Source organism: Thamnophis sirtalis, unplaced genomic scaffold (assembly GCF_051295495.1).
Source record: "Thamnophis sirtalis isolate CommonGarterSnake01/CBP01778 unplaced genomic scaffold, rThaSir2_p1.2 scaffold_11, whole genome shotgun sequence".
Taxonomy (NCBI): Eukaryota; Metazoa; Chordata; class Lepidosauria; order Squamata; family Natricidae; genus Thamnophis; species Thamnophis sirtalis.
The window spans coordinates 53484551-53772908 of record NW_028261391.1 but is presented as its reverse complement, the minus strand read 5'-3'; the positions used below and the strand labels follow the sequence as shown (position 1 = coordinate 53772908).

The 288358-nt window shown below is 38.8% G+C and overlaps 3 protein-coding genes and 1 pseudogene across 8 annotated transcripts; 2 read left to right on the top strand and 2 right to left on the bottom strand.

Moving 5' to 3' along the window:
* Positions 1–8112: 8112 nt before the first annotated feature.
* On the top strand, positions 8113–22063 carry SMNDC1 (survival motor neuron domain containing 1). Its single transcript, XM_014062161.2, has 6 exons — positions 8113–8242; positions 11918–12037; positions 14786–14928; positions 17395–17556; positions 19301–19454; positions 20205–22063. Exons 2-6 carry the CDS (start codon positions 11918–11920, stop codon positions 20340–20342), a joined length of 717 nt encoding a protein of 238 aa, XP_013917636.1. The 5' UTR covers positions 8113–8242; the 3' UTR covers positions 20343–22063.
* A 666-nt stretch (positions 22064–22729) lies between these two features.
* Positions 22730–93881, bottom strand: MXI1 (MAX interactor 1, dimerization protein). Of its 3 annotated transcripts, none has more exons than XM_014062157.2 (6): positions 93647–93881; positions 82267–82399; positions 61850–61879; positions 35279–35393; positions 33006–33177; positions 22730–30091 (listed from the first exon to the last, which is right to left on the bottom strand). In XM_014062157.2, exons 1-6 carry the CDS (start codon positions 93879–93881, stop codon positions 29928–29930), a joined length of 849 nt encoding a protein of 282 aa, XP_013917632.1. In that variant the 3' UTR covers positions 22730–29927. The 3 variants fall into 3 exon arrangements, with proteins under 3 accessions (XP_013917632.1, XP_013917634.1, XP_013917635.1); XM_014062159.2 differs by having other exon boundaries at positions 22730–30088; XM_014062160.2 differs by lacking the exon at positions 93647–93881 and adding an exon at positions 83032–83658.
* A 66386-nt stretch (positions 93882–160267) lies between these two features.
* On the bottom strand, positions 160268–271316 carry ADD3 (adducin 3). Of its 4 annotated transcripts, none has more exons than XM_087725818.1 (15): positions 271182–271316; positions 183101–183309; positions 179357–179495; positions 177118–177269; positions 176907–176987; positions 176481–176630; positions 175099–175242; positions 174914–175012; positions 174361–174534; positions 172324–172581; positions 171024–171143; positions 169064–169150; positions 165658–165781; positions 163570–163665; positions 160268–162856 (listed from the first exon to the last, which is right to left on the bottom strand). In XM_087725818.1, the coding sequence occupies exons 2-15, from the start codon at positions 183293–183295 to the stop codon at positions 162561–162563; spliced, it is 2115 nt and encodes a 704-aa protein (XP_087581944.1). In that variant the 5' UTR covers positions 183296–183309; positions 271182–271316; the 3' UTR covers positions 160268–162560. The 4 variants fall into 4 exon arrangements, with proteins under 4 accessions (XP_087581944.1, XP_013929493.2, XP_013929495.2 ...); XM_014074018.2 differs by lacking the exon at positions 271182–271316 and adding an exon at positions 268897–269042; XM_014074020.2 differs by lacking the exons at positions 163570–163665; positions 271182–271316 and adding an exon at positions 268897–269042.
* Positions 238995–239555, top strand: LOC148043649 (homeobox protein Hox-B5 pseudogene; annotated as a pseudogene).
* Positions 271317–288358: the final 17042 nt, after the last annotated feature.

The window sequence follows — 288358 nt, the reverse complement described above, 5'->3', positions numbered from 1 at the left end:
TATAACTAAATAAAGAAAGGAGAATGATAATAAATTATATACATGGAGGATGAAATTCTTGGTATTAAATATTATGTATGTTTAGCTAAAACAGGATATGAGGATTTGATGTTAATGGAGGATTTTATAAATAAGTAAATGAAATGCCAGCATGGTTATGGATTATATCTTTGGTAGAGTTAAGGATGAAGGATGTTTAAATAACTGTAGTCAATTAAAAGTGGAGGTATGATGATGTTAATATAGTAAACATTTGAGTTAAGATATTTGAATTAATATGAATTAATGGAAGAGATGCACAAAAACTTGTTGTAACCAGCTGATATACTTTTTTATAACATATACTTGTTGTGGTTTTTTTTTCCTTTTTTGCTGTGAGTGTGTGTTTTTCTTTTTTAATTGTTGTGTATATACAAAGCATGTCTGTGGGGGAAAATATAGTTAGAATAAACTAGTAAAGGTAAGGGAATACCTATTAAATGAAATAATAAATGTATAAGAATGATAAATGCTAAAACGCTTGTAACCAAATGACATGCTACATGTGATGATGTTTTTCTTTTCTTTTCTCTGTTTTGCTTCTTGTTTTTTTTTTCTTTCCCCACTTTTGTGGGTATGTGTTGTATATGTAACAAAAAAAATAAAAAAATTTTTTTTTAAAAAAAGAACTCCCTGCCTTCTTGACCCCTGGGGACCTCCTCTATGGTCGCTATCTCCAGGAGGTGGCCTATCTCCGCCCTCATCAGTTGGAGCTTGTGGGTGGACCTGGGGATGGGGCAACGGAGGAAGGTTCTTGGGGGAAAGGACAGGAACTCCAGGGTCAGCCCGTGGCAAACCGTGTTCCTGACCCAACTGTCCGTCGTGGTTTCCTCCCACTGGGCGGCATAGAGCTGGAGGCAGCCGCCTATGGGGGGAGCCCTGTGACGGTCACTTGGATTTCCTGAAGGGCTTGTTGGAATAGCCCCCTCGGAAAGGCTTGCGGAACCCCTGCTGCTTCCCTCTGTCCCTAAACGAGGACGTGTCCTGGGAGGGATCCTGGGGGGCGCTGTAGGCGCGACTGGGGCCGCCTGAGGAAGTGGAGGGCTCGTTATTCCGAAAGAAAGTCTTGCGGAAGGACTGGCCCTTCCGCTCCTGTTTCTTAGTGACCGGGGGGAGCACCTTGCGTTTGTCCTTGGTCTCAGTTAGGAACAGATCCAAGTCCTCCCAAAAAAGCTTACCCCCCTTGAAGGGAGCGGAAGCCACCTTCCATTTTGCCTTCACATCGGCCTGCCAGTGGCGGAGCCACAGCAGGTGTCTCAAGGTGACATTCGAGGCCAAGGCTCTGGAGGAAAATTTTGTGGCCGCAAGAGACGCGTCGGCTGAATACTCCATGGCAGCAATAATTTTAGTGATGTCCTGCCTAGTTCTGGAGTTCCCTGCCCACAGTTTGCGAAGCCAGAAGAGGGCTGCCCTGCCAAAATAAGAGGAGCTGGCGGAAGCGCGCATGGCCCAGGCGGTAGCCTGGTGAGTCTTAAGAGCTGCAGACTCTGCCCTCTTGTCCTCCGCCTTAAGCCCTTCCAGCAATTCCATGGGAAGGGAAGAGGGGAGGTAAGGGACATGATGGGATCCTCCACTTGGGGGAGCTTTAAGAGCTCCTCCAGAGGGGCCTCCATAGTGAACAGTTTCCTTTCCGTCCCACTTGGATTGGCCACTGTCCCCGGCTGAGCCCATTGCCGTTGGATAATGTCTATAAATAATTGAGGGGCTGAAACAAGGTCCAAGGGTGGAGGCACCTCCTTAAAAAGGCCTGCACCGGGATCCTGGGGACCTATGGTAACGCCCGTGACTGGGTCAGATGTAGGTTTGGCCTCGGGGGCCGGAAGACCCATTTGGGGCCCCGCTGCCTGGGCCTTGGTAAGAAGGGCCCTAAACATGGCGGGATTAAATAGCCCTGAGCCGGTGGCCTGCTCAGGGGCGGGGTTCTCATCGTAAGATAGAACCGGAACCTCTATTTCAGCCTCCTCCAGATCTGACACCTCACTAAGCCCCGTTGGGGTGGGGGATGGTGCCCTAGCTTCTGAAGCCTTGGCCTGGCAGCTGGTTGGAGTGCCACAGAGGGCAACTTGGCCACTAACTGAATCATGCCATCGGAAATGCCTTTCGATATGGCACGAGCCACAACCTCCTCCATGGCCCTGGACAAAATAGAATCCTGACCCTGAGGGGGAGGGGGTTCCAATTCTGAGGGAGCTAAGGGTTCCTCCTCAGCCCCCGAATCCAAATCTGCCAGGGAATCTAGAGCCATGGAATGGGTAGGTGATCCCAAGGATGCCCTATGAGGGTTGGGGGAAAACCCAAAGTCTTCACTGCCTGGGCCTAAGGGGGATTCCCCTCGCTGGGATTCACCTCTGAGAGATCCACCCTCGATCTCAGCTGGGGAAGGCTCCACAGGATCCTTGCGCTGTGCGGCCTGGGCCTTCTGGAACTGCTTTTCCAGGGCCTTCTGGCGTCTCACAGCCATTTTCTCCTCAGCCTTGGAAGGCACCCCCGGTTTGGGCTGTCTGCCTTTAGAGGGGGCACCCACCCTAACACTCTTGGCTGCAGGGGTGGGCCTACTGCGCTTTTTGGGAGTAGGCCCTGTCATGGTCTCCTCCTGTCTCTCCCCAGTGCCACCCTGATGGCCTGCCTGCTGTTCCATTGAGGCTGGTTAGAATACAGGCCTGAAAAGGTGATGTAGGCCGGGCTCAGGGCCTCTGATGGCTTCGGGCCTACTGCTCTGGAGAGGAGAGATCGGTTAGGGTGGGCTAGAGAGTCTAGCCGAGAGCCTGCAGATCTGCGCTGGCAGGTAGGTCAGGATGGGGTGCCAAGGTTCCCTGCAGCCGCAGCGAGGAGGGATGGTCCCTGCCTGGCCACCCAGAACGAGGCCCCACGCTTAGAGCTGCCCTCCGTGGCAATCTGCTGGATGGACAAGGCTGCGTGGTTAAATTAGAGGCTTCTGAGGAGATTCGCGCCAAAATAAACCGTCCAAAATGGCAGCCGGCCACACGCGCACGCCAGGAGCAAGTTCGGGGACTTTGGAGCCTAGCGCTCCTTGCGAGGGGAATATCAGCTGTTAAAACTCACCCTCGCAGCACGGGCGATGTCCTCACGCTCCCCGATCCACAGCATGACTCACGGAGGAGGATAGGCTGGGAGGACTCCAGGCAGCCTGTCCGCTCTGCTAGCAATTACCCCCCCCCCCCAAAAAGCAAAGGAATATAAGGGCGAAAGGCTAACCTAAACTACACTATCTAAGCTAAGAAACCTAGGGAATAACCCAAGGAATAAACAAAAATAAAAATAAAGGGAGCTACAATCTCTCACAAGAAGGGTCTGAGTCCAGGTTGATGCCCAAGAACTGGAGCTCAGCAAAAGACGTCCTATAGGGCGACTGAGTTTTTTGAAACTGAGCCTCTGAGGCAACCAAGAGGCGGAGCTACAATCAAAATTAAACTCAGTTCCTTGGGCAGCAAGCTGAAGTTAACCCGTGCTTGGACACTCCAAGCAGCGCCTAGGAGAACAGAATGGTCTAAAAATAGAAGCTTCCAGTATATTTGCTTACACTCCTTCAATGTTCATGCAGTTCCACTGATGTACCTTTGTTCAATCAGCTTTGTATTTATCTGATGATAGCAAAGCACAGCCTAGATTTTTTTCATTTTCTTCACTTGGATCTCAGGGAAGACTTTGTTGAAAGTTTTGCTGAAGTCAATGTACATCATGCCTATCATATTACCATGGTCAACTACACTGGCCATCTTCATCCATTTACCCAAGTTTAATAAACATATTCTAATGGTACAGAAATTAATCTATTTACTCTACTTTTTCACCATTTATGTATAACTACCATGTTTTCCCCAAAATAAGACCCCGTCTTATATCTGTTGGGGCTCCAAAATAAGCATTGGGGCTTATTTCAGGGAAACACAATATCAGGGTGATCAGCCTGGTTGGGCACTTCACCCCCTTCGCCCCCCAGTGCACAAACAAGAAGCAATGAATGCCAGGGCCAACAGTGTTAGTCTGCTGCCGGTGCCACCACGCAAAGACTAACCTCCTGTGGCTGCTCACCCACTCCGGCACACTGACTCTCGGATTTCCCACAGCCCATGTGGCATGTCCAGATTGCATGCATCCCCCCTCTCAATGCCTCTGTGTCTGTCTGCTGCCAGTGCCGCTGTACAAAGACGATCCTCCCATAGCCACCTGCCTGCTCCAGCCCACCGACTCTCTGCCTCCATCTGCTGCTTGGGCAGGTAATCAACTCACCTGCCCTGCATGAGCTGTGGCTGGACACCGTCAGCCTCTGCGCTCTCGACGCCTCCAGTGCTAGCCACACAACTGATAACCTTAACTGGGGCCTATTTTGGGGTAGGACTTATATTAGGAGCATGCAAAAATCAGCCTAAGGCTTATTTTCTGGGTAGGTCTTATTTTTGTAGAAATATGGCATTACATCATTCGATTTATCATAACATGTAATTACTTTGGTCTTTGATACATTAATTTTCAGATCCTTCTCGCTATATCATTCAGTGTACTTAACATTTGTTGCAAATTGTTCAGTTCTCAGTCACCAATATAGCATAATCTGGAAACAACAGTATATATTCAGCCAATACATCTCATCACACTAATTCCTTGTATATTTATCATAAATATGCTAAAAAACCAATAGGACATTACACATCCCTAGCTCCCATCAATGATGAATCATTCCCTAAGTATTCTATTTATTCTCATGCATGTTTACTTCCATAAGGTACTACTCATAATGCATTCAATAACCAACTTTCAAGTCTATTTTTCCACAAAAAAATTAATAACCAAAACTATTCAGTACAAGAAGTTAAACAAATCTACTCACTTTGCAATATGCTTCCTCTGAATCAAAGCATGCAATAAACTTTCACATCTATACTATTTTCAATGACATGTTGAAGAGCAAAGATCTAGTTTTTATATCCCATTCATTATAAAACAATATTACATCCCCAGATTTGCTCAGTATTAACTCCTCCATTCTTTCATCAGAATTCTGCCAGACACTTGTCCAGGTGCACATCGGTTATTGCATTTATTCATGCTATTTTCTTTTTTTATAACATAATACATTCTTCAATATTCAGCATTAGAAACAGTCTTCACACAAGTTAAAAAGTCACACAGGTACTCTGCAGAGGTGGGTTTCTGCCAGTTCGCCCTGGATCGGGTGAACCGGTAGCAGCGGTGGGAGTTTCCACCCACCCACTCGGTACTAAAATAAACTGAAACCTACCACTGGTACTCTGTAAGTAAACTTCATCCATATTTTAACATTTTTCCTATAGCTTTACAATTTTTCAACATTTTTACAGTTTAGGACTTCTTCATATATTTCAAATTCAAATTCTATCCAATATAGCTTTTAGACCATACCTTTGAATGCAAGTTTTCAATTGTTAAATTGTCTAAAAGTGTCATTGTTGTCTTACTAAAATTTTGATGGCCAAGAGTAGTATTTATTAACAAGCTTAGCTTTATCTCCCTATGTGTGTAATAACTTCAGTTCAAGAGTACCCTTTATTCATGTTCTTGTAATTAAATACATATCTTCATTTCTCTGCATACATTTTATTAATGAAATTGGACCTGTAAGATCAGGCTTTCTCCCTTCAATTCTTTTATGCCATGTTAGCTTCAGAGACACTTAGTTGTGGGCATGTAATTTTCTTGCCATCTGGCAGAATTTAAGACATTCCCAATATACATCCTCTCAGGCAGATTTCAAAACTGACATCATCCTGAGGGAGAGATACTGTGTTAATTAGGAAACTGAATTTTTAAAGTCAATGTTGGCATATGTTCTTGTTAATTCCTTGTGATGATGATAGTGATAACAATAATGAAAAATACTTATCTCTTCAGACGGAAATAGAGAAAGTCTATCTATATTAGACAAAAAACCCTATGATCTACTTTGAGTACTACTTTGTCCTGTTGCAGTTTTCTTCTTTAATCAAACTGCTATTCACCTTAATTTAAGCTGCTCTAGAATTTCTCATCAGCACTATTTTCACTTTAATACTTCAAGTGAAACATTTATTTTTACACTTTTAACTTCCTTTATTTAAAATTAAGTTTGGTTGTGTTTATCTGTTGGGAGATTAGTTATCTCCCAAGAAGAGGAGGGAAGAAAGTTGATTTCCTTAAGTCACCTTAATAGGCCCCTGTTGCCATATGACTAGGAAGGATACTAAAATAGATATTTCCCTTTCAGCTTTTTGACTTTTTATTACAATAAAAGCAGTACAGATTGTGAGAGTCTACTTCTGTCACACAGTTGGGTTAGGAGAGGATGCCAGAGGATAACCTGTTACAGGATACCCTGTAAAAGATGGATGGTGGCTTTAGAAAAAGCTGGTGTCCCGCAGCAATCCACCCTCGAAGCTCATCCAATCCTCTACAAAATATTTTTCTTATTTCATTTATTAATTCATCTTCCTGCATTTCAAATCAGTGGAATGAATTAAGAGAAATAACAATAAAATAACTTTTCCCCCCAACCGTAGACTGATCTTTGACAATATTAAAATTTTGAAGCAGCAGTTTAATCCAACCCACAAAGCTTTCAGCATCACATCAAGATGGAGATAATAATTTATTAAATTTATATCCCACTTGATTCCCACGACTGGATGGACATGTGATATACATGTGATAGCACAGCAGTCCCTCCCCCAGTACTATGTACTCTTACCATTTCTCTTCTTTCCATACACCAATGACTGCATCTTAAAAGATCCCTCTGTTAAAGTACTGAAGTTTGCAGATGATACAACAGTAATTGGTCTCATTCGAGACAATGATGAATCTGCATACAGATGGGAGATTGAACAACTAGCTTTGTGGTGCAATCAGAAGAATCTTGAACTAACACACTCAAAACCGTAGAAATGGTGGTAGATTTCAGGAGAAACCCTCCTATACTACCATTTCGTACAATACTAGACAACACAGGATCAACAGTAGAGACCTTCAAGTTTCTAGGTTCTATCTTATCTCAAGACTTAAAATGGACACTTAACATAAAAAAGCACAACAAAAATGTTCTTTCTGCGCCAACTCAGAAAGCTCAAACTGGCAAAAGAGCTGCTGATTCAGTTCTACAGAGGAATTATTTAATCTATCATCTGCACCTAACTGCCTAGTTTGGCTCTGCAACCCAACTAGACCCAGACTTCAACGGATAATTAGAACTGCAAAAAAAAAAAAAAACAATTGCTACCAACCTGCCTTCCACTGTGGACCTATATAGTGCACGAGTCAAAAAGAAGACTGAGAAAATATCTAGAACCCCTCACAACCTGGACATAAATTGTTTCAATCTCTACCTTCAAAACGACCCTATAGGGCACTGCATACCAGAACAATTAGACACAAGGACAGTTTTTCCTCAATTGCCATCACTCTGCTAAACAACTAATTCCCACAACACTGTCAAACTATTTACTAAGACTGTATATACTGTTATTCTTTCTCATCCTTCCTATTACCTAATTCTTCCCACTTATGACTATAACCATGTTGCTTGTATCTTTCCTATTTATATTGTTTTGTTTCCTAGTAAGACTTGATTGTGTATTAGTAATCTATGACTCTTACTAAGTGTTATGATTCTAGATGAATTTTTTTTCCCTTTTATGTACACTGAGAGCATAGGCAACCAAAGACAAATTTCTTGTGCGTCCACACTTGGCAATAAAGAATTCTATTCTGCTAGCAGACATAAACAATGTATTGATCCTGTCTCCCTCCCACCCTCCCACTACTTTTCTATTTCTGGTTGTCAACGGAAGAATAGATCTTTAAAAACCGCAAAGGTTAAAAGGCATCGGTGTGCTTTTATTGCGCATATCGCGCTAGTTGTTTCTTTGGGCATTGCGCCCCCTGCCCCCCGCCCCCGCAACAGGAAGGGCTGGACAAATGGCTACCTGAATACCCGAAATACATTGGGACGGAGCGGAGAAGGAGCCCCCGCCTTTGCACTTCCGCCGAGTCACGTGAGCCGAGCTCCGTTTGAACGCCGGTTTCTCGGCCTTGCTTGCTCTCGCGAGCGTTGGTTTCCGTTCTCTGGTTTGTGGTTCGTGGTCGCTAGGATCCGCAGGAAGGCAAGCGCGCGCAGTTTCCGTGAGGCCTTCCGGGAGTAAGGAGAGAAGCCCTTCTGCGTGCGAAAGCCAAGGTGAGAGGCTGCCCTTTTCTCCGTCCGCTTCCCCGATTTCGGCGCAAAGGGAACGGAGGGACGAGCTCTGAACGCCTGTCTCTGTGAGAGCGGGGAGCCGTCTTTGTTCTCCCCCAGTTTTCAGGCCTCTCCTTCTCTTTTCCTGCCTGTATTCTTCGGTGCTTGGCGCATTCTCTCTTCTGCCTAGGCCCACTCCTTGGACTCCCGGGACGGTTAGCCTTCAAGTTTAGCCCAGGAGTAATAATATCCAGGGACAGACGCTTCGGACCCTGTTCCTGGTTTTTAGGTTTATGGGAAAATAGACGTCGTCTTTCCTCCTGCCTTAATCCCTTCCCCCGTATTAAGCAGCTCCTCCGAAAGATGTCTTTGGTTCTGTCTCCCTTGTTTACTTCTTTCTCCCACTGTGTTCTCGGTGGAATCTTTGTTGTCACAGCTCCTGATTTTGTAAGCATTTTTTCCTGCTTTGTTACATACATTTGTAACTTGCTGTACTTAGAAATAATGAAGGGCCTTTAATGCACTTAACTAGGGGGTCACGTTTGTTTTCTATGGAATAAGATTCAGGCATACAGCGTTTAAAATGGGTGCTTTGTTTTTTGCCCTCTCCCCACAAAAAAGTAATTCTGGCTTAAATAAACTTGCAGGTTTATGTGTTTCAGCAAATAGCAGCTAGGTTTGCTATAAAGCCAAATTCGTGAATTATACAGTTATTTTTTCACAGGCAAATCCCCTTTTAAATGATTAATATTAGCTGTATTATTAATTATTCATATTAACTATATGTAATAACACTTTAGATGCTGACAATTAACTGCAGCCTCTTTTATCAGTACATAATACTTCAGCTTGGTTTTTACTGATTTTCTATTTCTAATATTTTTATATTTTATCTTTGTCATTACTATAAGGACTATTACTACTACATTCCTGTCTGACATCCGGGTTGAAAGGAAGGACTGCTACATTTTTGTGTTAACTTATAAAAGATTGATGAATTTGATTTGCTACTGGGTTTTGTTTTCAAAGTGAGCAGTGCTTTTTGAAACAGATGCCTCAGTCCCATCTATTACCTACAGGCTAGTAGAAGATTTGGTGAAAATGAAACATTCCTAGAGACAGAATGCCAGCTTTTTTATCTTTTACTTGTCAGCAACATCAGGAAGGCAATGGTTCCCCACATCTATGATTGGGAAGTAAGGTTTCTATGGATTACACAAAATGCAAGAGTTTTCCTTGCTAGAAACTTAGCATTGGAAGAATGGTGAAATAAAAAGCTTCAGTATTATACATTTAGGATTTCTTACTGTATCTTTGACAAATGACTACACACTATTTTAAATAATGAAAAGCAGGCAATCCAGTGTCTGTCTAAACTTGGGATAGATAGCTTCATTTCTCCAAAGGTTTTGTATTAGAGCTCCTATCATTATGACCCTAGGGGAAAAAATGGATATATAAAGATGCTTTCAACTAATGTGGGAAATATGGAAAACGTGAAGTGTCATTTGACTATGTACAGTGGAGTTGTGAAACAGTCAAAACATTGGATACAAATACATATAATGATGGAAGGAATATTAAAGATTAACATTGAAATAATACCAGAACTTTATGGATAGCCAATTAGGAAAGACTTGTGAGAGATTGGATTTTTACCTGGTAACTGAAGTAAGATTATGAGCAAAGTTTGAAATATGTTGAGTGGAAGAAATGGATTGTCAAGATAACGGAGTTAGCAGAAATGGCAAAATTGATCTGTTTGATCAGGGGTGAGGCAATAATACTTTTGGACTTTTTGTTCAAAATGGTGATTTCCTGATTTCAAAAGGTTAAATATGGGAAGAAAGGAAATACCATGCATCCTTATAGAGCAAGGATTCTCAACCTGTGGGTCGCGACCCCTTTGGGGGTCGAACGACCCTTTCACAGGGGTCGCCTAAGACACGGGCACACGCTGCCTTCTTCTCTCTGACAGCCGTCTAGTTAAAAAGCCATCCCCCGTGGTGTTTTTCCCTGGGGGGCTCCGCAAAACATCCCAAGACCGATGCCACCACACCTGCCCTCTTCGGGACAGGTCCTCTTCAGAAGGACAAGGCCCCGCTGGTCCCCTTCACGTTTCTCGCCTTCCAGCTGCAGCCCCACGCCATGGAAAACATAGGCGCACACACGCCCCACACAATTACAGCCCGGAGCAGAACCAAAGTCTCTCCCAACTGGCCCTTCCTCCCTCGGAGGGCTTCATGGGGAAGCTTCTGCAGAAGCCTGGATGAGTGAGAACAAGTTCTCTGAGGCTGTAATTGTATTGGGGGGGGGTGCGCGCCTATGTTTTCCACGGTGTGGAGCCGTGCCGAGGCTCTGCGCAGCTGGTGATGACTCGAGCCCATCCCAGATAGTCTCCGGAGTCATCGCCGGCCACACAGAGCCTCGGCAAGGCTCCACGCCATAGAAAACAGGCGCGTGCGCACTGCCCCACACACAATTATAGCCTCGGAATCTTCATTAACGGCGGGAACTTGTCACTTGCCTGGGCTTCTGCAGAAGTTTTCCTCCGAAGCCCTCCGAGGGAGGAAGGGCCAGTTGGGAGAGGGGATTTGGTTGTGCTCTGGACTGTAATTGCACGTGGCATGCACGCGCCTATGTTTTCTATGGTGTGGAGCCGCAGCCAGAAGATGAACATGAGGGGAACCAGCGGGGCCATGTCCTTCTGAAGAGGACCTGTCCCTGAAGAGGGGAGATGTGGTGGCATCGGTCTTAGGATGTTCTGCGGAGCCCCCCAGGGAAAAATGCCACTGCCAGGTACTTTTAACCATGTATTTTGGTCCTATGACTGCAGAATGCTGCAAAAAATCATAAATGCAGGCCAGTTGTTGAATGTTTCAAATGTGATTGGAACACTCAACAAGGTGACCACAGTATGTGTATCTATATGTGTGTGTGTGTGAGTGAGGGAGACAGAAAGTGAGTGAGTGTGAGAGAGAGAGAGAAAGGAGAAGGGTGGGAGCCTATCAAGCAGCACTGTTTTCATTCTAGGCAGAAAATGTTTGTGTATGCAAAAGACTTTTTATAGACCTACAAATTGGTAGTAGAAAAGTAATTATAGGTTTTGTTTTTGTGGTTATTACCAGAATTAAAAGAATTAGTCTCTTGTAGCCTAATAAATCTATGTCTCTCAAATCTACGTCATATGGAACTTGAGTCTAATTAATGTAAAAATGGATTTTTCTAATATCTTCTGAAACAATGTCTGCTTTACCCATATTTTTCTCTTAAATGTTATTTAATTTTTTTAACAAAGAAGATAAGTTTGTATGTTAAACTTTTGAGCATCTGTATAGTGCTAATAAAACTATTTTATTTCTATTGGGATTTTTAATATTATATCATTTTTAATCATGTCCAGTTGTAGTTCGAATATCAACATACTGAGGTTGATGTATAAATAACCATACAATAATATATAAATTTATATTATTCTTTCATAATTACTAACTATGCTAATTACAAAGATTTATAGTATTCAGCCTGATAATCTCAATTCATTTTATCTTATGGTCTCAAATACAGAAAAACAAGGGGCTTGAAATAAAATTCTTAATAAATAAATGAATAATATGGCCATTAAATTATACATACAATTAATTTGATTTATATTATAGCTTCTTTTTATTTTTGTAGATGTCAGAAGACCTGGCAAAACAATTAGCTAGTTATAAAGCTCAGTTACAGCAAGTTGAAGCTGCTTTGACAGGAAATGGAGATAATGAAGATTTATTAAAACTCAAGAAAGATTTGCAGGTGAGAACTGAGAAGAAATAAATTTGCTAATTGAATGTTTCCTATATAGAGAAGAGCTCTGTAGAATTGCATTTGACTGCTTCTGAAGACCATCTGCTAGGAGGCTAGTGGGTATCTTTGTGAAGTTGGTTAGCCACTAAGAGAGACTGCTGGAGTAGATGGTCCAGAGGTCCGAACTAACAAGGAACTACTTATGTTTTTATGTTTGTTATAGTAGTATCTTAATCAGAATGTGTTCCAAAATAAGATTAAGGCTTAATTAAGTATAAAGTAGTAAATTATTATGTAGATATTAATAACATTTTCTTATGGATTAAATTAGCTTCAGAAGAACTAGGGCTATCATCTGCTTAAAGGGATTGTAGTCTACAATCGCATAAGTATGATTATAAAAATATTTTGAAGTCTAGTTTAGTATTATACATTATACAAAGTATCATTTTAATTTTCTTCTAAGAGCATATTGAAAACACATTTTAAGCTAGTATTTGCCATCTTTCGGACCTATTTTTAATGAGTCATTTTTCACAGTATCTTTCTTGAGTGTTAAAATATCCCCAGTTATACTATCCTACAGCAGTCAGTTAAGCAGGGATTGTTTAATGTGTGATGTGCTTACTAAAGAAAATATATTCAAATGGTAAGATTCTGAAACCACATAGGCTTTGTGAGTTCTTTACATTTTTTTAAATGCTGTGTAGCTTGTAATTCAAAGGTGACTAACATTTGAATTAATTGTAGTTCAACTTCAAGGTGCATAAAAACACAGCAGGGTGAGAGTCATAATAGAGTACATTTTTAAAAAAACGAGTAATAGTGAAGACAAAATTATTTAAATATTTTTGTATGAAAATATTCTGTTTATATCCATTTTTGCATCTATTTCTTTTTTTCCCTTTCATTGGGTCAGATTTGATCAATATTTCAAAAACAGTTATTTGACATTTTTTTCATGCACTATAGCCTTTTCCAAACTGTTATCTTTTAGGATCCCTGCTGAAATAAAATTAATTATTTCATCGGAGTTAAAGCTTTGCAAAATATGCCACTTTTAATCATTACAATTTTACCCATACATCAAATAAAACAACTTCAATAGAAACCATTGCATTGGAAATAAGCAAAAGGACCCAATAAAATTTAAAGCCTTGTTTTTGATGAGAAGGGTGACTTGTTTGTTTCATAATTGGTAAAAGCTGGGTTTCATTTTGAAAGCAGTCAGTCTAACTCAAAAATTGGGGAAAAGAAGAAAGAAGTAGGTTTGTATTGCCTTAAATCAATTCTGTTACTGTGTTGTTAATGTTTCAATTTTCATAAAGCTGGCAAGTTACAAGTTTCTTTTATATTCTCTCCCAATCCAGTGACATAAATCCAATATTGACATTTCCCTTTTAGATTTATTCTTGTAAATCTCTCTCCTACTCCTGTAATAGGTCAGAGTTTTGCATAGAAGCCTTGGATCTTCACACCTGGTGAATCCTTCTTTTAAAAAAAATTGCAGTGGGTCATTCACAGCCTCTGGGTTGCACCCCACACTTTAAAAAACACTGGTGTAGATAGGTAGCTCCAACATAACTGGACCCAACTAGTTGTGGAAAGATTATGTTGTGTACCTTCAGTAGGTAATGATAAGCTGTTAAAAATGCAGGTACAATAGTTTTTTTTACAGATGTTCTATTTAAAACTGTTTTAAAACTTTTTTTACGTTACACACACACACACACACCATATTTTTTCCTCTATAAGATGCACTCCTGCCCCCAAAAGTGGACTGTGCTGGTCCTTTGGTGAATAGCAGCCGGGCCACAGTGGTGGACTCCTTTTACAGTGCTGAACCCTGCTTCTTCTGTCTTTGTCATTGCCGTCTCTTCTGTCTCCTTTCCACAGTGCAAGAGTCAAGAGCTGGCTCATGAGAGGACACCTATCTGTGGTCCTTTCAGGCTCTGCCTGATAATTTTTTTCTTGTTTTCCTCCTCTAAACCTAGGTGCATCTTATAGTCTTATAGTGTGAAAAATATGGTGTGTGTAACGTACATTTAAAAGTTTGGTTATTCCTGCTTTAGCACAGAATCTGGAAATCCCAGTTCTACTACCTATTTTATTGAAGTATGTTTTGTATATATAAAAATTTCTATTTTGCTGCTTCCTAGAATACATAGATATTTTGTGCCTATTTATTTTTAATAAAAAATGTAAAAAAAATCAACCCAGAATACTTTAATTATTTCTTATTCTTTCTGCTTCTGTTATATTAGCTGAAATATAATGATATGAATACAGAATGAGATATTTATACAAAATTGTTTATATATGTTATGAACATAGTGTGATATTCAAATAAAGAAATATTCAAAAAAGGCTAGGCTATGTAATATTTCAGATTCAATTCTAAAGTTACTTAAAAGTCTACGGAGACATGAATGCCTTTCATTAAAACAAGCAAGTCTTTTCCTAGAAATAGGAAAAGGCCGTTGTTACATGAGTCATGCAGTAGTTGGCAGGTTGACCATATTTTCCTAGTAAAGAGATGCTGCTACTTTAAGGGCTGCAGATGAGGGCTGTATTTGCTATCTCATTGACTTTGGGGCACCTTTTAGGGATTGACTTTGAAATATTGTACTGTAAATAAAGTTTTGTGTGCTTTCAGACTGTTATTATATACACTGCAGTTGGTAAATACTTTTCAAAAGTTGTGGGGATAAGGGAGAGATACTTAATGTTTAAATTGTTGCTTTTTTCTGCCATCAGGAAGTTATAGAACTAACTAAAGACCTCCTTTCAACACAACCTTCAGAAACTCTTGCAAATTCTGATAGTTCTGCGTCTGCCCTCCCCAGTCACACTTGGAAAGTTGGAGACAGATGTATGGCAATATGGAGTGAAGATGGACAGTAAGTGTAGAAAACAAGTTCTGTACAGTTACATGAAATGATACAATTTCATGGTAAGATACTTCCCTTTGGTTTATATTCTCCCCGTCTCCATCATGGTAAACACCAGCTTGGCAAAAATAGTAATGTACAGTAGTCAGTCCTGGTGTCTTTTAAATTATAATTTGTCATCAGCCAGTATAATGACCAAAGTATGGAGAGTACCAAGGTGAGGATGGCTAGTTAAAGGGAGTGCAGGTATAAATATGTATCTTAAACAAATAGATTATTTGGGAATATATAGTGTTAGTAAACTCCAATTTTTCTTAGTCTATAGTGTATATAAGTACAATTTCTAATAAAATTTGGAATACAGTAATGGAGTGATAACACTTTTCATTACTAATTGAGAGGAAAATGCTAAAAATATGATTTGGAGGAAAAAAATGGAGCCATGGGAAAAGTGTAGTGCATATCAGAAGGGAAGAAGCCAAAGAAGAATCTGCTGTCCATGCCAATTTTTCTTTATTTATAACAAACACATTTTTTTTAAAAATGAGAGGATTGGGCTCAGAAATGGCAGATTACTTTGTTTAATGTTATGTTCATACAGAAGAATGGTACTTAGAAAAATGTCTTCTCTCTGTGTTGCTTTGGCGCCATTATAAGGCTCAGTCCTCCTGCGATTCCCAGGTAGTCCTAAACTTACAACCATTCATTTATGACCATTCAGAATTACAACGGCATAGAAAATAGTGACTTACAACCAGTTCTCATGCTTACAACTGATGTAGACATGTGATCAAAATTTGGGTGCTTGGCAACTGGCATGCTACAGTTGCAGTAACCCAAAATCATGCAACAGTTGCAGAATCCTGGAACCATGTGATCCCCACCTGCACCCTTCCCATTGACAAAGTCAATGACAGTAGTCTGATTCACTTAACAACCACATGATTCAGTTAACAACTACAGTGATTTGCTTAACATGTCAAAAAGTTGTAAAATTGGGTATGACTCACTTAACAATTGTCATGCTTAACAAGGGAAATTCTGGTCTCAATTGTGGTCATAGGTTGAGGACTACCTACATTGTAGGGAGCAGACATAGTTGAAGGCATCAAACCAAATCTCTGACAGGAGTATTTCTTTCTCCAAAATAATTAGGGAAGGGAATATTGCAGCTGGAGAGTATTCTTTTTACCCTAAAAGACTCACTTTATGATGGAGTGAGCAAAAGACAAGCTTTGATTCCTGAGCTTAATGCTAATATTAATGAGCTGCCTTTTTAGTGGCATATTGAATTCTTCCATCTGAAGGAAATTACTGTTTTATTCATTTTATTGATTAAATATAATATGCCGCTCATCTTGCATCCTTTTCTCTCAACAATAACAATTCTGTTATGTGTTGGTTTCTATTTTTGTTACTTAGATGACATAGTTTCAATGTCCAGTTTCCTTATGGCCACTGAAGTATAGATCGCATTTGCAGTTTCCAAAAGCTGCAGAGAGTAGAGTGTCAAGGGTCACTCTAGTATGTTGAACTAAACTGTTTAGACTTTTGAGATGGCTTAGTCGAATAGGAAAGAAAAATTGGTGCATTGCAGAGTTCAAAATGAGAATGACTTGATTTTAGGAGCAGCCAAGATTTTTCTGGGGCTGAAATGGGTACCTGAATTTTTTTGAAGCTAAAGAGTCCATTTTGACCAGTAGAATTTCTTCAACCTTAACTAAGATCAGATAGACTGTACAATTCCTCGGGTATTCCTGAGAGCAAAAAAAATGGTATTACAGCCAGTTAATCTAGTAGCTAAGGCATCAGACTAGAAACCAGGAGACTGAATTATAGTCCTGCCTTAGGCATGAGAACTGTCTGATTTTGGACCAGTCTCAGTCCAATTCACCTCACAGAGTTTTCATGAGGAAAAAGATAGGAAGGAGGAATATTAGTATGTTTGCCATCTTGAGTTGTTTATAAAATAATAAAATAGAATATAAATAAATTAGGGAAGCAGTATGCAGTTTGGAGTGTGAATTGTACACTTACAAAATACATATATACATATTTTAACGTATGATTATATTAGATTATTTTGAGGTGATGTGACAGAAAAAAATTGGATAACCACCTCATGATTTTCTTAAGTATGTTCTTTGAATATCAGTAATTCTGTCTTTATTTCTAGGAAGAGATATATCATTGTGATAATTGTTAATTTAGAGTTTAATAGTGGAATCCTATACATAATTGCTCAGAAATAAATCCTATTTTATTCTATAAGGGTTAGTATCAACATGAGTTAACTCATGCTGAGAAAGTAAATGTAAATGAATGCCATAAAAGAATAACTCTCAGAATTACATTGTCTATTTCAATCCACTGTCAATCAGAAATATATTGAAATGTAATCATTGCATGTTTAAATTTTGCAGGGTTGAGTCTTAAACCTTTACTCACATGCTTACAGCCATGATATCTTTACAGGTGTTATGAAGCTGAAATTGAAGAGATAGATGAAGAGAATGGTACAGCTGCAATCACGTTCTCAGGATATGGTAATGCTGAAGTCACACCTCTACTCAATTTGAAGCCTGTGGAAGAGGGAAGAAAAACAAAGGAAGATAGTGGCAACAAGCCTATGTCCAAGTAAGTGATGGAAATTGTTTCTATCGTTTATTGCATGGTATCAATCTAAAAAAAGTGCTGCAATTGAAATGTTGATGGGTATTCTCATTCAGAGATTACATATAGATAAGGTTGAAGATAAATATTTTTTTAAAAGAAAAAAGAAATCCAAACCCATGTAGGTGTTCAGGCTATATATGTAGCAGACTGTACTAAGCAGGATAATTTGGGCTGAATTTGGCTGCATGAGACAAAGTAAAATCCCCCTGAATCACCTTCAAATGGGCAGGGGAAGTTTGTGAATTGTTTGCAGAACTGTAAAAGGGCTGCATTGCTTTGTAATATACAAAGACAACTTGGGGGGGGGGGGGTGAAGTGGAAATGATAGATGTATCATCTAATCATAGGATTTTGTTCCTCTGCTGCAGCTCATTTCCACACAGAAACTATGACACTATGGAGGCCTGCAGTGTGTTGTAACTTACATCATTATGTAACATCGGTGCTGTTCTTTTTGCCATAGTGCCAGGTAGACATTGAGACCTGTTGAAGGGCATTCCGTTTGGAAGTTGGTTGCAGCCACCCAAGCAAACTTGTGAAAACTATGCAGTTGTTGCCCACTGCAGTGCATTAATCTTCTCAAAGAGCCATGAGGTTTCCCCTTAGAAAACTCCACTCATAGATCACCGGTTCCTGATATAGGAATCCATTGGCTTTGTCAAGATATGAATGTGAATTGGGAAGAGAAAATCCTTATTGTCACCATCATCACTTCCACCACCTTCCTTTTGTAAAAATTTCTTTTTTATTAAATACCTTACAATAAATAGAAGTTGGCAAAATGTAACCAATAGTAAGCTGTTATAATTATAATCACTTTTCTAAAATAAATCAGCATTTAAGGAATCTACCTGTAACTTTTCTACATGTTTCTTTAAAATTAGTTTTCATTATTTCAGTAAACATGTAACAGTGAACAAATATCATGCCATTCTGTAGAGGTGTGAAGACGTTTCAGCCATTTGTGATTTTTTTTCCTGTTAATCAGTGGACGGCATACGTTTTATATTATTTTTTTGCAAAATCAAAACAGGCATCTACTACTTTGGAACTGTGAATGTGCAGCACCTAAATACAGGATTAGGTTGACTGTTCAAATCAGCCTTCTGTATTTTGATCCTGCCTGTGGATAATGGAATTTATTCCAGGTTCAGAAAGATTGGACTATAACAAATGCTATTAACTGTAAGGCTTGTGTTTGCTCTATGGCTGAAGTTTTTTAATAAGAATTTGATGAATAAAAGAAATTCTGTAACACTCAATCAGGATTAAATATTTTCTATACAAAAGTGCTTTAGGCTTGTGAAAAAATGTACTTACCTTGGAACAAATTTTGAATTAGTTCTAGAGTTGTTCCATTTGCAAGAAGTAACTGACTAGTTTCAGCTGACTTCTAAAAGAGCTTTGTTAGTGGTGTATGAAAATAGGATTGCTGTGCTTTATTGAAACTTGCAATGCACAGATTGCTTTACAGAAGGAATGACAGCACTCTCTGCAGCTGGAGAATGAAATAGGCGTGGACAGCTGAAGCCCATTGTACTGAGTTTGTCTTTACATTCACCTAGTCCAAGGTGAGACTCTCTTAATGAGTGTATCCTTGCTTTTGTCTACGTGTCTGAGAATAAAAGCGAATTTATAACAAATTAGGTTAGGTAACTAGGTTATGAACTACCTAAGTAACCTTCAGTGATATTTTACTTTTTAGAAAAGAAATGATTGCTCAGCAACGAGAATATAAAAAGAAGAAAGCTTTGAAAAAGGCCCAGCGTATCAAAGAACTAGAACAAGAACGAGAAGATCAGAAAGTCAAATGGCAGCAGTTCAACAATAGAGCATATTCAAAAAACAAAAAAGGCCAGGTGTGTATCTTAGTGCATTGGAGGTATAGAGTTATGACAACCAGGTTGCTGTGATAGTCACTAGGCTGGAAACCGGATCGTGACTCTTAGTTTTGTCTTAGGCACAAAGAGCCAACTAGGTGACTTTGAACCAGCCATTTTCTTTCAGCCTTATAAGAAAGAAATGACAAATCATTTCCTGAAAATCTTTCCAAAAGAAATATAGAGATTTCGTAATAGCATTTTTTTCATACTTTTACCAGTTTGGGGTAATTTACAATTTTGCAAGATAAATTAATAGAAAAGTTAAAGATGCAGGGTTATAAAGCTTTAGGGTAAAGAGGTAAGCAAAATATTTTGAATTCCAGTAGTTCTGAGACTAAAATAGATGTAGTGATCACCCCAGAGTTATTTGGTATTTAGAATAGCTCTGTAGTTTGAATTTGAACCTGTTATTTTGAGTTCAGAATATTTCCAAAATAATCAAAGGAACCTGTTCACAGAACATTTTTAATTTGAAATGTTTTGCATGACAAGGCTTTTATTCTTTTATAATCTATAATGATGTTTTGTGTATCTCAGATTGTTAAGTTTTCTGTGGCCCAGTGAAATATAATTTAATCAATCTCTTAGCATAAAAATAAGCCAAATAGATAAATGTATATGATTCAGGAATGCTTAATCACTGATCAACTGCATTATTAATATAGTAATTTATTATTTGTTGCATTTTGAAAGTAATTAAAGATGTATTTTTAATTTGTTCCATAGGTAAAGCGGAGCATCTTTGCTTCTCCTGAGAGCGTTACAGGAAAGGTTGGCGTTGGGACTTGTGGAATTGCAGACAAACCTATGACACAGTATCAAGATACATCAAAGTATAATGTCAGACATTTGATGCCCCAGTAATTAAGGGGGAAATTGTCATATTTGCAGGGCTTTACATTTATCTTTTTATTGTTATATTTTTCTAACAGTAAACAATTGGTGCATAATGAAAATGGTGTTGCCATCACTTGGCTTTTGCTGGTACAAGCCTTAATTATTACAAATATTCAGATGACCCCGTTATTTTGTATAGATATGCACAAGTTAGCGTATTGAAGGAATGCCCTTTGCAATATTTTGAAGCCTTCAATCTGATACAGTGTCTTTGCTCAGGCACATACTAAGAATACTGCCAAGCAAACAAGGATATAATAAAGTAATTATCCCATAGTTTTGTTCTGTTTGATGTCTAACAGTCCTGTTACCTTCCTACAAGAGCACTATTGTTTTTTTATTTGTTCAGAAATAATTCAGTTGAAATATTTATTGGGATTTTACTCTGATTAAATATAGACTGGAATGTGCTGATAGGAAGGGTTTTTCATCTGAAAAAGCAGAACCCTATACCTACAATCTTGGAAAAGATAGCTAAACAGAATTTATGCTTAACGATGACTGTTTCCTCAAGACGAGGGTTTGGTCCCAAATCACACATCCTTTCATTAGTGCTGTGTGATTATCCAATGGTTTAACTAGTATCAAAATGTATCATAACTTCCTAAGTCAGTCCAAACCTGTTACAAGAACTTGGAGATTCCCCCACCCTAACTACATATGAGACCTTAATATTGAGTATGGAGTAGCTTAGAAACCTGCCAAACATTTTGTTTTAGTTAAAAAAACTCATGAGTGACAGTGAGTTTTCTTTTCTCTCTGTGGAGTGAAAAAATATTAGGAACTGTATTGCGTTTCTAAAGACCAAATTTTGTAAGTCTGGAAAAAAGCAGGATATCTCTTTAGAAAGAAACATGCTTAGCACTGGCAAACTGGAAAGTGTATTTATAGAAGTTAAAGTTAATAAGGATTTAGTTATGAGCTGCATACGTTTTCCTCAATAATTTTCAAGGATGGACTAGCACTTTAAAACTGGGAGATATGAATTATACATTTGTAAGTTATTTCCATTGAAAATTTAATGGCTTATTGTGATGCAGTAATTTAACATACTGCGAAGAGTCATTTACTGCTTACTCAGTTTTACAGTTGATCCAGCTATACTTAAGTATAGTTGGTGTTGTCTCCCAATAATGCCACAATCCAACTGTATTTAGCTGAACATTCTTGATTTTATCTGGAAAACCATGTGTAAATGTTCAAGCATTCTTGTCTCTTCTGGATGAAATTGCTTCCCTTCGCTGTGTGTAATGCTTAGGGTAGTAATGACATCTTTTAATCTTGCAAATGTGTTTGAGAGAAAAAGTTAATGTATAGCCCTGTATACAGTGTAGATAAATATTTTTGTAAAATATGGTGTTAATGAACAAGAGTGAATTTAGTTATTACTCTTATTAAATAATTCAGAAGTAATTCTTGCTCATTAATCTGGGCGTCATTGCTTATGTCTGTTACATTGTAGTTCCCTTTTGTAATTTGTTTTCTGAATTAAAATCAGGTAACATCAATACTTGTTGATACATTCATTAGTGAAAGTCTGCCAGTTTATCTGCATTTAAATCCCTAACTAATAGATTATAATCCACCTATAGATTCTTCCCCTCAACAAAAAGGTAAAATAATTTTTATTACTGTGTTGATCTGAGTTTTGTATGTAACTTTTATTAAAATAAAGTGTTTAAAATCTGTTTGCTATGTCCATAAAACCTTGTTAAAATGATTTAATAGAAGTTGATTTAGCATCACTAAAGTGGAGGAGAAATGGGTAATCCTGGTAGATTTTACCATTTATGAGGAAAATGCTCTTATAAAGGTATCATATGTCCTGGACCTGACTATATTTTGAGCCTTTGGGTACTAACTGAACAACATAGTTGCAAACTTTGTGTTGTAAAATATTTTATGGATAAATAAGTACCTTCTTTATTTGGGAAAAGTAGTTTTTGAAATACATAGCGCTAGAATTGTTGGAAAAGAACAAACACAGCTGAATTCACGAAAGGAGCTTAGGTTCTGAGTCTAACTAATTCTTGTATCCAGAATAGGTCTTGAGCTATTGCTTCTTTACAAAATTTTGTTATATCTTAGAAACCACTTCAAAAGCAACTTGTGATTCATCATGAAATTTGCTCCTCTGAGAATGCTGGGGGAAAACTAACTCGCAATTAATCTGTTTTATAGATGTTGAGCATGCAACCCAACATAGGCAGGAGCGTCCAGCACAGATGCTGCTGCACCCATGTGAAATGCTACGTTGTAATTCTCAAAGCATTGAGCACTGGATTTAAGCACTGTTGTGTTTTGGGAACTTCTATTAATATAGGTGATACCAGAAAGTAGAAAAGTAACAAACGTGTTTGAAATAAAAGGTCATAAAATTTATTTATATATTTAAACAAGTTAATATAGATGGCCACAAACAAAAGAATTGTGTTTACAATGATGAAAATGCAACAGTGTTGTCAGCACCGTCCCTGCACCATTACAGATAGAGAGATGCAATCAGCATTTCGGTATTGTTTTATAGACTAGCACTGGTCAATCTGCTTATTAAAGATTTATTGGGATGTTTTGTAGCTGTCAAATCCTCAAAAAATACCAGTTGGCTATAGAGTCAATATATAACTGCCATAGTTCAGGCAAGTTCAAGGGAATTGAAACAATGATAGAAGACACGTTAAAAATGAGCTTGCACTGAAGTTCATACGTGGTCAAAATGTGCAGTATTTGTTCAGGATACATTTGTTTAAGATTGGAATTGCATTCTTAGACTAGTGCAATATCATAGTACTATGTAGAATCACAGCACCATGTGATTTACCCCTTTAAAGATTGCAAAAGAATTCCATAATGTATTAAAAACTGGGGAAAAAATCCTGAATTTTTTTTTTCCTTCTTCTGATAAATATCTGAATAACATAGTGGCACAACCCTAATTTTTGCATTAGATACTTGTTAACATAATATAAGATAAAATGAATGCATTAGATTTAAGGTCCTGCATTGTATTTACTTTCCGTCATAATAACTGCAAATTATTGCTAGTAAGATTATATTGCAATTTCATTAGCTTGTTTAAGTAGCAAAACAGTAAAAGTTTTTTTTTGCTAGGAATCAAGAAAACATCTTGGAGTTTTCCAACTAAGATGTCATACTAAAATTATATCCTTTGCTATGAGTAGGTTTCAACATAACAAGCAGGGTTTATGTACTTCAGTTTAGCAAGAATAATCTTTACAAATCCAGGATCTACATGGTGTGGTAGTTGAGGAAAAAAATACATGGAAAGTAATTTCTAGCAACTCTGATTTTAAAAAGCAAGTTAATGGAAGTAACATGATACTCAGTAAATGCAGAATTGTGCACCAGCTAATTTCAATAAAAGCACTGTCAGCACTGCCAGAGTAATTTTGTCTGTAAAAATATCTTGCTATTTATTGGAATTACATATTTATTGTAATAGATAAACATTTTATACCTACATGATGCTACCTTGCATCCACTTGAAATGTACTCCAAATGGAGCTTAATAAGCAATTTAAAACAGCCAGCAAGCTACCATGGAGAAAAAAACCCTGCATATATTGACCTCATTATGACCAATTGCAGCTTTGTATACTCTCCCTTAATAAATTAGCTGAAATTGGTAGTGTTAGATACAGTAAATTGGCTTTCAACTTCCTGACTTGTATGTTACGTGTATTTAAGTACTATTAGCAAGTAGCCTAATGAAGCTCCTTCATGGGGGTTTAATAATTTTATTATTCTATATTTTTAGGGATCATTGTATTTGGTTTCTTAAGTTTCTTTTGCTGCTAGAAATAAAATATAAATACAGTGGTTAGAATTAAGGATATTCAAGTTATTTGTAGTCATAGGGTCTTACCCTGTTGGTCTTTATTTGCCTTATTATTTCAACTTTTATAGATACCCTAAATAAAAGTACAGATTGAGTGAACTGATCAATGCATGCCATAGACTCAGAGTAATAACCACTAGAAAATCCTGCCATTTCTTCAGACCATTTCTGCCACACTATTGTTAATAAATTCAACCTTTGGCATAACACAGGATAGTAATTATTTTTGAAAGCTTCTAAAGGCAGAACCATTGACTCATATCTCAAAAAAGTGATCAGTGTATTTTAGTTACTTTGTCCAGTGCTAATATGAACTGGCCCTGAGATAGAACATTTCAAAACAAAACCCTGTATTGTACGTGTTATTGCAGGATGGGGAAGAATACCAAAGATATAGCAATATCTGAAGCACAGGGAAGCATTTACATAATAAAGTGAGGTACTTCCAACTGATATTATCTAGAACTACTTTAGTATACTGTATTTGTGTCTTAGCTATTTTTGAAAAGATGTGCACGACGTTTAAGGGATTCATTAAATTCATTAAAAAAAACTTTTTCGCACGTTAACCATTCTTTATATGTTTTCTGATTTAACCAGCTAAATAATAAAATCACGAGTCTTCTTAGTAAAATAGCTGCAAATAATAATAATAATAATAATGCTGGTAATGCTGACATTTTTTAAGCATTCCTTTTTTTGTAAGGAAATGTCAGCCAGTGTACACAAAGAAATAAACTCTTCCAAATTATGTTTTGGATACCGGTAGATATTATATTTACCAATTGATGTAGGACAGGTACTCTTCAATTTACGACCACAATTGGGAACAGTACTTTCATCACTAAGCAATAAATGAGTTGCATCTGATTTTAAACCTTTTCGCTGTGGTAATTAAGCAAATATATCTTCCCTCTTGACTTTGCTTGCTGGAACCCCCTGGGAACGTTGCAGAGGGTAACCATATGACCCCAGAATGTTATAGTTGTCCTATATAAGTGCTGGTTGTCAAGTGTCCAAATTTTGCTTGCATGGCTGTATGACCACTGCAATGGTAAGTGTGAGAACCAGGTGTAAGTCACTTTTCAACGCCAGCGTGACTTTGCTTACTCTTAAATTAATAGTCATAAGGTTAAAAACTACCTGTTCAGAGTGAGATAAACAGAATGGATATGTCTGAATGAAAAGTGATTTAACTATTGCTTCCAGTTAAGCCTGTTTAATAAATTCCTAAAAAGTATTGACCTGATTAACATATACTAAACGTTTCTGCTTTCTGAAGCCTACTTATTTGTCTTTGCTTCTTTTATTTCATATAAGTATGCAACCCTATATCCACTTTTTGGTATATGCCCAACTGAATTGGTATATGGATATAAGTGAATTCCCCTACTCTTCTGTACAAGGAGACTAAAGAGAAAGAAAATAAAAGTAGCCAAGACAGGTTTCAGGCTTCTAAAAATCAGAACTTTTAAATAATTAAACTTGTTGGTAAAACAAGTTACAATATCCTAGAATTTAGCAAAGTTAAAAAGTTAAATTTAGCCCGCTAGTTTGATCCAAGAAACCATGAAGGAAAAAGTACTCAAATAGCCTGCATTACATAGTAAATAAACCCTTCCTTTGACTCATTTTTGAAGTAAGAGACAAATTTTTCATTTGGACTCTTATAATTTATCTAATAAACTGAAGTTTTTACTGCAAATTATACCATTCACAAAAATTGACACAAATGATGTAAATTTAGATACAGCGGACACCTCTCCAAATAATCAATAAAAAACATCCAATATACATATTTAAATAAAATATATATAAATTCTGTTTCAGTCTCGTAAATTTTCACTTAGTAGACCTAGAAATACAAAACATCTCTGCCTGAATCAGTGTAAGCCATTTTACTTGCCATAAGTGAAAATTTAATAACTCTATAGGAATCCTGGTTTTCTTTTTGAATGTAACAAGTATAAATGCCCTCTTTTGCATCTTTATTTTTCATTAAAATACAGAATCATTCTTCTCATATACACAGTATTGCCAAGTAGAAGATAAGGGCACAGATTTGGAATGATGTATCAGTGAATGTGACTTGCAGATCATACTAGAATGGCTGTCTGAACTGCTTATTATAAAAGCATAGCATGTAAGAGAATAGCATTTCTTATTTAGCCTTTTGAGGTGGCTAACATCAAGATACATAGATGATTTTGAAATAGTGGCATTTTTTTTATTTCCAAAGCTAATGCCACCTTCCGAAGAGATTTTCCAAAGCAGAAAAATAGGGTTTGCCTCAAACTGCCCTGCTTGGATGCTGATACAACCACTCCCATTATATAAAAAAAATACCCTGCATTTTAAATGCAAAAGTGTATACAACCTCATGTCTGAATCTAAGGCTTAATTTGATGCAGATACAAATGGGAGTAAGTCCCATGGAACATAGCGGGATTTATGTCTTAAGTAAACTTGCATAGGATTATATTCCAAACGAGAATCCAATTTTTGTATGGTGGAAAAAATAATATACAAGGTTGTGAATTGAAGATGAGGAACAAGTATAACACCCCAAAACAAAAGGATAATGAAGGATATGGTTTTACATTTATGAAAAATATATAGTATGTCCTTGCAATAAATTATGACAGGCTGCAGTACATCCTACTTAATAAATGGTATAACACTTTTTCCCACTTTGTAAAATGGAAAGAGTATTATTTCCAGAGATGTCTATCTGGATTATAGTTTCTTATTTACCAAGTCAAATACATCAAAAAAAGTTATGAACAGAACAGAGTTGGAAGGGACCTTGGAAGTCTTCTACTCCAATCCCCTACTGAGGCAGGAACCCCTATACCATTTCAGACAAATGGATGTCCAATGACATAAGGTGACTGATTAAACGGTTTTGCATTAGGACTAAACATAATTTATTGGGAATGAATTGGTGCAGAATCATTTTTACATGATCTTAATTTAAGATCGTATTAATCAAAGCTGTGCATTCTTTGACGCACGCTTTTCAGACTTTACGTCAAGGCTGTTCCTTCAGCCTTTTCCTGAAATGATTTTCTCAATGCAAGGCTTCTCATCCGGTTCCTGCTTTTCCCCTGTATTGATAGTGTGTTAGAACTGATTATCCAGCCTTTCTAGTTCTAACACACTAAGACCCAGTGGGATAGTGAAGACACCATTAAAATTTGAAGTCAGGCCTTTCTGCTTCGAGAAAACACACACTTTTAAGTAAGTTTCTGCAGCTGAATTCACAGAAACAAGTTTATTTTGCTGGGATAAGAAATCGTAGATTGGGAGTGACAGCTCATTTGAGTTTTCAGCTATCATTCTTGCCATCCCACCAAATTGTACTAAGACACTAGCCATATTTAATAGGCTTCAGAATTATAAAAAGTTCTTACTCTTACTCTCTTACTCTTTACTCTCATTAACTAAAACTAACAATTCCTATATCAGCCACTAGAGGGAGAGGTTACCATATAAACTGGTGTTACTTAGTAGTTTTAGTTCCATAGGAGAGATGTGTAACTGCAACCAGATTTTAATGAACATAAGAATTAAAACCCCAGCTATGAACACACTATAAAACCTGGCAGCATGATGTCTCTAATACATGACACAGGTCCTAAAGTGGTACGTTATACAATATAATAATAGCTCTGGGGTAAATGCCTAACACATTGGAGTTAAATCACACAACATAACAGTACTAAGACAAGAGCTACAGGAGAAGTAATTTGGGGTATCTAATCACATGGCCAATGGAGGGTTTTTTTCAGGCACAAACAACATGAGTATTCTAAAGTCTCATGAGTGACCAACATGGCAGAACAAACGTATTTCAGATACAGAAATGTTTAATGGTATTAAAGTGCTACTATTAAGCAGAAACATATGCTAACATTTAAACACAATTCCACTGTACTGCTAAATGAGGTTATTTTGTTTTATTTTTTTGTCACCCAGTCCTATCTAAACAATAAAATTAAAGATCTACAGGACTGAAATTAACAACCAGTAATTATAATCAGCAATAAGTTATGAGTTTATAAAGCATTTTTTTTTACTTTTCAGTTTTTTCCCTTAGTAATTGGGGAACAGGCAAATTACTACCCCTCCCAAACAAAATTCTCAAATAAGTGTCATAGATGAAGTCTCAAAATAAAGAATAAAGTTTAAACTGGGTAAAGGAACAGTAATAAGTATCTCTGTGGTTAAAAAGCTTAAAGAAAAGCAAAGACCTCAAAGTGCAGGTTAGAAAGTTCAAAATAAAAACAATGATAAAAACATTGGATACAATCTTATTCTTTAACTGCAAAACAACAACAGTTTCTGCTCAGGAGAAATTGGAATCAACCTAGCAGATTGTTAAATTGAGATGCTTCTTAGCTATGAACCCAAGATTATATTAGGAATCCAGGTACCAAAGTCTGCAAAGGGAATCCAAAAGGTAGAGCCATAAAACCCAAGAAGGAGTCCCTGTTCCTCTTGTGCATGGCAGCAGGAAAACAAGTCCCTTTCAATTGGTGTTAATTATAAAAGGTTTGCAAGATCATGTCTAGATCTAAAAATACATTGTCACGTGTAGGTTATCTCACCCAAACAACTTTTACAAAGCTTTATCAAAATAATTTGCAAAAGAAAAAAAAGGTAACTGTGGCTCAGAATGGAGACTTGTGTCTTTTTTGCACATCATCACTTGTTTTACAGGCTGGTCTGTCTCTCGCCCTCTAACAGGAGAATCATTCTAATTCAGCCACTGAATCCAGACCATGGTTGCACCTGTGGTGGCTGCTACAACTCAATAATCTAGTGGTAAAATCGTATAGCCCAAGTTTTTTGCCTTGAAACCAAGTCCAGCTGAAACATTGAGCTATAAGCAGAACATCTTGCTATTATTACATTTCTCAGATGATAATGATTAAAGATGGCTGGAGATACCCAGTTAATAAAAGATGCTGACTGGACTAACTTTTGCTGGTGAAGCTACAGGAAAACTATTTAGCTGCTTAGTTATATTGAAGAAAAAAAATAAAAAAATCATTGATGGAATTTAAAGAAATTTAAAATGGAGCTTTAAAAAAAACCCTTCAAAGTATTGTGCAAATGCATTGGAAGTGGTTCATCCAATGAACTATATCACCTTGGCTACTTTTTCCCATTATTTGGGAAAAACATACAGCTATCCCAGATATGCTAGATTATCATAGATATTGGACATACTTTATATTATTTATTATTAGCACCACAAGGGTCTTATAACAAGTTTGTTAAGTTTGAACATAAGGAGGGGGAACCCCCCCCCCAATGGTGACAAATTAAAAAGCAAGCACCTGAACAGCCAAGTTTCCCATCCAATCCATCTTTCAATATAGGTATCCACTGCTGATGGAAAAATCTCAGTCCAGCTATATGTAACTGGAACGGTGTCCTGAATTTGAAATTAACTGAAGTTTAGCACTAAGTCAAAAAATTTGGGTTATGGTCAGATAAAGACTAATTGGTTCCCCTGCTAGGTCCCCACTCTTCCATGGACCCATGGAGCTATTCTAAAGTTGTGTCTGTCCAAGCTTAGCTGTTGAAGGGTGGGTTGGGTAAGAAAAATACTGTATCTTGAGAGCTCTGCCAAATGAAACTCAGTTGCTCCAAAGAAACCAGTTGCTCTGCTCTAGCACCAGGCTCTAGGAAGTGAAGGAGAGCTTGACACTAGCGCTGGAGTAACCCTCATCGCTCCCAATGCTCTGCAAGCTGCTGTGATCATCAATGTCACTCGTACTGGTTGTGCTGATATCATCCACGTCTCCATGGGAGAACTCTGTGCTTTCCACATCCACTTCAATTTCTTCTGGGGGAAAAAAAAAAAGCCTCAAGTTAGTATCAGAGCAAGTTTATTTAAGACCATCCCTGCCTGAAGAATCTAGATCGGGGTGTCAAACCCGCTTGCATTGCGGGCCTTATTGTGACCTATAGTGATGTTTTTTGCCTTTGTGGAGCTTGGGTGGGCGTGGCCTGGACAGGCCATCTCTGGTCACCACTTTGACAGGCCTGATCTAGGTTTATTCCAGCAATGTCCTGAGGAGTTATTGTACAGTTGTGTGGTGAAATCTTTGAAAAAAAATGAAGAACAAAAGAGAGAAAAGTGCATTGTGATATTGATAAGAATTTTGAAAGAATTACAAGAGATTGGATTGCACTCATTTTTACAAATTAGTATTAATAGCCAGTTATCATTTGATTACTAATTCAATATTTATAACTAGTCACTGTGCCTTGGATTAAAATGATAAATACTAATTCAATATTCTATACATGAATAGGCCTCTCACGCATCCACTCAAACAGATTTCTCATTCTACATTAAGGAACATTACTGCAAACCAAGATAGATTTGCTGGTCATATAATAAAACTTCTTTGAGTATTTGAAGTTTTAAAGTTCCACATTAAGGATTTGAAGAAGTAATGTAAAGTAACAGATGATTATAGAATGAAATCATGGATCATTGGGATTGTTTGTGAAACAGGAAGGATAGTGTTGCCTAAATTCTCTTAATTAACTGAGTTTTCTATCCCAGTAAAACTTTCACCTCTGTTGTTGCAGTGTCGTCTAGCTCTCTCAAAGGTATTCTGGATCTATGTAGTCCCAGAGGTATTGTAGGCCAAGAGAGAAGAATGGCTAAAGTCTCAAGTATCAGTTTATCAGCTGCTCAAAGTAATTAAAAATACTTTCTGAGCAGATTTTTTTTTAAAAAAAATGTTTTTAAGGCAGATGGCCTTGAAAAAATCTGCAAAAATGCAGTGGCATCTGGACCCGGGTAAGCCCAAATGTATGCTGTGTAAAAAAAAAAAACCCAACCACCTCACATTCTTTTGGTTTATCAAGCATGGTGCCTCAACACTCTCAGAGGATAACAAAAACTTCAAGGGGAAACACTTCCCCTTGAAAGAGCCGAGGTGGCGCAGTGGTTAGAGTGCAGTACTGCAGGCCACTTCAGCTGACTGCTATCTGCAGCTCGGCGGTTCATATCTCACCGGCTCAGGGTTGTCTCAGCCTTCCATCCTTCCGAGGTGGGTGAAATGAGGACCCAGACTGTGGGGGCAATATGCTGACTGTGTAAACCGCTTAGAGAGGGCTGGAAGCCCTATGAAGCGGTATATAAGTCGAACTGCTATTGCTACTTACTAATATGCATTTAATTCCTGAATCGGATATTCATCTAAAAAGCAGCAGCAATATGTCTTTCTGAGAAACTCGTGTAAATGAATCAATGTTAAAATCAAATATTACAAGAGGGGGATATCATCTCACTTTATTGTTAACTTCTCCTTTCCCTATTATATCAGTTTCAGTGTACTGCCTGAAAGCAAGATATTATCCTAATTTCATAAAGCAAGAATCCCAATATATAATTGTTAAGCTAAAACTTCACAAAGAGAAAGGGAGAAAAACCCTTCATATATAAAAAAAGTTCTCTCCTCACCCCCAAAGTTAATCATCTCGGTGTATTCATAGTAGGGGAAAGTCTTTGCCTATAGAATGATGAGCACTTTGTTTCATGTAGGCAAGAGTCCTGTACTACCATATTTTTTCCCAGTGCAGAATTCAGTATCCATACATAAAGACTTTTCCTACAGACATTTGCCTATTTGCATGAACATCTTGAGCCATTGATTTGAATAACTTTTGATGGGTGCAATGTTTACCATAAGCACTCTTTCATTTGGATGCCTAAGTTGAGCTAAAGACAATAGTACTTATATCAGTCTCATAATTCTAGTGAAAGCTGTTTCTCGATGAAGTGCAAATAATCTTGTGATGTCTTAGCTTTTATGCCTTTCCTGTCAAAAAAAACCCACATGATGGTATCACAAGAAAATAAACTGTATCCAAATAGGTTTCTACTACATATTAATTTGAAAGCTCTGCTAAAATTCATTAGTGTTGTTTTTAACTATCAAGAAAATTGGATTTATATCTTGGCAAATTTGGAGAATTAAATAGAGGAGATGAGTACAAATGACAATTAACAAAGTAGTATTGTTCCAGGGTGTAACTACTTTGTAAGACAGTTTGTCCATTGCAGGTCTACCACATATGTTTTTAATCAGGTACAGATACAGAGTCTTCGTTCTCATGAAATACTGTACATGAGATAAAATAAGAGCCGAGGTGGCGCAGTGGTTAGGGTGCAGTACTGCAGGCCACTTTAGCTGACTGTGATCTGCAGTTCAGCAGTTCAAATCTCACCGGCTCAAGGTCGACTCAGCCTTCCATCCTTCCGAGGTGGGTGAAATGAGGACTCGGACTGTGGGGGCAAGTTGCTGACTCAATTTGCTAAAAAAATTGTAAACCGCTTAGAGAGGGCTGAAAGCCCTATGAAGCGGTATATAAGTCAAATAAATAAATAAATAAATAAATTATTTTAAGTATAGGTATATTGTAGACCTAGAAGTTGCTGATACTTGTATGAATTCAATCCAAACAGGCAAAACATATCAAATATATTTTAGACAGAGAGCAAAATTAAACGACTTTAAGGTCTGCTAAATTTAATACTGATATTAAAGACTCCTAAGCACCTATGAAAAATTTAGATGACATATGTTTCCTAACAAGTGTCCCTCAAGTCGTGCCTTCTTCATCTTGTCATCTGAATGAAAGTACGGTTATTCATAGATTGAAGCAAAGAAATTGTATGGAGCAAAGAGAAATGAACATTTTGTGTCTTTAACCACCATATGGAGGGATCAAATACTGACCTCGCTCTGAATCAGAGCGATCTGAGGACATGGTTGATCCAGTGCTGTCCATTCGTATTCGCTCGATGTCCTGAGGGCTTTGCAACTGCTCCAATCGTCGCTTTAGGAATCTTTGCTCTCTTTCCAGGTTCTCAAGCTGATGCTGGCTTCTTCTGTCGGCTTCTTCAAGTTTCTGCCATGATAAAAGATTGTTTGTCATTGTCTGGATTTCCCCAGCACTTTCCCCATTTTATTCACTAATATTCTCTTCAGATCTTATTCTGAAAGCTTTGTCAGAAGATAACTGATGATCTTTATGACTACAGAGAAAACTGGAAATATATTTTGGCAAAGTTGAAGGATCAGAGATGAAGAATATGAATGATATATCACTTCAATGGCATCCTTGCAAGTAAGGAAAAGTAGTGTCCGTATTCCCTACAAAAACAATCAATTTGTTTCTCAGTCCAATCTTAGAGCAATGAAGAAGAGAGGTTCAAGCAGAGCATGGCTAGTTCTTTTCCATCACTGCTCACTCTCCATTCAGATAATTTAATAGGAAAAGGCATAACAAGAAGCGTAAAGAAGTGTATGTACCACTTAATTTATCAGCTATTTCTTTGAAGCAGTTCCCCATTTGACCAGTTATTTATGTAATCTACTGCAGACTCCTTTCATTACAGCTGGGAAATCTTATCAGGCCAATGCACAGGGTTTCTTGATGGCCAGCAAGTTGCATAACTCCAAGTCATCTCAGGCTAATACCATCCATTTAAGTAAGCAGGGTTTCCCTCCCTGCTAAGCTTGAGCTGTTCCAAATTGTTTAAGCACATCCTGATCCCGATCCCTGTGAGCCTGGCACTACTCTGTTTTGTTTTTTTAAAGAAAAATCAGGAAAGGGTCAGAAACACTGCAGCCAGGGCACCTGCTGTGCTTTTTTAAAACTAATTTCTTTTTTTTCTTTGTTATTAGGTACAGTATTTATTTTCCAAATGCAGTACCCATATATTGTAAATGGAATGCAAAGATAATATGTAGATTTGAATAATTAACACATGCTACTAATGACTATTGGTTATTAATAGTTTCTCCCCGATGTGTTTGGCCTGCTCATGGCACATGGAACTGTGCTGATCTGAATAACTGACTGTCTGGATGAGGCTCCATGTGGTTTAGATTATATTACTTGACGTTTCACTAGTAGTAAATATAACTTAAAATCTGGAACACTCTTTAACATGGCCTTTCCTAACTTCATGCCCTCTAATTAAACTGAGGACAGCAACATTAGTAGGTTGAAGAAAGAGGGTACAGTATGGTTGCTAGTCAATTAATAATATTTTCAGCAAATCTATCAACCATTAAGGCACGATGGAACCCTTGCATAATATTATTATATTATTTCGGACACATACTTAGCATTTTGCTTTTATTATTTTAACAATGGTACTGTACACTACATCTGGACTTAACAGTTTCTGAATGATGTTATTGCTATCATATCTTTTGTATTTAAAAAATGTAAAAAATTAATCTACAATCATAAAATCATGAATAACATCAATGAAAAATGTAACACTTCAGATCCTGGTATGTATTTATCAGATGCCTGAATACAGCATCTAGGAAAGAAACAGAGAAATAAAACTCCATTTAACTTAGGAATTATCTTGATAGTTGTGCCATAAAATTTGGGCATTCAAATATAGATACGTCTATCTATTCAAAAGTTATTTCAATAAACAATATTGAACTTCAAGAAAACACTTTGTTAGATGAAGCCCAATGGCAATTTATACTATCAATGATACAATATAAGTTCCTGTTAATTTTTTAATTGTATTTTGTGGAACTGTACTATTCTGGAATTTTAAATAATGTGTTGACATTTAAAAGATGGTACTTAAGCAACTATATCCTGAACGTTAAGTCAATACTAGACTTCAGATTTCTATACCAGACTTTCTTATAGAATGAACAAATTCTGTAAATTTACCAAGAAAAATAATGCCACAAAAATGCTGGGACATGCTTTTAAAGACACTATAGCAGTGTTTCTCAACCTGTGGATCGGGACCCCTTTGGGGGTCGAATGACCCTTTCACCGGGGTCGCCTAAGACCATCGGAAAACACATATTTTCGATGGTATTAGGAACCGAGACACCAATTTTATTGTTGGGGGTCACCACAACATGAGAAACTGCACTATAGCAACATCATGTATGAACCCTCTGAGGAAGATAATAACCTTATCTGAAACATTATTATAAATGGAAACGGATACCCGTCTTACCTTAATGTGCGCTTTGGCTTTGTTAAGCAGCCCAAGGGTTGTGTGTCTGGTGCAGTCAGGTCCTAATGGTATCAGAACTTTTAAGCGCTCTAGACACAGGCGGAGGTGGGCTCGTCTGGGAAGAAAAGATGCAGAGATACATTTTGAACTGAAACTTGCCTTCTTCAAATAGCTTCCTAAATAATATCATATTGACTTCTACTGTAAAAGGTGGAAACAGTTTGAGGCTGGTGTTCTAACAAGCATAGCTGGTGAGCCAGTTAATAACTCTGACAGGTATTTGAAAATAAATTGTAGCATATTGAATTATTTCACCATTGATATTCCACATCATTCATCTTAACTGGTAATTTCTGATAGTTCCATGTTACTCCAGTAGACGCTACAATGCTCAAAGAAAAATAATTCTGCCTATCATGCATTCTTTTCTTTTTTATTTTGCACTGCAAATTAAAATGGTTGACAATCTTGGTTCTCACTCACATACTGTGTTTGAACTCCTCATGATTACTTTAACAAAAAAAGGGAAGGCTGCAACAACTTGTCACTCCACATTTTTAATACAAGCTATTTTTCCTAAAGTGACACTCCCAGAATAATTTGGACTAGAGTTCTCACTTCCACCAGCCATCTTGGCCAACGGATCTGGGGATTAACAAATTTGAGCAAAGCTGCTGCATCTTTTTATGCTTTCTTCATTACTAACCATACAGAGAGAACTGTGATGTAATTAAAACATTTCAGCAAGATAAGTATAAGTATAATCTTTATTGTCATTATACTTAAATACAACGAAATTGGTTGATGAGTGCAAAACAATTGTTAAATTATTTGGCTTCTGTCTTATTTATTTAGGCTATTCCATACATAGAACTATGCAACTACCCAATCTACCACTCTCAACGAAAACATTAATAAGATTGCTAGCAATCCCCCCCCCCCGCGCATATTTCCAAAATCCCAGCTGCCCAACTGATTCATGCTCAGCTGCATCCTTGTGTCCCCATATTTGGAACTGATAATTAGGATATGATGTGTCTTTGAATTGACAGCTACAGTTTTTACATGTTAACTATAGTTAGAGGACAGAATGATCTGTCATTTAATTGGTTCATGTAATTTGGTGTGAGAGGCAAAAGTACAAAAACTAGAATCTTGTCTTTCAGCACATAAACATAGAAGATAGGGAATTCTTTTGCATGTTACAGAGAACCATGCATAAAATACAGTGTTCTACATTGACTAAGAAAATAATATACTTAATTAGAAACATCCATACACATAAAACAATAGATTTACCCCATATATACCTGCCAGCTTCCTACAATTATGGTATAATTATGGTACAATTTCTATCCTGAATTGAAGGAACATCCTCTTTCATTGTAAATGTGATTATTTGTGCTAGTTAAGCAGGAGATGGCTATTATATAAAACTGTTGGAGAATTTCTATTATTTCCAACTTTAATTTTTGATTATAGTGATAAAGAAATCTAAACATGCAAGAATTTTAAAAAAGTGAGTAAAGGCCAGCTCTATTTTCCCTACATCCTCTCACTAACTTGTAACATCCAGTTATTGTTTTAGAGAACCAGTACAAGATGTTTCCTATTAGAAATAACAAGGAGTCTGGATATTGTATATTAATATTATCATGCAGTGAGTAAAAGACATACATTAGCTGCAGACTGGCTTTTCAATATGCATATAAATTATGTTAATTATGTATGCAATATGCCCATCTCTCAGCATTAATTTCCACTAGTGCTTTCTTTGCTTTGATCATCAGCTGACACATTGAATCAGGTCCTGATGATAACTGAGCAGAAATGAACACTTCCCCATATCCATATCAGAAAATCCAAAACATATTTTCAGATTAGAAGTCTAATGCATTCTTCATATGGAAAATAAAGTGAGTTTGAACTCTTAATATAGGAAGGAAAATACGACTTTACACATATAATTTAGCGTGTCTCAGCCTAACCTACCTCACAGGGTTACTATCATAAAAAAATGAGGATGAAGCAATGGGTTGCTTTAAGCTGCTTTGAGCCCCTAAAGAAAGGCAGCATATACATTTAATAAAAGAGTAAATAAACTGACATTTGGTAGAATGTCTCTCCCATGACTAGAATATAGCAGATGAAAAATACTATTTGCTTTAAAGGAGAATAAGCAACAAAAATGGAAGAGTTTTATAAAGTATTTAAAAATATACACAGCTGTTTAGAAATCTAAGAATGAATTTTGTAATATTGTTTGAATCATTTTTATTAAGCAATATTGTAATAGGTCCTATTACTGATCACCCAACTAATAGAAATTGCAAGAGATATTTCTCAAATGCAAACTGCAGATTTTTCAAACCAGCATGAAAACATAAAGATGGAATACATCAATAATTCGAACTGTGGGCTCTATTTTCAGTTCAGGACATTCCTGACATATCCTGCTCACAAATTTCTTATTTAGGGAAAGGCAATATTCACATTCAAAAGGTGAAGAAAGGTACAAAAGAATTAGCTATTCTGGACTGGGCTTAAATAAAAGTGAAGACTTAATCAGCAAAGAGGATGGATCACAAACCTTAGGGAAAGTGACTACATAATTCAGGAGTTCTTTACACATACACACACAAACACACACACACACACACACACACACATACACATCAGCAAAGTGCAGGCAAATACATATTTTGAACTTCATAAAAATGGGTTTTAATATGTAAAATCAGATGTTTAATATTAAATAATTTCCTATAGCAGAAAAAACAAATAAGAAAATGAACCAAAGATGGGAAGTGAGCTGTTTCCCAAAATAAGAGGCACAAAAAAAAAATAATGTTATTCCAGCAAGAGAGAAAACAACTGGCAAAAATCTAGTGATATTGCACAAACCTTTGTGATGTTCTGCCAACAACATAAAATGGCTCTCTTACCATTTAACAAGACACCAGTGAGGAACACAAACTCTTAGCTTGGAATTGCAAATATGGTAACAGAAAGACTAAATCTTAAAATCATCTAAGTTGGAGAAAGGATGTTAAGAATAACAAAGGTTTTTTTTCAGGTATTCTTTTTTTAATGAATAGAAAAAGTGTACCACTTGCACAATAAAGACAGCAAAATACTAAGACACAAATAAAGAGCATTCAATTCCTATTTTCATTCCTAGTGAGATTTGTGTTCTACCATAAAGTTGAATATAGCAAAGTGAAGAGATTGCTTTGAATTTCGGTGAAATGATCAGGGGAATACCTGTTTGAATCCCTTAGAGTTCAAATCCCTAAAATCATATTGTTCAAAAACAAATGTTATCAAACTAAGATCTTCTAGTTTTCTGATTCAGTAATTTTTTTCTATAAACTACAGGAACAGGAATGTTATGGTTATACTATATTTTCATTTCAACCAAATGTTTGGCAAAATACTTGATGACATTCCAGAATGGCCTGGATGGCTCATACATCATAACTAAAATGCTCAGATAATCTGTCAAAATGAAGAAAGCAAAAGTGACACTCCCAAGATCCAATCTTGAGCTATCAACATTTCAATATGTGAATGGCTTGGATGACAAGATAGATGGAATGTGCGTTCAAATTTAAAGATGAAACAAACAATAGAAGGTAGAAAAATCATTCAAAATGATCTGGATAATTAAGAAATAGGCTGAAAATAAAATAATGAAATTTAGTTGGAACAAATGAGAAGTCCTTAGGAAAAAGTAACTAAATGTACAGGTGGACCATATAAAAATGAGGGTAGCAACCAGGCATTCTGATGTGGTCTTAGGAGCCTATTGGCAACAAATGCATTGACTTTGAAATCTATTTTATCCAACAAAATTGGGTTTGGTTTCCAAGCAGTCTAGCTGCTTGCATTCTGCACCAATTCATCTTCTGAGGCAGCTTCATATGAAGTGTGTTAGAGATAATAAAGGTCATAACTCTTTCCAGAAACATATCTTTATAACTATCATACAACCAAGTTAGTAACCAATGATATCTCAACTATGTTCACATGCAAGTTAGAACTGAAAACATGCCAAAATGAGAGGAAAACAAATTCACTCCCCTTCCAATTTATGTTAATTGATGCACGCTTGTCCTGGATCTCTGCAGAGGAAGAAATTTTAGTTATTATGCCCCTTTTATAAAACAAGCATTCCTTTAATGTTCACATTGCAAATAGGGAAGCCTAGGTTCAGTCAGTCTAAAAGGTTATCTGATTAAGAAGCCTGCAAAACAATGTGACTTTAGCCTTCTATGCAAATCAAATTACTGCATCAAGACACACAAACAAGAACGGGTCACACAGTCTCCTCATAAAATGTTCTCTTAAACCAGTTACACAATCACTCTCCATCTGACATTTGTCATAGCTCACAAAAGCAAATAATGTAAAACCTTAGGTTAAAATAATGCCCTTCCCCAGTACTGCAATACTGAGATTCCATAATGAACTGGAGAACATATAAACTGAAATTCATTTTGATTTCAATGAGGTGATTTGCTTTTTAACTGACAATTAATGGAAGTATTTAATACACTTTTAACCAGCTGCATGGTACTTCAGAGCAAGGGTAAAAGCTTAATTTTTCTCTTGAAAAATTTACTATACAAATTTTTATTTCAACCCTGAGGAGGAAAAAACAGGGGAAAGTAGCTCTTTCTCCCCTCCACCCCTTCCCAAGTGTGGACTGTTATCCTTGGGATTCTTCTGGTATCAGCTAATCCAGATGTTCCATGCTGATCTAGGTAAAGTTCAAAACTATTCCTTCCTTCAGCTTTCCTCCTTCTGTCTTCTGAAGAAATCTCCCCAGAATTCATTCACAAACTACTGCTGAAACTGAATCCTCCAAATCAATAACACAAAATGATGTCAGCCTCTGTTTATGTTCCTAAAAGCCTTCATTGGTCTTGTCCACAGACAAAGGAGAGGAATATGAGAGCTCCATCTACCCAAATGAAGGCTGAAAAATTAATCTGGCTCTTTCACTTACATGTGGCATTTAACAACTGCTATTGTTAATAAACTGAAGAGTTGGGAGGGGGGGGATAAGAATTGCAATTATACCACTGACAAGCAAGGATGATTAAGAGTTTTAGGGTCAGAGGCTTGGAAGTGGACTGTCAGAAAAAAAGCAACACTACAAGGGAGACCAGCTTATCAGTATTTCCATTCTAAATGTCCTATTATAAAAGGGCTGTTAGTCATTAAAAAAAAACAGCCCCCAAAACCTTTGGCAAACAACACTTTATGGCATAATAAAGACCACCAAATTGATTTATTGTATATACCTTTTTGTGGATGTTAGGACATTTCATTAGATGCTAAGGAATATCTTTGTATAATTTTTAAATGTAACTTTTTTAAAAAGGAAAAACTGTAACTTGATTATTTTTCTGAACCGAAGGGATTCAGGCCATTTAATCCATATTGCTGTGAAGAAAGCCTCTTCTCATGTAACACGTTCAAATTGATCTGAAAACTAGCAACCTCAATAAATCATAATCACATTATAGCATCCTGACAGATGGATGTCCAGCTTCTGCTTCAATGTCCAATAAAGGAGAAGTTACTAGCTCTCCTGATGGCAGGTCTCACCATCCAACTTCTTTCCTTTAGGTAGATTTCCCTAACATTTAACTGGAATCTGCTTTCCTAAAATAATCATTTCATGTTTTGCATTCCAGGACGACCAAATCAGACTGGATCTTTTGTATGAACACCCTTTTAGGTACCTTGCAGTCTTCTCTTCTTAAAGCTAAAATATATCAAGTTCCCTCAGTTTCTTCTCTTAATAATTAGTTTTTATCTGATCATCCATGTTGCTCTTCTCGGAATCTGTTCCACTTTCTTTTTCTTTTGGAATCAATGTGAAGAAATGCATACTGGTCCTTCAAGTGGGATTTGACCAAAACAGAAAGAAAGCAACATGTTTACATGATTTGGAAATTATACTTCAATTGATGCTGCTGTAATATTCACATGTTTTGCACACTATTTCAAGACTTTTTCACACTTAAAGTTGCCAAATAAGTATCCCATATATTCTAAGCTTCCAGTTTTTTTTCCCCTCAGTGAAGAAATATGCATTGGTCTCTACTGAATGTCTTCCTTTTTTTAGCCCAGTTCTCTAACTAAAAAGATAATTTTGAAGTTTATTTCTAGCTTTTAGTTTTAATTGGACGCTTCAATTTATATTGCCTGCAAATGCAAATATTCCCTCCAGGGGGATAATAATTAATCACATAATTAATTTAAAAAGGAAAGACCACAGAAATATGGACCAAATTTTGTGGTACCGTACATTATATCTCATTTCATTTTGAAATTACACAATCTTAATTTACAAATAATTTACAAAGGATTCTGTATAACTAGATATTGACACCTACAGTTTCAACAAAAAATCCTTTCCTTTAAACATTATCATGTTTCATCAGTTTCTTCTAAGTTGTTAATAACAGACAAGTTGGAAGAACTGTTCCTTGCTCACCAATCTTTGTTTTATATTCCAACTCAATATCATGTGCCATTTCAAAAACTTTTGAAAAGATATTTTTAAAAAACAAAAGGAAAAAACACTTAACAGTATTCATTTCTATAACCCACAAATTATATCTCTTAATTAATTAACCTATAATTGTTTAAAATAAAGCTTTGCCAAACTCAAGGAGCCCTGGGGCGCAGTGGTTAGAACACAATATCACACACAAACTCTACCCATAACCTAGAGTTCAATCCTGAAGGCTTCAAGGTTGACTCCATCCTACTGAGGTCAGTAAAATGAGGGCCTTGATTACTGGGGGCTGACATTGTATGGGACAGTATATAAATCTAAATGTTAATGCTATTGCTATAAAATCAGAGGTGCATTACATGAGCCCTCTGGTAAAAGCATTAATACATATTTACATCAAGAGGTAGAAATTAGTATTATTAGTATAAGTATCAATGTACAGCAGTTAACAATGTTCTCTAAAAATATTTTAAAGGAGGAAACCCCAACATTAATGGTCTTTATATGGAACATTATATATGTTCTTCATAAGTATAAAATATCTAGTGAACGACAACCTAATCTGTATACTAAATGGAATTCATGAATTCAAAGCTGTAAATATAGACTCCACATGTAAAAAGTCTTCACATCCTCTGACAACCTGGACAGGCATAGTTAGTGAGCATAGGCAATACAGAGTTAGATGGAAAAATGGTCTGACATGACATAAGAGAGTTTCCTATGTTTCCCCGGGCCGTGGTCACTACCGGGCCTTGAGTGGAAGTGGCAGGTGTATGTGTGCATATCTGCATATCACCACTTGCACAAGCAATGGGCATGCACACATGTACACTGTTCGCACAAATGGAGCTGCATGTGTGCTTGGCTGGTATATTTTTATCTTTATTTGTACACCCCCCCCCCAGAGTCGCTCTATGAGGGAGATGGGCGGTGTCTAAACAGGATTTTGAATTTTTTTAAAAAAACTCACCTAAACATAACATCTCACTAAGATAAGAGGTAAAATGTTTTTATTCATACCAAAAGCAATATTTAGCATTCAGTTCAAAGATAATAAAAATGGTTTCACTCAGAATACAGAAAGGTAGAAATCCCAATAACGTAGTGCTGATCCTGGAAGAAAAACTAGAAGAGTGATATGACTTTTATAGAGATCCTAGAATAAGAAATAATGGAAAAATATTTTTTTCTAAGGTCTTATCTATATCCTGGCAACAGGATAATCCTGACAAGAAGACATATACATAACTGGGTTCCAAAGACAAAGTTTTGTTTGTTTGTTTGTTTGTTTATTAGGGTTTGTATGCCGCCCACTCTCGGGAGACTCAGGGCGGCTTACAGATAAAGTAGGAAGGGGGAAACATATAAAAATTAAAAAACAAACATTAAAATTCACAACATTCATAACTCAGAATGGGGCTGGATAAATCAACAGCCCCAGGCCTGCCGGAACAGCCAGATCTTAATCGCTTTGCGGAAGGCCGGAAGAGTAGTAAGGGTCCGGATCTCCACGGGGAGATTGTTCCATAGGGCCGGAGCCGCTACAGAGAAGGCCCTCCCGCAGGGGGTCGCCAGCCGACATTGACCGGCAGATGGAATCCGGAGGAGGCCTAGTCTGTGGGATCTTATAGGTCTCTGGGAGGTAAATGGCAGGAGGCGGTCTCTCAGGTAGCCAGGTCCTAAACCATGTAGGGCTTTAAAAGTAACGACTAGCACCTTGAAACGTGTCCGGAGACCAATGGGAAGCCAGTGCAGCTCGTGGAGGATAGGTGTAACGTGGGTGTACCTAGGTACACCCACTATTGCTCGCGCAGCTGCATTCTGGACTAACTGAAGTCTTCGAACACTCTTCAAGGGCAGCCCCATGTAGAGTGCATTACAGTAATCCAGTCTTGAGGTGATGAGGGCGTGAGTGACCATCCGAAGGGCCTCCCAGTCCAGATCGGGTCGCAACTGGTGCACCAGGCGCACCTGGGCAAAGGCCCCCCTGGTCACAGCTGACAAGTGATGTTCCAGCGTCAGCTGCGGATCCAGGAGGACAAAGCCCAAGTTCTGAACCCTCCTCATGAAATGTGAAAGGCATGAGGAAAGTACAAAAAAATCTAAAAAAACAAGTAGCCATATATTCAAAAGCATCAGACTACTGTAATTGATATCCAGTTCATAGCACATGAAAGAAATCACAAATAAGTCCTGAGTTTAGCAATATTACCTTCCTGGTGGGAATAAGAAGTCAATCATATTTTACACCCATTATCCAAATCACTACTCAGTGTAACTGGCTGGTATTTAAAAATACTGATGTTAATATCTTTCCAAAACTTCCTTTAGAAAATTAAATATTTGATTGATCCCATCACAGGTGGGACACATTCCATTGCTACTAATACTGTATCACTAACCTTTGAATAGTGTGCTATGCACTTAACTTTTTCTAAGATGATATCAAACCCACCATGCATATACATTGTCTTTCTTTGCTGACTGTATCTACTGTATTTGTATTCCCTTTTCTAAAGTCTGAGCAATATAAAAGTTGGGTGGATTCCTTCCAAATAGATAATGTGCAAGTTTGGGACCTACCATTTCTTAGGCTGATGAACAAAAGTCTACTCAACCCAAAAGAAATCACAGGTATCTTTACAACCTTCTGATCATCTGTGGAAGTATGAGAAAACAAATACAATAATCCTTTCAATCAAAATACCATCAGAGCATCATTGGCAGAGCTTCTTAATGTGGAAACCTGTGCAAACGGAGGCAACTGTTTTTCAAGGAAGCGGAGTCCCTCTCTAAGGGAGATGGGTGGTTCAGAAATGTGAAATAAAGAGAACCATCACTGTTTCCCTCAAATGTATCCGTATTATTCTGAAAAGCCTCAGCTCCAGTTTCTACTGTGGCTACAAATAATTCTCCAGTTCAACCAGTTTGCCACCATGTTCAACTTCCCCATCAAGTATTCCATATGCCAAAAGGATTCTTGTGCAAGGATCTAAAGTTCATTTTGACACTTGGGTAAGATATTCTACACTCGATAAGTCTGAGTTACTCCAATAAATATATATTGTTTTTTATTTAATTTATATGCTAACCTTTTTCAGATGCTCGAGAGATCTTACAAAGCGCCCTCCTTCATTTTATCTGCACAATCAACCTGTTTAAAATGCTTTAGTAGATCATACATTGAATAGATTGGATTAGATGACCTCTGAGTTCCCTTCTATCTTTATAATTCTATGATCTCCCTCTAAGCCTCTCTAAGCAGGTTTGTTGAGACGAAAGGTGAAGTGGCGAGGCCTTCTTCTTCCTAGTGACCTGCTATGGGAAGGAAAAATAAACTTACTTCCTCTCCTTTCCTAAAGATCTTAATGAGAAGCAACAGGGTTCTCATTTCCTTCAGTGATCTGTTTGTCATTGATCCTCTGATCACACTGATCACCATTTCCTTCAGATCAACAGGCCAGAATGCCCTTCCCTTTTTAAGAGGAAGCACTTCACATTCCTCAATAATGATTACACTGTGTTCTGATAAAATAAGAAATGATATGACTTTTGGATCATGGGTCAAATTCAACTCCAAATATGAAGTCACAGAATCTGGAATTCAGTAATGTCTGTATTTCCATGTAGGATATTTCTAGGAATCACGAAAACCTTCTTGCATAAGAAGGAAGATTTAATTAATGGATCTTCTATCCATTTGAAATGGAGGATATAAGACAGCATAACAGGATCACTAGGAAAACTAGCTATTTGATTTTATTAATTGTACAAAACAAATAAGATGCGAGAGTCATCTTGATAGGAAGGTTTAAGAAAACCTACTGCCGGTTAGATGAACACGGATGCCCTTTTAAAATTTTCCTTGTACAAAGAGGTCGTGTGTGTGCTTGTGTGTTGAAAAGGCATTGTTCTCTCTGCCAGTCTGTGTTATCTCCTTCCTTTAAAGCATAAAACTCCACACTGCAGTTTATCACAAATTCAGAGAAGCCTCCTCCTCACATTTGGCAAGCAGTTGCCCGTCTGCAGAAACCTGCAATTTCAGGGATACTCTCCACAGTTACAAGTGACATCACTCCCTCTGATTATATAATGCTCTGGGAGAAAGCCTATTTTTATGAACACTTACTGCATTGCTTCAGTCTCCTACTGTAGCTTGTGTACTTACAGCAAGAATGCAGTTTCTTCGTTGAGGCATTCCTGAAGACAGAAATTGTGCCCAAACCAATGGTTTATTAATATTATGTAAATCTGATAAAGATCAAGAATAAAACTTAAGGGGCAATTCAGTGATTCCTCTGGAAGTATTTAGAACAAAATATTACTGGATACAAATTAAAACCAATTTCTACATTAGGACTGCCTGTCTAAATGTTTCTTTATCGTAGCAGCTTCATAAGCAGCTGTAATTTACAAGAACCAATCATAGCATGAATTGTCTCCCTCTTTATGGCCCCCTAAATTCCTATTGGTGACTTTGCTATTGATGCAAAGATATCAGGCAGTTCTCATGCCTTTATAATGATTGTTACATTGCATTACAGTTTCCCAGATAAGTAATTAAGGAAATATCCTTATACCAATGGTTCCATAAGGCAAATGTCACATTATGAATTTATAGTTTACTTATAGTTATTGCTATGTGAAACCATTTCCATAGTGTTTTATCTGATAGTTGCAGTTTTAACAATTGTATCTCATAGTATCTTTCCCAGTAATGCTGTAATGTTTTTCAGAACTTTTTCAGCAAAAAGTCATAAATAGATAGACAGACAGGTCTGAATTTGGAATGGAAATTAAGCAGACTTGATATTTGAAATTTGCTAGGTACATATACATGAATCCAGATGCATCCAATGTGCCAAACCACTCACTATCTAAGGAACAATAAAGGTAATTTTGCATGGATGCAAATTATATGTGTAAATCATGTTGTATATGGGAAGCATATCAAATTAGAGATTTCAAAAAATTGATCCAAAGTGGTAACTGATGTATTTTATCAGAACTTCATGTGCATCCTGCTGTAAAGTGGCAAAACTTTTATTGCAAAGTGTAATAATTTCAATTATGAGATATTTAGTATTCTACTTCCTGTTTTGCCATCATCATCATCATCCATAACAGTCAGCCAGATATTCAGTCTGGGTTTGGCATTTTTGTCTACCTATCGACTCCTTACCAAGGACATGGGATAGGAAAATCTGGATGTTTGATGGTGTTACAGATATCGTCACAGGATGGAAGCAGTTCCAAGTAATTTCAATCACTGTATATTTGCAACGGGTAAACACCTTTTCTTCCAGTAGTTCTGCAGCTGCTGGCCCTGGTTGCTCAGCCAACGGTTCTGAGTCCTGTAGCCCATTTTTCACCAACCTAGTGGTTGGTTGCTTGATTGCTCACCAACCTAGCGGTATCCCAAAGGCGCCAAGCAACGCGATCACCTTTGCCTCCCCCCAGGTTCCCACGGCTTGGCACCTTCTGGATACTGCTAGGTTGGTGTGTGGCGCTCTGCCTGGCCGGAGGTGGGAGGTTGTCCAGGGGGCTTATATGTGGGGGGGGTCTTCTATTTTTGCCCACCAGAAAAATGTGGCATGGCTGTAATATGTCGTATTTTCGAAAAAACACGGTATGTGATTGTGGTTGAATATTGCAGAAAGATCTTACCTTAAAAAGAAAGTGGGGGGAACATCCTTGTGTAGGGGCAAACAATCTTTTCTGTTCAAATCAATCCTTAAACTAGAAGCAATGCATTTTTATTTTACATACAGAGAGAAGAGAGATTTTTTTACAGCCATTGCAGAACAAAATCAGCTCCCTTCCTGTCCCCACACCAAAACATTTTCAAGAAATAGTAAGCTTTACAAATGGCTAGCTAAATTCCACACAAATCCACAGACAAAAAAAATGCATACGGTAGGAAAGTACTTTTAAAAGAACTTACAGGTGCTGTAAGCAGCCAAGCCAATTCAAGATAATATTTTGAGACTATGGGAATAACATCATCTTCTTAAAATCTGCACGTTTACAGAGATTGCAAAAACATATCTGGGTACTTCCTTTCACAATATGCTTATCTTGTGAAGCCATCATGTATGAGTTGAATAAGGTTTGCTTCTCTAACCCAAAAGACAACTTCCCCCTCCCCCACAACCATCCTTTTCACTGGCTGCTGCTGCTTTAATGCTGTTTCCTATTGGGCAATCTGCTCTCTATCAGAAAAAGGACAAAAATCCAAGATTTTGCTAAGTAATAAAAACCAGAAATGGAAAGCCAGAGAACTGCTGGGAATGGAGAGAGTCTGTATTTTCTTGCTGTAGAATGTCATGAGTGCTACAAACTGAGCTGTGCACAGTGATCGAGTTGGGGCATCTGCCAATTTTTTGCATTCTTTCAGAAATGTGGTTCCTTTGAATCAATCTTAATTCCTGGCAACTGTCTGGACAAGTCCCTGCAGTTCTCTTGGCAAGGTTTTCTAGAAGTAGTTAGTTTGCCACTGCCTGCTTCCTAGTACTGAGAAAAAGTGACTGGCCCAAGGTCATCCAGCTGGCTTTATGCCTACAGTAGTACTAGAACTAATGGTCTCCCGGGTTCTAGCCTGGTCCCTTAACCACCACACCAAACTGGCTTGAATAGCAATAGCAGTTAGACTTATATACCGCTTCATAGGGCTTTCAGCCCTCTCTAAGCGGTTTACAGAGTCAGCATATTGCCCCCAACAACAACCCGGGTCCTCATTTTACCCACCTCGGAAGGATGGAAGGCTGAGTCAACCCTGAGCCGGTGAGATTTGAACAGCTGAACTGCAGAACTGCAATCAGCTGAAGTAGCCTGCAGTGCTGCATTTAACCACTGCGCCACCTCGGCTCTTGATACCATGATCATGATACCATGATCTGAATTCACACACAGCAAGGTCAATAATAGATCTGAGAGATAATTAATGCTTACTGTTTGGAGCTTTTTTGCAACTTTATGCCAAAGCAAGGAAAGAAAGACCACTCAATAAATGGAAAGACAAATTAAAAAAAAACATGATGTAGGGAACAAAAAAAACATGATGTAGGGAATAATTAATTGGGCTTGCAAAAGTGTTGGAGAACAGATATGTCTACATTTCTCAACTAATTCCCTGAACATGGATTTCTATGCATGCTACATTTTCAATGTTTCACAGAAATATTTCCCATGTAGGATACACCGCTTCAGAGAGCTGACTGAGATAGCAAGATGCTTCCATTTTAGTGCATTGTAGTGGTATACACGTAGGCCTACTTATACTATATAGCTTGACTCACTTATTAAAGCTGCATGTACCTCAGATATAGTTCTATGAAGTGACTGCTCTCTTGTATGGGTTACTGCAATGTAGATTATGCAGGCCAATTTAATGGATGACAACAACTGATGTAACCTTGTCTTATAAAAAGGATCAGATTATCCTTTTTTATATGGGAAAAGGCTTTCCAGTGCAGTGGTGATAGAATATGTATGTGGTAGAATAACTTCTTTTTACATAGATGCACAGTATATAGGAATCTTTTCTGAATTCTTTGCCCATCTAATATATAGAGTTCTAAAGTTTGGAAAGACATTTTTGGACACTGCAGTAGTGTGTTTTTTTCCTTTAAAAAGATATACAATCAAAAGTCTTACTTAAAATTGTCTAGTTAGACTACAGGGGGACTTTTCCTTTTTAAATACAACACAGCCTATAAATGAAGATTTTAAAAATCGACTGAATTTGCCATAAATTTCCATCAACATGTTCTTTTATAGATGTCTATTTTTGGCTCAAACTTTATCTCTCTCCCCACCCTCACTAACTTTAAGGATTTTTGCTCAGAAGCATGGAGGGAGGGATCTAATTCATCAAAATTACACTTTTTTATTTCAGTTTCAACCGATATGGTTATTTATGCAAAGTGATATCATGATTCTTTCAGCTAAATAAGTTAACAGGTCAACAAGGGAACAGATCTGCTATACAATTCCTAAAACGGTCTTGTGACCCAGAATATCCTAAGGGACAAATTGTTCTTTAGATCTGCTTTAAGGGAACAAAGTTGTTTGCCTTGGGAAGGGCTGCATGTTTGCAATCATGTCCCGAGAACAGTGTTTTGGACTTTCTCATCATTTAGCCAGAATGCAGCCAGCAGTTTTCACAAAAGCTTCTTTAGAATAGGATTATTTCGTTAGGTTTTGATTCTATGCAATTGTTTCCCAGCAATTCACTTTTACAAATATAGAATAGGCTTGTACATTATTAAGTCACAATGTCAATGGCTAACAGAATAATCAGAGGGACTGGATTCGCACAACATGCTAAACAAACTGAACATAATGTGACTTGTTTTAAACCACATTATGATTTACTGCCTTATGTAAATCTGGCATTTTGCACTGCTAACTATATGTGGTTGCCCTTGAACATCATCCAGAAGTTACTATATGGCTTGCCCATGTTATACCTCTGTTGAGCAAGCTGCATTGGCTCCCAGTTTCTTTTCCAGGTTGCAATTCAAAGTGCTAGTTATTACCTTTAAAGCCCTATACAGCATAGGTTACTTGTGGGACTGAGGACATTTGCTCATTCCACCATAACAAGTAGACTAGATATGCACAGGTCCCTTCCAATGCTCTCATCTAATGAGACTTAGGAAGTACACCTTTTCCAATGAAGCCCCTGCCATGTAGATCCCCTTCCCCTTGAGATACAGTGGCAGGCTACCATTCTTTTAACCTTCCAGAAGGTTACAAAGAGATGATTGTTCCCCAGGCTGAACATTGAAGAAGGTAGTGTCAGCTGCAGTAGAGGAGAAGGGTTGTGATATATTTTTGTTTTTATTGGTTTTATAGTGGTTTGGGTTTTGTAATGTTATTTTGCTTCTTCAAATGAGTGGCTATATGTGATATAATGTTTATTGTTTGTTTGTTTGTTTGTTTGTTTGTTTGTTTGTATGTATGTATGTATGTATGTATGTATGTATGTATGTATGTATTTTATGCGCCTACTTTTCAAACACAGGTTGTTTATGTTCCACTTTTTCCCCTAAATCAATTAAGGTGTTATCTCTTGTTTAAGCTTTAAAATAAGTTTGAAAAACATACGAGGATGAAAGGTACTGACTGGCCAAAGGTTACATGATAAATTTCATTTGAAATGTTTTCTTCCTGGTCTAACTTTCTGATGGAAAGCAAAATTACTCTATGAATACACCCAATTCATATTAAGTCCCCCCATACACATAATTCAACTCTGTTTAGGAGTATTTTGCTGAGCTGTAACTGATAAACGAATACTACCTTTGCCAGACTTGACTTTGGGGCCTACATCTTACAATATACGCTTATCAAATTTAACACCGGACTTCATCTTAAAAAGTATTTTTCGTGATGAATGAAGTTATATTTCACTTGGATTATCATAATGTTTTCTACATAGTAACATTTTTAAAATCTCTTTAATTTCAGGTTACAATAGGTTACAGTACGTTACAATGTTTTAGCCAAAGTACTAATCAAGGCCAATTATAAAGAATATACAATATGATGTTTGGCTACCCACGTCTAGATATTCTTTCAAAAATCCTTATGTTACATAAAACTCAGTATGATTTGGGACCAAACTCCTTCTCCCACACATCTGTAAAGCATTGAAGAAGTCATCTGCCTAAAAGTCTGTAGAGATTCTCAGTCATTCAGATCATGGTTGTCCCAAAGGTGCTTTTTCAGGAAGCAACTGGACTTTGTTTTGTCTTTGAAGACATTTTGCTTCTTATCCAAGAAGCTTCTTCAGTTCTGACAGGATAGCCTTCTATTCCCCACTATCCTGTCAGAGCTGAAGAAGCTTCTTGGATAAAAAACAGGAAAGTCCAGTTGCCTCTTGAAAAAGCATCTTTGGGAAAGTCAATTGCCTGCCTAAGTATCTTCTAAGGGGAAAGGTACTTAATCACATCTGCTATATTTACAAAGTGTTTTTAAAACGTTTTTCAGAAGATCTAGCCACACTTTGGATCTCTTGTGTATAAGATACATTTTGTAGCATTATTTTGTTTAAAACACTTATGTAACAAGCTCTCAGTCGAGAATTAAAACAACATGAAAACCACATAAAACCATTGCAACCATGAACATTAGAAACAGAAGATAAAGCCTTTTCCAAATTAAGTCCAAATCCTAGTATTTAAAAAAACACAATGTAGTTGTTTGGAAATTATATTTCCATTGCCTCCTGGATTGTTTTTACACCTTTTATATTTTTTGGTGAAGTCCTATCAAAGAATTAACCAGATCCAACACTATTTAACTTTCTTATATCGGTTATGATTAGCCAGATTCTACCTAACTCAAAAGAGAATACAGACTCTGCTTAAAAATTTCTACCTGAAGAAACACTTTTACTTCAAGAAGAAAAACATCTCAAAGAAAACAAAATCCAGACTGAATAAGGTATCAGAATACATTCTGAATCAACAGAAGGGAAAGCTCTAATAATATAACAAGCTTTTATAGATAATTTTGTTCAAGAATAGTTTTGATTTCCTCCATTAGACTGACTCAAAATAGCTTCTATTAAAACCTTTTCCTTTTGTGAACAAAAGTAACAGGACTGTACCTTCAAGAATTTACACTCTTGATTCACTATGACCTCAGCAAAACATCTTTATACACCTATGCTTAGACTTTGGAGAGGTGGTGGAAATGTCAAAATACTTAAGTATGAAAGGAAAGATACAAACATCAAAATACAAAAATGACATGAAATTTAGCATCCATATAGTTTCAGTTTACAGTCTCCCCAAATATTTCCAGGTCTTCAAATATTTCCAGGCCTTAGCAAACACACATCAACCAATAGCATGAGCTTATAAAACAAACCAAAATCCATACAAAAATTTTATATTATCCAGTGTTACATTCAATAAAGGAAATTTAATGCACTCACAAATTCTATTTGGACAAGGTTTTGTCACTTTTATAGCATTTCATAAAAGAAACCTGTGTAGGATCCCCAAGTTGGAATCTTAGTAAGAATTGCCCCTGGCTGAAAGGAGAAAGACAACCAGAGATAAGCTTTTCTCAGTCTAAGGGTCTCCAGATAGGTTGAGCCTAAAACTTGGTAGGAGCCATGCAAGGATTTTTTTTAGATTTTTTAAAATCCTGTATCCTGTATTTATGAAAAGCTACTGCAGTTAGCAACAAAAGGCTGCCTTTAGGATTTTACTACCTGTAAAATCCAAGATCTCTCAGTCAACAAGTTTGGGGGTAGGATGTAAATTTGACCATGAAAAGGACCTGGCAAAGTCACCCAGGAATCTTCAAACTCTCATGGATAGAAAGTTCCAGAAAAATGCCAAGCCCCACCCCCCTATTTTCTTCTTCTTCTTCTTTGTTTTTATAATTCACCTTTGGAAACTGGAATTGACTAGAAACTATTGAATGTCTAGATTAGAGAAAGTCAAAGACAGAAGGGAGTTTCCTCCAAGGAATGAGAAGGATGTTCTTTCTTGTTCTGCCTTTTCACCGGGAAAAGTGCTAATCTTTTAGCCCCATCATTCTGCAGATGGAATATGGTTAATTTACAGATGTCCTAACAATAAGGTTTATATTCAGCATCAATTTACTGTGTTAAAATAATCAAATACGAATGCAGAATGTAACCTCCTTAAAGTTGCAAATAAGTTAACCTGAAAATTTCTGAATGGGAGCATATATTCATGTTGCTTGGAGGCAATGAACTTCTGCAGTATGAAAGTAAAACTCCCCTGAATATTAAGGCCTTACTATTAATCTATAATTCCCTGTTACCAAATAGCTGGCTCACTGCACTCTTTACCTTGCTATGGGCAATGACAAAATTCAACTTGTGAGGAAAAAGAATAAAAAATGCATTGTCAACATTTTGAAGATGACATTTGAATGCAAGAACATGCACACTAATACATGCTTTAAGAGAATATGGAAGTTTTAAGTAGATGCAAAGAAATTACAATATTTGTTTCAAACATAATTGAACATGCAAAGATTCTCCATGGTGAATATAATGGTTACAGATGCACTTTATCTTAGGGGATTACACCTCAATCTCCTCCCCCTTTTTAAAAAAAATCACAGCATTACAAACTATTTCATAATGACATGTTAAACTTCTGCCATAGTCCTCTGCATTCTCCATTTTCCAAATGTTCTCTAGAGGGTTGGAACAGATGAGAAACAAGAGAACAAGAACTGAGAAGAAAATCTAATCATGGGACATTATACTTTATCCAAAATAATAATTTTATCAATCTAGATGTATTAACACTATGACTAGATTTTCACAATCTGAGATTAGGCAAAAAATATGTTGACTGAAACATAGATATTTAACTGAAGACAACCTAAAACCTGATCGCTCAGAAAAAAAATGAATGGATGATAATATATTCTAAATACAAAGACGAATTCTGGAGACCTAACTTTTTAACAAGATTTTTTTTTAACTGTTAAATAAAAGCTATACTAATTCAAGAAATAAATTACCCTGTTATTTGTGTACATTTGTCTGTATCACATCAGCATTACAATCTGATTAATATCCTATCTTTCTATAATAAACACATTACTCCTATATCCTTAAATATTTTTATTCAATTTCCTTAAAAATGACTTTCAAACCTCATTAGAAAAGCTTGATTTTTAGGTATGGACGCTATCATATTTAGTTTGAATCAAATAAATATAGGGTTTTTTGGTGATGAAATCATAAAAAAGGAACCAAGGTAGATTATTCAAATCATCTGATCGTGAATGAATGGTAGATAGTGAATGAACAGTACAACAGCAACTAAAAAGGTATCGAGAAAATTTTCTTGAAAGCAATAAATTTATGTCTCAAATAAAGGTTATGTTTTTAAGCAGAGTTAGTAGAATGTGACAGGCTTGAATGTGACAGCACAGAAGATTAAAAGAGCCATGTCATTTTGTTGTTCAATCTTTGGTAAAATGCTAATATTAATGAACAATGCTACACTAACTAATCAATCTGAAAAATACTATTTCCATGATTTTGGAAAATTTACTTCCATGATTTTGGTTGACGGAATAATACCTGAATGAAAACAATTCATGTATTATTTAATTAAAGATATCTCCATTAACTGGATAGTATTTTTTTTAAAAAAACTGTTGACAACTTGTACTGACACAAATACAATTTTTCCCTCTAACATAGGAGAATTCATGTCAGTCTAAATTGTACCTTAAGCATATACTAGAGAACCTCAGCCAATTTTAAAATATGTTTCCAAAACTAGTTTGTTTCTATTAATCACAGCCGATTTATCACAGAACAGGATTCAAATATAATGCTAAATTAATAGGGCTCTGCAAAACATTAAAAAGAGATGTTCTGCAGGCATGTAGACAATTGGAAACAGTCTTCTAAGCAGTCACATAAATCTTGAAAAAAAATGCCACTCACTTTAATTATTCAAAGAGAATTGCTTTCAGGGTTATGGCTGTGCTAGAGAAATATAAGTGGTTATTTCTATAGTCTCTTCCCGCCATGTTAAACTATATTTTAGTATTATGTCAACTACTAGCAATGCTTTATCTAATAATGACCATACCAGCATATGTACAATTTGAACAAATAAAGAATATTTTCTCTCTCTAGTACTGCTCTTCATAGAGACACACATTTATGAAGATTTGGTTTATGAATATTTAGTTAGTGAATATCAGTATAATAATTTGGCTTGGTATTCTTTAAATTCTCTCATAGCAACATGGACTCCCCCCCACTGAATCATTATAATATACTGTCTAATGGTTGAAGGCCTAAAAGGATGTAAAGCAAATTTAGCAACTTTTTCCATAAAATAATGTTTTTGAAATAATGTTCTTTATAGTTAGTGATATTCTTAAAATAAGTTGCATCAGCACGAAAAACAGGTTTCCCCATATTCCTATTATACTTCAAGGATATTCCTTTCAGTTCCATTCCTGTCAAACTGCACACTTTTACACATGTCTTGCTCATGGGCTTCTCAGAGGCTAGTCATTGTTAAAATGCTCAAAACAGGACACTGGTACTATTCCATCATGGTGGTTCATAATCAAAATGTAAAGGTTTTCTGGTCAAGGCCATAAGGATAGCCTTGATCATATAGGTTTTTAAAGATCAATATTAACAATAGCATCTTGTTTTCAAAGATGAAATTCTTTACAAGAAGAATGGTTATCATTTTATTTTTATTTCCTATATATAATAGGAATATTATTTTTCATGACAAGCTATGAGCTGATTCTGTGGATATCAAAATCATCTTGGGAGTCGTACGGAACTATTCGAATAATTTGGCTTAAAATATTATTCAGAAGGCAAAGAATAAGTACACAGTGCATGAAATGTAAATAGTCAGTATGCAGATGTCTTTAAATTCAATCTACAATTTAAATTTTGAAGGCATGCAAAATATAACTTTCTCCTTAAGCATCAAGGATAATATAAGTTCAGTTTCAGTTTATTAAACTGAGTATATGTACACTTTAAGTGTGTCTCTCCCATGAGTGCAGATTTCTAAAGAGGGATTAGCATGTGAATAGAAAAAAGGGAAGCAAAAAGAACAACAAAGGAAAAACCTATGTCATTAGTAAGAGCAGCTAACTAACAGGAGTTGAGAAAACCCATCTCAATAGGGAACAGACAAGACTGAACAATTACCAAGAGCATGCAATAGGGATACAAACATAGACATTGAGTTTGTAAGGCAGAAGATAACTGCAAACTTTGATTAAAGTCAAGCACAATTACTGTTTTCCTTAATTTAATAAGGCAACCATGTGGTTAAGCAAATGATGAAATCAGAAGGCATTGGTAAATAGGTTTTGATCACATGAAAAAAGGCTACAGGGAATGTTCTACATGTTTTTAAATTGTAATAATTTTATTTGTGAAATATTAATGGTTCACTTACACTATATCCCTTCAATGTGTTTTTAATATAAGAATGATATAAAAATTAAGATTTTTAATTCAGCCTAGGTATAATAAATTGGTATATTATACATATGGAATTCTGGTCTAAAATATATGAAAATATCTGTTGAGTGGCTGCAAAAAAATAGATATATATATATTTGATCTTAATTAGCACAATGCTGTATTTGCATGCATAGGGGGAGAAAAGCCATGCTTGGAAGGAAAAGTACACAGAAATGGAAGGTTTGACCATGGAGGGAGAAAAGGTACAGGGAGTTTCTCAAAATAAACACAGAACAGAAATGAATTGTCTGGTTTGTACGTTGCAATAAAGAATTGAGAAAGCTAAGGCATAAGTCAGAAGAAGACTCATGTTTGGAGATAGACTTACAAATTATAAATCTAAAAAAGACTGTATCTGAGTTCCCTATTTTATAAAAATGACATCCTTTAGATCTAAAAGAATTAAAATATAATTCAAATATCATATCGGACTCAATCAGCTCCTCCCCTTATCTGTAAGTAGTTACTACTTACAGATAAGGGGGGGGAGCTGATTGAATCAGATACCTAATACTCTAATGAACAATTTGAATATTACAGATTATGTCACTAATGGATATAACAATAAGCCTCTAAAAAGTTATTTCTACTTCTATTTCCCCCCACCTACAAAAAAAATAAAAAAAATAAAAAATCCCAAACAAGCAATTGTCTGCAAAATGCCATTAAGTTTTTTTCACAGTTAAGTTTGGATACAGTGGCAGACATAAAGATGCTACAGATGGAAAGCAATGAAAACCTGATGAAGGAATCCTTTTGTTTTCCCAAAGGTCTAGAGGTAGATTCCTCCAGTAATATACAGATACAGATAGTCCTCAACTTAAGACCACAATTGAGCCCAAACGTTTGGTTGCTAAGTGGGACATTTAAGTGAATTTTGCCCCATTTTATTACTTTTCTTGCCACAGTTATTGTGAATCACCGCAGTTGTTAAATTAGTAACACAATTGCTAAGTGAATCTGGCTTGCTTGTTGGCTTTGTTTGTCAGAGGTTTGCAAAAGATGTTGACCCCAAGACATGGAAATCATCATAAATATGTGTCAATTGCCAAGCACCTGAATTTTAATCATGTGAACCTCAGAAATGCAACAATAGTCATAAGTGTGAAAAACAGTCATAAATCACTTTTTTCAGTGCTGTTGTAACTGAATGGTCACTAAATGAACCTGTAAATATGTACCAATAGATTCTCAAGAAACTATGTTAATGATTTGGCTTGTAAGCAAAAGTATCTATAAAAATTTAATTTCCGAAATGGGTGGAAAATGGTCCATGGGAAAAAAAGGAAAATTTCCTTCCTCTTAATACGTCACTGCTTATATGGCTCATTCCACTGGAACAAGTAACAGAGGAATGATGCACAAGTGCTAACACTTTGCCTGTTTCTAGAACATAGTATTTTATCCTTAAAATATTTAATATATAACAATAAAGCTTTTTTTAGATACAGCAAAATTCTTTTCACCATCTTTCACCAGATTCAACTCCCATAATTTCCAGCCAAGCAACTGATTTCACTTCACATTTACAGACTGGTGAAAATTATTGAAGTTAAAATTTGATGGGTTGAGAAAATATGCAGTAAACTTTTCTCTAAGTTTAGGCATTAGTAAATTGACCATTTTTGCCAATACTCTTATGAGCCAAATGGGCAGAATGTAGCAAATGGGTTGATATCATTTTGAAAGCTTTGGGTAAATCAAGCATGAAGAAGGAGAGATTCAACCAAAATAAAATATGAGATGATGAAAGATTGTTCTGAATTTTAAAGTGGACATTTGAACTCAATTTTGACCAGTTGCAATCAATAATAAATTATTGGAAGCTAAAATTCCAGAGTTCTCTGAAAAAAGGTACAATTTTCCATAAGAAACTTCAGAAAGAGGGGAAAGGAGACAGAACAAAAAAAAATTACTTATCGCTAATAAGCTATTTGTTAGAAAACAACTTACAGGATTGGAAAGCTCTAGGAAGAGTTATCCCTATTTACATGGTTGCAAAGAGAAATGGAGCAACACCAAAGAAAAACATTCCAAATGTTCTTGCTCCACCACATATACATGCTAATTGACTCATCAGCCTACACCATATTATTATGTGACTGATTTTGAAGCTAATTAGGAACCCAGCATTATAAGTTACTCAACAAACTATTAAACCTTAGTATGATGTGTGAACCAGTCAGTCTGAGTTTACCAGTGAGCTAAACCATAATATGGATGATTTAGTTGGGACTTTGTAAATCATACTTATGGAAGAGGTACATAATCTAATACTCCAGATGTCAGCTTCTGCTTTGCTGTTGCTTCAGCTGCCATTGAAACGGGGAGGGAGGGCATGGTATTTTGGGTGGGGTTACTCGTTGTGCTGGAGGAATGTTCTGGAGGTCTTTGGATGGACAGACTACGCATGCGTGGGGGTTTCCCACCTGGACTAACGGCACCGACATTCCATCTTCGTGATGCCTTTTGAAGTTATCTCACACCTGACACTTGAAGGACTTATGATTGGACTAGGCCTATGATGCCAGTGGGTGTGGAATGGGCTATTCTATATATCAACTGTTTTTGCGCCTAATTAACCAGACTTCGCTATGCAATCGCTCTTTAACCATTTTTAATTAGTAAAAGTACATTTGATTTCCACAAATGGAATCTCGTGGTTTTCTTTCCTGATTATTAAATGGAGAGGTGCTGACACCAAGGCCATAGGCTGTTCAAAAAATTAGCGTGGTTCCTAGAAACCTCCAAATGTTGATATCAAATTCTAAACTTTGATATGAAAAAATAAAAATAATTATAAAATTGAGTAATGTTTAATTTGATTACACTTTTTTTCCTGGTGTACCGAAAACATTTTGCAGTGAAGGCCTTGGTGCTATACTCAGAAACACTATCAGAGCAGAAAAATATACATAACCTTCATTTTGATTATTTAACATTATGAAAGCGGATCATTCTGCTTTGTTCAAACAGTTCAATAGTTACAACAAACCATAGCTTAGAAGTGTTTAAATCAACTACTGATTGAGGGAAATGAGGAAGTATAGCCAAAACCAAAACTGATGCTCCTCTAAAAAAAAAGATCAGTGTTGATCTGAAATGTTTTTCCTATCTCTAGTTAAAACACAGAATAGTTTCATGCTGTGCTTTATAGCTGTGCTAGTATGACAGCTTCACAAATATTAAGGCCTTCATTATACTACAAACCTTGCACTCCACAGTCTGTCTGCTGCTTCCCTTTTTTCACCCATGCTATGTTTTACAATGTAATACCTTCCCCATGATAGGGATTATGCTGCACTCTACCTACAATTTAGCTTATAGTAATGTTGGTAGATGAATATGGTGAAGTCTAACATGTCAAGGGGGCACTAGGTTGGAGAAGGCCATCTTAGATCATTTGCTAAAGATCGTTTTGCTAATCTTACCTACTCATATTTTCCTAATATCTATAATGAATACTTTATACCATTTAAATTTCAAAAAAGTCTTGTTTCAATTTCCTGAAGTTCTTCACATGATATCAGTGTGCACATATGGAAGTATTCACTCAAATCTTTATTGTGATTTTTTAAAAACTTATTGGTGATCATTAGCATCATTTTTACTTTCTATCAAGACCCACTTTTTGTCATCAGTAATTTATGACCTATATTTTCTCCCTCTTTTCTACCTAGCCCTACATAACTTTGCCTTTTTTACATTTCAAAACTACCTCAATTTTCCCCAAAATGCCCTCATTTTCCTGAAAATCACACTAGAGTTAATTACCTGTTTTCCCTGTATATTATACACACAGAGAGATTTAAAACACTAATAATCTTAAGGCTGAGTTAAAAGAACAGCTCGCCCAGCCCACAAAGCTTAAAAAAGGAAGTAAACATACACAGGAAATATACAAAGTACACTCTTTGTCAAACAGCAAATCAGTAACAAACAAAACAAAGCTAGAGCTACAAAACACTGTGGGGATTCTGGCCTTTTGACTGAATGCAGGTAGGTAACTTCTCCTGTTCCAGCCTGGCTTTATCTGCCATGCTAAATCAAAGAAATCCCTCAGTCTTCTCTTCTAAATAAATTCCAAATAATCTGTTCTTCTACGAAACACATTTCCTTTTGCATAGAACCAGTAATGAGTCTGAAACTATTGATTCAACCAATCTGTTTCCTCTTCAGTCTTGAAGATAACTATATAAATAAGATCCTGATACGATAACATCCTGAAAGCAATGCTTTAACCTGATATGTGTGTGAAATAACTCCCTATACTCCCAATAGTATTTCCATTCTGTTGCAAAGGTGATGAGTCATAGGGTAGAATTAGTGAAGCAACAAAAATGCAGGTGTTATGATAGAGTGGCTCAAGGATGATTAGACTATGTCCTAAAACATATTACCAGAAGACTGTTCCTCAAAACAAGGAACAGCAGGAAACTAGAGTCCATTGGTCAATGAAATTTTTCTGTAATGGGGCAGATATTGTGACAGGTCTGAGCGGGAGAATAGAATAGAATGCAGGACAAAAATAAACATACAAACTCTTTAGCTAATATGTACCAGTATTTGGAAATCTGATACCTTAGCAACCTTCTGTATGGACACTGACTCAATCAGATTTCAGCTTGCACAAGGAGAAACAGTATTTTCTCTGAATACAGATTAGCTGTAAAAATAGGTCATTCTTTGCATTTTAAGGAGGATGGACACCGGTTCAATATTTTAAGATCTGTATTTTAAACAATCATGTGGTGTGATGTGGCATTTCCAGGCTACCAAAACTAATAAAACAATATTTTCCAATAACTGACTTGGAGATATTTGGGACAACAATTTTCATCTTCCTTAACCTGTTGCCATTAGTGGATGTTGATAATCATAGCCCAAACTATCTAGTAAATACTAGATTGAGTGCCCTGAAATGACCATATGACAATTTAGATGTTTTAACAATTAAAATATTAATGAGGTTTGCAGCTCAGTTTGTTCATTAATGACTCACCGATTCTTTTCTAGTTCGTTGTGCGTAGACCTGAAAGATAAACCAAGAACAAGAAATCATTAGATATCACTAGTCTACTTCATAAGCCCATTTTCATTAACACCTCTCTTTATTTTAGTGTCTTGCAGATATATTAGTGGGTAATTCCCATCTTTCAAAGCAATTTGGGAAATACCAAATTGAATGATGGCTGTCATAAATCTTGAACAGTTTTTCATTCCCAGATTCATATTCAAAAACATAGCCAAATATACTACAATGTAAGTAATTTAATATCTACAACTGTATATCTTACTGCAAAATGCTAAGCTTTACAATTTATCTTCAGCTGAATATCAATTTGCTTATTGCTTTAGTCACCATTACTCTAGTATGAAACAGTCCTAACCAAATCATTCTATAAATAAGATTCTGGTTATGGTGATTAAAATAATTTTAAAAAGAACAGAAATAAATGAGAAAGCCCCTCGTTATACAAATCTTTCCTTACATTTAACTACTATATGTATTCATGTTGATAGCAAACAATCAACAAGTTTCCAAATAAATTTACAGAATTTATCTTTTTATAATAACATAATATATAACAACTAAAGTATGTAGAATTTGCCAAGCATCAATTATAAATTACTAGAATAAATTAAAAACATTTCACTGCTTTAAAAAAAACTATACTGTAAAGTAAATTGATCCCAAAATGTCTATTTTGTTTTTTAAATTCAAATTTAAGATTTGACAATATATTTTAATGAATTATCATCACATTTTTCTGAAGCTCAAATACTGCCTTCCATCATCAATTGAAAGAATCTTTAATGAAAACCATAACATTTAATTAATGAAGAATTCCAGGCTCAGTGAGAATTTTCTGTGTATCAATAACTTCTAAAAATGGCAGTCAGTTCTGCCTTTTTGCAGAATGAAGACATACGTCCACCCTCAGCTCAATGATTGATTTATAACTGATTCCAACACGGGCAGACTGATAATGGAGAACTTCTAATTGTATGTATTACAGACCTTAACCATTTCTTTAAAAATTCTTTCTGATAAACTACCAGAAAGACAAAGAAGATGGCGTCAAACAGCTTTGTAGGCGGGGTTATGCTCTGATGTTACAGATTTTCACAGAGCTTAGACCATTTAAAGATCATTAATTCAGTAGTGATTTATTACTAAACTAAATAGTAATTGCTGGACAAGCGGCTTGCTTGGATTTAGTAACTGGGTGTAAGAGAAGATTAACTCAGAAATGGCCTTTAAGCAAAAAAACTCAAAGAGTGCTGGCAGTTCACCGCTCCGGCATCTAAATTACAGTCACTACTCCCCCCCAACCCCCTCCTACTCCTGCAGGGGAACCTTTGACTCAAGAAATACTGCAAAAAGAATTAAGTGCGGCCTTAGCTGAGGCTTTAAAAAATCATGCAGCTGCAATGGAAATTAAAATATAGGAAAAGATATCTGTTGCCCTTAAGGAATTGTCAGAAGAAATTAGGAATTCGGCCCAGATTCGTAATCAACAAATTAGAGACGATATTTTAGAGGCTTTTAAATGCTTATCGGGCTATGTATCAGGAATCGAGGATAAATTTGAAGATCTTAGTGATTCCAATATTAATCTGGTAACGAAAATGGATGTGGTCCGATGATGCAGAAATTATAATGTTGCAGTACAGACAGATGGAATTTGCATTAAGGATAAGAGGCCTCAAAGAGAAAAACCAAGAAAATCTGAAGCAGATCTTCTCAGAAGCTTTTGATCAATTGATGGGACGGTCAGGAGGGGATTTCGACTGGCAAATTGACAAGATATACCGTGTTAATTCCTGTCTTGCCAGACAAAAACAACTCCCAAGAGACATTGTGGTGTATTTTGCCATGAGAGATATGAGGAATTTGATATTGCAAGAGTCTTATAAAACCAAGTTGCAAATTGGGGGTCAGGAGGTGACTGTTTTGAAGGAAATACCACCCAAAATGTTGAGATCAAGGAAAGACTATGCATTTTTAGTCGATGAGCTCAAAAACCGTCAGTTACAGTTCAGATGGGAAGCTCCAGCTGGGTTAGCAGTTACTTACCAGGGGCAAAGATATCGTCTTAATTCAGTATGGAAGGCTCATGATTTTTATAATAATATACTGAAGGCTGGACATCCCCCCCTCCAGGACCCAGAGAAAGAAAACAAGAAGGACAGGACAGACAGCAAGATACCCAAGGATCATTAAGGCTGGATCAACTTCCTCTCTCAGAACTAGAAGGAGTGAGGGACACCTGGCGAGAAAGGAATGCAAAAGAACAAGACTTTACATTTTTCCCTGATAGACATCAATCCTTTTCTAGGATTGACTTTATATTACCAACAAATGATTTGCTTTCTAGGGTAAAGAAGACGAAGATATGTTCCAGAGCTTTAACAGATCATAATCCGGTTTGGATGGAGCTGCCAGGAGTCCTAATAAATTTAAATAGGTTACATAGACGTAAACAGGGGGGGGAAAGAACTGAACTAGAGGAAGAGATCAGGAAGAGAGAACAGGGGTTAATATTAAACCCAGGAGATAAGAAGATTAAAGAAGCAATTACTTTATTAAGAGCGCAATTTAATATGCCGATGTCAGACCAGGTGGCTACTAATTTGTTATATGCAAAACATAATACTTTTTGTAATGCAAATAAACCTGGTAGATGGTTAGCATATTTGACTAGGAAGAAACAGAAATCTCGCAAATATCGAAAATACATTATAAAGGGAAGGAAGTGTTTCAACAGGATGAGATTCAAAAGGATTGTACACGAATGACAAAATACAAGATTTAGAAATAGATAGATACCTGGACAAAGAAAAAATACCCATAGTTAAAGATGAGCAGAGGGAAAGATTGAATCAATCAATCAATAACTTCGGGGAAAATTCTCCAGGTAATTAAAACAGCTAAAGGCAGGGAAAGCACCGGGTACAGATGGTTTGACAGCGGCTTATTACAAAAATTTACAATTAGAAATGGTAGAACCCCTTAAGGAATTATTTAATAAGATCCAAATGGAAGGGAAGGTACCCCCATCTTGGAAGACAGCCTTCATATCTCTGATACCTAAAGAAGATCAAGATCTTAGTCAACCCAAAAATTATAGACCTATATCATTACTTAATATAGATTATAAAATCTTTACTAAAATATTAGCGAATAGGTTAATGTTGGTTATTCAGCAATTGATTCATAATGATCAAACCGGTTTTATACAAGGGAGACAAATGAGAAGTTATGTAAGATAAATTGTTAATATACTGGAATACTTGTGAAAGAATAATCAAATCCCTGCAGCGCTTATATTTTTAGATGCCGAGAAAGCCTTTGATCGAGTGAACTGGCAATTTTTAATGAAAACAATGCAAAAGATGCAAATAGGAGAGTATTTTCTACAATCAATTAAAGCAATATATCAGGAACAAACAGCACAAATTATAGTCAATGGAAGTTTAACAGACCCATTTAAAATCGAGAAAGGTGCAAGACAGGGTTGCCCCCTATCGCCATTATTGTTTATTATAACCCTGGAATTATTGTTGAATAAAATACGGGATCAGATGATTTACAGGGAATCAAGATTAGGCAGCAAGAATATAGATTACGTGCATTTGCGGACAATTTGGTTATAACATTAACCCAACCACAGGAATCTAGCAAGGTTTTAATGAATATGATTAATCAATATGGCCAAGTATCTGGATTTAAAATAAATTTAGGGAAAACAAAGATGCTAGTTAAAAACATGAACACTAATCAAAGGGAAGACTTAGAAGAAACGACAAGATGTGAAATAGTTAAAAAGGTTAAATATCTAGGAGTCTACATCTCAACCTCAAATGGGAAACTATATAAGTATAATTATGAGCCGCTATGGCGTAGTATACAGATAGAGATGAGAAATTCGGAAAAATTACAATTATTCTTGTTGGGAAGAATAGCAGCAGTGAAAATGAATGTCTTGCCTAAATTTCTATTTCTTTTTCAAATGATACCAATACTTAAAAAAGATGCAAACTTGCTAGAATGGCAGAAGGGTATTAACAAACTTGTTTGGGCAGGGAAGAAGCCGAGAATAAAACTTAAAATAATGCAAGATGTACGTGAGAGAGGAGGTTTGAAATTGCCAAATCTAAAACTATATTATGAAGCAGTAGTTTTATCAGTAATCAGTGATTGGATTAACTCAACAGATGATAGAATACTTAATATCGAAGGGTATGATTTGGTATATGGTTGGCATGCTTACTTGTTATATGACAAGAAGGTGGTTAAGAATTTTTAAAGTCATATTTTAAGGAATGCTCTACTACGAGTCTGGAAAAAATATCAATATAAACTAAATGATAAGATATCTATGTGGGCAATTCCTAGATATGCAATAGAGAACATAAATATAGTACAAAAACAAGATGCAACTACATATAGACAGCATCTCACCTTAGAAAGAGGTGTATTACAATTAAAACCCTTGAATGTACTAAAAGAGGAAAAGGTAATTCAAACATGGTTTCAGTATGGGCTATTACAGGCCAGATGGAAAAAAAGATCAAAAAATTGGTTTTACGCAAAATGAGGATAATTTACTAAAACAAATTAGGGATCAAAGTCAAATGCATATAAAAAGATTATATAATGTATTAATAGAAATGGATTCGGAAACAGAATTAGTCAAAGACTATATGATAAAGGGGGCACAATTTTTTTAAAAAGATTTTTATTTTTCATTTTTTCATTTTCATACACTCACATATATACTGTGCATAGCCGGAGCCATACAACATTAAACAATAATCGCAGCAATTCCTCTTGTCAACAATACCCCCCAAAATAGAAACCCAATGTACCTCTTCCATTCTCCATACACCTCTTTCTTCCATCCCCCTCCAACTTTCTATCTTCCCTCTATCATCCCCCTCATCCTTCCCCTCCCCCTCTGCCACTTCTCTCTCCCGATCCACTCCCTCCCTTCCTTCTCACCCTCCCTCCCATCCTCTCTCCCGCCCTCTCTACCCATCTTTCTTCTATCCCACTCCTCCTCCCCTTGGTGTATTTCCACTATATGTCAATGTACTTAACTTATCCTATTTTTACAGAGAAATTAAAGAAGAACAGTATACATGTGAAGTTGCATAACATTGAAATCTAACACATAGTATATATCCCTCCCTCCCACCACCCTCCCCCCCAACACCCCACCTCCCTCCCCCCCGACTTCCCAGAGCCCGTACACAGTATAGATTTTTAACAAACACAGTCTAAAATATATTGAGAAAAAAGAAATTTAAAAAAGGGTTAATAACATCTCTACATTGATCTTAGCTTCTTCTTGCTATGCTGGGCACAAAATTTTGAAGAACCAATAATGTTGGATACATGGGAAAAGATATGGGTAAGAAATGTAAAATTCACGCAAGCCCAGAATTTGAGAGAAAACTTTTATAAGATGTTTTATAGATGGCATTTAGATCCTCCAAAACTGGCCTGTATGTATCTGAATTTATAACCTAAATCTGGAGATGTGATTGTCTCGATGCTACATATTACCATATATGGTGGACTTGTAAAAAGGTAAAAGCATTTTGGATAAAAATATGGTGGATTATGCAAAATGTTCTTTAAAAAAGAATAAAGTTTACCCCTCAGTTATTCTTGTATCAGTATAACTACTGATTGTACTGTTATAGAGACTAACATGATTTTGTATTTAATAATGGCAGCAAGACTGTTGGTGGCGCAATACTGGAAGAAGGAAGATTTGCCTACTATTCAAGAATGGACATTAAAAGTAACAAACCTAGCAGAGATGGCTAAAATATCAGCATATCTCAAGGACCACTCAAATGAGAGATATAAACTGGAGTGGAGAAGATGGATTGACTATATTCAAAATAAATACGGGACTAAGAAATTCCAGATAGTTTATGACTGAAGAAACAAGGAATGATATAATCTGTTTAGAGTTAGCCTAGCAAAGAGGAGTTAAAGCTCAAATGAAAGATGATACTAACTTTCTTTAAGTTTATTTTAGAACATCTTTGTTAAGGATTTATACCCTATATTTGTTCTGGGAAGTCGGGGGGGGGGAGGTTGAGGTGGGGTTCAGGTGGGGAGGGCAGGGGGGGAGGTAAATATTTGCAAAAGTTTTTTTTCTACAATTTTTCAATAAAAAAAAGAAAAGTGATGAGGGAATGCTAAGACAAGTAAAAAAAACCAAAAAGAAACTTCAAAAAAAATAGAATTATTTTAATCTCAGCATAGAGCTAGATTGACAGTCAAATGTATCAGATACTCTAATCATGATGGAGAAATTTACAAAGTGGTTTTTAAGTGGAATAACTAATATTCTGATTTTACTCTTTAAGTACACATACCTGTATGCATTACTAAGAAAATAAAATCAGATTTTAAACACAATTATCCATCCACCACAACAGCAAGCAGCAATTTAAAAATATGGCCTGTCACAGTAATGTTCCTATTTAGTTCTAGTTCTGACTAAAAATTCTTGATTATTAATTTCAATATTACATATATTTTGTTCAACTGCTATGAAACAATGGCAACATTGTAAACTTAATAAAGCATGACCATTTATTGTATTCTTTATCATGCATGTATATATTTTATGCATTTGGATTTTTAAATGTTTTGAAGCAGTGATTTTTTTATATCTGATAAATTAAATTAAATTCTTTTGAATAATCCATCAAGTGACAGTATTTAAAGCCAAGAAAAACCTTCAGAGTTACCACATATGCAGTGGAACCAATTTGTATATAAATCACAACTGTGTATTAATAATTTTATTTACTCTTCATTCCTGCAGGAAACATCTCCCCTTTCTAGAGATTCCATTAAGGGCTACAACTCCTAGGCAAAGGATTGAATTCCTAGATTATAATCAAATCAGTCATCAAGGTTGGAGCTGAAAGAACAAAGTTCGGCCTACCACTGGGAACAAAATTAAAACAGCAGGCTCTCCTTTACTTCTCACATATGGGAGATTCTGTTACTTATCTTCCTTCCATCAAAACACCATAAATGAGGAGGGATGCCATCTTGTCATGAAGTTTGTTAATTTATACTGTGATTTAAAACCATACTAGCATAAAATAAAATAGTATGAACTTTCCCACGTAGGAGGAGTGAAAAAGAAAAACTTCTGCAGCTGCTAAATATATCCTGTCAGACTACTACACAGAACAATCCTTAAAATAGAAAACATTTTGAAATACATGTAGTGTTCTCCTTGGTAACTCAAGAGATAATCAGTGTTCTCTCCTCAGAAAATATGCTGTTTTTGTCTCTTGCATCTTTGTAATACATTTCTAACTAAAACTAAAATTACAAGTCAACAACCTTACAAAGTTGTCTGTTTAACAATCATTAAACAGAATAGTCTCTTCTTCTCCTCAAGAAAGTACATCCACCATCTCTAAGCTGATGATTGTCTAATCTTCTCATAATAGGTTATATCAGTTGAAGATGATGGAAGTCCAGCACCCCCAAGGGTGCTAGTTTGTAATATGCAACAAGACAATATTTCACTTGTAAACTGTATTACATTCCAAGCAGAAAATCAGTGTTTCCATTTCATCAACCATGCCAAGCTTCAGTGTTGTCATTACAATTCCTTCCTGCTTTATTCCAAGTAGCTACAAATTCAAAAACAAAGCTTCATTAAGTAAGTTGTTTAATAGCCATCAGCACAAAGAGATCTTTCAAGTAAGCCTCTCCCTGAAAATAAGATTCCTAATCTTTGGGCATAATACTAACATGCTTCATGTTAAAGATGGAATGCTAATGAATATGGTGGGAGCATTGGACAGTACCAAAAAAAGCATATCTGAATCAACAGGAATTATTTGTAAGAAAATATAGTTTAGGTAAACTATTAACCTAAGGATTGCTCCATGAAATAAATAATAACAATGCCCAAAGTTCTGTTATAGCCAAAGAGAAAAAAGAAATAAAACTCCATAAGGATTCCTATGTCCTCTCTCAAGTGTAGCCTTAAGGATTCTTTTTTTTTTTTAAGTCACCAATTTTTCTGTGGTAGACTTATAACCTACTTTTCTTTAAGGCACTGAAAATCACATTTATAGTGCTGCGTCTTGGATCCCAAAATGAGCCAAGGTGGCGCAGTGGTTAAATGCAGCACTGCAGGCTACTGCTAGATCAGCAGGTCAGCGGTTCAAATCTCACCGGCTCAGGGTTGACTCAGCCTTCCATCCTTCCGAGGTGGGTAAAATGAGGACTCAGATTGTTGGGGGCAATATGCTGACTCTCTGTAAACCGCTTAGAGAGGCCTGAAAGGCCTATGAAGCGGTATATAAGTCTACTGCTATTGCTATAAAATAGGACTTTTTGGCTAATAGAAAGACAGTTATTGACTTAGCTGAAGAGTGCAGTAGTGAAATAAAAGATGTTCCTTTACCTGAAATCTGTATATTGTTCATAATTTAAACTTGTCACTGAATGGTAAATTTGTAATGCTCAATTTCCAACAAGTCCAATCAGTTATTCATCTGAGTTCCAGAATAACCCACTAATCTCTTTTGCCAAATATATATTTTTAATAATTCTAGAAACATCAGTGTTCCCACAAACATACTAACACTTTGTCATTTTTGTGAATCATGATATTCAAAGTCCCGAGACTGTTACACTCATTCAACTATGCACTAAAAACTATCCTTCAATGGAGGGAAATATGTTTGGTTTTGCTTTGAAAATAAAGGGAATTTTGCTTAATGGTGGGTAATAATCCTTCTACCAAGGTTTCTCTTTCAAAAGTGGCAAGCAGCTTAATATTTTTGCATATCAGATAGTTGACAGGAAAATATTAGTCAAAGATATTAAAATTAATTTAACTTTTCCTCTCTTCCCATATTTAGCATTCAGAATGGTGAATAAAGTTTTATTCTTGGCACATGTGGAGTAATTAATAATGTTACAAAAGAATTCTGTCGTACCACCATACTAGATTCAGTAAAGTAATGGCATTAAAGAGAAGCAGAAAGTTTGGAATTCTAAATCCTTAAGCATTATGCAGGTGTAACACCAGGCACAAATAAAATATAAAATAATACGCATAACATATCCCTATAGACATTGGTGGGATTCAACCCATTTAACAACCAGTTCGCTGAAAATGTGAATGTCTGCTCATGCATGGCTTTTGCCACGTGGTGAGGGTCAACCGAGCAGCCTTTCAGGGCCTGCTCCACTCCATCTCTACTCTACAGGGCAGTGGCTGCTTCTCTCTTCTGCTGCTCTTGCTGGGAGAGAGAGAGAGAGAGAGCGTCTCTTGTGCAATTTAGCATCTGTGAGCGACTGCTTTTCTCTAAGTCGAATGCTGCTTCTCTGTACTGAGCACTTTCTGGATGGGACATAGAGGAAAGTGGCGGTTTACAGCTGCTAAATTGCACATGAGACGCTCTCTCTCCCATCAAGAGCAGCAGCATCAAGAAGCAGCTGCTGACCTGGAGACCAAATGGAGCATCTTGCAAGCGACTGAGCCGAGGCAAAGGATGGCTGCAAGATCTCCACTGTAGCGCTTTAGGTAAGATAGAAGAACCGTCTGGTAGTTTGAGGCCAGAAGAGGGTGGTGTCATGTGGGTGAAGGCCCGGGGCAAGGCTGGAGCTGGCACCAACCCGAGGTGAAGGGTGAGCAGGCAGCATGCTTACCTTTGGTGAGCAGAGCAGCCAAGGCACAGAGATTAGCTGGACCATGTGGCAAAGGAAAGATAATATATAGGGCAGGGTGTGGCGGGACTAACCAGTCTTCGATGTTACCGGTTATCAGAACTGTGCAAAATCATAACAACCAGTTTGCCCGAACAGTTCTGAACCGGCTGAATCCCACCCCTGCCTATAGAGTGACTGCAGTACATCATTCAGTTAGTCCTAAAGTTATTAGGATTTCTTGAATAATTGTGCCAACTTATTTCTCTCTTAACAACAAATTATTGAAATATTAAGCAACATTGTGATTCTCAGCACAAGCAAGTCAGTGTAAATAATACGTATATATAACCCAGTTTTCTTATTTAAATAAAATATGTTGTTTCTAGGGATGGAAAAACGACCTTTAGAAACAAAGGTTCATGAATATCAAAGTTAAGCCCTACAGAAGCTCGGAAAGTAATGCTTGGTGAATAAGTAAACCGGCAAGTGGTTGTAAGCCATAGAGATCTTCCTAATTATTCTGAAATTCACTTAACTTCCCCAGATGATCTGATAAAATTGATACTTAACTAAAAATTGGTGTGGCAAAGGAAGTAGTTGGGGAGATTTGAATGCCTTTCGTTATTGTTTAAAATGTGCAAGAGGATTACTCTTTCAGCCATTTACTTCCAAGCAGCTTCTCTTAAAATAAGGAAAAAGCACCTCCAGGAGAAAGCTTTGGGTAGAATAAGAATTCTATAAATTCCTCATCTTTAGTGGTTAAAAATCCTTCCACTGATATGCAAGGAACATATTTATATTCAAATGTACTTCCAATAATTTCTAGTTTACCTCTATAGCACAATAGCTTAGAGGACTTAGATTTTTAAAGTACTCTTTCTGAGACCTTTTTGCGAAATGGAAGGCAAATCCAAGCTAAGATATTATTTATAAGACAGTCCTAAAAAAAAGACAAAGAATACTTTCAAGTATCTCAACATTAAGCAAAGAATCAAATATTACAAATCTGAACTAATGCTTGAAAGCAAACTTTGAGCTTCTATATTGTATCTCATTTTCATTATTGATATAGACAGTTACAGTTCTGAATATGAGGCTATTAAAATATTGCTATTAGATACACTTTGCCTATGGTGATTTTTTTAAAGCTTTGAACAAAATACACTGAAAAAGAACATGGGAGAGAGCGATTGAAGGTCTAAGACATATAAATATACTTTGGCTTTAACTTGTTTTATGTGAGCTATATGTATAAAATGGAAAGGTTTGAATATGAGGGATGGCAGCAACTAATTTAGAATTCAGTATATGGCTTTATACCTCACCAGATGAGTCTTATATAAAAGCCTTCTGGGTTCAAGAGAGCTCTGCTTGTCATACCTTATTTCTGGATTTTCCTTCAGTATAACAAGTTTCCCTATTTCATTACAAATTAGGTTTCTCAGCTTTAATGATCTGTTATAGTATACCTTTTATATGATCTAGTAGTATACTTTCTGTATAGGAAAGGATATAATACTTGGCTGTGTCAGCACTTTAGCAATTATAGATAGTTCCCATGGAAAAAGTACACAGAATGTCAACCAAACCATCATACTACTTCTGTCCTTGAAACCTAGCAATAGCAGCATTCACATTCTAAGAGTCAGAAGCAGTCTATTTGTGATAACAAAGGGTGGATACTGCAGTTGGTCTCATATGAGTACCCTGATAGGAATTATCAGGTTGCCTACAGATGTTCAAAAAAGCTATGCTATCTGAAATTATTCAACCTCCAATGGAGGTCATTACAACAGATTACATCGCAACCTGTTATTCTTGCTTATACCTGCACTTATATAAACAAGATATTCCTTCTTCAATTTTCTACCTTTCCAATAGAGCTGTAAGATTGTTGAGACTGAAAACTACTCACCCAATTTTTGGATCAACAGTAACATGATGTTAGATGGGTTCCTTATTTTCTATACCATATGACCACATCTGTTCTACCCACCCTCAAGGGTGGATTATATATCAAATTATCTTCTGCAAGTTAGCAACACTGAACTGTTTTCCAAAGCTCCCTGGATTAAAAGCAGTCACTAAACTCTCAGCATTGGAATAACAGGAAGGTCAAGTAATTTTTGCTGCCCAATCAAAATATTCATTATGTTTGCCTAGACAACAACCAGAATTTGAGCACTTAAAGCTGGTTTTCACTTGCATTAGAAAACAAGCAAAAGGAGCCAAAATATATATCACTAAAAAATATACCACTCCTATTTTTTTGGCCAACAGAAAGAAAAATATACATACAGAAGTTAGTAGTTCAAGCAGCCTAGTTCTATGAAAAATATTGTTTATGACATGCTTCTCTTTGCCATAGGTATCAGGAATAAAAATTGAAATAGAAAAAGGTAGTTTGAATTTGGCACATTTAGGGCTCAGAACGGAATCCCCTAATACTTGCAATTATCCATATAGTTTGTGGGTTGCAAACTGTGTAAATTCAAATCCAGATTTAAAGAGCTGATAACTCCCTTAATTTAGCATAGATAAACCAGCAGAAACAGTAAGGGTTGGTGTACATTTTTATATTCAGGGACAATCCTGAACAGAATTATCTGTAGCTTATACTATACCTGACATCAGAAGGCTGTTTATCACTTAAAACCAATAACTATCTTTGTGGTCTGATATAGAATAATGCACTTGTAATGAACAAATGGCATGCTGAGTGAGAATGGACTGCATCAAATGTTGAGCACAGCTGAAAAGATGTCCACAAGTATCTCAAGGTACTCATCCATATTTTGCTTTTTAGATGCATGGATAAATTAGCTATGTTTGAAAAAATGCAAAATATATTTGCAATGTTAGCAATTGATAAAAATAGTTCTCTGATTTATACTAGAAGTGGTAGGTAGAAAGGACATACTGTCTGTTTATTACAGGGAAATTCAGTCAAACAGTTATTTATAAAAAATATGGAGTTTGGTTTTTTTTACTAGCACCAGGCTAAGCAAAGAGTTCTCAATATGTTTCAAGAACTTGATGTAATCGAAGTGTTATCAAAAATCAAGTGCTAAAACTTTAAAATCTTTAAATTTTTAAAGAGGTTTACAGAAACAGCTATGTCTTTTATGAAGAAAAATTATTGAAACAAAACATACAGTATACATCAATAATGGTCTTTATTTTCTCTTGGATACAAGACACTTATTTTACTACTTAGATGGCAAACCTTTTTCTAATGGCAGGCCAAAATTGTATGCATGCGTGCTATCGTGCACATGCATGTGCCCCACCACCCCACCCCGCGCATGTATATGTGACACCCCCCGCAGATGTGTGCACAGCCCCATGCATGGGGGCATGGGGGGGTTCACCCTCCACAGGCTCCGGAGGCTTTCCTGAAGCCTAGGGAGGACGAAAAACAGTCTAACCGGAAGTTCAGGAATGAACGTCCATTTGGCCTGTTTTTCACCTTCTCTAGGCTCAGGAGGCTTTCCTGAAGCCTGGGGAGGGTAAAAATGGCCTCTCCCGGTCCTCTGGAAGGCTGAAAATCAGATAGCAGGTGCACGCAGGCACTGCAAATATGGCTCCATGTGCCACCTGTGGCACACATGCCATAAGTTCACCATCACGGACTTAGATGTATGACTTTGAATTGAATGGCACATTTCATCAATATCCAGAATGAGACTTATTACAGAAAACCATAAAGTGCAATATATATGTTGCTATCATGAATGTCAAAGCTACACTTCCTCTTCTTTCATATATAGCATATTTCTTGGCCCATTAAATGGATCTAAACCCCAGAGCAAAATTTCTCTTAGACCAATTAATAGAACACTTCTAAACTTCATGGAACATTGAACTCCAAAGAACAAAGATTAAGAAACACTCATCACCACAAATGTATTTCTGAGTTGGGCTGGATTTTTAAACACTTCATGATTATTAAGAACAACAACAACATCTGGACCAACACTTGACAAAATCATCCTGAATTGCAAAAGCTAGTTTAACTTGGAAAAGCTTAAATTCTATGACAATACCTAACAGCATCTGCGTATCCTAGGTTCTTGAGGACTCAGTAGGTGGATAAAAATATCAACTCCAGTCTAAACATCTGGCTGACTGTTCAACAAACCATAATAATATATTAAATCTTTATGCCAGGTATCGCTAGACTCTTTGCAACAAAAGGAAATAGAACTTTTGAACCTACTATACCACCAAAATTTCCATTAATTTCTATTTCAGATATGCAAGTAACTCTTTTCAGAGGAAGGAAATGTATTTGAGTTAAGTTCTACTCACTACCATTCCATGCCTAATTTTCGGCCATTGATTCTTTTGCTTCAATGGTGTATTTTTAATTTACAAAATATACTTCACTGCATAGTTCTTAACAAGAATCAAAGATCAGGCTGATGGCAGGGCTTGTCTTTATAACAACATCATAAATAAAATCCTTTTCCTCCCTTCCTTTCTTCATTATTAGTTTAAGAAATTAATGGAAAGAGGAATGTACCCAGTTATTAGCCACTTGTACTATGTTATTTTCAATGAAATTCATTTAATTATTTATTTACAGCAACCAGAGACTGCCCCAATCTAACCAATTCTGGACAGCAAAGATGAACAAACAAGGACAGATTGTCTCAACATAAAAACAGTCTAATGAACAGGCATATTACATAGTAATAGTAACAAATATGTGCCCTTATGCATATCATAGCGTGTTGAAACAAAACCTGAATGAAAGGTTTCTCCACTTCTGGGGAGAAAGTACCAAGAAATTTAAGTAATCTTTTGTTTTAAGGTTTTCTTGGCTATTTGGCAGGCCCTTATGAAATTTGTTGTTCAAAACATCTGAAAAGACTCGGGTTGATTACTCTTAAGGCAGATTAACTGGAGCAAGAAGTATTAATTTGTTTGCAGGTTTTTTTACAATAAAGATAAAAATCTTCCTTTATATCAATACTTATTTTTAATGCAAAATTCCATACCTTGCTCATAGAAAATATCAAGAAGATATCTAGAAGAAAGTACATTTCATGAAACAATGCCTACACCTGACATTTTGGCCTAGTGCTATTTATTAAGCTTGATAACAAGTACCCATTTTATATGCCTGGAAACAAATGGAATTTACAAATACCAGACATAGAAATCTTCACTATGAGCAACAACAAAATAATTAATACACCAATTTTTGGATATTATTTGGAAAATTAGAATAAAGAAAGTAGAATAGTCTCAGTGGCAGATTATATTTGTCAGTGTAATGTTTCTCCTTTGTGCTGATAGAACTTGTTTTTGAAATTATGTAGCCACACTTATTCCTCAGCAAGCTTTGTCATGCATATTCATACTAGTCTTTGCATAATCTGATATGCATATATAGTATTGTCTCTGGTATAATCTTGGGTGCAGTCCTATTCTGAGTCTGTCTTCTATAGTAATTTATTCTCTTAATGTCTCTCTTAATATGTTGCCTGTTGGATCTACATTACATCTACTTTTCTAGCATTCTAATTTTATATAAGCCTACTTATAATTATCTTTTTCTGATTTCAATAGATCTTACATCCAGGTAAGGAATGAAATCAGTCAACAGGACTCAGATACTATACTTTAAAATATTACATCTGCTTAAGTACATTTAACACAATAAGTATCATTTCTACCTCTGTCCTTTTAAAAATATTTGCTGGGCTGGCAAAAGGTGTCACTGCCTTGCTGGGTAATAAAGGAGCAGTTATCCCATTACCAAATTACATTTAACCCCCAAAGCAATCTGGAATTCAAAGCTGATGTTTACATTGAAACCCAGGGCATTTAATTTTCTTAGATTTCTGGGCATATCTGGATTTTGATGAAATGGGAAAGACTTGAGCACAAAATGGTGGTGTGGTGTGTGTGTGTGTGTGTGCGCGCGCACACACACATCCCTCATGTACAAATGCCTCCCTCATATTCAAAATTGCTCTAATTTCAGTAATGGCAATCAAACACAGCAGTTTTGAACCTTTTTTTCAGGCAGAAGACAGACACACACACACAAACACACACACACCTCATGTACAAATGCCTCCCTCATACTCAAAATTGCTCTATTTTCAGTAATGGCAATCAAACACAGCAGTTTTGAACCCTTTTTTCAGGCAGAAGGAAGAGCCATAAGCATGCATCCCCACCACCACAAAGAAGAGAAAATCACTCCAATTTTTGGTGCCATTAGCAGCAAAAACAGAGTAATTTTGACCCCCTTTGCTGGAAGGAAAGGAGTAATGAAAGAACTTGCCTTTCTCTCCCCCTGCTAAGAGGTAGGAAACCTTTTTTGTTATTAATGGCTCTTTGCCTTCTTTGTTTCTAACTCCTCCTATATCACCAGCAGCTCTTCCTTTTCTGCTTCTGTTTCCTCTTCCATAGACCAACTACCTCTACCTCTCACAGACCAACTAAAGGAGTAACTAATCCTTTCATTACTAAAGGATCTACTTATTGGCCCATCATTTAGAGGGATATCAGAGAGGGAGCTGTGTTTGAAATTATCACTAGTCTAAGAAATTCCCTTCCAAGAGAAATGTAGTTAGTTAAAACTAGACTTATTTTAATACATGCTTATTTATTGTCTTTGGTTTTTAATTGAATAGATTATATGGTCTTATTTTTTATTAGTTTGTTTTTAAATATTATACATTTTAAGATATAGTTATAATTTCTGAATTACAATTTTATATTGTAGTTTGCTCTAAAACTATGATTTTGAAATGTAAATAAGAAATGCATAAATAAACTATTAAAAACTATTTTGTTTAAAAAAAGTTTTAAACACAAACTTTAACCTGCTTTGAATATTAGAAATAGTCACAGTAAGAATTAAGACATATGCACATGCATATCCCACCCACACACAGAAACCTCTTCTATTCTTCTTTCCCATTCTTGAAAACCATCCATGGACTCAACCACTAGAAATTATTGGTAAAAATAAAAATAAAACACATTTAGAACATGATTGGTCAAAATTATTACCTCAAATATTATAACGCTACATTGATTTAGCACTACTGAGATGTTTGGGTGGAATTTTACAACCATCCCAGATTTGCAGAAAGCAATTCACTCTGAGTTGCATGCTTCCATTTTTTGTATATAAGATGTGCATGAGGTTGTACCTCCTGTTTCTACTAATAGCTGTCAGTGTTCTTATCCTCAATTTGTTGTGTCCTTTTCTGAACCCAGTTAGATTGTTGGATTACACAACAGCCCATTTAAATTTCATTAACCCTGATTATACATTGGAAAAAGCATCAGTTTGCATATATGTGGAGTTTTGCTTTGTTTTTATTTCCTGCGATGCAACAATTCTTTAGCTATGGAAGAAGTCCTGAGATTGCAATTTACCAGTCTTTACTCCCATATAAATCCAATTGAAGCAATTAAAAATTGAGCAAGAAAATGAGATTATGGTGCTTTATACTATGAGGTTAAAAAGATCTTGTACGCCCCTTGCCTATTTTACATCACTTCAAAAATCGGTTCCTATGTATACTGTGTTCAGTTTTAATATCAGAGACTAGCTAGTGGAAACTGCTTGAAGTGATTTAGGATAAAAAAGGTTAAAATAAGAAAAGTAAGAAAATTTCAAATGCCCTCAGCAATGTGCAAATTATGACGGGGGGAGAGGATTTCTGAGGGGGGAAAAATCTCTTCTCAACTCATTAAGTCATAGTAAGTCAGAGTCAAACAGCAAAAGAACAACTAAAACAACTACAGCTATTAATTCCAAAACTACAAATAGTAGTTGTAGTTGTCTTCCCTGTCAAAAAAACATGATTCAACAGAAATGATAAAATGTATTCTTGTCTTATTTACATTAAGTTCTGGATTTTCCTTGGTTCTGTTTTGTGGTATTTTAACAGGTTTATCACCACTATTTTAGTTGTTGATGCTTTTGATTATTTGATAGTTTGATTCTATTTACTATAATAGTATATTATTACATGTAACTAAAAGCTGCTGCTGTTAAGGGATAAATATTTTTTTAAATGAAATAAAAAATAAATATGGGTCAGTGCCACTAGTCCCAGAATTCAACTTTTATCGCTGGAATCCATTCGTTTTATTTTAAATTTAGTCAAATATTAACACAATTGTATATCAAATTCTTTGAAGTATATATTTTTCAAACCAAATTGTACTGACCACATATTTGCCTCACCAATAAACCAGCAGACCAGACAGTGGAAAAATATATTGAAAGAACAGACTTCTATGTGTCATTATGAATGGCAGGAACACACAGCCTATTATAAATGAGCTCTGTAAAGGTTTATTTCCTGCTAAGATACCAACCAGAGTTATCCCAACGCTAGCAATTCTACCCAGTTACCTGAAATATTTTTTCCTAGATGATTGTTATAAGAATGGTATTTTTTTAGAACAGAGCCCCGGTTTTTCTTTTGTTTGCCCTATATATGCTTCCTTGCCTCTTGCTTTTAAAGCACTTAAATATCAGAACTGTTACATATGTAATACCGATCTTCATAAACTCCCATGTGAGACTTTTTGGCTAAAGAATGAATACTATTCATATAGATTAATGTATAAAAAATAAATAATGTAGCAGTTATACTACCCTATTAATAGTAGTATTCATTTAAACCTTCACTCAGCCTAGACTGATGCACTAGTTTTAACTTTGGCTATAAAAAGATCAGGAAGTTCTGATGGAAGTAACCCATGCTAGTATGACCACATGGAATGACTACGCAGTGTACTCTAGATGCGGTGGCTTTTGAAGCCAACTCAGAAATTAACAGCAGAATGCAGTAAGCAAACTAGTGGCAAATGAGATTCACTACTACAACATAACACCAACTTTTGATGGCTACACTGGTTACCAATAGACTTCCAAATGCTACTTTTTACCTGTAAAACCTTTTACAGAATGGCTCTGAGTTATATCACGGTTCATCTTTTCCCAAATGATCAGCCTGTTATGTTAGGGACTCCTTAAACTCCTGCAAGGGAGGTACAAAGATTGTGGAGCAGAAAGATGACTTTCTCTATAATAGTCCTAATGATTTTAAAACAATGTAGCTCCAGGGCTATGCTTGGTCCTCCCTCATTACCTCTCACAAGGCAGAAAGTTTGATGACTGGTGACTTGGCTGTCATTATTATTGTTATATGCCTTTACACATTTCTATAAGTACCTTGGGGTCACATTGTATTGTGTCAAGCTCTTTGATATATGTTTTAATGATAATTTGCTTTTGCACACTACCCTGAGTCTGGTGATTTAGCCAGTATAAAAATGTTTTAATAAATAAATAAAAATCAATTCCATTGATGGCTTTATGGGTGGCACTTCAAATTTTGCTTCTTCTATCCTCATTTGTTTATTTACAATACTTGTTTATTGTTAAAACAGTCACTGTAAGATATGCACACAAAAAAGGAAAAGAGTAAAAACAAGGGAACTCTTTACTTTGCACATTCTTACATTTTCCCCTACCCATATTATTAAGGGGGGAAATTCATTGGGGTCCTTTTTCTTTGATTAACAACACCTAAGGCAGAATACCTATCTGTGGAAGTATTGTAGTCCTCAACTTACAACCACGATGGAGCCCAAAATTTCTGTTGTTAAGTAAGACATTTTTAAAGTGAGCCTTGCCCCATTTTATGACCTTTCTTGTCATTGTTGTTAGGTGAATCCCTGCACAGAACATGGTTGTTAAGTGAACCTGGCTTCCACACTGATTTTGCTTATCAAAAGGTTGCTTAAAAGGCTTATATATCGCCAACAGAGAGCACTAGAAAGATTATATCTTTGGAAAATATTGTTGCTATAATCAAGTAAGTGAGCCTTTGGCATAAAACAGTCTGCAAATCTACAAAATATATTTATCCCCTGGAACACAGCTCTATTATATTGTAATTGTTTTGCTCACACTTTCCATCAATTGGTTTGTTAGCCCAATATTATTACGTACATAGAACATGCCACACGAGGGTCAGAAAAGCAGGGTCTATTATCAAGACTAATACACTATTCAATGTGAGGTTTCATAATCCATCAGATTATAGATTACGTTTTACCAAAAATGAAAAAGTCTGCACAAAAACAATACATTATAAAACAACATCTTCAAATGGTTTTCAAGCAAATATGACTTAATCTAAAACTCTGTCTGTTTTTGCTCTCTAAATGAAAATATTTAAACTAGAGACTTAACATATATACCTGAGCAGAGGGGTGTGGAATCCCTATATCTCCACTGAATACAGTGGGATATATTTCAGAATAAAAATGCAAAGGATTTCCCCCTAGATTAATATTAGTCTCTCTGGAGTAAAATCAGCTATTTGGGAAAGCTTTCAATGATGATGCAAGTTACATAAAATGAGCGTGGGGAACCTGCAGGAACAAGGCATTACGTACTCAGCTAACAAGCTGGTTCTGCAAGATTTAAAGAGGCAGCTGACACAATACCACATTGGTCAATTCTTCTATTAAAAACCACAAACTTGCAGATCATTAAGGGCTGGGGAAGGCAAGATTATGAGGAAAGGGGAACTCCAGCAAAAGTGCCAAATAAAATATAATCTATTCTCCCTAATATATGAAATATTTGTGCCTATATATTGTAAGAATCTCCCCTTTTCAAGTCCTTTTCAGACTGTTACCTGTTTGTGGTGCCTGTGCTGTTGCCTCCGCTGCTATGCTTTCTTGACCGGCTCAGTCTCTGCAGTGGCTTTGGGTCCTGCAGCCCAAGACTTGTCATGGAAGGGAAGGCTGAGGCATACCCATGTTCACACTCTGCATAAATTATGATCAAATGGAAACAAAAGGAACAGTGAGTAAGAAGCAGTATTTTCCAAAGACACCACTAGCCGAGCCCTGAATGACTTCTCAGGCAGCACTCTCAGCTTTAAACAAATGTTAGAATACTCAGACATAAAAACCACAGGCAATGCACCTGTTCAGATAAGGCTGATTAGCAGAGTCCAAATCCCTTTGAGTCAGTCCTGGTGACTGCATGCAGTTTTCTCTCTTTTTCAGAAGTGGTTTCCCATTGCCTTCTTCCTAAGGCTGAGAAAGAGTGAACGGCCCAATGTCAGCAAACTGATTTCATTGCCTAAGACAGCACTAGATGTTACACTCTCCCACTTTGTATATACTAGTGATATTAATCACTATCCCAAACTGGTTCTGCAGTGTATGTTCCAAGAGAACTTTAATGTCTGTATCAAAACTTCTTGATCAAATAAAGAGCACATTAAGTCATTCTGACACTCTCTCACAATTCTCCATCTATTACACGTGAATCACTTTAACCCCACTTTTTCCCCTCTGCCCAAGCAACTGCTTCTTTCAAAACAAATTAAATTGGACTTATTTCCAGGGGGATGGGCCACCTCAATTCCTGCCCCTTCCTCAAAAGGTGTTACCTCGGTCTCTGCGATCCAGGTATTCGGCGGCCTCCAAAAGGCGCTGGATGTTGATCATCTCTACCCGCTCCATAGCCCTTGAGATGGGTGAGACCTTTCCCCGAACAATTGTAAAGGAGGACTTTGCTGCCTTGCCCCTGGCACTATGGGTGAAATAGACCTTAGTTCTCTGATTTTCCCAAGAGAGAAAAAGAATAAGGTAGGAAACGAGTAACTTGGAGAAAGGGTGCCTCCTGTCCTGCTTCTACGAAGTTAATCAGTGGGGCGTAAAAAAGAACTGAACAACTACTGCAGCAGTTGCCCTGACTCATGGCCACATTCTACTTCAGAAAGATCTCTTTCCTTTACCTTTAGGCAATAACAGAGACCCTTCCCACAACTCCTAGTCCCGACCGTCTCCCCCTTTGGTCTTGGCTATTCGTCTTGTTCTCCTTTAAATCTTTAGCACTGCGCCCGACCCAGCTTCATACCCTTTTCTCAGTGCCCCAAACATTTAATCTGTCCTCTAACCTCTTCTTAATCTACTCCTGCATTCTGCCCCCGATTGCCCCTTCCTTCGTGGCCCCACACTTTTCGCCTCCTCTATCTCGATGCATCCATCGTGCAAACCCTCTCCCCCAAAGATCTATCGCTTTCTCCGCCTTCTGCAGCAGATACTGTACGTCCCTGCCTCTTTCAGAGTTTGTTTACCTCCGTTTAGAAATCATGGAGGGGGAGGGGACGCACATGAGACTTTCAGCCCCAATGACATTTGGGAAATGTAGTTCTCAGCTTTCTCTCTCTGCAAGTGCGGCGCGTGTGCACGTTTGCATTATGGGAAGCTTCGTTTTTCCACGTTATGCATGTTGCTCGGACCGAAAAAAGCGTATACAGCCCTCCCCTTGGTATGGTTACGGGCACGGAGATAAGATGGTGAAATCCCTTCCTTGTTTACAGAAAATAGCGGCCATGAAGGTTGGTCTAGTAATAAACAGAATTCCAGGATTAATGGACAGCTTGTCTTGCGCCTTCCACTCTAAATAATCAGTTTGGGCATTTGTTAAGCTTCAAACCGTTAATTGCATAAACTACTGGGAAAGAAGTTCCACTGATATCGATGGGTTGCTCCATTTACGCAGTTTAAGTCGTCAAGTCACAAAGGTATCATAGCAATAATAGTAAGAATAAATTCATCAATTAAACAATCTATTCTATATGCCTGTTTTGCTTTACTTATGCAATTATTTCAAGAAACTTCTAAAATATAATTTATAATCAAATCATCTTTTAAAAATTAAAGTAAGTCTAGAACTGAAAACATATTTGCTTGAAGCTTAAATTCCATCAAATGTAATTTAAAGTACGTATTGGATATTAATTTTAATGTGAAATAACAGTTACTTCAAATCAAATGTTTGTTACGGTTACAGACAGCAAAAATAATCATTTCTGTTTTAGAGTCCTATGTGATTCATCCTACGGAATGACCCCTCTGTCTAAAATATTCCCTTTTCTCAAAAAATCATTGAGTAATGTACTGGAGCGAACAGCTCCTCTTATGTGATTAGTATAATTATAAACCTAACAAAATAGTAGCAAACTTCAGTTTTCAGGAAAAACAGTAGTTTCTGATCTTAAAAACAAATAATATATGAATATCCTTCAAATCACTAATAGAATCATACTTTAAACTAGCGAAAAAAATAGGATCCACAAAAAAACATAAATGTATCTCCCTGTATAGAGAAACTGAATTTTAATTGAAACACAGAGAAATATAAAAAGTTGGAAGAAGATGATATGCAATCTGGTCAGAATGAAAAGCTGAATTGAGCAGTTATAATATTTTTATAATTGAGTACAGAAAGTATTTTGCAGACACCAGATAAACAGAGTCCCCTGTGTTCAGTTTTATTCTTTAGCAAGAAAACTGTGCATCTTACATTGTTTCAACAAGAATAATTGTAAAGCAACATAATTTTTATTCCTGAAATAAATAAGTATACACACATCCATATTAAGCACATATGAAAATAACCCAGAAGCACTTCAGACTTGCAGATGTGCAACCTAGCAGGTCCTTTCTATGAGAGCAGTCTGATTGTTTTCAGATTTCCATAGGAGCCTTAAAAAAGGAGTTACTGATTAAAGCAAGCCATTCATTAAAATTAATCCTTTAAAACGTGGTCCTTTTTAGGTTTGTCTCAAAGCGAGAAAAAACCTGGAGTACTTTAGATGAATAGCAAAGAGGTAATATGTAGCATTTGCCTGAGATCCAGAGCACTTCTTACTAATAATTTTCAAAATTTATATATAAGAGTGTTTACTGGCCGAATGCAACACTCAGCTCCATCCAGTTGTCCCAACTACCCCAAATTAAGGAATTACAGGGTCGTAAACAGAGAGTTACATGTAAGAGGGTTAGTGGCTAAAGTACTAGGCTAGAAACCACAAAGTCATGACTTCCAATCCTGCATTAAGCATGAAGTCAGCTGGGTAACTTGGTCAAGTCACTCCATCTCAGCCCATGGAAAAGGGCAATGGTAACCACTTCCAAAAATATAGCGTGCACTTGTAAGTCACCAGAAGTGAAGACTACTCCAAGGTACATTCAGATCTATTTCCACAATTATCGTTAAGACAGAATCCTAAGTAAACAAAATGTGATTATTTTTACACAATATTAGTAAATTTGAACATTAACTTTGTGATGTTCAATAATGCTTGTTCTAGATGGGGCTGTTACATAATCATTCAGCCTTATTCACTGATTTGTAAAAAGGATTCTGAGGCATACTCAATCTGTCTTTTCCCATCAACTTCTCCATTGTTTTTCTTTCCAAAGTGCAGTACTGTATTTAGTTTTTTTTTAAGCTACATGGTAGCTTTTGATTGATAGTACTAGAAGCTCTGTCTGGAAGCACCTTATGCATCAAGTCAATAGAAGCCAAATTAAGTCATATTACTTAGTGGTTTAAAGATTTTTGCATAGGCAAGTTTCATCATGATGTGGTAGATCATTTGGCTCTAGGATTTCATAGGAATATATAAAGGAATATTCTTTATAAACTATAAAAGGTGAAATAGAATACTCTAATTACTCTAAAATAGTTCTTATTGCAGTTTATTGTTATCATACTTCTAAAATTCATTAGACCACATGATATATCTCTTAATTAATTTTCATGAATAATTCTTATTTAATGTAGTCACAGATGTCTTAATAATTTTTTTTTTTGCCTGCCTGCACTTCAGTATCTCATATTATAAGAATAAATATTCCCATAGGAATTTCATGCAAAAGATATGGGTTCAAATTACATGGATCTACCCTGATAGGCAGCATATGATAGGTGTTGGTTGGAGAGAAAAAGAATTGTAGTGTGATAGAGCTAGAAGGTTATTGATCCGGGGAAGGTCATTCTACAGGAAATATCACTTTATTAGAGCTCACGATTAGCAATGACAACGTAATACCCAACCCCAAAAACCTCACTACTACTCAGTTCCAACAATTCTGGGAAACTATATTCAGTGATTATATTCAGTCTGATATAACAATAATATATGGTAGTAAGTCAATAGGTTTATTTATATTGAAATCCTATCCATGTCAATTTAATAGTAAAGCTAACTGAGTGAGAGAGATTACTGGGACTATCAAATCTGGACTGCAAACAACTATCACAACTCCTAGATGGCAGCGAAGAGGACAGAAAACTCTTTAGTGTCATCTAGTGTTATCCAAACTTGGTACTTCACAATCCACTTGTTAGCCTACATTATTTCCCTTATTTATATAACTGTAGCTTGTGATGTTTCATAGCTTTTCAGAGAAAGCAGATCCAAAGTCTGGGAAGAAATTTTGGGAAAATTCTTTAAGGGATCTTCCAAAAATACTGTTAGTGGCAGTACAAAGAGCATTAACTCTACTGATATACTTACAAATTAGCATGAATAAACCACGTTTCACTTCCAAATTCAGCAATAATTACAGATCAAACATTTTAACTAATATTTTCCCTCTGGTTACTTCATCCACATTTTTGTTCCTCAGTATATCCAACATTATTACTTTGCAGACTATTAGGATTATAGAGGAAGAAAATGAAACATAAAATATAAATTTGAAAATCATTATAATGTACTTGCTGAAAATGATACCACAGATAGAACCATGTATGAATCAACTATTTTTATTTCCTAAAGCATACTGTTTTATTCTTCAAAATATTCAAAGAATGGATCACACCCTTGCAAGCATCACATTTATTCCATACAGATGCAATTCAAGAATAACATACGATTTCCAGTAGCTTAATAATTTTGCTCCTATCAGCTCTGTCTCCTAAATAACTAAGTAAATAAAGAAACAAAATAATTACTATTACCATCCAGTTACTTTGCTTTTAGGCTACAGTAAAACAACTCTTTTACAAAAACTGCAAGATTTTAGCCTATGAATTAAGAAAAGGTGATTGTGAAGAAAGAACTTAAACTACAATCTTCTATTTTATTTCAACAATATCAAAGCATATATAAGCAATAAAGTACATTAACTAAATGTTAATTCTTTTCAAGTTTCCTTCCTAATTATCCAGGTGCTAAAATTCAAAGGTTTACAAGCAAGAGCATCTCTTTTATTCTGAATAATTGTTATTATTGTCTGTGTAAATAATAAGTTCACTATACATCAGTGGCATATGAAAAAAGCAAGCAAGGTTACCCTTCATGGCTAGCACTGTAATTGAAGCCACAAATTATTTTGCTATACCTTCTGGACAATCTCTTCATTAGTGAAATGCTTCTACTTGAAGATAAACAATGGCATTCTTTGTACAAACCTCTAAGCTGTATAAAAATTGCTAGTGGCCTAGAAAGAATTTGATGGTTGCAAAGTGAGTAACATTAAAACAGCCCTGTTTTCCTGAAAAAGTTGAGTCCATGTGATATGATCATAAAAATAAAAGTCATAAAACTCATAATAGATTTGATGTCAATTTCCAAGAAACTGGGAGGGAAGGTAAACACCATCAAAATGGTGGCAGTCTGGACTGAACAACTGAATCATCTCCTCTTTTTCATATATTCACTAGATACAGGTAAAAAAAGGGTGGAGCTTGGATCATTTGGCAATGGCTGCCATGTTAACCTTTCTGCACATCCCTGACAATAGCTGAGCACTCTTCATAAACAACCCTTTGCAATTCTTTCCTCAGGGCCATTTCACCGGTCATGCTTTCAAAGAGAAGGATGTTAAAACTTTATATTCATGTGGCAGATTTCTACATGAAGTGAATATGGCTATACAACATTTCATGTTCTAAGACCAAAAAAAAGTTTCGCAGCGTGCAGGAATTCTCACAGAGAACCCCACAGAAAAATCAGTATGTTTCCCCCAGGATTTTGAGGCTATCTCCTACCACTGCAGCTTCAGTCAGACAGCTGTAGCATAATCCTGGGGAAGGATTTGAAAGAACTGAAGACAAATTGCTTTGTGCATACCTACCCACTCTGAACATACTGTCTTAAATTCAAAAGCATTACACAACCATATTGATAAAGAAGTGTTTATATGCAGTTTTTCTCATTTTAAGCATTTGTTAAAAGGATGGTTAATTTCAGTTGTTTGGGGTTTTGCTCATTTGTAGTTATTAATGGAGAGCTTTTCCATAGCAGAAATTTAATGTGGATTTGCTGTTTCATTCCTTCTGTTTTTGTGGGGGATTCATTTTCTATTTTCACCTAATTATTACTTTGTTTTTTTCTTATTTCTTTTTATCAGACTTCAAAAAGAACAACTTTTAAAGATAAGTCATTCGATTTCACAGCTACAGATGCCTTCAGCTACAAAGTGAGATTTTGACAATGATCTAAAAAAATCAACAGTTTAATATTTATTACAAAACTTGTGTTACCTTATCATGCCAATTTGAAAAATCAATATTTAAGCAGAACTCAAATACTTTTCATTTATCTATTTTAATGGTTGAGCCCAGTAACATTTATAAAATCACGTGTTTTAAAGCTTTGATATTTTGCAACTCACTGCAATTGCAGGACTGGAGTACAAAATTTAACAGTAATGCATTATGCTGTTTCATTACACACATGCATACTTTAATATATAAAATACTTGTAATGAATTTATCAGTATACATCAGAAAAATGCAGTATTGTCAATGGTATGGAAAGCCAATTGCAGTATTAATGTTAATAATAAGGCTAGGCAATTTTAGGTATGTAGTGTAATAATATAAAGTTTATGAAGTCATTTTCTATATTATTTGCAATCAGTCTTTCCCAATCTGCTGCCCTCCAGAGCAAGTGGAAATTCAACTCCTAGAAATCACCTCGCTTAATCAACTGTGGATGTCCCAAAATTTGAAGTGTAACCCTGGTGCATCACGTACACAGTTGCAGTAGCTTGTGTCACATACTTAAAAATCATTGTTAAAATCATGTTATTCTCTTTATAACCTCCCAAATGAACAACTAAAAGCTTTTATAACTAGCTTTAGGCATATTGATCAATGTTGTCTGGAGAAAATAATTATTCTTGCATAGATCCTATGTAACAAAACATTTTTTTACATGAGTAAATTATTCCGAAATGAATCCAGAGGCATTTTTCCTGATATTTACTGTAGCCAGTACAGCTTTTTTTCTTTGCTGAATATAGCAATATCTTTCACCTTTCCTTTTGGATATACAAACATAAGTCTTACACTAAAACTAAAGGTATACTAAATAGTACCATGCTGCAAATAACATTGCTTTATTTAAAATACACAAGAAAAAAGTGATGGCCTACAATGTGAAATACAACTTTAATCAGCACAAATATTAAACCAATTGTCAAATGGATTTATGAAGCTGTGATTATGCCTGTAATTGTTACATTCTGGGTTTATAAGCATTGGGTGCTTGAAAGCAAGTAGCAGAATAATAGTTATTGATATTGCTATTTTTCCCCTCTTGCCCATTTGCACATAATTTTGCTCAACTTTCTAGTACAATTAAAGGTTTTGTTCTTCACAGAGATGTAATACCCAACGAACAACTTGCATGCCAGGTAATCCAATTTACACTAAAGCAAAGAATAAGCAACATAAAAGAATTGCAAAACTCCAGGTTGATCCTGCCTTCGTTTGGTATAGAAAAAAAAAACAATACTAAATGGGCAACTGGTAAACAAGAGGCAACGGCAAGTTAGCCTGTCCTTTCCATACCAGCAGATACAATAATGGCCTGGACTCATAAGCCTTTGACATTGCACTAAATTAAAAGCAAAGTGTGCTGTAAGACTGCAAACATCCTGGAAACTTAGAGAGCCATATTCGTTTCTGATAGTTTTAACTTGAAGGATATAAATCCTGCTTAAGGAAAAGTAAATACAGAAGTGAAAATAACACCCCACGCCTTTCAAACAAATAACTTACATTCCTTAACAAAGCACAAATGTCTCGCCCTCTATATGCATAAACACATATTGGGGACAAATATTTTAGGAACAACTTCGCCGATACATGCGAAATAAAAGACGTTTAATCCCTTGTTTTGCAATCTTGTACGAATCTGCCACTGCCCGTATCGCTGCCCAAGCAAGAAAGGGTCGGAATTCATGGCACCCGTTTAGGCCCTTATTGTTATTGTGAATCTTCAACTTGGAAACGCTGTGAGCGCAAAGTAGAGCGCTGGCGCTTTAAACCTGAAACTATGACATCATCTGGCCACAACTCCCAACAAGGACACACCGCTCCATTCCAGACTCCTCCCATTGATCTTCAGGCTCAGCAACGCGTGACATCATAGGGATAAGAGAGCGCCTCATTGGCGCAATGGCTTGAAATAACCACGCCCTCGGATTAGAGTAGAACCAATGGAAAGAGAGGAGTTTGTCTCCATGTGGAAACCATGTGGTTCTAAGAAGAAGGAGGAGCCGAGACTGATTATACTGTAAGCTAGCCAGGCGGATCGGAGTGCACCCGAGGCAGCGCCGTTTGTTTTTGCCTCGGTGAAACTTTAAGAAGGATGTGGGGGTTGGGATTTCGAGAGGCTGTTAAATGTGCATGGCTTGTTTACGTTTTTTTTAAAGACATGCCCTAGCCGCTCCCACGGAGGGAAAAAAAAGTTTTACGGAAAATTCAAACGCGTGGGTTGCCCTGAAACCTAAGTCACTGCAACTCTGAAACGCAGATGTGGAGCAACACCAATCAGCCTTCCGATTTATAAAATGTGCAAAATCTCCGCGAGTCTCGTTCCGCGATTGGGAGGGGGGACGCGGACATAGAAATACACACGTTGGCAGCCCGACGGAGTAGTTTTTTCCACCGAGATGTTGATTGCTGAAACCAAGCCGAGGCCGCCACCTCGCTCCCGTTTTATTCCAACAACCTGGAGAGCATCCAAAAACTTATAGATCCGAGATGACGTTGGTGTTCATCAGGATCTCGGGTTTCTAAAGCATAGAAATATTTCTGGAGGGGACACGGTGAATTCAGGTCGTGGAGGAGACCCGGGTCTTGTAATATTCCGATTTAAAAAAAAAAACATTTTAACACCTGAAGTTACAAAAACCGCACATTCTTGGAAACATTTATGACTGAGTTCACTTCGCCGCCGCCCCGCAACCCCTGTTCAAATTATATATGAAGGGGTGGGGGGCGAGTTTCCTATCGAAAGTAGGCAAGGACCTGCGCTGTAGTTTTTTGTGGCTTTTGACTTGGCTTCAAAGGGGGGGGGGTGGCAGCTGTTTGTTTTTCCTCTCTTTCTCTTTGTTTTCTGCAGCAGCAAAAACGGGGCAGCTTGTGGCGAAGTAAGAAAAAAGGGAAAACGCCTAAAGACCCGATTGAGCTCTCTTTGGTGGGGGTGGGGGAAGAAGAATGCTTTTGTGCACGTCTGGCTTCGGGGAGCCGGGAAAACAACGGAGGCCAAGCTTGACCTAGTTCTATCTGCACCATCTCCGGTTCTGAGGAAACGAGATGGCCGGTATAAACTGATTATAGTCCCACTTTGGCCGAGTGGCAGCTAGAGGACTACTCGGCGCCGCCTCCTTTCGCTTGGCTACCTGGCTAGTTCGCTCTTTGCCTACGTGACTTCCCAAGAGCGGGGGGGGGGCGGGGGGGGAGGACGGATACCTCCATTAACTTGGCAGCCGGTCTCTTCCTTGAGCGATTGCGTTGCGCGAAGCCAAAAGGCCCTTGCACCTCAATCCTAAAAAATAAAAAAAAGTCAGGGTGCCGCGGCAAGAACCGGATTGACCAGAAAGCCCAAAGGGCGCTGTTTAAAAATAATAATACTTCCATTGATGACAGGCGAGCGTTGCAAAACTGGAAGGGGGGGGGGAGGCTTTGTGAAGTCTTCACACCGACTACCCAGTCCTCCCGGAAACAATGGCCACATCTCCACTTATTCATGAAAAAGATGGGGAAGAGCAAGGGGGGAAAAAAGAAAGAAAGGAAGAGGGCGGTCAACAAAAGGCTAAGCTACTTGAACTGCAATGGAAATTTACGCTACGGAGAGGATGAGGGGGGGTACCCATATTTGTCCGGCGATTTATAAAGCAAAGGATCGCGCGGGAGGGGAGGGTTGAGGTTGACACATACAAATAATAAACTCAAAGCCAAAGGAGAGTTAGATTCTCCCCCTTCCCCCCCCCCCTCCTTCCCACTGCAGGGGTTGACGCGATGCAACGCTTTCTTTATTTTTCTTCCTCCTGACCTTCGCTGTTGCTAAACTACTAGATGAAACGCCAGCCCTGCTGGTTAAAAATTGTTCCTGGCTTGTTTATTGTTCTATCCAGGAGGCTGCTCAAAAGACGCTGCAAACGAGCGTTTCTGTATGGATTATTCTTTTTCGCTGACAGCAACATTAGCAAGGAGGGGGAGGGGTGTTGGGGAAATCCTTTTCCACAAGAAGGGGTATGCGTGTGTGTTTGGGTGTGTGTGCGTATTTTTATTTCCCCTTTTGTTCTTTTCACAGAATACTCGGCGAGGTTTTCTTTAAGGAGGAGAACCACGATCTCTTGTGTTTGCAGGGAGGGGGGAGGAGAAGGAAGCGAGAGTTGAAAATGATAAACAAGCCTTTTTTCCCTCTTGCCATTACGTCTAAAAACCCTGAAAGTGTTTTCTGTTTTCTGTTTGTCTACCCAGAGGATCATAAAGTTTGCTTTGCGTGGTCTCCCCTCCCCCATCTCCTAGTTTGGTCAGTTTTCGATACCCCCCCACCCCCGCTTTTGACACATTAAGAGCCTTTTATGGGGACATGACACTTCACAAACACACATATCCATAAATCGAAATGTACTTCTAACATGACAGCGTTGCTCTGGATCACTTTGTAACTAAAGTGGTGGTGGTTATGTTTTGTTTTGCTTTTAAGAAAACCGAACAAAAACAAACTAAGAATATTTTCTAATGAAATCCCTTGGCAGGCACATAAATTCCACTGGACCTAGGACAGGGTTAAAAGATTGAAAGAGTCTCATCTGCAGGTTCAGCTCTATAGACTGTCTTGTTGCATCTTCATAAACATTTGTTTTTGTTTTCTGTTGTTGTACATGCCTAGCTTTTAATACATGTTTGCGTGTAAAGAAGCAGCAGAAGGAGCCAATGAAAATCAAAACTCCACTTACTTTTGTTTTCTTTCTCGATTTGCTCCAGGTAGCTGGCTGCTTCCAGCAAAATCTGCACATTCTGTAGGAAAGTGTTGATCTTCTCCATGGAGTCCTCACTGCTGGTGTTGAAAATGTCACTGAACGGGCACCTGGACGTATTATCTATCACTGGCTGTTGCTGCTGCCCTAGAACAGCTTTCCCAGCATCACCTTCACATCTGAGTTCTTTCCTTGGCCTGCCACGTTTCCCCATTGCTTCTGCAAATGGAAACTTTGAAATGTTTAAAGCCTTTTTGGCCGACTTTCCTCCTCTTGTTGCAGTTTGTGTGTATGTGTGTGAATGTCTAAGAGAGATTGAATGAATCAAGAGACCTCTTGATTCAAAGACTCCGCGCAGGTCCTAATGCTAGCATTTTTCTGTATACATTTTTTTTTAAAGTGGCAATGGAAGAGTCTGGTTTACTTACAGTACAATAGTCAGGGTAGAGTATACTGTACGTCACTTTCAACACCACAAGAAACAAGGGAAGCAGAGGCAAGCTCAATTGGATGAAACCCATAAAATTACAGTTGAGCATTATGCATTCATAAATATAGAATCTCAGAAATATAGAACTTCAGATATATAGAATCATGTGAAAAAAGCCAAATGGCTCCTTATGCAAAGGAGGTTACAGCTTGCTTCAAAATCAGTCAATGGGGTAAATAGGAGAAGAATAATAGATAAGAAAAAAATACTGTAATTGCCCATATATCTTGCTGACAATTGAGAAAATCCAAGAAAAGAAAGAAAAGAAAAAAACTGAAAAATGAACAAGTTAAACTACAATAAAAAATTGCCCACATTTTTGAATGAACAATCACTTAAACTCCATGTGCATTGTTTAAAAAAGATAAACACCATATTTAAAATCCTATTTGTATCTGGCTTAGGTGTTATGATTATTGTTGTGAATGTCACCTGCCATCAGCACCTTATTCTGGACAATAAAGCCACATCCTCATGAGGAAGAAAGTGTCTACTGTCAAACAGAATGGACAGTTCCTGAAATGAAGCATGGCTCAGGATCACACACTATGCAGAGGCATAGTCGTCGTCCTCCACCTCTCTCTGCTGGAGACAGAAAAGGGAAGATCACAGCCACTGATTGGTTGGGAATCTCCAAAATCCTGGAAAACTCAAAAGAAATATTGTTTGTGAAATATTCTTTCAGAAAATGGCTTTTTCTCTAGAAATAAGAAAGCCCTTTAGTCTGGAATCACATTAAAAGGCTTCCTCCCCCACATTTCCTTATTAGGCCAGAGAGAAAAAAGAAAATCTTTTGCTAAAAATTTAAGCCTAGGGAAAGAGATTTGCATCTGATAGATATGAACTTCCATTTTGAGACCATTCGTTTATGAGAGAGCCGAGGTGGCACAGTGGTTAAATGCAGCACTGCAGGCTACTTCAGCTGACTGCAGTTCGGCTGTTCAAATCTCACCGGCTCAGGGTTGACTCAGCCTTCCATCCTTCCGAGGTGGGTAAAATGAGGACCCGGATTGTTGTTGGGGGCAATATGCTGACTCTGTAAACTGCTTAGAGAGGGCTGAAAGCCCTATGAAGCGGTATATAAGTCTAACTGCTATTGCTATGGGCAGAAAAAGAAAAAAGGCCTGTGATAAATACAACATACAGTCACATGAATATAACTGGTGTGTTATTGTTTGTTAAAGTGGTAAACCTAATCCAGAAATGTACTATACAGGTAACCTATAACCACAATTTGGATCAGAATTATCTGTCATAAGTCATTGTGGTCCTATGTCAAAACATGTGATCAGATCAGATTTGACTATCACTTTTAGGATGGTTGTAAAGCAAATCACATGGTCATTAAATGAAACCAGCCTTTCCAATTGACTTGTTTTGCTGCAAGTGGATGGGCAGATCACAGATGGTAATTGTTTAACTTTAATGATACTAATACTAACAGCTCATAAATGCAAGCTGTTTGCCAAGCTTCAAAATTGTGATCAAATGATCCTGAGGGTGGTGTGATGGTCATAATTGCAAGGACAGGTCATAAATCACTTTTTCTTATTGCATCTTTGAATTATTTTAAATGAATAGTCATAAGTTGAGGACTACCAATAGTTGCAAAGAATCTGATGAAGCAGCAAAATACGAGGAAAAAGGAAATATCACTATGTTTGGCAATTACTTTTCCAGGTATGCTTTTGATTCATTCGGGCTGGCATACTTTCAAAGACAATAACCATGCTAATTTGTGGGTTTTATTCTGTAAATGTGTCGCTCTGTCCAGAAGGAAAGATGAAGATAAATTGGTTTAATATGGAACATTTTTGTGGGTAATAGAGAATTTGACAAAAAGTAACACCAATTTTATTTCTCATAATGTTGTGGTGCTAAGTGGATGCATCCTAAGATAACTGTATCAGGACTGCAAAATTCTGAACAACCACTGGATAGGAAGAAAGAGTTAAAATGTTCAATATGTGTTACGCCGTTGGGTCATCTTAGTGCAGCCAAAGACTGTTACAGTAAAAGTTAGTACATTTCAGTAGTGGGATTGTGGGCATGAAGTTGTGGGCATGAAGCGAAGGCAATACATATAGGGCTGAGATGGGCGGGGTGAGCTCCAGGCAGGGCGAGCGAGCATCGAGCAGGTGGGCAGGGCAAGCAAGCGTCAAGCAATGACCGGACTGGGGGGCAGGCCCAGCCAGCGGTCGCTACCAGTTCAATGACCCAAGGCAGGTGCTAACCGGCTGAATACAATCTCTGGTACATTTATTATAGAAGACACTTTTGCCATTTTGTGAATAGGCAAGACCTCTTTGGCAATCATTTTGAGTACTCACAACCTCCCCCTCCCATATCAGGTTTATACAATTTTCGAAAAGGGCAGCCAACATTAGAAGACTACCAAATGCTTCTGCTTTAGTACCACCAAGAATATCAGGGCATTTCCATACTGTTTTTTCCACTCCCTAATGCTTCAAATGAGGTTTGAAGATTAATACTCATCTTGAAACTCAAAACAAGAAGTAAAAATTATTTCCCTTCTCCTGCCCCAATTCATACTAAAGGAAAACAAATGTACTTTTGTACATATTCCAGTCCATGTCTTTATTTCGCACTGTATTTGATTTGCCCAAATATCCCAGGCGTGTCTATGAGGGAGATAAAATAAGATCTAAGGCCCTTTCCTCTTATAATACATAAAGCTTAATGATGAAGCAGGAATTCTTCTAAATGGGGGAAGAACTACTCACAACCTCCAGGCTGCTGCAACATAAAAACACTTGATTTATTTTGATTTCAAATACAACTTGTCCTCACTTAACGATGGTGGTTGGAACCAGATTTTCAATAACTAAGCAATGTGGTTGCAACATGTGACTGCATCATTTAATAATGGCAGTCCTGGCAGTTCCTGTTGCTATTGTTAAGCAAGGACTTCCTTGAATTTCCTGCCAGCTTCTCACAAGCAAAATCAAGGAAGAAGTCATAGGTCCCAGCTGGATCTCAAACAGACTGGGAGGTAGGTAAATGGTTGCTGGATTCAGGTGTCAGATAGGTGTTCTTGGGGGAAGAGGGTGGCTACTACACCCTTGTGTGAGAGTAGTTGAGTACTGGTAAGTGCTCTGGAATGCAGGAGGATGTGCAGGAAACTGGGAATGATTTGCAGGTGCAACTTGTGACATTCCTTGATGGCTTCCCTATTGTCTTTCAAATGGCAATCACATGACCATGGAATGCTGCAACCAACCATTATAAGTGCAAGTCAGTTTTCAAGTTCCTGAATTGTAATCACATGGCTTGGGATGCTGGGACAATCAGAACTTTAAGGACTCATCACAAGTGCTACTCATGCAGCACCATTGTAACTTTAAATGGTCGGTGAATGAATGGTCATAACTCCAGGAGGGCTTATAAGTACAATACATTCAGTTCATGAATATGTCTGATACTGTGGATCACAGAACTCCAAAGCTATTTTCAAACTGTCACAGCGTACACCATTGGGAGATTTTTCTTCTATTCAATCATGTACAATCCTCAGAAATTGCCTGAACAAGTTCCTGCAGTTTTTTTGGTAAGTTTTTTTCCCAGGAAGTAGTATGTCATTGCCTCCTTTCAAGGGCTGAGAGAATGTGACTGGTCCAAGGTCATCCACTTGGTTTCATTCCTAAGGCAGGATTAGAACACAGTCTCCTGGTCTTAGCCTAACCACTATATCAAACTGGCTCTCATATTATCAGATACCAAAAAGCAAAAATTACATATAAATGCTTTAGATAACCAAGCAAATATGATATAGACATAGGAGGGGAGAATATTTTAATAATGTTTCTAGCAATACCTAAGTGATTACTCCTGACATTCATATCACAGCATAGAATACTAGTAGTGTGTATATGTCCAAATATCATACTTTTAAAGTACTACTCTAAGAAGTCTTCTATTTGATTCCTGAGGAAATGCTGCTTCTGCACAATAAAGATTAACATAGAGAATGATATTTCATTCCCCCTTCTACTGAACAATGAACAAGAAAGACATATTAAAGTTATATAAGTAAATAGGCATTTCACATATTATAGTATAACTTTTTAGAATACATATTCTTCCTTGTTTTCTCCTGTCTTCTCTAGTCAGAGAGGTTTAACCAGTTTTTGATGTGCTGTCATCACCTCAAATACAGCAAAATCTATAAATAAAAATAGTATCAGGATAGATATGGACTGTTTCCAGTTATTCATCTGTGATGTCATTTTTAGTACTAAAGAAATTATTATTTTTCCAAGAATTTGAAATAATTATCTCAGGAGTTTCCAACCTTATTTTATTAATGGGTGCACTTGGAATCTTAAAATTAAATGATTGGTACAGTTAGTACAGTTTATGACTGTTTTTTACACTTATAGCTGTTGCAATATAGTAAAGTGAACAAAATTTGGATGTTTGGCAACTGGCTCATATTTATGATAATTGCAGTGTCCCAGGGTCATATGATCAACTTGTGTGACTCTCTGACAAGCAAGGCTTGTGGAGCAAGGCTGAGGGAGAAAAGGGGATAGGATAGGGGAGGATTCTGTGGGGCAAGGCTGAGGGAGAGAAGGGGGATAGAATAGGAGAGGTTTCTGTGGGGCAAACCTGAGGGGGAGAAGGAAAAGGATAGGAGACATTTCTATGGGGCAAGTGTGTGAGAGAGAAGGGGATAGGATAGGATAGGATAGGATAGGATAGGATAGGATAGGGGGAGGCTTCTGTGGGGCAAGGCTGTGGGAGAGAATGAGAGAGGAGATGCCAATCATAACTACTCGTTAATTTTCAAGTAAGTGTCGATTTATCAAACCCAATCACATAGTTTTGTAGTGGAGCACAGGTATTCAATTATATACCATATTTTTCAGAGTATAAGACATACCTTCCCCCCCAAAAAAGAGGATGAATATTTAGGTGCATCTTATACACTGACTGGAGACCCACCTACCCACCGGCCCCCACCTTTTGGTCTCTGATTCCCAGCAATTTACCTCCTTGTAGCAAACAGGGGAAATGGGGCTTGCGGAGGCTGCAATAGGCTATGGCAATCCCTGCAGCCTGAAACACCTAATGATTGGGAGGCCCCTGCTGAAATTGAAAATGAAACTTGGCAAATTGCTGAGAGGCAGAGGCAGATTTTTTTTTTCTTGTGCTAATCAGGTTGTTTGCTGCAAGGAGGTAAGTCAATAACTATAAATGCCTATAGAATGTTCAAATTATTAGACTTATTTTTTAAAGACTATTTTATTATTGCTCTAGACAAAATGAAGAAGCTTTTTAAAATAAATGCTTGACCTGAAGAGCCCCAGTGCTATTGTATCTTCTTTTAAATAACAAAGAATAACTATACTTCCAGAAAGCCACATCAATTTTAACAGCATCTGTACAAGTATAATCTGAAATGTAACATCACAAACCGTGTATATGTCTATACTGTTTGCTGCTTGTTGCAAGGAGGCAAATTGCTGGGAGGCAGAGGCAGATTTTTTCCCCCTTGTTTTCCTCCCCAAAAGCTAGATGCATCTTATACTTTGGAGCGTTTTATACTCCGAAAAATACGGTGTGTGTGTGTATGTATATGTATATGTATATAAGAGACATTTTTGTGGTAATATTTTCTATCTAATTTTGAAAATGAGTTTTCTGAGCAGAATAGATGCCAGTTCAATAATTTCAAACATAAGTTCAGCACTCCCATAAAGTTAAATATATATCAAATTGAAAATTTGGCAATAATAGTTACATTTGCTATGTATCTGCCATGATAGGGTCCTGTTAAAATTTTATATTTATAGTACTACCTACTGAAAGTTCAGAGTTTTATTCTCTTTTCCTTAACCAATGTGCCCTTACATAATGGTTATATTAAGATGCCAATCATGGAGAGTTGTTTTAATTACACTTAACAGAGAGCATGATGAATATCTGCCAATCAATTGCAGAATGCCAGTCAGTGTTTTGGGACTAACGTTGATATAAATATAGAAGAATTGCTATCATTTCCTGGTTCTATATCAAGGACTATATGCAGTCCTAAAATATACAGTCATGTACATGTACACATGGTATGTACCTAATCTAATGCATCTTTAATGCTCTAATGTTAGCCAATACACATTACAATGTATAATAATTCAGTTGTGTATACAATACAACTTTGAAAATAGACCATAATTATAAATGTGGCCTGGAAGACTAGATCACTAAGCCAAAGAAATTAAATCCTCAAGATAAAAAAAGGGGGAACACTTAGCAAATGTGCTTCCAACTTCTCTACTCACCACTTTATACAATGCTTTTTCCTTCTCATCTTTCTGAAGTTATTGTAAGACATTCAAAGTTGTTTAGAGTCAGGCAACACCTACTGTCAGCATCCCTCCATTATATAATTAGGAAAGAAAGACCAAGAGATTCCATGTGTTGGAAATCAAAAGTACTTTTACTAATTACAAATGGTTAGCGAGCAGTTGCGAAGCGAAGTCTGTTTAATTAGGCGCGAAAGCAATTGATATATAGAATAGTCCATTCCCCACCCCTTGGGATCATAGCCTCAGGCTAATCATAAGTCCTTCAAGTGTCAGGTGTGAGATAACTTCAAAAGGCATCACGAAGATGGAATGTCGGGGCCGTTGGTCCAGGCGGGAAGCACCCATGCATGCGTAGTCCAACCATCCAGTAAATACTAGAACATTCCTCCAGCACATCAATTAACCCCTCCCAAATACCAAACCCTCCCTCCCCGTTTCATGACAGCTGAAGCAGTAGCAAGGCAGAAGCTGACACCTACATTTAATAAAATAAGCAAGCAAATGTCAACTCCATCCATTTCACAGTCTTGTAACCTATTCATTTTTTGTCCTATATTTTTCTATTTCATTTCTTTTTTTAATCCATCACCATATAATTCTTTCATGCTGGTCATTCACTTTTGTATTCAATTTATGATAGTACGATAGTACGTTCATTCAATGCTCATTTATTATTAACCCTTTCTCTTATCTTTTATCACACATGTTTCCTAAATACCTCACTCACTGTACTTTTGTTTCTCACGATATTTGGCTCCCATTTTCTTATAAGAAATTGTGAAGTGATGCAGTAACTGAACTTCTTTTGCAAATGTTCATTTTTTTGAAGTAATCACTACCTGTTATTTTTCTATCGGCAGTTTTTTAAGTTTTCATCTTTTTTCATCTCTTTAGTAAACATTCTACCAATACCAGAAATTCATCCACTTAAACTTTTCACTATTTATGTATACCTTGCACTCATTAATTATTAATTCCTTTACCATTTGCATGTATGAATCAATTTATGATCAAATCATCGATTCAAAACAAACAGAACTTTTTTTCTAAATGGCTACTCACCACTGTTATTCATTCTTGGACCTCTTAATGGATTCAATCATTTCTTCTGTCTTCTCTTTCATTCCCACGATTCACTATTGTCTCCTAGAGAGTAATTTCGCTCAAATCTTATTCTTTCAGAAGGTAGCACAATTTTCCTTTAAACCATTCACCATTCACAAGAGCATAACACATAATTATCGCTGATGGGAAGAATGTTAACAGTTTTGGAATGTTTTGGCCAGTGCATTATGAGAACAATAAAGCCCAAGCTTACTCCAAGATATGCTAGGAACTCTAATTTAAGGATTACCTTGCAGCCATCGTTTGTCTACATTCCAGGGGTGAAATGCTACCGGTTTGGACCGGTTCGCCCGAACCGGTTGTAAAAAATGTTACTGGTTCACAGAACCGGTAGTAAAAAATACAAAAAAAAAGTTAAAAAAAAAAAAAAGTTCCGATGATTGTACGCTGCACAGCTAAAAACCGGGTGGGGGTCTGCTTTTGCTCCCAGCAGGCTTCCCTGAGGCTTACTAGGCCAAAAACGGGTGGGTGTCAAAAACAGGGGAGTACATTTTTGCTCCCAGCAGGCTTTCCTGAAGCCTGCTAGGCCAAAAACGAGAGTTGGGGGATAATGAGAAAGAAAGAAGGAAAGAGACAGAGGCAGAAAAAAAGAAGGGAGAAAGAAAGAGAAAGAAAGGGAAGGAGGGAAAAAGGAGAGGAAGGAAGGACTACAAACCTGGCACTAGACGCAGCTGCAGAGGATAATCCAGGGCTGGAAGGGACCTGGAGATCATCTAGTCCAACCCTGCTCCAGCAGGACATTGTTAAAATGAGTTTCTGTCTTTTGATTCCCCAGTTACATGACTACATAGTCACATGACCCCACCCAGCCATGCCCACAGAACTGGTAGTAAAAAAAAAAAGATTTCACCACTGCTACATTCCATCAACTAGCAGGTATATCCACTGACAAAATGTAGAGATAGATATAAAGTAAACTAAAGTTACAATTGAACAAATTTAAGTACTATTTTGCCTATGTAAATATTATCCATTTGCATCTAATTTTTGCTGAACTAGATATTTATCTGTTGTGACTTGGCAGAAACCTCCTGTGAGTTGTTTCGGTACCGACTCACAGGAGAGGATAACAAGCAGCTGTTGCTCGTTAGGGTCTCCTCCTGCAGATAAAAATGACTGATGGTGCCACGCCCTGGTTGCAGAAGTCAACGTTCCATTCCGTTCCATTTCTGTTCTAGTCAAGCTCTCCGTTTGTGTGCAACCATCGAGAAAAAGCATTTGGATAAGTGACTTGATTTATATAATCCTGTTCCGTATTAGTTTAGGAGTGAAGACTTTTGCCAGATCATTTATCTATGTTTATTTTGGGCTCGCAGCCAGCAAGAGCCGGGACTGATAAAAATATTCCTTTGAACGTTCTGTTTGGCTTCAGTTTTTGAACGGGCAAGGTGGGGGTCAGAACAGTTTGACTTCTGCCCAGACAAACCTCCATTCATATAATTATGGAGCAGCCTTACACTGAGAACACCAGGCTGGCCCAGCAAATAGCAATAGCAATAGCAGTAGACTTATATACCGCTTCATAGGCCTTTCAGGCCTCTCTAAGCGGTTTACAGAGAGTCAGCATATTGCCCCCAACAATCTGGGTCCTCATTTTACCCACCTCGGAAGGATGGAAGGCTGAGTCAACCCTGAGCGGGTGAGATTTGAACCGCTGACCTGCTGATCTAGCAGTAGCCTGCAGTGCTGCATTTAACCACTGTGCCACCTTGGCTCATAATAGCAGTATTGACTGATCAAATTTCTCAGCTGCAGAGATCTGTATCCCCCCCCCCCAACAGCCAAGGTGGAAGTGCCCAGTGGCTATGCCGGATAAGTTTGCTGGAAATCAAGCCATGTTTGCAGCGTTTCTGTGACAATGCCAGCTGTTCCTGAGTTTGAGAGCGGACCGGACGAAGGTGGGATTTATTATTAGTTTGCTCTCAGGCACAGCTGCCCGTTGGGCTACACCATTGTTAACCCAGCCTAGCCCTTTGTTGTATGACTTCCAGGGATTTTGTCAGTATTTTAGGTGAATGTTTGAGGATCCCATTAAGGGGGAAACAGCAACCAGACGTCTTAAGTCACTGCAGCAGGGGAGTGGTTCATTACAAGAGTATGTGAGTGAATTCAGGCTGCGTAGCCAGGATTCAGCGTGGAATGAACCAGCTCTGATGGACACTTTCCAAGACAGGTTGTCTGATGCCTTACAAGATGAACTGGCGAGGGTGGACAGGCCACCAACGTTCAACACGTTGGTCCACTTGTGCCTCCGGATAGATGCCCAGCTGCAGAGGCGGAGGCCTCACCGTGCATTCCAGGAGACCACTAGCGTGCCGGTTCATCAAGAGACTGCAGTAGAATGGGAGGAGCCCATGGAGTTGGGTGCTGTCAGACCCCGAGTGTCACGTACAGAGATGGACAGACGACATGCTGAGGGGTTGTGTTTCTACTGTGGGGATCCTGGACACCTGGCGGGGAGTTGCCCCAAGAAGAGACGGAGGGTTGCGTGGCCTGCAGCCGTCCCTCAGCAACAAACTATCGTGTTGGACAACTGACACGTTTGTGCGGCTCTGATACCCCGCTCGCACAATATAGCGTGCGTTCATGGGGTGTGGAAACCAAGGGCGGATGCCCTGAATAGGAAATCGGAGAACTCTGACCCTGCGTACTCGCTTCCACCCCGGACAGTTCTACCCATCGCATCCTGCATTGCAGTTTATCATCCTGTGAGCATACGGTTTCTGATATGGGATGCTCAGCGGGGTGATGAATGGGTGGAGCAACGAAAGGCGGAAGTAGGGCTGGCTTCCCCATGGACTTTGGAGGGGGATCTTTTGAAGTATTGGGACTGGCTCTATGTTCCTGCAGGGCCCATCCATAGACGGCTGCTCTCTCAGGTTCATGATGTTCCCGCAGCGAGACACTGGGTTTTTTTCTGGACATTGCGCCTGGTATCCCGTATGTTTTGGTGGTCCTGCTTAAGAAATGACCTGCAGAAGTGCGTGGAGTCGTGTGTCCAGTGTCAATGGGCCAGGTCTGCGAGGAGGGCTTCTCCAAGATTACAGCCCTTGCTGACCCCGGTCCCCGCAGCACAGGACTTCGTTTCTAGGATCCCGGCGGGACACCAGTGTCTTGGACTGTGTTCCGTGGAGGCCATCACCAACGCTTCCGGGCTGCATACTGAGCATCAGAACCGGGGGATGGGCCCTGTGGTGGGGGATAGTGTTGTGGCCCGGCAGGAGTCGTTGGAGCTGCTGCCAGAATCCGACAGCAAGGGGCCTTATGAGTTGGCCTTGGAGGAGGTGGAGGACCCTGGACAGGGTGTTAGGGCCCGGCAGGAGCTGTTAGAGCTGCTGCCAGAATCCGACAGTACGGGGGCTGGTGGGTCGGCCTTGGAGGATGTGGAAAACCCTGGACAGGGTGTTATGGCCCGGCAGGAGCCGTTGGAGCTGCCGCCAGAATCCGACAGCGAGCGGGCTGGTGGGTTGGCCTTGGAGGAGGTGGAGGACCCTGGACAGGGTGTTAGGGCCCGGCCAGAGCTGTTAGAGCTGCCGCCAGAATCCGACAGTATGGGGGCTGGTGGGTCGGCCTTGGAGGAGGCAGAGGACCCTGGACAGGGTGTTAGGGCCCGGCAGGCGCCGTTGGAGCTGCCGCCAGAATCCGACAGCGAGCAGGCTGGTGGGTTGGCCTTGGAGGAGGTGGAGGACCCTGGACGGGGTGTCGACACCGCGCAGGGCGGGAAGATACGTGGTGGCCACCGGGTGCAAGGGGAGCATTGGATCAAGGGGAATGTTCCTGAAAGTATTTCGGAGTTATATCAGGAGGCAAACAGTCTGACTAAGCGTAAAGAACAAAGGAGGAAACACAGGAGATGATTGCGAGCCTATCATAGGGACAACCCATCCCGATCGCATCCGGACCGTCAGACCCGGGGGAAGGGCCCTGCGGTGAGGGATAGTGTTGTGACATGGCAGAAACCACCTGTGAGTTGTTTCAGGATGCACACAGGAAAAGGGCTGACTGACTCACAGGAGAGGATAACGAGCAGCTGTTGCTCGTTAGGGTCTCCTCCTGCAGATAAAAATGACTGATGGTGCCACGCCCTGGTTGCAGAAGTCAACGTTCCATTCCGTTCCATTTCTGTTCTAGTCAAGCTCTCCGTTTGTGTGCAACCATCGAGAAAAAGCATTTGGATAAGTGACTTGATTTATATAATCCTGTTCTGTAATAGTTTAGGAGTGAAGACTTTTGCCAGATCATTTATCTGTGTTTATTTTGGGCTCGCAGCCAGCAAGAGCCGGGACTGATAAAAATATTCCTTTGAACGTTCTGTTTGGCTTCAGTTTTTGAACGGGCAAGGTGCGGGTCAGAACATTTATCATAACTTGTAGATTTGACATGACTCTCACCGGAGACATATTTCTAGGGAAACACTTTATTAAATAAAATTACATCTTTATTCTAAATTTAGATAATCTTGATGAATTCATAGTACAGAACAATATGTTCTGGAAACTAGAAAGTAATCAATATTCGGAAATTCACACTTTCAAATATTGCCATGTGTTTTTATTGCTTCCCTCAGTTATAACACCAAATTGTAAGTGTCTGTGTGTAGGTCCATACACATGTACAATGAGGAAAAATTACACCTAAGATATAAAGTCTGTTACTGTTTAGAAACATGGAACAGTCCCAAGATATAAGCCTTTTTAATACCTTAAGAGGCCCAGGGGACAAAATATTCCTTTAAGCACCTCCTGGGTACCATAGCAGAATATATATTTTTTCTTTTTCTTGTCTTAATCTATTGAAGACAAAAGTCCTTTAATTATAAGTATGCGGGGAACCCAAAATAGTTCTTGCAGTTCTATTTGAATTTTTTCTGCTTTGAATGAAAAATATTAAATTGCTTAATTATTTTAAATAATAAGGTTCAGATAGGTACACCTCCAAATTTGTCAACCCATCCTCACTTCCACAATTAAAACACACTGAATAGTATTGAAAAAGGAATGTGTGTAAAATCTTTGTTTGTATTCAAATGTGTCTGTACAATAAAACATCTTACCCTGCATAATAAATGAAACACTATATTTTCAAAGCAAATCACACTGACATAGTAATGTGAATAATGGAAACAACAGTAGCAAAATAAAATGTCTAAAATTTACTAGTCCTATATTTGAGCCTAACCTCTACAAAAACAAAGGTTTAATTTGTCAAATCACTGTATGAAGGGCATATGTGAAATATCCCACTCCCATATTATTGTTAAACCAAAGAGATACTAAGTGACATTCTTTTCTTTGAAGTTTATCTTTTTTCAAAAACTATCTCACAAATTTGATCTCCCTCATAAAGCATTTTGCCTACTCCAAATTGTTTTGTGAAAGACATTCTCTTAATTCTGGGCTAAGTAGAGAAACTAAAATGGTGACCTTATTTGCTTTTCAGTAGTGTCAATCTTTCTGTTTTTCTCTCTGTCTTCCTCTCTGTGCCTCTCTGTCTGTCTATGTTTGTCTCTGTATCTCTTTTTGTTTACCTGCATGTCAATTTTGACTCCTGATGACTACCTGAACAAGGCTTTGTAACTTCAGAAGTGGCTTGCTATTGTTTTCTTTCTAGGCCTGAAAAAGAGTGACTGATCCTAGGTCACCCAGCTAGCTTTGAGCCTAAAGTGGAATTAGAACTCATAGCTCCCAGTTTTTAACTTGATCCTTTAAACCACTCTACCAACTGGCTCTCCCATTTTTCTTTTTAAGTTAAACATGCTCTGTAGTTTTTGGTTTAGATGGTTATAAATCTATGCAGTATAATTTTTGACATTATTTTTGAAACAAGCCATGCAGGTCGTCCATTTTCCTTTTTTCCCTATTTTTTCCCTTTTTCTAATTTTAGTTTATGTTATTTCTATTCTTTGACTTCTTCACAGAACGGCATTTTCTCACATTAGAATGGAGTCATTTGGTCCTGGTGAGCCATTCTCGTTATTTCATTTTATTTTATTTAACAGTCTATAATATGACATCATCTAACAACCCAAATATGTAATTCAGAAAGCTATGATCAGCTGCGTGATTGCTTCTCTTTTTTCCACTGTAGTTTCTTTGTGGATTTCTCCCCCCCCCCCCCCCCCGCCAAATTTGCAAGGACCTTTCTCTCTTTGGGTAGCATAGCAGATTGCCTTAGTGGTCACTTACTGTTTGCTACTTAAAGTGCCTTTACTGAATCAGCCTGCCAAAAGGCAGCTGTGGAAACCAAAGTTTACTTTTTGGGCCAACTACAATCTGTTGGTTTCTCCTTTCACCAAAGGCTGAACTGAATCCTTTGTGGAAAGAAAGTGTTTTTCAGAGACTGATGGATAGTTTGGAAAGTTCATGCCCTGCAGTGATATATGTTCTCAAACACTATGAAGAAATGTACTGTGTATGCCACCATGGCAACTCTCCACTGTGTGTGGGCAAGAGGGACACCCTCTAGATAAGATCAGCTCCGGTGACTATCTGGGTATGTCCATATAGACTTCATGGTCACAATATGGAAGTGCCTTCTTCTAAATAAAGTTAATTGCTGCCCAAAAAGAAAAACGAACAATTTCTTATAAACATTGCTTTCCAACCCAGGATTCAAAAGAAAACATGGTTATGTAATACTCTTGATGTCTAGGGAGTAACTAGGACAAGGTTATACATATTTATTCAACAAGCGACTCCAATAAATCCTGTCAGATGTATACATAAGTAAATGGTAGTCCTTGACTTACAACCAGTCATTTAGCAACATTCAAAGTCATAACAGACTTATCTGGGGAGTATTTGTGACCCAGATTCAAAGTTCAAACAGTCAGCACTCCATGATCACATGATTAAACTTTGGGTGCCTTTCAACCAGGCTTCATTTATGGGTGTTTATAGTATCTTACAGTCAAATTTCCATTGTTAAGCAAAACAGTTGTTCAGTGAGTTTTGCCCCATTTTTTACAACCTTTCTTCCCATAGCACTTAAGTGAATCACTGCAGTTGTTAACATCTATGTTGTTGTTAAGTGAATCTGGCTTCCCCATTGACTTTGTTTGTCAGAAGGTCACAAAAAGTGATCACACAACCCTGGGACACTGCAGCCATCATAAATACATGCCATTTGCCAAATGTCCAAAGTTTAATCGTATGACCATGGGGATGCTGCAACATGTGAAAAATGATCATGTCAATTTTTTTCAATGCTGTTGTAACGTTGAACAGTCAATAAACAAATGATTGTTAAGTTGAGGACTACCTATATTGTACATTGGAATACTCGGTTTTAAAATCTTATTTTTACATTCCAAATTCCAAAAATTCCAAAACACTACATATTTGAAATGTTTTGTTCCCTCTATCTTTTCCTTTACTCATCTGTAAATATATATTTATTTACACAGCTTCCATGGGCAGAGGAACTTGGTAATCATGGCAGGGTCAGAAACTAACCAGGAATGTCTCAAACAGAACTTAGGTGGAGGGATCAGATTAGACTGGAAAGCCAAGACAACATCGCAGAAATAGCCCATGTAATCCACTTTTACATTTTAACCAAGCAAAGTTATACAGGATCTGAAAAAGTTCTTTTAGTAGAAGGAATATACTCTGGTTTTGCAATTTTTAGATCAATGCCATCTTTTGTCAGATTTCTGCAAAAACGGGTGGGCTACAAAATGAGCCTATTCTAAGGAATAGGAGAACAAGGTTCAGAGAATCTTTTTTTTCTCCCACATTAATTTCAAAGTCTGCACAACCCTCTTAAATAGAATGATGGATTTAAATTCTGCTCAGTTGAAATTAAATAGGCAAATTTGTACTAGTTTCATATAATCTAGTGCACAGGGGGAGCAGTCATTAAGCTCTGTGCTGTATACAAGAGGATGTGTTTAAAGTCACACAAGAAGAATCCTGTTGTCTCAGCCCAAAGTCCTATCTAATCCACTATTCCAATTTTCATTGTCTTCAACCAATTACTTTTGGAAACCCAACAACAGGAAAATAAACCATTGTCTCCTGCTGTTGTTGTCTGGTGACTTGGCTTGCAAAGTTGACAGTTGATCCTATGAGTAGCATGTTCTCAATGGAAGTTTTCCCTTTCATAAATTTGCCTAGTCTTTTTAATGACTTTTAAACTGGTGACTGTCACCCTATGTCCGTGATGGTGAACCTATGGCACGTGTGTCACAGGTGGTATGTGGAGCCATTTCTGAGGCCACACAAGGCGTTGTCCTGTCAGCTCCAGCGCTCATGCATGCACTGGCCACCTGATTTTTGGCCTTGATTTTCAGCCGTTTTTCGCCCTCCGGAGGCTTCAAGCCTCTGGGGGTGAAAAACTGACCAACATGCAAACTGGAAGTTCAGGAACGGACTTCCAGTTTGAGCATTGGGCTGTTTTTCACCTTCTGGAGGCTTCAAGGAAGCCTCCTGAAGCCCCCAGAGGACAAAAAATGGGCCAATGGGCAAACCGGAAGTCTGCTCCCGAACTTCTGGTTTGCTTGGTGGGACATTATTTGTCCTCCCCAGGCTCCTAGAAAGCCTCTGAAGCCTGGGGAGGGCAAAAAGCGGACGTAGCAGGCCCACTGGAAGTCAGAAAATGGACTGTTTCCGGCCTCCAGGGGGCCTCCGGGGTGGCAGGGGAGGGCATTTTAGCCCTCTCCAGGCTCCAAGAAAGCCGTGTACCCATGCATGCACAGAGGGCCTGGCACAGGGGGGGGGGGCATGCGTATATTGTTTTTGGCACCCGAGGCAAAAAAGGTTCACCATCACTGCCCTATGTTATGAAAATGAATTTCATGCTTTAACTACAGTATGTACTGCGTGAAACAAGTCTTTCCTTTGTAATAATGCAGTCGTACATGCCAAAAATAAATGGAAATATTAATATAAGTAATATTAACCATTGTGATTTGGGGGGGTTTCTGGAAATTGGAAACTGACATTTTTGGGAGATGTGGGTATATGCGTTACAAAATTGTATCTGAATAATTAATATTTAACTGTGATAGCTTATTATTTTGTTTGAGCAAATACTGATATAAAGGCCTACTTACTTGTTGCAACAGAACTATAGCAATTTTCTGAGTGACCCAATTTTGCAACAATAGGTGGGAGCAGCAGTCCTCACTGGGATTTTAATGTCATGGCACCCTTTACTGTGTTTATAGCTGTGACTTATACACCATACCTTTGCTGCTAGATTGGTGTTACCACAGCAGTCAACCATTTCTAACACATAAAAAAGTACCAGTAGATTGATCATAATATCAACCAAGTACTGAATTTAACAATAGTGAAATCTACAACAACACAATGTAGAAAAATAGCCACCACAAATGATAATAACATTCAAATTCAGTTCCTATTGAATTCAATATGAGCTTTCTGCTTAATGAATAAGTTTTGAGATTGCAGCTGAAGAGCACTGATGTTTGTTTGGGACAGGAAAGATATTAAGGAAAGTGGTAGGCAAGTTTCCCTGGGCAAGAGATTTCTATTTTACATTCTGAAATGAACATCTTTATTACATCTAAAGAAAACTGAGGTATGTAAGATTGAGGCAGCCTTCCAGCAATTATATTAAGCTGGGTGGTGTCATTAGCACTTTTGGATTGGGAGTTAACTGGATAATTAATTTGGAGAGCAGAGATACACATTGGGTGCATATATTGCTTTTATGTATAGTGATTTTAACTGAAGACACATTTATATAAGGATTTTGCAGCTGTTCCTGAACAGCTGCAGACTGGTCTAATCTAAGGATGTTGATTGGTTTGAGGATCTGAGTCAGTTTTTTTCTCTCTGAACTGGTTTACTTGAAATTGGAATGGAACTGGATTTTCACTTTGCAACAGTGCCAACCTAAGTAGTTGGGGCGGGGGGGGGTATTTTTCTACAGTGGAAAGTTTAGCTTCCTATAACCTCCAAACTCCTAGACTCAAGGAACCTATTTCAATCCTCAACAGAGCTTCAGCATCCTGTTCCTAATGCCATTCTGCAAAGATAGTTCAAAATATATCTTCTCACCATGCCTCATCTCCAACTACTGCTGAAATATGCAGCTATAGTTATACAGTAGCTATTGGGAAAAGCATCTGGTTGCAAAAACACTATCACGCTATGAGCTAATGTTCATGATTTTCAGGACTTTTACATGTGACAGAAGAATGGTATCTCTGCAGTCAGGAAGATTTATATTCATTGCAGCTACTCGGATTTTGTTTTCTGTTCTTTGTGGCAAACAAATATATTGAAAAAAATGAAGACTGTTAGCAATTTGTTTGATTTCCTTTTAATAGGGACTGGGAGTTGATGAGCAAGGGGAGCGCAATGGTGGGGTCAAATGTGTTATCACTTTGGAGTCGCTATGTTCCCATAAAGACCAAAGTCCAGCCTCCCATGAATTCAGTTAGTAGATCAGATTTCTATGTATAGGTAGCATGAAATAAACTTTTAATGCATTGAACTCTACTCTTGTTCCTGATTTCTTGCGCTTGAGAGTTGCAAGGATTTGAATGTTTCCAGATTGTGTGGTCTAGGTTTGGGGGAGGGAGGGATGTCTAAGAAGCTGCTTGGGTATTATTTGTGTTCTTCTATGGTCACTAAGAAGCTGCTTAGATATTATTTGGATAATTTATACTGATTGACTAATGATATTCCCTGTTTCTGTGTTTTGAGGTATGCAGATATAAAGTCAACTACAACTACTTCACAGAATTTGAGATCGGAAATAATGGAGTATGAACTTGTCTAAGCATTTACTGAATAAGACAATTAGTTGGATTTCTATATTACACCAAATCATAAACATGTGGTTTACAAATAACCATGGCTATTTTCACACATTATGATAACCTAGGTTAAAACAAACCTTATAGCTTAGCATGACACACAACCATATCTACAGGCATGCTTGTCTATTGTTATGACTCTTTGGGGCTTTAGAGTGTGGCTTCCCAGCACAGGGTATTGAATGACAGATAAAACTTGTATAATGGGACAATTATAAAATAGGATGAATCTATAATTTTTTTTATAGGTTTGGAAAGGCATCTCATGAGTTACAGGTTTTTTTAAAAAGATAAAAGAGAAGTAAATTGTTGGATATTCTTTCATAGTGTGGATGGTATCAACTCCTCCTTTTAGACTGATGTAATGGTGTTTTGAATGTCCATGACGTGGGTCCCTAGTGAATGAAACCAGCCTCTGTCTATGTGCTAAAAGGTGAATTGTACACCCCTCTTAGGAATACAAAGATTGATCTGCTCTTTGAGGAAAAAATGCTTATTGTGGAGGATAGAAAGAAGGTCATTTAACATCACTAAATGCATGGAGAGGTTATAATTTCTTTTTTTTTTAATCTTGATGAGAAGCTTATATAGATGCTTATCCCAAAGGATATGTCACCAGCATATCTGAAGAAGAACACAACCCCAATTTTCAGATATTCTGAAGCTATTTCATTTTTCTTAATTTTGTATTACTTGGTCTGTTGAATTGGATTACCTGGATAAATGCAGTTTTACAATATTTTGTGTTCCATAAAATACTAAACTATTCTTTGCCTTGAATTTAGAAATTCTGCCAATGTAGGTATTTACATGATTGTGCCAGATGTTTAATAGTGCCATAGCTTTTAATCATCTACACAAAGCTTTTTTGTTCATTTGCCTGTCCAGTCATATTAATAGTTAGTTAACATTAAGATTTTGCATTCATTCAATTCAGCGTGAGGTTAGTACAAATGGCAGCTTTAATTTTAAGAAGATGGTAGATTATGACTTTTAAATGCATTATGAGTTACTATGAGATATTTCTGCGCTGGAATGGCCATTGAATGGAGGTGAAAGGCTCAGTAAAAACATATTATTTCTCTTGAGCTGAAATATTTTATCTGCATAGAAATAAAATATGGATGTAATCATGTCAGTTGGAAATACATGTTTCATGGTTCAATTGTGCCTTGGAAATATGAGGTGTAAAACCAAATTTTAGAATAAGGCATTTGATATTTGAATTGTGTATTGGATACATTAAAAACTGTAAAAACTTTATACGTAACCATATAAAGTGCCTCTTACTTCTTCCATTTCTTTGGGCAATTTCCTTCAATTAACTTCTAGATTCTTATTAGCTTTGAGATCCTGCTTTACTGCTGTTAGTCAAAATGTATAGATAGCCTTTGCCTTACAGTTCATTTAGTGACCGCTCAAAGTTACAATGCCACTGGAAAAAATGACTTAAGTCCATTTTTCACACTTATGACCGTTACAGCATCCCCATGGTCATGTGATCAAAATTCAAACACTTGGCAACTGACTCATATTTACGACAGTTATGTTATCCCGGAGTCTTTTGCTTTTGTGACAAGCAGAGTCAATGGGGACGCCAGATTCATTTAACAAACGTATCATTAACTTAACAACTGGAGTGATTCACTTAACTGTGACAAGAAAGGTCATAAAATGTGGCAAAACTCACTTAACAAATGTCTCACTTACATTTTGGGCTCAATTGTGGTCGGAGGTTGAGGACTTCCTGTACATTGGCACAGAAACGATTACCTAGAAAGATGAAAATCTCAAGTTGAATGAAACATTTGCTATAACCCATTTTTCCCTACATATTGGGTCGATTTCCTCCTAACTCCAAGAATTCTTAGGCTCCCCAAATTCAGACTTAATAGTAAATCTCAGTCTTCCAATTTCACACAGGTTAACTCAATTGTTAGGCTTGAATGCATGTCATGATGTGGCTACATAAGAATCTTTATTGTGACTTGAAAGAAGCTGAATTGAACAATTGATTGCCCTCTGTTAGCATGCGGGTGTAATTCATCTCTTATCCATGGGAAGTGAATCTCATTGCTGCTGCTGCTTGTCTTTCCAGTGCTTCAGCAGAGTTTTTGATCTGTCTTGACACCAAGTGGCCATTGGTTATCGATACAGCTAATAATACTGCCTTAAGAACTGCTGGTTCTTAACTTATCTCTGACAAAGGCATCTGGAATTCACAGAAGTTTAGTTCCATGGAAGAACTGGTGAAATTGGCTTCCAGTTTCTAAATAAGATTTACTAAGAAATTTTTGGCCTTATTGGTAATCTGATCTGTTCTCCTTGTGTCTTGCTTTTAAGAAGCAAACTTGCCTTTAGAGCAGTGATGGCTAACCTTTTTCTCCTCGTATGCTGAAATTGCGTGCGTGCGCAACAGCAGACGTACATGCCCACAACCATAATGCAATGTGATCCACCCTCGTGCACATGCAACCCCCCACTCTCCCTCCACCCCACACATGCATGCTTCCCCTGCGCATGCGCACAAACCACCCACATACCATTTTCTGCTTAGCAGGCCTCCCTGAAGCCTCCTGAAACAAAAAAGGGGCACGGAGGGGGCGTGCTGTACCCCCAGTGCTCCCCCCACCCCAACACATGTGACCTGACCCACCCCCGTGCATACGCATGTGACCCCAGGCCCCCCTGCGCATGTGTGCACGTCTCCCGAAAACCAGTTGACCAGCAGGAGGCATGCATGCATGTGTGGTGTAGCTGAGCTGTGCAATGGCTCACCTGAGCACAGAAAGTGCTGCATAGGCTCGCCATCACGGCTTTAGAGTGTCTGGCTGTCAGAGAGTGTATTGTATTCGGGAAAGTATGTATCCAGGAACCAGTATTGGGAAGTGAGGAGGGGATGGCACAGAAAGCCCACAGAAAACCTCAATATCTTCTCCACCTTTTGTTGGACTAACTGAATTCTTTCAGTTTGATAACTCGGGAATAGAAACAGGATTCTTGGAATCAGAGAGCCGGTATCATGTGCATGTGATTCTTGCCTTTGTGGCTAATTAAACAACAGAAAATGCTTGGGCATAAGGGTATGCATAAGGGTAAAATAGAAATAATTTATTTCTGGTGAACAGCAGGTTACCTTGAGTAAAACTTGTGCATGATGACTAGTTAGACAGAAAAAAATGGTTTGTCTTTCATTTGAAATAGCAATATGACTTTCCACTTTACCCACAATTGAAACTTCTCCTGCGGTTGTTAAACTGTGGTTTGTGGCACAGTGACCTTACACTCTAACCAAGAGTGATAAAATATGCCAAAGTATTCAGATTTTATTTGCATCACCCCTGTTAGGTGATATATATGTCACTACATGAAGTTTTAAACAAGATGGAAAAAGTATAACATTGTGGTTCATTATCATGAGCCACAAACTGTATTTGTGTTTGGAGAAAAAATACCAATACAGAAATAACACAGAAGTTACAAATCCTACCCAGTTTCTGTTTCTGATCTAAGCCAGCCAGATGCCTCTCAGAAACTTACATAAAGGAGAGTTCCTTTATACAAACAAAATTCAAGAGGTGTAAAGAGGACAGTTTGATATGTTGTTGAAGGATTGGGCGACCTATGACAACATTTGATTGCTATATACTGTTTTGCTCAACAGACACTTTTTTCCAGCCTTAATATATCCATTTCTTGGAAAACCTCCACGTCTGCTCAACAAAAAGAAGAGAGCATAAACATTTAGAACTTGCTAATGTGTTTTGTTATTTTCAATGGGTTTTTTTAAGAGCGAGAGAAACCCGCAATTCTAGCTAGATACCCTCTATTGTAGGTTTTGCGTGACACGCCAAAGCTAACTCAACTTTAATAATTGAAGTAAACCAGGGGATTACTTGGCAGAATACTAGATGAATCACACTAGATTATTTTATTTTATTTATCAATCCATGTGACTTGGATTGCATAAAATAAAACAAACAATTAAATAATTATTAAAAACAAATTAAACATTAAAATATAAACAAGATTGTGGAAAAATGTATCACAGTCTCACACATAGTAAACTAATCCATGGGCTCTCTGTTACCAAGAGATCTCCAGGCCTGCTGTCCTCAAATATACTGTAAATCAGATCTGTGCAATATGAATACTTTTAAAATTAGTAATTTCACTTATTTATTCTGTTTTCCATGGAATCTGATATTCTCTAGGCTGCCATATTTGGTGGAGAAAAGAACTGACATGAGACTGAATATAGACACCAAGAGATATAGTCACTGGATCTTCAAAGAAGTATAGAATATGAGTTTTTAACGTCAGGATGAAGTGTGGAAAACTCTGATTATCTTCTTCTGGCTGTTAGAAGTAATTGCAGAATAGGGGAGGAAGAAGAAGAAAAGCTTAAATTGTATCTCTATCTTTTGATATGAAATGGGTTGGACTCAAATTTCTTTGAACATTATTGAGGTTTGCTTGGTGGCCTTTTGATTGGACAAGGTCAGACAGCTGTCTCAGTTATGGACTCTGTGAAGGTAGCAATGAAGCATCAAGGAATCAAGCTGTGAGTGAATTTCCTTCCTGCTTTCAACCCCTAAAGTGCTTTGCTAGAGATTTAGTGATCACTCTGTAAGTGGAAAACAGTGTTTGTTAGTTTGTGACAGAGCAAATTTATTATTTCATGACATTCCAGATAAGCAGTCTTTTTTGAGCTGGGACTTTTTTTGGAATTTGTAGTCTTTGAAAGGTATATTCCCAAGTTGGCTCCAGTGGAGTCAGTGAAGTAGGCGTCATGATGGACATGACCCAAAATATTAATTTATGGGAAAGCAAATTAGTTCCTCAGGGTTTTTCAAGGGACTCAAAGGCAATGCTGAAAATAACTATGATAATATAGGCTAATACTTTGCTTCCTATTCTTTTTAGTTACAATTTTTACAAAAAGGTTCTTAAAAAGCCAAGTTTGGTACAAAAAACAATATGCAACAAGGAAGATGATAAAAATCATATTTTCTCTCTATGGGCACTACCTTGTTTATGTTGTGCTAGCTAGTTTACAAAAAATCAGCTTAGAGATATTCAGAAGACTATTTTTTAAAGCATTGGGTCCTATTTGTTCATAAGATGCTGCTGAGACGCTGGGTGTGCGGCCCCCAGGGGGGTTGGCGAGTTTGATGCTGGGGTGTCGTGGGCCTAAGGGTTAGGCTTTGCCGTAACTGCTGCCGACCCAAACGCACCCCCCCTCCCTTCCATCACAACTCCTTTGACTATCATGGCTTGCCTCTCGGCCCCTGTTGCTGTTGCCGCTGCTATCCGTGGTTGCTTTAGGAGCCCCCCTTTTAGACGGCTGACTGTTTTCGCCTTCCGACCGTCTCCACCCCTGCCTTCACCTTCAGGACTAATATTCTGGAGTGAACTGGGATACTTGAATCCACCTCCGGCTTTGCTGAGAGTCCCAGATACTATCCTGCATACTATCCTGCGCCTCAATCTATGCAGAAAGAGAAGGCAGGGGACGAACTGGACATGGGCAGGGGACCTGCTCAGCACCTCCCCCCAATTGACATTAACTCTCTAGCCATTTCAAACTTTTGGGCCTTGCCCTTTTGCTGGACTCCGCAGAGGAGAAGATTAAGAACACCAAGTTTTTTTCTCGCTTGCACAGTGCGCAAAAAAATTTTTTTTTAGGAATGCGGTGTGACTGGTATGTTTGATTGATGACTGTACCCACTTTTTAACTTTATTATTGTTGTATTTTTTGTGTTTTAACTGACCTATGTGGGGAATGCATGGATGAGTGGCTGTGTTTGTGCGAGAGGATGACTGATTCGAAGGGCCTGTCGGGGAACGCGGGGGCCATAGGGGTGGTTGGAGGGACTACGGACACAGGAGTGGGCCGGAGCATTACGGCCTTAACAGGGAGGGGCAGATATGGCGGGGACTTTAGGGCTGGCCATTACCGGGGAAGGAGGGCTCGCTACGTTACAGAGATCCCTCCTTCCGGCCCTATGAGTCCCACTCCAAGGCCAGATGGCGCGAGTAATCAGGACCCTGGTCTCAGGCTGCTGTCGCTAAATGCCAGGTCTGTTGTTCACAAGGCTCCCCTCGTCCGGGACTTAATCTTAGACAAGAGGGCAGACCTGGCATGTATTACTGAAACCTGGCTGGGCCCGGAGGGAGGAGTCCCCCTCGTAGAGATGTGCCCAGAGGGTTTTCAGGTGCTACATCAGCCGCGATCCCAGGGAAGGGGTGGAGGTGTGGCTATTGTTATCTGAGAGTCCCTAGTACCTCGTAGGATCCCTGCTCTGTAGCTTGTCGGGTGTGAGTCCTTGCTGGTGAAGTTGGACCTCAAGGGTCAAGTGGGTCTGCTGTTAATGTACCTGCCTCCCAACAGCGTTGCAGCAGCCCTCCCCTCGCTCCTTGAGTCAGTAGCAGAGCTGGCAATTGAGTTTCCCAGGCTTATGGTTCTGGGGGATTTCAATTTGCCTTCGCTCGGTGAACACTCTGATGGAGCGCAGGAGTTCATGGCTTCCATGACAGCCATGGGCTTGACCCAAGTAATTCGGGGCACGACTCACTCAGCGGGTCACATGCTCGACCTTGTATTCCTCTTGGAGCAGTGGAGTTGTGATCTTGGTTTGAGGGGTAGTGAGACCTTACCCCTGTCATGGTCAGACCACTACCTACTGAGGCTTGACTTTCGGAGACCAAACCCCCACTGTAGGGAGGAGGAACCGATAGGTGGTTCCACCTCAGGTGACTTATGGACCCTTTGGGCTTTCAGACGGAGCTTGGGGTTGTTCCTGATACCCTCGCCCGCAGTCCGGCGGAGACTCTGGTTGCTGCTTGGAATTCAGCAGCGGCAGGGGCTCTTAACCGGATTGCGCCTTTACGGCCGATCCGAGGCAGTGGATCCAGGAGGGCCCCTTGGTTTACTGAGGAACTCCGGGAGATGAAGCGCCGAAAGAAACACCTAGAGCAACGATGGAGATCCAGTAAGTCCGAGTCAGACCGAGCGCTTTTAACATCCAGCATCAGAGTCTATCTCCGGGCAATTAGGACGACTAAAAGAAGACACATTGCCTCTCTGATTGCTTCCGCTGAGTCGCGCCCAGCCGCCCTGTTCAGGATAACCTGTTCCCTCCTAAATAGGAGGGATATGGGCGATCCTTTGCAGGGCAGAGCTGAGGATTACGTCCAATTTCTCGCAGATAAAGTAGCTCGGCTTCGGATGGACCTGGACTCCAATTGCGCAGAACCAGCCGAAGCACCAGGGGAGAATCTGGAAGGACATCACTGGATTGATTTCCAAGCTGTTACCCCTGAGGACGTGGACAAGGCCATGGGAGCTGTAAGTGCCTCCACATGTGTACTGGACCCGTGCCCCTCCTGGCTGGTTGCTAACAGCAGGGAGGTGACACAGGGCTGGATCCAGGCGGTTGTTACCGCCTCCCTTCGGGAGGGGTTCTTCCCCCCCGCTTTAAAGGCGGCGGTGGTGAGACCCCTTCTGAAGAAGCCATCTTTGGATCCAGCCATCCTAAACAACTATCGTCCAGTCTCCAACCTCCCCTTTGTGGGGAAGGTTGTTGAGAAAGTGGTAGCCTTTCAACTCCGGCGGTCCTTGGAGGAAACCGATTATCTAGATCCCTTCCAGTCGGGATTTAGGTCTGGCTACAGCACGGAAACTGCTTTGGTCGCATTGATCGATGATCTCTGGAGAGCCAGGGATGGAGGTCATGCCTCCGTCCTAGTGCTCCTTGACCTCTCAGCGGCCTTCGATACCATCGACCATGGTATCCTTCTGCGACGACTGCGGGAGGTGGGGGTGGGAGGCACTGTCCTACGGTGGTTCTCCTCTTACCTCTCAGACAGGTCGCAGTCGGTGTTAGTCGGAGGGCAGAGATCGACCCCTAGGCCCCTGAATTATTGGGTGCCGCAGGGTTCGGTCCTGTCCCCCCTCCTGTTTAATATCTACATGAAGCCGCTGGGTGAGATCATTCGACGGCACAGGATAAAATACCATCAGTATGTGGACGATACGCAGCTGTATCTGTCTGCCCCGTGCCAACTCAATGAAGCGGTTGACGTGATGTGCCAGTGCCTCGAGGCTGTTAGGGACTGGATGGGGCTTAACAAGCTTGTACTCAATCCAGATAAGACCGAGTGGCTGGTGTGTTTCCCTCCTACTAATTGGCCAAGTGTTCCATCTCTCAGGCTGGGGGGTCAAACAGTATGCCCCTCAGACAGGGTTCGCAATTTGGGAGTCCTCCTGGACCCACAGCTGACTCTTGAACACCACTTGTCGGCTGTGACCAGGGGGGCATTTGCCCAGGTTCGCCTGGTGCACCAGTTGCGTCCCTACCTGAACCGGGAGGCCCTCACTACAGTCACTCGTGCCCTTGTGACCTCTAGACTGGACTACTGCAACGTGCTCTACATGGGGCAGCCCTTGAAGAGTATTCGGAGACTTCAGCTTGTCCAGAATGCAGCCGCGCGAGCGATCGTGGGTGTACCTCGGTTCACCCACGTAACACCTATCCTCCGCGAGCTGCACTGGCTGCCTATTGGTCTCCGGATACGCTTCAAGGCACTAGTTGTTACTTATAAAGCCCTTCATGGTATTGGACCTGGGTACTTGAGAGACCGCCTGCTGCCAATTACCTCCACCAGACCGATTAGACCCCACAGATTAGGCCTCCTCCGAATCCCATCTGCCGGCCAGTGTCGACTGGTGACTACCCGGAGGAGAGCCTTCTCTGTGGCTGCTCCGACCCTCTGGAACGAACTCCCCGTGGAGATTCGAACCCTCACCACCCTCCAGGCCTTCCGCAAAGCCCTTAAAACCTGGTTGTTCCGACAGGCCTGGGGCTAAAGAGCCGTCGCCCCCGTCTCGAATGGTATGACTGTTGTGAGTTTTAAATTATATATTGTTATGTTGTTGTTTTAAATCTTTTGTCTGTATCCCCCTCCCCGGTTCGAGTTGTGAGCCGCCCTGAGTCCCCATCGGGGGAAAAGGGCGGCATAGAAATTTAATAAACTGAACTGAACTGAACTGAAACTGTTTGCTAAGTGTTTCCCAAACTTACCAGAGAATATTTATAAAAATGGAATATTTATACAGATCAAAGGCAGGGGTGAAATCTACTTAACTTTGCTACCAGTTCGCAAATGTGAGTGCACGTGTACCTCTGCATATGTGCAGGACCTTCTGCGCATGTGCAGAGTGTAAAAAACAGATGTGATGATGTCCAGGTGGGCGGGCGGAGCCTGCTACTAAATACGCCTAAAAGGTAAGTAGAACAGCAGGGGGGGGGCGAATCTGCTGTGCCACACTATTTATATTAAATATAATTCATGCGTCACAGCTGCACTGGTTTTGTCCCTTCATTCATGCTTGATTATGATTATCCCAATTACATATAAAAAAATCTGAGCTTTTTAAGCAAACTGGATCTTCTACTTAGATATTGAACTACAATTCTCAGCAGTGTCAGCCAATATTGCCAAGGAGGAGAGGGACTGGGAGTTGCAATTCTGCAATATCTAGAGGGCCATTAGTTTATATAGTTTCCTGAGTTGCTTTACTTTTTCAGCTGATTACCTTGAACAGACATGAATGCTGCATGTGTTGTAGCTGGTAACAAAGTCTCAGTTAAAAGGAGGAGGAAAACCCATCAAATAAACTGTGACAAAGAAGAGGTAGTACTTTTGCTGTCAGCATTTTAATCCAGTATTTCCTGTAATTCAGAGGCTTACCAAAAAAGACAGATATAAAACCCAAAGCTCTCCTAAACTTTACTTTCAATTTTAGAGGATTTTCCCCAGGCAGCTAGTCAGTTTGTGCAAGTGACTTGCAGCTGCAGAAGAGAGAAACTAGGTGGGGCTTAGGTGTTGTGGAAACACCTTATCTACTTCTTCTCACTGTCAGTCCAAGGAGCAAAGGGTAAAAAATGCTGTCAGTGTACACGCCTCAGCTGGGCAAATCCTTGTCAGAAAGCCACAAGTTTCAGTCTCCAAGGAGGAAATGAAACCTTTGCTTAATTATAGTTTGTGGAATGTGGCACCAGTACGTTCAGCCAAAGGTTACTTTTAGCTGGAAAGTGATTTCTAACCTGGTCAAAACAATGCTAAATATGACCTGTGACTGTGAGACGAAGCCTAAAAGAAAAGGGAGTTGTGGAGTTCTGTTTTCTTTTATTTTTGATGCATGTGTGGAATAGACAGGACAATTTTAGGCTTTAACTGATTATTCCAGGGTTGGGTATGTTTAGAATAGCATGCTGGGGAAACAGTCATACTACAGTAGTGTAAAAAATAGTTGGCCAGAACAAAGCAACTGTGACTTAAGTTACATTTAATTAAAACTCAATTGACTAAATGTAGTTAATTTGATTATTCCCCATGTACTATATTTAATATTTTCCCTTTTGACAAAGTATAAGTTCCCATTCACTGTGGGTGGGTGTTCTAGTATCCCATTTACTTGGAACAAAAGCCCCTTAAATTCAGTGGGCTTGGCTACTGTGGCTGAGCAGTAAAAACCACACAACCAAAACTGGTGGAATTAATTTGTTGGGGAATGCCCACTTTCCTCCATCCCTGAGGTGGCAGACCACGCTTTATTGTCTTTCAGGAAGAATGGGCCACAAAATGGATTGGGCTAGCTCTAGGGATGTTTGGAACAGAATCTTGATTTTTTAAAAACATGATATGCCCTTCAAGGATCATATTATTGTATTTATTGTATTTTATTTTATTTTTATCTCACTTTATTATTTTTAATTCAAGGTGACAAACATAAATGGCAGTACTTCCTCCTTCTCTTTTTCCCCCAAAACAACAACAACACTGTAGGGTGGGTTTGGCTGAGGGAGTGTGATTGGCCTAGTCACCTAACCAGCTTTTATGCCTAAGACAGGGCTAAAACTCACAGTTTCCTAGTGCATTTTCCGTCTCAGAACCGCAGTTAAATGTGCTATCAGTTTTTAGCACCCATAGTGTGCAGAAATAATCTTAGGGCCACAAAAAGGGTCTTTGGCAGTGTCAGGTCCAATTGTTCACTCCTGACCTATCTAGATTGACCCTGTTCTAGAGCACTGTTTCTCAACCTTGAGAACTTTTAAGACATGTGGACTTCGACTCTCAGAATTCCCCAGACAACCGTTCTGGGGAACTTCCCCATGCTGATGTGGAATTCTGGGAGTTGAAGTCCACATGTCTTAAAGTTCCCAAGGTTGAGAAATACTGTTCTAGAGAGTGATAGATGATGATGGGTATTACAGAAAGTACTTTAGAATATGCAGAAGCAGATATTTTCCACCTCTCTGCAATTCTTAAAGCAGCCACGTTATGTGAGTGCTTTCAAGAATTACAGGCAGATACTATGTTTACACCCTGTAGGCTCCAATGCATATTTCTGACACTGAATGTGAAACAAGAAGGACTTCTAATAATTTTACAGGTAGTCCTTCACTTAGGACAACAATTCAGCCCAAATGTTATACTGCTAAGTGAGACAGTTGTTAACTGAGTTTTGTCCCATTTTATATTTCTTGCCACATTTGTTAAGTGAATTTTGTTTAGTAACATATAGTAGTTGTTAAGTGACTCTGGCTTTCCCACTGACTTTGTCAGTGCCTGCATTTATATTCCTTTTAGAATTTTGGCCTGCCACACTTTCTCTTATTTCATTATGCTGTTTCTTTAAGTATAGTCAATTGGAGGGGGGATTAGAAGGAGTAGAATTGTGGAATGTATTGTTTTCATTCTTTGCTAGAAGTCAAGGTCATCCTTTGTTCTCCACACCAGTACACCTGACCGGAAGAAGCTGGGTATGGACGCCAGCGTGGAAGAAGAAGATTGGACCATGTGATGGGTTGTGGGTGTGGGGGCAAGATCATGAACTTTTAACTGGGTGGAATTCTGATGTCATTTCCAGTATTGGGATTAACACAGATGTGCCTAATATGTCTGTCTTATTAAATTGGAACAAAAAGGATCGTTTTGCCTTGGACTTTGATTTAATTCTGCATGATACTTGGAACGCTGACATTATCCCAATACTCCTTTTAAAATAAATCACCAGCACCCCTCCCTTGCGGGGGGACTGGTGAGGTTTGCTGTTTCTCCAACGCTGAACCACACCGGTCAGCGTAAAACATCAGCGAACAATTAGGAGAAAGCCTTTTGAGATAAGAAGCTGAGATGAGACATTCCTCTGCAAATATCTGCAAAGGCAAAAGCAGTTTCGCTTTTAAAAATCATTGCCGCTGGCAAGAAGCCCAGCCTGTCGGGGATAAAAAGAAGAGAAATGAACGCAGTCAGCTCCGATGGAGATCCCGGGCCATTCCGGACAACTAAATGTGAGTGCACTCTACCCCTCCTTCCCCCAAGCCAAGGCTTGGGGAAAACCCTGGAGTGGAGATTTTGACTCCTTCGAAATGAGCCAATGCCCTGCAACTGAGTTGAAGACAGAATCCCTAGCAAAATGGGATTTTCAACCCAGCCAGCAAGAAGGGATTTGGCAAACATCCTCCACTTACCAGCCACCACTAAATTGGATTTTCTTCCCAGAGTGTGGATGGTTAAGATGCCAGTTAGCACCTCCAGGACCATCAACATGGGAAAGTCCCCCAAGCCAGCAGAGAGGCCCTTGGGCCAGAATCCCTCCAAGCCAGCAGAGGGGCCCTTGGGCCAGAAATCCTCCAAGCCAGCAGAGGAGGCCTTGGCACATAAACCCCACTAACCAGCCAGCATTGGGTGAACTGCAACCTGTGAATTAGGCACCCTCGGGATGGGTCTTAATCCCCAGTCATGGATGGAAGGGTTTCCAATTGGTACCTGCCCTTCCTCAGCAGATGGCACCATGGCAGACAGCTGGGCAGTGGCCAACCGAGGGATTGACCTCCCCACCGGTTCCAGTTTCCCCTGCAATGCCCCAAAAGGCTCTTGCCCAACCTTCCTACAGAGAAAGGTTCTCAACAACGGAAGAAGGGATTACCAAGGGGTTAGCTACAGAATGGATGGTGGAAAAATGTGATGAGGCGGTTCCTAAGTTTAGAGATGTAACTAGGTCCCTTTCCTCGTGGGGCCCAACAAAATGCCACCTTTGCTGTCAACTTGGCCACAAAGCGTCAGAGTGCTTGGCTCCAGCCCCATTGCCACAAATGTGCGCACCAACCAACACGGCGGAAAAGAGAAGGCCCCAGATGCCACCACAAAAGAATCATCTGGCCCAAAAACCTCTAGAAGAGGATCCCCAACTTAAGATGACGAAGAGTACTACCAAGGAACAAAAAGGATCGTTTTGCCTTGGACTCTGATTTAATTCTGCATGTTACTTGGAACGCTGACATTTTTCTTGTCAGAAGGTTGCAAAAAGGGATCACACGACTCTGGAATCCTGCAACTGTCATAAATATGAGTCAGTTATTAAGCATCCGTATTTTGATCCTAGGAAATTGTGATGGTTGTAAATGTGAAAAACAGTTGTAAGACATTTTTTTCAGTGCTGTTGTAACTTTGAACAGTCACTAAATGAACTTTTGTAAGTCAAGACCTTACATGCAATGATCATCCAATACAAAATTGGAACATGTATACCTTTTTATACATATGTGTATTCATGTTAATCTTTTACTTCTCTTACTAGCCTTTACACCATTAAATAAATAAAATTCATGGTTTATTGCACTACATAGAAATATTTAAGACTTCTATCTGAAAGACATCCATATGGCAATGTGATAATAAGAAGAGACTTTAAAAAGTACAGACAAGAGACTTGTAGAGTGGATTCATAAGTATGTAAGCACGCATATGAAAACCAGCCTAGTGAATGATTGCAGTATCTGATTGGAACTGGACAACCCCAGGGCCAACTCCAGAATTCACTGGATGATTCTAGACCAATCACTCTCAGTACACCTTGACTCATTGTTGTTGTGGATGGAAACTGTGAGTTGTAATCTTACTTTAGGCACAAAAGCAGGTTGGGTGACTTTGGGCCAGTCATTCATTGTCAGCCCAAATCACTTCACAGGGTCGCTGTTATGGGAAAAATAGGAGGAGGAAGGAGTATTAGATATGTTTGATGCATTGAGTTATTTATAGAAATAATTAAAGAGAGAGAAAGAAAAATCTAAATATAAATGCCATCTTTAGCTTCCAGAGATATGACAACATATAGACAAAATGATAAATTAAAAATGGATGCATTGTAAAAATTATGTTAGACTGTTGTGGAGCACACTTTAAAACAAAGAAAAGTGTAGTAAAGTAAGAGACCCCTAAGTGCTGGCTCACTTCTTTGCCACAGCCACTCCCTGTGTCATATTACAGATCATTAGTAAGAGCCGTGGTGGTGTAGTGGTTAGAATGCAGTACTACAGGGCTAACTCATTGCTTACTCCAGGAGTTCGATTCTGAGTGGTCCAAGGTTGACTCCACCTGCTATCCTTCCGAGGCGGGTAAAATGAGGACCCAGCAATAGGCTGATTCTGTAAATCGTTTAAGGAGGGCTGTAAAGCACTGTGAAGTGGTATAGAAGTCTATGTGCTATTGCTATTAGAGAAAGTCTCCCAGTGTGTGCTGTGGTATGTATGTATGTATGTATGTATGTATGTATGTATGTATATATGTATATATGTATGTATGTAATTTGTTTGCTGTCCATCTTGCTGTATTTATGGCTTATCTCCATAAATATTGATAGAAAAAAATTGAAATTTTCTCTATGATCTTTTTAAGCAGCAGCAGCACTCCAATTCAGCCTTTCTTTCAGACAAGTTAGAAGAGATACAATTCCTCTCAACAACATACTTTTCCAGCCTACTGATCAGGAATGGTGCACTTTGTAGTCCAATATTTCTGGATAGCACCAGATTGGAAAATGATAGGATACTATAACCTAAGTATAAATCTCTAAGTAATTATAACTAAAATATTGATGGTTTCTATTCTTATCTAACCGTATTGTTCTTCAGTTATCAAAATGGATGAACAAGGAAACAAACAAACAAAAAAGTAAACCAATGAAAATTTGTCCTCTTTGTGAATACAGTGGAGATTGCTATTTCCTCTTTTCCTACTGGTAACAGATTATTTGATAAAAAGTTCAGGAGAACTTAAAACCTTCATGCATTTTTATGCCAGGTGAATGTACAAATAATGCAATGGTCACAGAGAAACATTTAGGGAGTGCATGTTCTCAGTGGTGAAATTCATTTTTTTTTTACTACCAGTTTTGTGGGCGTGGTTTGGCAGGGGAAGCAAAATCTGCAAAATCTCTATTCTCACCCCACTCCAGGGGAAGGTTACTGCAAAATCCTCATTCCCTCCCCACTCTTGGGGGAAGGATATTGCAAAATCTCCATTCCCATCCTACTCTGGGGCCAGCCAGAGGTGGTATTTGCAGGTTCTCTGAACTCAAAATTTCTGTTACCGGTTCTCCAGAACTTGCTGAATTTCACCCCTGCATGTTCTTTTGGCTCTGTTTCTACTCTGACATTCTCTTGAATAGAAAACTTGACATCTATCACACCATTACATTTCCTAGCAATATATTGTATAACCACTGTTTTAGAAATTGAACCCACAAGAATTTTGATCTTTGTTAAGTACTTATCAATTCCTTCTAGTATGTACACACCTCACATGAATGGTAAGATATGCCATCAAAACCTCCAGTAACCCTGATCCATTGTGAACATAACTTATATAACAACTTGCTATATTATGAATCTGTTTTTTTTAAAGCAGACGTCTGGTGATTATGGCACTTTTTAACTTTTCTTTTAAAACTAGTATTGAAGCCAAAATCCAAGGGGAAGTAGATGTCAACTGAATATAATGAAAGGGTTAGCTGTATGATTATATACTTACCAATGAAAAGTAAGTGATATGCAGCTAAATAATTGGGAGAGAAGGGAACATTGAAACTGACAATTATTTTGTTGTGATCCATTGGAGCCCAAGAGGAGAGATCATAAGAGGTCTGGTCACATGGCAGCATCAGCAGTCTTTGAGGAACTGTGGTGAAGTCACACATACAGGGATGTTACAGAGATCTCACAATTTATAATTCAGAAAATTTCAGCTACTTCCATTAAACATGTATTATTTTAAGACACTTTTAATTGGCTGTATTTTCACACTTTATATGTAGTCTTCTAAAGCTTCTGTCATCAGGGGATGACAATTATTCATTTACAGAAGAGTTGGAATTAGGAAAGAAGCAAGTAATCACTGATATTTTGAGTGAGAGAGAAAGAAGCCTATATCTCCAAAAATTTAGGAAATAAACTTTACACTAGTTAAAAGCGTAAAATGCATAGAATTAAAACAAACAGCAATGTATTTTCTCATGTGAAAATATGCTCCAGTTTCAAATTACTCATCTAAGGAATAATTTGCAGTTTATTTTCAGGGAAATTTAGTATATGCTGAGGAGGAGAAGGAGGAAAGAAGTAGTGCATACTTCTTTGGACACTGTACTTTATTTAACACTCTGGACACCATTCTACATGTTAAATGTAAGCATTTGAAGTGGGGTGACACATGAAAAGATCAAAAGGGAAAATAAGAGATGGAAAAAAACCTTATACTATCACAATATTTCCTGACAAACTGTGATGATTATATATTGGAGCTGTCATTCAGAGAATAAGTTTAAATTCTGCAGGATAGTGATGAAGAAAAAGAGAGAGATGTTGGGAATATGGTTAAAGCATGGGTCTATTTGAAAGATATTTGAGTGCTAGCCCAAGGCCCAAGTCAAATGGCAATGGCAGCAGTTATTTTCAGGGAAGGCAAGGCATGTCTACTGAGATTTTATGCAATGTCAGTTTTTAGGAGTTACGTATCTTGCTATGATAGCTGGGAAAGTATTCTAAAGAAATCAACCTAAATGATAATTTTAAGGGATCCTGTTCACACCATTTTTTTCTACTATTCAATATTGAACAAGTCCCTAAAGTTTTCCTGGCAAGGTTTCTAACCATTACAGCAAATTGGCACTTTAAAGTTACATAATGCAAATTAATTTCATGTTTTTTTTTAAAAAAAATATTGACTCTGTTATTGTATATCTTCCTCTCATTCCCAACTCCCATTGCCATGTACTATATATGAGGCTGCCCCTTTCTCATCCCATTAGGTACATCAAAAGAGGCATTCCTTGGGACTCGTGTATTAGGGAATTATGAAGGAAGAGAACCTTTCACTTATGGCACCCACCCTTTGGAATATCATTCCCTTGGAAACTAGATTGATTCTGGCCGTAATGGCTTTTCTTAAATCCTTAAATATGTGATTTTGTCTGTGAGTTTTTGAAATCCAGATGTGTAGAAGAGTGTTCAGTGGTTGTGTTAATTTGGCAGTCATGCTGGTTCTTTTTAATTAGTTAAAACATAAAATTGCATTATATTGTATTGATTGTATTTGTTTGTTTTTATACTGTTCTATGTTTTTGTATAGTTTTAATTGTTGTTACCTGCCCACAGCTGTCCAGAATCATGAATTTGAGATAGGTGGCCATATACACGGAAATAATAAAACCAATAAATAAAAATAGATATGAAAAAAAACCAAAGACTTCCTGGGAGGAGCCTGCTGATAGTGGCAGCTTAAAAATTAGCTGTCCCCGAATTCCTGGTTACGTACCTGTTTAGATGATCATCCATCTGACGTCTTAACAGGTTTTCTTATCCTTCAGGCAAGAAGGGAAGAAGAATTGTTTTGTTGGCAAATGCCCTTCGATTTTTGCAGCTTTTGTGACTGCAGAGAGAGGGGGGCCAGCCCAAAGCAGAACAGCGTCCGTGCTGGGAACTTCAAACTGCCTTGTGCGGTACAAAGTAGGTCTCCCCCACTCAGTTCAAAGCTTTGATTTATTTGATTTTATCACGAGCTGAATCCGTCCACGTGGAAATTAATTGTTTACCAAGATTTTAGCTTCTTTTTTTTTACAACAGCTTTCTCTGAAAATCTATTTACTTAGAGGCTTTTAAAATGGCGCTGAGCAGGCTGGACTCTCCGGTAATCTAAAATTTCAAAGGAGTATCCTTATCACCTGTTTTACAATTGGCCAGCAGAAGCTTTTTAATTAGTTTCACTTTTACAAGACTTTCATTCTCTCATTAATCTTGCTTATCTGGAATTTAAATGGTGATGAATCTGCTGAACTATCTTGTTACAATGCTTACTTTCTGAAAGTTTTGCCAAGCCTCAAATTTCAAAGTAAAGGGAGAAATTCAGCGTTTTTACTTATAGCTGCATAGTCAGACAGCAGAGTTTTATTAATTGCTGGAACATAAATTTTGGAATGGCCTCAAAACCAAATCTTAATTTGAAACCATTGCCCTCTATTCCCAGGGGCACATCCCCAGTGCCTGCCACAAGGCTGCAGCCTCCGCTTCCTACGCCCCCTGCTGGGGATTTGTTAACGAAAGAATTCTTCTTGAATGAACTAAGCAGGGCTCTTAACACAGAGACAATTAAAATGGAAGATAAACTTAGAGATCTTAAAGAGGAGATAAAAAAGGAGATGAAACAGGAGAGAAAAGAGGAAATAAAAGAAATAAAAGAGGAAATTAAAGATGAAATAAAAGGACTTAAACAGGAGTTGTATGAGAAAATCGATGCCAGGGTTGTTAAAATTAAAGATGAAATGCTGAGACTTGTAACTGTATTGACAGAACATGTTTCCGGAATTGAAGATAGTCTAGAGGATCTTAATGAGGCCAATACCAACTTGACATTGAAAACAGAGGCGGTGGAACAAAAAGTGGAAAATGCTGAAAAAGAAATTATTATGATACAGTATAGACAAATGGAGTTCGCATTAAGAGTAAGGGGGCTGCGTGAGGAGAAACAGAAGAACCTGAAACAGATCTTATCAGAAGCCTTTGACCGCTTGGTGGGAAGACCAGGGACCAATCTTGACTGGCAAATTGACAAAGTTTATCGCGTTAACTCTTGGGTGGCAAAGCAGAAGCAGCTTCCTCGAGACATCGTTATATACTTCACTACAAGAGAGCTTAGAAATATGGTACTACAAGAGTCTTATAACACTAAGCTTCAAATTGGCGGTCAGGACCTGATTGTTTTGAAAGAGATACTACCTCAAATATTAAGAGCCAGGAGAGACTACGCTTTTTTAGTCGAAGAACTCAGAAATCGTCAGATACAGTATAGATGGGACGTACCATTTGGCATTATATTTACATTTGATAGGCAAAGATATCGCCTCAACTCTGTGTGGAAAGCCCGAGATTTTTATAATAATATTTTGAAGGCTGGATATCCTGCATCATCTGGACCTGGAGAAAGACCACAAGAAGGACAGGACAGACAGCAAATTACACAACCACTAGATAAGATGGAGCATCTCTCTCTTCTAGAAGCGAAAGGTGTTATGGAACAAAGACCTAGACGCATGATTACTAGACGAATGGAGAAACAAGCTAAAAAGCAACAACATCAACAATCACCTGCCATCGATCAAGGAGCTACAATAACAAGTCTGGAAGCAGTGGGAGGAGCTAGGCCTAAGGTTAAACAGGCCATGCAGGAAGCTCTAAAAATGCTTCAGCCAACCAAACATGACAACTAAGATTTTAACATGGAATGTCAATGGACTGAATTCCCCACAGAAGAGAAAGAAAATATTTCACTATCTCAAACAGTTTAAGAATGACATAATTTGTTTGCAAGAAACTCATATCAAATCAACTGATCAAAAATATTTGATTAACCCAAAACTTGGTCAACATTTTGTAGCTTCTGCTATGGAAAAGAAGAATGGTATAGTTGTATATTTAAGAAAAGACATGAAAGCTGAATTAATTGAAGCAGATCTCTTCGGAAGATATATTGCTTTAGACTTAATCCTAGAAGGGAAAAAGACATTACTTTTGGGAATTTATGCCCCTAATCAACAGCAAGATGGATTCTATAGAAATCTTCATGCCAAATTAGTACAGTGGGACTATAGTTCCTGTATACTATTGGGTGATTGGAATTGCAGTAATAGACACTAAGAGAGATAAGAAGACTTCTCGCCCAAATACTAAGATGCGAGCAAAGTTACCCAAACCTTTTTTTGACATCATGGATGACTTTGAATTGAGAGATATTTGGCGAGAAAGAAATGCAGAGGAACATGATTTCACTTTCTTCTCTGATAGGCATCAATCCCTTTCAAGGATTGATTTTATACTAACCACTAATGATTTGCTTTCTAGGGTCAAGAAGACAAAGATTGCGGCTAGGGTCCTTTCGGACCATAACCCAGTTTGGATGGAGTTGGGAAGGGTAGTGCAGGCAAGAAGGTCTTGGAGATTGAATGAAAACTTATTTAGATATGAAAAGTATATTAATGATTGTAAAAAATTGTTATCTGAATATTTCATTTTGAATATGAATAAGGGTACATCTATGGAATTCGTATGGGATGCAAGCAAAGTGTATATGAGAGGAGTACTGATGAATATAAATAAAACACATAGATATAAACAAGGGTTAAAATGAACAGAACTGGAAGAGGAAATTAAGAGAAAAGAGTTGGAGTTAACAATGAATCCAGGCGATACAAAGGTTAAGGAAGCTATCACCATATTAAAATCTCAATTTGACATGCTGATCTCTGACCAGGTAGCTACTAATTTATTATATGCAAAACACAATACCTTTTGTAACGCAAACAAACCTGGCAGATGGTTAGCTTATCAGATTAGGAAAAAAAGGAAAACTCGAAATATATCTAAACTGATTTACAGAGGGAAGGAGGTGTTTCAACAGGAAGAGATTCAAAAGGTATTTCGGGAATTTTTTACAGAATTGTATAAAGGGGATAAAATTAATGGTCTAGATATAGACAAATATTTAGATAAAGAGAAAATACCTTCAGTTAGAGAAGAGCACAGGCAAAAATTGAATCAACCAATAACCTCGGGGGAAATCTTGCAGGTAATTAAGCAATTAAAGTTAGGGAAAGCACCAGGCACAGATGGTTTGACAGCGGTTTACTATAAAAATTTACAGTTAGAAATGGTAGAACCTCTTAGAGAATTATTTAATAAGATTCAAACGGAAGGTAAAGTGCCTCCATCTTGGAAGACAGCGTTCATATCTTTGATACCCAAAGAAGATCAAGATACTACCCAACCAAAAAATTATAGACCTATCTCATTACTTAATGTAGATTATAAAATCTTTACTAAAATACTAGCAAATAGGTTAATGCTGGTTATTCAACAATTGATACACACTGACCAAACAGGTTTTATACAGGGGAGACAGATGAAAAGTAATGTCAGGTTAATTATTAATGCATTAGAATATTTGGGAAAGAACAACCAGATCCCTGCTGCGTTCATATTCCTGGATGCTGAGAAGGCCTTTGATCGAGTTAACTGGCAATTTCTGTTGAAGATACTGCAAAAAATGCAGATAGGAGATAATTTTTTACAGTCAATTAAAGCAATATATCAACAGCAAACAGCACAAATTATAGTCAATGGAAGTTTAACAGACTCCTTTCAAATTGGAAAAGGTACAAGACAGGGCTGTCCTTTGTCCCCGCTATTGTTTATTATAACTTTGGAAGTATTGTTGAATAAAATACGGGGCTTGGATGGTCTAAAAGGGATTAAGAATAGGCAGCAAGAATACAGAGTGCGCGCTTTTGCGGATGATCTGGTCATAATATTGGAACAACCGCAGGAATCCAGTAGGGTTTTAATGAATACGATTAATCAATATGGTCAAGTATCTGGTTTTAAAATAAATTTAGGAAAAACTAAAATATTAGCTATAAATATGAATACTAAACAAAAGGAAGAACTAGGAGGGACACTAGGTTGTGAAGTGGTCAAAAAAGTTAAATATCTTGGAGTCAATATTTTAATCTCAAACGGGAAATTATATAAGCATAATTATGAACCACTTTGGCATAGTATACAGATAGAGATGAAAAAATGGGAGAAATTGCACTTATCTTTGCTGGACAGGATAGCAGCAGTGAAAATGAACATCTTACCAAAAATTTTATTTCTCTTTCAAATGTTACCTATACTTAAAAAAGATGCGAATCTTTTAGAATGGCAGAAGGGTATCAACAAATTTGTATGGGCGGGAAAGAATCCGAGGGTAAAGATGAAAATAATGCAAGATGCACGGGAGAGAGGAGGCTTGAAATTACCTAACCTAAAATTATATTATGATGCAGTGGCGCTATCTGTAATTAGTGATTGGACTCATTTAACTAATGATAGAATATTGAATATCGAAGGATACGATCTGGTATATGGTTGGCATACTTACTTGTTGTTCAACAAAAAATTGGATAGGAAGTTTAAAAGTCATATATTAAGAAATGCTTTACTGCGAGTTTGGAAAAAATACCAATATAAATTAAATGACAAAATACCCATGTGGGCAATTCCTAGAAATACAATTGAAAATATGAACATAGCACAAAAACAGGATAGAACTACCTATAGACAGCTTCTCATTTTGGAAAGGGGGGTACTACAACTAAAATCTTTGGAGGTATTAAAAGAGGAGAAGGTAGTTCAAACATGGTTCCAGTATGGGCAATTATAGGCCAGGTGGAAAATAGATAAAAAAATTGGTTTTATTCAAGCTGAAGATAATTCGTTTTTAAACAAATAAGAGATCAAGGCTTAATGCATATAAAGAGGATATACAATGTATTAATACAGATGGATTCGGAAACAGAATTAGTTAAAGATTGTATGATAAAGTGGGCTCAAAATATTGAAGAACCAATAATGTTGGATATATGGGAAAGAATATGGATAACAAATGTGAAATTCACACAAGCTCAAAATCTGAGAGAAAATTTTTATAAGATGTTCTATAGATGGCATTTAGATCCTAAAAAGCTGGCTTCTATGTATCCGAACGTACAGCCTAAATGTTGGAGGTGTGGTTCTCTCGATGCTACATATTATCATATATGGTGGACCTGCCAAAAAGTTAAGGCATTCTGGATAAAAATATGGTGGATTATGCAAAATATCTTTAAAAGAAGGATAAAGTTTACTCCTCAGTTATTTTTATTAGGTATATGTACTGACTTTACAGTGGTAGAGACTAACTTGATTCTGCACCTAATAACGGCAGCAAGACTGTTGGTGGCGCAATACTGGAAGAAGGAAGACTTGCCTACAACTCAAGAATGGACATTGAAAGTCACAAATTTAGCCGAGATGGCTAAAATATCGGCATATCTTAAAGATAATTCAAATGAGTGATATAAACGAGACTGGAAAAAATGGATTGACTATATACAAAATAAATACGGGACCAAGAAATTCCAGTTAGCCTTTGCTTAAGATCAGAAATGATTTAAATTGTTTAAAGTTAGCTCAGCAAGAAGAAGCTAAGGTCAATGCAGAATGTCATTAATTTCTTTGTTTCTTTTTTCTCAATAGATTTTAGACTGTGTTTGTTAAAAATCCATACCGTGTACGGGTTCTGGGAAGTCGGGGGGGAAGGAGGAGGGGGGTTGGGGGGTGGAGGGAGGGAGGGGCATACAAAAAAATTGTACTTCGATGTTTTATTGATTGAGGAATGTTGAAATATTTGTGTTTTAAAAGAAATAAAACTTTTGAAGGATGAAAAACCAAACAATTGCCGCCTCAGGAAATGATTTGTTGGGGAAGCAAAATGAATGGCCTCCTTAAATATCCTGTTGTCAAAATCAGCCCCTCAGAAATTGATTGGCGAGTGGAAAGGCTGCTCAGAAAAGCAAATAATCTCTCTCAGTTTACCAGGCTGGTACATTGATCAGTTATTGGACAAGTTGGCAGCTAATCACTGGTGCTGTGCAGTGGTGGGTTTCCATTTTTTTTAAAATTACCGGTTTGCTCATGTTTGTGTGTGTGTGCGCGTGTTTGTGTGCGCGTGCGAAGCTTCTGCGCATGCACAGAAGTGTCCAGAAGGGTGTCCAGAGCCTCCGCTGCCACCACTATCAGTTCGCCCGATCTGGGCCGAACTGGGAGCAACCCATCTCTGGTGCTGTTCTGTAAAGCAGGAGAGCCTGTCTTGAATTGGGCATTAAATGGTGGATGAGCAATTTCACTGTGTATTAGAAAACACTTCTGTCAAAACCCCAGGTAAATAAATTTGACAAAGCTGTACTATAGAGAGCATCTGATTGAATAAAAAGAATGCTGTAGCTGGTGTATTATTTTTATTTATTTATTTAATCGATTCATATCACCAACTATCTTGCAAATGCAACGAGTGGCTAAAAATACATTAAAATCAATTTTTAAAAAAACCCAGTGACAGCACAAGCATAAAACAACCTATAGACCTACAATAGTTGCAGAGAACAAACCAAATAAACACTCTGCATTAACAATAACATCTCACAGGCCATCTAACCTCTTCACTCATGTGCAATGTAGCACATTCAGATCTTCAGAGCTTTCCAAAGAACTGCACAGAGAGAGTCAAGGCCAGACTAATCTCAGAAAGGGGCAGGTGGGTATTGTGTTCCAGACGGCAGACTCACTTCCTAATTCTTGTTAGATGACATTTTCCAATTCAGGGCGTCTATCTCCCTCTGTCAGAGATGGAGGAAGTATGATCATTGTCATTTCAGTCCCATACCCAAGTCTCTTTTCCAACTGAAAAGAGTCCATATAATTTTTTCCAGGATTCTCTCTCAACCAGAAGTGTTCCAGACAGTTGCTCCTCATAAAGAGACCTCAAGACACTGGTCCCCAGTCTCTTTAAAGCTCTGGAAAATGATGGAATAGCCATCTCAATCAAATCACCATCAGAGCCTTTAAAAGGCCACTGTTTGAATACTTCCTTTTCTAATCACTTTAGAAAATTTAAAGGGATATACAAACCACAAACCAAAAGAAATGACCTGGAAAATGACCTGGAAAATAGATTTTCCAATGACCTGGAAAATCTTCTTATATTGGATTGACAAAAGAAAATCGTTAAAGTTTCAAATAATTTTGTGAGAAAAAACTAAAAATGAAAATAAATCAAGATTTTAAGACATTATTTGAAAGGGCTAAAGATCAAGATTGTTAAAAGTAAGATGAAGGAATATAAAGTTGGCTTATTTGATCAAGGATAAAATGGATATATTGTTGTATCTGGTAATCCTTAATGGACTTTTGCTGATCAAGACTGAAGTAACAAGGGAATTTTTTTTATAGATAAGACATGAGACATGGAAATGAGATCATTTGTTGCATATTAAAAGAAGATGATAAGTTACTAAAATTGCTTATACTTGTAATGAAGAGGGAAGTAATTCATTTATATCATTTTTTTCTTTATTATTTTATTTTTTTCCCTTTGCTTATTTTTTCTACTTTCTATTTCTTCATCTTCTGTTTTTCTTTTCATTATTTAATTTTTAAAGTGTGTATTATTGTAAAAAAAATGCATTTTTTATTCTTGTAATTATAATTTTTGATAAAATTGCTATACATAAATTTATTTTGACAAAATATGATTTTGCAGTCAGATTAAGTTGTGCAAATGTGGATAGTCTCTTCACAAGCAAAATTTAAAGATTGAGATTTTATTCTTGTACCGTTGGTTATCCTTTGTTTTAGAACCGAGTGTTACTACATGAAGCAATTCTACTGAATAAAGAAATGTTTTTAAAATCCAGCTGGAGTTGAGCAAAGCTCTTTGCTCATTAGAGTCCAAATGTATTTATGTGCCAAAACATACACTGCCATAGGAATCCAAGATGTAGGTCAGAGATTCAGGCTTCAAAACACATTTCCAAAATGAGAAGATATATGTGGAAAATTTGGTAAAACAAGGACAATATTGTAAGAGCCTCCACCCCCCCTTTTCTTACAGCAACTAATTAATGAAATGGAGGACCAGAATCAGAGGTGGGTTCCTACCAGTTCGCACCTATTCGGTAGAACCGGTTCGTCAAATCTACTGAACTGGTTAGAAGAGGTTTCACTAGTGGACCCGGAAAGCAGGCCACACCTACAGAAGAGGTTCCAAAAATTTTTGAAACCCACCACTGACCAGAATCATCTGATATCACCCCCTTCTGCCTGAAACTGCTTAAGCCATGGAAGATAGTAACTCATCCCCACCCATTTTAAAAAGTATAAGGGGAAGGGATAAAGATGAGGCATTCCCAAGAAATAGACATATATGCTACTCAGAGGAACTGCTAGCCAAGGAACAATTTGAGCACAAAGCTTTTGTGCTCAACTTCTAACTGCCTTGATATTTTTTCCATTGTTGAGAGTTATATCCACATATTTTAAAGGGAAATATCTCTCTTCCTCTGTCCCCTCCCCCTCTTTCTGTCATCTAAAAAAGAGGGAACACCACAATAAAAAATAATAGCACAGAACATCTATTCTGGCTTTTTGTTCAAGAAACTTTGCATAGGCATGCATATATTTGGCACATATTTTCAGTGCTTTAAATGAAAGCCATGTCTTCAGAACCTGCACATAATCCAGGAAGCAAAGAGTCATGTAAACATAGTTGTCTTGACGGCATGCTGCAGATCACTCAGGAGAGTTGTGTTGCTTTGAAATATTGTCTCTTGAGTATTCAGACTGAGTGGTCTTTGAAAGTAGTCTAGAATCACCCCAGGTTTTGTTGTTATTTTCTAAATATAGGATACTTGGGAACAAAGTTTTATATCAGTGGGACCGTGAAGGGACAGCTACTCTGTTTGAATTTATATGACAGCTGTAAAAAAACACCCCATTAAGACTTGATAACCTTAGGTCCCAAGCCCACAATAAATGATACAACTGCATTTTCCATCAGGCATTGTCCAGATATAATAAGCATACTATGCTCAAAATATTGTTTGGAATGATTTGTTATATAATGACAAAAAATAAAAAGCTAGTTTGTCAATTGTGTGGCACTATTTTGGTCATTATTGATTCATTACAAACAAATGTCAAATTATAAAATTTGTGCAGTTGGAAGGAACCACAAGAATCACCTCCTCTGATTTTTTACAAATATAATAAAACTAAACCATTCCTGAAAGATAGCTATCCTCTCTCTTCTTAAATTCTTCAGAGATAAGGAACTTATAGCCTCCATATGGTCTTGATAGTCTTACCATTTGGAAATGTTCTTTATATTTAAATTAATCTAAATAGCTGTTCATTATGCCTCTTAATTTTGGCTCCTTTTGTAATAATTGAAAACAAATCTCAAACTTCTTCCCTATGGCATCTTTTTATATACTGAACACTGATACTATGCTGAAATGTTAAAGTTTCTTCCAGCTGTTCTCAAATTCTTGTAGCTTCTTTGTTACCCTTCTCTGTTCTTATCTATAAATATTCTTTTGGAAATATATATATATATATATAACTGTTGCCTTTTTGTTACATTTGTTATATTTAGGCTGATAAATAAATAAAGGGAGACTAGTATAGATCTATTTCAAGCTATTTAGCTCTCATCAGCTAGCCATACCCATGTTTGGGAATCGAACCTGTGCTCCATTGCCTCCCAGGCAGGGAGTTAACCATTTGAGCTACAGAGAACGACTCCTTATCAGCCAGCCAGGGTGGGAGGTATATACTTAAAGTCACAACCCCTGGTATGCCCAAGTATGGGAGGAAGGTCACACTTCCACTCTCTGTCATTAGGCTCGTCACAAGAGACCATCCAGACAGAAACCCAATATTTTTTACTGTTGCCTTTTTGTTACATTTGTTATATTTAGGCTGATAAATAAATAAAGGGAGACTAGTATAGATCTATTTCAAGCTATTTAGCTCTCATCAGCTAGCCATACCCATGTTTGGGAATCGAACCTGTGCTCTATTTCCCAACATAGGGTATGGCTAGCTGATGAGAGCTAAATAGCTTGAAATAGATCTATACTAGTCTCCCTTTATTTATTTATCAGCATAAATATAACAAATGTAACAAAAAAGGCAACAGTAAAAAATATTGGGTTTCTGTCTGGATGGTCTCTTGTGACGAGCCGAAGACAGAGAGTGGAAGTGTGACCTTCCTCCCATATTTGGGCATACCAGGGGTTGTGACTTATATATATATATTTATTCCATTGTGATCTCACCAGTGTGTATTGTATGTATATCCTAAATGTAATACTTTACGCTGATCTCGGTTGAAGGACATCAATTTTCAGTCTAGTCTTCCATCTAGTCTAGATTAGACTGCAGTTACATTCTGCATAATTCCCAGTCATCAGCCAGACTTTTCAATGTTTTGTCATTTTCAGGTTTGACAAGCAGCCCATCAATCCCATTATCTCGGTTATTAATAGAAATGTGAAATAATATTTGCTCCAACAGTCCCCAATGGCACCTCAATGGTTACTGCTGTCCTAGAGGCTAAGAGCTATTAATACTGATTAACTTAATGCAATTAGCAAGCTGCCTGCAGGTCCACTTTATGGCAATATCCAAGCCAAAAATTTGTCAATGAGAATATATATAAAACCTTGTCATTTATCATTAATTTTCACTAATAGTGAGGCCCACAAATAAATATCTTTTTTTAATGACAAAGTGACCAGTTTGGTAGAAACCCTGTAGAAGTAGTGGAACATGGTCTTAGTGAATGTATGACAAAATTTCTCAAAATGTTCTGTGGACGAGAGAGATAAATATGGTGTGGATAAAACTGTGCAGTGACAGATTTTCAAATGGTTGAACAGCCAAAATAATTGTAATGAGGTTGTTTCAAGAGAGGTCTCCAAGGTTTTAGCTTTAGTTCAACCTCATTTAATATATCTACAAATTATAGCAAATTGATCGGGTTTACAGATGACACCAAACTAGGATGATCAGCTGATACCTTAGATAGCAAATTAGGTAATTGATATAAACAAGCTTGAATGATGGGCCAAAATCAGTAGAATAATATTCATTTGTTATAAATGTAAAACCTTCCCTGTGACGAGAAAAAAATATGAACAGAACAGACGAACAAGATGTATAAGACTAGCAACAGTGCATGCAAGAAAGACCTAAGTGTAACAGTAGTTAAACATGAGAATGCATTGTTTAATTTATGCTGGATAAGTTTGCTGAATTCCACATATATTTATGCTGGGTAAATTGGGCTGGCAAAACAGAAGGGTAAGAGAAAATACAGTAACAGTTTTCAAATACCCAAAAGACTGTAAACACTGTTAAGGAGTCCAACAATCTGCCAAGGACAGTGGTGGATTTCCATTATCTGGATATTTTAAAATGGGGTCTGAACAGCACTTATCAGAGACAGTTAGTATATTGACCAAAGAGTTGGACTTCATGACTATTATGCTCACTTCCACCTCATTTATTCTGTGAGTCTGTGACACTTTCTTCTGGCAAGGATCATGCTGAGTAGAGTTGAGAGAAGGAATTATCAAACTATAATCCCACGTGAAGCTGAAATGAAGTATAGCCAGAGTTTTACCATTTGCAGACTAAAACCTGGAGTTTTACAACAATCAGCAAAGAACATACAAGAAAGATCAGCTTGGTTGAGCTGAAATTCCTAAATAAAGCTTCAAGGTAATTTTTTTTTAATGTTATGTTTCTGCTTCCGTTCACCCACAGCCATTTGACTTCCTTTTAAAATGTGCACTTGGCATGCTTAACATTCTCCATGTGTTTAGTATATAACTTCCGTTGCCTTTTAATTAATTTTCAGATTTGACTTTAAGTGGTCATGGAGGCAGGGTTTTCCCCCTGCATTTTATCACACGAAGCATAGGTTTTTAGAAATATCTTACAGGTCCAATTACTTTTTGTAATCTTCTTTAAGCCACAGTTTTATAAAACAGCCGTGGTTTATGGGTTTTAGTATTTTAGAATAAGTTATTTATTTTTAAAATTAATTTTGAAATGTGTTGTTTCTACATTTTTTTGGTCTAGAAGTCAATTCAGGAAAGTTTTTTTAAAGTTAATCTTTGGTATTTAACAAAACATTGTGGAATTTGTGCTGGACTTAAGATGGGAAACAATGTCTGGTTTACTTCTGGCATTCCATAGAGAATATAAAATAAAGAATGCCTAAGGACCCTTTGGGGTAAGAAAACATACTTTATACTGTGTAGAGATTTGGTAGTTTCAACAGCGATCAGCTTTCTCTGATCTTTGTCTTCACACTACCAAGCCACAAATTTAGGAAAATTTGGAAAAAAGAACCATTGCTTTGAGGATGGGATAGGCAGGACCTTGGCAATACATGTGTGGATTCATGGTAATGGTGGAGGAGAGACATGCATATTTGAAATGGCGACTAAATGGAATATATTTTTCTGTGGCATTGTCTTACCAAGGCAGACACATTGCAATTATGGTAAGTCAGATAGTTGAGTATCAAGGTAAACAAGCACCTTATCTGTTTGGTGGCTGTCTCTGCTGATTTCAGCAATCATTCATTAACCCTGAATAAGATGTATGTATGCCAGCTGTTATTGTGACCTCTTTTACCTAACCATATTACACTTGGAGAGTTCTAAGTTAAATGAAACTGGGGCTTCTGCCAACATGCACTAGAAGAGAAGAGTATAAAGCCAAAGTTTGTGTTGGCCTCAAGAGGATTTAATTTAAAGTGTTTGCATATAACATAGAGTTAATCAACTTTTTCATAGGTAAGCATAAAGTTCTAGGGAGAGAAAAACATGGACATACTGACAGATACATCTACTTACATTGCATTCTTTTTTTACCCAGAACTTAGTTCCCTCATAGTAAAACTAAGTGGAAACAAGAGAAGTTATTGCTTTCCATCTAGGGAGATTTTATGCCTCCTTGTATATAGAAATATATCTGAATAACCCATACTGGAAGTAAAGGACTGGAGAAGCCATCTTGCAAGTAGAGGGCTAAATTATGTGGATTATATTCTGATCTAGCAAAGTACTTACATTTCTATGTTAACAGACTGAATATTTTTGGAAAAGAGGTTCTGGATCTTTCAACAAATTAACAGCCAGCACAAATCTGGATTATATAATTCCAGATGATTAGCACTTGGCCTCAAAGAAATATTTAAAATACTGTTATCTAGTAGTTCCAGATTTTTACAACCCATTTTGAATTTCTAGTTGAGGGCTTACCTTACACTGCTAAAGGCTCCTCGATATTCTTGGTGATTGTCTTGCCTTTATTCCAGCTGTTTCGGTGACAGAAAGCAATGAGGGTGAGAATAGCAGTTACTACTTCTTCATTTGGGGAATAATGTTTAGTTATGTGACAGATTCTCTGACAGTAACATGAGCATCCAGCCATTGCTATTTATGGCCTCACTAAAGTCTCCTGTCAGAGCTCTTTTGGGTTGGCATGGATGGCATTACTTTGGGCTTCATTCACTTTTTTTTAACTCTCTGCTTCTTTAATGTAGCCAACATCAGCCTTGATTTCTTTCTTGTACTAATAGGAATTACAGATTGCTGATGGTCCTGTCATCACAGTTGGAATCTTACATCAGCAATCAGCATTCTTCAAGGCCAACATTACTTTTAAAGTCTACATGCTTGGGGCCAGGTTTAAATCTCTTAATAAAAAGAGAATGCATGCTAGTTTAAACATCTCAAAAGGGAATGAGAATTTCTCTGTGGCAGTATCTTTCTGTGTGCCATCGAATCTCCTTGAGCCATGTATTTCTGCTGCTTCTCTTAACTCAGGGATGTCAAACTCGATTTCACTGAGGGCTACATCAGTGTTGTGATTGACCTTGGGGTGCTCAGGTGGGCATGGCCAGCTCGATGTTACTCGTGTCAGGGGCACTTGTGGTGGCGGTCCTCACAAGTTCCATTTTTTCTGGCAGAGAGTTGCAGGAAGCCATCACATCCAAAAATGGAGCTTAGGAGCCTGTTTTCACTATCAGAGGCACTGCGGACCAGTCCTTTACTGTTTTTAGGGTAGCCTTGCGGGCCAGATATTATTACCCCATCTGGCTCCACGGCCTTGAGTTTGACACTCCTGTCTTAACACATAATATTATCAGCAAGGCAAAACCCAGGAATATCTATTGGCAGAGGGGAAATGGCATAAAAAAAGGCAAGGAGGTGACTTGTGAGCAAAGTCTTATATGTACTCAATTTGTATGACACGTATTAAATAGAGGTAGGACCACCTTGACTTTTTTGATTGCCTTTGGTGGCATCTTTGCCTTACTCTTTCATGGCTGATTTCCAAAATGAATTAAGCTTGCTACTGATCAAATAAAGCAATTGCACAATCTTACAAGGTGAAATCAATGTGCGTTCTCCCAAGTACCAGCCAAAAGAGGCCAAACTTTGCTACCATATCCTATCAGTGACGTGCAGTCAGAGGAGGCACAGCCTCACCACTGTTAATCATGAAAAGGAAAAAAAATGTAAACGGGAAAAGGTGAGTCCTGAGGTTAGGCTAGTTAGCTGCTGCCACACTGTGAATGACTGCCTGTTTAAAAAAGCCTCTAAAAAAGTGCCCTCTACTATGAGGCAGGAGAACTGCATGCCTCATCTAGTCTGACTTTTTAGGCACTCGAGTAGAGTTAAGCGAGGGTTAAAAGCCTAAAAAATCCTGAGGTACTTGAGGCATGCAGTTCTCTTGCCTCATAATAGAGGGTGCATTTTTAGAGGCTTCAACTCTGTCATTCTATTTAAAGCTGCAGCATTGCGCTCACTCTTCCTCCTCTATTTCTCCATTTCTTATGCTCCCCACCCACCCCACACTCCCTCTTTTCCTTCAAATTTCTTTTTTTCTTTTTTCTTTAATAAATGCAATGCTCAGGCATTCCCTCCATTCCCGCGACACCCCACTGACTAAAGCACTTTCTTTCACCTGTCTGTGCTCCTGGCAGAGCTCGGGCAGGCTGCCGTGAGGTCAGGCGGGCGAAAGAAAGTGTTTCACCAACTAAAGCGTTTTCTTTTGCCCGCCTGAGCTCGCGGCAGCCCGCCTGAGCTCTGCTGCGAGCACAGGCGGGCAAAAGAAAGTCTCTTTCGCCCACCTGTGCTCACAGAAGAGCTTGGGCGGGCTGCCGCAAGCTTAGGTGGGCGAAAGAAAGTGCTTTAGGATCAGGCGGGCGAAAGAAAGTGCTTCACTGACTAAAGTGCTTTCTTTCGCCCGCCTGAACTCGCGGCAGCCCACCTGAACTCTGCCGCAAGCTCAGGTGGGCAAAAGAAAGCGCTTTAGTCAGTGGGGTGTTGGGGGAGAGGAGAGAATGCTCAGGCATTCTCTCCTCTCCCCTGACACCCCACTGATTAAAACACTTTCTTTCACCTGTCTGTGCTCGCGGCGAAGCTCGGGCAGGCTGCCGCGAGCTCAGGCGGGCGAAAGAAAGTGCTTCACCGACTAAAGCGCTTTCTTTCACCCACCTGATCTCGTGGCAGCCCGCCTGATCTCTGGCGCGAGCACAGGCGGGCAAAAGAAAGTCTCTTTCGCCCGCCTGTGCTCACAGCAGAGCTCGGGCAAGCTTCCGCAAGCTCAGGTGGGCGAAAGAAAGTGCTTTAGGGTCAGGCGGACGAAAGAAAGTGCTTCACTGACTAAAGCGCTTTCTTTTGCCTGCCTGAGCTTAGGGCAGCCCACCTGAGCTCTGCCGCGAGCACAGGCGGGTGAAAGAAAGTGCTTCGCTGACTAAAGTACTTTCTTTCACCCGCCTGAGCTCGCGGCAGCCCACCTGAGCTCTGCCGCGAGCTCAGGCCGGCAAAAGAAAGCGCTTTAGACAGTGGGGTGTCGGGGAGAGGAGAGAATGCTCAGTCTCAGGCATTCTCTCCTCTTCCCTGACACCCCACTGACTAAAGTGCTTCCTTTTGCTCGCCTGAGCTCGCGGCAGCCAGCCTGAGCTCTGCCGCGAGTACAGGCGGGCAAAAGAAAGTGCTTCACTGACTAAAGTGCTTTCTTTCGCCCGCCTGAGCTCACGGCAGCCCACCTGAACTCTGCCGCGAGCTCAGGTGGGCAAAAGGAAGCGCTTTAGGCTCAGGAGGGTGAAAGAAAATGCTTTAGTCAGTGGGGTGTCAGGGGAGAAGACTGCCTCATCAGCCATAAACCGCACTGCACGTCGGTTGTACTATACTATACTATACTGGTTGTACTGTACTATACAACGTACCATGGCACCAAGGCCTATTATGAGTGGCTCCTTCCTAGGAAGAAAGCTTGCTTAACTACCCTTACCAACCCACCAGGAAGCCATGTGAAGACAGGAAGCAAAACACAAACCAGCTATGCCACCTGAGTTTTATTTTTTAATTATATTTGACAACTGTCCCAATCTATAAAGTCAAAGAGCAATAAAAATCAAGCTAATAAGAGATAACAGAAGAAATACATCTAATAGAACCATGATGGTAAACCTATGGCATGTGTGCCACAGGTAGCACCTGGAGCCATATTTGCTGGCACACCACATGTCAGCTCCAGTATACGTTTGTGCCAGCCAGCTGATTTTTGGCCTTCCGGATGGCTGGAGGAGGCTGTTTCCGCCCTCCCCAGGCTTCAGGAAAGCCTCTGGAGACTGGGGAGGACAAAAAAACCAGGCCCAATGGGCCAACAAGAAGTTCATTCCTGAATTTCTGGTTGGCTTGTTGGGGCCATTTTTCACGGTCCCCTGTTTTCGCCCTCCCCAGGTTTTAGGAAAGCCTCCGGAGGCTTTCCTAAAACCTGGGGAGGGCGAAAACAGCCTCCCCCGCCCCCCAGAGACCCTTCGGAAGCTGGAAACAGATCATTCCTGAACCTCCATTTGGCCCATTGGGGCCATTTTTCGCCTTCCCCAGGCTTCAGGAAAGCTTCTGTTTGGCTCATTGGGTGCCACACAAATTTGTCCCCCATAAGAAAAAGGTTCGCCATCACTGTAATAGAATCATAGGCAATAATCATAATCAATCATTGATTAATTGTATTATCAGAAAATTTCTTATTTCTAGGTTGGATTTCTCTCGCTTCCACCCATAACTTATCGTCTTGCTTTCTGGTACCTCAGAGAATAAGCCAATCGCCTTTTCTTCGCGACAGCCCCTTAATACTGGAAGACAATTATCATGTGTCTTCCCCACAGCCTTTTCTTCAATAGCCTAGGCAAGGGATGTCAAACTGGTGGCCCACTGGCCAGATGTGTAATGCGCAGGCCACACCCAACCAAGCTCCACGAAGGGAAAAAAACATTGGGATACGTCATGCAACGTCAATGTGACGTGGCAAGTTTGACACCCGTGACTAGACCTTCCTAGCTCCTTCAAGTGGTCATCATACAATTTAATCTCCAGATGCTATTGTTTTTGTTGCTCTTTTCTCTATACTTTCCAGGGTCTCAACATCTATTTTTTTTGTATTGTGACCAGAACCAGGCACAGTATTTCAAGTGTGGTCTCATCAGTGTGGTGAGCAGTCCTAGCACTTCTTGTTGTCATAATGCTATACCTCTGTTGATGCAGCCTAGGACTGTATTGGATTTTTTTCACAGCTAAAGCACATTGTTGGCTAATATTTCAGTGGTGGTTCACTAGGATATCCAGTTCCCTCACACAGTATTGTTGAGCCAGGTACCTCCTATTCCATATCTATGCATTTGGTTTTTCCTGCCTAAGGCAATACCTTACTTTTCTCACTACTGAACTGCATCTTGATGGCTAGGGCCCAATGCTCAAATCTGTCAAGATCCTTATGAATCTTGAATCTATCTTCCAAAGTATTAGCAATTCCTCCCAGCTTAGTGTCATCTGCAAATTTGATGAGTTCACCTATCCACTCATTCATAGATCATTCACAAAGAATTAATATAAAGGTTGCTTAGAATCAAACAAAACCAAAGGCATGGTGCAAGGCTCTTTGTGAAAAGCAAAAAGGAAAAGGACCAAGTGTACTCAAGGTAGGCGGAGGGAGGCACATTCCAGATTTTAGTACCTGGCTGAAATCTGACAAAGTTCAAGTTTTGTAAAAAGTTTACCATCTCTGTTTTCATTTAATTGTGCCAAAAAATGGAATAGCTTAAAATATTTTGAAGTTTCTCCCTATAGAATTTTTTAAAAAAAGACTCAAAGCGGCTTGAATTAAATTGAACTGCCTTTAAATTTCAAATTAAATCAAATCATGCCCTTTTTGACACTTGAATCTCCTATTTGAATTGAATCAGGCCTTCTAGTATGTCCTACTTAATGGTTCTCAAGATCTAGTGCTTGACTTCCGGTTTGAGGTTGCTTGCTGGTGGGAGCTGGTCGTTACAGCTCCAGAATCCTGGTCGCGTTTAACTGCCAGATGAGCAATCCATCAGCCATCTGACAGCTTGTTTACCTTTTCTTCGGGCCAAGGAGATAAGGTGAGCTGATTGTGCCGGGCAATGTGCCAACTAACTCTCGCAGATTGTCTCTGGGAGGGGGGGGGAGGCCAGCCGATGGCAGAATCGTCTCCGTGCCAGGAATTCCTGCTGCATTAGCAGCACAAAGCAAACCTCCAATCCTCAGAACAAAATTTGATTTATTGAATCCAATACGAGCGGACCCTGTACATGTGAACTTTTAATTGTTTGTATAAACCCTTAGCTTCATTTTTTTTACAAGAACTCCTGATATCTTACTTGCTAAAGAGATATTCAAAATGGCGCCGAGCAGCTTTGTAACACTGTTCGAGCTTTGAATTTCTATGGAGTTTAAAACTTCAAAGGGAAGGAGTGATTTAATACTAAATTAATCAGTAACAGCTGCACAATCGCCCAGCACAGACTTATTAATTGGTTGAAGAAGATTAAAACTTGGAATGGCTTTTAAGCAAAACCCTATTCAAAAGGTCCCCCCCCCCCCCCGGCTCCAAAAAGTTCACAGTCATTACTTCCTCCCCCCACAGGGGAGCCATTAATTAAAGAAATTTTTCAGAAGGAATTGGCTGAAGTATTTAAAAATCATGTAGTTACGATGGAAACAAAATTTAAGGAGGAGATATTTGTTGTGCATAAAGAACTGTCTGATAAACTTGAGACTCGGGTTCAGAAGATCAGGGATGATATGTTGGGGGTTGTTAATTTGTTAACAGAATATGTCTCGGAAATTGAAGACAGATTAGAAGATCTTAATGATGCCAATACTAATTTGGTATTGAAAATCGATGTGGTGCAACAAAAAGATGGAAATGCTGAAAAAGAAATTATTATGTTACAGTATAGACAAATGGAGTCTGCACTAAGAATAAGAGGTATGTGTGAAAACAATCAGGAGAATTTGAAACAGATTTTTTCAGAAGCTTTCGATAGTCTGTTGGGAAGGCCAGGGGGAAATTTTGATTGGCAAATTGATAAGGTTTATCGTGGTAACTCCCTGCTAGTGAAACAGAAGCAGCTTCCACGGGACATTGTGATTTACTTTACTACAAGAGACATGAGGAATATGATATTGCAAGAGTCCTATAAAACCAAGCTTCAAATTGGGGGTCAGGAAGTGACTGTTCTAAAAGAGATACCACCTCAAATGCTAAGATCCAGGAAAGACTATGCTTTTTTAGTTGAAGAGCTTAAAAATCGTCAGCTACAGTTCAGATGGGAGGCACCAGTTGGGCTAACATTCATCTTTCAGGGGCAAAGATACCGTCTTAAATCAGTATGGGAAGCTCGAGATTTTTACCATAATATCTTGAAGGCCGGACATCCCGCCCCACTTGGACCTAGAGAAAGAGAACAAGAAGGACAAGATAGACAGCAAACTACACAACTATCAACAAGGATGGATCATCTTTCTCCCTCAGAAGTACAAGGAGCCAAGGAACAAAGACAAAACTGTGTGATTACCAGACGAATGGATCAACAATTAAAAAAACAACAATCTACTAATTACCAATGATTTGTTTTCTAGGGTGAAGAAGATAAAGATATCTGCCACAGTTTTATCAGATCATAATCTAGTTTGGATGGAGTTGGGAGGGGTGATGCAAGCAAGAAGGTCTTGGAGATTGAATGAAAATTTATTTAGACATGAGAAATATACTAACAAATTTAAAGGATTGTTAGCAGAATACTTTGTTTTCAATATGAATAAGGGTACATCTATGGAAATTGTATGGGATGCAAGTAAAGCGTATAGGAGAGAAGCTTTGATAAATCTAAATAGATTACATAGACGTAAACAAGGGGGAAAGTGAACAGGACTGGAAGATGAAATTAGGATTATGCAAAATGTTTTTTTTTTAAAGGATAAAGTTTACTCCTCAGTTATTTTTGTTAGGTATAATTACTGATTGTACAGCTATAGAGATTAATTTGATTTTGCACTTAATAACTGCAGTTAGATTGTTGGTGGCGCAATACTGGAAGAAGGAAGACTTGCCTACAATTCAAGAATGGACACTGAAAGTCACACATTTAGCCGAGATGGCTAAAATATCTGCATATCTTAAACATCACTTCAACGAGAGATATAAATGAGACTGGAAAAAATGGATTGATTATATACAAAATAAATATGGATAAACGAGACGGGAAAAAATGGATTGATTATATACAAAATAAATATGGGACTAAGAAATTCCAGATAGCTTATGATTAAGATCAGGAATGATATAAATTGTTTAAAGTTAGCTTAGCAAGGAGGAGCTAAGTTCAATGTAAAGATGTTATCAATTTTTTATTCTTCTTTCCAATATATTTTAGACTGTTTTTGTTAAAGATTTATACCATGTATGGGTTCTGGGAAGTCGGGGGAGGGAAGGCTGGGAGGGTTTGGGGGGGAGGGTGGAAGGGAGGGAGGTTTGATGAGGGGTGTTAGATTTTAATGTAATATGATTATGATTGCACAGGTATACTGTCTTCTCTTATTTTTTCTTCAAAACTAGGATATGTTAAGTATATTGTTATGGAAGTATAAATACCATCAACATAGATTGGAATTTGCTCAGAAGCGGAAATACACCAATGAGAGGAAGAGTGGGAAACAGAAGGGAGAAGAAAGACGGGAAGAGAGGGATAGAAGAGGGTAAGGGGGAAGATGAGTAGGATAAGGAGTGGAATGTAGAGAGAGGAGAAAGAGAAAAGAAGGGGAAGTAGAGTAGGAAAGGATGCTGGAGGGAAGAAAGGAGGTAGGAGAGAGGTAGAAGAAAGAGGTGTATGGAGAGCAGAAGAGCTAATAATGGGTTTTTATATTTTTGGGTGTTGATGACAAGAGGAACTGATGTAATTGCTATTTAATACACTAGGATACTGGCTATGTAATAGTATACATGTGATTGTATGTTATGAAAATGAAAATAAAAAAGTATATTTGGAAAAAAAAAAGATCTAGTGCTTGAAGTTTGTAAACCACAGATAGTAAAATAGGAAGATGACTGATAAATTGCATTGCTATTCCTGACAATAGACTTTGCTCCAAAGGTGGGTTGCTCTCGGTTTGATCCAGTTTGGCTGAACTGGTAGTGGTGGTGGCAAGAGGCTCCGCCCACCCACCTGGATGCTTCTGTGCATGTGTAGAAGCGATGCGCGCATGCGAGCGAACCGATAGTAAACCAGTTAGCAACTCACCACTGCTTTGCTGCCTTAGGTTTGTTGAAAAATCACATTTTCTGTAACCTCAGGAAAAAATGTATTCTTTATAGATGTGTTGGCCTTCATCTCCCTTAAACCCCAATTTAGTTCTTGTGTGATCCTTCAGCAAGCTGTTGAGAGCAAATTTTCTTCCCCTCGATTTCTATGGAAATACCCAGTGATTCTTTCAATACATTACAAAGAATGCTGACCATTCTGATGTTTTACAAAGCAGGGAACCTCTACATTTCAGATTAACTGTTTTCTTTACTAACCAGTTCAGAAATATAATTAATAAAAAAGACCTACTCTCAGCACATAGCTATCCTCAGCCTGTTTTAATATCCTTGACATTTCAGACAATAAGAGTTTTACTTTCTTTTTCCTGTCTTTTTTCTTTAAACTGTTCAAGGGGCCATGCTTCCTTTTTCAGAAGAAAATGTAATGTTCTAAAAAATTTCCTTGCTGTCTCTATATCTATTTTCTTAGCAAGAATAAGGAACACTTTCATTCAACACTTATTAAATGGCAAACAGTCAATAATTAGCTTTGTAAAGACCAGATGGCGCAAGTAATCAGGACCCTGGTCTCAGGCTGTTGTCGCTAAATGCCAGGTCTGTTGTACACAAAGCTCCTCTCGTCCGGGACTTAATTTTAGACGAGAGGGCAGACCTGGCATGTATTACTGAAACCTTGCTGGGCCCAAAGGGAGGAGTCCCCCTTGTAGAGCTGTGCCCAGAAGGATTTCAGGTGCTACACCAGCCAAGAGCCCAGGGAAGGGGTGGGGGTGTGGCCATTGTTATCCGGGAGTCGTTAGTTCCTCGTAGGGTCCCTGCTCCGGAGCTTTTCAGGTGTGAGTCTCTGCTGATAAAGTTGGACCTCAAGGGTCAAGTGGGTCTGCTGTTAACGTACCTGCCTCCCAACAGCGTTGCAGCAGCCCTCCCCTCGCTCCTCGAGTCGGTAGCCGAGCTGGCAATTGAGTTCCCTAGGTTGATGGTCCTGGGGGACTTTAATTTGCCATCGCTCGGTGAAAACTCTGATGGGGCGCAGGAGTTCATGGCTTCCATGACAGCCATGGGCTTGACCCAAGTAATTCGGGGCCCAACCCATTCGGCGGGTCACATGCTCGACCTCGTATTCCTCTCGGAGCAGTGGATTTGTGATCTTGGTCTGAGGGGTAACGACATCATACCCCTGTCGTGGTCAGACCACTGCCTACTGAGGCTCGACTTCCGGAGACCAAACCCCCACTGTAGGGAGGAGGAACCGACCAGGTGGTTCCGCCCCAGGCGACTTATGGAACCGTTAAGGTTCCAGACGGAGCTTGGGGTCATTCCTGATACTTTCGCCCACAGTCCGGTAGAGACTCTGGTTGCTGCTTGGCACTCGGCAGCATTGGAGGCTCTCGACCGGATTGCGCCACTACGGCCCCTCCGAGGCGGCGGATCCCGGAGACCTCCTTGGTTCACCGAGGAACTCCGGGAGATGAAGCGCCGGAGGAGATGCCTAGAGCACCGATGGAGGTCCGATAAGTCCGAATCGAACCGAGCAATGGTAACCACCTGCACCAAGGAATACACCAGGGCACTTAGGGCAGCGAAAAGATCTCACATAGCCACCTTGGTTGCGTCCGCTGAGTCCCGCCCAGCCGCCCTGTTTAAGATAACCCGCTCCCTATTGAATAAAAGGGAAGCGGGGGAACCCTTGCAGGGCAGAGCTGAGGACTATGCCCAATTCTTAGCGGACAAAATTGCTCGGTTTCGGTCGGACTTGGACTCCATCCCCGCAGTTCCAGCCGAGGCACAGGAGGATCAAGTAGAACATCTCTGGGTTGAGTTTCAGGATGTTACCCCCGGGGATGTGGACAAGGCCATGAGGGCTGTAAGTGCCTCCACCTGCGTACTGGACCCGTGTCCCTCATGGCTGGTTACTAACAGCAGTGAGGTGACACGAGGCTGGATCCAGGCGGTTGTTACCGCCTCTCTTCGGGAGGGGAACTTCCCCGACGCACTGAAAGCGGCGGTGGTGAGACCCCTCCTAAAGAAGCCATCTCTGGATCCAGCTGTTCTTAATAACTATCGCCCAGTCTCCAACCTTCCCTTCCTTGGGAAGGTTGTTGAAAAGGTGGTGGCCTTCCAGCTCCAACGGTCCTTGGAGGAAGCAAACTATCTCGACCCCTTCCAGTCAGGCTTCAGACCCGGTTACAGCACAGAAACCGCTTTGGTCGCATTGACCGATGATCTCTGGAGAGCCAGAGATGGAGGACATTCCTCCATCCTGGTCCTCCTTGACCTCTCAGCGGCTTTCGATACCATCGACCATGGTATCCTTCTGCGACGACTGCGGGAGGTGGGAGTGGGAGGCACCGTGTTGCGGTGGTTCTCCTCCTACCTCTCGGACAGGTCGCAGTCGGTGTTAGTGGGGGGGCAGAGATCGTCCCCTAGGCCCCTAACATATGGGGTGCCTCAGGGCTCGGTCTTATCCCCCCTACTATTCAACATCTACATGAAACCGCTGGGAGAGATCATCCGCAGGCACGGGATCAGATACCATCAATATGCGGACGATACCCAGTTGTATCTGTCCGCCCCGTGCCAACTCAATGAAGCGGCAGACGTGATGAACCGAGGCCTTGAGGCCGTTATGGACTGGATGAGGGTAAACAAGCTTGTGCTCAACCCAGCAAAGACCGAGTGGCTGTTGTGCTTCCCTCCCAAAGATTCGATCAATATTCCATCACTCAGGCTGGGGGGTCAAATTCTATACCCCTCAGAGAGGGTTCGCAACTTGGGAGTCCTCCTGGATCCACAGCTATCGTTTGACCACCACCTGACGGCTGTGACCAGGGGGGCATTCGCCCAGGTTCGCCTGGTGCGCCAGTTGCGACCCTACCTGAATCGGGAGGCTCTCACAACAGTCACTCGGGCCCTTGTGACCTCTAGGCTGGAATACTGCAATGTGCTCTACATGGGGCTGCCCTTGAAGAGCATCCGGCGACTTCAGCTAGTACAGAACGCGGCCGCGCGAGCGATTGTGGGTGCACCTCGGTTCACCCACATAACACCTATCCTCCGCGAGCTGCGCTGGCTACCTGTCAATCTCCGGATGCGCTTCAAGGTGCTATTAGTCACCCATAAAGCCCTGCATGGTAGTGGATCTGGGTACTTGAGAGACCGCCTTCTGCCAATTACCTCCCTGCGACCAATTCGATCTCATAGATTGGGCCTCCTCCGTATTCCATCGGCCAGCCAGTGCCGGCTGGCAACTACAAGGAGGAGGGCCTTCTCAGTAGTAGCCCCGACCCTTTGGAACGAGCTCCCCGTGGAGATTCGTACCCTCTCCACCGTCCAGGCCTTCCGCACAGCCCTTAAGAACTGGCTAGCCCGTCAGGCCTGGGGACAAGGATAGCCGCCCCTCCCGAATGATGAATGTATGTTGCTTATTACTTTTATTATATGTGTCTATGTCATTGTTTGTGTTCCCCCTCCCTGATTTTATGTGAGCCGCCCTGAGTCCCCTCAGGGAAAAGGGCGGCCTACAAATGTTAATAAAATCTATTAAAAAAAAATCTATTAAATCTATTGTAAATGTAACTAAACAGCAGGTTGAAATTTGATCCTGTTTTGCTCATTCACAATCATACCAGGTATTTTTCACAATGTGAAAAAGTTTTAAATATTAGCTGTAATTCAACACAGAAATTAACTCTTCTCAATTCATAAGTTGGAGAAATCCTTCAGTTGGGATTCCCCCACAACTGGATAGAAATTATGAGAAAAATATTAAAATGATTCAAAGCAAAGTATTGTTTGATGAACATTTACTGCTTCACTAAATGTTTTTAGACTGAGACAGAAAAATTCAAGACGATAGACCTCCTCCCTGAAAGACATAGATCCTTTTCAACAATAAATATGATCTGGATTTCTAAGAATTTGGCTACTAAGGTTTCTAAAGAAGTATTATCAAATAACATTTTAGATCATAATGCTGCAAGTTTGAGTTCCAGTTCTTTTAAATGAACACTAAATGAAATGTTACAAAAAGAAGTAATAGTAAAGGGTTTAAAAAAAGAAATTAGAAGACTTTTTAAAATAATTAGACAAAAGTACAGATTTAAGAATGGTTTTTAGAACTCAAGTAAAGCATTTATCAGAGATTATATGCATAAGAGTAAACTCAAAAAAGAGCCAAGAGAAAATACAAGCTGTTTTGGATGAGATAAAGAGAAAGGAAGAAGAATTAAAGAAATTTCCAAGAAAGATAAGTATTATTTGTATCAAATTTAGAAACTGCCATCTCACTCACAGAGTATTCTGGGAGACGTACAATTAAAATAAATAAATAAAATTTCTTAACAAATTAAAATTTTACAATGACAATTATCTATGTTAACAGTAAGAAGAATGGAAATACAAAATAAAATGTGTAAAAAAAACTTTTGAATTTGCAAACAAACCAGGAAAATACCTAAAGAAACAAAATTTATTGAGGGTTACAGAGAAACAGAAAGAGATTATGAAAGAACCTATTAACAATAAGGGAAGTTTCTGAAGCTATAAGAAAAAGATAAAACCAGGAAAGATGCCTGGACCAGATGGATTATCAGGTCCTTATTATAAATAAATAACCCTTATAAATGTTTTGAGGATGATCTTTTACAATATTTACAAAATACAATGAATTCTTTCTTTTATGGAAGAAAGATGTCATACAGTTGGAAAAAGGCCTATTCAGCACCAATATCTAAAGAGGGACAAGATTTGACTTTTACAATAATCTATAGGCTGATATCATTATTGAATATTGACTACAAGTTGTTTATAATGAAAGACTGAAAATAATTTTACAAGAATTTATTCATGAAGAACGATGTGGGCTTTCACATAAAATACAGTTAAAGGACAATCTTAGTTGGACATTTTGAAATATTTGGAGAAACATAATAAAAAGCAAATCACATTGGTTATCTTACATAGGGAGAAGATCTTTGACAATTTGAACTGGGCTTTCCTGTTCAAAGTTTTGAAAAATATGAACTTTGGAGTCAATTTTATTAAATGGGTAAGATTAATTTATACTTTACAGAAAGCACAAGTAATTGTCAATGGAGATCTAACAAAGTCTTATGAAATATGAAAAGAAACGACAAGAATTTCCACTGTTTCCTTCCTTGCTTATATTGGTTTCTGAAGTACAAACAGAGATATGAGAGAATTGTAGGGGTAAAGATTCAAAAGAAAATTTAAAGTTAAGGGCTTTTGATTTGGTGTTTGTTTTAGAAGATAATTTAAAGGAAATTTGAGCATTAATGGGAAAAAATTTTTTTTTTAGGATGAATGAACAGAAGCTAGAAATGTTAACAAAAAACACAAGAACAGAGAATTAATAAATAAAACAAATTTTAAGATAAAGTAAAATTTGACACCATGACAAACAAAAATTGTAAGTTATCTCAAAATAATTATGTTGAGGCATGAAATGAAGTTAAATAAACATATGTTAAGAAGCTACAATTGTCATTGCTGGGGAAAATTTGTGTAATAAAAATATCTTGCCTAGAATTAAGTTTTTGTTTCAGACAATACCTATTTTGATAACTGATGCATCACTTAAACAGTGGCAAAAGGATATATTTAAATTTGTGTGGCCGAGGAAAAATCAAGAGTTAAAAACATAGAGTCATCTACAACAAACAGGGTAAGGACTGTAATAATCAGTGTAGGATAGACAGGCAGAAGACTAGCAGAGTGCATCATGAATACCAACCAGCAGTTAGAAGACATGATGATAATCTCACAACACTTCCACAGTCTTAACAGTTTTGGGAAACCATGTGCATTCTAGACCAAACCTAACTCCAAATGCCAGGGAATTCCTAGAAGTTTGGCATTCAGACAAATAAAATCATCAGTAAATACATAGAAATAAACCATATTTTACACCTTTCAAAAGAAACAATAAAAAGCTAAGAAAAGAAGAGAAAAAAAAGACCAGAACACATCATTTTCAGCAACCAACAGCCCAATATACAGAGATTAACACCAATCAAGCAGTAAAAATATCCTAATCAAGAAACTACCAAGGTGAAAATCACACTGCCACTAACACTGGCAGGGCAAGTTACTGTATATAAACAAACAGCAAACCTTATACTCACACACGGATAGTGTTATCTTGTTGGTTGATTAAATGTCTGCTTGTATGGTTATATTAGCTTTTAAAAATGTTTAATAAAATTTACAGAGCAGTTCCCTTTTAGGTTCTTGGTAAGGATAATGCTAAACAAGTTTTTTTTTAGCTTAAATCCTATTTCAGGTATAATTATCTAAAAAGATTCTATGCTCTGCACATTATGGTAAAACAAGAGACGTTTTGTAACGCTCCAAATGTTCCTGAACTATAGCTTCTAACCAACATGCTTAATGCTCAGGGATACCAGGAATTGCAATTCAACATGTTTATTATCCAGAGAAAGTCACAGACAACTAAATTAAGGCTTCTTCGAGAAAGAAATATATTCAATGCTATTGTATGTTACTGACCTAAAATATAAATCCAAAAACTAAGGGAATTTTCAAATTATGTAATAATGTATGAAATGTACCACTTAAAAGGAACAAAAGGCAGCCTGAACATTCCAATTATCTCCTCTAGACTGAAATATTTTTTTTGAATCAATGTTGACTCTTGTCAACCACTTAGATAATTCCCTTTCAGTTTTCTTGGCAAGATTTCAGTAGAGATTTGCCATTGCCTCCTTTCTAGGGCTGAGGAATGACTAGTCAATGGTCACTCAGCTAGTTTGTGGCAGAAGTAGAATTCACGGCCTTCCAGTTTGTAGCCTGATGCCTTAACCATTATACCAAATTCACTCTAAACTTGGCATTATAATAGTGTGGTTTGAATGGTCATCTATTTCTTTCTATTATTTGGGTATCCATAGATGTGTATTTTAGCTCATCTTTTCTCTACAATCTGGACTTTATCGAAGTACCAACATGATGAAGTCTTTCTCCACTGTATCTTACAGATCTCTTTAGGGTTTTATTTCCAGAAAGAAATGCTTGCTCAAAAAATATATTGTGTTTATTTTGGTATAAAATCTATATTAAATCTTAATCAGTGCTTGCCCCAATTTATCTATGAACTTGGTTTCAAAGCTGTTTTTAATTGTATGTGTCAAAGCACACATAAAATGCTTTTACAAAATATGCATAGCAATTTTAACTAATAATTTTGCAGCAGATGTATTTCACAAGTAGGTACATGCATTCTGCATTAGAACTGCAATACATTTTTCAGTTTTAGTATGTTCCATGACAGTATCTTGAATAGACCTAAAATGGAGGCTTGCTTAGCATGTTAACTATATCAGTTCTATCATTTTATATAAGAGGCTAATATTCTATTCAGGTACCTAGTTAGTAAAGTTAGTAAAAGCAGCTCAATAATATTTTTAAAAATCAAGCAAAATATCTCTATGGGTGTAGAAAGAGAGAGAACTCCTCTGAGAAAAACATTCCATTTCTGGGTTCCTAACTGAGCTGAAAAACAGAGACATCCAAAAAAAGCCAGCTGTTCTCTTTCATCTATTTGCAGTGCAGCTGGAATGATGCCCACAGAACTTCCCACAACATACTTTCTTTGAAAGCAGCTTGCTAATTGTCTTTCAAGGGATTAATTCCATATAAATCAAAATTACAAACAGGAACCACTGCCACCGTATGGTCATGTTCTGCATAGCTCTGAATTGTACAACTGCATCTGTGTGATAATAACATCACTACAATTACTACACTGATAGGGTACTCTATAATTTGTTAACGCCTGCTAGAAATTTACATGAAAGCAGATATGGCAGGGATTGCATTAAAAGCACACAAAGTATTTTTCCTTTATTCTGGCTTTAACAAACACGAAAATCCTGTTATAATTAAAATTCAAATTTGTGTAATCTGATAGGTTTATTTATTATATGATTTTATTCTAAAGAAGTTATAATTTATTAATAAATATTTCTATGTATAGTAGGGTTGTGAAAGTTTTGCAAATTATTTGGAATATTTCTAACTACGTGTAAGTGTAGCATTTACCTATTATTCATTAAAGAAGCCTAATCTTCGTGAGTTTCCATATAAAAACTTTAAAGAATGCACTCATTAACATTAATGCAATTCTTAAAATAGCAGGTTTTTTTTCAGGCTCACATAGAAACCTGAAAAAAATAGGCTGCTTTAATGAAATTCAGAAAAGTATTGCACATGGGCAAGATCTGAAGCAATTCTTCTGAATATTTTTCTAAATTTCCACTTAAAAAATAAGCTAGTTGGTTACAATTATATATTTTAAATTATATACTCCTCTGTTGAAGAATGCCACGAAAAAGATATAATTCCCACTCATCTACTTAAAATACTGTTTATTTGTGATTTAACATTAATTAGCATTACATCTATAAGCAATTTCCAACAACATTTATATATCTTTTTCCACAGGACACAGTTGGCTGGCTCATTCATATGCCAAAGCAAGTAAATAGAGGCATTAGCGAAAAAAGGTGCAAATAGTTCACGGTTGCATTTTTTAAAAATATTTATGCACATTGCATTCATTTAGATATAGATTTTAAAGTTATGAAAAGCATAGTTCACAGGTTACTGTTTCTACATATGTTGTAACACAACACAAAAAATGTAGAACATAAAAAATTAAGCAACTTAGATAGTCCCACTATTTTTAAGAGAACACATCGATTCCAGTATTTTGAGAATTTAAAATATCATTTCCAGATTCACTTCTGCGCTGCATTGCCACACTTACACAGTCAAATTTCACCAGCCCTGTAACATGCTATACTCATTTTTGCATGCCAAATCATATCCCAGCCATATTCAACCATCTATATATGGTAATATATTTCAACCGGCAATCTGGAAGTAATATTCACATTTAAGATGTACTTCCCCTTATGCCTATGGATGTAAAAAGGCCATAGTTCGTTTTCATGTTTAGTGTGTATTTACAGATTTGTTTTCTTTTTTTGTTTAACTCAAAACAAAATAAAACTACCAGCAAGAAGAACAAATGGCAGGATTAGCACTTACAAATCAGCACTAATTTGCTCTAAGATTCATTGAGAAGGCAAAATGTAGATTAAAATGATCCTATTAACTTCTATTGTAATTTTAAAATATAAAACAGATGTTCCATCAATTTAATAAAAATACCCCCAATTCCATGACATATATTTTATGAAAAATAATCCACAAACTACCCCTCATTTTTTCTCCACGCCCTTATTCTTTCCATCTCACTTTCCCTTTTCTAGCTTTGTCTCTTTTATTTGGTTATGGTCTTTTCCAGATGATCAGTTTCTAGTGCAACATAAATGCATCTGCATCCAAGTCATTTCATGGAATCCACATATCCTTGAACTCAAATGGCAATACAGCCTCATTCCAGCAACATAAACTCCTCCAGGTACTGGGTTTACTGCTTTTCAGAAGGCTATTCAAAAAGGGGCTACAAGAGAATCACAAGTACTACAGTATACTAATAGTGACATTTTGCTGGCTAGTGAGATAACTTTTCATCTCCTAGTTTTGTCATTCTGAAGCCTTGCCACTTGTACTCTTATCTCATACCTTGAGATTTCAACAGAAATTTCTGCAGAAATAATTCAGAGAGACTAAATGAAACTAGGACACACGTTGAACTGATCTTCTGAAAGACCATAGGTTATCAAGATTATTTTTCTTCATTCAATAATAATATTATGAGAAAAATATATAATAAGATTTAGAATTGAATCCAGTAAATTTTTATGCTCTTTATATTTGATGTCAGAAGTTCTGGATTCATGAATTATATTTAAGTATACTCTACACCAAGCATCCTTGAATACATTCTACTGTTAAATGCTTGGTTTACATGCCTATAATACTTTATATTGAATGGTATACAAAATTTTCAACATATAAAATTCTTTTTCTGTTTTGCCATAGTTAAACGAAGTTATCAATGTTAAGTGTATAAAATCCCCTTTATTGAAAAATAAGGGCTTTCTCCCTGCCCCCAACTGATAGAATAAAAAAAGTTTTCAAAAATTCTATCTTACTAAAATGAATATTTGGCAAAAATTATTATTGATGAATGCAATCTTCACAGAGTCTGTAAAATTCCAAATGCAATTCCTTTTACAGTTTCCCTTTCTAAAATTATGTGCCACTATATAATTAAATGACCAAGGTTTGTGAGAGTGTGATTAGAGACACACCACCCTTTGAGGCAGGGACAAAATCAAGATTATTCAAAAAACATCATAATTACATAATGTGGCAGTTAGATTAAAAACAAACACTATCTGATGATTCAATTGTGAAATTGCTGAAGACATTTTAATCAACAAAAATCTTCACGTGTAACTTGCTAGATAAGGATATCTGAAATTACTGTGGTATTATAGTGGACCAACTGCCAGTGTTAGTTTGTGGTGGAACTACTAAATCCTTAAAATTCTCATAATAATTTTATTTGTACTAATTAAGAGATGAATTCTTCATTTAATTAATTAAAACCCAGTTTCTATGTAAAAGTTTCCAGTTCTGTACTTAGGTTAAGGCCCAGTTTCTTGCATAACCCTACTTTACCATTTTAACAACTGATTAGATGTATGACTAAAGTGTCAGTGAAACCTCAGGCCTCCACCTTTTCCTTCTTTTTGTTTTTTTTCAGGAAGGATGGAGTACGAAATTTCTTCTTCTTCTTTGATGGTGATTTGGAAGGAGAGCCTTCAGGAGAAAGGGTCTCTTCAATCTTCTCAGAAGTCTTAATTGTAATCTCTATATTCTCTACAGTACTAGTGGTTAACTGGCTGACTCTTTGCGCAAGGTCTTCTTCCACATCATGTACATCTTCTTTGCCATTCATGACAACAACTGGCAGCTCCAAAGAGATGAGATTAGAATCCTGTAGGTAATTGTCATTATTTTCTGGAAGGGGGGAAAAAGTGGTATTTTATTCTTTCTTGTATCAGTGATTATATAAAACAGATGGTTGTGAAATGTTCTAAACAGGGCTAAATACAATATTGGATTGAGAATTTTAGAAAATTGGGATTTTGTAAAATTTGGTAATCTGGGCTTCAGTTCCTTTTTTATCCCATGTTACTTTTTGTGTTGTGTTGTGTTACTCTACTCCCCCCCCCAAAGCTTTACTTTAAAGAGACATTAAGTAATATTATTCCTTGGGTGTCTGGAATAAGGTTTTTAACCAGGTTCCAGACACAATTGGACATATAGAATATACCTCTAAGTAGAAGGTACACTCTGCTAAGCAGCATCATTACCTGTTTGTTATGTAAGCCTGGCTTTAGTAGAGCAAGTTGTACTACATAATGCAGGGAACAAAGCATTTTTTAAAAAAACAAACACAGAAACTATAATTAAGGGTAGGGCATACATTAACACAATGGCTGAAATCTGTCTTTTTAAGTGGCCTATTCTGAAAGATGAATGAGATTAGGCCAAAATGACATAATAATTTATATGGATTTTGTATCACGCTTCATGTATTAAGAGTTTGACTATATTTTCTACGATCCATCTTTGGGATTAAAAAATAGACTGTAAGGAAGGATTTACAGGCTCACAAATTGTGCAATGGCAAATTTTACACCTTCTGGAGTTGTAATTACATTATATACCTTCTAATTTGTCAGGGACATTTTGTGGGGACTGAGTTTGAGAATTAATTTGGGAAACAGGAGACCCATCATCTGAGAATAATTCCTGATCAGCATCTGTAGGACAAGAGCCTGAGTTAGTAAAAGCCATGCCAAAATAAGCACAACATAGGAAAAAGTCAGTACATATTAGTAAGTACAAAAAGGCAAACAGTTTAGCCATATTGACCTGATCATGCAAATGTTATAACACTAAATTAGATTATAAACTCATATTATTACCAAGCTATGATTATTAAATGTAGAGCATATCAAAGATGAAGCCAAATAGTTAGAAGAAAGTATTCTATGAGAACATAGTTTCTTAAGTAACAATACTGTGATTAAAGTAGTCAAATCAATATATGCAGTGTTAGTGTTGAAAATGCTAGTGAGAGAAAACAGTAAATTAGTAATGCCCATATTATTAAAGAGCCTTATCAGATGCTTTGAATGAAAATGGGTGAACAAAATGCTAAAATACAGGGGTTTTTACCTTTGAATCTTTACGCTTTCAAAAATAAGAAATCGGTAGGTTAGAAGATTGCTTGCTATAACTGCAGGCAACAGAACATACAGCTATCAGACCACTTCGCTCAGGAATAATGTCTTTTAAAGACTAATATACTGGTTCAAGAATATCTAATTATTATTCTACTCTTTTGTACTTAATTTTACTTATGTGCTTTTATATTAGTAACATACAAAAGCAAAGAAGCGTATGAGTACTTTCATTTATCCAGTCTTGTACATACTTATACATGTATTATCCTATGTAAATTGATATATTATCTATGTATATTCCAAGTTTTCAGAAAGAGAAAATAATTTTAAATTTATCCTAAGATTACTAGAAAGATATTCCAACAATGTGGGAATGAAAAATAGACAATTGAAAAGGGAAGGCTGGGTTAAAGACAATGTTAAGCCAAGCTAAATAGACGAAATACTAGTAGGCTTCCTTATATCCGAAAAACAGCTAAATGCAAGCATCATCATAATTTAATGAATGTAGAAATGAAATGAAGGTTTAAGGTTTAATTTTATTTATAGGCCGCCCAATCCCGGAGGGGAAGTTAGCTGCCAAGAGTTGAGAGAAAATAAACTGTAGAGTAGCCATCTCACCTAAAAATATTTTAGAGTAGGATTAAGGTAAAAAAGTAAAAAAATGGAATCAGTTATTTTAATATATAACCAATATAAGCAATGATCTCGATATAAGTAGATAGATTTATTGGATTACTAATATATTCGACTTCATTATCTATATAAAAGAGTTTGTAAGTTACTGAGTTTTAGTTAAAGTTATTATTATGATAGTTATTTATTATTTTTAACTGAATTTAAATATCCATAAACAAGATTGCACTGATGACAACATAAAAGGGATAACCCCTTCTTCCAAATCCTGAAAGGGAAGTCTCCAAAAAAATGTCCATTTGATACTTGCCTGGAGGAACAAATGAGCAAAGTACTCCCACATAGGAGGAAGAACCCAGTCCCAATAAAGAGGGACATTCATCTTTTATATACATAGAGAAATCAAATGAATATTTGTTAAGAAATGTGATAGCAGGAAGAGCTAAATATACAAATTCCTATATTCATTCAAACATGTCCAGTCCTATTTAATGCCCTATGTTCGGAAATAAGCTCTTGCCAAAAAACATTGTGACTTATAGGTTTGGTTACAAATGTATCTTCTATCAATTCACTGTCAACAGGATATGGTAATTTAACACACATTAGATTATCCTGAAAACTAGGAATTTCCAACTTCTTGATTTATACTATAAATCATGTGGATATTAGTCTTCTAATCTAACTGATTCACCACTTCTATCCCAAGATAACATTATGCCTATATGCCCATTTCACATAAGACTCATCCAAAAATTCATTTTAAACACAAATAAAAAAATATAGGAAAGGTAAAATTGAAAGTGTCAATGTATATTATTTAATTTAAAGTCTTTAAATTAAATTAATAATTCTGAATATTGATTTTTGAATTTAAACTAATCCCTTTAAAGCTTAACCTGGAGATAGAAACTTTGAGCAAATACCCACCCTCAGTGCCCTGCTGTTTGCGTTCGATTGTCTGCTTATACTCTTCCAGTTCCTTTTCGGTGAGATGACTGAATGGGTTAGGAGGTGCTGGTGGGGTATGCTCATCTTCTTCAAACTGCATGGGCTGGAAAAATGGAGAAGTAAAATTTATTTACATAATTATTTACTTATTGCGTTTATATGCTACTGTAATACCTGATACAATATTTAGATATAAACCATACACGCCCACACCTATTCTCAACTGTTCATGCTGTGGGGATAATATCCCACAAAATAAGAATAAAGAATGAGACAGAATGACGATAAAGAATTTTATCAGTTAACAGGCAGGTTAGAACATAAGGAAAATATTTTAATCAACATAGCATGCTAAGTTTAAGGCAAAATCTACGTATTTATAACACCAAACTGAAAGCTTGCCCAACTTTTTCTAAAGAAGCCTACACTTTTCTTATAACACCACAAGGTATAAATGAATTAAATTTATTAACTACACTGACTATATTAATCATCTGACTGTAAGAAACAGTCAGATGTACAGTGGGGCAGAAAAGTATTTAGTCAGCCACCAATTGTACAAGTTCTCCCACTTAAAAAGATGAGAGAGGCCTGTAATTGACATCATAGGTAGACCTCAACTATGAGACACAAAATAAGAAAACAAATCCAGACATTCACATTGTCTGATTTGGAAAGAATTTTTTTGCAAATTATGGTGAAAAATATGTATTTGGTCACCTACAAACAAGCAAGATTTCTGGCTCTCAAAGACCTGTAACTTCTTCTTAAGAGGCTCCTCTGTCCTCCACTCATTATCTGTATTAACAGCACCTGTTTGAACTTGTTAGCAGTATAAAAGACACCTGTCCACAACCTCAAACAGTCACATTCCAAACTCCACTATGGTGAAGACCAAAGAGCTGTCCAAGGACACCAGAAACAAAATTTGGGGCTGTTTCTCTGCAAAGGGACCAGGACGACTGATCCGTGTACAGGAAAGAATGAATGGGGCCATGTATCGTCAGATTTTGAGTGCAAACCCCCTTCCATCAGCAAAGGCATTGAAGATGAAATGTGGCTGGGTCTTTCAGCATGACAATGATCCCAAACACACCGCCCAGGCAATGAAGGAGTGGCTTTGTAAGAAGCATTTCAAGGTCCTGAAGTGGCCTAGCCAGTCTCCAGATCTCAACCCCATAGAAAACCTTTGGAGGGAGTTGAAAGTCCGTGTTGCCCAGCGACAGCCCCAAAACATCACTGCTCTAGAGGAGATCTGCATGGAGGAATGGGCCAACATACCAGCAACAGTGTGTGCCAACCTTGTGAGGCAACGTTTGACCTCTGTCATTGCCAACAAAGGATATATAACAAAGTATTGAGATGAACTTTTGATATTGACCAAATACTTATTTTCCACCGTAATTTGCAAAAAAATTCTTTCCAAATCAGACAATGTGATTGTCTGGATTTGTTTTCTCATTTCTCATAGTTGAAGTCTACCTATGATGTCAATTACAGGCCTCTCTCATCTTTTTAAGTGGGAGAACTTGCACAATTGGTGGCTGACTAAATACTTTTTTGCCCCACTGTAACTGTTAGATAGCTCCCATACCATGTTAATTTACGATTGCCAATTCGAGCTGACACCACTGCTTGAGATTTACCATTCCCTGTAAATACCCATGAATCACAATGATCTGTGGGTATAAACTAAGCCACATTTTTTAAAAAATGGTCAGTGAAAATTAATGAATAATAACTACAAATTAAAGTAATTGTTGTCAAACAAGGTACCCCAATTACAAATGTTGGGACACCCCCCCCCTTTTGATTATATTGATGATTAACTCATGTAGAACCATACAATGCAAAGAGACTTTCCCTCCTTCCAGCAAAAAGAAGAAGAAAAGGAAAAGCAGGATTGGACATTGAGAAGGGAAGTTGTTGGCATCGGCTATTAAGAAAATTGGATAGGAAGGAAGGAACCCTAACCCTATTGGAATAAAGGTAAACATTCTCTAGCCATATTGCCTTAATAGAAATGTACTTTTTCAATCCACAGGTTTTGAGAGAGAAAAAAACTTGTGTTCCTAGGCAAATGAAATAAATATAATATTTCTTATGTTTCTTTTTATATATTATATATTTTAATCTATATTTTATCTATTTTTATATATTATAGCATAAAATTATATGGATTTATCATGCACTGGTAGATAGCTTTATAAATTCACTTTCTGTACCACAGAAAACATAGCATTAAATCTTATTAAACTTTATTCTATCATTGTCATAGTCCAAAAAAGAGCCCTTTTCTGAAATTAGAAAAAAATCCAAATAAGAACCAGTGGTGACTAAAAATGCAGCAGAGTGATCCAAAGACTGGGTTTTGTGAAGTAAAGCCTTTTCTATGAAAAGGTAAATGAATAAGTTATTTAAATATGTAAGTGGACTGCAAGGTTTGTTTTGGTTTGAGCCAGAACCATATAGTGTGACACCAAGACAAACTAGTCAAAAGTTAAATCCAGATTTTAAGCACTTCTTCTTCCACACTTTGAGGAGAATCCAAAATAGAGTGGAAAAGGGTACTTGTGGCTATTTTAAGAATTTATCAGTAGGAATTAATATTTAGGATTCTATCACGTAAAATGCAATTTTCCTTATTGGCAATTTTTATTGAATATTCTTTTATTTGTCTAAAAACTAGGATTAAATTTATCCGATATAAATCCAACAGGAAGTATGAATACATATATCTCTACATGATATCACTCATAAAAAAATATATATTATCCATTGTTACAATTTGTTTTTAAAATGAGTATGAAATTTACTTTTAACAACTGGTAAAAAACAAAAGTGCACAATCCTATTTTTGATTAAAACATATTGGCCTAAATTAGACGTATGTGCCCTTGAGATCCTAATTTGTGCCCCATAAAACTGCCTGGGTATTAATTGATCCACTTTATGTTTTGGTTTGTTTTTAATTTTTCCTAAGATATCAAAGAAATAAGATATCTTTATATACTTACACATTTTAAAGAGCAAAAATAAATAAAATATAGAATGCTCTTCAAATAACATGTATAAAATGTCAATATCCATGTCAATATCATTCTGCTGTCTGCTATAAAAATAAAAGAAAAGGAAGGCTGAAAAACGATTACCCCAACCCTGGGACAAATGACTGGTTGTCCAAACAACTTTAAATGTTTGCATATACAGAATTACTTATTCTGCAGAGGAATTGCATGACTGGTATATATGTTTACTTAAAGTATTTGCATTCTGGCTCTGTTTTTTATTGCAAAATAAAAGAGAGACTTATATAGATGTTTGGTATTCAACCATGGACACAATTAAACAACATATTTTAAGTCCAACCAACGGACACACTTACAGTTGGCTTTTTATCCACTACAATTCCAGCAAGCAATTGAGATTGTGGACCTGCAGTCTTTAAATCATATCGATTTTGTTCTCGAATCTAGAGTTTAAAAAAGATATTTTAAAGTACCCAGTCCCAATACAAGGCTTTCTGTATTCCTAAGAAATTACTTTATTAATTTGATATCATGGAGGCGGCTTTCTTTCCATCTATTTAATTTCCCAATACTTCTGGGGTAATGTTTAGGGCTTCCATCTAAACATGCTGATGAATGATCATTCCTGCATTTCTTCTGCTCCAAAGCTTCTGCCATCATCAAGCAGATATTTTGAGTTTGACCAAGTTTAGCCACAAGCGCTTGCACAGTTGCAAGTTGTCATTAATTCGTTTCCTTTGAGAACTGCAGAGCTGTCTTCTGTTGGTAACAGAGCATTTGTGAATCTGGACAAAATATTTTAGGCATAAAAATACTCTGTTATAACTCCTCTGACCACAAATAATCATAAACACAGCTTATTTGCCAGAGAAATCTGCATATCTAAACTTGATAAAATTCTAAGTTAAGTTAATATCTGCGTGATATCCTTTCCAAGTATGACAGCAACCTCTTTTGAACCCAGTCAACAATTTTGGAATAGCGGTATAATTCTTTTATTACTACCAGATGTTGAATAAAACACTCTCAGACCCTCTGCGTGAAACATCATATTTCTGGCAGAACAATCAAGGGTGGATCTTGAATTTGATGAACATCAAATAAAGCATTAGAAAAAGCATTTGTGCTTATAAATATTTCTTTAAAGTTATTTCTCACTACTACTCTAAATTATATTAACTATACTGAAGCAAAGAAACAGAAATGTCTAACATAATAGACTTTCTCTTGTGCAAACTATTTGACTTGTTCTTTGAAAACCAAAGGAAGCTTCAAAACAACATACTGTTAAATCAGAGCAAAAGGGAGTAACGTTAGAAGACTTCTATATTTTCTTCAAACAGAAATTCAAAGCAAAAGGGGTTTGCAGAACAATAATATGGAGTATTCTGCTGCCCTCCAAGCTCCCTTTGAAGCACTAATAAAACTTAATACCCAGGTTTCATTGAAAATAAGAATGGGTCTTATTTTCTTTTGGGCACCAAAATAAACACTAGGGCTTAATTTTGGGGGCGTCTTATTTTTTCCCATGTATAGGAGACCCACTTCTTTTGCATGCTCGTGTGGAGGCAGGAAGCTGCGTGGCGAGCCATAGCACCACGAGGCAGGGGGGTGGAGCTTCCCCCCACACCCAACACTGGCTTACCTCAGGGCCTCCGCAGCCAGGCCACCCATGCCGACACCTGCCTCACCTCATAGTGGCAACTCCAGCATACCTATCAAGCAGGATCCTGTATGGCTGCTGGCTTACTTCTTCTGCTTGCTTGCAGATGCAACAGAGCAGAAGGCTGAGCAAAGGGCTAGTGCGATGGCCAAGAGGTGATGTGAGGTGGAGCTATGTAGTCAGACTATCAATGCCCAACACCTGCCTCGTGGATAGGGCACCAGCATGCCACGCAGCTTCTTGCTCTGTTGTGGTTGCAAGCAAGTAGTGGGCCAATGGCCAGGTAGGTTCCTGCTGCACATGCTTGCTGGTGCTGCCACTGCGAGGCATGTGACAATATGTGGATGGCCAGGCTGCGGGGACCATGAGGTAAGCCAATGTGGGGCCTGTAGGGCAGCCCCATCCTGCCACCTTGCCTCGTGGCTGCGACACCGCAAGCAACCAGATGGAATGGACGGGCAGCCAGATAGACAGACTCTTAAGTAGGGCTTATTTGGGGGGAGTAGGGTTTATATTAGGCACACATGTAAAACATGCTAGATCTTATTTTTGGGATAGGTCTCATTTTCAGAGAAACAGGGTACTAGGCAAAGGGGATAATTTATTTGTAGCAACATATTAAGAAGTAAATGTGGTCATGAAACAAAACACACCTTATTCCTCTTTTGCAACACATCACTTGGATTTGTATTCAGAGGAACAAACTGATTTGGATCTTCAATTTTTATTGGAGTTCCTCCACTAATCTTAGAGGAATCTTCAGCTTTTATCCACTGGGAAAAGGGGAAAAAAGAGAAGATTTTAAGAAAATAGGAAAAGGAAATGAGTGCAGTTTAATGTCTGGAGAAGGCATGGAGGTTTTTGAGCAATGAACTTATTATTTAAATATGCAAAAAAAGTAGTAGTAAAATACACCCCAACCACAACACTTAAATAGTTAGGGTGATAGCACATATAGTATTATTATCAATAAGCATTTTCTTAAGTTTTTAAAGCGTTATAGTCCTTAATTTTGTGTAGTTCTAATCATCTGTAAAGTATTTAATTTAGGATATTAAAATAATATGGTTGTTTTGTGTAATATGTAAGCAGGAACAGTTCTTTATGAAAGACTAAATGTACACTTATTAATTCATTATTTAGATAACTGTCTTTTTAATTTTGTTGTTTCCTTAAAGCAGTACTTTATTAAGATACTTAATTAAAAATACAAAAATGAAAATGGGTGAATTGTTCAACCACCACCAGGTGGAGCTAATCATATACTTCCATTGTATTACAACTGATCTGCATAAAGCATATTTTTATTTATGTTCTCTGTACAATATTGAGAAAGTACAGAACCAGGACAGTGGTGATAAAAGTATCATTTGTATTACAATACTTTGAATAAAAAATTATGCAGAAAGTATTGAATATTTGTTTATCCCTGACCAAAGGGCAATCAGTAGTATTTAGAGATACAGTGGTTTGCACAAAATTCTTTCTTTCTTGCCCATAATCCCCAGTTGTTTGTATAGGAGCTCAGTCCTGAGGTGATTTATAATTGCATTACATGCCAGTAGTTCTCTAAAAAGACAAGATAACAAATACAAGAAACTGCCTTATACCAAGACAGATCCCTGGTTCCTCAAAACTGTCCAGCTAGCTGGCCACACCCAACTGATGTTGGATGAACTCACAATATTAAGCAGGGCCAGATGTAGTTAGTATTCAGACGGGAGACCTTCAGGACATAAAAGGGCTGTTACCTAGAAGGCAATGGCTAACCTCTTCTATACTGTTTTGGGGAAAATGATAGGAATTAAGTCACCAGGAATCAAGACTTGCCCTATGTATTTCAGCTTAAAATAATCTTTATTGCCCAGAAGTACTCTGGCATTTAGTTAGGAATCTACCTAGACACATCTAGGTAGGAAAACTATTTCAATTCTCTGGATAAGCACTACCTACTGTTGTTTTGGTCCTGGGGCTTGTTTCTCCATTCCGAGATTCTTCAGGAACATCCACTTTCAAATATGTATTTGGTGAGTTTAGCCACCTTGTCTTCTCCCGCTGCTGTTTTTGTGCTAGGAATTTCAGGGGGGAAATTGGAATTGAATCATCATCAAATGAAAACGCTGTCACTGTGGCTGGGATTTCAACATCACTCTTGTGCCGGGGTTTCTCCCTCACTAAGGGCTGACGATAAGCATAGCCTGTTCTGTAACCCTGTGAGAAGAAAACACTCTTGTAAAATTGTAGTAAATACACTCTTGTCAGCCCTTTGAGGTACATTACCTTTACTATAGTAACAGAATCTTGCAAGACTGAAAGCATTTCTCCTGTCTGTTACTTTCCCTCTCCCAACTAGAGAGAATCCCCACTCATCCCTCTAGGACAGAGTTTGTTTATCAGACCCATTGTTTAGGCTATAGTTCTTCTTTCTATTTCCCAAGGTCATTCCTCACATGTAATTATGCATTCTGAAGCTGTGCATAAAAAATAAAGTGAATAAACACAAACGGCTTATCTCATGTTTACAAACAGAAATGATACTGCTTCAAATCACTCAATCTTTGACTTTTTTTTCCCTCCAGGAGTGCCACTGGAGTTCATGTAAGCCCTCAACATTATCCAAAAATAAATGGAAAAGGCAAAGAATAGTTTGAGCTCCATTTTTTCCTAGCCAACCAATTTTCTCTCTTTTATTGGGGTGGTGGCGATAATGAAAAAAAAATCAAAGCCATTCTTAAGTAGAGAGAACGTAAGAACACAATGGTGAACTTAGAAGCAAGAGGATTGATGAAATGACCTGAAATAGGAGTTGAGCAGGGAAAAGTAATAGCAAGGAGCTGGGAAAGCTAGCTAGGACAAGTGGAAAGTAAATTAGGAAGAAAAATAATTGGAAGATAAAGTTTAGAAACAGTACTTTTTATGTGGACCAGCCCTTGAAAGGATGAAATTTAAAAGCCTAACATGGAATATAAATGGAGCATATGCTCCTGAAAAGAAAATTATTTCATTATTTGAAAAATAAAAACAATTTGTTTATAATTTGTTTACAAGAAATATATATTAGAAGAAAAGTTAAAAATATTTGATTTGTATCAATTTAGACAAGTTTTTCTTTCATTGAGAATAAAAGACAAATGGAGCTGTTTCATATATAATTTATATAAGCCTATATTACAAACAGAACTGATATTGATTAATGACTATGATAGATATGTTGGGATATAAGTTAATTTTCACGAGGCTAGGAATTTATGCCTGAAATGAAGATAAAACAGAATTTTATAAAGGAATCTTGGATAAATTAATGGATATACTATATAAAAATTGGTGTCTAATCGGAAATCGGAGATTAGAATAGAATGATTTGCCCACAAAAATATAAGAATCACCGAAAAAGATATTAACAAAATACAATGTAAAATGCATTTACATTTTAAAATGTAAAATTTAAAAATATAATGGACAATTTACCAGTTGCATATTCATGGAGATAGAAAAATAATTGGAAAGAAATTACCTACTTTTATAAAAACAAAATATTTTTTCAAGAATTGTTAAGTTATTGGTTTCTAAGAATTTAGCTATCAATGTTTAAATGGTGGAGATATTGCAAAAGAGCTTTTTAGATAATAATCCAGTGTCTTTAGCACTTAAAAGGAAAGCATGGTTATCATAAATTCTTTCACAGTATTGGGGCCAAATTATTTGAGAAATCATCTATCTTCCATGGTTTCCATCCATTTAGAAACATAGGACATTGTGCTTCGAGTTCCCCAAAGCAGATATTTTTTTGATACACCACCTGCACTATCCCCCCCATCTCAGGATTTATATAGTTTCCATTCTGATGATGTTCCCGAAGGGTTGACTTTTTTTTTAAAGGAAAACTTGGCTATTCTCCTAGGCCTTGGGATTGAATGTCTGATGTGTGGTTTGGCTATATGCACTTATTTCAAGTTCTGAGAACCCAGAAATCAGTCTTTTCACACATACCAGGTTATCTAACATCCTCATCAGTGCTTCAAACTCTAGCTCGCCAACTTTCCACTTGAACTGAGAGCCCATACTTAATCCGGCTGCTGCAGCTACTTGATGTGTGGAAGGTTTATATTTCTGTAAGTCTAGGATAAGAAGATTGTCTACGCCACCAGCAGCTAAGGCATGGACCTGTGATATAAATGATATAGTAAATATAGACTTCATGAATTTTCCATAATCAAAACATATATTAGCATTCTTCTAGGTATATTAGCATGAAAAGGATATGCTAGCCAATTTATACAGAAGGTATCAACTAAATACTTGATTAAGGACTATGTTATACCTGTTTTTTAATAATAATAATATAATATTCCATTATTTAATATACTGTTTATATTTATAAATTTCAAATATAATGATAGTACAAATAGGCTTTTCCTTCACTGCCACAAATTTCCTAGAAATAATTGGTCCTAATATCAAGGAATCCATTAAAAACACACATTATCTGCTTATACTTTTTAAATGTAATATTTTAAACTATTTAAAATGGGTCGCTTTTTACCTGTATTTCACAGGCTAATTGTACATTGTAGATGTAGTGAAAGGCCTCTTCTAATGTCTCTCCCAGTGCTACTACTCCATGATTTCTCAAGATCAATACCTATGAAACAGAGATACTTGTAACTGGTAAAAACTGCATAAGTAGTAGAAATCTTCAAAAACAAACACACTATTAGAATGAAATACCTTACAGCTTGGTCCAAGAACTTTCTGAAGATCAATTTTTTCTTCCTGGTCATCCAGAGATCCATGATAATCATAGTATGCAACATCCCCTAAAATCAGAGCCTCCTGAGAAATGGGAAGTATTCCACACTTCATGGAAGAAACCTGTTTGAAACATTTGAGATTTCTGTGGTGGGGGAAATTTGAAAATACGGACATACGAATATTCATATTTGCTAATATGCAGTACAATGATATCTTTAAAGTATTCTACAACTCCTTTAAATCCCAACAAGCACCCAATGAATTAGATTATGGTACTTGTAGTACAGAGCATCTACAGATGATTTTCTATCTATGACTACCATACAGGAATAACTCCAATCTTCGATTTCTAAAATATATAAGGATCTAGGGTTATGTTTCATTGTAATTTTTGTCTCTCTAGTGTTATATAAATTCTTTGACATGAATCAAATTGAGGCATATGAAAAACTAAAAACAAATAGCATAATTAAAATTTAAACCATATAATTAAATTCCAATAATGTTAAATAATATATGATAATATAGTAAAAAGAGAATTTCAATGGACACATCATCATCACTGACTAGCCCTGATGATGTTACTAGTTTGGGTAATGAAATGTCTGCAAGAAAACAAGCAAGCTCAGAGAGACCATGTCAACTCTGAGCTACAAATATTCTCCTTTATTAGATAATTTCAAGACTATAAATGAGTAACAATATACAGCAGATGGTCTAGTAAAGATTTTGAATAACTATCCAGTGTTTGTCTATATGTCCAGTCCTGTCCATCGCATCATAACCCAACCCATATATCATACTATCCACCTATTCAATCAATTTAAATTCAATTTATATTCCACAACAATGCGTTATTTTGAGAGTTTTCAAAGTCTCACCATTATTACTTTTATAAATAATTCAAAGCAGCAAGCATATCTAATCATCTTTCTTAGGCCCATTTCCCTACAACAACCACCCTGTGAGTTGAGTTGGGCTGAGTAAGTGGGTCCAAGCCTCCCAGCCCACTTTCATGACTACAGTGGGATTAGAATTCATGGTTTCCTGATTTCTAGCCTGGTGCCTTAACCATTAGACTAAAGTAGCTCTCTGGTACTATACTAGTGATAACCTTAACAACGAAAGCGTACAAAAATACACAATAAAAACTACAAATACTAAAAATAGTTAGCAATTAAAAGTTCAGTTAAATAGGTATATCTTAACTAATCTTTTAAAAGCAAAAGTATTAAGACTTGAATCCAACTTTTACACAACTTCACAATGGAAGACAATCCAGGTCTGAACATAATAAAGGAGACTTTTGATGAATAGTGAGTGATCATCATGTTCCTACTAAATGGCAAGAGACTTACTGCTGCTGTTGCTGGAGTGTGTATATGGATCACACATCGGACATCTGGCCGCATTGAATAAATGGCTGCATGAGGACTGAATCCTGCAGTGTCAATTCGCAGATTGGTACTTCCTTGGTCAACCACGTCTCCTATGATATTTACTTTTACCTGAACAGAAGTTGAAGTACACAATAGAGTAAAACTCTTTCTAATACATTTCAATTGTCATTGAGGCGTAGGCTTTAGACTTTATCAGGCAGGAAAGTGGAAAAGAACAATTTGGAAGATTTCCATCAAGGATTCACATGAATATAGATGGTAGAAGATTTTTAAAAATAAGAAAAACCTAAATAGAATTAAAATCCATTACAAGATTCAAGATTTAATGGATTTGTATGCCGCCCAATCCCGAAGGGCAAAAATATCCATTGGTCAAGTACATACCAAATTGGAAGCAGATGCTTCAGAAAATGAAAGGCCATCTGGAATGATAAGAATATGATCTTGTTCTTTGCTTACTCTTACCTAGAAATGAATAGAAAGAAAATTATAGTGATGTTTGTATATTTAATATAAAAATATGCTTCATAAAGGTGAGAACTTTGAAACACATTTCAATGTAGCAGAAATGATTGAATATGTTCAGGCTACTCACTGTGATATATGAATTGGCCAAGTGTGCCCATCCAAATAAGTCTGTAAGCCTATACAAACTGGCTAATTTACAACGAATAAGTTTTTCTCCTTTACCAAATGTGGTGGTATCTATCCCAGGTAGATCATTAATAGGTGTTATCAGTCCAGAGCCTAAAATGATATTGATAAAAATGACTGAGAAAACTTTCTTCCTAAAAATATATAGCTTCATATGATTTCACAAAAACTACAATGGTGCAACTTTCAATTTCTTTCCGACTGAAGTTTTGACTGCTCAATATTATGTCTAAATAATACTAGTTTTCTAACTTTGGTGGAAAAAAGGAACTCTGAAGTCAGAAAGAGCTTTCAAACATCATTTGAATCTCAAGTCCCTACCTATATATGCCCTACGATTAAAAAAAACAAACTAATAGTGATTCATTACAATAAAAAAGTTATCAACATGGAACAAAAAGTTACCGTGTTTCTCTGAAAACAAGACAGGGTCTTATTTTCTTTTTACCCACAAAATATGGCTTGGGCCTTATTATGGGGGCGTGTTTGTTATTGTTTTGGGCTTGCCAAGCAGCTGCTCTCTTGCGAGCGGGCTCCCAAAGAGCTGGGAACTGGGGGGGGGGGAGGCAAAGGTGATCACGTTTCTTGGCGCCTTTGGAATACCGCTAGGTTGGTGAGCAGCGCTGTGCCCAGCTAAAGAGGGGAGTTGCGAGAGCCTCATGGGCGAATAGCTGTGTTGTGCGGTCGCAGCAGTGCAACACAATAGCCATGAAGCGACCACGCTCACGAGCAGTCACCTGGCAAACCCCCTTTCCAGCCGGGTACAGCGCCATTCACTGACCTAGGGGTATCACCAAGCCGCGTGAGTGCGTGTTCCCCGCCGCTTGGCTCCCGTGGCTTGGTGCTTTCGAAATGCCAGTGAATGGCGCTCTGCACGGCTGGAGAGGGGGGTTGCATGAGCGGCTGTTCCGCTATCGCTCATGCGCCTCCAAGCCTCACAATGCCCTGGCCCAGCTCATCCTGCAGAGCCGGGGCACCTCCACTGCCGCCACCGCCACCCCACAATGGCTTTTTCGGCAGCTTCCAAACCAAGTCTTCCAGCAGTGGCCACTCTGGGTGTACGCTCTATGGTTGTACGCTCTGCCAGCAGCTGGCCCACAACCATAGAGCATACGCCCAGAGTGGCCACTGCTGGAAGATTTGGTTTGGAAGCGGCTGAAAAAGTCATGCTGGGATGGTGGTGGCGGCGGCAGTGGAGATGCCCTGGCTCTGCAGGCGCCAAGTTGTGGGAACAGACGCCAAGTTGTGGGAACAGGCGCTCACACAGCTTGGCGATACCTCTAGGTCAGTGAATGGCACTGTGCCCGGCTGGAAAAGGGGTTTGCCGGGTGGCTGCTCATGAGCGTGGTCGCTTCATGGCTGTTGTGTTGCGCTGCTGCGACAGCACAACACAACCGTTCGCCCCTGAGGCTGTGCCCGGCTCTTTGGGAGCCCACTTGCAAGAGAGCAGCTGCCCGGCAACTCCCCTCTTCAGCTGGGCACAGCGCTACTCACCAACTCTGCCCCTTTGCAAAAGGGTTTGGGAGGCTTGCAAAGTGCTCCTGGGTGCTGGGGAAGGCAAAAATGAGCAAAGAAATGGGCTGGTTTTGCTCATTTTTGCCCCACCCCAGGAGCATTCTATAAGCTTTCCAAAGCCTCTGTATGCCCCTCCCTTTTGTTTTTGCAAAAAACGGCCCATTTTTATGAAAAACAGGCCATTTTTTGCTTGTTTCCACATTGCCCCCAGGAGCACTCTATAAGCCTCCCAAAGCTCTGCATGCCCCCCCCCCCTTTTTTTGCAAAAAAACAAGGCGTGCAGAGGGTTTGGAAGGCCTGCAGAGTGCAAAATCTTTTTTAAAAAATTTACCTCTTCAAAATCATGGTGAGTCTTATATTCTGGTGCGTGTCATAGTCCGAAAAATAGATAATACCATTAAGTAATAAAACAGCAGAGATATGTTAGAGATATTAGTTATATATAGAAAATCAACTCTTTTCATATCATTTATCTCTCTTTTCTCAATATTTATAAAGAACAAAATTGCAAAGGGCCAAAGGAAATTTGTAGTGACTTTAACAATCATATGGACTGTATAGTACTCATAAATTACTTCAGGGACAAGGAATAACTTGACAGAAGACCTCTAAAATAAGAAAGCCAATCTTTTAGCCATTTATTTTACTGTAACACTTTTACTTACTTAGAGGTGATGAAGAAAATCCTGCAAAAGAACTTGCCATTATGTAATCAGCAATCTGCTGTAGCGCAAGCAGCCCAGTTGGGTTATTTCCTTTCTTCATTTGCTCTTGAATAAGAGATTCCAGATCCTCCCGAAAAGCCTGTAAGATATTTAAAATATTATCTATTATAACACACAATGGCTACATATAATATATAAGACCAAGAGTTTTTGATGAAAAAGACTGGTTTTAAATTTATATACATAGGGATTACACTAATATGAATTGTATGTTGTTTCAGAACACCTATGCTAAAGTGTGGAATTATATTAAGAAAGACCAAGAATATATTTGTTGAACAGATCTATAACAATTTGCTATGGCAAACTTACCATGGCCAACTCACCACGGGACAAGAGTTACATTAATATCAAAGAAATACTGGAATAGAATCATTAAATGATGAAAAAGGAAGGACAAAATGAAATGTGAATGACAAAAATTAAAAGAATTTATTTACTTTAAATAATTAAATTGAATTGTTAAATTGTTCCGCAGTGAGTTGGCTGCGGCGAGCTGTCCCATTTTGAGTGCAAAGGTAACTGGGTTTCTACATCTATGTTGTTAATTGCACTGATGTTGCATATGATACTGTTATTCTGAAAGACAACAGTTTCTATAACTTTACTATGTATAGGAGTTCTGTGTGCGCTGGTTTCCTTTTGTTATAATTGACCAATGAAATGTTTTTAAGATATCCTAAATCTCAACAAGAGAAGACAACAGTATGGCAGGATGCACAGGTGAATACACCCCCAAATCTTGACTAATTAATATAACATTTATATTTTCTACCCTGTGTGTTTATTTATTATCCCAATCCAGAAAACTGTAATGGCATACAAAAGTACCTAATCCTAGCACCAAACTGTAAATTAAAAAATAGCCCCCACATGCACCTGCAATAACTAAACATAGAAAACTCAATGAAATATAAATCCTTCACTTGCTTAGGGAATATCATTTAGCTTAGCACTGGTTCCTGTGTCGCATTAATATTAAACTTTCAGAATGTATTTCAAATGCAAATACTGTTTCCTGGGTTGATTGCTTGAGTTTTATATGTAGCATATGTGTTAATATTGAGCTTTAGAGTACATTTAGGTCAGGGGTGTCAAGCTCATGTTGTCATGATGGTGTCGCATGACATATTGGGACTTTCTCCCCTTCACTAAACCAGGCATAGGTATGGCCAGCACATGACACATCCAGCCTGAGGGCCGCGAGTTTGACAGCCCTGATTTAGATGAAGGTTTTTCAATTTCCCTTATAACACAATATGTATATACTGTAGTAGGACATATTTTTTGCTGCTCCAATATTAGTTTTATTAATTTAAATGCAGGCTTTGTTTATTTATTTATCTAGCCCAGCGTTTTTCAATCTTTTTTGTGCAAAGGTACACTTTTTTCATGAAAAAAATCACGAGGCACACCACCATTAGAAAATGTTTAAAAAATTTAACTCTGTGCCTATATTGACTATATATAAAGTAATTCTCTTGAATAGGAATCAAATAAACAATTTTTTTTTTTTATAATTGCAACTTTCGGGACACAGAGATGTGTCACACCCGGCGGGTGTTTTTCCCACGGCACACCTTACACTATGTCACGGCACACTAGTGTGCCGCGGCACAGTGGTTGAAAAACACTGATCTAGCCTACCAATGACAGTAAATGCGAATTTGTAAATTGGGATAAAGGAGGACAGGAATATTTTTGCTCTTTGTGTATCTCCAAGTGCAGACTGCAGTGAACAAGTATGTGTTCAATGACAGGAATTCACACAGAAGTTGTTTCCTGTAAAAATCACCAGAACACATTAAACAAGGATCTCAATGTGAGCACTGTCAAACTTTATTTCTTGCATAGTTTCCTATGCTAAAAGCATAGTTGCTTTGAGTTTTCATGCACTGTAATGTGCTCAGTTCAGAATCTACTGCTGGAGTATTTTGGTGGGCTTGTATTCTGATTTTGAACCAAAACATATTTTCTATTTCATATAGCCCTCTATTCTTTACTTCTTATCTAAATGTTGATAATAAAGAAGACAACCTCCCACCCATCACGATCTGGTTTCAGTCACACATGTATTTATGTGGCATGAATAAAACTGAATTGTTTAAAATCATAACTAATTCTCCTTAAAATGAGATAATGTAATATGTGTGGCTACATGAGCCTAACATGAGCCATGTATCTGCTGACATATATGTGTTGAGCCTAACCATACTATAACAGCATTACTTCTCAAGTCCTGAGATCAGTGTCTTTGATTATTCTGATGTTTTTTTCTCCTTGTCATCTGCTGTCTTTCCGCTGCATATGCTATCAGGAATTCTGAAAATGTTAGGTCTGACAGGGCACAATTTTTTCACTTGATCAAACTAAGTGATTTAATCTAACTGGACATACACATTTAAGTTTTTCCCAGCACAGGCCTGAGAGAAAAACATATTATCTCACTATCCAGAATACTGCTCGTTTGCTCTTCTGTTTAATGTTATTAATTTTTACTTTTTCTGGACAACAATATGAAAGCATAAACTGGACAAGCTTCTTGGCTGAGAAGCAAAACATCTTCAAAGAAAAACCAGAAAGTCCAGTTGCCTCTTAAAAAAGCACCTTTAGGGCAACCATGACCTGGATGACTGAGAATCTCCATATATTATTATATGGTAGCAGAATTATACCTGAAACCCTTAATTATTTAAATTATTATCACTTCCTAAATGTGATCTCACTAGCAATATACAATCAGCTAACTATTAAAAACTGCTTTATGCAAAATCTAAATGAAAAATATTTATAACTGTGTTTCCCCTAAATAAGACATTTTATCTTATTTTCTTTTGACCCCCGAAATAAGCACTTAACCTCATTTTTGGGGAGGTCTTATTATTTTTGGGGTGCAGGAGGCGGTGAGCGTGGTCACCTCATGGCTGCTGCTGTGTTGCAATATTTTTGGGGAGGTCTTATTTTCAGGGGAGTGTTTATTTTGGTGCATGCGCTCAAAAGCCCAATTGGGCTTATTATTGGGAGAGGTCTTATTTTTGATGAAATGGTATTATAATAAGGGTGCTAACAACTCTAAACCATTTACGGTTCACTAACTTAGATTTTTTGTTAAAATTCAGGGTACCAACATTAAGAATAAGCAGTAAAATTAATTTATTTGCTAATTATATTCCCTTATAAAATCTGTGTAATCTAGACTTCACATTAAGATGGATCATTTATCTCATTGTTATTTTACTTTTTTCCAACCAGTAAAAGTATGTAAAAGCATTTCAGGCAGTTTTTGAATACAGAAGTCAAATGAGTGGAATGCCATTCTGCAAGAAAATATCCCAACAGTTTGCATTTGTCTAAAGATTTCCTTCTCTTCCTTGTGACTAAGCAGCAATCAATTGAAATGTAGCTGGAAAGCTACTTTTGTGCAGTGTTAATGAAGCATTGCTTAAGAGGAGGGAGGGAGCAACCCTGGATAAAGGACTGTTTGTTTGCAGATGAAAACTATGCAAATACTGAACAAACAATCCGCTTGTGAAAAGTTACAATCATGACATAGATTCTCCTATAGTCAATGAGGTCTTCCCTCCTTTGTTCAGTCCACTTTTGCTTTTTATATATATTTTTTATGAACACTTAAATGTGCAGGTTTGGAGGGGGGGACTTTCCTCTACCCTGAATCCTACTCACAGGACTCTGCAGTATCTGGGTGACTCTCTTTCTTTGTTCCATCATGTTGAAGTCTTGCCTGAGGTCAGGAGACATATTTCTTTCACGGATGTAGTCAGGGTCATTTTCATTGATGCGGTCAAAATATCTCTCTTTGTGAGGCATACTGGAGGGCGGAGGGGTTGTGATTACTCCCTGGCTGATCTCAGTACTCATGCTTTAATCTTCACCTAGAATATTAAAGAGCCACGAGAAATTTAATAGCACACAAGAACAAGTAATTTAATTGACTTTACGTGCATGAATATATATAATCCCTAGAGCAGAATGTAACATTAGAATATCCTTAAAAAATAGAATTGCTAATTTTTACTTACACTTTTATAACAACATTGCATAAATTTAGCAATAGCAATAGCAATTTAGGTTTGAAATGACTCACAACAGGTAGAAACCAAACTCCCAAAGAAAGGCACTAGATATTAGCAATAGTAATGACATTATCAATCATATGTATGGAGAAAAGGTGGGTCAGACAAGCTCCAAGACACCAATCGAAGCCAGAAACCCTATCCTATTATAAAACCAGATATGGTCATTGTCAGCTGATACTCAAAAGCTACTCCCCCAAGACACTAGAAAGAAGAGGGCCTATAAAATGATGCTATAAATCATAATTCAGCCCTGTCTAATTTATCTCTGTTTCTTTCTCTTGTTTTCTGCTATTTCAACAAACATTTACCACTGTTTTCATTCAGTCTATAATCTTTAAGGTGTGTCAAATATTATAGTTATCCTTAGGGTGACACCCTGGCTGGGGATTTATGGAAATTATAGTAGAGCACTTAAGAAGGGAGCAGTCCCAAAATTAAAAGAGTTTTTTATGTCTGGTTAGGCCCATTGAAGGTTTGATGAGATCACATACAATATTGGTCTCAAAATTCCACTACGTTTTTGGAAATCCGTAAACTTAGCATCAGTGAAACATTATATGACTGCTGTAACTTCCATGAAAGCCAGTTTTAAGTAAGAAGAGTAACCACAACCATTTCTGTATATACACTCTAGGCATTTTACAGATCTGTTCAGTTTAGATCCTCTTTCACCAAATATTTAGAAAATTAAATTTCTGTGAAAATCATTTGCCTTTCTTTGTGGAGGGCAAAATTTGATGCTCAGGAACATCAAATCTTTCTTCTGCCTCCTTTCTCTCCTACGTGACTGCATCCTGCAGGTAACAGGCCTTTTTAACACAAGGCTTTACACTTTTCTTAATCATGGGAGCAGAAAGGTGAGGCAATGCAGCTTATTACGCTTACCTTAACCCCTTCCCTCATTCCTTATCACATATTATATACAATATATTATTCCTAAAAGTTCACATATGCATTCATGAAATAATTACCGCAACTTTGAAACCTTGTCTGGATTTTTCTAATTCCCTTGAAATTATTATTTGAGACTCAATTATGAGACTGGATATTATATTTATGAATTGAGCTTTAATAACAGAATAATGTTCACATTTCTTTATCTCTGTGGCCTGAAAAATTATTTTTACACAAACACACACACACACATTTAAAAAAGAAGCTATTTTTCTATGAAATAACCTACATATCAGATGAGTCTTGAACATGGAACAAATGTCAGAAAATCAGTATTTTTATTTGTTTAATCATGTTTAACTGATGGCAAACTAGCTTTGTATGTGTATGGCTCAGCAGTATAAGAATTCAGTCCCACTGTCTGGATATGCTAGCAGCAGGACCATGTTCTGACTTTGAGGATCTGATTTGATGCTAAACTATTACCTGGCACACTCAAAATTATTGAGGAGGAGCTTACTAGTTTTAGGGGCGGGGCTGCCACAAATAATTCATCATTTTAGGAAATCAAGGCACCACCTATGTGAAAACCTATGTTTAAAACCTATGTTCCAAGTGGTAAGAATATTTCCATAGTCACCTAATCAACTACTTTTGGAAAATAGCTGCCATGCTACTGTCTGATAATAGTAGTCAGCAACGGGGAACTACCACATTGGAATAGGTTAGTTTAATCCCACTTTAAATTCTACCACTCCCCCATTGTTTTGGTGAAGAATACAAAAATAATTATAAACATATATTTTATGAATAAATTGCTTTAACAACAACAAAAAAGACAGCATGTAATTATAGGTTCCTTGGGAACCTCCTAGGTCAGTGATGGCGAACCTTTTTCGCCCCGAGTGCCAAAAGCACACATGCGCCCGGAAACAGCCTGAAAAATGCCGTTTTTGGAGCCATTAAGTGATAGAACCAATACAGACTGCTTGCAAATTATTGCTATGATTTATTTTAAGATTATATCAGCAATAATTAAATTTAAGGCAATGTACCTTGCAATTGGAATGAAAGGCTGATATCTAATTATAAATTAGTGTAAATGAATTTTTTTCTTGGTTAAGTCAAAGGAACCACATGTGCTCTACATGAAGAACTTACTGATTTTCTGCCTGAAGCCCTAGAAAACTGTTGCCAGGTAGTAGTGTTGAAATTGCTGAACTAAATAGACCAACAGTTTTACTCATTTAAAAAAACAACATTTTAATGTCATTTAAAAACTGGAAAATAAAAACATACTAATTTTGTTTTTTCCCCAAGTATTTATAATCCATGCCAGGAACTTGTTTATATTTTTACTGGTAGAATCTGAGTTTGGATAAATTTCCCATTATTGAGAAAACACATAAAATACATTTAATATCTACTTTGTATAATTTCTTTCATCCAATAATACAATTTTCATTCCTTTTCTAAAAAGATCTGTATGCCAAATCAAAACATATTCACATCTTTTAGTAGTTCTATGTTATATCTCAGAAGTACTAATACTTTATAAATGCAAATTGCTCAAATGCTTCCAAAATCTATCACATTTAAGTAGGAAACATTTTATATTTTCCTAATTTGCTGACCCTTTAGATAATCACCCAGTGCCACAATTTTTTTTAGTCCTTGAGTTTATGCAGGTTACTTAACAGTAAATCAGAACAGTTCCGAGCATATGCATAATATGAAACATATTATATGATCACAAAATCATGTAATCCATTTCATACTTTCTTCACTCAGGATCAATGAGAAAAAAAAAGATAAAAGCTTCCTTCTTTCTTGCAGGAACTTTACCCAATATTATTATACTGGTTCAAATGTTTGAAGTAATACTGAGAGGAACAAAGGGATCTTGTTCTTCTTCAACAACTCCAATTCACTCCTTCCATCTGGAACTGAGAAGCCTAAGAATCACTGTGAAGATTCCCTCCTACTAAATCTTTACTGGTTGGGTTTTTTTTTTTTTTTTTTGTGATTTTCAGCTGGGCCAATAGGCAAGGAAGCTCACCCCTACCTGTGATTCCAAATTCTGCCCAAAGGAAGAAATAATTACTTTCATTGTTTTTTAAAATAAAATAAAATATGGGCCCAATATTCTTAACCGAGAACTTGTAATTACTGTACAAAATAAACATAAAGTAAAAGTAGACCATAACCATAACTAATAAGAGCACTTTAGTAAAAACATTTACATTGAAATGTAAAAGTCATCTCTGTACTTCTCCCTACTCCTTACAGATGTCTTACTTTATCAAGTTGGCTTCAAAATCACTTTCCTTTGTTTTTAGTGTATATTTAGCAAACAAGGGGAAGCACACAAATCTTAGAATTGTGACTATAACACCTAATGTTACAAAAATTTATTAATCAGCCAACACTTCTTTCAAAAAGTCTGTTTCAACATCAATCATAGAAGTACTTTCTGTTCCCAACTACACACACTTAAACCACACACACTTTAAAAAGTTAAGCAAAAAAGTTAAGCAAAAAAGTATTTGCCAGCAGACTGTTGCATTATTTGGTAATAACTATTTTCCCTACCTACACTTGGCACAACAGTAAAAGATTCTTGATTTTCTACATAATAGAACTGAACTTGCTAATCTCAGCTAAACCAATAGACTTACAATAGTCTTTGACTTAAGATCACAATTGGAACCTGAATTTCAGTTAAATAAGGCAGTTGTTAAGTGAACTTTGCCCGCCTTTGCCTTTTTTGCCATAGTTGTTAAGCGAAGCACTGCAATTTTAAGTACCATATTTTTCAGACCATAAGATGCATCCTCCCCCCACCCCCGAAAAGAGGGTGGAAATGTCTGTGCGTCTTATAGAGCAAATATGGGCCTATTTTTGGCCTCCTGGACTATGTGCGTCCCGTTTTTGCCCTTCCCAGCATCCAGAAACACTCTGCAAACCAAATATTGGGCCCATGTTTGGCCTTCAAAGGCCTTTGCGAGTCCCGTTTTTGCCCTCCCTGGCATCCAGAAGCAGGCCTGCTTTTGGCCTCTGGAAAGGAAAAAAACGGGAGCTGCAGAGGATTTGGGAGGCCAGTCCTCACACTTGTAGAGTGCTTCTGGACGCTAGGGAAAGCAAAAATGGGACGCTTGGAGGCAAAAACCTATTTTTTCCTTGTTTTCCTCCTCTAAACCTAGGTGCATCTATGGTCCAGTGTGTCTTATAGTCCGAAAAATATGGCAAATAACATGGTTGTTAAGTGGATCTGGATTCACCCATTGACTGGGCTTCTCAGAAGGTGGTTGGTAAGGTAGCAAATGACGATCACATAACTCCAGGACACTGCAACTGTCATAAATACATGCCGGTTGCAAAGTGTCTGAATTTTGAAAGGTAACCGTGGCTATACCGCAAAGGTCTTTAGTGTGAGGACTGGTCATTTGTTTCAATACCATTGTAACATCAATGGTTACTAAATGAATGGTTGTTAAATCAGGAATACTTGTATAACTTTAGCATCATAAAGGAATTCCATGTTAATTCCACAAATACATATAGAAGTGCTTCATAAATTCTAGTAGCACTTGTTTCTAATAAAAACTGAAGTGGCTATTCAGTTTTTCTTGAGTATTCTCTTCATATAAAGAAGTCCTTGAACCCACTTACACAAAACAACTCCTATACTTAAAGCAAAAATGCTTTAAGGCTTGCTTTCAAATATACCTTATAATATTAAATAATATCTTAAACATAAAATAGATATCAAGCTTACATTAGCAACATAAATACCAATAGATACAAATTAAGACAAAAAATTAATCATTAAACAAATAGAAGTTCAGCATAGCAATATAGCATATTTTTCGGACTATAAGATGCACCCCCCCCCAAAAAAAAGTGGGTGGAAATGTCTTATACAGAGAATATTGCAGTGGGAGGGAGTGGGGTTGGTATGGTGCTGATCAGCTGTTCTAGAATAAGTGGTGGCGGCAAACGGGCTGTGGTGAACGGGCCGCCGTGGTGGCAAATGGGCCGTGGCAGTGGCGAATGGGCCATAGTGGTGGCAAATGGGCTGCAGCAAATGGGCGAGATGAATACCAGATGGATGCTGGGAGGCAAAAGCAGATTTTTCTTCTTGTTTTCCTCCCCAAAAGCTAGGTGCATCTTATAGTTCGGAGCGTGTTGTGATCCAAAATATATTGTAGTTATTCTACACTTAGGAGGGGTTTTTTTTTAATTGCAGGAGAGATACTCAAACATCTGGTACTTATGGAATATGTCCTGTATATTTACAAGAAATTTCAGGAAGAGAATACCTGGGATTGGGTAATAAAATCTGGACTTTATATTATCTAAATTGGATTGGAAAGTGCAGCAGGAAAACCGAATTGTTTGAGTTCCATTGAAAGTTGCATGAGATTTAATAAAGTTTCATTCTAGTAAAGCAGCTTCCCTATTTCAGAAACTAATATTATTTGAGAGATCACAGTCAGAATTTAAGATTCAATGCTAAAGTAACATTCTACAATAATTCTTCTTCAGCTATTACTTGAAGAATAATCAATGGGGCACATCAATTTAGCTTTATTTTAGGCAACAAAGTTCCTTGTATTGCGATAATTTTTGTGTACATCTTTACATGAAACATGCTCTCCTAATTATCTACTATTGCATACAACATAGCTATCAATTATATGATGTGGCAGATATATAAGATTTGTGATCATATAATTCAGATTGTAACTTAAAATACTTATAAGTCAAAGAATTGAAATCAGCTTTCAGAGATTGCATTTTCCTCTCCTTGGATAGAATTTTTTTTTTTAATCATTTTATTAAGCATTTATAGGCCGCCCTTTTCCCTGAGGGGACTCAGGGCGGCTTACAATAATTGGGGAGGGGAGTGCAGGACAAAACACAAAAAGAAAATGTGAATAGAAATAATTAGCAATAAAAAACCCAACATTCATTCAACATTCGGGAGGGGCGAGAGTAAAGTCTTATCCCCAGGCCTGACGGGATAGCCAGATCTTGAGGGCTGTGCGGAAGGCCTGGACGGTGGTGAGGGTGCGGATCTCCACGGGGAGATTGTTCCATAGCGTCGGAGCTGCAACTGAGAAGGCTCTCCTCCGCGTAGTCGCCAGTCGGCACTGACTGGCGGATGGAATTCGGAGGAGGCCTACTCTATGCGATCTGATGGGACGGAGGGAGGTAATCGGCAGAAGGCGGTCTCTCAAATAGCCAGATCCACTACCATGGAGCGCTTTATAGATGGTAAGAAGGACCTTGAAGTGCACCCGGAGACCAACAGGTAGCCAGCGCAGCTCACGGAGGATCGGTGTTATGTGGGCGAACCGTGGTGCGCCCACAATCACTCGCGCGGCTGCATTTTGGACTAGCTGAAGTCGCCGGATGCTCTTCAAGGGCAGCCCCATGTAGAGCACATTGCAGTATTCCAGCCTAGAGATCGCAAGGGCTCGAGTGACTGTTGTGAGGGCCTGCCAGTACTGCAGCAGAAAGATTCTGCTGCAGTACTGGCAGCATAAGATGTCCTGTACTGCTGCACTGAAACTGCTGGTTGCAGTTTTTTGGTTTTCATGACAATATTTTTAAATATAACCCTTTATTTATTTATCAGCACAAATACAACACATATGTAACAAAAAGGCAACAGTAAAAATATTGGGTTTCTGTCTGGATGGTCTCTTATGACGAGCCGATGGACAGAGAATGGAAGTAGGGAACTTCCTCCCATATTTGGGCATACCGGGGGTTGTAACTCTAAATAGATACCTATCACCCCGGCTCAGCTGATAAGGAGTCGAACTCTGTGGCATAGTGGTTAACACATCTGCCTAAGATGCAATACAGCACAGGTTCAAATCCCAGTAAGGGTATGGCTAGCTGATGAGAGCTAAATAGCTTGAAATAGATCTATACTAGTCTCCCTTTATTTATTTATCAGCACAAATGCAACATACACACACACACACACACACACACACACATATATATGTTTTTTTATTTGTGCTGATAAATAAATAAAGGGAGACTAGTATAGATCTATTTCAAGCTATTTAGCTCTCATCAGCTAGCCATACCCTTACTGGGATTTGAACCTGGGTTATATTGCATACTAGGCATACTAGGCAGAGATCTTAGCCATTAGGCCACAGGCTCTTATCCGTTATCAGCGAAGCCAGGGTGAAAGGTATCTATTAGATTTTTTACAACCCCTGGTAAGCCCCAATTATGGGAGGAAGCTTAATTGGGGCTTACCAGGGGTTGTAAAAAATCTAATAGATACCTTTCACCCTGGCTTCGCTGATAACGGATAAGAGCCTGTGGCCTAATGGCTAAGATCTCTGCCTAGTATGCCTAGTATGCAATATAGCCCAGGTTCAAATCCCAGTAAGGGTATGGCTAGCTGATGAGAGCTAAATAGCTTGAAATAGATCTATACTAGTCTCCCTTTATTTATTTATCAGCACAAATAAAAAAACACAAATATAACAAAGGCAACAGTAAAAATATTGGGTTTCTGTCGTGATGGACTCTTGTGACGAGCCGAATGACAGATGATGGAAGCAGTTAGCTTCCTCCCATAATTGGGGCTTACCAGGGGTTGTAAAAAATCATATATATATATATATATATATATATATATATATATATATATATATATATGTGTGTGTGTGTGTGTGTGTGTGTGTGTGTGTGTGTGTGTGTGTGTGTGTGTGTGTTATATTTATGCTGATAAATAAATAAAGGGAGACTAGTATAGATCTATTTCAAGCTATTTAGCTCTCATCAGCTAGCCATACCCATGCTGGGAATCGAACCTGTGCTCTATTGCCTCTTAGGCAGATGTGTTAACCATTGAGCTACAGAGCTCGACTCCTTTTATCAGCCAGCCAGGGTGAGAGGTATATATTTAAAGTCACAACCCCTGGTATGCCCAAATATGGGAGGAAGGTCACACTTCCACTCTCTGTCTTCGGCTCGTCACAAGAGACCATCCAGACAGAAACCCAATATTTTTTACTGTTGCTTTTTTGTTACATTTGTTATATTTATGCTGATAAATAAATAAAGGGAGACTAGTATAGATCTATTTCAAGCTATTTAGCTCTCATCAGCTAGCCATACCCATGCTGGGAATCGAACCTGTGCTTTATTGCCTCTTAGGCAGATGTGTTAACCATTGAGCTACAGAGCTTGACTCCTTATCAGCCAGCCAGGGTGAGAGGTATATATTTAAAGTCACAACCCCTGGTATGCCCAAATATGGGAGGAAGGTCACACTTCCACTCTCTGTCTTCGGCTCGTCACAAGAGACCATCCAGACAGAAACCCAATATTTTTTACTGTTGCCTTTTTGTTACATTTGTTATATTTATGCTGATAAATAAATAAAGGGAGACTATATATATGTGTGTGTGTGTGTGTGTGTGTGTGTGTCTGTTTGTCTGTCTGTCTGTCTGTCTGTCTTTGGTTATTTGGGTTTTCTCCCGCGTAAAATTGGAGGTGTCTTGGCGACGTTTCAACGAAGTCTCATTCATCATCTTCAGGCTTCGTGCTTCCAGGAGCAATGTGAGATCTCAGCTGTTTCTTCCATTTAACTGCCAATGGGGGTTTGCTCCTGGAAGCACGAAGCCTGAAGATGATGAATGAGACTTTGTTGAAACGTCGCCAAGACACCTCCAATTTTACGCGGGAGAAAACCCGAATAACCAAAGACCTACATACTAACACCCGCGAAAACCTCAGAAAACAAATATATGTATGCATGCATACATACATGCATGCATGCATATATGTATGCATGCATACATACATGCATACATGCATGCATACATACATATATATATCCTATTGCATTATATGCTGTACTGCTTTACTGAACATTTAAAAATATTTATGTTTTGCTTCAACTTGGTAGTATTCTGAAATATCTGATTAGTGAAAGCAAGACAAATATGCAGTTATTCTCTATGTTTGCTTTTAGCTGGCTATTGTAATTGTTTGTGTTCATTTTTATATAAATTTGTACTCATGGAACTCTTTAAAAATCTTTTCTTGTAAGCAATAGCCCGTTTCTATGGTTCCACTGAGATAACTATGACACAATATTTTTAAAAATGCACAATACATTTGGTCCTAGTTAGACAGTTTTGGAGGCCAAGAGTTTAGCAATGTATAAATATTTCCTCTTAGTTCCTAGCCTCTTTTACACAATCAAGATCAGATTGCTTCATTCTCTACAAAGCTTCCCTTTGGAGCAAAAGGAAAAGTTTTCATTTGGAGTTAAGAAACACAGATGATGCATTAGATATAAATTTACTGTTTGGGTATATGAGATTCATAACGAATTATATATATTTTCATACCACCTTATATAATATGTAAAAAATTCTCCAACTTTTCTCATTATTTCCAAAAATATAGAATTACATACTGAATTAATATAATTTTTGAAAACTTTTTTATTTTATGGTAAGTTTATTCTTCCTTAAAAATATAAGAGCATAAGCAATATTCCAAGCCTAAGTTTAATATTTAAGATAAGTAACTGAAGTGACAGACACAACTGGCAGATTTTACAAATGTTTACATGAACAATTGATCTCAAATGATATACCAGTTACACAATTCTTTTCATAGGACAAGCCCTTGGAGTTCTTTGTCTTTATCCACATCACATAATGTTTAACTCAGGTCATCTATGTCAGTGGTCCCCAACCCCCGGTCCGCGGACCGGTGCCGGGCCGTGGAGTACCTGGCACCGGGCCGCGCAGCGGCCGGGGGCCATGATCGCTCTTTTAAATCCGCTCCTCTTAAATGCATTTCTCTCCCCCCCCTTTGGTCCCACCCTCGGCTCTCTCTCCCTCCCTCCCTCGCCGTCTCCTCCCTTCTCTCTCCCCCCCCTCCCGCACCGATCCATCGCCAGGGAAAGAGAGAGTGAGAGAGTGAGAGAGGAGAGAGAGAGGGAGGGAGTCAAGAAAACTGTTCCGGCCGCTGCTGAAATGACTCAGTAACTTTTGCGCTTGGATCTGCTTTTTCAAACCTCCCCCAATCATCATCGCCACCCTCTTCCTCCTCCACCACCACCACTGTTTGTTCCGCTAAAGCTCCTAAAGCTCTCTCCTCGGCTTTTCCTGCTTTCTCCCTGTCACCCAGATGCATGCTGTGGTTCGAGAGTGCGGCTCGGTTTTATGTGTCCGCTTCTCTCCCTTTCTCTCCACACACCCCCTACCTCCATTTAATTATTTTTTTTTAAAAGAAAACCGTAGTTCTGCCAATTGCAAAAAAAAAAAGTGTGTGTGCGTGCATATCTGCCGGCGGGTGTGTGTTTGTGTGGTGTGTGTGTGTGTGTGTATGCGCGCGCGGAGAGAGACTGGTTGGAAAGGAAGGACAGGACTGGCGGTGTGTGTTTCTGCAGCCCCTCCGGTGGAGGCTGCACTAGCCGTCAGATCTGGTGTTTTTTTCCCCCCCTCTCCTTTTTCCGGCAGGTCGTTTTAATCCTTGCTAATTACTTTCTGTTCTTCGCTTGCCAGCTTCCTTCCCACCCTCCTTCCTCCTCCTCCCCCCCCCGGCCGGGTGCGCCTCCCCGCTTTTACTCCCAAACAGTTATATATTTATATATATATTTATTTTCTCTCTCTCCACGGCATTCGCGTGTGCGCGCTCTGTTCTTTGCCCGCCGAAAGTGGTGGGGAGGGGGAGGGTGGGCAGAAAGGTTGGTCCGGGTTGAGGGTTCAGGATGGTCTTTGAGGAACATAAGTCTGTCCGGGTTGGGGGGGGCATATTAAAGCACTTTATATTTATGTAATTGTATTTTATTTTGTAAGGCATGTTTAAATACAATAAAATAAAAGTTGTTTAATCAAAACAATCTGATATATAAACAATCAATGTGTCGTCGCGAACAATGCTCCCCCACCCCTGCGCGCGCTCAGCGGGCCACGGTAAAATTATCAAAGGCTGACTGGTCCGCGGCGATAAAAAGGTTGGGGACCACTGATCTATGTCAACAGTATTATCATAACAAAAGTTCCACCAAAGTACTGCCACCTAGAGTTCATTTGACAGCATCTCATCTTGAAGATCAGTAGAACCAACTGTCAACACAGCTCGAATTACTAGTAGCAGAAAAAAAGTTTCAGACAGCACTGCTGTGATCACAAGGTAAATTTTCAATTCTTCCATATTCAAGGTCAAAATGTTGTAAGGACACTGGGAATATTATTTCTTTGCGCCAGTCTAGGTCCCCCCCCCCACTTTCTTGGCTCCTTTTTTCCCTCCTTACATTAAAAGTGTTCAAACAACTATACCAAATATTTTCAGTAGAAATAATTTCACTGAACAAATATAGTTCTATTAATGCGATTCATTCAGAGTCTGGTGCCTCATAAATATGTTCAAGGTCAGTAAAGACTGGTCCAAATTTACAGCAGAATTTTGCCAATTACATTAATTTTACAATGCACTGTAAAAAGAAACGAGGCCATTCTCTATTACAATACTACACTGCAATAAGATTGAAACACTAGTAGTATGGCACAAGTACAAAAATTCCTTGAAACCTGTTAAAATGAGTCAACACGTAAATAGGCCTACCAACACCTTTTTGGACAGGTTATATATGCTAAATAAATCAATGACTTTAGTTTGATATGTAACTAATTATAGATGTAGTTATTATCAAACAAAGAATACCACAAATATATTTTATGAACAAGGCTGTCAAAAGTTATTGAAGTCTGTTTTCTATAAGTTTGAAATCATAAGTTTCATTCATAGTTGTTCTAACTCCCTCCTCCGTCCAGTAACAAGCTTAGCTGGAATGTATTTTAATAGCAAGAAACCAAAACCTCGGTGGCTGAAAGCCAAGCATAACAAACAGATAAGGACCTTGGCAGAAACTCAGACAAACCTTGGCAGCAATCCAGCCTGCCAAGTAGTTACAAAAGTTCTCCAACTTTTAGTCAATGCGTTGACTTCTGCAAAGAGGGGCGTGTGCAAAGTAGTCTTTTTATAGAGCCTAATGACCACCAGCTGAGTGCAATTACCTCCTGTAACTGGGCAACTGTTCCTTACGCCTATTAGCTCTTCGATGCCGGGTATCCAGGAACAACTCACTGCTGGACTCAGGCTCACTCTCCCTTGTCTCCTCCCCACTGTCCAAGGCTCAGGCGCCTCCTGGTGGCCAACCGGCCTCTCTGCGCCCTGCTCGGAGTCAGACCCCTATTCAGGGTCCTCTACATCCTCTAGAGCTGACTCATAGGGCCCCTCGCTGTCAGAGTCTGGTGGCAGCTCCAATGGCTCCTGCTGGGCCACAACACATAGTCATATACCATATGTGATTTATCAGAAAAATGGAATGAGACCGAGTCCACCAAACAACTAAATAATAAAAACGTTGTTGCTAACTAGAACGACTCTATTTATTTACTTTATGATGCAATACATCTGGGAAAATGGGCATGCCTGAGAATCCACTGCCCATTTGTCATACCTCCAGTTACTAGAAACAGCTGACCTAATTCATTTTCCCTGAAAGTAAACCCAAAGAAAAGATTATCCATCTCACACACACTGTAAGATGACAAGAATAAAACAAACTTCCTGAAAAGCCACTGAATGATGTGCTTTCCTACTTTTTGCCTTGTTTGCCTATAACCAGATGGGTTTTATGAATTATTATGATCAAAGCAGTCTGATGAAACAATAGGACTGACAGAATTTGAAAAAAAACTTATAGCATAAAATTTAGAAGTATTTATTACTACTGAATATGCATTACCACTGAACATGAATCAGAAATTCAACAAGTCAAAGGTTTTATCATTTAATACATTCATTAGATGGATTGAGCCTTAAAACAGGCCGCTGTCAGGGATCCGACAGATGCCTTAATTAAATCATGAGCCTTGAGCCAAGCTTCAAAAGAAATCCAGTTATTTATTAGGAGCAACATGTTGGCACATACCCAAGTGAACCCAGCTCTGACCCAATGTAATTTATGGCCCAAGTATGACCCTATTTTCCCCATCCTCAACTTAAGAGCAGGCCAAGGATACTTTGTGAGTTGACATTTGGCTCCCCTCACTTTCTGAAGGTGACCAGTGCAAATGGAACAATGGGAATGTAAGAGGAAATATTACAGCTACTGTTAATATTATACTCACAGGTAACTGGTACAAGATTTTTAAATTGTTATATCAGTGTTTAAAGAGATAATTTGTAATTTAAAAGGTTAGAAATAAAATAAGGGAGCTTACTACAAAATGTGTATTATTTTTGCTGCAACTAGAATTTATCCAGAATCAGGCTTGCTACTCATATACAAGTTTTCAATTCAAATTATTTTAGCATCTTTACTATGAAACTATTTTGGAAAGTATTAAATTTATTTTTGTCTCTTATATTACAGGAAACGGGACAGGAAAAATGCAAATAGGTTTTAGATATTTAAACTTCCTAAATAAAAATTCAAGACATTGAACACTTTAGGACAGTACTCTAACTAAATGTTGACTTCGTTAGATTGCTTATTTAAATATCTTATTGTTCACCGACAGTTGCCTCGACAAGATAAAACACTGAAAAAAGCATTTCCTGATAGGAAGTAAATTCCACTGTTTATCACAGGCTTTCTTTAAAAAGCATTTTTCCAGAGAAGGAATGGCACTTCAGTACAAAGTCTGGCACCCAAAAAAAGAAGGTTAAAGTTATTGCTATAAATATCTCCTATCTAGGTTTTTTTCTTCTTCTTCAATCTCATGGTATGAGCTAGTTTCATCAGGATTTCTTTGTACAGAATAACAGAAATTGAAAAACACATTATAAAATATTTCTCAGCATGGAATTACACCCAAGAATACTTTCTGCTGTCTCTCTCTACACACACACACACACACACACACACACACACACTCACTCACTCACTCACTCACTCACACAATATATTTTGGATAAAAAGAAATTCAGGCACAGGTTTATCTATATTTGAGACTACCATATATTAATAAACTTTATTTTTATTTCAGCATAAATTATATGCATTTATTGATCTATCAATCAAATTTATATGGCTGCCCATCTCACACAAAGTGACGGTGTTGAGTACAATAAAATCAACAATTAAAACAGAATATAAAAAAGCAGTAAAAGCAAATTTATTAACATGAGTAAAAACAAAATTTCAAGAAGGGTTAATTAGGATGTTATATGTATACAACCAATGTGTGGGTCTCTTCTGCCTGGTTATCCCAAGGCCTGATGGATATGAAAATATGATGAACAGCCAGACCTGGACCTGATTAGATGGGTAATATCTCAGATAATTTGGCCTCTAACATGTAGGCCTTAAAAAAGATCAAAAACAACACCTTGAATTGTGCCCAGAAACAAACTAACTGACCAGTGTAGCTCACAGAGAAGTATAATGTGTGTCTTTCTAGTATCATATATATCAGCTGGTGTGGCTGCATTTTTCACCAAATGAAGATTCTAGATACTCCTCAGTGGCAGCCCCATGTGCATTCTAATAGTTTGTTTGGAGAATGACTAGGGTGTGAATAACCATAAACAGAGCTTAATAACCCAGTAATGGGAATAAGTGGCACACTACATGAAGTTGTGCAAAGGCTCTCCTAGCTATAATTGTCATCTGCTCTTTGAGCAGGAGTCATGAACCCAGAAGGACACTCAGAATGTGAACTGAATCTGTTTGGGGAAGGGCATCAAAGATTATACAATTCCAGATTTAAAAGGTAGTAAAACCCAAAGTCACTCAGTCTCTCCAGGGTTTATGTGTAGCCTGTTGTTCTACATTCAGATCCCTACAGCTTCCAGGAATTGGAACAACAACAACATTGCTTAGTTTACCAAGGTGCAGAGATGTATCATTGAGTACCATCAGCATAATTGATAATGAAAGTTGATTCCCCCCAGCAGTTGCATGTGGAAGTTAAACAGGACATAACACCAACACATATAGGGGTCAAGGAGCAGACCTCTCAGTTCCAATCAATACCAACTTGTATCAGCCTCATAGGAAGGAAGTGATCTAGTACAGAACAGTGCCAACCTTTCCTAATTGCTGAAGCCAATCTAGAATAATACCCTTATCAATGATATCAGAAGCTGTCAAGAGATCAAGCACCACCAAGATAAATGAACTACCCCAATTCTGTTCCTGCCAGAGATCATGCAAAAATGTAACTATCCATTATTCAGACCTGAAACCTAATTAAAGTGGATCCACGTAATTCACTTCATCAAGGGTCTACTGAAGCTGCTAGGTGACTGCCTCTCCACAACCTTCATTAACAAAGGAGATTGGACACTGCAGAAAAGTCATCAAGTATGGTGGGATCCAATGATGTGTTTTTGAAGGGGGGAGGAGTGAACTAATGCCTCCTTAAGAGAAAAAGGGTTAATCTCAAGGATGAATTTACTACCTCTATAATCACTACATGTCACTCTGGGTAGCCTTGGATAATCAGGAAAAGCATGGGTCTAAAAAGCAGGAAGGCAAACTCATAGTTATAAGGACCGTGTTCCAGGTTCAAACCTTCCCATAAAAAGACTGTGCCCCAGGCATCTCCGCAAGACCTGCACCAAGACTTACATCTATTTGGGAACAAATTCAATCTAGTTTTTTCCCCAATAGATGCTATGGCACTATATTACCAAAAGAACATTTACATTTAATTAAATTTGTTAAGCAAAATATGATCAATGCTATAAGAGAGTCACTTCATTTTTAAAAACCATCAAATTATCCTTTTTTCTTAACTACAAGGACCTGGCAGACAGTCTGATTATTTGCCAGACTATATAATTTATTAATAATAATTTATTCTGTTCTGTTGTTAAACAGAAATAATTCTATTTAATTATTTATTAAATACTACCTAACTTAATCAAGCAATGAAATATGTACTATCACTATGCTGTGATCATGAATTAATTCCTCCTCTCAAAATGTATATTTTAGAAAAGAAATATGATGTGAGTTAGCGAATAAATAAATGAATGAATGATGTATAACTACAATTATTACTCTCCTTACAGTTCATGGTTCTGGTGACACTGATTGGTATAGTTATACCCAGAATCCCCAAAATTATGGCTGCTGTTTTGTCCCCATAGTCACATAATCAAAATTTGGTTGCTGGGAGTCTGCCTGTAATTATGACCAAGGATATTTCAACTTCCTCCACCTGAGCCTATCTTCCTTCATCTCTGCTCTTTTGGCTGTCCTGAGCTCTACTGCCTTTGCCAGCCATGTGACCCAGCACTGTCTGCCCTGCATTCCACCACCTTGAACTGACCTTTGCCATTTTCTTGCTCCTACCACTGCCAATAACATCATTTCACTGTAATTAGGATTGTTCAAGGAACAAATATACTAATTATTTATACAGCTTAAAGCTATAAATTTTTCATCAAGGAAAACAATGAGTTTTCGTATTTCTGAAATCTGAGTTTTATTTTATACACAGTCACCCATTTCTTGTCTGATATTTGCTTTTTATAAACTTTAGCAATAAGTAAGAGCTAATAGAAAGAACATGTATGTAGCAGAGAGTTTAACTGTAGAGTTCTTGGTTGTTTGCTTGGGGATCTTTATTCCACAACTAAGTTACATCAATAGTGTGAGTGAATGTGAGTTATATACAATAGCTTGTCCTGCCAATGCTGGTGGGACTGTGGTTTTCTCTTTAGTAGCTCCTTGATTAGAGTATTGTTTTCTGTTTAATTGCCTGGTGTTAATTCCTGCTTATTCTGTTTCTTCTTAGCTTCCTTATTAACTCTTTTGAGTGGTGTGTAAATATGGTTGATTTCTATGTGTCTATTGATGGATGATTTGTCCGAATGCCAAGATTCCAGGAATTCTCTGGCATTTTTTGATTTGGCTTGGTTTAGGATACTCACAATTTCTCAGTTGAAACTACGGTTCTGTTTTATCTATGTGTTGTGAGATTAAAGAATTTTCATTGTGTCTTCTGATTACTGACTGGTGTACATGGATGTTCCTTGAAAGTATTCTGCCTGTTGCAGATCTTATACTGTATGTTGTAGATTACTCATGAGTCATTTTACATTCAAATGAGTGAATCAATATTTAAATTACTACAGCTGATATATTCATCCTGCTTTGAGTTGTAAACCCTGCCTTCCACAGCTGCAAAGGAAATGGCAAGAGAACAACATAGGCAAGCACAGAACAGCAATTAATTCCATTTATAATGGACCAAATGATTGCACATAGAAGAATCAGTTTAATTCCTTTAGTGGCAGTTGCAACTGAAAACTGATCTTGTGTTTTCAGAGGCACAAGCTGCTTGTAACATGTTAGGAATGTGCACTGATCACATGCAGATGAAAAAATCAAATCCAGATCTGTCTTTGCAATTTTTGGGCTACACATCTTAATTAAGAGATCAAGTTTATTCCCTGATCACCATTCCCTTGATAAAAATGAATAACTCCCAGGTCAATCAGACTGTGAATCTAGAGAGCAGAAAGGTGTTTCACTGACAAATGAAAAGAACGTTGGTCCTTACCTGAACTTTTCTTTTCAGTAGAGAGGGAGGAGCTACAAGTGGGATATTCCAAAAGCCTGATTGGTCCAAAGACTGAGGGGAAATTCTTTTAACCTCCTCCTTTCCCTGTTGGCTCCCAGTTCCTCGAAGACAAATGACCAAAGCCAAGCTGCATAAAAACAGGCAAAGAGACAGAAGGAAAGCCACCCGACTGCCCCGCACCCCACTAACTAGCAACTAACTAATTGGGGTGGGAAGTAGCCCCTCCCTCTTGTCTACTGAAAAGAAACGTTAAGGACCAATGTTCTTTTTCCAGTAGACTCAAGGGAGGGGCTACATGTGGGACATGCCCAAGCTCAGTCCCAGGGAGGAAACCTAAGACTCAGTGACTCAGGCGGTCACTACCTGCTGGAGAACCCTGTGCCCAAAAAACGTCTCAGCAGATGCAAAAGCATGCAACTGATAGTGGCGGATAAAGGGAGTCGGGGAAGCCCAGGTGGCCGCCTGACATATATCCTCTAATGGAGCCCTCGTGGCCCATGCCGCCATAGCGGCGGCATTCTGTGTGGAGTGGGCAGTGATCCTGGAGGGGGGCGGCCGGCCTGAGGACTCGTAAGCAGTGGAAATGGCCTGACGTAGCCATCTGCCAATTGTGGCAGATGAAACCCTGGCTCCCAATGACCCAGGCTGGAATGAAATAAAAAGGGCTTCAGATCGGCAGAGAGCTGACGTGCGTCGGAGATATATGCGTAGGGCATGGCACACATCTAAATGGTGCCAAAGACGCTCCCTCTCATGGGAGGGATGGGGACAAAAGTTAGGAAGAATGACCTCCTGTACTCGGTGTAATGGTAAATTGACCTTTGGGAGGAAGGTAGGGTCCAAGCGAAGGACCACCCAGACCTGGTGAAATTGACAAAGGTCATCCTTGGACGACAAAGCCCCCAACTTGGAAATGCGCCTGGCAGATGTCACGGCAACTAGAAAGGCCACCTTTATGGATAGAAACTTGTTCTGACCCCCACCTTGCTCGTTCAGAAACTACAGCCACACAGAACCTCAAAGGAAATATTTTTATCAGTCCCGGCTTTTGCTGGCTGCCAGCCCAAAATAAACACAGATAAATTCTCTGGCAAAAAGTTAAACAGCAAATGCAAAAACAACTCTTACAGCAAACCACTTCTCCAAGTTGGTTTCTCTGAATCATGAACACGAACGGGGAACCTTGACTAGAATAGGAACGGAACGAACCGAACGAGCGAACGAACGTTGACTTCTGCAACTAGGGCATGGCACCATCAGTCTTTTATTCGCAGGAGGAGATCCTTAACGAGCCACAGTTGCTTGTTATCCTCTCCTGCATGCATCCCGAAACAACTCACAGGAAGCTTCTGCTGAGTCACAACACTATCCCTCACTGCAGGGCCCTTCCCCCAGGTCTGACTGTCTGGAGGTGGTCGGAATGGGTTCTCCGTAAGATAGGCCTGCAATCATCTCCTGTGTTTCCTCCTTTGTTCCTTACATTGAGCAACCCCCAGCACGTGCGCCTCCTTATATAATTCCCAAATACCTTCAGGAACATTCCCTTTGATCCAATGCTCCCCAGGATCCGGTGGCCACCATGTCTCTTTCCGGCCTGCGCGGTGTCGACACCCCGTCCAGGGTCCTCCACCCTCTCCAAGGCCGACCCACCAGCCCCCGTGCTGTCGGATTCTGGCGGCAGCTCTAACAGCTCCGACCGAGCCCTAACACCCTGTCCAGGGTTCTCCACCTCCTCCAAGGCCGACCCACCAGCCCCCGTACTGTTGGATTCTGGCGGCAGCTCTAGCAGCTCCGGTCGAGCCCTAACACCCTGTCCAGGGTTCTCCACCTCCTTCAAGGCCGACCCATCAGCCCCCGTACTGTCGGATCCTGGCAGCAGCTCTAGCAACTCCTGCCGGGCCACCACACTATCCCCCACAGAAGGGCCCATCCCCCGGTTCTGACACTTGGGATGCGGCCCGGAAGGGTTGGTGACGGCCTCCATGGAACACAGAGCAAGATACTGGTACCCCACCGGGATCCTAGAAATGAAGTCCTGTGCTGCGGGGACCGGGGTCGGCAAGGGCTGTAATCTTGGAGAAGCCCTCCTCGCAGACCTGGCCCATTGGCACTGGACACATGACTCCACGCACTTCCGCACGTCATTTCTTAAGCTGGGCCACCAAAACGTACGGGATGCCAGGCGCAATGCCCAGAAAAAACCCCCAATGTCTCACTGCAGAAGCGCCATGAACCTGAAAGAGCACCCGTCTACGGATGTGCCCTGCGGGAACATAGAGCAGGCCCCAATAATTCAAAAGACCCCCCTCCAAAGTCCACGGGGAAGCCAGCCCTACTTCCACCTTTCGTTGCTCCATCCATTTGTCACCCTGCTGCGCATCCCGTATCAGTGACTGTATGCTCACGCGATGATAAACTGCAGTGCAGGATGCGACGGGTAGAACAGTCCGGGGTGGAAACAAGTCCACAGGGTCAGAGTTCTCCGATTTCCTATGCAGGGCATCCGCTCTTGGATTCCACACACCACGAATGCACGCTACATTGTGCGAGCGGGGTATCAAAGCCACATAAACGTGCTGGTTGTCTGACATGATAGTTTGTTGCTGAGGGATGGCCGCAGTTCGTGCAACCCTCAGATGGACAGATCTGAAGAGGGGAACACCATCTAATGAAGGCCGACCACGTGGAATTATAAATTCGTGTAGCTGACAGATGACTATATGCCTCTATGGTCGTTATGGCTTTTCTCAGGAGGCTCCGCTTAAGTGCCAAGCGGTCAGGTGGAGCCACTGGGGTCCCGGGTGGATTAGGACCCCTGGCACAGAGAGATCTCTCCCTGAATCCTCCATGGGGGAAGAGATGGAAAGCTGGACAAGATCCACAAACCAAGGCCGGCTGGGTTAATGCGGTGCAATCAGAATTATGTCTGCCCTCTCTATCACTACCTTCCTCAAGGTCCCTGGAATTAGTGGGAGAGGGGGGAAGGCGTATAGAAGGCCCGGAGGCCATTTGGTTCAAAGGGCGTCCACTCCTTCTGCTGCCGGGTCGGAAAACAGGAGAACCACCTCAGGAGCTGAGCATTTGTCAGGGTTGCGAACAGATCCACTAGTGGAAATCCGAAGTGGTGACAAATCTTCCGGAACAGATTGGGGTGAATCTGCCACTCCCCGTGATCTATAGTCGCGCAATTGAGGCAATCGGCCTGGTGATTCGCTGTGCCAGAGATGTGTTCCAACACCAGACATGGCAAATGTCTCTCTGCCCAAGAACCGAGCTTCAGTGCTTCCAGCCAGAGGGTTCTGGAGTGAGTCCCACCTTGATGATTTATGTGGGCCTTTGTGGCCATTGTCTGTCAAAAGAAGAACATGACAGTCTGTAATCGAGTCCTTGACTGTTGGGAGGGCTAGGCGGGCTGCCTTCAGTTCCAACCAATTTATATTGTGGTGCAGGTCCGACACAGTCCAACGCCCCTGCGCCAACCTGGAGTTCATCAGCGCCCCCCAACCAAATAAGCGTGCATCTGTAGTGATGGTTATGTGATCCGGCTCCCAAATTTGGAACCCACGTCGTAGAGCCAGAGACAGCCACCACTTCATTGACAGGCGTACATCTGCTGGCAGGTGGATGAGCCACAGGAAGTTGCTCATGTGCTTCCGTTGGAACGGGATGAGGGCCCACTGCAATGTTCGGGAGTGGACGCGAGCCCAGGGCATGATCCCTATGCACGACACCATCTTGCCCAATAATCTGGCCAAGGTCAGGATGGAAGCTGACCTTCTTGCGCGCACCTGCCATGCCAACTGTAGACTGTAGACTGGCGAGACGTTCTGGAGAAAATCGAACTAGGCCTGCGACTGAGTCTATCACTGCCCCCAGATGAAGAATTTTTGTCGAGGGCGAGAGATGATTTTTGGGGAAGTTGATGGAAAACCCCAGGGACTGCAAGGTCTGGATGGTCAGGCAGAGGTCGAGAACAGCCTGTGCATGCGAGTTGGCCTGCATGAGGTCGTCCAGGTAGCATTGGAGTCTCACCAGGACAGATCAGAGTGAGCCGCCAATGCTGCCAAGACCTTCGTGAACATGCACGGTGTTGAGGCTAGGCTGAAGGGGAGAGCCCTGTATTGGAAGTAGCATCCCTCGTAGGACTACCGGAGGTACCTCCGGTGGATGGGTAGGATTGGGATGTGGAAGTAAGCCTGTTAGATCCACCGATGCTAGGTAATCTCCCCGCCTGATTCCCTGAAGAATAGATCTGAGGGAGGATATTTTGAAGTGCCTGTATACTAAAAATTGGTTCAGGCATTTGAGATCCAGAATGGCTCTCCATCATGGGTTCTTCAGGACAATGAACAGGTTGGAATAGTGGTGCAACCCGTGCTCCGTTTCTGGGACGGGTTCCACCGCCTGAATGTCTAGCAAGTGTTGTATGATTTGGGACATCAGACGGGAACGATCCGGATCCCGGGATGGAAGAAACACCCTGAAGAAATTCGGAGGCATGGAGAGAAACTCTAGACTAAGACCGTGTGTCTGACCGTGGTTTGTACCCAGGCATCTGTTGTAATCCCACTGATCCACAAACAGTGCCAGGCGGCCGCCGATGGAAATGCTCGGGTTGGAGTCATTTTCCTTTACGGAAGGGACCCCCCCTGTGAAAGGGCCGCCTGGACCGGCCCTGGTACCTACCCTATCCTGATAGTATTGCCTCTGGGGCTGTCTATCTGATCTATAAGGGAAGTACGTGGGTTGCTGGTACTCTGGTTCAAGGGCCTTGTAGGAATGCCTGCGGTATGGAGCCGGTCGATTGTCCAGCTTCTTGGAATTGGTCAGCAGGACCTTCTTTTTATCTTTGTTCTCTATGAGAATAGGATCTAATGATTCACCCAAGAGATTAGTCCCTGCGTATGGGGCAGATGCTAAGTTCCACTTGGACTTGTCCATTTGCCAGTTGCGAAGCCAAAGTAAGTGCCTAGAGGTCACTGAGGTAACAAGGGCTCAGGATGAATATTTTACGGTGTCTAGGGTGGCATCCGTGGAAAACTGGGTAGCCGCAATTATCTTGGTGATATCCTGCTGAAGTTGCTCATCCTGAACAGGAATGCGATCTTGCAGTTGGCGAAGCCACATGACTGCCGAGTGGTTGAAGTAGGAGGCCGCCACAGCAGACTTTATCGCCCAAGCGGAAGCATTGACGTTCTTATGCAAGGAGCTCTGCATGTTTGACCTCCGATTTTAACTTATCAGCCATGACACGACAAATGACGCATTGGCCAGAGACAAGGGAGGGGCAGGAACCTCCTCTTTATTGGTGGCTGTATTGGAAAACATGACCAGGTTAGGATCTCTAGGTTGAGGGACAGCAGGGTCCCCAGTCCCTACCTTAGTGGTCTTTCTGGCTTTGTGAAGCAAAGTTTTAAACATTGGAGGAGAAAAGAGATTGGGAAAGACTGGAGGGTTAGGAAGAACCGACTCTTCATCCTCTGAGAACCCCATGTCTTGACGAGAGTCTTCGCCTAACACTGATCCCTCACTAACAACTGAGGGGGAAGGAGGCCTGGTAGGGATATGTCTCTGAACAGAAGAAGAGTCCCTTGGCTGTTGAGAACAGTAAGACGCCCTATCCCCTAGAGGGAGATGTTCTCTTTGGGTGAGGGCAGAGGCAACTCCCTTTGATATGGCTCTCAATGCTCTCAGACAATAATTCTAAATTCTCAAAATCATCCTCCTCTTGGTCAGCAAGGGGCCCCTGGGGAGCTAGGGTGTGATGAGGAAGAAATCCCCTAGAAGAACCCTTCAATGTGTTCCCATCCTCCTCCTGGATCCCCTATGTAGGCATGGGAGGAAGAGATCTCTTCACGTCAGTTTGTCTGGAAGGCCTAGCAGGGGAGACAGATGGGGAAGAAGGGCTGAAGCCCCTGGGAGGAAAGCCCGCTTGGTGAGATCCTGGCCTTAATGGGGACCTGGATCTGCTGGGGGAGACCTATTTTCTATAAATAGATCCTAAAATTGACTCTTAACATAAATCTAATCAAATTATATTACAATTTATTGATGCAAATGTAGTTTGCATAGTATAAAAGTAGTTCACAACATAGAATGCTTTTAAAAAAATCTTAAATATTTAATACCTACATCTATTCTAGACCTCTGGACTATTGGTGACATATTTAAGTATTTACGTGAAATTTTAACAGAATCAGCAGGCATAAACAAATACTTCACAGAAATGTGTATGGCAGAAGTAAAATACATTGCAGCAGTTGCTACTTATAAAGGTTGAGTGGCTTCCAAGTCCTTATTTGAACAGTCCTTATCTGAATAAAAAATAACACTAATCCAGACCTGTATTTTTAAAAGGAAAAGTATAGGCCCAGTGTACAGCTTACACATGAACATGTCCATGATATATTTATATTGTCTTCTTCTGGGGTACTTTCCTTATTTCCACTCTAGTGTATAGCCTGGGAACTTCTGATGTGCTTGATATTCAAGATCTAACTTGCTCCCTGCTCAATTCTTTCAATATCAGCCTAGATTAGCATAAGTTGCCAAGTAATAATATGAATAAATTCTATATAACTTAAAGAAATGCTTTGTGATAAAAATCATTTTCAGAATCAAGAACTATTCAGAGTTATTATTTTAGATACATGTTGGGCATATTTAAAATTTGAAAAAACTACTATCAATGTTTCAGTATAATTATACAATATTTAAGAATATACCTAATGCTTAACTGACATGTTTAGTAGAACTTTAGTATTCTGATGATATACTATGGTACTGCCATTTCAAAATCACGGAATTAAACAAGATTTAATTATTTTTCAGTAGCAAATATGGGCATGTCCTAGCTGTATAAACATTTGCTTAGGAATAAATGGGTACTACATGTACAACAGTAACAATTTGATCACATAAAAAACCAGAACTTTCCAATGAAGAATGAGATGTAGAATAATGCTGGTTATTAAGAAAAATAATTTCAATTACTGAGATCACTATATATATATAATCATAATGTATTTATATATTGCTAACTTTGTTTCTGAAAACAGTAGATGTAAAGGGAGCTAACATTGGAGGATAGAACTGCACTTACCTATTAATGATGATTCGTAATACAGTTGGGCCAGAACACCTTCCTTGAGTTTATATTTCAAACTGTCAAAGTTCACAGAAATTGCCTCAGTTAAGATTCCTGAGTTTATGTTACATTACTCTATACTAGTATGTGTGATATTTAACACATTAAGCCATCTTTTAACATCAAGCAATGTGACAAAATTTTAAAAAAATGGTTCAAAGGCAAAACATCTAGGCTGAGAAATAATAACTAATTGTATTGCTATTGTATTTACAACTTCTAAAATATTTGTGTTTTTTTGACAAGTTTATACATTCAGAATCTAAACTATTATATAATCTGCAAACATATATACTAAAGACATACATACAATTATTTCCTTTGATTTACCCTTTCTAAAAAGCAAGCATATCTTAAGTTAAATTTAATTATTTATATTATTAAATATTTAATTCAAACACAAATTTGATGTGACTTGGCTTGTGACTTGTGCAAGAGAATGTATACTAAGAAATTTAAGCTGAACATTTGTTTGAAATAGGACAGCCCGTGAGACATTACATAATTTGGTGCAGATGAAGCAAAGCTTTCCTCCAGTTTAAAGTTGGCAGCTTAAAGTAGTTAAGGCAAGCATCGTGGGAAAGCAGCACATTATGCCAATAATGCTATTATTAATACAATTCAAGAGATATACAATTATCTATCACCATCTTTTTGTAGTTATATGACAGAAGAGTCTATATTTTTTGATTGTCTGCATTATTTTCCACAGTGTGTTTTCTATTTGGGCAGCCCATACTCCTTAAAAAAGATGCTATCAGTAACAAGTCTGTAATATCTATAACTGCAATATAAAGAAAACCCTTTACTTCTAGATATTTAAACTTGAGATGGTCATATATTATGGACAATAAATTGTCTATATGCTTTTGTTATATATAATTTGAACAAAAGTGTATAGACCAGCGCTCTCCAATCTTTGCAGCCTGGTGGCCTGGCTCTGGGGGAGGAGAGGGGAATCTGGCTGCAAAGTTGTGCGTGCACCAGCCCAACACTTACGCAAGTGAAGCTGTGTGCACATGCATGCTGGCCTGCCTCTCGCATGGCCCGGTTCTCAATAGGCCATGGCCTGGTAGTGGACTGTGGTCTGGTATTGGGGATCCTGATATAGATGATTTTAAAGAAAAGCTAACTTATTTCATTCAGCTGATTTCCCTGTTCTATTTTCTAATACCGGTAAATCAATTTTCAATCATCCCACCACTACAATATAATGGGATATGAACAAATTTGTCAGGCAATGCTAACTTAATTACATAGTCAAGCTATGGGTAGAATTGATTGTCAGGGTCCCCATCCTACTCTGAAAAATATTCCTGAACTTTTAAATTTTTTACTCATATTCTGTGTTTTGCTTGTTTTAATTTCCCTCTAATTTAATTAGTTTAGAGTCATGATTATTTTAACCAGTTATTATAGTTGATCTGAAACTTTATAATCTAAAATGAAGTTATTTCAAATAAACATGCAAATAAAATAAACAATCCCTCCATCCCAGTTACCCAATCAAAATAGTCAGTTCTCTTATAAATTATTAGAAGGTTGACATTTAATAAAAGTTATGGAATGCAGCCTATTTTGATGTATTCATAAGAAAAGTGATTAGCAGCTGAAATATTAAAAACAAACCTATTTTAGAATACAAACCAATTGTTAATTGGAATTAAAAACTTGCTATTTTAAAGAATTAGATTTTAGTAAAAAAAATGAACACTTTTTTATTCTACAGATAAATCATGGTTGTTCATCTATATACTTGCCAATTCAAGTCTACCTTTTAAGCACTTGGATTTTCAAAGCAGCCAAAACATGCACACCTAAAAAAATATCTGCCTCATAAAGTATGAAGGAACCTTAGGACACAATGTAATTCCTAATTTGAGATGTCTAAATTACAATTACTGAAAATTTGCTAGAATTTCAACTATTAGCTGCTCCTAAAAGTATGGACTTATAAAGCAACAGAATATCATCATGTTGTTCACTTCTATTATCTGTGGATCTAATGCACTGAGAGATATGCTTTTAAATATAGGTGGCTGATATTCTCCAAAGTTGGGAAGTGATGTTCATGACCTCTTTCTGTGGTCTGTTTCTTTTCTTTTTTCAAATCTTGATTCTGATAACACAATGAACTGAGTAAAAACAAAAACAAAACAAAACAACCCCTACAGCTGAATATCTATGGAGTTTCTCAGTGATCCAAGAGATGGTTGTCCCAAAGGTGCTTTTTCAAAAGGTGGTTGGGCTTTGTTTTTGCTTGAGGACCAAGCTTCTCATCCAAGAAGCTTCTTAGATTCTGAAGAATTGAAGAAATTTCTTGGATGAGAAACGAAACATCTTCAAGAAAAACAAAGAGTCCAGTTGTCTTTTGAAAAAGCCCCTACAGTTGAGTAAAAGAAAACCCTGGCTCTCCCATTACTACTTGATGAAACTTCAATGCACTTTATTTTATTTACTAGATTTGTGTGTATCCATGCCATCTTATTATGAGACTGCCTATTCAAAAATTACAGTTGGCACAAAATGCAGTACTTCAGATGCTGTTGAGATTTGCTTTACCTACAGAACACCTATATTCTGTGTACTGAATAGGTTGTTAATAAATTTCTTCAAGGTAGAATTGTCCTGCCTTCTATTGTCCCAGATAAGGATATTTTCTGGCTTTCATATACAGAATGTGAGTGGAGAAGCTCTCGGATTTTTTCCCCATAATAATGGTTGCAAGTTTGTTCTGCAAGAATGCCAAAACAGAATTTTTTCATGGAGCCTCTGGCTGTTATTGTTACTGGGTTAGATGGGGTTGGCATCAATGTCTTACTGATTTTGATTTAAGGTTTTTAATTGGGATTGTTTTTACTTGTGATTTTGTACCTTATGAGTATTACATTGCAAACTGTTGTGAGTCATTTAGATTTGGCATTACATAAACATACCAAATAAACATAATTGTGCTATAAAAATTAGATTCAATCCCAAACTCCTGTTTTATATATAAATGGGATAGATAAATGAACATGCTCTGCTGCACTAATCTGGCTCTGAATTAAGACAAAAAAAACAAACAGATAACTTTTTGATAAGCATTTCCCATGGAAAATGCACCTCTGAAATGAATGTTGTTCAAATTCTGAGGTTAATTTTAATAATGTAAAAAATATGACTTAGATATGTAAAAATATTTTTAAATAAAAAATTGTGCATGTAAGACATGCATCACATTCTGTTGATTCAATAATCCCATGCAAACTAACAATGAACCAAGAGTGGACTAAAGAGAACTTGGACTCATAAGCAGATGGCTTAATAAAATAATAAACCAGTATGTTTCAAGGGATAAAAAATATGAAATAACATTCATCCAAATATTTGGTGTAACTTCCAGTTAGGAAACACAACAACATGGTAAGACTGTTAAATATTTTATTCCTTTATGTAACAAATTTGTATCCCAACCCAATCTTAACAGATCTAGATAGAGAAAAAGCTAAAAAATAATAATCTCAAAATGAATTATAAGCAACAATATTAATTGCAACTCATTTCCTTTTATTTCTAATGATGACACCCCCAAATCAGTTCAACTCAATGATGAAACAGGACTACTTTAATCTGTCTTCAAAATACATGCAAATTGTGATTGGAAATTCCACCAAGTGGGGATACACAGTGGAGATCTTAAAGTGAAAGACAGTTCTGGAGTGAATTCCTTTGGATTGATAGATTGAGCAACTACATCATGTAAAGTCAATCATGCTGATGTGGAATTTTAAAGCCCAATCTTAGTTTAATATTGCAATATCATGAAAACCAAAACACAACAACCAAGTATTACGTTTATATATGGAGAATAGACAACCTGTGGCTCATAAACTTGTAATTCATAAGTTATATGCAGTTTTTTAACTCCTTGAACCTTTTATCCACCTGCTAAGATCATACCACTGAATCACAGGAGTATATTTTTTGTGCATCAACATGATAATAAAATAGGAGTGGTAGCCTTTCGTAGGTTTAACAGCCTCTTTTATTAATCCTCACCGTCTATAGATTCACAAAAAGGAAGCCAAAATTTTCCGTCTATCATCTTATATAATAACCTTATTATAAACATCCATCCATTCTTAGTGGCAGTCTACAGCTTGGGATAGGGCTTTTTCAGTTACACCGCAAAAATGTGAAACTCATTTTCCAGAAGTATAGAGGGACTGCCATTTACACCGGCCTCTAAAAAGGCTTACTTTTTCAAGTATTCTACATATAGAGAAGGATTTTTAAAAATTAATATCTTAAATAATTCATTTTACTTTCATTATTGGTCTTGTCTTCAGGATGCATGATTTTGTTATGAATGCAACACTTCTACAAAAATGTCTTTTTAATGGGTAATTTAAAAATAATAAATGTTTAAATAAATTTGCTGAATAATAAACATTTAAATAAAGTGGCCAAATTAAAAAAATATTTAAAAAATTAAAGTGTAGGCTGCAATTACAAAAAAACTACCTGCACTCTTCTACTGCATGTAAAATTTTCTCTTCAATCAGTGAAAATATCAGGTTGCCTATAAGTCTACCATAAACATGAGGACTTTTTATTCTCTTAGTACAAATAAATCCTAAAATACTAATCAGCAAAGGATTTCTGCTCAGTGAATCATACTTATCTATAACTGTGAGGCAAATTAACTAATTTTTCCCATATGTGAGTGATCTGATTTCCATAAATTTTATTTTTAAGTTAAATTGATGACATACCTTTCTTATCATTTCAATATGTTTTTCCCTAACAATATAATGTTTAATTGTGTTCTGTGTCTGTTTTTCATGTTGTTTATAGGATTTTTGTCATTTTCTGACTTTTTCTTTATGTAAGCCACCCAGATTTTTGACAATGAAATAAACTATAAATTTTGGCAAATAAAATAAAGAATGTAGAAAGTGTGTTATAATAAAAACAGGTATACAGGAATGGTAATTTCCAGGGGGAGGGGGACTTAGGAACTGTGAGAGATAGCCAGAAGTAAGTTAATCTATTAAACAAATACTTACAAAAATTACAACAGTTCTGCTGACATGATATCCTGAGTAATGCAAATTAATGGTAAGAAATTTGTTAATAAATTATTTATTTTAGTTTTATTGCTTTTAAAATGCTTTTGAACCTAAAATATCTTAATGTTAACAAAAAGGTGTAATGAGATTGCTAAATCAATGACAAATGTTGACAGCACTTACACAGTTTAATGGGGCAAAGAATAAGAAACTATATTTGTCTCTGTTTACTACTTGTTTGCCACAGTTATCTACTTCTATAATAATTCATCAAGTTTTTATTAAACTCTTCCCTAACGAACACTAGATTCTTTTTAAAGGCAGTTAAAAAGAGGACTACATTTACGACCACAATTGAGCCCAAAATTTATGTTGCTAATTGAGAAATTTGTGAGTTTTGTTCCATTTTACAACTTTTCTTGCCGTGTTTATTAAGTGAATCACTGCAGTTGTTAAATTAGTTATATCCCTGATGGCGAACCTATGGTACGCATGCCACAGGTGGCACATGGAGCCATTTGTTAGGGCACACGAGGTGTTGATTTTGCCTTTCATTTTCGGCCATTTTTCACCTCCAGGAAAACAGGAACGGACTTCCCGGTTGCCGGTAGGGTTATTTTTCGCCCTCTGGAGGCTTCAGGGGCTGGTATATGGTTATTAAGTGAATCTGGCTCCCATATTGAATTTGCTTGTCAGAAGGTTGCAAAAGGGGATCATATTATTCTGAAACATAATTTATTTTCCCCAAGTCAACTTTTGCATTGCAAATATCACTGTCCATTGAAGAGGTTCAGAAAACTTACATCTCAAAACCTCAGTGTAGATGTTATCAGGAATTACTTTTAATATTACTTTAAAACACAGCATTTTTGTAAATAAATAAGCAAAGAAAACACAATCTGAGTTTGTTACCTTGAAGAAAAATGAAAAAGATTTCAACTGAAAATGTGTTTCAGAAACCAATAACCTTTTCACCCCTTTCATGTTTAAATTACACCAGTACTCACTTCTACATATTTTTTTAAGTAATAGCTATGTTTTTCTTACCCAAGAGTATAATCTGAAAGTTTACATTAACCGTATCCATTCTTTTTTGTACTGTATTAAATTGCTTTAAGCTCATGGCCCAGGAATCTGACAAAAAATGATATAAAAATTTATCTACTGTCAGAAAATTGTCTGTATGCAAGTACTGGGAGAAAAAAGACAGTTTGTAAGATAAGTGCATTATCATAATGCACTTAACGTATTATTATACTACACAAACAAATGATTGTAAAAATAACAGCTATTTTGACAAGTTTTAAATCTTTAAGATTTATCTTAAAAGATTATTTTATAAAACACATAATACTCTCTATTCAGATATAATAAAAATTAATGCATACAATAGTGTTAAGATCAGAAATAAAGAAAACTTTTTAAATGGGTGTCCACACAATGAAAATTTGATTAAAATAGTTTTATTATTCTAATGTTCTTAAGGAAACATTTATTAAGAAAACTCTTTTCAAAATACATGTGAATGAGAAGGCAAAACATCCAAAGAAACATCTGCAATTAAACAAGGAAATCTTGTGCCACTGAAGACCACACACACAATAATTTAGTATATGCTATACCAAAAAAAGTGTAGCTGAACAAAAGGCCCAATTGACAGCTTAGCTACAGCTAAGACTGGATGAAGTTCAGGGCTGAATATGTATGTCTCAAAGATTCTTTAGAAAAAAAAAATCTCATGATACTAAGTATTTGTGTTTTAAGAATTAGCTGCACACAAAGATATACAATACGACACAGCTTTTAGATTAGAGATCGAAATGGCATCAGTTAATATTCGGTTCACCAAACCTTTCTTTTAAACCTTTTATATCCAATGGTTAAAATGAAACATCAAGTAAACAGAAAGAATAGCATAGAAAAAGATAACTGCAGTGCTAATACACATTTTGTAAATAAAGCTAGTGGGGAATGGATAAATCCTGTCAGAGCTGAAGAAGCTTCTTGGATGAGAAAGGACATTGATCTTACCTGATTAGTCTGTTCTCATAGTAGGGGGGGATTCTCCAGAATGGGTTGAAACTCTGCTTCTCTGGAGACAGAGTCATCTTTTTTTGGGACACACCTCCTCTGACTGGTTCCTTCTCAGTTCAATGAAGGTGTAGTGATGATGAGACTGGTGTCCTGTGAAAACATTAGTCCCTTCCGGAATATGGACCAGACGATCTACAGGGTGGGGCTGGATAATCTCCCCCTACTATGAGAATTGATGTATCAGGTAAGACCAACATCCTTTTTCCATACTAGAGGGGGAGATTCTCCAGGAATGAGACTTACCAAAGCCTGTCAGTCTAGTGGGTGAGAAGCAGTCTGGTCCTGAGTCCCCTGTTCCATGTGGACCCTCTGAAGGACTCGCCTGCCAAAGGCCCTCAGCCAAAGCGAAGGTATCCAGTTTGTAGTGGCAGATGAACGAGGCTGGAGAGGACCAGTTCGCTGCTTGACAGACCTCCTCTATAGAGGCCTGCATTGCCCATGCTGCTGTCGTGGCCGCACTTCTGTAATAGTGGGCTGTGATATGCCTAGGTACTGGAAGTGCCTGCAATTCATAGGCCTTGGCTATGCAAGCCCTTACCCACCATCCCACAGTTGATGGGCTGATCCTGGCGCCCAGAGAGGAAGGCTGGAAAGAAAGAAATAAGGACTTCATCCTCCGAAAGGAGGTCCTCTTGATGTAGATATGGAGAGCCCTCCTGACATCCAAGGTGTGCCACTTCTTCTCCAGGGTATGGTTAGGGCCCAGATAGAAGTTCGGCAGTATCACTTCCTGGGCCTGATGGAACCAGGAATTCACCTTGGGAATGAAAGAGGAGTCCAGCCTTAACACTGCCCTGTCAGGGTGGAAGACACATAAGTCCTCCCTCACCGAGAGGGCTGCCAATTCCGATATCCTTCTAGCTGATGTGATGGCTACCAGAAAGGCCACCTTTTAGGATAGAAAGTTCAAGCTCGCAGTCCTCAATGGCTTGAATGGACCTCCAACATCTTTGACAGATCCCAATTAGGGTACCTATATCCCACTGGTGGTTTTAAGTTTGTTGCACCCCTGAGAAATCGACGAATCGTGGGTTCATGAGGTGACAGGAGAGGGAATCTCTCACCCCATATCATAGGACTGAAGACAGGGCAGCTACTTGTCTATGGATGGTGTTTGGTGTTAAACCAAAACTTGGGCTACTGACACCAAATAAGGTTCAATGTTCTTGCCGGAGCACCAGCTGCAAAAAGCTGTCCAGGTTGAATTGTATATCCTGTCAGTGGAAGGCCTCCTAGAAGGCTGTATTGTTCTGATTACCCTGGAGGAGAAATTGTCCTAACTCAGGACTCTCCGCTCAAATACCAGGCAGTGAACTGGAGCCACTGTGGGTCCAGGTGAACTAAGGCCTCCTGGATGAGATTCTGTCCTGAGGAATCCTCCAGGGTCATGCCGCCGACAGGTTGATCAGGTCAGCAAACCATAGTATCCTGGGCCAATAGGTTGCCAGCAGAATTACCTGGGCCCTCTCCTTCAAAACCTTCTTGACCACTCTGGGAATTAGTGGTAGGGCAAGGAAGGCATACAGGAGTCCTTGGGGCCATGGACTGTGAAGGGCATTGGTGCCTCTGCCCCTGGTGCTGCATACCTGGAAAAAAACTTGGCCAACTGGCTATTGTCTGTGGTGGCAAAAAGGTCCAGGATTGGAGAGACAAAGCGAACTATCAGTTCCTGAAACAAGGATGGATGCAGGCACCACTCTGACTGGTCCACTGTATTCCAGCTGAGCCAGTCCGCTGCATGTTGCTCACCCCTGCAATATGATCTGCCCTGAGGGACAGAAGGTATCTCTCTGCCCAAAGACCCAGTGACTGCGCCTCCTGCACGAGGACCCTGAAATGGGTACCCCTTGGCTGTTTATGTGAGCCGTGGCACATTGTCCGTCAGGATTAAGATGTGTTGTCCTGAAATAGAGTTCTTGAATTTCCTCAGTGCCAGGTGCATTATCCTTAGCTCTAGCCAATTGATATTGTGGCTCAAGTCTGATTGAGTCCACTGGATTCAAGTTCTTTGGGACCATGAACAGGATGGAATAAAATCCCTGCCCATGCTGGTCTTGAGGGACCAGTTGAATGGCCTGAATGGCCAGCAGATGTTGAATAGTTGAGTCTATCAGGTCTCTCTTAACTGTGTCATTTGACACTAGGCATCTTATAAAGAAACTCAGGGAAGTGGAGAGGAAGTCAAGAGACAGACGAAACTTCACTGTGTCAATAACCCAAGCATCTGATGCTGTGGCCTCCCATTGGGCAAAAAGCCCTAGGCAGCCTCCAGTGGGAGTGTCAGTCTTAACCTCAGCGGGAGCAACGAAAGGGATGAGTCCCTGAGCCATGAAAGGGTCACTTACCTTGCTGCGTTGTCTGTATCTAAAGCCAGACCTGTCCAGTTGCTTTGTCTGCCCAGAAATGGTATATGGGGTTCGTTGAACTCAAACCCTGGTTCTGACGCCCGAAAGAACTGCCTTCGAGGGTAAGGTAAATAGCGACAATTGCCTTGTCTGTACAAGGGAGACATGGTTTTACCCCTATCCTTTTTGTCAACCAAGACAAGGTCTAGAGTTTCTCCAAAAAGATTAGAGCCTCTAAACGGAGAGGAAGCCAATTTCCATTTGCTCTTGATGTCAGCCTGCCAATGGCGAAGCTGTAGGAAATGACAAGTTGCCAAAGAAGAGCCAATAAACCTAGATGCGTACTTTGCTGCTTTTAGTGTAGCATCTGACACAAATTCGGTGGCAGCTACTAGTTTGCTGATATCCTGATGGGATAGAACATCACCAGGAAGCATCCTTGCTTGCATCTGGCATAGCCAGAGCAAGGAGGTCTGAGTGAAAAATGATGCAGCGGTTGAGGCCTTAACAGCCCAGGAAGCAGCCTGCATAGTACCATCTCTGCTCTTTTGTCCTCAGGCCAAAGATTGTCCATAGAATCTGTGGCCAAAGGAGAGGCAGAAGTCAACGCTATTGGGGGATCAACTGCCAAAGTTTGTAGCAAGTCAGTGAGGTCTGAGGCAACATTATACAAATACTGTACCCGTGGGGGGGAGGACCCGCTCCAGGGTTGGTCCACTGCCTCTGAACAACATCCAGAAAAAGCTTGGGTGATGGCACAACCTCGCTCTAAATGGTGGGTTCGGCAAATAACATCTGGCTAGAATCCATACGCTCCAGAAACGGCTCTGGAAGGTTGGTTTCAGGCCCTAGGTTGGCAGTGGCCTTTGCCTTATGCAATAGTGTCTTAAAGAGGTTGGGGCGAAATAGCCCTGCAAAGGGTGAGAAGTTGGGAACTGTCCCGTCATTGTCAGACCAAGCCAAAGATTGATCCTCATCAGATGAATCATCACTCTGGCTGGTAGGACCCTGAGGATAAAAATCTTGAATCTCCAGCCTTGTGCCCCATGTTATGGGCACCAAGGGAGGCTACTAGGGCTGTGGGTAGTTAAGAGGTAGCAGGGCGGAAGCATTTTCCTGTTGCAGCCCTGTTGTAATCCCCTTCAAAATTGCCTGAGCAATTAAGGCCTTCATGTGATCAGAAAGATCTGGTTCTGAAACCTCTCTAGGCCAGAGCCCTGCTGCTGTAGGCATAAATGTGGCTTCAGGCATATGCCTGGGCCTCCAAGTCTGGAGTGGTCTACTCAGATCAATGATAGACATATTGGGGTTGCAATTGGACACAGACCTGATCTATCAAAATTGTCAGTTAGGAGTTGGGAGCCTTGCTGTCAAGCACCCTGTGGGGACCAGAAACGCTGGCTGTAAAGGGCCCGGTTGTGAGGAAAAGATTGTTTGTCCCCAAAAGAGTGGGCAAAGACAGTCTCTCCCTGAAGAGAGTGCCCTATCTCCTGTAGCCTCCGTGCTCTCTCAGCTTTAGCCATCTACTTTTTAAAGGCTTTTTGGTGTCTTCTGGCGTCCTTCTCAGATGCCTTGGATACTCTGCCCTTTGCTGAAGCTGTGAGAGGGTGGTGGGAGGAAGCTCCTTTAGCAGCAGCTCTCAGGTTGGAGGAGTGTTGAGAGGTAGAAAGGGTGGTACAGGGACTTCACTAAGTTCCCTGGTGCTCTCTTGTCACCTAAGGCTGATAGAAGCCTCTGCTGCCATCCTAGAATCAGTTGCTGGGCAGACTAGCCTGTTAGAAAAAAAGTGCCGCCTTTTAAACTTTATCGCAGAGCCCTCTAGAGGATCTCTCTCCTGTTACTAGGCAGATTAACTCAGACTGAGCAACTGATGCCTCAGTTCAAATGGCACGAAGTGCGCCAAAAATTTCGCTGAGGCTCTGAAAGATTGGCTCACAATAAGCACTTGCTGTCATGATTAGAATTGCGCTGGATAGAGGTACACCCCCAAACCCCCAACTTTCCAAGGCAGACTGGCTCGGCAAGATCTGCTGCTGCCATGGCTTCTATGATCTGAGCTTCCTCTTTAGCGCAGGCAGCCTGGCTCACAAAGAGCGGTCCTGCCTTGGCTTTTTCCTTTGCAAAGTGTGCAAGCTGCTGTCAGTGTGGCAGGACAAAACCAGGTAGTGACCGAGTCCCTCTGCTCTTAAGGAGAATGCCCTGGGCTGCCCAATGAAAGGGAAAGCCTTCACCACTTAGCCCAGGACTGGCAGGGACCTCGGCTGTATGTCAGCTGGCAGGGTGGCTTACCAGCAAACCAGTAAGCTTCCCAGACCGCTATATGTGATCTTCAATCACTCTCTCCCTAACAATAAAAAATTCTGAAAAAAAATTCCGATATCCTTATAATAGGGAGATAATCCAGGAATATGTAAAAGCAATAAATTCTCTATCTCTATTTGGCCCAAGACTGAGTTGAACTGGGAAGGAACCAGTCAGAGGAGGGGTCCCAAAAAGAGATGACTCAGTCTCCAGGCAGAGAAGCAGAGTTACAACCCATTCCTGGAGAAATTCCCCTCCACTATGGAGAAGTGAAACATCTTCAAAACAAACAAACAAACAAATAAGAAAGTCCAGTTGCCTCCTGAAAAAGCACTTTTGGGACAACCATGATCGGGATGACTGGGAATCTCTACACAGATTTTTAGCTTTAGAGTCTTCAAAATGTTACAATTAAAGTTGCAATTATACATTTCATACAATGTAAATAGAAAGTGTCATGTTGACCCCCTTTGATTACTTTCCTAGAAACCTGAGATTCCAGGGAACATGGTCTGCATACTGGAGTTTTAGAGGCTTTAGCTACATTAAAAGTTTATTTCAATGGAAGAAGTAATGGGAATGCCATATAAGTTCCCAAAATATGAATGTAGCACTATCAGTAAAGTCCAAAAAAAGCATAACAAAAATTAAAAAATAGTGATAACAGCAATACCCAAACACAGTAAATCAGTTAGAAGACACTCAATTGTATTTTTAAAATATATTACAACTTTCCTACTTAGATAATTTTGTACATCAGTCCAATGTCAAGAAAAAAGCACATCCTTCTTCAGGCCAGACTAAACAGTTATTCAAACAAGATTAAACAATTTAGAGCAAACATAAGTTAGGGCATACTGGGGAGAGAAACTGCAAAAATGGGAAGAAAACCTGCAAAGGCACAAGAGGCAGGAATGGAGGAGAAAGTTATGGTATGCTGGGGGAGAAACTGTGGAGATAGTGAGAACCCACCGTGCCCCATTTTGGGCCTAAAAGCCTCCTGTACCAACCTGGAAGCCAAAACAGGGGCGGGGGTGGGAAGGGCCCATACACAGGGGGGGACTCATGTGCAGGGAATATGTGCGTGGAGCTCATGCCTAGCGGATGCTCGCATTGCATTTTGGGGATTGGGGGCATGCGCACATGCATATACATACATGTGCTTGTACTTTGGGCACTTGGCATCAAAAAGGTTAACCATCACTGCTATAGGATATCACTATTTTTTCTTTTTTTTCCTTCAACTTTTTTCTTTTTTTCTTTTTACTTAGAATGTTTTTTCTTTTATTTTAAGAAGCATAGAGGCATCCTTTACATTCAATGTTGCTTTGATATCTTGCATTGTATCTTGCTATCTACACTCTCTTATCAACAGTTAAAAATGAATATTGTCAACATGAAATACCATAAATAATCTGCTGTTTCAACAATGCTGCTGTTTTTATTTTCCCTTTCTGCTGTTGAATTCAATATGAGTTGATATATTTTATTCAGATAATAACCATGCCTAGTAAACTAAATTTAGAAAGTTGGCTATTTCTTTTTTTTTTAATAAATGTTTTTTAATTTTAGTTTAAAACAGGTACAGCATCTTTCTTTACATCTGTAGAAAATGTATCAATCAATTACAGATAAGTTTTGGTACATCTCCTCCACAGTCAACCAACATAACTCATATTAACTCAAGCATTATTATATATCCATTTTCATTTAACTGTAATTATTATTTAGAGATATTGATAAAAGTAATAATCTTGAACAATACCTGCCCACACCGGTGGGAAAGGAAAAAAAAAAAGGACAAATAAAAGATAAAAATTAGAATAAAAAATAAAAAATAAAAATAATACAAAAAAAAACAAAAACGACAAGAGACAAGGCAGGAAAACAAAACACAGGTATCTATTATGAAAAAAAAAGAAGTATATCAACTGGTTACAACATGCTTTGGTGCTTCTCTTCCATTAACTCATATTAATTCAAATATCTTAACTCGAATATTTACCATATCAACATCATTATACCTCCAGTTTTAATTACCTATGGTTATTTAAACATCCTTCATCCTTAGCTATGCTAAAGAATTAATCCATAACACATGCTGACAATTCATTTACTTATTTGTAAAATCCTCTATTATCATCAAATCCTCATATCCTATTTTATCTGGACATCCATAATATTTAATTATATCATATATCATAACATTTTCCCAGTATTGATTAACATTTGATTGTATGTATTTTATTTAGTTTTTTAATAGTGATAATTATTGTAGTTAATACTCTTTATGTATAATCTAAAGATGTTTTCTCATATCCAATTGTTAGTTATCATGTCAACTCCACATTATATACATTACTATCAATATCAATTATTATTCAACTATATCTGTTACAAGAAAAAGCAATTAGGTTTAACTAGTTTTCAATTGTATTCTTCAATCTATCAGCCAGTTCCAAATTATATATATTACTATCCATATCAGTCATTATTCAGCTATATCTATTACACATTAAGGTAATCAGATTTAGCTAATTTTAAATTACGTTCTTCCATCTGTCAGCCAGTGTCTCTCCAATAGCAAGATCTTCTCAAGCCAATTGCCACGCGTTGGATACATTTACCAAATGTTTTCATAAGCAAATCCAGACAAAGATATTTTGGCACCTTTGGACTCTGAATGTCAGTGATGAAATAATAATGTTGTCCTGGGCTTGTAAAATTTTCCAAATTAACTTTAATTCTCAAGGGTGGATTTTCCATTCCTCCTGCACTCTGTCTCTTTAAATGAGTCTTCTTTATAGCTCCCCCCCTCCTTTCTTCCTCTGAGATAGACCAGACACCATTTCTCACATTTTCCATTTGTATTTCAGGAACATTTAAACATTCAACGATCTCAGTTTTTACTTCATATTTTAAAATCAGATGATCCAATTTTCTTTCCAGCCTTTGATAAGAGTCAAAGAGTCCTCTACATGCGGAAAAAAGAATCTGAAATGAAATCTTAGAGGTATTTTGGGACGCCATGATGTGTCGCAGTTAAAAATTGCAAGCTCTTTTTTTTTTCCACAGACTTCTAAGTCTCTTAGTCTCTAACAGGCTGTGCAATCTTATCTGATCGTAAACAGAGCCAAGTAATAAAGTAATAAAAATGTCGAATCGTGACGGGCTAATTAGTAGAAAATAAATTTTACGATCCACTTAGGGAGATTCAGAGGGGGGAGGATGTCGAGGAGTTTCTTGAAGCATTTAAGAAGTAAAGTAACCACCAGTCATAAATCCATTAAAAAAAAGCCAATTCGCCGCTAAATTTTCCTGTTCTTTGGTTTCAGTTAGCTTAAGTTTTTAACGCGAACAGTCTCTCTTGAATGATAAAATCAGCTTACCAGATGACATCACTTCTACCATTCTTAGGGGCAACCTGCAGTTTCAGTTAGCACGCAGCTAATCCAAAAAGGAATTGGCACGAGGAGTTAATACCCCCCCCCCAGAGACTTGCGGGTGTCTCTGAGGTCCTGGGTCTCTCCTCACCTTCACTGTCGTCTACGGGACAGCTAGAGTTCAAAGAACCCGTCCAAAAATCCTTCGGTATAGAGGAATTTCAGGAGTAGCCTGAAACTCCATCTTCTCACTGCTAAGCCCCGCCTTCTTTTCAACTTTTTTCTTTGCTTACACATTTTGTTTCTACTTTCTTGATTTCTTTTTTCTTATTTTTCTTAATTTGTGTTTGTTTCTATATTGTTTAAAAATTTAATAAAATTATACATATTAAAAAAAGAAAAAACAATGCCCTTAATACCACCATACAATATGTTTCTTCAATAAAATCAAGTCTGTACATTAGTCTATTTTTCTTTTTTCTCAGAATAATTTTCCTATCAACATAAAGGTTTGTGTGCTTCAAATAATTTTTTAAAAAATACAAATTCCAAATATACCCTTTCGTATATTAAAAAACTACATTATCTGTAATTGACCGTGAAAGAAAAATATTAATGCAAAGAAATATGAAGGGGTTTTAAAAAGAAAATCATGTACATAATTATTTCTTCTTATTACTTACATTTTAACTCCATTTCTAAATTTGTATACAACTATAGACCATGGTGGTCTCAATGCTATTTGTTCAGCCCAGAGTCGTTGAGAGTTTGACAGCAAACAATTAATGGTTACATACTATAATGTCATATCCAAACTTTTATTATTATTGTTTTCAGTCATTCATGTTGTTCAAGAAATAGCAAAAGCTCTTATGTCACATTCAAAATTAATAGTTTAGCTTCATAGTTTTTTATACCTACAAACTAGTACTGCTTCACTTTGGAAATAGCTTCATGGATGTTCATAATAATCCTTACAGCAAGACTAGTAAGCATAACGATTCTACAATACAATAAAATTAAGGAAGAATTGGAGCTGAGAAAATAGCTTGTTGAAGGGCATTTGGTGGATTTATCATAAAGCTTTTAAACTGGGATGTTCTCAGTTCACAGTTCAACCATATTTTAATTTCTTAATAATATACCCATTTTGTTAAATTCTGCCTCTACTGCAGTGGTTCCCAAAGTGGGCGCTAAGAGGCAAGGGGGGCAGCAGGGGGGTGCTAAGAGGCAAGGGGGGCAGCAGGGGGGTGCTAAGAGGCAAAGGGGTGCAGGGGGGTGCTAAGAGGCAAGAGAGGCGGCAGGGGGGTGCTAAGAGACAAGGGAGGTGGCAGAGGAGTGCTGGAGGTGGCCCCCTTGCAGGACGCAATTCTGCCTGGGGCTCTGTTGGCCGCCAGTTATCTGAGCACTTCCGGCAGGCGTGAAATTCAGTCTAACATCCCAAAGACTGCAAGGATTTTTCACTCGCTTGCTTGCTCACTCAGGAGGCATATAAGCATGTCAGGCCGGGGGGGGGGGCAAAGGGGGGCAGAGAAAGAAGAGAAGAGCCTTTTGCCTGCATTTCTCTTCTGATACGACTCTGCGTGTGCTGTGCATGGAGAAGAGATGCGGGACTGAACAGGGGTGTCCTTGGGCCTGCATTTCAGGGATTGGGAATTGGCACTGCATTATGCAAGGAGTCCGATATCACTGCACAAGAGCGCTCGCCTGCCTGCCTCTTTTGCGCTTTTATGAATGGCTTTACTTCTGACTCCCTTTCCAGGGTTGCGCTGTGAGCCGCTTCCATGAGGATGTGCCTGTGCAACGGAGCCACACCCCCAATCCCTCTTGCACCCGCTTCACACGGATGCACCACTCTCGCCTGCCTCTACCCCTCCCACCTTAGAAATGCAACACAGGTAAACATGCGGCATGGGGAGAGAGAGAATAGCCCCCCTCTGCCTCCTCCCTCCATTCAGAGAGGTGGCCTTAAAAAGCAAGGAGCGGGAGGAAGGGCACTTGGAGTGGTTTCTCAAACTTTGAGTTGCAAAGTAATCTCATTGAAGGCTGAAATATAGGAGAGATTGTGGAAAAGGGATAAGCATTTCCAACATATACTGTTTTTAAAAAAAGTAAATAAAAATGTAGTCTAATTACTGTGTAAAATTGGATCTTGTCACATACAGGAAAAAGCAAAGCAAAGCAAAGCAAAGCAAAATTATGATAGAACAACGTCCCATATTAGAAGAAAATGCTGTCTAAATGTTCCCAGTATGCCAAACAAGATGTTTTATAACCAAATGGAGTCAAAACTGCAGTTTTTTTAAATGGAGTCAAAACTGCAGTTTTTTTTAACCAAATGGAGTCAAAACTGCAGTTTTTTTGCCCTTCCTATCTTGATATTTATGCACAGTGAGACCTTTGTCACAGATAAACCTGGATAATGGCATCACTCTTATGTTGTATAAGTATACATGAGCTGCAAGGCTTGTATTTTGCCATAGTATCATCCACAGCTCCATAAGTACTACTAGGGTTTTGACCAGCTGCTGGGCACCAATATATTGAGGAATACGGAAAGACTGATCACGTGGGGCAGTCTAATGAGCATTTCTGAAATGGCAGATACCACAGAACAAAGTCTTCTTCCTTCTCTACCCCCACCCTGTTATTTTGAAAAAAACAAAAGGCAGCAGCATGTGTGTGTGAACGATCAGGCATGTACTGTATTACACAGAATTTACTGAACAGTGAAGTAGTTACTAAATTTTACGGCGTTTACTAAGTTACTAGTTACTAAGGTTCTTGATAAATGACTGGATCATGTTCAACAATTTTGTTGAATTAACATTAACTAAAAAGGTTTTTAAATTGGATTTTGAATAAATGGGCAATTGTTAGTGTTGAATTTTACTGTTACTATTTTCCTTCCATCGTGCAAACCACCCAGTCACATGACCCCCAGCCATGCCCACAGAACCGGTAGTAAAAATTTTGAATTCCACCACTGGGTGGAGGGCACTGAGGATCAGTTTGTAGCACCAAGGCGGCGGTGGACTGAAAAAGTTTGGGAACCACTGCTCTACTGCATAATTTTACAGTGAAGCAGGAATAGCTGAGACAATAAAAACAGCTATACAGAACTGATTATGATCCAGGACTATGGATTGTGAATATGAACATATAGTAATTCTTCCACTCTCTTTAAAATATCTGAAAGAAAATTGAAAACATGCTCTCAATGCTCCCTGTATCATTCTAGAAACTGGCAGAGCTTGGCACAATTCATAAAGGGTAAGTTTGAAATAACATTCAAGATACTATCAATATAGGCAGATCTATACCAGGATTGAAATTCAGCAGGTTCTGGAGAACCAGTAGTGGAAATTTTGAGTAGTTTGGAGAACCAGCAAATACTACCTCTGGCTGGCCTGAGAGTGAGGTGGGAATGGGGATTTTGCAGTATCCTTGCCATGCCCACCAAGCCACACCCACAGAACTGGTAGTAAAAAAAATTTGAATTTCACCACTGGTCCATACCCTATTTTTTCATGACATTTTATATTTTTGGAAGCTTAAAAAGGAAGATCTTGTTATCTGAATGTTACACTTCAATGGGACGATATGGAATTCCAACTTCCCTACTGTGTCTGTATACATTACAAGCTGCCTCAGTAGCATCTATAAGCATTTTCACAGAAATAAAACTTAAAAACTTTAAAAGCATTCTTTAGGAATGCACAAAAATATACATTGAATTTATATTAACTATCTAATTAAAGGACAGATCAAACCACTGTTAAAGTCACAATTGATTCATTACAGCACACGTCTTATTGTCTGGATTACACTTTCTCTTTCATATGTCATTGCTAATAATAGAAAACCTCTTACAAACTAGACCGTTTGATCTTAAGTGGGAAACTGAACACTCTCCTAAAACATTAAAAAAAACTATAGATTAGTCTTTCTAGAAATAGAGAGCAAGAACATTAAAGCAAGCAAAAAGTAAGATCTGAGCATCTTTATTTAGTCATGATTACTCTTAAGCTGAAGAATTGATAGACATTTTGTAGATTTATGAAAAAGGAAATATATATTTATAGGTTAAATAAAATACAAGATCTCTTAAGAATTCTACTGCTATTGTATGTTCTCTTTTCATATGTATTGATAAACTTGAATGTATACAGATCTACAAGCATATGTAGGACCAAAAGGACTAAAAAGATGTGAGTCGAAGCACAATACAGGTAGTCCTTGACCTACAACAACTCATTTAATGACAGTTCGAAGTTGTAATGGCACTGAAAAAAATTGATTTATAACCATTTTTCATATTTACAACTGCTACAACATTCCCATGATTAAAATTATGATGCTTGGCATCAGATGGTTGCATGTCTTGGGGATCCTTTGGTGATCTTTTGAGAAAATCAATGGGAAAGCTTAAGAACCATTTTATAAACTTAACAACTGCAATTATTTTCTTAATAAATGTGGCAAGAAAGGTCATAAAAATAGAGCAAAACTCATATAACAACTGTCTCACTCAGCAATAGAAATTTTGGCCTCAACTGTGGTCATAGGTCAAGGACTATCTGCACAAAGTGAGAAAATAGAAAATAATTACCTAAAGCACATATTTAGGCTGTGTACTGAATCCAGTAACATCACCAAAAGAATTACACTCAGAATTAGGATAATTTGTCTTCAACTCTATGGAGCATTTTTGACAGCCCAGAGTAATCAATAAAAAATCTGGATCAGCGGGGAGTGGCTGAGGCAGCTGGCATGGATATTGATGCCAGTGGAAGATGGGTTCAGTAGTTGGTGTGGGCTCGGTTGGAGTGGGGGGGATCCTTCGTTGTGGCTCCCTCCGGTATCACCGCCGCTGCCTTGGCCACCGTACTGTGTCATTTGGCCATTTGGCCCCTCCTCTTATGACACTATGGACTGGGTCAACCAAGTGCGGTCCTGGCGACGGATATCAGTGCGGCTGACGTGGACGGAGCTTAGCTGTTGGAGTTGTTGAAGTTGTTGGAGCAGCCGCTGCTGCCCTCACCGCCGCCATCACTGGCCACTTCACCACCTCGCAATTTATCATCTGCTGTGATTTTGACATCTGGCCATTACTCCTACATATTGTCCTTAACACCAACCATTGCTATGATGGACATAAGCTTCCCGCTACCCCCTTGAACATGCACCCCCCTGTGGATATGTCATCTCCTCATTCTATCTCCCCGTGATGTCATCCCGTTTGGTTGATGCCAAACTCTCCTCTATGTTATACTGCAACAGAACTTTACTCCCTTCGGGAACTCCCCCTTTCCCGGGGATAGCCTTCTTGCCTATCAAGATGCTTCCTTAATGACGGATCTTGGGATCCCGAGAGGTGGCATACAAAGAAGAGACTTCTTAGGAGTTTCTTTTAGGCGTTTTTAAATCAAATTTTAAGGGGGAAGTTGATTTAGATGGCTCAGACAGGCTGGGGGGGGGGAGTCTGCCAGGGCACAGGCCAGAGCTAACTAATGGGCGCAGGTCAGGAGTGCTGGGAAGGGTTGGGATTCTGGGGGAGACATTAAGCCACTACATTGGGGGGTTTACCATCTGTACTGTTTGTGGGAGAGGCAGATATGGTGGGGGCCGAGGGCCAAATTATGTTTGGGGGACATAGGTTCGCTGTTTAAGAGCGATCACGCATTCCGACCCTCATCACCCTTTTCTCACCACCGGGTGCTCGGGATTACAGGACCCTGGTCTCCGGCTGGTGCTGCTTAACGCCAGGTCCATGGTACATAAGGCTCCCCTCATTTACAATCTCATACAAGAGGGTAGAGCGGACCTGCCGTGCATTACGAAGACCTGGTTGGGCCAAGAGGAGGGGGTGTTCCCCTTAATGAATTATGCCCACCAGGCTTCCGGGTGTTTCACCAGTCAAGAACCCAAGGCAGGGGCGGGGTGGCGGTGGTTATTAGGGAAAGTCTCAGACCTCAGGAGGTCACTGTGTCTCAGATAGGCGGGTGTGAGTCCCTTTTTGTGAAATGGGGCTTTGGAGTCCAGGTGGACCTTTTTGTTATGTACCTGTCTCCCTGCTACATTTCATTGGCCCTGCCGGAGCTGCTGAATGTGTTAGACGGATTGGCAGTTGATTTCCCCAGGCTGATGATCCTGGGGGATTTCAATCTGCCTTCCATTGGCGAGACATCAGAGTCAGCTTGGGAGTTCATGGCTTCCATGACGGCTATGGACCTAACTCAGTTAATTCAAGACCCCACCCATAACAGGGGACACACGCTCGACCTGATTTTTGTCTCTGGGCAGTGGATGAATGATGTAGATTTAGGCATATTTCTATCTAACTCTTGTCATAGTCTGATAATTTCCTCATCAGGCTTGACTTCCATACTGCTACCCATCACTGCAGGGAGGCGGAACTGACTAGATGGTTCCACTCCAGGCGCCTGATGGACCCTGAAAGGTTTCTGATGGAGCTTGGGACTTTTCCTGAATCGCTTGCTCACAGCTCAACCGAAGCCCTAGTGGAAGCCTGGGATAGGGCAGTCACTGGGGCCTTGGATCGCATTGTGCCTTTGTGGCCTTTGTGGCCTCTGACCTGGTGTCAATCCTGGATAGCTCCCTGGTTTACCGAAGAGCTCCAGGAGATGAAATACCGGAAAAGACGTCTAGAGAGTGGTTGGAGGGCCAGCCGGTCCGAATCTGATCGCACACTAGTAAGAATTCATATTAAATCCTACTTAGTGGAGATAAAAGCGGCAAAATGGCAACATTTTTCCGCTCTTATCGTGTCCGCAGAAAACTGCCCAGCCGCCCCGTTTAGGGTGAACCGTTCCTTACTTAACTGAGGAACTGGGAAAGACCCCTTGCAGGGTAGGGCTGAAGAATTTGTTCAGTATCTGCAGGATAAAATCGCTCAGATCTGGACACGCTTGGACTCTGACTGGGTAGATTTGGGTGAGTCGATGCGGATGAATCTTGTGGAGACTATCTGGGATGAATTTGACCCTGTGACCCCCGAGGGCATATACAGGATTATGAGGAGACTCAGTGCTGCCATTTGTGTGCTGGACCCGTGTCCCTCTTGGTTAGTTTCAGCTTCCCGGGAGGTGACACGAGGCTGGCTCCAGGTGATTACCAACGCTTCATTGAGAGAGGGGTTCTTTAGCACTGCCTTGATGGAGGCGGTGGTGAGGCCCCTCTTTAAGAAGCCTTCCCTGGACCCAGCTTCTTTAGCCAACTATCGTCCGGTCTCCAACCTTCGCTTTGTAGCGAAGGTTGTCGAGAGTGTGGTAGCACATTAGCTTCCCCAGTACCTGGAGGAAGCTACCTACCTGGATCTGTTTCAGTCGGGTTTCAGGCCCGGGTACAGCATGGAGACGGCATTGGTCGCATTGGTTGATTATCTCTGGCAGGCCTGGGACAGGGGCTGCTCCTCTGTCCTGGTCCTATTAGGCCTCTTGGCGGCTTTCAATACCTTCGACCATGGTATCCCACTGCGACGATTCAGGGGGTTGGGAGTGGGGGGCACCGTTTTACAGTGGTTCTCCTACCTGTCGGATCGGTCGCAGTTCGTGTTGACTGGAGGACAGGGATCGACCCCGAGGCACGACACTTGGGGTCGGTTCTCTCACCCCTCCTGTTCAACATATATATGAAACTGCTGGGCGAGATTCATCCGTGGTTTTGGGGTACAGTATCATCAATATGCTGATGATAGTCCAACTTTTCATCTCTACCCCAAGCCACCCAAACGATGCCCTCAACGTGATGTCCCGATGCCTGGAGGCTGTGCGGATCTGGATGGGGAGGAACAGGCTCAAGCTCAATCCCTCCAAGACTGTGGCTGTGGTTTCCGTCATCCCGATTTGTGCATCTTGTTCCATCTTTGATGATCAGGAGAGAAATTTTAGCCCCCTCAGAGAGGGCCCGCAATCTGGGAGTCCTCCTGCATATGCGGCTTAGTTTAGAAGAACATCTGACGGTCGTGACCGGGGGGAGGGGGGGGCTTTTAGCAGGTTCGCCTGGTATGTCAGTTGCGCCCCTTTCTGGATCGGGATGCTCTGTGCACAGTCACTCATGCCCTCATCCTTTCTCGCCTGGACTACTGCAACGCTCCCTCATGGGGCTGCCCTTGAAGAACACACAGAGACTTCAGCTGGTCCAGAATGCAGCCATGCAGGTTATCATGGGGAGTACCTAGGTGCTCCCATGTTACACCCCTTTTAGGCGGCCTGCACTGGTTGCTGGTTGTTTTCCGGGTGCGATTCAAGGTACTAATTATTACCTTTAAAGCGCTCCATGGCTTAGGCCATGTGAGACCACCTCCTGCCACCACTAGCCTTCCACTGCCCAGTCAGATCCCACAGAGTTGGCCTCCATAGGGTGCCGTCGGCCAGACAGTGTCGGCTAGCGACCTCCAGGGGGAGAGCCTTCTCTGTGGGAGCGCCTTCCCTCTGGAATGAGCTGCCCCCCAGAGCTTCGAATAATCCCTGACCTCCGGTCCTTCCGACGCGCCCTAAAAAGTTGGCTTTTCCAGCAAGCCACCCTGGCCTGAACAGAATAAATTAATGATTAATTTAATTGTTAATTTTAATCTAATTTTTAAAATTGTATTGTTAATATTAATTGGGTTTGTTTTTGGATTCTTTATTTAATTTCCTTTTTAACTTTTGTAATATTTTTTTTTAATGTTGTAGGCTGCCCTGAGTCCTTTGGGAGAAGGGCGGCATATAAATCCAATAAACAAACAAACAAAAAATCCCTCCCCACAACCCCTTCCCCCAAATCCATAGGAAAATGGTTATTTTCTTATAGCCATTGCATTACCAAAATAGGCAATATCATTCACAGTGTGAATTCTAATGCAAAAGTTTTGTACCTCTGATATGTTTGTCATTGGAACAGATTAGTTACTAATGTTGTATCTGTGAATATAGAGGCATAAAAGAAATAGTTTATTTGGGTATGGACGTTATAAGGAATGTCTTATATAGTTGATCTATCAATTATGACATAGCCTGTTTAGAACATCAGGCAGTGTGTTGTTTTAGGTAACCATTGCGATAACATCACTTACTACTGAAAACATGTTTTGACTTGTTGGTCAAAATGTTCAGGATGATTTTGAGAAACCAAATGAAATAAAGCAAAATAAGATATTAATAGAGGAATTAGCAAACAGTATCAAGGAAACTTATTAGGGCTGTGGGAAAGGAAACGGTCCATATAAGTTTCCACAAACTTTTGCAGGTTATTATAACTGAATGTATTAAAATAATAGAAACCAGTGTACATAGGCAGTTTTGAGCATTTGCAGATTCTTTTTAAGCAGTCTGAATTTGGATTGGAGACTCTTTGCCTTGCCTTGAATTGAGAAAGAGTGTCATCTTTATCCTGACCATTATCAGTTGAGCATTTCTTATCCTGGAACAAACACTCCTACTTATCAGAGAAAGCAGATGAAACATGGCATAGCAACACTGAAAGCAACAGTTACTGCTCTGCTGTTTAGCAGAATGGTTTATGTGCATGGTGATGGTGGTGGCTGCTTTTCCCATTAGGTAGGCGATGAAATCCCTTTCACTGTTTTGGAAAATAAATGTAAATGACTTCAGCTGTCATAGCTGAGAGGAAGTAAATTTAACCTTTTTCTTGATTACAACATTGTTCTAGTGATATATGTAATAGTTATACACTTATAAGATCCTTAGATCACTTTATAATGCCTTGGTAAGGCCACATTTGGAATACTGCATTCAGTTTTGGTCGCCATAATGTAGAAAAGATGTGGAGACTCTAGTTCTCAACCTGTAGGTTGCGATCCCTTTGGGGGTCGAACGACCTTTTCACAGGGGGCGCCTAAGACCATCGGAAAACACATATTTTCGATGGTCTTAGGAACCGAGAAAACTGCGTGCCAGTGTTTGGAGCCAGGGGAGCAGCGGTGGCGGCGGGGCTGCTTGCAAAAGGGAGGGGCTACCTGACAGGAGCGGCAGCACGAGGACAGCTGACACCAGCCAATTGTGACACAAGAGGCATTGGCGGTCGGATCGGACGGCTGCACTTGACAAGGGAAGGGGGGAGAATGGAGCACCGGCAAGGCAGCACCCTGAGAGGTGGCCGAGCTGGGCTCAGTCTCCCAGTGGCGAGGGGAGGGGACGCTGGGAAGAAAGAGCCGAAAACCGAGGTGGGAAGGATGGCGATGATGTCCCTTCAGTCAACAGTTGCCGCCTCCTTGGACACTCGGAAGTTCACACAGGTGCTCTGCAGTAGCTGGCTCCAGATGTTCAGGTTTTCCCTTTTCTGTAAAAACTTCTCTCCATTCACAAGGAGACCCGCCTTCATTTGCTTCCTGCAATATCTATGAATGAATGAGTGGTTGGAAAACTTGGGAGTGAGGGGATTCCAGGAGTTTAGGGGTGGAGGGGGAAAAGGTAGCCATTACAAAACATCTTCCTGCAGCCGCTTTGGAAAAAAAATAAAGCACTAAATCTTTTTAGTTTTAAGTTTTAAGCTTCCATACTTAGAATAGAATGAAATGGAATAGGAAAATGGAATGGAATGGGAATAGGAAAATGGAATGGGAATGGAAATAGGAATAGGATGGGATAGAATAGAATAGAATGAAATAGGAATAGAATGTAATAGAAATGTTTCTTGGTGAAGTGTGATAAGACACACAAGGAATTTGTCTCCAGTGCACCAAATCACAGTGTACATATAAACAGCAAATAATAGGTCATAATAATAGTTACAATCATTAGTTACAAACAGCAATTGATAAATCATAAATAACAAGTAGGACAAGATGGAAAGTAGGAGTGGGATATCCAACCTAGTACTGTATTTCTCTTTGGCCATTTTTTTTAACTGTCTTTTTTCTCCATTTTATTTTTATTTTGTTACCAACTGAAATGTTTCATGGACATTTTGTAACAAGGTTAGGGGTTATATTATATATATATATATATTATTTTCATTAGCAAACCATTATACATATTGTTTTTGTGATTAATCACTAAGCTTTAATTATGTTCAATTTGTAATAATGAAAATACATCCTGCATATCAGATATTTACATTATGATTCGTAACAGTAGCAAAATTACAGTAATGAAGTAGCAATGAAAATAATTTTATGGTTGGGGTCACCACAACATGAGGAACTGTATTAAAGGGTCGCGGCATTGGGAAGGTTGAGAACTGCTGCTCTAAAAAGAGTGCAGAGAAGAGCAACAAAGATGATTAGGGGACTCGAGGATAAAACATATGAGGAACTGTTTCTGGAACTAGGTATGTCTAGTTTAATGAAAAGAAGGACTAGGGGAGACATGATAGCAGTATTCCAATATCTCAGGGGTTGCCACAAAAAAGAGGGAGTCAAACTATTCTCCAAGGCACCTGAGGGTAGAACAAGAAGCAATGGGTGGAAACTAATCAAGGAGAAGCAATTTAGAACTGAAGAGAAATTTCCTGACAATTAGAACAACAGTGGAACAGCTTGCCTCCAGAAGTTGTGAATGCCCCAACAGTGGAAGTCTTTAAGATGATGTTGGATAGCCATTTGTCTGAAACGGTACAGGGTTTTCTGCCTAGGCAGGGGGTTGGACTAGAAAAGCTCCAAGGTCCCTTCCAACTCTGCTATTGTATTGTATTGTATTAAACTTTGAGGTTGCTCAAAACTATTGCCTCTTGCAGAAATGAAGGGTATTCACTAATGGCTATTAAGCTGTTCCTTAAAAGAAACTAAATCAGGGTGGATTTTATTTAAATCATGATTTAAATCAGTAGTAAAAAGGCTTGATTTAAATCATAATTTTTAAAGAGCAACTGTCATCTCTGTCCCAGAGCAGCTCCTCCTCTAACCCACTGTTGATTCACCAACAATCCCAATATTGCAGAATGTACAGCCTCATGTTACATTACTAAGCTCCATTTCATGCTGAATAAACTAAATTATTAATGTATCTTAAATAGAAAATCATCTTTAGGCACATTTTTTACTCCAAAAGCATTTTATTAAAATAAATTTGATAAAAATTTTAAAAATCCAATTTAAATTTTAAATTAAATAAATCCATTTCTTTAATTTTTAAAAAAATAATAATCAACTTTTATCCACCCTGAACTAAATGTACATTGTGCTTAGGTGACTTAATCCAAGCTAGATAAACCAGATTCAAGTTCATTCTTGGTACATAAGCTCATTTAGTGACAGTAGGATTTCAGTTCAACTGTTTTCAGAATTCTGTTTCAAAATTGTTTGGGCATGCTGTGATTTGGTGCATGTTTGGTCTTAGTGCATGCTGGAGTTTGGGCATAGTTTTGCTTGGCACCTGTCCCAGTCGAGAAAAGGCAGAACAGCAAAGTTTTGATAACAAAAGGAATTAAAATTACACAGAAATAATATTGCAGAGAAGTATGAACCTTGTTTTTATGTTTCCTCCATTTATTAGAAAGTTACATAGTGTTTTCATTTGTTAGGTTAAAGGAAGCTATTAAAGGAAGCACACTATCAGTTGTTAGTTTTATGTCAATCAAAAATGTAGAAACCGGCTTTTATGTTAATATTTTTTTCTGAGCACTGTCTTAATAATGAAAATAATACTGTATTCTTGAGTTGGTTTTCTTTATCTTTTGGAGCCTAGCATGGTCATATTCTATTTATCAACTCTAAAACTAGCCCATTTTTTAGCTTTTAAGATGTCGTTTCTTGTCATTTTTTCTTCTTATCTGATTCACATTTCTAAGGACAGAGTGTGCTGGTTTTGTTTTAAATCACCTTGTTGCTTTATTTATACTAAGTGACACATTTTTCCTTAGAATACTGAAAAGGAAATACGTATTTTCTTAGCAAAATGCCTCATGTCTAAAGCTTGATTCAGAATTCAAAATGATTCTGGAGCCCCTACCGTCATACTATATTTTGCAAGAGAATGTACTCTACACATTAATGAATTTTAGGCTTCCTGTAATTTTTCTAAGTACTTTTGAAAATTGCTTCAAAGTTATGAAGCTAAAAGCAATTGCTGAAACACTTATTTTTTTGTACCATTTTTTAGTCATTAGTTTATAAAGCTTCATTCAGTTTCTCTATTATTGTCAAAAGTTATTGTTGCATTAAAATTACTCTCTCAAAAGGCATAATACTGAAAATTGCATAAACATATTTGGTCCTTTTTTGAATTAATAAGAACAAGTGACTAGTCCAGCCTTTCTAAACCTCGTACCATTAATTAGACTACTTATATCATCATTCTCAAACAATGGTCATTGTATTTAAATAAGATACTATTTATAACTTAACACATCTGAAAAGCACTGACTTAAGGAAGGCTAAAGGGTAGTTTGTGCGTATAATTACTTTTAACATTGTGTGACAGAAGCAGATGCATCATCCAAGCTGCATTTGTATTTTGTAGCATTTATCACAGAATAATAGAATGATAGTGTTGAAAGGGACCACAAAGATCTTCTAATCCAATCCTCTGCAGGATGCAGGAAACCATTTAACCATCTATGAGAGGTGGCTATCCAGCTTCTTAGAAACTTCCAGAGGTAAAAAACCCACAAACTTCATAGGTAGTACTGTACAGCTTAGAACTATTCTTTGATTCTAATTTTTGAGCCACAAAAAATAGTTCATGATCATCTTCCTGTAGCTTCCCTTATGTACTTGGACACGGTTATAAAGTATCCGATAAGTCATCTTCAGAGTGAACATACTAAGGTTTCATCAACCTGTCCTCAAATTCTTGTATTATCTTTGTTTTCTCCTCTGAACTTTCTCCATCCACTCAATAATCGTTTGGAAATGGGGTTCCCAGAATTGTACACAATTTTATCTCAAAGAGGAGAGGAATAATAACTACCTGAGTCTTCCATAGTCAGTCTTCTGATGCAAACTTCAACTATATTAACCATTGTATAATTGCCTAACCCTGCTGACGCATATTTTGATTACATACCCAAATTTTCTCCAGTGCTTCAAAGTCTATTTTGTATGTGTGCCCTGTATTTTTTATCCCTAAATATCTTTGGAACAGCCTCCCACCTCAAATCTGAGGGATTCCCTATCCTTTTAGCCTTCTGGAGTGCTGGCTCTTCCCCCAAACACTGGGATAGAATGGGGATTATAATAAGGTGACCAGATTTTCAGATTGGTAAAGAGGGACATCTTTGACCGGGTGGGGGAGGGGGGGCTTGATTAAAAAATTTATACGGAGCAACAAAAATTTTCATACAACGCAAAAATAGTATTGTAATATTTTTTTTATTTCAACATAACTACAATTTACAAATATAAATTGTAACTGTTGCCAAACATCAAAATTTTGATCACGTGACCATGAGGATGCTGCAATGGTCGCTAAGTGTGAAAATGGTCGCTAAGTGTGAAAAATGGTCATCAGTCACTTTTTTCAATGCTATTGTAACTTTGGTCACTAAGCCCATTATACCACCTTTCTTGCCACAGTTCTTAAGTGAATAATGCAGCTGATAAGTTAGTAACATAAGTGATCTGTGATAAGAGCCTGGAGGAAACACTTTGTGGCTTTGAGGTGGATAGAAGCTACTTGAGATCGACCAATCAATCAGTCTCAAGACGTGGAGACTCTGGAAAGAGTGCAGAGAAAAGCAAGAAAGATGATTAGGGGACCAGAGGATAAAATATATGAAGAACAGTTGCAGGAATTGTGGATTTCTAGTCTATAGAAAAGAAGATCTAGGAGTGACATGATGGCAGTCTTCCAATATTTGAGGGGCTGCCCAAAGAAGAAGGGGTCAACCTATTCTCCAAAGCCCCTGAAGGACAAGAAGCAATTGATGGAAACTAACCAGGGAGAGAAGCAACCTAGAACTAAGGAGAAATTTCCTGACAGTGAGGACAATTAACCAGTGGAACGGCTTCCCTCCAGAAGTTGTGGGTGATCCATCACAAGAGGTTTTGAAAAAGATAATGTACAACAGTTTGCCTGAAATGGTATCAGGTCTCCTGCTTGAGCAGGGGGTTGGACTAGATGACCTCCAGCTCTGGTATTCTGCATTCTTCTCTAAGAAAGACAACAGGGGCTGGAAAGTCCATTTAGTGGCTTGCAATGGCCATTGCAACCATCAATCCACAATGTCGGTGTTGCAACTGTTGACCAGGGCTCTGGTCAAATCAGAATTGAGCTGGAGGGGACCTTGGAGGTCTTCTAGTCCTTCCCCCCCTCAAGCAGGAGGTCCTATCCATTTTAGACAAGTGGCTGTCCAGTGCCTTTTCTTAAAATTTGCTGACCGACGCTGCGGCTGAGCTGAAGCCGGCAAAGCCCAGCACCCCTGCCTGCCCAGCTGAGGTGTTCCTAGTGGAGAAGGGGGAGGGGGAGGCACCGCCGTGGCGCCTCCCCCTCCTCCCCCTCCGCTAGAACACACTTCAGCTGGGCAGGCAACTTAACGATTCCCAGATCGTCATTATTTGTAACTATAGAGCATGAATTGCCTCTTGAGGTCATCCGTGAGAATTTACGACTGGTCAACAAAAGCACGTGATTCCCAAACGCACCCCCCCATCCACCCATATTTGGCCTCATAGCAAAAATGAAGTACAACTCATTAATACATCGTAAATTCTCAAGCATGGGGGCCACCACAAACCCCACAAATCAAGCCCTCCAAGATACAAACCCACATGAGTTATTACTTTGTACATTTGTTCTCAGGACGCTACCCTAATGCCCCAAACTATCAGCTGTTAAATTATGGGGCCGGCAGATCCATGGATGGATCCTATAGAGATCCAGGCAACATGCACGCTGGCTCTTACGGGGAATACAAATACAATGGAATGGATCTGAGTATCAGCGGATCAGCCACCACCACCTCCTCCTCCTCCTCCAGCCAATTTGGAGCGGTTGGGGAGAGCTCTCGTGTCTTTTCTGCCCAGGCAGCGCTCGAAAGCAAGTTAAGAGAGGCGTTCAGCTGCTCCTTGTCCTGTCCCGAATCCCTCCCTTGCACAAGCAGCACCAGTAGTGGCAGCGTCAACGAAAGCCATGGAGGCAAGACAGCCAGGTCCTCCCACACCAGTAGCTTCTGTCGGCGCAGTTAGCGTCAACGCGTTTGCTGAAATAGACGAAACCAGCGTGTCTTCGCGAACCGAAGAGAACGGTTCTCAAGCCAACAATGGCGCCCAAGTTCAGACAGAGCCGAACGCCACCTCCACGCCGGCCGCATAAAGCCTGCCTCCTTCTTGTCTCCCACCCCCCTTCCCAACGGGACAAGAAGGTGGAGGGCTGGTCTTGCAAACGGGGATCAGCGCACTCGCCGCCTCCCCCTCCCCCGGGAGGAGCTCTGCAGAGGGACAGACGAATGGAGGGGGAGATCGCCCCTTCCTCCTCTGAGCCCCCAAACTCCGTCTTCCCTGGCCTGCACCCCTGCGCCCAGGTTCCTTTGGGTTTGGGGGTAATCCGAATGGGTGGAGCGGGGGATCCCCGGGGCGGAGGCCTCCCGGTGCAACGGTCTTACGCAGCTCCGGAGCGAACCTTCGCCATCCCCGCCCAGGATTGCAAGGCTGGAGACCTTGGCAGCAGCCACCCCCACCCCCAGCCGGCCAACCCTCGCTCGTACTATGAGCGACGGGACCCGCGCAGTTCCTCTCCTCCCCGGCGCTGTCCTGTGGGTGTGTGAGCGCTGGGTGCGAGCGCTGAATGGCCGGCCGGCCCGGAAGGCTGCCGGCAGGGCTCGACCACCATTCAGCGAAACATGTTTCGTTGAATGGCGGCCGAGGGGCACGCTAAACTGCCGGCATGACTTTGAAGTGCCGGCTTGCTTGCCTTCCGCACGGGCCAACGTGGAAGGCAAGCAAGCCAGCACTTCAAAGTCACGCTGGCACTTTAGCGTGCCCCTTGGCCGCCATTCAGCGAAACATGTTTCGCTGAATGGAGGCCGAGTTCTAAACTGCCGGCATGACTTTGAAGTGCTGGCTTACCTTCTGCGTGGGCTGACATGGAAGGCAAGCCAGTACTTCAAAGTCATGCTGGCACTTTAGCATGCCCCTTGGCCGCCATTCAGCGAAACATGTTTCGCTGAATGGCAGCCGAGTTCTAAACTGCCGGCATGACTTTGAAGTGCTGGCTTGCCTTCCGCGCAGGCCGATGTGGAAGGCAAGCCAGCACTTCAAAGTCATGCTGACACTTTAGCGTGGCGGCAGGCAGGGCTGGAGCGAGCGAGCGTGCTCCGTCCCGGTGGGTGCATGAGCGGAGCACTTTTCCAGCGCTCCTGTGCCTGGAGAGCTCCGTCTGCATATGAGTCTGGGATCCGCCGCTTGCGCTCCCTTGCTCCGCCCGCCACCCACCATCCCTATCTAGGGGCTCCTCCAGCAGAAGTAGCAGAGTCGCGTCGAGCGCCGCTCTGCCTTCCTCTGTGCTCTTCCCGCCCGCCCGGGGCGAGTCAGCTGCAGTGCAGCGGGTGGCAATCCCACCACCATCCGCCCGCTCACTCGCCCCGCCCGTCACTTACTCTGAGTTCGGAGAAGAAGCGGCGGCCCCAGGTGGCTCTTTCCGCGGAGGCTTTCCCACGGCTTGTCCGGAAGTGGGGCTGGAAAGTCGAGCTTGCTCCCCCGCCCATCCGCCTGCTCACTCGCTATGCTACCCCGCTCATGCGAGAGGCAGCAGATGGGCGGGGGAGTGAGTCGAAGGCGCCAAAATTAAGCGGGATCTTTTGGGAATGGCACGGGACGCGGGAAAAATTATGAGAAGACGTTCCTGTCCCGCCAAATGCGGGATGTCTAGTCACCTTAGATTATAAGTATAATCTTTATTGTCATTGTACTTAAATACAACGAAATTGATTGAGCTGCAAGGATAATTGCTCTACTACTCTTATTTTTGAGGGTTTGTTTTATTAATTATTGTGAGGTGTCTAATGTATCATATAAGATAGGCAGTGATAGAAGTACTGTAAATAAAGAAATAATTTTTACTTTTTGTGTCATATGCAATCAGCCAGCTAATTATTAAAATAATTTAAAATAGTGACTTCAAGACTGATCCATACAGTTCCGGGGGAGGAGCCTGTCGCCGACGGGAGCTCAACGGAGCTCCTCTCAGAGTTCTGGTCTGTATATCTTATAAGATCTATAGATATCTCCCCTTTCTGGCAGAAAGGGGCAGGGAGAAGTTCAGTCGTTAGGATCTCTTTGTAATTCACAGCTTTTTCCCCCCGCTGTGAACGGAGAAGAGGTTCAACAATAGCTGAGCTTTTACTCCAGCCAGTTCTTCTCAGCTGCTTTTTTTTTTGCAGCCCTAGGCAGGTTGCCCCCCCCTCAGGACAAAGCTAAGCTATTTAAAATCAATCCGAGCGGGGACCATTCCTGAGAAATCTCTTCTATTATTATTCAAAATACCAGCTTCAATTTTGTAAAAGGCTTCTTTGTCTAGCTGCGTCACAAGATGGCGATTTTATAGCTTCTGCGTTTGATGTGACGTACTCAATCAGCCCTACTCTCCTGAAGACTTCTCCGTATCAACTGTTAAAAGATTACAAATAGTATCCCATCTAAAACTGAGGGGAGCAGAGACTTTGTTTGTTGGCTTGTTTGTTTGCTCGTTTTTTATTTTTTTATTTTTTTAGAATGGCTCCCAAATCGAAGCAGAAGCGCTTCCTTAATAACACATCTCAAGAAATTGCTATAAAGTCGCTGCCCTTGCCTCCTACGCCCTCTACTGGAGACTTGTTAACGCAAGAATTTCTTTTTGAAACCCTTAAAAATTTCAGACAGGAAATCAATCAACTTATATCGGATTTATATGATAAATTTGATGCCAAAATTGCTCAAACAAAGGAGGATATGATCGGAATTATGACAGTTATGACAGACTATATTGCTGGAATGGAGGATAAATTGGAACTTTTGGAAGAAACTAATTCTAATTTGACATCTAAAATTCAAACGTTACAACAGGAAATTGAAAATGCTCAAAAACAACTTGTCATGATAAATTATAATAAGACTGCGTTTGCAATAAGAGTTAGAGGACTGCGTGAAAAGGAACAGGAGAATTTGAAACAGACCTTTTTTGAGGCTCTTAGTCGTTCGGTGGGAAGTCCGGGATTTAACTTTGATTGGCAGATTCAAAAAATTTACCGCCAGAACTCGTGTGTAGCAAAACAGCGACAGCTTCCGAGGGATATAATTATATATTTCACCACAAGGGAATCCAGAAATGCGATAATACAGAAGCTTTACAATAAGAGGCTGAGAATTGATGGGCAGGACTTGATTGTTTTTAAAGAAATACCATCTCAAATATTAAGAGCAAGGAGAGACTACACTTTCTTAACTGAAGAACTCAGAAATTCTCAAATACAATATAAATGGGAAGTCCCATCTGGTATTACAGTCACATTTGAGAATCAAAAACATCGTCTTAATTCTGTTTGTGAAGCCCGAGATTTTTATTACAAGATTCTGAAGGCGGGACTTCCTGATTCATCCGGACCTGGAGAGAGACAAGGAGAAGGAGAAGACAAGCAGCGGGACACGTGGCTACAAGGCGGAGGGCGTTGCTTTCCTCTTCCGGAAGGGCAGAAGAGTAAAGAATAAAGATCCAGCGATGCTTTTAAAATACTTTTTAAATTTTTAGTTTGAATAAAATTTCATGATTTCTGTCTGGTATAAAATGGTAAAGCTGTATATCGATGAAGAGATATTGAGACTGAAAGAAACGCTGCTGATTTTGGACATATATTGTATATAAGATTCGTTTGAACTCTAATTTAAATTGCGCATGAATTATCTTTCCAGGCGAGGAGAGCGGAGATCGTGATTTTCTTGAGTTGTGGTTTGGGATGAACGGAGTTGGGAGGTGCGGGGGAGATGGAAGGGTAGTGAAAGTTCAATTAGATTACTTTGAGTCAGAATGTAAGCTGATTTTTGTATGAATTGCTATTTGAATATAAGGTTAAGAAAGATTAGTCGGAGAGTCTCCAGGAAGGTGGAGTAAATATGAGAGGAGTAATGGATGAGGATAAAATATATATGTGGACACGGGTAAAGGCAGGGTGGAAGGTATAAAATTTATATGTGGATGTGGGTAAGGGCAGGATGGGAGGTGTTGGAAATGAAAAATGAAAGAAGTACTTGAGTCTAATGGCTTTATAGAAAGGTTTGGATATTTGGATAAAAAAGAGATAAATTAAAGGTTTGGATATATAGATAAAGTAATAAGGCCCTTAGTTGGAGAATTCCATTTGACTACTTACTTGGTTCCAATATAGTTTGAAATCCTGCAAGTAATAAAATAACTGAAATTAGGAATGAGGTACATTGTTTAAGATTTAAAGATGATGGGAAGCTGTGTTAATGTAGTGGGTTTATTGATTTTTCTTGTTTTTCCTTTTTTGTGTGTGTGTCTTGTTTTTCTTTTTATTTTTTTTTTACTATTTCTCTTTTTTTGTTTTTCCTTTATCTTTTATCTTTTAACTTTAAAGTTAGTTGGTTTTAATATACTCCAGTGCTTGATAAAGAATTATGCCGGGTATGGGACCTGGGAAGTCGTAAGGGGGTTAGGGAGGGGGGTCTATCGGGGGGGAGGGGGGAGGGTGGAAATACAGTTTCAATTTTCAGAACAATAAGAATGCACTTGTATACTGTTGCTCTCTTTTCTTTTTTTTCTTTTTCTCTTTTATTTTCTCTTTTTTATTATTTTTCTTAATTTTAGTGCAAAATATAAACTGAATAGATTAATGAATTGTAGAGATACACCAAAGTGAGGAGTAGAGGGAAAGAAGAGGGAGAAGTAAAGAGGGAGTGAGAGGGGAATGTAAGGAGGGTGAGATGGAGGGAAGGGGAGATGTCTGAGGGGGAAGGGAAGTAGAAGAGGGGAATGTTGGAGGGGAGAAATGAAAGTTGGAGGGGGAGAAGAAAGGGTGTATGGGGGATTGAAGTGTTATGTTGGTTTTTCATGGTGGATTTTTTTTTTCTATGCACAGTATATAAGTGATTGTATAAAATGAAAATGAAATAAAACAGTTTTAAAGTAAGACTGATCCATACACATCACAGTTCTAACTTCATTAGTTCTCATTCCAAAATATGGTTAGCCAGCCAATTGTAATCCACCTTACTATACTGCTAGCCAAACCAAACTTTAGTAAATTGTTAATGATGTGAAACCTTATCAAAGTTTGCTGAAATCAAATTATATGATTTATATAGAATACACTTGTATTAAAAAATAAAATACACCGTAGTTTCAGCGAGATGTATTATTTTGTGATTAGAATGTCTCCAGAAATATTGATCTCAGAGAGCATCAGGGACCGCCTAAATTCACATTGCTGCATCACAGTTGTGAGCTCTGCTTCACGAAACCCTCAGAAGAGCAGAATCAACCTAAGCCAGAGATGTTATATACAACATCTTTCTAAGAAAACACTTTTTATAATTGGCAAATTTTTTTAAAAAACTGCTTATACAGGTCTTGAAGATACAATTGTATATTGTTATACAAACTGTGCAGCTAAAGACAGGGCAGCAATATAGTACATTTTCCATAAAATCTACAGCTATATTTCTTAATGATTTGTCAAATTACAACAATAAATTGGTTTTGGTGACTGGTGAACAGAATATACAATAAGACAGTTATTGTAAGTCACATTTTAAATGGCTCTGATTCACCAAAGGAACCAATTCAGAATCAAGTTATACATTCACAACATTAGAACAGTGATTCTCAGTATAGTTGTATGACATGTGGCATAACAAACTATGACGATAGTTTTTCAAAATAGCTGGGTCCAGGGAAGGCTTCTTGAGGAGGGGGTCTTACCACTGCTTCCTTTAATGGTTGTGTGAAAAACCCCTCCTACAAAGATGCATTGGTAATCATCTGGAGCCAGCCTCGTGTCACCTCTCTGCTGGTCGAAACCAGCCAGGCACGGGTCCAGTAAACAGGTGGAGGCACTCATCGCTCCCATGGCCTTGTCCACTTCCTCAGGGGTGACAAATTCAAACTCATCCCAAAAAATCTGATTAAGACTAGCCCTCGGCATCTCGGCTGGTACTGCCCAAGCGGAGTCCAGGTCTGTCCAAATCTGAGTGATTTTATCCGACAGAAACTGAACGTCTTCATCCAAGGACCGTCGGAGCTGAAAGGCCACCACTTTCTCAACAACCTTCCCAACAAAGGTGAGGTTGGAGACTGGATGGTAGTTGTTCAAAATGGCTGGATCCAGAGATGGCTTCTTCAGGAGGGGTCTCACCACCACTGTCTTCAATGGCGGAGGAAAGAAGCCCTCCCGAAGGGAGGCATTCACCATCGCCTGGATCCAGCCCCGCGTCACCTCCTTGCTATTCGCGACCAGCCAGGAGGGGCACGGGTCCAGTGCACATGTGGCGGCACTCACCGCTCCCATGGCCTTGTCCACTTCATCAGGAGTAACAAGTTGAAAGTCAGTCCAGAGATGTCGCTCAAGACCCTCCCCCGGTACCCCGGCTGGCTCTGCGCAATTGGAGTCCAGGTCCGTCCGAAGCCGAGCAACTTTGTCCGCGAGGAACTGGACATACTCCTCCGCTCTACCTCGTAAGGGATTATCCACAACCCTCCCATTCAGGAGGGAGCGGGTTACCCTAAACAAGGCGGCAGGGTGCGACTCAGCGGGCGCAATCAGAGCGGCAATATAGGTGTTCTTAGCTGTCCGTATTGCCGAAAGGTATGCTCCGATGCAAGCTTTTAATAGTGCTCGGTCTGACTCGGATTTACTGGACCGCCAGTGGCGCTCTAGGCGTCTCTTTTGGCACTTCATCTCCTGGAGGTCCTCGGTAAACCAAGGAGCCCTCCTGGATCCACTGCCTCGGATCGGCTGTAAAGGCGCAATCCGGTGGAGAGCCTCTACCATCTGCCCTGGACCACCAGAGTCCATAGGTGAGCACCCCAGTCGAAGAGGCTGGCGTCTGTAGTTATAATCAGGTGCTCCGGTTCCCTGAAGCAACTGCCCTTCAGAAGGGCCTCTGACTGCCACCATCTGAGAGAATGGAGGACCTTTGGATGGACCCGAATCACCCGTCTGGAGTTGCTGGCCTTGCGATAATTCTTCATTATCTGAATAAATACAATCATTCACACTATAAATACTTATTGTATAATTACTTTTGCTTGTTGCTAAGCAAACAAAATAGGAGAAGCAACAGAATGCAACAAATCTGTTTCCAGCACCAGGAAAATAAAGATATCAATTTCAGGTCAATTCGTCTTACACCCTGCACTAGAATTCAGGTAAAGGTTTCAGTTACCATTATTTTAATGGAAATTCAGGATAAAATTTTGCACCAATACAAAGAGTAAAAAATTCAAAATATGCCAGTTTTAATGTTTAAATATTTTAGCTTTCTATATCCATGGGAATATCAATTTGAAATCAGCCACAACTGAACCAAAGTACAAATTACAACTGGAGAAAGGTTTTGAACAACTTGGAGCCTTGTAAAGAATGCTGTTTCTTTAACATTATGAAGAGATATTTTATGCAAGGCCATGTGTATGGCAAACACTTTTTTCATATTCTTTCCACAGCCTAAAATTTATATAGATATAATGAAACTTCAATTGCCGTTCTAAACATCCCTAGAAATAAACCAGTGTGATTCTGATACTTTGTATGTAGGAATGAACATGATGTACTTTCCAGCTGGTCTCTAGATTAGAGATCCTGTCTTGCTGAGCTTTCATTACAAAATTATTAGTCCTATAAAATCTATTAATGTAAGTGTAACTATGTCACTATATTGTGAAAATGAGAGTCTGGTTTAGTGTATAAAATAAAAAGAATTATTATTTTTCAACTATTATAAATATAATAGAGGCATCTAGCCAAACTTTGTTTTTTAAAAATAATGTAATTATTTTTGTAGCAAAACTGCAAAAGCACTTTCTAGAATACTGCCAAGCTAACAATGAAAAATCATAAGAAATTTTATAATATACTGAACCACAGCACTTAAAAACTATTGTCAATACTATGGGATTCACAATGACATTTATCATTGTCCCACCTGTTATGGAAAGGAGCAAATAAGGTTTGATGCTTTTTATATCGGGGTGGGGGAAATCCCACTGTATACAATGGCATTGCCTAATGTTTTTTATATTTGTAAGTTTATATGACCTGCTACAGAAAGACACATTTTTCCCAATGGAAGGAAAATCCAATACTGATAATGGTTGAAACCTAAATTTGGAAAGGCTGGAATCACCCAGAAAAAGAAGAAATTATTTCAATTATTCTCTTGAAATTGCATTTTAATTTTCTTCTAGTTGTTAGAGCCTTCCAATTTTTTTTTTTTGCATATCTAGTAAATTCAGGCACCAAATTTGTGTCAACCTTCCAAGTAAACCATGCAGGAAACATGACAAGATTAGCTAATATAAGGCTACATTAACAAAATCTAACAAGTCTGAAAGTTCCAAATCTACCACTGGCTCTTTTTACTGCTTGATAACTTAGGGGAGATTATTTCTAACTTTCTTTATTTTCCCATTACTGACCTGTAAGCTCCTACCCCTTATATCTGATCATTCCCTAGTGTGACAGTTGGTGCCCATGGAGGGCAAGGGGGTAAATTTCTCAGAGTGGATCCAGGGCCAGGGAAGCCTCAAGACTGGAGATACTTGGCCCTTGACTTTGGTTTCAGTTTCCAAGGAAAAGGGAAGTAGTTTTTTCTAACCCTATAGTTGCCTTGTAAGATGAGCTGCCTGATGTAGAGGAGTTATCAAATATGGAGGAGAGCAGCGCAGGTACACTTTCATCTTTACTCTTATTGTCGTCCAGTTCTCTGAGAAGCTGGCGTGAGAGAGTGACTTTAAAGAAGTAATGTAAGAGACAGTGCCCATGGAGGGAGGTGGTATGGAAGACAGTGAAGCAGCAGTTTCCCAGGAAGGAGGAACCATATTATTTTTTGCTTTAGGGATCACATCTTTATATAGGGTACAGAAACAAATGATACATACATTTGTTATAGATGATGCATCAGAGAGCAAGAAATTAAACAATAAGATGCGTTAACCAAACATGAAAATTAAACAATTGATTCTAGATAAAATTTATTTGCATCATCCCCTACGAAATCTAATTTGTATCTTTCTTAATTCTTGCAAGTTTATTCAAGCACTTCCAGAATATGCTCTCTATTTTTCAGTTTCTGAGAGGCTAGTTTTGAATGATGGAATTACATGATTTCCTGAACTTTAAAAGGAGATATGGATGCCATACTAAATACTAGTGCCACCTTTAATAAAAAGCTAATAATGCATAAAAGTCTAGGTATAGATAGTTCTTGACTTACAATCATTTGCTTAGGGACCATTAAAAGTTGCAATGCAGTATCCCCATGATCACATGATCAAAATTCAGATGCTTGGTAACTGGGTCATACTTAAGACATTTTCAATGTCCTGGGGTCATGTGATCTCCATTAGCAACTTTCGAACAAGCAAAGTTAATGGAGAAACCAGATTCATTTAATAACTGAGTTACCAATTTTACTAATTTACAACTGCAGTGATTTATTTAACAATTGTGGCAAGAAAGGTCGTAAATTGGGGCAAAATTAACTGAACAACTATTTCACTCAGCAACAGAAATGTTGAGCCCACTTGTGCTTGTATGTCGAGTCCTATCTGTATCAGAAAGAGCCAATCTATTTCTTGGCTCCTTGTTCTAGCCACAATTGTTAGTTCCACGTCTTTGATCGTTTGTTTTCCAATAGCAATTTGTTTGCCATTTGTTTTCCAATAGTTCAAGAGAACAGTTATTTTAAAAAGTATTCTAACAACCACCTCTTACTTATTTTCTGTAGAAAATTAAAAAAATAACATTTTTTCAAAATTCTGAAATTGGAAAATTTAAAGCAGAAAAAAAAGTTTGGTCTAGTGCAGTGGTAGTCAACCTGGTCCCTACCGCTCACTAGTGGGCATTCCAGCTTTCATGGTGGGCGGTATGGGTTTTGTCCGATACTGAAGCACTTTCCTTTTTAAAATTTAATTGACTTCCCTACTTTATAAATCATCATTACTGTGAAACCGGTGGGCGGTTAGAAAATTTTACTACTAAGAGAGATACAAAAGTGGGTGGTAGGTATAAAAAGGTTGACTACCCCTGGTCTAGTGATTAAGATCACCAGGAGCCTGGAGTTCTAGTCCCAATTTAGGCATAAAGGTTGGGTGACTTTGGACCAATCATTCTCTCTCCCAGGGCTGTTGTTACATGGAAAATAGGAGAAGGGAGAAATATTAGGTATATTGGCCACCTGGAGTTATTTATAAAAATAATAAACAGGGATAAAAATAAATAAACAGTGATAATTTTTAAATGCTGCAAGAATAAGGCATCTAAGAATAGATATCTTCCATATGAATTAGACATTAAGTCTGCATCTACATATTCAGGAGTTTATTTAAACATTAGGGCTGTATAAAAAGTAGCAATTCAGCAACAAAACATTTCATTCTCAAATTAGTTCAATTCAATATGAAAATTGCATTGAAACAATAACAAAATTGAAATGTTATGACAGTGGAATCTTAGCAATTATGTTTGTGAAATATCTGTTTAGGTATCTGGCAAAAATGTCAAAACTCATATAATTACCACCATAATTAGTGCAGGTAATAGAGATCCGGTAATCACTTCTCACAGGTTATCATAGTTACATTAAGCGTCAGATTTTGATTGCAATCATTTTGGAAAAGATTTAACAAATAAAATAATATTTATTTGCAAATAAGTAGATTATTCATGCACCCCAGGCTTACGTAGCTCTAAAGATCCTGATATTTCTTATGTAATAGTAGTACAGTATAGTATACAGTTGTTTTAATATATATATTTTAAATGGACACTAAATGCTTGACTTCATTTTAAGTCCCAATGGCTATATCTACTTAGGAAAACTCAAATAGGTATCTTCCTTCTATCTCCTAGTCTAAACACCAGTCTGTTTTGCTTTTTTAAAAATTATCATGGGTTATACAAAGCTTCTTTGTATGACTGTTTCCAGCCAGACTCCCTACCCAACTGTTACTGTTAACTATCAAGTGCAACTCCTATTTGCCACCCTGCTCTTCCCCACAACATTTCCTTCTCCAGACCTACTTATCAACACTTCAAGACAGAGCTGGAAGAAAATGCAAAAGCTTCCTTGGCCTTCAACATGACATTTTATCACAAGGCCCCATACAAATAAATTGTTGAAACAATCCTATATTGCCAAATGTGCCACTGTTTACTTCAGTTATGCACAATCCAGTTAGTAAATGCCTCTTTAATTTTGCCACTGTTTCCAAAAAACCAGACATTCAAGACATGTCCCTTAAATAGGTTCAATGATTTTGTGAGCCTAGGAAGGAAATTTCAGCTGAACGAAGGTTAGTAAGCATTCAATCTGCAAAGAAAGGTAAGAAAATAAGTTTAAAAGGTAAAAAGGTAATAAAGGTAATAGAGGAAAGGCAATAAAGGAAAGTTTACAAACTTGATTAATTTAAAAAAAAGTAAAGAAAAATATGGAGTGGAAACACATACATGTACAACAAGGAACTGAACCTTCAGTGATATAAAGCTTAACACCTGGCCCAGAATGTTTTCTTTTGCCATACTGCAGAAAAACTTTCCAACTCCACATAATGTTACACTTCTAAAGTTCTACGAACCACAGTGTGAGATAGAAAATCTTAGTTCTCCACCTAAGCTTGGTACAAGCAAAAATGTTCTTAAGTAATTAACTCATCACATAAATGCAAATCAACTAGAATGAAAAACTAAAATATTAAATTGTATATTAGCACAGGTAATATCCCAGTTACAAATAATTTACAAGAAAACTTCATACCTAAGAATTTAACTATAGACCTTTCCAATTTTTACAGCTAAAATGCATATAATAATTTTGCCATCATTTTGTATGGATAATGAAATCAGAACTATGAATAAATGTCCATTACTTTGCTTGATCTTATCAGTTGCTAATTTTAACTGCTTCTAGCTTAAAACACTTTATTACAAATATGTATTATTCATTGACTGTTCATAAATATTATGTCAAGACAGTTTGGTATTATTTAAAGGTATGCCAACTTCACACTCCCATCAATAAAGTTTTTTTTATTATTTTCCAGAGCAAATACAACATCCGCCCTAGAACTTGGCTTACTCAACATTCCCATGGCTGGTTTCAATCGAGTAACCATAGCAAAGGCTTGATATCTAAGTAAAGTATCCAGACTTTAAAAAAAACTCTCCAGTTTTAAGTAAAAACACAATGGGACAAAGAGCTAAAGTTCTTTTTAAAACACTAGCATAAAAAACACTCTATTTTGTAACTGCATATAATTTAAGGAAGCTTTGCAAAAATTTGTAATAGAGGGGAAAATATATACAGAATATATATTTACTTAACTTCTTTAATTGATAGAAGGAAGTAGGGTATCATATTTCTCAACTTCCAGATTCCCTAGTTGTGATTATAATTCCCATCAGTATAAGGTTAGAAACAAATGGTTTGCTGGATGCAGCTGTATAGATTTGCACATATTTCTAGGGCACATGCTGGGCAAGTCAGCATCAGATCCTTAATTAGTAGACACTTGATTAATCTACATTTCAAGCCCATTAGTAACAGCGTTTAGAAGCACCTCCTTCATAAAAATCAATGAAGTAACACAGGAGAAAACTATATTATTTTAAACCAAGTATTTTATTAACAATACAAAATAGGTCTCTCTCTCGATGTGTGTGTGTGTGTGTGTGTGTGTGTGTGTGTGTGTGTGTGTGTGTGTATTATATTAACTTTGATTTATGGTCCTTTGGTTATTTGCTAGAAGGACTCCAATCATGATTAGTGTAGTAACAGATTTCTTTTTCCATAAGTTTTCAACTTTGTTCTGCAAGTCTTGATATTTCATTTTTTTTCAACTGGTTTTCTTCAATCCTACCATCACCCTGAATAGCAACATCAATGTTCTTCTTTTCAATAATTGTTATTATATCGGACATCCTCTGAACAAGGTGCCTATCTGTTTAGAACTAAACCTCTGGCAAAGTTTACGATAAATAATTCTGGCAACTCAGTTATGATACTATTTATAATCAGTCTGTGAAATTTTGGTACAACCATTGATCAATGATCAATTGCTGATTCATTATTATTTTCATTTAATTACACAGGTACCATCCCAAGGATAAAATATCCACACAAAACTGAGCAACATGCTATGTGCCAGGGGTCCAATTGCCAGGCTGTGGCCTATTGGCCACCGGGTTGTGTGAATGGCTGTCCAGTGTGCATGCATGCATACCTCCCCACTTGCACTAGCATCACGCGTTGTTAGCAATCCCACAAGTGTCATGTAGAAGTTAGGTGTTGCCACGAACGCACACTTCCCCACTCGAGCTAGCATCACATGGGCACTAGCATTGCTGTGAATGTCATTCAGGCACTAGCGTCACTGCGAGCACACATACAACTCATGGCTCGCTTCCCCGTGCATGTGTAAAGGTGCCTGCCCTTCCCCCCAGGCCATCAACCCAGAAAGATTGAGGAACTCTGGTATATGCAGTACAATGAAGTGAGCCATGTAGAGATTTGTACATTGAGAAAAAAAAACATAAACACATGGCACAACATAGGAGAACGAACCCCTCAGGACTAGATTCAGTAGTCCATCTCCATTTAAAAGACAAAGCCCTCTCTTTTGAAGACAGCAAAGTCTACATATTAGACAGAGATGACCACTGGTTTGAAAGAGAGGTCAGAGGCCATCTATGTCAAAATTGAACAGCCCTCTCTCAACAGAGGGGGAGAAATACAACATCATCTATCTCCAGTCTACAACACAGTCTTTTCAACAGTTCCAAGAAGGCTCCATCTGAACTGCTCAGGTGACCCTGACAACACAAATAAACCTTCAGGTGGCCTTAACAACTCACTAAAAGAATGCAAATGATCAGCTGCTTGCAAGGAGTATATTTCCTTCCATTCCCCACCATCCAGTTAAAGCTGAAGAAGCTTCTTGGATGAGAAGTGAAACATCTTCAAAGAAAAGTCCAGGTGCCTCTTGAAAAGCACCTTTGAGTTTTACTCTTAAATTGATCTAATTGTTAGAAAGCCTTGCTTTACTCACTTATTTGATGAGGAACTATTGATGAGGATTCTTTTAGTACAGATAGTCCATTGCTAAGCAACAGTTGTTAAGTGAGTTTTGCTCTATTTTACAACCTTCCATACCACAGATGTCAAGTGAACTGCTATAGTTGTTAAGTTAGTAACACAGCTGTTAAATGAATTTAGCTTCCCCAGACTTTGCATGTCAAAGATGAGCACATGACCCTGGAACACTGCAACTGTCCATCAGACAGTTAATGTTACTGCAATGATAGTGTGAAAAATGGTCATAAGTCCCTATTTTCAGTGCTGTTGCAATTTCAAATAATTACTAAACAAATTGTAAGTCTGTTGTAAGTCAAAGACTACCTGTGTTTGATTTTATACATAAGACTTTTTATACATAATTTTATACATAAGTGATAATCACAGATTTTTCTATAGGTTTTTTCTCCTAAATAGGAGGAAATTTCTCCTGAATTCGAATAGTACAAGGTATCTCAATAAACAAGTCTTTAATGGAAAATCCTTGAACCTCTAGGTCACAAACTACTGATGTATAAGATCAGATATTATAGAACAATAGCTCCACTTCACTGAAATCAAATTGTCCTTGAAAAGGTAAAAGGTCTCTTAGGAACTGAAATGAAGTTGCTCTTTTATTTGTACAGAGAAGCAGCCTTCTTGCCCCTTTTCTTTCTTTTATATATGGAAGGGTTTTTTTAAAAAAGTCTGCTATTTAGTCTTGGAAGGAGTGGGGATGGATGGAAAAAAATTACATGGACCAAAATAACGAAAGTCAAGCAACACCATAATCAATGCCATGATTTTGCCCTCCTTTGTCTCTCCCTCTAATCTTTTTTTACTTTTACTTTTACTTATTGTGTTTTGATAAAGCTTTACAAGAAGGAGTCCTTTCAATTCTTTTGAATTAGGCAAAATCAGATGCTAAATTTTAAATAACATTGCAAATATAAAGCAATGCCAGTTTTCTATTTATCACATTGCCCTATTTATTTTCCTACAATTGCTATTAATTGTCCATGTTTTCATTAATGCATTTCACATTTTGCCATATTGAATTTGAAATTATACCTATATTATTAACTATATTAATATAAAATTTCAATTACATCAAATTCTTTACATTTAGAATGAGTTGCAGCAGTATAATCCATACATGCACGAAGCAACTCATACAATGGCCATAAAATAACATACAAAAGAACAGTTGGTCTTACCTGAACTGTCATTCTCAGAGTCTTGCAGGAGGGTGCAGGACTGGATATTATCATGTCCAATTGGCCCAGAGACTGAGTTAGAACTAAAGCCGTGCCTCTCTGCTCTCTCTGCCTGGTTCCAGTTTCAACAAGGTTGTAGCTTCTAAGAGGACCTGAAAACAAGTCAGAGGGGAAAGGATCGCTCTTCCTTCCCCTTCCAGGTTCCTACCCTAAACTAAGACTGACTACGGACCTACATGTTAGAGTGGGATCTGGACTTCAAGAACAACAGTTCAGGTAAGACCAACTGTTCTTCTCCGGAGTAGTTGGCAGGAGGGTCCAGGATTGGGACATACCATAGCTGTAGTCCCTTAGGGAGGGTCTTATTGGTCCAGAATCCCTTCAGTAGCCAGACCTGTTACAGCACCCTCCGGCCAAAGGTGCCTCAGCAGACAAAAATGCGTCCAATCGATAAAGGCGATGGAGAGACCCATGTAGCTGCCCCACTGATGTCTTCTATCAGTGCTTGGGTAGCCCAGGCTGCCGAGATGGCTGCACTTCTAGTTGAGTGTGCAGTAATGCCAGCCGGTACTGGGAGACGCTTAGTTTCATAAGCCACATCCTCCTTTGATCCACCTACCAATAGTAGAAGGGGTGATCCTCGCCCCCAAGGTTGATGGCTGGAAGGAGATGAACAATGCCTCCATCTTCCCAAAGGAGGATGTGCGTTTTAAATAAATATGCAAGGCACATCAAACATCCAAACAGTGCCACAGCAGTTCCCGATCCCTGGAGGGATCCAGGCAGAAATTATGGTGAAGGACCATCCTATTGTTACGGAAGACGCAGAAGTCCGCCCTGGAAGTCAAGGCTCCCAGTTCGGAAATATGTCTTGCTCAGGTGACAGTCACTAAGAAGACAACCTTCAGGGTGAGGAATTTCAAACTGACTGACCTTAAGGGCTCAAAGGGTTCTAGAGTGAGAGCCTGAAGGACAGTTAAAAGATCCCATATAGAGAATCTGTGTATTACCGGCGGCCATAAGTTAGCGGCCCCTTTGAGAAATCTCCTGACAACCGGATGCTGAGCCAGAGATTGAAGACTCTCTCCCTCAAGCAGTGGACAGGGCTGCCACTTGTCTGCAGACTGTGCTGTGGGAAAGGCCCTTGTCCAGGCTGTCCTGGAGGAGCTCAAGTACCTGAGGGACAGAAGCAGAAACAGGATCAGTATGGGAAGACTAGCACCAAGTGACAAATGTGGACCATGTGGCATTGTAAATCTGTGTGGTGGATAACTTCCTAGAGGCTTCTGTGGTCTTAATAACCCTGGAGGAAATGTTAGCATCCCTCAGGCGCCTCTGCTCAATCGCCAAATGGAGCCACTGGGGCTCCAGATGTAGGACACCCTGACACAGTGATATTTTTTCCTTCGGAATCCGTCACAGGGGTGGGGTGGGAAGACAGGTGCACTAGATCTGCAAACCACACCCATCTGGGCCAGTGTGGGGCTATCATGATGACTTCCGCTCCCTCTGAGATTATCTTCCGTAAGACCCCGGGAATGAGGTGAAGGGGAGGAAAGGCATAGAGAAGGCTGGATGGCCACTTTGTGCGCAGAGTGTCAACACCCACCGTTTCCCCAAGCCAGGAACCGAGAGAAGTGGGGCACTTGAGTGTTCGAGGGAGTCGTGAACAGATCCACGACTGGTCATCCAAAACTCTGGCAAATCTGCTGGAATATCTCGGGATGAAGCTGCCACTCGCTGTGATATACGATGGCTCGGCTGAGCCAGTTGGCTTGATGATTGTCCAGTCTGGTGATATGCTCCACTCGAATCAACAGTAGGTGCCTTTCCGCCCAGGCGCCAAATTTCATGGCCTCGCCCTACAAGACTCTTAAGTTGGTGCCACCCTGTCTGTTGATATGAGCCTTTGTCGCGACGAGGACGAGGGATGTATTGACTCAGTATCTAAAGTGTCGCAGTGCCAGATGGACCATCCGGATGATGTTGATGTTGTGCCTCAAATCTGCTGGAGACCTGCGATTCCAGCAGTGCTACCCAGTTGCAGAGACTTGTGTCCGTGGTCAGGGTCAATCGGGCGGGGTCCTTGAACTTGCAGCCCCTGTGCACAGCCGGAGACAGACATCATCGAAGACCTGAGGTGGTACCAGTATCTTGGAATCCAAGTCGCTGGTGCCATTTCTTTGGTACGGAAGCAGCAGCCACCATAGTGTCCTAGCATGGAGCCGGGCCCACGAAACCACGTTGATGCAGGAGATCATTTTCCCCAGTAGTCTGGAGAGAAGTGCTATGGGGACATAACATTACCTACGGATCTGTTTCATTAACTGCAGTAAACTATCCTTACGATCCAGGGATAGGAACACCTTTCCGTCCCTAGCATCAATTACCACTCCTAGATGAAGGAGCCTAGTGACGGGAGATAGGCTGCTCTTTTCAAAATTAACTGAAAACCCATGAGCCTGAAAGGTGGAAATAGTGATAGTCTGATTGTGTCTGCCTTGTGGAGTGTTCCTGAACCATAATGTTATCAAGGTAACACTGGATCCTAACATGAACAGTTCGGAGGTGAGCAGCTACCACCACCAGAACTTTAGTAAAGGTCCTGAGGGACAATGCGAGGCCAAAGGGCAATGCTCTATACTGATAATGAATCCCTAAGTAAGGGAATCTCAGACACCTCCAGTGATCTGGGAAAATCATTATGTGGAGATAGGCTTCTGTCAAATCGATGGACGCCATGTGATCTCCTTCCCTGACCCCCCTCTCTAGAATATACTTGAGGAACGATATCTTAAATTTCATGTATATGAGGTAAGAATTTAAGAGTTTGAGTTCCAAAATGGCTCTCCACCCCCACCCCCCTGAACTATTCAGAACCACAAATAAATTTGAATAAAAACTAGAACCCTTCTGGTCCTCCGGAACAAACTCAATGGCCCTGATGTCTAACAGATGTTTAATGGCCTGTCTCATGAGCTTGCGTTTAAATTAGATTCCTTGATGGTGGAAAACACCTGAAATGATTCAAGGGGAGGGAAAGAAATTCCAACCTAAGGCCAAACCTCACTGTGCTTAGGACCCAAGCATCTGAGGTGATGGAGTCCCAACTATCCGCAAATAGTGAGAGGTGGCCACCAAAGGGGGGGGAGTTGAGCTTACTTGCCCTGGCAGAAGACACAGCCACCCCCTCCTCGAAAGGGACCTTTGTTCTGATACTGAAACCTAGACCTATCCCTTGGGTATTGCCTCTCTACCTGTCTGACCGGGAGGGAAAATACCTGTATTGTTGAATATCATGTTCAGGTGGACGATAAGATGACCTGTGGAAGTATGGCACGCCTGAACTTATTGTAGCCATAGCAGTATGGTGCAATTAAAGAAGGATGCTCAAGCAACCGGCCACCTGACCCAGACTGCCAACTGAAAGGTTTTTTGGTGGGTTTGCTCCGCCTTCTTGCCCTCTGCCTTCAGGTTATCTGAGATGTCCCCAGTCACTAAGGAAGTAGAGGAAGCTAAAGTCGCCACTGGTGGATGTATGAAAGGAATGTGGAGGGCCTGGGAAAACCCAGTTTTGAGGTTGTAGAACCTACGGTCTTTACTACCTGGGTTAGGAAAGGTGCCTGGTTTTGACCATTGTTTCTTGACACAACCAAGAATAGTTGTGGTGTCGGAATTTCTTCCTTTTCTGCTAAAGGTTCTGAGAAAAGACCATTATCTGTTGTTTGGGTAGTCGCCCCTCTGTAGAGGTTGCTGCGCTCCCTAACTTAGAAGTGGCCCTAGCCTTGTGAAGCAGGGACTTAAAAGAGGTTAGGAGGAAAAATCCCCGTAAAGGCTGGGGGTTCCTGAACCAGGGAGGTCCTCATCATCTGAGAGGTCAAGATCTCTTTGAGTCTCCTCCCCCATGATGGATCCCTCACATACCAGCGAGGAGGACACTGGTCTATTCCTATGTGTTGCAGCAGGAGTGGGTTGGTATAGACAGCCTCTAGGAGCGCCGGAGGGTTCTCCTGAGACTGAAGGTGAATTTCGTTGTTGCAGGCCTGTGGCTATGCCATGGGATATGGCTTGGGTAATCAGCAACTTGAAACTCTCTGAGATATCAACTATATTTTCAGGAAATTGGCTATGCCATGGAGTAGGTTCAGCAACTGCTGCCTGTGGAGCAAATTGAGGCCTAGTTTGGCCTGCCACCAAAACTGGTGCTAAGCATGCAAAAGGATCCTCCTGGAAGTCTTCTGGGTGCCCAGAACACACAGGGGGGGTAGATATATATCCCTGGGAGACCTCCTGATGTTGATTAGGGATCTGTGGGGAGACTCAACTATCAGGGATCCAATATAAGAGAAACATCACCTAGCAGGGGAAGGGCTCTGTCTGCTGTCCTGTTTCTCCCTTTCTATCTCAGCCCTGGTTATCCTCTTATCAATCACTTTTTGCCTCTGGAACACATCCCTTTGTAAGGCCCTCGAAGGGTGATCAGAGGCTGAAGCTTTCTTCTTCCTCTCCAAGGCAGTAGGCCTGGAAGAGTGCCCCCCCGAAACTCCTTCTCCCAGTGATAAGGGTGGACTAGTTGCTTCAGACACATGGCCATCTGCCATCTTGTCTGCTCCCCCCAAAGCCACTCCTACTCACGATCACCAGATCAATATGGGGACCTTAATAGGTCTCGACTCTGCTCCGCAACTCCGAAGATTGCAACCAGCAAGCAACTTGAGTAGCCTTTCCACGATCTCTGCACCCCCCAATCGTCGTGATTGCCACATACGCAGAGAAGCGTCTCCAGCGATCCTCCTTTCTATGCTGAGCTCGCCACGTGCTCAGAGAATCTGCTGCAGCTGAAGAAGAGGCTGTCTCCGATTTCTGGGAGATCGTGCCTCACATACACTGGATGTTCAGGCTTCTGCACTCTGGAGAGACCTCACTGGCCGCTGCTCAGCTCCACATGGCCTTGCGGAGCTCAATTGGTTGCCGGAATGGTGCCTGGAGCTCTCCCTGAAGATCGCTGCAACTTAGAGGTCTGTGGACAGCGTCAAAATTGAACTGCCACAGCTAAGTGAGGCACAGGTAGGGCCCAGGAAGGAGAAGGCAAGGAGAAGGTTGAAGGACGGTCTAGGAATAATATTATTCAAGAGCTAAATTTTTATGTCTCTCTTGGGCCTTAGACTGAGTTGAAACTGGAGCCAGGCAGAAAGAGCAGAGAGGCATGTCTTCAATTCTAATTCAGTCTCTGGGCCAAGTAGACATGATAATACCCAATCCTGGACCCTCCTGCAAGCTACTCCAGAGAAACTACTTGTTTCAATGGAAGGAGCACGTTTCCACTATGCCAGTGGTTCTCAATCTTTTCTTCATTATATGGTCTCTTTAAATACTTTTTGTGGCAATGGACCATGACAATAGGTCCCCAAGACGTAACTCAAGATTTATATCATTAATATTTATTCAAGGCTTCGTGGACCCCGTTACATAGTCCCCCTCGGATCCACGGACTACAGGTTGAGAACCACTGCACTATGCTATTGGCCTCTGATTGAAATGTAGCAATTACTAAACAATTCTCCCTTCATTCTCAATCAAAAATACTTATCAGAAAATCACTTTACTAATATCACAATATATACCAGGTAATCTGGACATGATTAATTCTAATTTAGTTCCAAACAAATTACAGGGAGAAAGAAAGGAAATCTGATGTTTAAAATGGATTCCTGGCTGCAAGTAAATGTAGCGTAGGAGGGGCACATGTGTTGTTCATCATACTACTTGTTCATTATGCCAAGAACTTATGAGCAATTTTTTTCATACTTGTCTATTGAATACAAAACCAAATTTTATTAATTCAAAGATTCTTCAAGCAGCCACAGCTTGTTTACAAATATGTACGGCTGACAGGAGGTGGGTAATCAAATGTTATTTCATTCATCATGAAAATAATGCTTCTAACAAATTCCATTTCTTTCAATTCCAATGTAATTTGAAAAAAACAGAAGATTATTTTATTATCAATTATAAAAGGTAATCTGCTAACATACAGGGAATAATACAATTTCCACCTGGTGGATTTTACATTTTACCAGCTTTCTATCTATTAATATTAATAGGTGCCAGTATTTAAGAGTTTGCTCTCAGTCTTTGGACCAATCAGGCTTTGAGAATACCCACATGTGACCACTCCCTCCCTTCCTCTGGAAAACTAAGGATCTATATATGTCATTGCTGCTAGAGAATATGAAGAAAGAGAGAGAGAGAGAATATGAATTGTCTGTATTTTGGAATATGCAAGATCCCAGACTGAAACATGAACAGCTTCAAACAAACTCACCTGTTTTTTGACATTGATTTGCACTACATTTGTATTAAGTATATAAAACAATGATATGCAATTTCTCTCCCGAGGCAGCAGTGAATAGGTTCAGTAACTACCAGAATAAAAAGATTACCAAGTTAAAGAAGGTATTAGTTCCTAGTCAATTCCTAGCGACCACTTTGTTCAGTTTTCCTAGATCTGCTATACAAGTGATTTATTGCTGCTTGCTTCCAGGGTGTTTATTTACAATTCCCAGCCTAACCCACTGTTCTGCAATTGTTAGGTAGTTCCCTATACAATTACCAATCAAGCCCGACCCTGCTCATCTTCCAACAGCACCAATCAAAAAGGTACTGAGGCTATATATATAAAAAAGTAGTATTTTAAGCACAAGGAAGTTAATGTTAAAAATAAACATTATGACATGTAAAAGTATTACGGTTAGTAATTCTAAATGTATGTCAATTATTAACAGTTATGACAATTATAAACTATTAGCAAGCCAATTTAAATTGAATAATAAAACATTAACAAAATTATGAGAGATATTTTACAATATCCCAATGTTATAGGTTAACTGATAATAGTAAAATTTGGAAGAAATTCATGAAAAGTTGTACACCTTGAATTTGATAATTTATTTCATAACTGACAACTTTTTCTTTTTTACTAACATACCTTTGTAAACTTTCCTTCTCTCCTTCTATCTGGTCATGTCCCAGCATGACATACTTTTGAATTACCTGACTTCCTATACCTTTTCTTCTTTCTTTTTTTTCCCAGCCGTTCCTATCAATATTTCAGCAAGGCATATCCTACTGCTTCACATCTCCACTGTTCCCAGTATCATCCCTCCATTCCCTCTTGCATTAATGATGGCCATTTTCTTGAATGCATTTTCCAAACTCAGTAGACTCAGCCATATCCCACATAAATTGAAAGTTTGATGTATTTTCCGCACAAGAGTTCCAGTTAGTCAAGACAATAATGGACAGTAGCACTGTCCATTAGTAGAAGTGCCCTAAATTCTGGCATCAAAAAAAACTTTTTTTTGTTACCCCCAAACATATAAATGCAAAATTTCTTATTGTGACTATGTGCACAAATTCAGAGGAAAAAAATATTGTTTTTTTCCTGAAAGTTTTATTTTTTTGCAGTTGATATTCCTATTCCCTACAAGACAAAGAACTACCCCAAAACCTAATTAAGATTGATATAATTAACATCCAAGTCATTGCAGTCAAATGCCTAAATGACTCTAATTGTGTGATTTTAACATAACAATGAAAATACAAACCTATAGTAATTCAAAAAACCCCAATATTTAATTTGTTCAAGAAATACATATACATAATACTGTAAATACATTTTTTTGTAAATAGCGATGTTTATGGAATAATTTCCATCTAGTGAAATAAACTGAGTTGAGAAAATAGCCATTATTCACATAAATAATTTACAATTGTTGAGAGAAAGAGAGAGGATTCCTAGAGAAAAAATTGTTATACTGAGAGTTGATTTTGAAAAAAACACCTATTAATACTATTAATTTTGCAAAAATTAAATACAAATGAACATAAGTTTTATAAAGACAGCATAGTTTACAAATTGTTTCTTCTTCAATATTGGTTGGGCTGATTATTGAATAAACATACTGTTATCAAGGGCTTGTTAACTCTCTTTTTAATATTAAGATCAAAATTAAAGTACAAAATGTGACTCCTCTCTTCTTAGATAGGGAGTGAGTTGGCTCAAGAGAATGTCAGTTTGACATATATTAAACACCACCCGTTTCCCATTTCTCATTTTAGCTTATGATATGATGGAAGTTACAAATATCCCAAAAACAGAAGACTGCCTGTTTTTAAGCCTACACTTCTATCAACTGAAACATGAAAACACTGGAATTCAGTGTTTTAAAAATTATTTTTATATTAGAAATGTTTTAAGATAATCCAACATAGAATTATTTGTAGGCATGTATATTTATATGAATATGTATATCTTAGAAGTTTGTCTTTACTAACATGTGTCATGATTTCCAAATATTCCCTCAAGATCACGGCTAACCATGAAATTGTCAGACAGTTGTCAAGGAACTCACACGTTCCCTAGAATTTATTTCGAAAGTCGACTAGACTCTAGAGGGCTTCAATTTAGTTTTTCTCTACCACCATCAACAATTATTTTCATTTTAGAAATATCCGCAAGGTATAAGTTTCTTCAAATTAAACAATAAGAAAATTGTATCTCGTTTATTTTTACTGTGAATTTACAGTACCACCCTTAATGTGTATTAGGAAAAGGTATATATCAGATACCTACACTGTGAATGAATAGTATGCATAAATATAAAACATTGAAAGGATAGATTATTTCCATATACAACTTTAATATCTAAGGCGAGAATATTTGATTTTGTACTTCAAATAGACTTACAATTAACCACTATTTTATTAAAGGCAGGTGATATGGTTAACCAATATTTTGTACAACAGATTCTTGTGAAACCTGAAGCTAAAATATATTCAAAGGTCGCCTTGTATAAGAGAGGGATTTATTTTCTCTTGTAAAATCTCAACTCAAGTAGCTTACTTAAGATTCAATATATAATTTTATTCAGTACTGGTATATTTCAGTATACTAGTCACTGGAAGCAGTATATAATTTATATTACAAGAGTGGAAAATAAGATTATTTGTTCTTGTATGTTTAATGCCAGAATTCTACATGATGGGAAAGCTTCACTTCAATTTACTATTTTGCCTTTATCTTTAAAAAAGCCAATGCAAACAAACTATACCCAAAAACTTTCAAGTCCCAAATGCTGAATTATGTGGGCTTTAAAAAGCGTTTAGCACTTTAACTTTACAGAAGTCAATCATTCTTTATTCTAATATTGATGCAAACATGTTAATAATCTGAATGTTTATTCAAGGCAGCTAACAATAAAATTGTTGAATAAGTGTGTGTGTGAGAGAGAGACGGGGGGGGAGAGAAATTTGTTATACTGGGCAGATTGCAACAATAAAAGTTTTATAATTTTATTTTTCTTCACACATACAAAAATGATATTTAAAATTTCAAAGATGACTATCACTGTGCACTTACAGTTGATGTATAATCGAGTATCACAATCTTAATCTGCAAGTATCTTTGCCTCCCTTTTAGCGTATTATATTGCTGACAATATGAATGAGTGCTACAATCTTTTATGACCATAACTTTCCTTAAAGATCTAGAATGGATTAATAAGTCACCTTAAGATTTTTTGGTTTGGTAAGAAATGTAAACTCAATGTGGTTCATTAACCATGATTTATAGCTTAGCTTTGTGTGACATAAACCATTATGTCTTATTCAAAAACGTTAAACTATATTAAGTACTGTCAGGTGCTCCTTCGTTTAATAATCAAGAAAGAAACCACTCAACTCCATGTTTAGAATTAAGTGTACTTTTACTAATTACAAACGATGAGTAGCAAAGCAAAGCTGAGTCTGAGTAAATTGGCGTGAAAGCAATAGATATCATGTATGATTCAATCCCCTCCCCTTGGCACCCCATTTCATAGTCCAATAATAATTCACCCAACCGTCAGGTGGGAGATGTCTTCAAAAAACATCATCAGAGTGGAATGCTGGACAGTTGGCCTTGGCGGGAAACTCCCTTCTTCCACATGTGCAGATAGTCAGGACAGCTCCTAATAACAATCCTCCAGTAAGTAATGATTCCCCTCCCAAATACCAAGCCCCCCCTCCCCATTTCAATGGCAGCCAAAAAGCAGCAGCGAAGCAGTGGCTAACAAGTACAATGTCTACGTTTAGCCATTTTTTTGTTCTGGCACCCAGAGAACATATATATATATATGTTCTCGTATGTATGTTATGTATGTATGTATGTATGTATGTATGTATGTATGTATATGTATGATACATCTCCCATTCATTATGTCTGCAAAGATGTAAGTAGGATGGAAAAAGTCAGAATTTTATTTTACTTAATGAGATTCCTTTACAAATATACACTGTTCTCACAGAATTATACTTTCTGTCTCTAATCAAACAGATATGGAGGTTCTGATAAAAATATCATTTCAATTTATTTTATGTCTTAAATAACTTTTAAAGGAAATCCAAAATGTAAAATGTATCAAACCTTAAAACTGTGCATTATATAAAATAGTACTTTTCACATATCTTCCTCCTCCTTTATAACAATAAAAGAAACTATTTAAGATAGCTATGAGTGAGTTATTACTGGAAGAGCAGTGAAAGTTTTCCTCTCTCTCCTTGAGATCTTACTTTGAAGTCCTTTATCACTATGCTTTACATTATTTAAGGACTTTTGATAAAGACTGGCTGTCCACACCAAAACCAATTGCATACCATCTAATGAGACTGAGACATTGTGGCTGCCCAGTTTAGAAGTCTGAGAAGCAGATACATAACCTGTTCTGCATATGGCCACAACTGCATCAAAGCAAGTGTACAGCTTTACAGTGTTGTCAACACTTCTTTAACTGATGAACGTATTTTCCAGGGACCATGTAGCTACTGTGATAGCACAGGAAAAATGCAGTTTCTCTAAGAGCCACTGATTAGCAATTCACTCACCCACGCAGAAGCCAAGGCACTTTTCTCCCTTCAGATTAAAAAAGTGCACATCCTTCTCATGACCTGCTGAGTTTGAAGTGTTGCTCATCATTTTCCATCTTTCTTGGATAAATATAGCCTGAGTGAAGTAATCTAGGTCCTGATAAACTTCATGTTACATCACTATAATGTAATTCTTTTGTCCTATTTCTCTTCACGAATGAACTCTGGAAAAAATATGCACTATCAGAGAAACCACTGCTTTTTTTGCTGGTTTATTAACTGATTGGTGTTATGGGATATGTTTAGGAAAAGATGGGAGACTATGGAATAAGGTTTGGCCTGTGGCAGGGGAAGATACAGTGAGAAAGTATATGCCAATGTATTACTTCTCCATTACACATTTTTTTATAAAAAAAATATAAGAAATCATGTGCAACAGCATAGCCAAAGCTAAGGGAACTATCTACTTGCAAACAACAATAACAGATAAAATTGGCAAAGTATTGTTTCTGAAGATTTTTTAAAAAATCAAGACCTTGATATTTGAATTTGGTACCATGCTAACACGTAATATACCTTTAAGTCTAAAGATGTTTCAAGTTTTACATTTTATATTTGAAAATATAGAATTTTCTAAAGACTACCCACGCCATAAAGTTGAAGAATTTCAGACATTACATTACAAATAAGATTCTCAGCATTATGAACAATATATAATTCATGAAATATAACTTTAGCTATCTTCAAAAGTTCAAAAATATACATTACAGAACCTGCCATTTATGCCTTCTCAGCTGCTTAACTGTTATTTTTTCTTATGCTAGTGAAGTAACAAATACTAGTGAGAAACCTGTCAGGAACAGAACAATCACAGAACGATTCATCCTTTGCCATTCCCTCCCAGTTTCCATCAAACAATAGTGGACACCTGCAGAGAAAAGATGAATGCCATATTTTGGGCAGCAGCCAATGTCATGGGTTTGAACATCTGCAGGATTGCATCTGCAATGTAAATAAAAGAATCTGGATTCACCACAGTATAAAAATTGGCAGCTTGAAACTATGACAATCACAGATTCTTTTTAAAAGCAGTTTAAAACAGCAGTTTAAGCTGTAAAAAATACGTATTTGAAGATGTGCTATTGCTGGCAAGATTCCATGTCATGATGGAAAACCCAAATAGATATGCTTTCTGTAGAAACAAATTCTTCATATTATGATAATAAATGTATTGTAACCCAGTATACCCAGAGTATTTTCTAAGATACTCTTACTTTTATTCCAAGGGTTCCCAAAACTATCTTTATGTGATGGAGATCTATTAATATTTCCAACCGGTAAAACATAGGGAAGACACTGTTATGAAGGAATCCAAAAAGTGGCCCATGCAATGGAACTAAATGTAAGCTAAACATCTCATATTAAACATCTTAAATTTCTATTTAGATGTTTTCAGCTAGGTAGTGTTCATTTTTTAAATTAAAAGCATGTTATCATAATGTAGAACATAAAGATAATAAAGGAATGTGATTTATAGGCCTTGGCTTCTGAAAAAGTTGGATTTGTGTTTTTAACAAAGTTCAGGCTGTAAAACTGTGTGTCTCAAACTTAATTTATATCTCTACAATAGACAAAACAAAAATGTAGTTCACACAGCCAGAGAGAGAGGGGAGGGAGGGAGAGGGAGAGAAAGAGAGATCTTTCTTTCAACCTACAGACATACTTGATCGAGCCTAGGCCAATTGTAATTTTTGAATTAGTTTAAATATATCCTGCTTGTTAAAAGACAATAGAAATAATGTATATCATGGTCCAAAATACAGCCTTGGCAAACAGAAAATTGTTTATCAGAATAAATCACAGTTAAGATGTATATTGTAAGTACAGCACATCAATCTACTGTAGACTGACAACATATAAACTAAAACAATAGAGGCCTAAAACAACCATTAGCCAAGTACAGGATGAACATTCTGTTTTCTATTTTCATGTTAATTGATAAACTAAGCTACTTGACAATATTTTTATAACACTGAAATATGATATGGCCATTTGATACTTTCTCATTCTCATTATCAATTTAATAATGATTAATCTTTGCTTTTCTAAAAAGGGCTTCAGCACCAAAGCTGTGCAGAGGTATGTTGGCCAATTACATATTCCATAGAAATTAAGCATGAACATTACCTAGCATCCTCTCTTCCATTGTTGAACAGTATATTCCAGAACAAAAGTGCAGGACAGAAGCTAAAAGGATGTAACAGTGCATTATGTATAAATAAGAAGTAAAGCATCAATTGCCACTGTATTCCAGTTTCCTGCAGCAGGACAAGGGAATATCAACAGGAAAGGTAGCAAAAAAAAATCCACCTCACAGGTAAATATAAAGGCACTGGTTTTTTTTAGTGCATATGGACCACAGTGAATAATCCAATGCCACTTATGCATAAGACACAACACTAATGTATATTGGCTACATTGGCAGCCACTAAATGAAACATTGTAGCACAGTTAACAAAATAAAGACTTTATGAAGGTGACTCCAAGTGTAATTAGCACATAAAACCTAAATTACAGTGATCAAGGCAGCCATTGCAAGATCCCCAAATCTAAATAGCTAACCCCAGTCTTAAAAGCCCTGCATGCTCTTTCACATTACTAAATAGAAACGACCTAAAATTGAACTCTCCCAAGCGCTGCAAAACGGTATTAAGAATAATCATGAACCAGAAGAGTCTCTACTAGTCTCACCATCTTAAAAACTGTGACAAACTTCGTAGCAAAACCTAAGCGAAAGTGACTTCATAGTTAGTTAAGCAAATAGCTCTTATTCTACCGATGGTTTATGAACTGCCCCCTTCGTTTCCCATCCTTTAAAAACACGAACTTCTCTCAGGAAGGAATACTCAGCCAGTCCCGCATATATTCAGCTCCTTCTATTTGCAAATAAGCCTCCCAGCAGCTCCTACTCTTTGCCATGGAAACTCCTGCATTCGTTTTAGTATACCCACATTCCAGACTCTCTCTCCCTTTGCATTATCTGCTATCCTTCCTCGCCTCTTATTTTTTGGGGGAAAAGCTTTTCCGAGAATCTGTCCCACCCTTAAGATACCTTTCCCTCCAAAAACCACAAACAAAACGCAGTGCAAAAATAAAAACAACCACCAACAGTACCATCATGTTCAAACCCTCATACTGGCGAGAACCGCGGCAGCAGAACCCAAACCAAACCCAGACCCACCGACCCGCCCTCCCCTGCTCCGAAGGCCTCACCTATCTCCTCCCTCGGCTGAAAGGGGTGCAGAGGCTGCTTCGTGTTTCCCTCTTGCTGCCCCTGCCGCTCTGGCTGGTTCGCCGGGGATCAGCACCTCCTACGGAGGGAGGGAGGGAAGGAGGGAGGGCCGGGCCTGGTCAAAGCCACGAGGGGGCGGAGTGGGCCGCTCAGTGGCTGGCAGGAAGGGGCGCGTGGGTTGGACTGAATGGCAGCGCCCTTTCCGCCCACACCGGTTCCTGGCCTGGGGTCCTCGTTGCAAACTCGCCTCTATTCTCCAAGGGGAGGGATGGAGGGAGAGAAGGCGGGGCAGACTGAGGAGGGAGGCGGCCCTCCACGGAGATGAAAGGTTTGGGGCTTCAAGACCTTCTCCCGCTTCGCAGCCAGAGGAGGGAATCGGCCCAAAGCGGCGGCTTCTTATCTCCCCGCAGCCACGGACGACGCCTCAAGGCGGAGACTCCGAAACCAGTGAAACTGAGGGCGCTCCTCTTGGGGCGCGCCGGCCAGCAGAGCGTCTTTTCCCCGCCGCGTCCCTCATTCGCTCATTTCGCCAGGATGTGGAGCCCAGTTTCACGCCCTTTTTCGCCAGATACTCTCTTGGCTTCAGCTACATCGACCAGGGGCGGGGAAAATATGTTCCCACATTTTTAAGGCGGGGTGGCTGTCGCAGGTCGGGCATCTCTGCGCGAACGTTAACCCTCCAGAGGTGGAACGCGCGTTAAAAAAAAAAAAACGGCCGTTACATCTTGGATCGTTCAAACTCACATGGCCCTCGCGGTCCTTGTTCTTGGTCCGCTGCTCCGATATCGACTGTAACAAAATGGCTAGAGTAATGGCGGGTTCACACATGCAGTTTGTCTCTCTCTCTCTCTCTGTTTTTTGCATTGCTCTGCCTAGCGTGCACTCCGAAATTTGCCAGCGTGCATTTTGCCCCAGTCTAGCAGGCTAGCACCGAGTCTACAAACAATCCCATTCCAAAGCAAAGAAACCCATAAAATGGGGATTTTTCTGTTTACTCCCGGTAAGTATCTTATTTAGCTCTCCACATCTGTTCGATTCCTTTTTTCTTTCCGCAGCCATGCCTCGGTGCCATTTAGTTCAATAACTACTAATGTTTTTGCGTTCCATTGATAGTAAAAATGTGGATTAAAATCATTTTTCTACAAAGTACTATGCATAATCTTAGCCATCTCAATATTCGTTAAGTAATCTAAACAAATAGGCTTCAAAAGGACAATTTCAGTATGTGGCTTGAAAAATCAATCAGGTTGAGTTCATATTAACTTTCCCTACTTTAAAAAGCAAGCTTCCTTCATATTAGTCAATCCTTATATCTGCAATCACCTGCTTCATCTATTCAAGCCAGGCCAAAATTGTTTACTCAAAAGTAAATCCTACTATGATAAGGGTTACTCCCATGCATTCAGGGCAAATAACTGCAGCCTTAAAAAAACTACATCTATGCTGAAGCACCTAATTATAATGCTATTCAGCAGTAATTTCCACTTATTTCAATACAACTTTGGCGACCAGTATATACAATATCTAATAGTAATTTATGCTTACTTGAATGGGAATTACTTACAAGTAAATATAGTTTTGTGACATAATTGTAAATTTGTATTCACATTTCTCAATATATCATAAGAGCTTTTTTTTTTAAGAAACAGTTTCTATTTCCCAGGTTTTTCAGTATGTACATATACACTTCCATTTCTTTCAAGCTGCCACTCACCTAATCAGGCACACCCACATCACGTTCCGTACAGTCTATTTATACCTGTATTTTCCTTCTCCAATATGTAAATATTTTTTATACTTCTGAGTTTGTTTCCCAGATGACTAAGGTGAACCTTGAGAAAAATATTTCCACAGTTGCAGTCTCATTCCCTCAACTCTGTCACATTAATTTATCATCTTCATAAGCTTTTACAATCAGAACTAGTGTTACTGTTTTAGAATGTGGGGATTTTGCCAACTTCATTATGGCAGTAAGTCATCTGTTATTTGCTGTGATTGAATCTCCCTGGAAAGGAAGAGGTTGCATACTTCTCTATCATTAAAAGGGAATACACAGTTATAATTACTTCCTTCTTGCATGAAAGTTTGCATTAATTAACTGTACAAAAGCACTCTTGAGAGCAGGGAAAGGGGAGGCGTCTCTTACCATCAGATAACTCCTAGTCTGCAACCTTTACATAAAAGCATGCAGCAGATAATGATTCCTGTCGAAGTAATCCTGCTTTTTTCCCCATTCCCATTTTAGAAACTGATAGAAATTCCTTACCAGCTTTCCCAGATTTCCTGTACAGTGTCTTTCCCTTTTTGTAGGAGTGTTAAATCTCACAATGCTGCAGAGAGTGGGGAGAGAAGGAAGGAGGGAGAGACTGCAGCAGTTCTAAAGCCAAAGGACAGGAAAGTATGTTGCTTCCTAGAGAGGCTCTATATTGCCCCTATGTGCTGGAAGAAGCAAAAGGCATTTTTGCTAAAACTGATTGAGTCATACTCACTGTTTCCTTCCACCTAGAGTTCAAGAAGGCTTATGAGAAGTACTATATGGGCAGAATGGTATAATAAAATTAAAATTAAAAAGGTACAAATTAACTAGATTGTGAATCAAGGCTATTGTATTTGATGCATGACTACACAGACTTGAAGTTTCACTTCATTCAGGGAAAATTATTTTCTAATAGTTTAGAACACTACCAGAACTGTACCTCAAAAACTGTTCAAGTCTGCATGAGTCATTGTTATCCTAATTAAATGTGCATTAATCTAAACAAATGTGGCAATACATAGGAAATACTGTAATATCAAATGCATATTTATTTATTTGTATTTTACATTATTTTACAAGTTATTCAAGACACAACATATCTAATACATATAAGTAGTTTTCACACATTTTATATAATAAGAGTACAAATACATAATTCGTGAATAGGACATAGTGCAAGTGTAGTGGGATCTAAATCAGTTATCAGATATAGAAAGAAAGGAGAATAATAATAAAGAAACATTATTTCATCCCACTCATTGCAAGATTTCCATTACTTGATTATTACATAATCAACTGCAGTCTATCACTGAACTCCTAATCTTGTAGAAACAGGGACTCAACAACAGGTTTCTCCTGGTATATGGTGAGATGAGTCAATTTTACTTAATTAAGGACCTTCAAGTACCTTAGTGTCAAACTATGTGGGGTCCTAAAGGTTACAAGCTGCATGTTAAATTGAACCTAGAAGCTAATAGGAAGCCAACAGGTGCCATTTGTCCATGTTGACAAACTCCAGATGATTGTCCAGGCTCCTGTGTTCTTGATTATCTGAAACTTCAAAGTCAGAATTTCCCAACAGTAAAATGTACTTCTCTTGTAGAAATGCAGCGTCCAGGGGATGTGTAAAGAGCCTTTTGGTTGTGCATTGTTACAATAAATCCACCTTCCCAAAATACAGTTCAAAGTTATGTGTTTGTTTTAATGTTTGAATTTTTAGTGAAGGTATGTATATTAGAATTACACTAAGTGGAATTATTATGGCAAAAAGTTTAGAAACCCCTGTTCTAAGTGGTCCAAGTAAGTATGCTTGGGGCATGAGTTATTATTGCAAGAACCTCTCATTTTATTGGGATGATAACTGGTGACCAATTAGAGTTTGGCAAAGGCCTCCCATCGATCTATTCCAGAAATAGCTATGAGTCCAGGATGTCCATGATGCTGCCCCATCAAAGATGAAACCAGATCACTTAAACCACCCAAGTAAACAAATAGAAACTGTATTGCAGGGATTCAGCCTCAACTTGGATCCTGACAGCCTCCAGATACTGACATTAGATATTGATAGCATCTCCCATCTGATTGAAGCTGGCAGTGTGCAACTGAGGATCATCAGCAACCAACAGATGATCTCTCCCAGCAAGTCCAAGTATAGGTTAAACAGCAGCAGAAATGCACCAAGCTCTGTGGCATAACTTAATGGAATCATCGCTTTACTGATCTCTTCATCTGTGCCTTCAGTGCTTGGAATCACCCACAAAACAGTGCCCTTAATTGTCAAAGACAGTTTGAAAGAATACCAGTTACATCATTTCAAAGGCCACTGAAAGATCTAATAGGATGAGGGTCATATTATCCATCCAAATTCATTCACAAGAACAACTGATGCTGCCCATTCCCTGTGTAAGAATATGTAGGAAAGAAATTATATACAGTATAAGTCTGCAAATTAATTTTAATATTAAAACAAAAGGTATGTTCCTAAACGTTAAGCTATTTAAAATATTTATATTCCAATTTGAATAAACTTCAGCACTACAGAGATTGCTAAATTTGTGGAGTTTGTCTGATGCTGCTAAACTACCTTTTATAATACTATATACAAATTAGCTTTATATTATTGAAGTTATGCTTTTAATTAATAAATGATTAAATTTTCCCAAGCACGGTAAAATAGTATGTTTGGTAGCTTTATTGTTTGTTTGTTTGTTTATTACTAAACCACTAATCCACCCAGCTCACTGAGGGGATTCTAGCCGGCTTTCAGTTATATATTTAAAATATCTCAAGTTCACAATTCATTAATTCAATCCAATATTTCCTTTAAATAAATTTCTAATGGCTAATTTTTTTTAAAAAGGCGTAAGTCTGATCTGGTTAGCACTTGAGCACAAAAGCACAAAAATTACCTGGGAATGAAGGCTAAACTGGGGAGTTTATAAAACACGGAAGAAGGCAATTAGTGTATTGTTGCCGATGAAACTACAAGGCCATGGGCATGAAGCAATCAGAAACTGAAGGGCACTTTACAATGAGGCAAGAGTTTCCTCCAATGGGGCAAACTAGTATTTCGCTCTTGCCAAAACAAAGACAGCTTTTCCCCAAGTAAAGTTTATGAATGTATATAATTTGAAAATTGCATCTTCTCAATACTTCAGAGAATCCTACATCCTTTAAAACATTAACAATTTTTATTCCTATATAAATGTTCATTCAATAGCTGTCTTAAAACATGACAAGCTAGGATATGAAATTTCTATTATCTCCAAGCCTTCTTCATTCAACTGTGGATGGAGTTAATCATCATATTAAACCATGGACAGCTTTAACTATCCTGTTTCTCTGAAAATAAGACCTCCACGGATAACAAGCCCAATTGAGCTTTTGAGCGTCTGCGCTAAAATAAGTCGTCCTCTGAAAATAACCTCCCCCTATGTTGAAAATATTGCAACACAGCAGCAGCCATGAGGTGACCACACTCGCCACCTCCTGCACCTCAAAAATAATAACTCCCCGAAAATAAGGCCAAGTGCTTATTTTGGGGGTCAAAAAACAAGACCCTGTCTTATTTTCAGGGAAACACGGTTTTACATGTCAAACTACATGTAATGAATTTGACTGAATTTATACATTACTTTACTACCCACTGTTACATCATTCCTCGCAGGTGAAGCTGGCCCACCCTATTAGTCTTCAAGAAACACTTCAAGATGTAATTTTTTTAAGTCAAACAGGGAGCCTGCAATGAATTTATAAAATATGTTTTTTTATTAAGACCCTCCCATAATTTATTATACGTATGTTATGTTCTTAATTGTTAAGATATGTCTTTTGATGTTTTTTTTATTGTATGTTGCCCAGAGTAACATTCATGATATGGGTGTATATATAGATTTAGTAAATAATATTTTTAAATTATAGATTGGGTTACATTGATTATGTAAAATAAATGTTCAATTTTTAGTCATTCTGTTTTAAAATTAAGGTTATGTTTTAGATCCTAAAGTCTATCTCAGGGATAGCAACCCTTTTTGGCACCGTGTGCCCAAAGGGGAACACACACATGCGTCTGAGGCGCAGCCCAGAAGAGAAGCTGCCCACGGCACATGCGTGTGCCCAAAAATGAACTTTGTGCTGGCCAGCTAGTCTTCCGGGTTTCTGGCATGCATGTGGGCACAACAATCAGCTGGCCAGCGTGCATTCTCATGCAGGAAAACGGAAGACCAGCTTTACCAATTTCCAGCACTGCCACACACACAAATGCCAGCTGATCATTGCACATGCAATGCACGCCAGAAACCCGGAAGAAGAATAGGCAACACCATGCATGCCAGACAACATGGCTCTGTGTGCCACTTCGGGCATGCATGCCATAGGTTTGCTATCACAGGACTAGCTTGTAAAGATTTCTTGCCTCACATATGTATTGTTAGGCAACACACTAATATTGTATTACCAAGTTTTGGTAATAGCTAAAGAAACAGCAGGAAAAAAAAAGGATTTCAAGAGCATATGACTGTGTATGACTCTGGGACCATTTGTTGTCCATCTCTGTATACAGTAATGAACTAAAGTTTGCAAACCATAATGATTGTCTTTACACATTTTCTCTTCTGTTCAATTATGTTCTATTCTTGGAGACTGGACAAATTCCTGCAGTTTTCTTGGCAAAGTATTTTAGAAGTAGTTTGCCATTCCTAAGGTTTCCTAAGGCTAAGAGAGAGGGACTGGATCAAGGTCACCCAGCTGTGTTTGTGCCAAGGCAGAATTAGAACCCCTGGTTCTCCAGTGGCTTAACCATTACATCAAACTGGCTTTCTTTTACACAGTATATAAACACAAAGCATGGCTTAATTACAGCAATCTTTGGATTCTGTTTTAATTTTGTTTTAATTTTGTCTGTCTTTTGTCTCGTCTATGTTGCTCTATTTTTCTCTCTTTTCCAACAATACATCATACCTCTCATAAGCAGAAAAATGCTACTTCACTCATATTACTAGCTGGTCCAAAACACAGCATTTCTCCCAGACGTATAAGGGAAAGAGGAAAATTTTCATCAGGTTTTATTCCACATCAACCTAATTGTTCCTGAACAGAAGGATTCTAACTCTACCAAAAATCACTCTGCAGTATTCTTGTTGTCCTCCTTGTTTTTATTTCATTTTGCCCTTTGTGTACACGTTAATAATATGGAGAAATTCAATGGATTTTTTTCATAATGGTGGCTAAAATTTTGGACATTTGGTGAGAGGGTCAAGATGTTGCAAAACACTAATGTTAGAGATTAACAGCCAATAGTATTGAAATGCTCTACAAATTCAGTATTGTCTTATAGACAAGGCACTAGCATAAATAAACATAATATTCTAATAATGGTCTGGCAAACGGTTTGCATACAAAACTTGCCAAGGGAATACAGTCAATAAAGAAGAAGGGAATAAGACTTCATTATACCCAAGGTCAAGATTGATTGCATTATCTAAGGATATATTTTAAAAGGCCTCTACTGCAAAAACATGGCCAATGAACACTGAATTCTGCTCCTTAAGCCAATTTTGGAAATTTTAATCCACGTGGCAGTGAGTTGGCAACTGGACAAGGCTGGTTCTCAGCTAGACTTGTTTGGTCATTTCCCTGCTTCTGACTTTTCCCATTTGCAGGCAAAACAAGTCTACTGGTTGGCTGCCGTGTGGAATGGTCTCTCTTTTTCATTTAGGAATTGTTTCCTCCTTGTTTTCTCCATGGTATTCCTTGGCTTTCTCAGATATTTCAACATACAGTATATGTCCCTTCAAATTCCCTTCTCAAAAATTCTCCTTTGACACTGTACCTCTGGTCTTCCCTTCTCTCTTTACTGTAACATTATCATTAGATTGCTAGCTAGAATCAATTCAACAATGGAACAAGCTTTTCTTTTAGTTCTAACCTTCCCCTCTTGGTCCATAGAAACTTTATAAAAAAAACTTTATAAAAAAGAAGAACTGCTAGTTCAACTTCATAGGGACAAACTAATAACCTTCCTATATTGCAACTTTAAAGATACTGAACTGTTGTGACTCAGCAGCAGTCTTCTGTGAGTCTTTTCGGGATGCAAGATTAATTATGCAGCTGGGGCTCGTTAGGAGCATATTCTGGAGATAAAAGGATGGATGGTGCCACGCCCTAGTTGCAAGAGTCAACCTTCCTTGGTTCGTTCAACATTGATTGATCATCAGTCGTGGTTTATGTAAGATACACTTGGAAAAGTGCTTTGTTTTCTGTAACCCTGATTCAAGGATACACTTGGAGAAGTGCATTGCATTGTAAGAGTTTTTGATATTCTGTTATCTGGTCAGAGACTTTATTTATGTTATTTTTGGGCTTGCAGCCAGTCTGAGCCGAGAACTGATAAAGAGAGTTCCTTTTAAGTTTGTTTGCCTGTCGTCTGTTAACGAGCGGAGAAGAACAGATTGATTCCTGCCTGACAAGCCTTCATTTCCGTAATTATGGAACAGTTGATGGCTGAAAATAGACAAATGGCACAACAAATCGCGATGTTGTCGGATCAAATTCAACAGCTGCAGAGAGCTGAACCCCTCCTCCCCCAGCCAAGGAGGAAGTGCCCAGTAGCCATGCCAGATAAATATGATGGGAGTCTGGCCATGTTTGCCGTGTTTCTGGGACAATGCCAGCTGTTCCTGAGTTTGAGAGCGGAGGACTTTCCCACTGACCGGATGAAGGTGGGATTCATTATCAGTTTGCTCTCAGGCACAGCTGCCCGTTGGGCTACCCCTTGTTAATTCAGCAGAGCCCTTTGTTGGATGACTTCCAGGGCTTTTGCCAGTACTTCAAACGGATGTTTGAAGAGCCTATCAAGGGGGAAACATCTGCTAGAAGTCTGAAATCACTGCAGCAGGGGAGTAGTTCATTGCAGGACTATGTGACTGAATTCAGGCTGCATAGCCAGGATTCCACGTCGAATGAACCAGCTCTAATGGACACGTTCCAGGATGGATTGTCTGAGGCCTTGCAGGACAAACTGGCGAGGGTGGACAGGCCACTGACGTTCGACGCGTTGGTCCACCTGTGCCTCCGGATAGACGCCCGGCTGCAGAGGCGAAGGCCTCATCGTGTATTCCAGGAGACCACCAGCATGCCGGTTCAGCAAGGGACTGCAGTGGACTGGGAGGAGCCCATGGAGTTGAGTGCTGTCAGACCTCGAGTGTCACGGACAGAGATGGACAGATGACGTGTGGAGGGATTGTGCTTCTACTGTGGGGATCTTGGACACCTGGCAGGGAGCTGCCCCAAGAACAACAGAAGGGTTGCGCGGACTGCAGCCGTCCCTCAGCAACGCACTATCATGTCGGATAACCAGCATGTTGGTGCGGCCGTGATATCCCGTTCGCACAAGATAGCGTGCATTCAGGGTGTGTGGAGTCCCAGGGCGGATGCCCTGCCGAGTAAAGTAGAGAACTCTGACCCTGCGAACTCACTTCCACCTCGGACTGTTCTACCCATTGCAGCCTGCGCTGCCGTTTGTCATCCCGTGAGCATGCAGTCTCTGATACAGGATGCGCAGCGGGGTGACGACTGAGTGGAGCGCCGAAAGGCGGAAGTGGGGCCGACTTTGGAAGGGGATCTTTTGAAGTGTCGGGGCCGGGTCTATGTTCCCGCAGGGCACATCCATCGACGGGTGCTCGCGCAGATTCATTGCGCGTCTGCGTCAAGACATTGGGGGTTTGTTCAGACGTTGTGCCTGGCTTCCCATCAATTTTGGTGGCCCCATCTGAAAAATGACGTGCGGAGGTGCGTGAAGTCATGTGCCCAGTGTCATTGGGCCAGGTCTACAAGGAAAACTCCGCCGAGATTCCAGTCTTTGTCGACTTCGGGCCCCGCAGCACTGGACTTTGTCTCTAGCTTCCCAGTGGGGTACCAGTGTCTTGGACCGTGTTCTGGGGAGGCTGTCACCAACTCTTCTGGGCCGTACCTCGATCATCGAAACCGGGGGAGGGGCTCTGCGGGAGGGGATTGCGTGGTGGCTCGGCAGGAGTCGGTAGAGGTGCCATCAACCTCTGACAGTAGGGGGCTGGTGGGTCGGCCTTGCAGAGTGTGGAGGATCCTGGACAGGGTGTTAAGGCTCGGCCGAAGCTGGTAGAGGTGCCATCAACCTCCGACGGTAGGGGGGGCTAGTGGGTCGGCCTTGCAGAGGGTGGAGGACCCTGGACAGGGTGTTAAGGCTCGGCTGAAGCTGGTAGAGCTGCCATCAATCTCTGACGGTAGGGAGGCTGGTGGGTCGGCCTTGTGGAGGGTGGATGACCCTGGACGGGGTGTCGATGCCGTGAAGGGCGGAAGGAAACATGGTGGCCACTGGATACCTAAGGAGTTCCGTTTCAAGGGGGCTAGCCTCCAGAGGTTTGGGACTCATGAAAAAGGCACCACGGGAAATGGGTGCGGGTCATCTTGTGGACACGTCATTCCAACCGCATCCAGGCCATCGGAACCTGGGAAAAGGGCCCTGCGGTGGGGGATAGTGTTGTGACTCAGCAGCAGTCTTCTGTGAGTCTTTTCAGGATGCAAGTTTAATTATGCAGCTGGGGCTCGTTAGGGGCATATTCTGGGGATAAAAGGACAAATGGTGCCACGCCCTAGTTGCAGGAGTCAACGTTTCTTGGTTCGTTCAACATTGATTGATCATCAGTCGTGGTTTATGTAAGATACACTTGGAAAAGTGCTTTGTTTTCTGTAACCCTGATTCAAGGATACCCTTGGAGAAGTGCATTGCATTGTAAGAGTTTTTGTTTGGTATTCTATTATCTGGTCAGAGACTTTATTTATGTTATTTTTGGGCTTGCAGCCAGTCTGAGCCGAGAACTGATAAAGAGAGTTCCTTTTAGGTTTGTTTGCCTGTCATCTGTTAACGAGCGGAGAAGGGGGGACAGAACACTGAACATATAAAGGGAAAGGAAGGAAATATTTCAAGTATTATGAACAAGGAATGAAAAATAAGGGGAAACATGCTTCAGATAGAAACAGAAAGAATATCTATTTGATAGTATAAATGTTGGATTTAAGAGGTATCATTGAATCAACTGCAAAGTTATTTAAATATGGCAAACATAGCAGCTCTGCAGAACTTGTTGAAACAGCTATGAAGGAAGAGAGCCTCTTCTCATCCACTGGAAGAGAAGGGGCATGCTAAGCTTTGCAGTCAATCAGACCCAAGCCTACTACTAGCTAGAAACTATCCATTCTGAAAAATTTAGGAGTGCAATAACATTTATTCCAAACATAACACATAGCCTAGATTTTATCCTAAGAATTGGTGTAGTTACGGTAGGATATTGTTCAAACAAATTAATCTAGGTATGCAAATCATGCAGTGGTTCCAAAAAGCTTGGATGAGAAGTGAAACATTCCAAGAAAAAAACCCAAGAAAGTCCAGTTGCCCTTTGTAAAAACACCTTTGGGGAAACATGACCCCATGAAGACTGAGAATCACCATAGATAATTCATATAATAGATTTGGGGTTTAAAAGGCTTTTAATAATCTGCATGTTGTATTTTTACATAAATGCTTATCTGAAAAAAAGGCATTCAATATTTTAAATTTAAACTGACAAGTATAATAGTGATGGGATTCAAAAAAATTTACTACTGGTTCTGTGGCTGTGGCTTGGCTTTGTGGGCATGGCAGGGGAAGGGTACTGCAATATCCCAATTCCCTCCCCACTCCTGGGGGAAGGCTACTGCAAAATCTCTATTCCCTCTCCACCCCACTAACCTGATTTCCAGCTCCGTTCTCCTGTTCAGGGCAAGAAAAGAAGATCAGCTGGGAGCAGGGGTGGGTTCCTACCGGTCCTTGCGGACAGGTTGGTCAGTGAACCCGAAAGTAATTAACTTCCGGAAACGCCCCCTCTAAGGTGCGGCTAGAACTGGCCACCCGCAAAGGACCTCCCCAGACTTGATTTGTTGAGCACTGGGTGACTGACGGTAGTTTGCGCCGGCCGCAACAGCTCAAACTAGTGCCAGTCACCCCGTTTTCAGCAAAGCAAGCCCAAGGAGGTCCTCTATGGGTGGCCAGTCCTAGTCACTTGTGCCCGGCACTGCGGCTGAAGTGAACCCCCAAAGCCCCCGCCGCCACCGGAATATCTGCTGCCGCCTCCTCCTCCTCCAACAGCACTGCCGGGTTTGCCGCCCGACGCTGCAGCTGAGGTGAAGCCGCCAAAGCTCCCGCCGGCACCCCCGCCCATGGCAGTGACGCTTCCCCCTCCGCTCAGAGCATCTGAGCTGGGCCCTGCATTATCCCTCTCCCCTCCTCCTCCGCCATGCTTTTGAGGAGCCATGGGGCCACAGGAGCCAGTAGGAAGGTGACAGAGGGGGCAGGAGCAGGAAAAAAAAGGCCTCATGGCTTCTCAAAAGCACGGCAGAGGAGGAGGCGGTGGCAGGGGTAACGCAGGGCCCAGCTCAGGTGCTCCAAGAGGAGGGGGAAGCGTCACTGCCATGGGCGGGGGAGCTTTGGGAAGGTGTGATACAACCTTCACACTCCAACCCAGTTGTGTTTAACTTTCCAGTGGCCATTTGTTGTCCTGTCACATTTCATGAGGGGGATACAAACAGTTTTCTAGCTTGGACCGAGGCGACTGGGTGGAGAAACAAACCCCAGAGACGAAACTCGACATGGAACACTTTCTCCATCCATCTCTCTCGTTTTCTCCCTTCTTCCGATTGGTTGGTGGCCAACTGTCTCTTGATCCCAAAAGGCTAGCATATACTGCCAATAGCAGTATTTCTCCGAATGGCTCATGATGAAAGTTCTGGAACTAAAGACGCTGGGTCTCATTGCTCAGGACGAACAGCTAGGTTCCTTTCAGTGGAGACAAAATGGTAGGGGTCAATGCCTGGCGAAACCCTGGGGGCGAACAAGGGACGGCGAAGGATATGAGGAGAACAGTCCTAGACCCCCTTGTGTCTATCAATCGTAGATTATTTCTTTTGTTTGGTGAAGTGAGTCCCAACCAAATATTAGGGTTTGGTTAAACATATAAATCTAGCCCTTGAGCTCTATTGCTGTTTAATAAAAAAGAGTTATAAATAATTATTCAGAAATAAATCCCAAGATTTAGCATTAGAAGAATAGAAGACTGCTGCTTAAGTTTTCATCATGGCTAAGTGAAGCTTCTTCTTTTTTTTTTTTAATGGAACATACAGATAAAAAGGAGTAGGAGGAAACTGAATGGGGAGATGCTCTGCGTGAAATGTAAGAGTATCCTAGTGCTTGGGGAAATCTTTACAAGCCTTTCCTAAATGCTGATTCCTTTTCATGGAAAGGAAAAAATGGTTAAGGTCCTACTAATCTCATTGTACTGGAAAGCATAATTCCTGCTGCTACACTAGGCACTGCAGATTTGACGTGCATGGTGCCTACAACCCAGCTGGATGTTCACTCTCCACCTTCCTGTCAATGGTAAGAAGGAACAATGATATGTGGAGAGAAAAAGTCCCTGGCAAGATTTTTATTAAAATCCTTTCCACCTGTAAGACACAGCACAATTTATAAATTACAATTTCAGCTCAATAAGTCTACATTTAGATTTTGTACATAAGACTCTGATAACTCTGGAAGAAGTAGAAAGAGCTAGAAATTCCATGTGTTTTTGGCAGCTCAAAGTACTGGAACAGCAGGCTTTACTTGTTTAGTGCAATTTCTTTCTGTGAACCTGCTATAAAACACCAACTCCTTCACTGTTGTACATTTTAAGAAATAAATCTTAATTGCCTACCCAGCCCTTGTGTAAAGCAGAGATCGGGGGCAGATTTATTCTGAGTGCTTTGCCTATTCTGTAAGCAGTTTCATGACCATATCTTATCTGTAAATATTAGTCAATTTTTGTAACGCCTTAATTTCGCAATGCCAAATGAAAAACAACTAGCTTGATTTCCCCTGCTTATGCAAATAGCATTTGGGTTTCTTTACCATTGTCCCACAAATTAATCTGCTTGTACCACAGTTTTGAAACACAATGTTTTGCCATCACAATTCTCCAAATACCTACCATAACAACAATCATGGAGAAAATATTATAAGAATAAATTAAGAATAAATTACTAGATTATTATCTTCTGTGAAAAAAAGTTTAAGATTCCATCATAGCCAGACAGCTAAGTGAAACATCATTTTTTAAAGATACATTAAGAATAAAATCCAGTAAAAAATTCTACTAAAAGAAAAGCCTTCTTGTCAGAAAGACTGACAGGTTATTGATTGGTTCCTAGAGTAAGGATGTAACTGATAAGATACAACACTAGTGAAGTTCTCCCTATTTCCCTAGGTTCTGATCTGCCTTTTTCATCTGTATCTTAATTCCAATTCTCTGCACTGTCATTTTATAGAATGGGAAATCAACTGTGGCAAAGGTTAGCAATATATCCCATGAATTCAAAGTGAGAGGATTAGGATCCTAAGTAACTCTGAGGTTAAGGATTGGGGTGGGTGGAAGAAAACAGTAACAGAATGGATCATCACCAGCCCAGTAGCTTCTGTGCCCCAGAATAGTTCTAATGTAAGTCTATGGAAGAATTCCAGAGTACCTTCTAACCAAAGTTTTCTAAAAGTCAGTAATATAGATTAATACTTTGAACATGAAATTATTTTATAAACCTTAAAATTGTTGTATGCTTCATTCCTATAGAATAAATTCTTTCCCTTATAGTGCAGAATAGAGGAGAATGACTTGAAGTTACCTTTTCCATCTCTACTCTCCTATTTTTATGTGCATAAAAGGGTTAAGGCTGGGATGACCAGAGAGCATTCCCTTTGGCACCTCCATGTTAATTCTTTGCAGTATTGTTTCAAGTAGCTCTGGAAAATTTTCTGCTTTTGTTATACACACACAAACATAGATAGATAGATAGATAGATAGATAGATAGATAGATAGATAGATAGATAGATAGATAGATAGATAATGTAGATTGTTATTGTTAAATCCTATGGCTTTTATCTTTCTCCTGACATTTATGTTTCTCTCTCTACTTTTGTCTGCCTTTTGTTTCATTTTGCCAGTTAACCATTTTGATGTGTTTGCTGATATTTAATAAATAAACATCAAGTTATATTTTTGCTACCCGAACTAAGTGGCATTCATGATTGTTCTGGTTTGCACTTATAGATTGACTGGGAATGTACTGAGTGCAAAGTAATCTGGAATTTCCCCATAATAATTTCCTAACAGAAAAGGCTTAATACAGTTTTACATTACATTTCCAACTTTTGATAAAAGAAAACTTTCCCTCCCCTTTCTCAAGTATGACACTTCTTCCTATTTTTTCATCATGGCCCCATGTATTGTGATCCCTATGTCCTCCATAAATGTTAAGTGTGGTCACCAAAAATTTCCCACCATAAGCTACACTGCAATGATTAAAGATTTTCTCTTCTTTATATTCTTATCATCTTGTGGGCTGGAAAAGCATCTGCTGCATATTTTGAAATCTAAAGATGGCAATATGCAATTGAAAAGCCAAACTCACTGGTGTAATGTTGAATCTATTTCAGATTTATCAGGTTCAGTTTGCAATTTAAACCCTATTGAGATTGTACAATCCATTTTCCACGGGAGAAATGCAGGTAGCAAAAATGGTTGAAAATAAAGCTTTGGGATGGTGAAAATAATAAAGCATATATCATCCTTTATGTAGTACAATTATTCTCCAAATAGTATTACATTTTATATTTTGCCAGAAAAACTAGTTCTCATTTCCTGCTAGCCCCCTTAGGATAGGAAAGAATATCCTGTTCTTTAAACAAATATAAGTTGAATAACAACTACGGAGAGGGGGCTTGTATCAATCTGAGAGGATATGAAAAGACAATTCTAATCATGGATTTGAATTACATAAATGTAATAAGAACAAAATAGATCTCTTTGAATTTGTTTATAACCCATCACAGATGCTTAATAAGGAGTTCATATGAGTTCAGCAATGAAAACAGTTCGGTGTTATCTCTGGTAGTGAAAAAAGACAACACCCACAGTTTAGGGTGTGTTTTATACAATATTTCATCTGGAGATTTAATGTGTGAAAAATGCAACTGTAGTATGAAAGTGAAGGCATAAACTGCAGTGAAATACTAGGATGAACAGTCACATTCTACTTGTGTAACTTCCTAGAAGAATGGTTCTTAAAATGTTTGACCCAATTACCTTTTTACCAGCCTCAAATAATGTCATATCCCCACAAAAATGCAAACTTGTTCTACACCAGCATCTTAGTAGTGGCAGTCCCAAACTGCATTCTTAATTCACAAACAAGGAATTACAATGTGCTTCATTACCCCTAGGATGTACCCAAATTACCTCCAGTTTAAGAACTACTGTCTTAGAAGAAGTGTTGAAGATCCACTTTTCTGATTTCTATGTTTACAACAAAAGGGATAAATTGTCCAAGCTTTCCCATATAACATGAATCTAACTAAACAGAATAATGAATTTTCAATTAATTTTTCCATGTATGTATAGAAGGAGAAAACAATCTAGGTTCATCAGAAGCTTTTAGTTAATGCATAGACTGTTGTAGCTACAAAAGATGGGAAAGTTTGAGCTGCTTGGAAAAATATACTTTTAGGATTGCTTGTTGGGACACTACTTTCTGAACAAATAGTTACATTAAATGTGAAATAAAGAATAGGTGAAACTTTTAGTAGTAGCAATTGCAATTATAAAATTTAATTTCAAATTGTAAGAACTAGAAATGTATCTGTGGAATAGAAACCTAATTACTTGTATGGACTGTCTAGTACCTTAGATTGACTAATCCTTTCCATCCTTATAATCCGTCCTTCTAGTTCAAATTTTCCCCTTATTAAGTAAAACATAGTTAGTATTTTCCACCAATTATTCTGCATCTTATACCTACAATATTATTTTTGTACAACAATTTTCAGGATAAAGTTGTTTTCCCCACTCCCACCCCTTGAAATCAGTTTTCTTTCCAATACCCAGATCATCTCTCAAATGTAAAAAAACTGCTACATTTCAGATAAATGTAGAATTCTGTATAAGACATTCTTTTAAATGAATGGATGGATTTGTTTCTACTAATTCTCTTCCTTCACCCAATACATCATTTGACACTAAAAATACAAAATTATAATATCAGCAAAATATGAAGCCAATCATTTGATACTAGGTTACAGGCTCTGTTTTGTCTTATAATACCTCATCTGATTTTCACTCCAAAGCCTATCAGTGCTTCCTTTAATTCACCACTTCTCTGAACACACATTTCTTTCAACCGGTACATGACTGTACTGTCATGCACCATCTGTGGTATTCATTTCAGGTCTAGCTTTCTGTGCATTGCCTTGGCAACAAGATTTCACAGCAAGGCAACCGCTTTGAACTTGTCCAGGTCTCTAACAATGTGCACCCAGCATGTTTTACTTACTAAAGCATATCAGGTTGCTGTGACAACTGTTCACAATATACAGTATAATCTCACCTCCTTTGCTTTCTGTGCTGTATCTTTTATTGTTAGCTTTGAGATGATTTCAAGCTGCAGAATGTCAGTTTTTGGTTCATTAATCTTTTCTAAATGAGATCAGTCTTAAATAGTGAAATGCGTAAAGAATTTGAAAGGAGATAATAACATTGTGTGGTCATAAGTTCAGTTGATGGGAAGGGAAAGTTCTCTCCAGAGGAATGAGAAAAACCAGAGCTAAAAGAATAAATATTTAGGTATCTAATAATGGAATGTAGTATTTTATATTTTTGATAGCATACTTTTCATTCAACATATGCATTCAGGCATCACATCTTGAATGTACACCAGTGTTGGTTTTTCAAGGGATTCTGAATGGATTAGCAATTGAAATCTGTGAATACAGAAAGAAAAATACTAGTTTCTTTCCTTAATTTTGATTTGAAAATTACTGTTTCTAATTGCCTTAATGAATTGTACAATCTAACTTTTCCAGTCACAATGCTTACTTTTAAATCCTTTTTCCAATGTAAACATACCTTTATTAACTTAAAATCTGTCATTTTTGCCTCTTTATGCTTTTCTGTAATAAAGTAAGTAGTCAAGTCAGGAGTTACTCAAAATACCTGATACAAAAGTTCTTCCATGTATCTAAAATATTAAATATGAAAAATATTCCATCCTGAGATATAGCATTAGCTTAACTTTATGAATCAACCTAAATTTTTAGATCCATGACTGAATCCCAATAGTAAAATATCTATGCTAGTTTGTGCCGCTGTAATTTTTTTTAAAAAATTCCCCTTTATTTTCCTAGAAACCTCTCTGTGTGTTTTATAAGTGATCCAAAGAATTTAGGATGAATAGTTTTTTAAAAAACATTTCAATTTTTTTAGGAACTTCAAAAGGAATTGAGGAATACCAGAAACTCATTTTGAAACAAATTGCATGGTTTTAGCATACTGCACTTTTTATCAGCCTAAGCAACCTTAAGCTGTATGAACTTCAGCTCTCAGAATTCCCTAGCCAACATGCTGGGTTGCTGCTTGTGTCATACTTCCTTGTAGATTATTCCATTCTGTTCCATTCTTGATGATATATTCTATTTCTTCCTCCATCATCAAAGTTTCTGATTGACTACCAGCATTATATGTATATGGATTAGTGACTGCTTTTTTGAGCTGTTTGTAGTAGGCTTTTTCTTGCCCTACTTTTCTGCAAACTTTAGATTTCCCAAATTTTCTGATAATCTTGTTTTTATGCCAGTTTAATGGGGTTTTTTGTGATATATAACAATATATTCCAAATATTGCCATTGGATTATGATTCAGAGTAAGATGTATATTTCTACGTGAAATAGAAGTACGTAGAAGACTTGCAGAAATCCTATCTCCTCTAGCACAGTGAATAGTCCAAACTGCACATTTTTTCTGGATAAAATTTAATTGATTTAAATTTAGAATGCTGCTCAACTTGGTAGCATATACATTAAAAAAAATAGAGACCAAAATAATGAAGTAAACACAATGTATGTCTGAAAGAAAATATTCAGTGACATAAAATCCTCAAAGGAGCTTGCCACCCACCATTAGCCGAAGACCTAAAAATACATACATTCCTTTCTCCTGGAGAGAAATAAAGATACATGTATGGTTTCAATCTTCTGCAACAAAGCCTGGATAATAATTTTGAGGTTTATATTTTCTGTTTCTTTTCCTAGTCTTCCTGTGATTTTATTTACAATAGATTGTACAAAATAAACATGTTTATATGGCTTTCCACTGTGGTCAGCTCTTGTACTATTCTGCCTCCTCCTTCTAATGGTCCCATTATGGTCAAACATTTATTCAAGGGAACATAATTTTAAAGCCAAAATACTGAACAATGGGGAAGTTTGTTTCAAAATGTAACTCAGCAATAAGACAGGATGCAGCATATTTCAAGTGTTGCTTGCGTGTGCAAACAGGAACAGGAAAGAAGCTACAGCTTTTCCTTCTTGCTGAACAAAATTTTCATTATTCTCAGGCAGGAAACATTCACGGCAATGGTATATTTCATGTAGATTTAAGAGAGTAAATCTGTTTTAAACATGCTGCAATATTCATAATGTCTTGATCTTAATATGCATGTACTTAAAAATCAATACAAGGGACCTTTGAAACTTAATGCAATCTCTGTTTGATGCTAGGAAAGCCATGGTTCTGAATATGAAATAGAAAATATGTAC

Bases quoted from the DNA above. Each gene is read 5' to 3' on its own strand.
- SMNDC1 (XM_014062161.2), top strand. From the start codon at position 11,918: ATGTCAGAAGACCTGGCAAAACAATTAGCTAGTTATAAAGCTCAGTTA. The intron at 14,929-17,394 runs GTAAGTGTAGAA...ATATCTTTACAG, and splicing joins ATATGGAGTGAAGATGGACA to GTGTTATGAAGCTGAAATTG. The intron at 19,455-20,204 runs GTGTGTATCTTA...TTTGTTCCATAG, and splicing joins CAAAAAACAAAAAAGGCCAG to GTAAAGCGGAGCATCTTTGC.
- MXI1 (XM_014062157.2), bottom strand. From the start codon at position 93,881: ATGGGGAAACGTGGCAGGCCAAGGAAAGAACTCAGATGTGAAGGTGAT. The intron at 82,400-93,646 runs GTAAGTGGAGTT...TAATTTATGCAG, and splicing joins AATCGAGAAAGAAAACAAAA to AGTGTGAACATGGGTATGCC. The intron at 35,394-61,849 runs GTGAGTCATTAA...TTTTCTTCCCAG, and splicing joins AACGAACTAGAAAAGAATCG to ACGAGCCCACCTCCGCCTGT.
- ADD3 (XM_087725818.1), bottom strand. From the start codon at position 183,295: ATGAGTACTGAGATCAGCCAGGGAGTAATCACAACCCCTCCGCCCTCC. The intron at 174,535-174,913 runs GTAAAAAGCGAC...TTTATATCACAG, and splicing joins AATTAGCCTGTGAAATACAG to GTCCATGCCTTAGCTGCTGG. The intron at 163,666-165,657 runs GTGGGTATTTGC...CTTGTCCTACAG, and splicing joins CAAACAGCAGGGCACTGAGG to ATGCTGATCAGGAATTATTC.